The sequence below is a fragment of the Poecile atricapillus genome, chromosome 3 (assembly GCF_030490865.1).
Source record: "Poecile atricapillus isolate bPoeAtr1 chromosome 3, bPoeAtr1.hap1, whole genome shotgun sequence".
In the NCBI taxonomy this organism is placed as follows: Eukaryota; Metazoa; Chordata; class Aves; order Passeriformes; family Paridae; genus Poecile; species Poecile atricapillus.
This window is the reverse complement of record NC_081251.1, coordinates 79,677,057-79,965,414: the sequence shown is the minus strand read 5'-3', so window position 1 is coordinate 79,965,414 and position 288,358 is coordinate 79,677,057. Positions and strand designations below refer to the sequence as shown.

General features: G+C 38.1%; 1 protein-coding gene and 1 long non-coding RNA gene across 7 annotated transcripts; both read left to right on the top strand.

Moving 5' to 3' along the window:
- Positions 1-82,331: 82,331 nt before the first annotated feature.
- On the top strand, positions 82,332-85,309 carry LOC131578255 (uncharacterized). 2 transcript variants are annotated; one of them, XR_009277420.1, is made up of 4 exons: positions 82,332-82,462; positions 82,789-82,871; positions 83,525-83,576; positions 84,656-85,309. It is a non-coding gene; the product is annotated as an uncharacterized LOC131578255 (long non-coding RNA). The 2 variants fall into 2 exon arrangements; XR_009277419.1 differs by having other exon boundaries at positions 82,346-82,871.
- Positions 85,310-112,159: 26,850 nt separating this feature from the next.
- CRIM1 (cysteine rich transmembrane BMP regulator 1) lies at positions 112,160-286,957 on the top strand. Of its 5 annotated transcripts, none has more exons than XM_058834239.1 (17): positions 112,160-112,648; positions 126,453-126,626; positions 194,377-194,619; positions 200,653-200,773; positions 216,861-216,982; positions 229,707-229,889; positions 233,969-234,166; positions 250,145-250,273; positions 261,805-261,961; positions 264,605-264,726; positions 268,758-268,967; positions 273,342-273,557; positions 275,267-275,488; positions 280,658-280,852; positions 281,876-281,998; positions 283,352-283,539; positions 283,957-286,957. In XM_058834239.1, exons 1-17 carry the CDS (start codon positions 112,297-112,299, stop codon positions 284,131-284,133), a joined length of 3,132 nt encoding a protein of 1,043 aa, XP_058690222.1. In that variant the 5' UTR covers positions 112,160-112,296; the 3' UTR covers positions 284,134-286,957. The 5 variants fall into 5 exon arrangements, with proteins under 5 accessions (XP_058690222.1, XP_058690223.1, XP_058690225.1 ...); XM_058834244.1 differs by lacking the exon at positions 112,160-112,648 and adding an exon at positions 167,493-167,593 and having other exon boundaries at positions 126,528-126,626; XM_058834243.1 differs by lacking the exons at positions 112,160-112,648; positions 126,453-126,626 and adding exons at positions 150,962-151,222; positions 167,493-167,593.
- Positions 286,958-288,358: the final 1,401 nt, after the last annotated feature.

The window sequence follows — 288,358 nt, the reverse complement described above, 5'->3', positions numbered from 1 at the left end:
TTGAAACCAGGCTGCATTTTTTTTTTTTTTTCTTTCTGTACTTTACAGCGGTAGTTAATGATCCCAGTAAACAATATATTTAATAACACTATTTGGAGCAACAGTGTGCACCTGTGTTAATTTACAGGTTTTGCAAAAGCAGCGCCAAGGGCTAGCTGCTGGAAAAATGGGAATGAGATCCAGCCACATCTCTCCTGGACAGGCTCCTTTCTCACCACTGTCACCTGGCAGCAGCAGAGCTCTACATGCAGCTGAGCATTTTCAAAGGGTTTGCAAATATTTAATTTCTGAGTAAAACCTACTTTTCATAATTATTTGATTAATTCTCAATTTTTTCTGTTGTATTGGTCATAAAGAAACCATCTGACATTTTTAAAAATGCATTTCAGATACATCCCCTAGCAAATAACACTGTCAAAAGTCTTGCTGGCTCACGTGTCGTCCGCTGCTTCTATTACAATGAAATCAATGGAAAAGGCACAGCAGGTCTTGAGAGACCCTTTATAAGCTGCACAATAAAGTGAAAGACTTGGATAAGGATGTGCCATTAAAGATTGTGGACTTAAAGCCACATATGTGGGAGATGTGTTTGATTGTACAGAGAATACACAGCAGCTTCCTATTTCCAGTGACCAGAGTCCTGGCATATTAACATGGAACAAGTTAAATAAATGTCAGAGCATCTAATCCCCTAATATACCAGAGTAAAAGATTGTTGTTTGCCGCAACAGTGTGACAGTGACAAAATAAAACAGGATATAAACCCAGGTAGGTAGGCACCAAGATGGACTGCAAATTTTCTCATGTACAGTACAGGTATTTTTGAGTGGATACACCAAAATATATAAATATAGGCTCAGGAGTTTATCACACACACACACACCAGCTCCATGCACCTCACTGAGAAAGGTCAATGCGACGCGACACGACCCAGACTGTGCAATGGGTTCTCCAACTGGGAAGCAACTGTTGGTATAAGTGGAATGTCCCCAAGAGTCAAGCTCAGGCACTTACAAAGGAAACCTGTAAGGATTATGAAAAATATTTACAATGAAGTGAGGAAAAGATTTGTAAAGGAAATCTGTATCTGTAGTTCCCTAGGCAAGCCATCTCTTGCTGAATAGGTCAAGCAGTTTTCACTCTGCTTGGATAACCTGCAATTATTTGCTTAATCAGCTGTTCTGTTCATTGAATCTGGACACCTGATTAGGAAAAGGAACTTCCATCCTATGAATTGGATCACAAGCCAGGTTAAAAGAAACTACCAAATTTTAGACTCACTGCATTGAATTTATGAATTCCACAAACCAGAGAGGACTGTTTAAAATCATTTGGAAAACAAATATAAAATAATTAACAGTTTTGGGAAAAGTCACAGACACTACATGAGAGCTCAAAAACAGTAGAAGGAACTGACAATTATTTTGTCCAAATATAAAGGTCTTCAGCTCTGTATTTTGATGATTACTGAGCTTTGAATGGAAGTATAAATTTCAGATGGGATCTTCTAAAAGAAACGCCCACCAAGCACACAGTGTGTCTCAAAGCCTGGCAACAGCCCATTGCCCTCCTACTTTTTCAAGAACTTCTTTTTTTGGCCAGTGGTTTAAAACCAGCAACTCTCTCAAACATATAAATAGATCCCATGTTCAACTTGGCTTGTAATCCTTCAAGTAGATCTGTCCTTAACTCCCACCCTCCAGAAAAAGATAGATGGATGCAGAAGACTATGTAGGTAAGATTTAAGTTGGATTTAATCAAAGGAAACTCTTCAATAGTCGAGATCCTATCCATTCCAATGTAAACATGAACTATGTCCTCTCATACAATAGTGCTCACAACAGGGACTTCCTGTGTTTTGTTAGCACTTTCACATGTCCGTGTGCCTGCCTGTGATAGTGCAGGTCGCTGCACCATGGCAGGATCTCTTTGCTATGGGCAAAGTGCCCTGTGGCAGTCACTGCCCAGAGCAGCATATTATGGAGACTCCCAAGGGAGCAGAGCAGGTCTGCCCTGCTGGTCTGCCCCCATGGCTGAGCAGGTTCACAGCCTTCTAAGGCCAGAAGGGAGTGTTATGTTCACACAGGAGAATCACATTTCTCCTTTTGCATGCAAAGGAAAATTTAAGCAAGACTGGAACAGGACAGCTCTAGAGGAAACAAATATCCTCATTCTTCAGCATTGAACAGGAATGTCAGCTTAGGACCTTGTTTTTCTGACAAAACAAGAGATGATTACCAGCACTTACATCTCAGTCTATAATTTCCACACAGGTTTTACCCATTTTTCTGTGATGAAGGAATAAGCTCTCTGTTTATAACTAAACTGGTCCTCACTTTCAGGAACAGAGTTCCTGAAATTTATGAAGATCACAAACAAAATCTCTCACTTCTTCTTAGCCATTGAATATTCAAAAGATAATTACAGGAAAACAGCCTTTCAATAGTTTGGAGCATTAACTTACTGCAACAATTAACTTAAAATGCAAAGTCGTAGCAATCAGAGCTACACAAAGGCTACTGGATGGTCTCTAGACCTCCCAGGAGCCTTGACACATAAGATTATTCTAATTTATAAGACAGGCATAATTTATGGGAAGACACAGCCATAATATGAAAGAGCAGACTGGGAAAAAAACAACCATGGCACAAGACTGGGGATCTGCACTGCCAGAGGGCTGGTGGGTGAACCGCAACTCCTTTGACTCCCTTTTCCTCCCCATCCTGTCCATAAATCCTTGTGTCCTCAGCTCCAACAGACGCTTTGAAAAAGCTTCACTTCAGGTAAAGAAGTCAGAGATGGAGGGCATCTCTTCTTCCCTCTATTTTTTGGAGCAATGTGGGATAACAGAAAACAACATGAACATCAAATTAATACATCCTCATAGGACGCTCTATAACAGATTTATATAAATATGTATCTCCCAACCCATCTGGTCTTTGAGAGGACATTTTCCATGCTCTCTGAAACACTGTAAGTACATATATGTGTGTATATGCACTCACACAGCTGCACTATTCGATCACATTTAGAGCATATTATACAGTCCCAGACTGGCAGGGGAATTTTTTAGTCCATCAACAACAAATTCTGGTATTCTATCAGCACTATATTTAAAATAAATCATGTGTGAAGTCTGGTGCATGTCGCTGCCACACAAGCCAGGGCTGACTCAGCTGCCAAGAGTGAAAGACTACTCCTTGTGAGTATAAAGGAGGGGGTTGATTAAAAATATTTGGATGTATGCAAGAAGGGCTAAATTCAGGGAAACACCTAAATCAATACACATCAGCTTTCAGCCTCCCTTGGGGAAGGCCAGAAATTACTCTCACTTGTAGGAAAGTAAATTCTGGTGAACAGTTGCAATATAATGATAAAACTTCAATTCACTTAAATGGAAGTACCTGACTATAAAAAGTAATTGATTACATACTATAAAAGAGAAAAGGCAATTACAGGCACAGAATACAGGAAAATTCTATTATATACAGGATGAAAATTGCTGTACTGTAAATAAGATAAACTCTCATTTATGTATTTATCTAGAGAAGTTCTGATCTATGATGGCTAGAAAACCATTGCACCCTGTGAAGTTGTTGAGTAAGTAAAATGGAATTTACATCCCAGTGAACCAGAGAATATAATGTTATCAATATAAATGCTTTATTTTTTCCTTGGTTATAGTATTATTTTTTCAAATTAAAAACCTGATTCTGCAAACATTATCTCTCCTGCCCACAAGCAAATTTACTTATGTTTAAACATTTCTAATTTGTGCTTGCTCTCAAACAGTCCAATAACTTAGGACTTTGATCTGAACATGAGGATTCACCAAATAATTTGAGTAAAACAATTTTTAATCTTTGGGTGACTATCAAAAATTTTCATTTGGACTCCACATTTTTGGGAGGGTCATTGGACATTGCAAATTATACTATGCCAATTCCTCCATCCTTGAAACCTTTTAACTGGCAGACAGCAAAGTAGAAGCCAGTGAATTACAGTCTGTCCTCCTGACCTTTAGGTTAAGCCAGGTCTGTTCTGCAATATCATCAATGAAGCAGTCACGGTTTTATTGCCCTCCTTCCAAAAGGCTGCTGAGCATTAAAGCTACACAGTGGTATTGTATTCAAAGGGCAAATCTGAACACATTATACAGCTTTCAAATGCACATCCTCACCGCTCATAACAGACCTGATCCAAATGCGCACTGAAGTCACTTGGGATGGCATTCCCCTCTTTTAACCTTGCACAGTTGAAGCTACACAGTTAAAGCATATCTACACCTCAGCCAAATCTTTGTCTTTATAGTCAGTGGAAGAAAATAGGTCCTTTAAGGTGTGTTTCATCTGACTAGTTTTTTACTTCTTCAAGAGGATGGATTAAATTTCCCTCCTGGAGCTCCTCTATTTTCCATTGATTATAAAGTGATCACAGCACAACTCAGATGAATTTATGAACATCTAAAGTTAGGTAAGAGAAACTGGAACCTTTGGCTCACAAAGATATTTGGTTTTGTTTTTTTTTACTCCCTACAAGGTAGCACTGTGGTGCAAGTCCAAATCAGGACATAAAAACTCTCAGTCTCTACAATTCTATCTGTGATGAGGAAGACTTCAAAATAACCTGGAGAAGGAAAGGAGTCTCCAGTTCCTTTCTGAGAAGCTCTGAGTGCCTTAGTGTGCATCTTCAGGGTTACACAGATCTCTGGATATGAACAGCAGAGTGTTGATTTAGATTAATTCAAATGCATTAAATGTAAGTTCTACATTGCCCTACACTGGGTCAGGAAAAATAGTGACCTCATCTCACACAGAAGGCACCTTATACGGTCTCATGCAAGCCCCACACCTGTCACAATGTTTGGGGAAATCTCAAGCAATTGCAGAGCTGTGCCCTAACCCTGTGCCAGAGGGTGTCCAACTTGTCCCTACATGTGGACATTTCTGTGTTTTCAGCGTTCCCCAACGGTACTGTCCAGCAGGTTGGATTGATGGGCAGCAGGCAGGATGAGCATGGCCAGCACAGGGCAAAGAAGGGCACACAGCAATCACTAAGGGGCATGACCGCCTCATGAACTTCATCCAAAGACTGAGAGTGTATAAAACTCACTCTGGTGTAAACTTGCAAAGTGTCTGTTCTGTATAAACAGCTTTCACCGCCCCTGCATTTTCTACTTGCAACATTTCAGATGCAATTCTAAGTTGTCATCAGTGTATCTCATGTAATTTGGAGACTGGGCACTGAAAGAGGCGGGTAAAAGCCTATTCCTCTTATTCTAACTCTGCTTCTGCTTAAAGTGACTGAAAAAACATATTAAATTATTTGAGAACAGAGTTAATCTGCTTTGTTCTCTGAATTTCCAGGAGTCACTAAATACAAATTTAACACTGTAATGTGAGGCACCCTTTATCTTCCCCAATATTTTAAGAGTTAATTTGCTTTTATACTAATCATTTGATTTATTTTATTTATTATTGACATTTACATGTTATGAGAGATGGACTCTAAATCAGGGATTTTGCCTGAGTAAAAAGGACAAGTCTATATCTTCTGTAAATGAAAAATTGGCTTGTTTTTTCACAGATATATGTAACATTCTGAATGCAACATAAAGAGTTTTAGAAAAAGGAAATAATATTAAAAGGAAAAGAAAGAGATTGAATTTCCAGTGATGTACTTTCAGTCATTTGCATTAATATTTAATGCTTCCAGCTCTGCTCTCTCAAGAATCCATAAACAAGATAACTGGCTGCTTTATGAAAGAATAACATGGGTCTAAAAGATTATATAATGAGATGCAGCTTCTTTTGCAAAAATTACTGAAACCATAATTGCTAACATAGTAGCTGCCCTTAAGAAATGCACATATTTAAATGCATTAATTATAATGTGTTGACTGTATTATCTAAGAAATTGATTTATTTTTTTTCCTTCTGAAGATGCTAATCAGGTCCTGTGGCAGATTTGTTTGAGTGTACAATTCCCAAGCATTTATACTTTAATTTAAAATAAATTCTGAGGCACAAATTTCATTCTCTTGTTTTCCTTTTTTCTTATTACTGTATTTCCTTCTGTGCTCCCCAATCCATTCTGGAGTTGATCTTCCCATTTTTTTAAGTCCTGTTCAGAGATTTTAGGCACAAAAACTTCTCTAAGCAAACACAATGACAAACTTTAGATTAATCACTTTTATGATGGTAAGATTCTCAATTAATTACTCAAGTGCACTGGTGAGCAGGTTTGAATTTGAACACTGATAATATGAATGTATTTTCTTTTTATACTTGGGAAAGCTATCTCTTTTGAAAGCTACCTAAAGCTTCACACAGCTCTGCACTGCATCGAGAGGTCAGCTCTGAAACCCAAGGACAGATTTGTGTGAACATAAACACTTTGTTACTGCATGTGTTTGCAATTGGTCTCTGCAATTTTTTACTGCAAAAAATACAAATGAAATAGAACATAATCTCTTATTTTAGTCATTGTGTTGGATTGATCTATCTAAGATTTATCATTCTTTTTTCTGACCCAGTGCATGGGAATGGCCTTCAATTCACACCTGTCACATGTAGACAAATCAGGAATTCTGGTATCTGAACCACTAAGGCACAAATTGGTGCTGTAAAATAGGAAACAAACTAATTAATTTAGCCTATTACAGTTATTGAAACTATATTGTGATTTGGCTAAATTTCACATCTGTATTTCCTGACATTTGCCTTTGACTGACTGAATTCTACACAAAGCTTCAGCATCCAAAAGCAAGCAGAAATAACATAGAAATACAATGCTTAGTAATGTTCATTTTCATTGTGTAAATTATCTGAAAAGTATTATTTAAGTTCATTCAATAAGTTCCACAACTTTCCATTCTCCAAGGAATGGCCTTGAGACAATAAATGTACTCTGAATCCCATGGAGAAGACAGAGGAAGACTGGAGTAGCTGACTGCAGGATTGAACAATTATCCTACATGAGTAATACTGGACAAAGAGGCATGTCTTTTCTCCACTCCATGCTGTTTTGTCCTTTTTCTTCTTCCAAGGTAAAACAGGTCTGTTTCTGTCAGGAACCTCAGTCTCGTGTCTCCATTTACAGCCCTGAAGCAGATGTATACTTTCAGGTGCAATTGGGAGGAGAATGACTCTTCAGATGGATTTAGTTTCTGACAAAATCCTGTGACACGCATTTGAAATAAAGTAGAGCCAGGCTGGGCCTCCTTTCCTTTCTGTCCTTTTTTTTTTTTTTTTAACTGGTAAGTAAAACGTGAAATTTTGTCAAGACAGACTAGACCCTCCTAAAATAAGAAAAGTTGTTTCAGTCCAGACACTGGCATGAGGCAGCACCTTGGGCTTAGCTCTGTACAGAGTTAATTCAGGCAAGCATTCACAAGCACACCTAGTTAGGTACACCAGCCATAAACTCTGATGAGCAGGCCTGTTGTCACCCTGCCACCCTCCTGCAGCCAGTCTCACCCCGTACCTTCTACCTCTTCCTGCAGAGCAGAGCAAAATGGGATTGAAGTCAATGGAATTATTTCAGCTTCAGAGCCCCATGTCTGGCAATAACCCAGCATTTAATGTGGCCCTAGCAGACCACCCTGAGCAGCAGTGTATGCAGACAGGACTTTCTGTGGAAAAGAAAGCACCATCAGTGCCTGCTCCCCCTCCAGCTACAGCAGCACCAGCCCAACACCTCTGATTCTAGGATTGTTGTTTTGTTTTGTTTTTACTGCAGGGAAAAGGGAAGGAAAAAAAAACCCAGCGAAAAAGGCTGAAACTTTTCTCAGTGAATCACACTGAACATGCATAGCTGAGGGAAGGATGGGAGATGGCTGACGATTGTCAATTAAATTCAAGGTGTTCACTACTCAACAAAAGCACCATAGGAATCCCAAAGGTGACTCTATGGTATTTCAGAGTGGTTCTGCTGCTGTTGTTGCTCTTAGGGGTTTTTTCTCAAATCCTGAACTGAGATTTTTCTTCTAGAAATGAAACAGAATTCCTAAGCTAATATGTTATTGAAACACTGCAAAACAATACATTCCCTTTACTTCCAGGGCACATTTTTGTGTTCAAAATAAAACAGTAACAAAAATAAAATTACTTTTATGCTATTCAGAAGAGGACTTTGTTAGGCAGCCAAGAATTTTCCCTCATTATTTCAGGCTGTCATTGAGCCTGACTTTCATAATAATAATATTTTTATTACTTTGCATTAATAGGAAACACGAGCCAATGCTATCTAGATATAGCTGAGATGAGTGATCACATCTCCCAGGACTGCACACATAGCTCACAGCTCTAGGAAGACCCTTGTCTTCCTCAGAACAGAGCATATCACTAACACTGTGAAGAAATCCCACCACCAGCCCCTGGCACATCTTGGCAGGAGAGTCCTCAGGGAAGCACACAGGAGCTCCCATCCCAGAAACAAATGAAGGGAATCTTCAAAGGGATCCTCAGGGAAAAAGAGCAGATTTAAGAATATGGAGTATCCAGGAGATGTCACATGTGCCAGCAATCCCTTTAGAGGCTTTAGGCATACCTGTAGTGATTTTCTTATTTGTCAGTGATGAACCTCCTATGTTTTTAGGATATCATGCTCATTCAGACCTCTCAGCTTGCATAGCCCTATGTCCTTCTCTCTCTCTCATCATGTGTTACAAAGTCCCCATCTGTAGCTGGGTGTATATGCTTCCTCCAAAAACCTTACTTCCTTCCACTTTAATCCCATCCTGTTTTGCTCTGGCTGTTGTCTCAGCACCTGCTTACAGAAATATAATTGATGCCATTGGCTCTTCTAATGAGTTGAAGGATCTGGCAGAAGTTTCCTATTTGTTCTTCCCTTGGTCCCTCTATCAGATAAGAAGTTCGTGACACTTTCCTGTCTCAGATCTCTATTTTTGAAGTACTTCAGGACAAAGAATTCCCCGGGTTATTTCAGGAAGTTTCTGTGAGCTGAGAGCAGATTTTCTGCATTTTCACTTTATTATATCTAAACTAGGGATATACACACTCTGTGAATGCTTCCTTCTTTTAAGGAAATACAGGGTGGAGGGGGGTGTTTCTCTGATCTGACAACACCATGCTACATGCTTCATGACTGGGTTCATATTCCTTCCACCTACATCACTGTGTTTATTGCCATCCACCCCACCCCCTGAACTCAACTCTATTAAACTCTACATAAAGCAGTCCTTCATTTCTCTCAATAAGACAAAAATTCCTACAAATACTTGGCCCAGGTTTTAAGCTAGCTACAAACAGAGCCAGAACCAATTATCACCATATCCATTAAATGATCATTTTAGCAGTAGAAAATCAGGAGAAATCATACTTTCTCTAGAAAACAAAATAGCCTATCCATCTGAAATCCCTTTTCTAAAGCATGCCTACATCACCATTTGCTAAAGGAAGCTACTACCTCACCATAGCCTCCATCTCTTCTCCAATACAAAAGTTAAAGGTATTTGAAAGCAGTTATGTCCCTATGTGTGTCAGGTCTCTGATTTCTAATATTTGGTATGGGGAGAGCTTTTTATACTCTTTTGTTGCCGCTGGTGCTGAATAGATCACACGGACACAGCTCGAGGTGTGGTGAAAGGAAGAGAAAGTTTATTTTTCCTCCCAGGATTTATAGGCTTCTGACCATGGCCAGGGATTGGATGGTCAGGATAACACTTTCCCACTGCACTGGCCATGAGAGATGTCCATCACAAGACGTGTAACAGAAAGAACGCACACATATCTATGTTTACAGTTACTGTCCTGGGAAAGTCTTTAGAAAACCATGTTAGCAAGCTCAGAAGCTGAGTTGTCAGGGTGACACTCTTTGTCCCCTTGTAACATTATCCTGCTCTCTGAACACCCAGACTGAAGGTTGCATTTCTCATGTACCTGGTGATGCTTCCACAACATGAGTCACTCTCTCTATAACTACTCACTGACACACCATCTACCAGTTCTCTCTGTCCCACCCATTAAAATTATTTGAACTGAATCAAATATTTTCCTTAAAAGACATTATAAAAAATGTCCATTGTCCCCTAAAAGTGGCGACACCTGAGCCACTTGAAACAACTATTAACTTTCGGTATGGTTAATATCTTGTGGTTGCCTGATTTCCAGGCCTCTTTCAAGAGTAAATAGTTCATATAGAAAGAGCCAACAAATTGCTGGGATGTTTTTACAGTGAGTATGAGATTCTGAGTTGATATAGATGTCCTGCTAGCTAGCCAGAAAATGTGTGTGCCCTGACTACTGTAGTGCTATGCCAGTGAAAGAATCTGCCTCTTCATCTAGTGCTTTCAGGATAATTTGAGACCAAAATCTATTCCCAGCTGAAAGAACATGTTCAACCCAGCAATTACAAACAGTTATTCCTTCAGTTTAGGCAATCCATAGGAAATAAGCACTTTGCCTTCTGGCTGAGTGCTGTTTGCTCAATATTCTGCTGTCTACCCAAATGGCAAAATAGGTATTCCAGTGCCATCCGATACATTTTCTAGATTACATGCAAAGATGTAGCTTTATCAGCAATTTGGTTTGCAGATACAAAAACTTTACCCACAAAGACTTCTATTAAATACCATCAATCACAAAGAGATTTGTCACAAGCACCTCAATTTCCTACAGAGTTTATGAACCAAATCTGTGGACCTCAAATACAATACTTTAGTCCTGATTAGTATTCTCTTTCTTGAATTTTGCCAGCGTATGTCCATTTCCACACAAAGCCCAAGAACTCAGATTCTTATGCCCATCTTTTCCCCCAAACAATTATAGAAAAAGGATGCATTCTCCTCATGTTACTTCTTCTGTAGCCTGTGGACATGCTAAGACAACTACCCACAGCCACCACTTGTTTCAGACAACTACTTTGACATGAGTTTCATGGCAACTTGAGAATTTACAGTAATCTGACACACAGATTATTAATTATAATTTCCACAATTTATAATACCCAAGGTTTTTGGGCTGTTAGACACCTTTGCCCATTAACTAGCTTAAAAAGCTCAGTGATAAGGAACAGTGTGCCTTCCTCTACCAGATACTTCCATAATAGTCAGACCATTCTATAACTCTCACCACAGAGAAAATAAACTCCTAACTGTATAATTTCTCAAATGAATACACTGACTGAACATGTGATGTACACAGTGTTTTTTTCAGTAGAAGGTTTGGCAGCCAAAGACTCAGACAAGTCTTAGGAGTTTTTTGTTTGAAAACTCTGGTCTTTGCCATATATTTATGCTTTCTTTGAAGTTATGATAGCATCTTGCATTTAATAAATAAGAAAATCCCACTCTATCTCCATCTCCTCATTCTCTGTCAGGCCCTTTGGCTGGAGCCCACGTCACTGTGTGCATACTGTGCATGGACTCCGATTCCTGCTCCCCCATCTTGCACCACTCAGCACAGAGAAAGAATTGACTGGAGGGATATCCACTTATCAGTCATTGTCAGGAGCAGGTGGTGACAGCAGGCAACCAAACATCCCAGAAATCTCTTAAACAACTGAAGTGCAAGAGAAGAAAGGAATCAAAATAAAATAAGGTTGCAGACAGTGGGAAAACAAAGATGGTATTAAAAGTGTATGGACACTTTATTGGCACAAAAATTGATGTTGCTGGAGTACATGTGCTTGTATGCATAGAGGTAATTAACTGATAAATTGGAATTGTTCAGTGTTCAAAAACACTTTTTCAAAGTTTAACAAACTAAAAAGTCAAATAATATGTATTGAAAATATTTCAAGTTTTATGTCTGTGTATTTCTTCATGTCACTGTCTACTAAGATTTCTTTCAGGCATATGTGCAGGCTTACAAATTATTCTAACTTCTATTAAAAATGTTATCTTGAAACATTCACTCTCAGCAGTGTTTTAAAAGAATATGCAAATATATCCGTCCTCACTCTCCTGAATATAGAGGGACTGTTCGGCTAATCTTCCACTTCCTTAAAGTAAACTGAATGATACCTTTTAAAGAGAATGAAATTAAATTTTCTGCTGAAAACTGAGGTGTTCAATAGTGGCAGAGCTAGGTATAGACCTCTTTCAAATAGTGAGAAGGAAAATACTACTCCAATAGTATTTCAACATTATGCTATTATTAAAAAAATCCCTTGCACAGTTTTAAGCAGATTTAGGGTTCCTTAAAGGTGAGTAAGCCACCACAAAGCAACTAAGAATCATGCAGTGAATCTCTGCTCTGTGCCCCAGGGCTCTAGCTAAATTATCTGTCTTTGTGGCAGCAGAATGTGCGGACAATGGGAAGCGCTGAGCAGTCCCAGCAGTCCCCTCCAGGAGGGGATGTTAAAGAGCAAGTTAGACTGTACCCAGAAGCAGAGAGTTTGTACACTCTGTTTCCCTGCAGAGAGGTGCAAGGCACTGCCTGAGGGCCTTTTTGCAGCTTCAGACTTGTTTCCACCATCTGATGTGTCAGAGATGGGAAGCAGTAAACCATCAACCCCACCCCTGGAGCAGGTCATCATGTTTATAACCTCCATATGTGCACACACTGACCCACCTCAATTCCTACTTTTGCTCTTCTGAAGTGCCATGTGCCTTTGCCAGATAAAACAACATGAAAGAAAATCCCACAACTGCATATACATTTTTTCTTTAAACAAGTCCAAACCTGTCTTCAGCTCCTGACTCACCCTAACTCACCCAAGCCATGGGGTTGTCCTTGCTTGGGGTGAGCTTTTGGCATCCTGGAGCTCAGCAAGGGGGAAAACCTGTACACAAGCCCTGGGGGACCATTCCATATACACTGATGCCTTGAAAGTAGCAGGTGGAGTTGTTCCCACCACCACCTCATCCTGGCTTTATCCTTGCACAGCACTTTGCAGTCCTATCTGGCCAGCTTTAGCCAGAGGTTTCAGCTTGTTTTGCATAGCTGAGGGACACCACACACTGCAGCAAAGTGCTACAGGAGAAGAAAGTGAGTGAGGAAGAGGCAGCAGAAGGTTGGCAGGACAAACCCAGCTCTTCAAGCTCTATGTTCAGCCAAGGGGAGTCCCCTGCACTTGGGGTACAAACCCAGTTACCTTCAGGACTTCATGTCATCCTGCTTCTCCTAACAACCTGGGACAATGCAGCCATTCTTCAGAGCAGTTCACCTCCAGGAGCTGAGCAACTGCAGGGCAGGATCAATCCTTCCATGATCAGGGATAAAGCACCACATCTTTCAGTCTTTCCATTATTTTGTCTGTTAAGGATTTGTCTTAAATCCTTACACAGTATCAGCCATGTAAAACTTCACTGTTAAATCTTCATTCTTACATTGGGAGTGAAAATTAAACTCCAAATGGATTTTGAAGCATTTCATTTAGCTGAGAGTGGCTTACTGGAATCCTAATGTATTAATTTCATATGCTGAGCTTTACGTCAGAGTGACAAGATAAACAGTTTCAGAAAAATATTTTTCAGTAATTCATAAACAAAAAACCCAGCAAGTCCAGCTGAGAAATCTTTTTCTCATAAAAAAGTGTGATGCATCTAAAATATTTGTTGACCATCAATGAAATCTGAAGATAAACAAAAATCTAAGTATTTCATTATTCGCACTTGTCTATACTTGGTATTAGCATAACATAGAATAAACAAGAACAGACAGTCAATTTGTTTTATACATAAACAACATTTGAAAATATAGATGCATTACCAGCAATTCTTAGCTTATTATTCTAAAAGGATTTTGTAAATTGCTCTCCTTAATATACTACCACAATTTTTATAAATTGCTCTATTAGCACAATTTATGGAGATTGTGTCATGCAGATTGTTAGTAAATTGAGTCTGTTTTTCTCATTTATTTCCATTTTTATTTGTGAGGGCACAATTCAGCTGAAATACAAGGAACAGATTCTTCTCTCAATTACACCAGATAGTGTCTGAGTTACTACACTGGTCTCATTTAAAGAAAGTGAAACCTAGATCCTGATTTTCCATGTTTTAAATTCCATGAAAGAAAAAAAATTTCTTCAAAATGTTACTGCAGCTGAGATGAAATTAGTTTCCCCATTACTAACAGGATGCTTAAGTATTTCTTTTATTTTTTTTGTCTTAGCACAGTATTAGGCTAGACAGTAAATTCTAATTTCATCTAAAATAATGTGGTTAAATTGCCCATAGAAGTATTATCATTTAACCAAGTTTTGAGAAAATTATCAATGTTGGGGGGGGAAAAGCACGTGTAAGAAATTAGCAAAGTGTATAGAAAAGGGAAAGGCAATTAACAAAAATGTGGAAATTATCCTCACTCTAGGCTGACTTCCAAAGACTTTGGTAGTAATTCCCCTTGCACACAAATTTGAATGAAGTTCCTTTCAGTAGATTTTTTTTTCTCTATAATGAACAATATGGTACACATTTTTGAAGACATGCATTCCAGAGGATACAGCATGACATTGCAAACAACTTAATCCCAAATATTTGGCAAATGTAGGGCCAGATCTTGAAAGCTTTCAAAGAACAAAAGGAATCCCATGGGCTTTTCAATAGTTTTTGTGCAAAATCTTTAGTGTTTCCATTCTAAGAATATCCTGGGATCCCCCAAGAAACACCACAAATTACTTTAATGTTTAGAGGACCCAAGGAGCAAGGATCACAGATAAACTGAAAGAATATTAAGGGGGACCCAGTCACCCCAAAGAGGAGGGGGATGATTTTGCCTCTCCAATCTCCAAAGGCTCACAGAGGCAGCAACAGGCTTGACAGCAGAGGGAAATAAATGTCCCTATCCCTTCCCTCCATAAGAGTCATTTAATGAAGGAGAGGCACAGGAAGCCAGTCTTGTCAGGAAAGGTTAACAGAGGTGCTGGAGGTTGGAGGCATTGGGAAGTGGGGTGTTACACAAGGAGACAGCCCAAAAATGCTGCCAAAAGCACTCTGTCCTGCCAGCAGCAGGAGAGAGGAAGCACCTGAGAGGTCAGAGGGGAAACAACAGAGACAGGCACAAAAAGTAGAATGCATTAGACCACATGAGGTAGAGAGGAAATGCATCTGACAGGGGTAGGAAACAATATACACTGGAGATACATTTAGGGGCAACTAATGGTTTCAGAGCAGGACTAGGTAGGGCAGAAAAGTGAGAGTGCTGCAAGGTGTGATTTTTCATCAAACCAAGAGATTTTGGCAGATTTTTGCCATCCTGAGTGCTAAGATGAGTAGTAATGAGCCTCAAGGGTTTGGGGTAGAAGCATCCTTTGCAATGAAGAGTTTCTGCAATTTTACTCACTCTCACCTCCTGCCTTTTGGCCCTCTTGCTGCTCTAGAGATAGCAAATTCTTCTTAAAATGTTTGTGTTTCACTTATTATTGAGCTCAAACTCAGAATTATTCTTACTTTAATGAAACATAAAAATATAACTTTTGTTCCATCATCTGATGAAAGCACTGGCAAACCAACTGGGGTCCTGAGTAAGATGGAGAAATTTACTCTTATTGTTATACGAGCAATTTGTAGATCTGTTTTTCTCTAATATTGATAAAGGCTTAGACAAAAAAAGTAAATACATTCTGATCAAGATACAAGCATATTTTTAAAAGGAAAAAAAATTCAAATAAAAAGCTCAAGAATTGAAATTGAAACTGATTTTTAATGTTTATATTTATTTTTCCTTTAAATATACATTTTAAAATTAGTTTTATGGTTTCATAATTTCAATAAACACTTCAAGAGAAATATATAAATGCAAATGTTATAAGAAACCATGTAACAAGGTTCCTTCAAGGACAGTCATGTCACTGTAATACTACAAGCATGAACTGAAGTCACATAACTTCCTGGTAGATAGCCCCTGAGAAAAGAAAAAAAAGTTTCATTATTTTCCTTTCATCTTCTGACTTTAGCCAAGAATAATCAGATCATTAATGGGTCATCAGGTAGCACTCTCCTTGCCCAGTTTTTCCCCTCTAGTTTTCTTTCCAGACACCTTTACTACCCCAGACAAGAATGACACAAATAGAATCATCACAAATACAGTCGTAGAATGGTTTGGGTTGGAAAGGACCATAATGATCAAAACTTTATAATCCCCCAGCCATGGGCAGGGACACCTTCCAGTAGACCAGGTTGCTCAAAGTCCCATCCAGTCTGGCCTTGAACACTTCCAGGGATGGGGCATCCACAGCTTCTCTGAGCACCCTGTTCCAGTGCCTCACCACCCTCACAGCAAAGAATTTCTTACTGGTATCTAACCTAAACCTTCCTTTTCTCAGTTTGAAGTCATTCCCTTTTGTCCTGTAACTGCATGCCCCTGTAAAATGGCCCCTTCTGACTTTCTTGTAGGTCCCCTTCAGGTACTGAAAGGCTGCTATAAGGATACGAACATCATATTGATGTAAACGAATGTACAGCAGAATGCAGGTTTCACAACCATCTGTGCTTTATGCAAATATCACATACTTGCAGGCTTCCAATAATGAGCAAGCAACGAGGTGCTTGAAGGAGCAGGAGAGGATGCATTTCAGGGAAGCCTTTGCCCTAACTCAAATCACTGTTACGTTTTCAGGGTTTGTGACTCATCTGATGAGGTTTTCCTCCCCTCCCCACATAGGTAGAACAGTGAACACATAAATGACAAATAAATTACACATAATACTAGAGAGAAATAATTAGCAACTCTGAAGACTTAAGAAAGGGAGCTTCTTAAGAAAGGGAAGTGCAACACTCAGCTTGCACTTGCAGGCATTTTTTAAATTCTCTTGTTGAAATAAAAAACAGGATAAGGACTCTTGATCACAGCTTCTGCTTCACTTTAATTGCCATTGATGTGACAATAGTTTAAAATTTTCTCAGTCCCCAAATTCTTCAAATACCATGAATAGATTGTTTTACACAGAAACCAATAAACTACAAAAAAAAATTTATAGAATACACATTCCACCCGGAACACTTTAAAAAAATATGATCTGGTAATGGATATAGCAGGAAAAGTTTTGAAGCATCATTACTGACTAGGATGCAAGTCTCTATGCTGACTTTAAATACATGTGCATGAAGTGAGAACCTGCCCTATTTCTGAACAATGAAGGATATAAGAAACCAGCTGAAGTTCTCCCACTAAAAAGCTGACTGCAATGGTAAGAATCAATCCTCTCTTCACAGGGTCTCAACTTTAGCTACTGAACTTTACCTGCTAAGCACCTACTTAGAAGAAAAGAACTCTAAGCTGTACCTAAGATGAAGGATGAAAGAAGAAAACATATAATTCTAAGAAAAGAGGCATCTAGGAGAGACCAGTCCAGGCAATTCAATGACAAAAAATAAGTAGGCATAGCACAGAGACAGTCATTACAGCAGGAAAGGGGTGAAGGCAAGTCTGCAGAAAAAAGGATGTAGTAGAGGGTTAAGCAAAAGTAAGATAACCAGAGAGTAGTCGAAAACTACAAAGGAGGTCACAGATAATAGGTAGGAAGTCCCAAGACCTGCTTTTAGGGAAAATTAAACTCAGGTTGAATTGAATTCCTGTACAGGCCCGGTGATGGAACAGCTCACTCAGATGGCTGGGCAATAGGGTTATGAAACCCTGGTATTTGCTCAGGGGTCAACTCCAGTTGAGACAGAAGTTTCTTGAAGCACATCTTTTCTCATCCCTTCTCTCATGTATTTACCTTAAGAGTACATTTTAAGGTTTTGCTCTGCCCCAGGCTTTTGCTACAGCAAGGAGTTTTAAGCTGTTCAGATATATCTGCACGTCAGGTGCTTGCTTTGCTCTGGGGAATTTGTAAATTTTATAAGGGCAAACTGCACATTTCACCCCTACAGAGGGTACATTTTAAGGGAGCCTTGCTTTTGCCAGTGCTTCTTAATTTAAATCACCCAATTTTCTCTGAGATTTTAAACTAGGAATTCTGTTTTTTTCTCACTGTTTTTCTCATTTTTGGACTCTTTTTCCCTCTTCATTGTAGCAAAGTCTGTCCCATTGTTCCAGAACTAATATAGTAATATGACAGGAAATGTTCCTTTTTTAAAAAAGGGTAGGGATATGAGAAGGTAAAAAACAAGTTCAGGAAACACTCCAGAACAACAGAAAAAATAATCAAATGACAGGGTAAGGCAAGTACAATAATTTTCCTTCTAGTGTGGTTTATACACATCCTATTTTTGCTCATTTTCAAAGCAGTCTTTATTACCATCAAATCATACAGTAGAGCCTTCTTATTTTGTCTGTAATAACTTATTATATTCATGCTAATCTAAGTCAACCTAATTTCTAATTTCTGTACAAATGTTTCTTTGGCTTGGGTTAGTGAGAAGGTGGTGATTCAGCCAGTGGGTCTCTCACTACCCTTCCTCACTGTCCTAGCACAGGGAGGGTTTATACCTGTGCTTTTCATACTGTTTTTGTCAGCAACACACAACTCACCTCAGCTCCTCTTACCCAGATTTGCTTCCTGAGGGCCCTGAGCAAGACAGCCTCTGATTTGGCTGAATCCAGCTTCCTGCCCACGTGTGGTCTCCATTTTTCTGCTTTTTCTCTTTCCTACCCCAAGGAGCCAGAAGCTCTATGCTTTCCTCCCTTCCTAGCACTCGCAGCCTGCTAGTTAGGATTTAATTAACCCCAGATCCTCTCTTTTGCTGTCTGTTTCTTCTGAAGAAAAGTCACCAACTCTTCTCTGTCATCTCCACCTGATCTGTTGCTTCACTGTATTCCTGGATGGTTTCATAATTAAAACCTGTCTTCCCCATTAGTTTCAGCAGGATCACCCCTATTGGGTGATTCTGCAAAAATTAATTACCCTCATTTGGGGGTCACCAGAGAAGTCCTGACCGGGTTTGCCCACAATGATTTCTCATCTCATTGATCCACTCTTCGGTGTGGTTCCACTAACATTTGTACTGTCAGGACCAAGGGGATGCTAGACATTGTAACAAGTCAGAGAAGAAAGAAAATGTCTCTGCCCTGCAGAAAAAGGTTTGAAGCAAATTATAGTTTTGAAAACTGCAGAACTTTCAACTTTGTGGTTATGCATCGGTAGCTTTTGTCAGAACGGAAAGTACTGGAAGAAAACAGCAGTAAACCAATATAAGCTGTATACATAATGGACTTACTACTTGCAAATACTGATGAACAAGGTTTCCCCTTGGTTAAGTTAGAAGGCAAAGGCAATTTTCCTCGTTTTAACATCAGCTCTTTCTCTTCCCTAGTCAGGCTGCCATTGTCTGGTCTCTCTACTTCTGATATCCCAAGCTTCCTTACTTTTTATTAACCAGAATTAATTAATTAATTAATTAATTAATGTTTATAGCTCATTGTCAAAGTGAATGCTCCCACAATTAGTTTTCTAGACATACAAAGACAGAAAAGATGTAGGTAATAATTTGCATTTCATTTCTCCACCTTCAGATGTTTGACTAAGAAAAGAATGCAACCTTCCACTGTGTTTCTGCAAACACACAAAAGCATCCATTATCTAATGAGAACACCCATCTCATTTAGATGCCTGAGCTTGAAGTGCTCAAGTACAAAAGAGAGACTCTATCTGTACATGAATGCCAAATATTGGTAGAAGACATGTTGGGACATGTGGGACACACATTTTGGAGAAGTTATCTTTTTGACACTTACATAAGCCTTCCATATTCCATAAAACCCACATGGGGTTATGCTACCTTACTGAGGGCCCGTAAATGATGCACGAGTGGTATGGCATCCCATCCATCCGAAGACAGGGAACACAGGAAATGGGGAAGGTAGGAATAGTTTTGTCAAGATATGAACTCCACCTGTTCTGTTTGCCATTTCCCCTCTCTCGGCCAGGACAACACTGAAAAAAGAAAGCCACGGCCCCTAACAAGGTGTTTTCTTCACAAAAACTGTCAAAGCCACTACTGGACCAGAGAACACTTTGTCATCTTTGAACCTGCAAGTAGAAGTCCATTTTGTATAATTTCAAAAGTATCGCTTTTCAGCTATTATGTCTTTATATATTTTCTAGACAGGGACAGGGCTCAGACCAAAAGCAAAGCTGTCATGGTCAAGCACCACCTGAGTCAGAACCTCAAGCTGTCTGACAGATTTTCTGTGCCATGCAATAGCTCTGTGCTCCCAGCTGAAAATTATACCTAATAATGAAAATCTCTGCTGCTTGCAGAGACTGTCCACAAGCCAGAAGTGTCCAAAACATGGATAAAGACAGTCCCTGTGAGCAAGGCCAAGAATAGCAATGTCAGTCTGGTCTACAAGGCACACACCTGAGCTACAAACCAAAAAAAATCATCAAAAAAGAAGCTTCATTGATCACAAAGGGATAAAGGCATTTCCTTGCTGTTTGTAGAAAGTTTTCAGATATGCAGCTTTAAAGTGCCAGATAAGAAAAAGTCCTTCCTGATTTACATCTCCTGAAATAGATTTAATTAGTTGTGGAGTATCATAAAATGCCTAGGAAGTAGCCACTTGCAGATGTACTCACCTGGGAGCAATTTGAGGAGCTGTTCTTCAGCCCTGTAGACATGCGAGATAAAAAAAGACAGATCATTAGCCAACAATGAAATTAAAAAGAAAAATACAGTGACTGGAAAAAGCAATTATCACCTCCATTAAATTTTATCTGATTCACTATCATGTGTGGCTGGACAAAGGGACAAAAAATTGGTGTCCCAACACTTCCTTGGTGAGCTGCTGCATTCAGGACAAGAGGAGATGAAACGTAGCCCCCTGCACAGAGGGTTAGGCAGGACTTTAGCATATCAAATCAGACTTTCCCAGGATCACAAAATATTCACAGGGATCTGGAGAAATAAAGCTAGCACTGATGAATAATTCAGAGACAGGACCTGAATCACTACTCAGACCTGAAGTAGTGTTTTGCCTACAGAAGAGCCATTGGGATTTCTAAGTAAAGTCATATTTTTCATAATGAGTATGAAGCAGTCAGCAAGAGTCCTCTTCTGCTCTCTATGGGCAATCCTCTTGCAGGGCACACCCCTGCTTTTGCTGACTTTTACTAACCGCATGACTTGGTGAGTGGTCCCAACAATATCTTCCTGGATGCCACTGGAACAGGTATCCATAGCAAGGTCTGTCTGAACCTTCTCTCAGGTCCTGGTGATGACTCCTGTGCCTGTCTGCACCTTAGGGACTTCCTTTCCTGAGCCATGGCTCAGTCACTCACCCTTATTAAGGTAACAGACTTATAGGGCTACAGATACTTTGCACTGAACAAGCTTTAAAATACTTTATGAAATTAACAAGAATGCACACCAGTAATTTTCTAGCTCATTCTCTACCTGTATCCAGGAATATTAGTAGATCATCATTCTCCAAGAATGCTGTCAAATTAGGATCTCCAAACTAAGAGGATAAAGTTTATGTTGAAAACTTGTAATGTCTGTGATTAAATATGTATATTTCTTATTTCTATTTTTCAGGCTTGCTCTGAAGAATAGGTCATATTTAATGTCCACCATATGGGAAACAGCCCACCAAATGAAACACTACTTGGGATAATTTCACGGGTATTCAGGAGAACACAAAATTAATTAATTTTCCTTCTGGTTCTCAAAAAGTACCTAGACAGAAGGGAGGCTTTATGAGATGCTAATTTTCTTTCTGTCCCAAAATACCATAGGAATAATTTCCTTGATGTATTTTGCTATTTCAGATTCTTGTCCTGATCAAAAATGAAAAAAATTCAAAGGATGAACAAACGTGAAAGGTTAGCAAAACATATTTGAACCTCAAAAATGTTACATTTGCAGTTTTGGAGAAATCTAAATGTCATTTCAAGCAAACAGATTTTCCCACGGCTCTCCTTAATTCTTAGAGAACATGATAACAAGGATACAGTCAAGAGGTAAAACCAAGATTAATGAGACGTAAGTGAGGCACTTAATAGTTGAATCTGTGGGACGATATGCACAGGAAAATGATGAAATGGTCATGAGGCATGATTCAAGAGTGAACTTCACAAGAAAAATTATGTATCACAGGAAATATATTTGCATTTTAAGAGGAAAGAACTCAATAACCCAGCAGGGCATTTCCGTTTCTAATTATTTTCTACTGTGATTCAGTGACTGGATTCTGGGTTTTGTGAAAATGCTTCTGTATGCCACATGAAAGAGATCAAAAGTCATACATTTTTATGTTAATGTAAAGGAGTTCAATCTCAATACAAGATCTGCCTTCCCAGGCCCTTACAGAAATACAACATCCAATTATAAGCAGCCCAATACCTCTATTGACATGAAGCTCTACAGCAGCATGCACATTTGCAGTGTCCTACACCATCTTAGTCAATTCTTTTTAGGTAATTCATTGCTCAGGTGACAAATTTCTCAGGTTTGTCTGCTGATAAACACAACCTGTATTTTCACATTTCCTCTCATCCAGGATCCTGGACCAGGAGTAGAGAGCTAAGAAGTACCCCACACTACAGAATATAAGAGGATAAATTATTTTGAAGTATTTTTCATAATTATTGTAAAACACTGGAAGACCTCAAATGTTCCTTTTGCAAATTATGGACTATTTTTCCCATTTATCCCAACACTTTCTTTTGAGAGTAATATATCCTTTAAATTCCGTGATTTTTTTTTTTCTTTAATGATAAAGCTGAAGATTGTATTTTCCTATTTTTGTCACAATAAACCACTAATCATAATTTTTAAACCATTTCTCTCAAAGGAAAGACATTTTATTCACACTGATAACACTCTGATAAAGAAGTGTTAGCTGATAGTAAGCAAAACGGGAAATTATCAAGATGCCAATATTTTTCAAAGATATTCCTGAGAACAGATGAGTCAAGGTTTTATATTAGCCTTGAAGTTGCTTTAATATAAAGTTTCTTAGTTCCAATTCAAAAAAATAGCTTATGAGAAACACAGTCTCTTTATCACCAGGTGCAACATTTCCATGGCAATTTTGGAAGGTGTCTTTTCACTACTTTCTGGGTATATGACTCTTACTCTATGAATAGCAGGTTTTGGGATTTTTATTCTGGAAGATTCGTTTGTTGAAGATTAATTAATAAGCTTCAAGCAGCCTGCTTTTGCCCTACTCATCTGTCATGTTAAGGACTTGACCCTATCTGACAGCGTGAATCAGAAACTGATAGATCTCATTGCACCTTGTAAATGAAACACACATACAGGTTCCTGAAATTAGTTTCCTTCCGCAAAGCCAGAACCTTCTGGGACGGAAGGACAGGAGTATAATCCAAACCCCTAGACTTTGGAAGGAAATTTGAGACAGGACAGGTAGCAATAAAAGAGAAGAGACAGAAGAAAGTCAGGTTTTTCCTTCCTCTAGGCTCTACTAACATAGTAAATTTTGTTAGAAGTAGTATCTATCACATTGTTAAAAGGATTCAAACCCTGGCTGCCTTTCTATGCTTTGCTTTGACAACCAAATGCAACACCAGGAGAAGGGAAGGAGGAGCATGTCAGCATTGGACCATATCAGCTGCCATAAGGAGTTCAAGCTCTTGAGGAGAGAGAACTGTGGTTTTTTTAAGTGCATCATTTAAGATACAGTTCATAAGAAATGGATTTGATATATGAATGAATACAAGGCTGAATTTAGGAAAGGCAAATAATTGCATTATCAGAACAAAACAGGCCTCCAAAAAGTAGCTGCAGTCCTAAACCCCACACTGTGCTGTGGGGCATGCAAGTGGCTGTGCCCACCACTGGCCTCTTTCCCAGGGAATGGGGTGGCATCCAGCCTCAGTGACGTGGCAGCCACAGGTCAACAGACAGCCCTACTCATCCTCTCCATCCTGCCTCTGGGAGCTGGGGAAGAGGCTCAGCCCCTGTCCCTTCTGGAATCTCACACAGAGAGCAGCCTGTAAGATGACTGTAGATATGACTCACTCAGATCCCTTCCAGGACTTCCTGGGAGGACCAACAGGGAAACATTTAATAAACTCTTTAGCACTGACCAGATTTGGGGAATACATATTTTACTATGAAAACATAGAGCAATGATCCTTGCTAAGAATGCAAATACAGTGCAAGACATTACATATTAAATGTTTGAGTCTCAAAAGAATACTCAGAGGAGTGTCATAGCTGTTAAACTGCCCCATGCCAAGTGCTCAGCACAATACTGCTCTGAGACACTGCACTCCTCAGAAACCACCAGGGTGAAAGGCATTACCTGAGCATCCGTGGTGCTACTAAAGCCTTTATGGTAAAAATGAAACCATCAGGATGCCTTCTTTGTTCTGACCTACTTCCAAATTGGGTTACTCAACTGTGACCCAAGACATCAGCTGGATTATGTATTTATCCCTTCCCTCGATAAACTGGTACAGCATGTGAACATACACCATTAAACAGCTGTTGGCTTTCCAGCAAAGCTGGCCATCATTCAGCCATGGATAAAATAATTATGTACAGCATTTCATTGTGTCTAGCCATCCTGAGACAGCTGCTCAAGCAGTAAAGAAACAGATTTCAGGGAATTTGCCCCCGGCCCCATTTCTGAGGTGTTGCATGACCATGACCAGCGTTCTCCAGCACAAAGGGCTGTGTAGTAAGGCCTCTTTTTAACTCACAGATGGGTGTGGGCAAAAAGGTCCATAATGAACTTCAGTCTGAGATGGGGAATTTGGTGTGGTTTTATAATGCTGTTTTTTTAAATAAGGTATCCAACTCTTTAGAGCTGCTGTAGGTAATCCTAATAGATACTTAATGATTTTCTTCACTTTATTGTTTAGGCTTGAAGCATAATAATGTTACTGTGCTACACACGTTCTACAAGTAAATCTTTTCCTATTTATTATTTTCTGATTGCCTCTTGGACATTATGTACTTTTTCTTCAAACTCTCATTTGTAAACTGCAGTTGAGAACAACTTATGAAGCACCATTTAAGCCAAGAAGCATTTTTAATGAGTATATTTTGCAAAGGGCAGCACCACCACGAATAACACTAATTAATAGCTGTATTTGATCTGGGAAGGAGGAAAAAGCAAATAGAAATTCAGATATTGATTTGTCCAATGGTCTGCCTATTGTAGACTAGTAACCCTGTGTGTTCTGCACAGTGTTCAAATCTTGCTTCTTTTTGTAGCATATGCAAGTACAATATCTGAGGAGAAATAAGAATCGGGTAATTCTCTTTCTGACAGCATACAGTAAGTAACATGTTTCTTTTGGCACTTGATCAGAAGTAACTTTAGTTTTAATACTGCTGAAAAAGCCTTGATTGGAAAGACATCTTTTAATTTCTTACCTATTTGTTCAATATCTACAAACTGATAAAGCAAAATAATTAGACTGGCCAGTTTAATTCTTAAAGAAGAAAACAAGCAGATATTTATTTTTTTTAAGCTTTCCCAGTCGTGTTCTTTGTTTCCTGCATTTGTCAAAAACTTACAATTTTCATTCTCTCCCTGCTCCTTCAAAATCTTACTTAATGACTTAGTAAGTATGATCCTCATGAGTAAATGAGGATGCATGGAGAGCAGGTGAGGGCAGATCTCACAGTCAAGGACAAACAAGCCCTGCCCAAAGGTCTGTACTTCCCACACTGCCACACGGAGCCTGTCATCTTTGCAGCAAACTACCAGCTTGTTCCACATTAGCTCAGACTCCTCCAGTGCTGATACCGAATGCACTGATTCCCTAACCCTTGAGCAACCCTTCTAGCACAGCCCACCAAATTTGCTGCTCTAACAGCAAGACTTATTAGGTCTTTTGTCTTGACACCTAAGTTGCTTCTCAGGACTTTCTGAGAGTATTTTATACTTCCCCTGCCCCCTTCTTGCACTTCACATGAAACAACCCCATTCTTTTGTATGACAAAATGTAGCAAAAATTAAAATAGACTTATTTAACAATACTGTATATCTGTAACATAACACAATGTAGAACACAAAGATTATACGATTCTAAAATATGTCAAATAAAAGTTAAAAAATATAGGGGTTTTGACTATATCCATGTCATTTTGGTATAAAAAAAAGCCCCTAGATGTGGAGAAGTTGTAGCCATTATTAGGACATTTTCAGGGCTCCAGTACATCCTCCATCTGTGACCAGCCTGCCACACTGAGAAGTAACACATATACAACACCTTTTACTATTGTGATTTTCTGGAGGCTATTTTTTTATATGTAGGACACCTGGTAAGGGGGAATGACAGGGAAATTCCCTCACGCCTGAGGGCAGAGTGATCCAGCAGTGCCAGATGTGCACCCTGGTCACTGCTTCCTCCTTCTCATCAGCTCTTTGTGGACAGCTCAAGGGCTCTGCAGACACCAGAGCTGGCTCTGGGTTACAACATTAAGGAAAGAAAGAAAAAAAGAATTTCAGATGGCAGGAACAGAGCACCTACAGAGAGAAAGAGAGAGAAGTGAGGATCTGGTTTGCCAGGACCACAAACCATTTCATTGAGACAGCCTTGTTCCAGTTTTTTTCTGCAGAGATACTTCCTGATCAATAGAAGGGATCAATAGAAGGGAATGCCTAGCTGACTGCTTACCAGCATTCTCTGCCTTGGAAACTAAATTAATAGCGTTTCTTGGGTATACGCATTTTAATACCAGTAAGTGTTTGGATTTCTTCCAGGTTTAACATTTACTGTGAATTTCCAGGATTTATGTTCTGGAATTTTCTTTGTAAAGCAATATGAGATTTACAGATAGTCAAATACCCCTCTTCTAGAGCAGGTGGCGTTGTTGTAACAACATGGTTCTGAAATGCAGAAACTTCATATGCAAGTCCATGATGGACCAGAATGTCTGATGGGACTTATGAAAAACATTCATTGTTAGTCACATCAAGGGCCAAAACTCATTCAGCACACTGACAATAAACATGGTTCAGCCTGGTGAAATTTCTTCTAGAGGCCAAAGCCTAGAAGGCCAAACCAGAAGGTGGTCTCTGATGAACACATGGTCAGGGAGAGGAGGCAGTGGCACCCCCAAAGCCAGCTGCAAGCTCAGCAAGGCACAGACATCATCTGAGCTGCTGTTCAGGTGGTATTGCTTGGCAGAAATGCAGTATACTCTTTGCTCTTCATGTGATTAGTTTTCAAGGATATTAGAGGTGTTTGCTGAATGTTAACCTCCAGTTATTAAAGGCAGGGATGCTGCCTGCTTTGTGAATGACACCACCACCACTGTACAGATGATCTCATCTTTCAGGGACTTTGCACATCCATCCCAACCACCTTACAGAGCACTGGGTCCCTGCACCAAATCAGAATGAAGGGGAGAATCACTGGCTGGCTCTTCCCCTAATTTGTGCCTGTCCCCTGGACATTTCAGTGTGTATTGAAAGAGCAAAATTGGACAACTGGGCTCCAGCTGGCTCTGCATTATTTTAAACACATATTATGGAGGCAGAGGAAGACATGTATTTAACCAGAGACACACAGAAATGCAGTATTTCTTTTAAAATATGCATAGACAATTTAAAAAGAAAAATACTGTGATTGCTTCAGGACTGCCTTTGGCTCTGATTAGAAACAGCTGAGTAAAGCCAAATGCTCAGCTGTTTCTGCAAAGAGATTAACACCTGTTGAAGATGGAATAAAAATATGTGATGGAGTTTAAGAGCAAATATCAAAACATCATTATTGTAAAGCTAACAGTAACACCAGTGACTGATCACATCCCCACCCTGTCACGCTACATCATTCCTGGGAGGGAAAAAAGCACTTTAACACATCCACAGCACATAAGCAATATATGCACATATTTTCAGCTCTTCATCCACAGCTGGAAGAACGGCTTCTTGACCCTGTTATCCAAAGAAAATTTACAGATGGTATCAGGTTATCATGAAATAACATCTACCCAGGCATGCCATGTAGGCTTGAGGCAGACAGCTGTATTATAGCATGTGTTGTTACAATTCATGCTAGTGTCCCATTTGGGGTAGGAAGAGCATTAGTTTTTTACAGGGCAAGCCTTGAGGTACATACAGACTGGGGAACAAGAAGCTGGAGAGCAGCTCCATGGAAAGGGACCTGGGAGTCCTGATCACTGACTGGCAAGCTGAACAAGAGCCGGGCAATTGGCAATTGGCACCAAGCCTGACAGAGTTTGGACAATATTCTCAGGCGCATGATGTGACTCTTGGGGTGTCCTGTGTGGGCATAGGAGTTGTACTTGATGGTCCTTGTGTGGCCCTTTCAGTTCAGGATATTCTGTGATTCTATGTGTGATTTCCCACATTTCCATTCCCATGTGCTGCAGGCACAGTAGGCACATGTTGTACCTCCCTTTCTGTAGGCTGAAGGCAGCCTCCTGCCTCAGGGACCAGAGTTTCCCCTCGACCCCACAATTCCAGCCTTGCCCCAAACAGAACTGGAAAAGAAGGCCTGGCACTGCTGGAGCTCCCCCACCACCCCAAAGTGCCCTCCCAGGGGCAGCAGAAAAGTGACAGGCCCTGTGTGCTCCTTGGCAAGTTCACTGCATTTCTCCGAGGCTGATGCTGAAACTGAAATAAGTCACCTCACATTTTTGACCCTAAAACAGAGTTTCTTTCCTGATGAAGCCCCCCTGCAGGGGCACTCCAGATCACAGTGAGCTCCCCAGATCATCAACGTGGTAAGTAGGGGCTGCCAGGCTCATCCCAGGATGAGGGGTTGCCCACACTTCCAGGAAGGGAAGCACTCCAGACAATGTTGAAGGTTACACTTGCAGCCTCACTGAGAACATGCCTCAGGAGTGCCCTATGGTGCAGACATACACCAATATGCACCACACCACACACAGCTGTGGGCATGGTCCACCCGTGCCCCGAGGTGAGGGTCACAGCTGTGACCACTGGGATGGTGGTGGTGGGGACGTAGCCTGTGGCTGCACTCTCTCGGCACTGATTAGACCTCCACAACCTCAGGCATGTGAACTGTCATTTACTCCTTTCAAGAGAAAACATTGCAATTGTACCTGAGCCACATTTGGGTGCTTTCCAAAGCTGCCTATGGTGACAGAGAAGGTGAATCCATGCCACCCAGGCTTTCCACTGGCATCTTCCCTCCAGCTGCTAGAGACTGCTGCCACCTCTAGTCACGTAAAAAACTAATCTGAGGCAAAGGCCACCCCTGGCTTTCCACTCCCTGAAAACTGACACACTGCAGCTTGCTTCTCTCCTGCAGATATGTCATTCTTCAGGCTGGAAAAACTGCTGAAATGGCTGTGTCCAGTGCATGTCCCTGCACAGGCTCCCCAATCCCAATGGAGGCAATGGCTCAAAGATTTACACCGGCTAAAACTTTTTGAGGCATATCTCCTGAAAGCCAATTTATTTTTATTCCAGAAGGTATTAATAATAGAAAAGCCTGGGTTCTGTTGGCTGATCTCTTTATTTTTCCTCTGGTCATTTATTGCAGCTCCTTTTATTTATTCCTCTGATTTAAATTTCTGTTCTTGTTTCATTTTGATTCTAGTTTCTTCAAATATTATGTACATAATTTAAGTTGTAGTAGTCAGAAAAATAAATACCTGGGAATCACCTGTGTAACACAGAAGCTATGAAAGGATGCAAAATGCAGAGAGCACAGAGAATGAGAAAAAAAATACTTACATTTTTATTCTATTTTCTTTCAGTGTTGTATATGGAACGTTTTATCTCTCGTGTTATTAAAAAAAAAAAGTAGATATAGGAAGGGTTCTGAAAATATGCTTTGAAAGGATAAAGAAACTGGAAGACTACCCAAAAGAAGACAAACTGTAAAGATTTACAGAGAGAAATGAAAAATATGATATGCAGTAAGTATATATAATAATGGATTTTTAGAGAAAGTAATTTGATATATCCTTTTTCCATGCTACAAAGGAAACATGCTACCCCTTTGGACTAGAATTTCTTTCAAGGCTTGGTGAAAGTCTATTAATTTAAATTGCCAAATTTTCACAGAGCCATTGGATAGGTTTAAAATTAATTCAGAATAATCATCCACACGTTATTCTTAGTGTATATTAAAGAATTTATTGCTTTATCCTTTTCATCTTGAAATATCTTGCTTATACCTCTGTAATATTTAATACTATCAGCTTCATTGTTAGTAGCTGGACTAGGCTGGCCAACAATGGAAATGCTGGGGTTTCTGTGGCTGTACAGACTTCTCCATGTCCAAGTGAGAGGAGTAAAGCCACCTATTTATTTCTTAAATGAAGTACTTTATTACTTGGGGGACTTGGTTTAAAAAAACATAATATTTTCCATGTCAAACACTGCAAACTAAAAAAGTAGAAAAAAAGAAGCTACTGAAACTAAGACAAGGTTAATAAATCTTTTTAATTCTTGAATAGCTAACAAGGAAGGGCATGCAAGGACAGACTTAGTGATATAGTCATTGCTAAAAAAGGATTTTGTGTCACCTACTACAGAAGTGTAGAATTTAAAACATTTGAAATTATTGCCTGAACACGAATTTCCTTGGGCCAAAATACCATATTTCTGGTAATTGCTTCATGCATTATCTGCAATCACAAATTATTTCACTCTGCCATTCACATGAAAATAATCCAAGGACTGTTGATGCAAGTTCAAACCTATTTGTTCTTTGGGCTGTCACTTTCAGGTGAATGTTGTAGAACAGCATTTTTCATTGCCAGGTTCCCTCAACCAAATTGGTCCGTCTGGCTACGGCACACAGAATCAGAAAAGAAGTAGTAGAACCCTCTGTTTACAGCTTTTAATGGTTCCTTTACTTCTACGATTAGCACTGTTTATAGCTGAAGGTAATTATTTACTTCTCACGTCCCAGTTTTAAGGGTCCCCTATTTTAAGAATCATCAGATCTCACTGCTGGAAGAGGCTGTCATGGAGTTTTCCTCACTGAAACCAAAACTTACTGTCTCAGAGAGAAATTTCCACCTACATTGATATAATAGTGTTCTCCCTAAAACGAGTCTTCAGAGCATCGTTTCTGTATAAAACTTGCACAAAGTAATCAAAATGAAACTTCTGTTAATTACCTAAGCTATTCAAAGTTCCCCAGTAATTTGACAAGCTGCAATTAGCTGCATCTTTTCCAGAGGGACATTTGGAGAAGGGAAACAAGGCAGGGGGAATGAGGTATCCTCATTCCTCCGTGGAAACGCAAGATTTCAGTGACTTCCATTTCCTTGTATTTATGGATATAACCCTACAAATGTAGTTAGAGGTTTTGTTACTTGCTTGTGACAAAAGAGTGTGTGTACCATAACGGAGCTGGTGTTTAGACCCTCATTTGGAGCGCTGCCAGACAGGCAGCCATGGCAGCAAGCTACCAAGCTCTGCAGCTGCCCAGGGAGCCAAAGGCTTGGCAAGTTACATTATCATCTGTTTCAAGCCAGGCTGGGCGTGTCCATATGAACTTCAGGAGCAGTTTTGGCAAGAGAGCAGATGTGACTACACGGCTCCATTTTTTCTCTTTAAAACACACTTGAGTTATAAAGGCTGGAGCTGAAAAACATTGATCCTTTCTGACCATGCATGAAAGCCAGCACTAGGTAGAAATTATAGAATCCACATGTGAAGTGGGAGAAATCGAGCCCATTTCCTTGTGGGCTGGTTTTGTTATTACAGAAGTAGTCCACCAGGTAGAGCACACCATAAGACAGGGCTATAGACTGTACAGTAACCTGCCAGCCATGTCTATGATGCAGAGAGAGGGGCTCTGGTAAAACAACCTTCTCACAGAAGGCTGTGGGTGCTCGTTACAAAGGCAGCAACAGCTCCACGTGCTCCTTTGAGAACAGCCCAGTGAAAATCCAGGATGTTTTCCCCATGTACTCAGGTACCAATGCAAGCATCTTGGCAAAGGAAATCACATTTTTCTGAAAAATAGTTATGATCTCATTACCACAGGTTGGAGTTTTTCTTTGATTTTGTCTTTTTTTCCCCCCCATTTGTTCAGAGCAGAAATTGAATGGACAGGTTTAATAATTATAGGCAGTGTGCTTTGGCAAGCTCAGTATCTCTTTTCAAGCAGTGGCAGCTGAATATAGTAGGCAATTCCCAACCTCCTACCCTAGAGTGGGTAATCTCCGTCTTCCCTTGCTGTGTATTTCCTCAACTGCCAAGTACTAAACAAATATAGAAGGAATGCTGTCAAGGCACATCGAGACCTAAAAATTTAGAATTTCTACTTACCAACATGAACAAGACTCTGCAGACAACAAAAACCTTCACTTCTACCTCTACATCAAAACAAAACAAAAAAATAGTTAACATGTAAGGTAGAAACCTCCCTATTTCAGTATTGCAGAAGTTCATCTCTGCACAGGTTCACTTGTGCAATTGAGTAAATTGCTAAAGAGAATTTAGGTCTTTCACTGTTGCCAGAGGTGAGGGAACTGGGCGAGAGAGGGAAGAATACAAAAAGGAAAAGTAAATTGCATTTTTTTAAATCCCTCCATGTTTCAACCTGGGGAGCTTGATTTAATATGGTAGGTGTTCTTGGAAGTGAGCATTCCAGATTTCATGTGCTTTTTGAGCTTTAATTAAATAATTTGAAAAAGAATACCATATGTGCACAGACTTCTCAGGGGATAAGCATGTAAATTTCTACGCTGATATTTGCAGACTGTTGAACTCATACCAGCATGGAAGGAGGATTAGGGATTTTTCATTTCTACCAAATAACTGCCTGAGCAGCTATGAAACTAAGTGGGCATCTAGTAGTCTTTGTCACATTCTCCAAGGTTAAAGTTCCCCAACAAAGAAGCTACTGCATTACTGAGAATTTTTGCCAGAAAGAAAATACACCTTTATGAGTGTTTTTGTTCTCCCATAGTAATAATAAAAAACATTAAAGCACACATAATGCAGCAGTCAGTACCTGTTCTAGCTGTGCAGTAAAAAGCAAAAGGAGCCCAGAAGAACAAAGGGGAGGCGTGAATAAGTGCCAGCACAGGCACCAGGTGGAGCGGCACATCTGTACCCTGACTGACTCACTCACCCAGCTTGTTTTTATATAAATCAACCACGAGACAAACTCCACTGTTATGTACAGCTTTGATAACACATAATTAGTTGGTGATTTAGCAACCCTTGAAAAAAATAGGACAGTAATCATGGCAGGGCAAAAGAATGAAACAACACAAAAAAGAGGTGAATTAGCCCCTGCAGCCAGCAATTTTTTGAACTCTTCGGGTAGTTTGTCAGACTGTAACAATAGAAGTGATTTTGGAAATAGGAGCTGTTGATAAAGTGGAAATGCTGCTGATTGACATCCTTCTTCCAAACTAAAAAAAAATGCTTGTGAATCTGTAGTATAGAACTCTCTTAAGAAAATATTTTAAAACCTGAGTAACTACTGCAAGTATTGTCTCTCTGATCAGAAGGATGAGGTGAGTGACACCTACACAAATGAGGGTATAAGGAGGCAGGAGACAACCAGGCATGAGTTTACTTCTGATAGAAATTCACAGCTCTCTCATCAAAAAGAAAGCTCATCTCTATGCCTTGTTCTGAATAAAAAGACAAGTATTAAAAGTAACAAAAATCAGTCCCAGTCCTCACTGCAGCCAGTGTGGAACAGGCCACTAGCATCAACCAATGCAAATATCTGCTGAATTCTGCTATTAAAAAGACAGGAAATATTTTCTGTTAGGAGGAAGGCACTGTAATTAGCCTTTGCATTCATTAGAGGTACATATTACAGGGATTATGCATTTATTAAAATATGTAACATAATTGCAGTTTTAGGGAAAGGCTCTGAGGGCTTACAATATGATCCCATTTTTTTTAGATTGTGATCTCTGGGATCACAGACTGAGAAGAGAGCTTTTACCCAGCCACTTTATCATTCATCTCAGCTGCCTCTGCCACAGAGGAAACTCATTCCAAAAAAGCTAACCTGAAAGCTCCAATTTAACTTGCTGCTCTGTATTTATGCTTAGTATGTTCCATTATAGAAAACTATTTTTGAACAAGTATTTTATATGCAACTGCAATTTCCTTTGCAAAACTTTGTGCAGGAGAAATATCAGCATCATGTTTGTAACCTTAAGACTCAATATGGGCACAGTTTTGTGTTTTTGTTTTTTGTTTTGTTTTGTTTTGTTTTTTTCAACCAAGATGTACAAAGCAAGGGACCAACTCAAGTTTTATTAAATATAAAAATGGTGTTCTGGAGTTGGAGACAATCCTAAGCTTCCAATTATCTCAGGTATTATCTCAGAATTTTTCCCTTTTGCCCTCAAAAAAATTCCAGATTGTGGGACCTCCAAGTTGGAGATGCTTTTATATTTAACATTTCTTAACATTCCAGAGTATTCTAAGTTAAATTCAATAGTAAACTCAGCATAAGAGCTTCAATGTGGAAGGTAAATTTTGATTAAATTTATCATAATCAAAAGATCTGTCCAAGCAGGCTGACTTTAATCTTGAGTTTTCACTTAAATAAGGAAATAAAGAAAACCTCACACTTTCCTAACTCTGAAGGAACTTTTTAGAATGAAAATTACTGACCCAAAGTTTATTCTCCTTCAGCTACTCTTGTTTAGGCACAAATTCTCCTCACACTTCTTCAGTCACCCTCCTCTCTGTGTTCTGCACAGTTTTGAAACAAAATACACACACACACACACACACACACACACACACACTCACACACACACACATATATATATATATATATATATATATATCCACTGGGGAAAAAAAAAAGTTAAAATCTAAGCATTAATTTTACTCTTAATAAAATGGGAAATACACAATGCCTTAAATCTCAAATATTAAATCCGTTGTTCTCATGAGATAAATTGTTATTGTGACCCCAGTTGCACAGAAAAGAGCCACAAGTCAATGGTGTAATAACTTGTTCAAAAGGAGAAGCAAGTGTGTGTGCACTTATGCTAGTTAGAAGGGTGAGAATTTGATCTTCACAATTTCTTCCACAGTGTTGAAAGAATGTTGCCTACCATACCAAATAAAAATGGAAAAAAAAATCAGGACTTACATTTGAAAATCGGGCACACATGACCGGTAGGTTTCAGGCAGGAACCATACTGCCCTTTTGGTCACATGTTGGTCCTTTGGCATTTTTACATCTAGCAGTAACTCTGATAATTAAAATCAAGAGGGTCAAGAATGATAACAAATTCAGAAATGGTACTGTCAAAATATGAGATTAAAATACAGTTTTGAAAAAAAAAGCAGATTGCATATAAAATATAAGATTTTATGGTGAATTTCATATTGATAAATACTGTTGTATAAAGCATATGAAGACAAAGATTCCTGTTGAGAATCTGTCTGTACCATTTCTAAGTCATAAAGCAAGAACTTCTAAATTGTAGCTGAGGTGATGAGATACACATTGCATTTTTATTTCTTAATTTTGTTGACAGATAGTATCGACACCACTTGTTGCCAAGTTGTTCTGGAGTTTATTTTTCCCAAACAGCTACTTTAAAAAAACTCTTTTGAATTTTGAGAGCACTCCTCAGAATAATGGCATGGTGCAATCTTGAAACTTCTGCCTCACCAAAGATAATGGCAGTTCCCCCCAAAAGCAGTCAGCTGCGCTCCTGCTATTTAGGGATATGTATCCATATCATACATTTGAGTCTATTAAGGTATCCATTTCTGTGGCTTTCAAAGCACAATATTCTTGTGATTTAAAAACCTTTTTTTTCAAATGATACTTGATGTGTAAGAGTGCATTTGAGCCCTGTTATACCAAATTGCAAGGCTCATTCTTGGAAGAAAGTACTATAAATCTGATTGAGGGATTTCTGAAAACACAAACATGCTTTGGCTTCAGGACAGAAGTTTCTACTGCTGGAAGAGGACTGAAATTTAAGATCTTCTAAAAATTCTGATTATTTGGAATTATGGCATCAGCTGGCAGCACCAGCATTTCACAAGTCTTTTCCAAATGCAGGAAACCCCTGATTTCAAATAGGGCTGTGACCACTTCCATTTCCCTCTTCAACCATAGTTCTCAACACTGTTCTTCAAGTGTGAAGGAATGAGAGAGTTCAAGGGGCAGTTACACTCATTTGTCTTAGTCATCTACTTATTTTGTTGTGTAGAAGACACCCAGGTATTTTCAAACTCTTCAGTTTCCTAGTGCTAAAATATAGCTTTACATTTCCAGATGTGCACAAATTTCTCTGAAAAAGAGATGAGAAGAAAAGTTTCTGAAGTTTAGAAGTTATATATAACATTGCATAAAATTGTTCTTTAATGTATTTTCTGGAGTTTCTGTCTGATCCTGAATGACCTGAAATTGTCATCTGCAATTTCTGGTAAATAACTGTTGAAAAATTTCTGCTTGTCAGGAGTGTCCTTTTCTCAAACTGTGCTACATATGATGGCGCTTGGAAGGCGGGGGTAGGATTTACCCATTACTGAGGAATAGCGTCTGAGGAAGGAAGCTAGATAATTTGTTCTGAAATGGTGGTTTCACCATAAAATAACGCAGCTCAGTGCTACATTTCTGTCTGGCTCTGGGAAAATGTGCTTTTTGAAATTCCTGGCTAAATAGAAATGTGCTTTCATAGATCGTCGGAGTTTATAAACATTGTGCATTTTCATCAAGTTGGCAATATGGTTTCATTCTGATCCAGTGCCACAGTCAATTTGTTGACTTGATTTTGATTTGATGTCCGTAATGCTCCACTTTTACTTTCGTGGAATATTAATGCTAGATTGGCTTTGATTTCATGGTTCTATTTTACTTCAAGTTTCTTAACAAAATATATTGAACTGATTCTTCAAATGGAATTTTCAAAAGTGCCTAATCTGCACAATTTTTTCAGTATGCAGTATCACTGCAGAGTCTTTGAAGACATGGGTAAGTATGAGCTAGCCAAGCCAACATGCTCTAAGTGCAGCAAGGAGTTTGCTCAGTACAGCAGTAAGCATAACAAAAGTATCATCCAATGCAGTAGGTATTGGTGAGAGGGGAAAAGCTCTGTTTCCTTTTGACTTTTTTTTTTTTTTCATTTTTTTGGAAAGTAATCTTTTTCAACAATATCTAAGACAGAATAGAACTTACATGCTTGCATACCATGACCCACCCAAGAGTGCTTCCGGACAGAGAAAAAGTGTGTTTTGCATGACATCTGAAGTGTCCAGCTAGAGTCCAAGTGGATGGGCTGCACTGCAAGAGGAGACAGAAGGCTGCACTCACATTCACCACTTGCAGGAACGTATTGCTTTACCTGTCAGAGACCAGTCCTCTAAGTTATATGCCTAACACTGGGTAGAGCAAATAGTCCACAGAGCATGCAGAAATGCAAATGCAATTCCTTCATTCAGCCAAGGGGATTCTGATAGAAGTCAGAGATGGCAGAACTGTGAGGAAAACCCCTCATGGAATGTTTTGTGCCATTTCTTTTCTCCCCGGTCAAGGACACGGAAGAGTGATTCAGGTCTGCATACACAGCTCCCTACATTCACCTATAACACTGGTCACATTGAGTATACTCACCATGCTGGCAGTGACTGAGTTGATAGCAGGACTGCAATTTCCAAAATCTCCACCTTGTGCTTGAACTGTGAGGCAGCCTTGTCTATACTTCTGCACTGCATTTGCAAGCTTAAGTGAGGCTAATTCACAGCTCTCAACGCCCTCATGCACTCCTGTCTTGACTTGGTATTTTAAGAGATTGAGAAATGTAAATGTTCATGACCTTAAAACTGTATCACCTTTTAGTCCAGTTTTTCTTTGTCTTTCTTCAGGCTCTAAAGAGATTGGTTTTTACTACATTATTATGCTGAAAAGCTAAGTTTAGGGCTGCCACAGGTCACTCTCCTATCAGTTAGTTTTAATCTGGACTTGTCACTCATCATCCTCAGCTCAGACCAAGCACCCACTTCTCTGAGTAACAATTGCAGAACCACAGAATCATGGAATGGGCAAGGATGAAAGGGACCAAAGTAGGTCATCTGGACGGACCTCTTTCCTCAAACAGGGTTGTCTTAGAGCACATGGCATGGGATTATGTCCATATGGTTCTTGAATATCTCCAGTGAGGGAGATTCCACAATGTCTCTTGGTAGTCTGCCCCTGTGCATGGTTGTCTGCCTAGTAAAGAAGATCTTCCTCATGTTCAGGTGGAGCTTTCTGTGCATCACTTTCTGCCCGTTGCCTCCTGTCCTACTGCTCAGCACCAGTGAGCAGAGCCTGGCTGCATCCTCCTGGCACCTCCCTTCACACACTCACAGCCATTGATGAGGTCCCCTCTCAGTGCCTCTTCTCGGGGCTGAACAGGCCCAGCTCCCTCTGCCTTTCCTCCTAAGAGATGCTCCAGTGCCTCAATCCCCTTTGTTACCCTCCACTGGAGCCACTCCAGGAGCTCCATGTCTCTCTTGTCCTGAGGGGCCCAGGACTGGACACAGCAGTCCAGATGTGCCTCACCAAGGGCGGCTGGGCAAGAGGGGCAGGATCACCTCCCTTGAGCTGGTGACATTCTTATGCTGGCATATTGTCTCTGTAAATCAACCAAATAGTCTCTGTGGGAAAGCAAATTCACCTGGTAAACAGAAATCACACGAGTTAACTGATGGACATCATTGCAGGAAATGTTTTCCCATCTCCTTTGCAAATTTGAAGTTGGTAACTTCACTTTCCTCAGGATCCCATCTTCCCCTGCCTTACTCAGTATTTATCCCCACTGGATTCCCAGGCCTTTTTGCTGCACCCTTTTCCCAGGCTGCCTCTCCTCTCTCTCCAAGAGAATACTCTTTCCCAAGTATTTGCCATATGCATGGCCCCATTAGTCAGGGCTGCACCTCTCATAAGTTTGTATTTTTCAGCTTCCACAGCCAAATGATTAGGTGAGAATCTTGGCTTATGGTTTTAAGTAAGTTTCCTAGACCTCATAGTAGCAAAAAGAAACTTAAAAACATGACTCAAGTGCACCCTAAAGGCTAAGAAACCTGAAGGTAATAAACCACACCCTAAACTTACTTTATTTTTAAAATCTGAGTTTCAAGTTTTTTATGAATCTCAGGCCTTTCTCAGGCTTTTCTTGTGATTTGTGAACATCTGGGATTGGCAGTGCTGCAATCTGAGCAAGCAGGTTGGAAAACATATTCCTACAATCCAGCTGCTCCCCAGGGTCTACCTCCCACTGGTCCCACCAGACTGCATCTCCTGAAATAACCTTCTTCTGAGATGCACCAGGGACTCCCCAGGGTCACATAAGGAACTGCTGCATTGCCTGAGCTTCTGCTTTCCAGTGCTATCTTTGGAAAAGTTAATGACCAGGTTGGTTTTTTGAACTACCCCAGGGAGAGTAGCGTTCTTCAGGCAAGCACAGATATCTGGAAGCAGGAAAAAGAGGTGTGATCAAACCCACGTGGTTTCTGTTCCCAGAGGAGTATCTATTCAGCCTTCACCAGTAAAATCCTCCTTTCTTGCCTTTCTTCTGCAAAAGAATGATTCCAGGCACAGCTTGATAAACATGCATAACCAGAGGTTGGATTTTTCCAAGTAATAAGATTTTGTTTCTTCTGTTTCAATTTCCAAACATAGCAGGCCAAGAATAAAGGTTTGCATAAGATTTGCCCATCAAAGTTTATTGATTTCCTGCCTAACAAACATGGCATTTCACTCCAGCTGCTTACTCTGTTTTTCCTCTCTATCTTATTCTGCTTTCAGATCCCCCTGTCATGCTAGGGAGAAGAGCCTGCCTCCATTATTTAATCTCTAGCCTCAGTAAGTGCTTACATTTTAAAGTTAAATTGATTTTTCCCTCTGTTCGGTGAACACTGTCACTTGGTCTTCTAGCCACACCAGTCCACCCACAACAATCAACGGAATTTGCAAAGTACAAAGTATACATTTTGTAAGAAGCCTGAAGAATACTAAATTCTAATGAAACGAGGCAAATGTAATAAGAAGTACTGAAATTCAGTGCCGATGCTACTAACGTCACTGTTAGACTTAGCCCTGCTGTGATGAGAACTGCAGGGATTACTAAGTGTGTCTTCCTTCTTAATAGCTCAATTGATGGTTTCAGCAGTGATGCACAAGTTGCTGCCACGTGCTAGATAAAAATAACCAAATACAGTATGTTCACAACAGTGCTGATCAATGTGGGTTATGACAAAGAACCTTTTAAAGGGAAAACTCATTTCCCATCTTTGGTCTACTAAGGGTTAGCTGATTCATGAAACTTAGCTGAAATAGAAAAGAATTTTTTTTTTCCCATTTGTGCACCAGTCTTACTGGTCATGATCCATTACTGGAGGGCAATAGCAAATAATTGATTTATTATTTATTATTAGTATAAATATACCAGAAAAAACAAATCCCTGATATTTCAAGACAGGGGTTGGAGATTAAAGTCACTGAAGTCTATGGCTTTTGTTGTTGTTGGGTAAATAAACAAATTACAGGAAAACCTGAGGAGGCTTCATTGAAAGAAACCCAGACTGGATGGAGTCACAGAACATAGAAGATGACTTGGGGCATCTCATCTTAAAAATATCTAATTTCTTGATGTCCAGACAGAAAGGCTGTGTTAAACAAAATCAGACACAAAAGCACATCAGAAAATTTGCAGATCCTCTGCCTAGCAAGGAAATGCCTAAAGTGTGCCATACACAAAGCACATTAAGTAATTAATGAAAGCCTTGGTTATGCTACTGACCTTGAGAAAAAATGCTTTCTGTCACTGAAAAAAATCAAACTCAATGAAAATGAGCTGCCCCTTCCTTCTACACATGAGCAACAGTGACCTCCCCCTTATGCTTTGCTAGATATAAGTGGGGATATCAGGAAATCACCTTATTACTGTGGGCTGCCAGCTACTGAGAAGAGGTTCAATAGTAGCTACATGAAGGCATTAAAAGCTCCTTGCAATGGAAGCAGACAGCTGAGGGAGGGATGGGCTGGGAAGGAAAGTAAAGACAGAAAATGAGACTGCAGCTTGCTCCGGTTGCTGCTTGATCTGTGAAAATTGCAGAGCCTTTTCTTAATATATGCTTCTAGGCTAGGATTGAAACACTCAATAAAAATATACCTGGAGCTAACAGACAATTAGCTTTTATTGCTACTGCTTTTTGTCTGTCAGAACTTCTCAGATTAACTGCTTTGCTTTTATTTCAGTATTTGAACAAATGGTGCTATTACAAGCTTCTCCTCAGAACCAGTGAGGTGGTTTGTTTTGGTAGCTAAGAGTACATTATACCCCACAGACTATCCTCTAAGCCCTAAAAAGAATTAAAACCTTTGTACTGTGTTAGATATTATATTAAGCGGAAACTGAAAATTTTAGAAGCAAAATACCTCTCGCAAAACTTGACTTCTGCAAGTGTCGTTGTTCAGCTTCATGAGGAGTTGGGTTTCCCACACAGTGAGCTTCCAACTAATTGAAATCAGTTCAAAAAATGCACACTGGGAGTTCTCACAAACTTTACAGGAATGCAAACCAGTGGGTGCCATTATGCTGGTGAACTTGCAGTCTGAAATGCATGTTAAGATAAACAAGCTCCTCTTCTGCTGATCTTTGCCCTCTCCCCCAGAGCACTGCACTCACCTGGTGAAGAAGCAGAGCAGCATCAATGTTCTGCTGACTGGCACCAGACACTGCTGCCCTGCAGGGATGAAAGAGACCAAAGGGAACTGGTTCTCTAGAGAGCACTGCCAGCTTTCCCAAAGTCTGAGAGTGGCAACATATGCTTACATTTTCTTTTTTAACTTTTAACTCTTATTGTTGCAACACCAAGACAAAGAGGAAAGTGTAAACTCTCTCTAGCTTAAGCTGAAATGCAATAGTGATTTTTGCTTTCTCAAACTCCGTGGTAGCTACGCTCCTTTTCTTTTTCAGACGGCTGCCTTAGAGGAAAGCCAGGTAGTGCCTATATTTACATGCCAAGGCTGTGATATTGGCAAGATCAAGGCCAAAACTGTGCCCACTTTTCCCTTGGTAGAGGCTGATTCACTGAAAGCTCTGTTATGTGCTGTGTCTGCTGTACCACATATTGTGAAGTAAAGCCAACAGCCTGGCAAGGGATCAGTATTGAACAGAGATATGATACAAATCACTGGGAAACTGAAATGACTCACTGACTTTGCATTCTGCTCAACACCTACAGTTTTGTGCTTATTACATTAAAAATAAATTAAAGCACTTTATATTATCTGCTTTATAAGGTAATATTAGTGACAGCTACCAGGGCACTGTGCTTCTGTAAAACTCACATTTTAAAAATATTAAATTACACAATTATTTATAAACACAGCAGTTTTATAAAACAATAGAGATATGGTAAATGCAACTAAATCCATGCACTTAAGTACAAAAATAGATAAATAGTGAATGAAGATATCATCCTGTCATGAAAAATGAGTGACAGATTAATAAATTTTTCCATGCATTTCAATATTTTTATCATAAACCTTCACTGAGCATTTCTAATTATGACATGTTTGCATAGGGTCCCTTTTTTTTAAATTGATTTTTAGCAAGTCTTTCTTTTCCCAGAAGAATAACAATGCTGGACCAGACCAGTGGTCCATTGGGTGAAGTCCATAACAACCACAGTTCTAATGCAGCTGCCTGATAAACTTCGTCTTCAACTTTAATATCCTTGTGATTAAAGCATAACTATAGTTGAAAACAAGTAAATTCCTAACACTAAAGCTGTCAGCAAGATATTTTCTTCCACTTACTTCTCTAGCAGTAAAATATCACCCATAACTGTGACTGGGAATTGTCCTTAATTTGTTGAATTGGTTTATCCTTGGGTTTTCGGTTTGTTTTCTTTTTCTTTTATGTTTCCAACATATTTGTTTTTACTTTGACCTCCACTCAAAATACCAGTAACACTTTGTTCTTCCTTCTTCCAGAATAGCTGAAGCTATTTTTTCCCAATTATTCTTTCTGTGTTCTTTGCCTTGCATTACTCAGGAATATTTTTCAGCTTCCCCTCCAATATGCTTTAGCTTGCTTTTGTTCCTCCAAGTCCCTCAGTCATCTCTCATCCAAGCTAACCTTGTCACTTTGCGTACTGCCTATTTTTCATCTCAGTGTTCATCTGCTTTTCAAGAAAAATATACATGTATGCACATGTATGCAGGGAGGGAGACGGGGCACTTCAGTATTAACCTTTGCCCTTACTAAGACTTAATAATTTAATCCCACTTCAGTGAGGTTTACTTTTTTTTTCAGTCAGGATGGTGCAGAACTTCAGTTCTTCTTCCATGAAAATCTATTATCCTCAGTCATACCTCTAATGAGGGATGAAGAATTTTCTGAAAGGAAAATCCAACTTAAATGCCATCCTGTTCTTTATTAGATTTCTGTTAACTTATTCAAGATATTATTTTTTTAATACAGAAGTTAGGATTTATCACATGAAACAAAATATGGATTAAAAATATCTGAATATTATTTCAGTACCCTGATTATAATATCGGCACCCTGATCTTATAAATCCTTTACTTTTGTTCCTTATAAAGAATAGGTTTCAGAAAAAATATATCTGCTATTAATTCACATGGTGAAGATTGAGACAAATCTTTCACCATACTGCAGCACTCATTCTCCTTAGCTACAGCTCAGCAAACTTACAGGTTTTCATGCAGGTTTTCTGATTTCACTTTATTGAAGACTTAGGCTTTATTTGGTCTTCTTTATCTCTGGTTATTTGTGTTTCCTAGGCTTCCCACATTTCTGAATTCTCATTTTCTTGTCTTCTATTTCATTCTGTTGAGCAAAACTATAATTTTTGAAGAACTCCTGATTGCTTAGGAAAAACCACTTCAGCCTTGCCACTGTGTCTGGGGTGTCTGCTCTTACCATCTTACTTTTTGTTGTACCTATTTCTGTCAAGAAATTATTCCAGGTGGCCTTCACAGTGAATTCTAGCAATTTTTGCATTTTAAAATACCTTTATCTGCAGGATATTTTTACCAGATTTCTTATTACTCAAAATACTTTTCTTTAAAGTTAAGTGTTAGGGTGATAATTAATTTCTATTAACTTATTTCTTTGGAACACTCATCAGATCTTTTTAATGCAAGTGTCTAAATTTAGGTTGAAAAATAATTTGATTTTTCTAAAGCACTGAGCTCTCTGAAACCAAATGAAAATGCTCAGCATTTTAAAATCTTTATATTTGGAAGTAAAACTTTGCATACCACTTATTTTTAAAGTCCTGAACCACATCATTTCAGAGAAAGTAAAGAAACTTTACATGGCACTCCAGATATCAAAAACAAGCAAATAACATCCACAAAACTAGGTCTGCAGTAGCATTTTAGAAATTTTAGAGAAAGCTTCCCTGGTCTGTACGTGCTTTAGGGCCAGCTCATAAGCAAAAACTTTATGACCAGAAATCTGGGGACACTTTGTGCTAAAGATAACAGAGAAATTTAAATCTCTTCCTCTGGAAATATTATTAATTGTCAACATTTTTACAGCACTACCATCCACAGAATATACCCAAAGCCCCCAGAAATGATTTAGCGACCTCAGCCTTTCTTTACTACACACCTGTACAGATTGACATACTTTCTACAAAAGCACTTGACTTCAGTTAATGAAGTTACCACTCAATAAAAAGAAAATACTTAAACAAAGCTTCTGGGCTTGTAATTTTGCTATTTTTCCAGAATCTCACATAAACAAGACTGTTGCAAGAAGAGCATTTGCAAAGCAATTGTAAAAGGGCTCATTCTGCCACACCAAATAAGTTAGTCTGGAGCCCTCCCTGGCTTCATTTTTCAGCTCTATTGTCAGTAGCTATGCCAAAAAATCATAAGGCATATGAAAAAAATGGTCAAAGTGAAACAGTATTTTGGGGTTTGTTTTTAAAATAACCAAAGACAAAGTAATTTTTTTTTTTTTTCATTTTAAGCAGATTAAACATTCAGTTCATTAGGAATCTCTGAACTGATTTCTGAGGCACTTCAACCTAGCTGTCATTTTTAGACAAGTTTCACAAGCCAGTAGACTTCTGGACACTTAAAAAAACTTCTGGTTGTTCAAGAAATTCTAGAGAAAGCCAAGGAAAAATATCTTAAGAAGCTGCTTCAGTATTTCACACTACTTAATCCAAGTAATTCTTCTAAAGTCCCTTCCCTTAATAAATAACTTGGTTAATTATGGCTCCACCATCAAAGATAAGTGCCGTCATGCATAGGCACTAAAGCTGTAGCTTCCCTCTGTTATCCCAAGTAACATATTAGATAGAAATCTAATGTGAGCTATTTCAAATATAACTATATATAATATATATATATAATATAATTATATATAATATAATATGAATATATTATATTCATATTATATTATATGAATATAATATATTCATTTTAATTCAACAATAGCACGTTCATGTTCATCATTATTATTACTAGTTTGATGGCCTTCTTCCCCAAGAGGCTTTATCTTCTTGAGACAATTATCTTCTGCTGCTAAAGAGATTAAATAAGTGATGAGACGTCACATTTGAAAACTATTTTTAAAATATTTTATTTGTTTTTTTAATATTTATTCAAATGCCAGAAAGTGTTTCCTAACAAAACAATAAAAACCTTTCAGGTAGACTTTGGTACTGAATACACAGATGGAAGCAAGTTCTCAGGGAGGGTAAATATTATGTCTTCATCTAATCATAAGTGATTTATTCCCTCTGATCTAGCCCTGCTAAATGACCATTTCTTGGTTCCTTAGTTACTACCTGAAGTTGCAAATGATGGCTACTGTAGAAGCAGACTCACTCACAACAGTGAGCAATGTGACAAATGGAATTACGTGGATTGACTAACTCTGAAGATAACACAAATTGGAATTTCCTACCAGAGAAGTGCTTGAAGACATTTTGTCAGTAATTTCCTCAGTCATTAAAAGAGCATTCAGTGCTGGCAAATCTTTTTAGAAGAGATATAAACGTTGTCTCAAAAGATTTCACCCAGGCTCTTCTCTGAAGACCCCATCTGGGCTCAACAGGCATGTTACTGACTTGAGCTTCTTGAGCCTATTTATAACCCCATCTTCCCATGTGTCAAACCACAGCAGGATCTTCACCTACATCCCAAGTCTACCTCCAGTCAGAACTGGTAGTACTATCTTCTTCAAAAAGAAAAGCCAAACCCACAGTGAGTGCTAAGAGTAGATGTGGCATGTTCCACGGGTGGCATGTCACATGGGTTTTTTGCACTGCAGTATCTAGTAGACTTGCTAGTTTGTCAATACTTTTCCAGGGGCAGACTTAAAGCAAAGTAGATAATTTCATCTTAATTCTAATAAGAATTTAGGAGACCTAGACATTGAAGAGATGAGATTTGGCATCAAAGGTCACCTGAAAATAACTGGTGCTATAAAGCTGCCTCACATTTGTAATTTCCAAAAATAAAATTCCCACCAGCTAGGAAATTAAAATACAAGACAAAGGAGGTGATGGTGGACAAGAACTAACAATCTTTTCCTCCTTAATGTTTAGTCTGTTTACATCACACACAGTCAATCATTTCCTCTTAGATGAAAGAGTCCCAGGTACACAAATTGCTGAGCAACAGTGTCACCCATACAAAGAGCAAGCTTCCCTGTTCATATTTAGTGAATACGGTCTTCAGATTCTAATGAGTTTAAATCAAACTGTATCCATAAATTAAAACTGTTTGGGTTTATTCATTACGGATATTGCAAGCGCGGTTCGCCCACCACTTTGTGCCTTCCGTATGGAGCTGACTGGAAAATGAAGGTGAATCAGGAATGTCCTGTGGCGATAGCAGGAGCACCGCGGGCCAGCGCAGGCTGCCCTGCACAGGGCTGGGGACGTGAGGAGCTCCGTGAGGCAGAGGCGCGGCCGCGGCCGCTCTCCCGCCCCCACGGCCGGCGCGCGCCAGGCCGGGCCAGGCCGGGCCGCCATCTTGGGCGCCGCTGCCCGGCGGGGCGGGAGGCGCGGCGAGCTCTCAGCGCTAGAGGGCACTCCGGGATCGGCAAGTGCGGCCCCGCTCCGCAGTCCCCGGGGGCATGGATGGCCTGGGCGCCCCTCGCCTCTTTCCCACCAGGAAGCCTCTGCCTCTTTCTCACCTGGAGCGATGAAAGCAATGCGCTCTCTCTGCTCAGCCCAATGAAGGGGGGTGTTATGCTGCCAGTGAGGGGCCGAGCAGGTGTACCTGCAGCCTTGCCAGCACAGATCAACAATAGTCACCTCCGGGGTGAAGCGCAGAGCTTGGGAAGAAGCGATGTGGCTCTTCCCAAAGGATATGGTCAGTGTAGCACTTCTCAGCCACTGTGCTGGCTTTCTGTCCTCGTGGGGTAGTAAGTATTACTTTAGCTTTGTCTTCAAAACCCTGGTTTTAAAGAAGCTCAGGTTGCGACTGCTCACCCGTCTTGCAGAACATGCCGAGCCTTTGTGAATGACCATCTCCACCTCTCCAGCAAGGCAGGGAGAACGGCACATTTCCCGACGTCTGCTTTTCCTCAGATGCTAATGAGAAAGCCGTTCAAGGAGTGTACAGCTACTGGGCTAAAATGCGAAGGAGTAGAGAAGGCTACTCGACCAGACAGTCGCCTTCCAGAAGGAAGAAGAAAACCCTCGCTATGGTTCAAAAGACCCATGGCTAGAACTTGAGAGGAGCCCGTTCCTAGTAAGCTGTGCTATCCTTTTTATGATGGGAGACTTAAACTGACCTTATACCATCTCCAGCTGTGCTTTAGGAAGTTTAGCCTTAGTCTCAATGATGTTAATTCTAAAATATTCCCTTCATGACTAATTCATATTCTTCCTTGATATTTAATCTAATTTGCTGCAGGCTAATCCCTTTAGGTTTTGGCCTGTTGACAAACGGAAATGACTAGTCCCTGTACTCCTGCTTCTTCTCTCTGTGGATCTATGGACACTTATTATCTCTTCCAGGTATTTTTTGTTTCTTCAACAACTCTTAGAGCATAAAAACATCTGCTACTCTTCTCCTTCCTAGTTAAGAAAAAAGATTCCAGGTGTTCAGAGATGACTGAAGGAGACACTATCAGCAAGTTTTTGGTAAATGCTACATTCCCCGTACATCTATCTGGATGAAATTCTTTCGTTTCTAAGTGCTTTTAATCACCACCTCTAGGCTCTTACTGAAATATTTCTCCGTGAAGTCTTTTCCTCCTTGCTCTTCTGGGTAATATATCCGGGTATCTTCTTCACTGCTCCTGTTGGCTTTAGTTTAACACCTATTAAATACTTCATTAATATTTTAGGTAACACATAACATAAGCCTAATGCTTAATATGATGCTTTCAAATGGCAGTAGGTTTGGTTTTGATCCTGGACTATAATATTCCACAGATCCGCTACAGAGAGTTTCTCAGTGATTGATACATGGAAATTTACTCAACAAAAACTGGTATGCTACGGCCACCAAGTATCTGTTGCCTAAGAAGACAATATCTCTTGGTCATCATAGAGCAAGGTTTGCATTCGTTTCTTTTGTTTAGAAAATACTCTGAAAATTCAGACTCAAAAAAGATGTCTCAGTAGTTTTTGCAGCAAGTGGGATGACAGTCCAAGTTGCAGCCCAAGTTTTCATAGGCAGCCTTGGGGAGCTATTTTACCCAACCCGCATCTCTCAATTTCACTTCCATAAAATGAAGATAATGTTCGTTTCCCACCTGGGAAATGCACTGATACTAGTGAGATATTTGGATGCTATAAAAGAAGACCTAGGCAAAGCTTGTGCACAGTCAAATTATAAAAGTCCTAAAAGATAAACAAAATAAATCAGATTTAATATTCTTCGGCTTTTGTTTACCTACCTTACACACTAGAATTTCCCTGGACTCACTGTTATTCCCTTGTGCTGTCTTCATAACTTCAGCCTTGAGCTGGCCAGATCACTTAAACTCAGGCAAAGTTTTTCCATGAGCTGCCTCATTGTGGTAGCTGGTTTAGGCACCCCAGCCACAGCAGTGGCTGGAACAAACAAAAGAGTTCCTTGGAACGTGTTTTTCTTTTGGGTTTGGAGTGGCATGCACTAAGCAACATATAATCAAATGCAACAAAACTTTTAACCTGTTTTTGCTACATTTTAAAGAGGAAATCATTTGGAGACTAAAATGGAGAATGAGAAACTTCATCTCAGGCTGATTTTTATAATAAAAACCAGTCTGCCTTACAAAAGGAGAAAAGGAGAGGCATTCCCACCTGCTGCATATGGTGGCTGCCTGTGTCCTCTAAAGCAATGATCCATCCCACAGGCCAAATTTTTCCAATTTTGGTCTTGCAAACACCACCTACACAGAAGTTCCCAGTGCTGTAGCATATATTTTTTAAATGAAAAATTGTTAATTGAAGTATGCTACAGGGGTGTATGTGAAGCCATCAGGGAAAAAAGAAACCGTACAAGCTGAGCTTAATTTCTAAGCCCTTGCTGCACAGAATTACTTAAACACGTGACTCCAAGGTTTTTCAGATAACTGTGGAGCATTCAAGCAATATAAGGCAAGTACAGAAAGTAATGGACACATTGCTCGTGCCCTGCTCAGTCCCAGTGAGTGTGCACAGGGAGTGTGAGGGCATTCCTGTGAATACGCATACGCTGTGAATGTACAGGTCTGCCAGGCAGAATATCTGGCACTTGCAAAATTGTGCTCATGTATGCCAAAGGGCTGTATCACAGGGCTGGAAATTCCAGGTAAAATGAGCAGTGCCTCAGAGTCTTCCCATTTTTTTTTGTGGGAGAAGAAATAATATTCGGAGAAAATTATATCAATCCCAGTTATCAAATATTTTATTTTGATTTCTTCAACACCCTGGGCAGCAACCAACTCTAAGTTACTACACTGAACTGGATGGAATTACTCACATATTGGCATGTAAATAGGTCTCTGCAGAATTCTGAGCCTCCTTTATGATTAAACTTTACTGCCAGTGGCAATAAAGATGTAATTAGCATTATTGTAATAATGGCATCATCTTTTGTCTTGTTTTTTCCCAGTCAGGAATTAGAAAAAGGAAATAAAACGGTGTCACTCTGCATGAGAAGAATGCTGGACCTGCAGAGTTATACAGAGCACTGCACGCATCTTGCTAGTGCAAACAAGAGCAACTCACCATAAAATTAAGGGAACAAACACTATCCACTCAACAGCATAGAACACAGTGTTGTTCTTTATTATATTATTTAAAAGGGGCAGATTTACTCAGTCATAAATAAATAATTCAGAAGGTGTAAGAAGGCACAGCCAATTAGCTGCAGTAATTTGCATTTTTATGCTCCTTCATTAGTTTTCTAAGGTTCTTCTCTCCTATTATAGCAATGCAAATGCCATCCAAAAGGTGAATAGCCAACCTGTTTTTTGTTTGCATGGTAATGAAGCCTTTTCAATTATTGAAAGACCAAACAATTTAATATTTTTTAAGACAAATTTTTGTTGCTATAATATCTCTTCCTTGTGTTTTTTTTTTTTTTTCAAGAAACATGCTTTTTTAATGTAATTTATCTTAACCTGAAGCAGGGAGTTTATCAGGTGCCTGATCTTCTGAGGTTCTTAAAATCATGCCTAACTTTAATCATGTGAGTAAATCTCAAAGCAAAGTATTAAAATCCTTTCTTAATTTAGCAGCTGACAAATAATTCAGTGTATGATGTCTTTGTTTGCAGCATAGAGTCTCTTTATCCTTTGCGCAGGAATGAATTGAGAAGGGTTCAATATATGAATTTGACTCTTAGGGGAACTTCCCTTCCTTATGCCCATGCCCCAGATATCTGCTGGCACAAGTACCTTCAAAAGCTTCCTGCAGCCTGCCCCAGGGATTTCCCTTTCGGTCATTACTATCTATGGGCACAGTCTTGCTAAAGTTGACGTCTTTAACTTCTGAGAAATACTCCTGAGACCAGCAAGGTTAAAGTCTTCCTGCAGGCATAACTGAAGTCCTGGTCACCAGAGTGCTGCAGGGCAACTGTGCTTGCTTGGTCTTTGCCTTCCCATGCAGGGCACCAGCAAATCCCACTGGCTTCCCAGAGAGCTGCTCTTAACCTGCAGCTGGCCTGACACGTACTTATTTTTCCATTTTTACTCTGGTATTTTCCTTTCCAAATGCTTTCCATGTGAGGACATTTCATTTTATTTTTATAATTATTTTATTTTTAATACAGCCCCTCATTCCAGATGTAGATAGTACACACTCAAACACACGTAAAAGCTAAGTAATGCTGAGGCTGCAGCTTTATAGAAATGTGTCAGAGGCAGAGGGTAAGCCAGGAGAACTATACAGATATTTCAGAGGGTCAGTGGATACTAATCTGAAAAAAAAATAAAAAAAATAAAAAAGGGGGCAAAAAGATTAAAACCTGGAGAATGAAACAAAGATATGGTATGTTTTCTGAGGCAACCTCTGAAGGGACTTGGGTGTTCAGGTTAACATGATTGCTATCAATTGTCTGAAGAAGACAAGAGACCTGTCCTTTTCCATTTACATCAGCAGTATGCTTGTCTTTTGGGACGTTGATCTTTCTAGGGCAACATGCAGCAGTGATTCCTCCCAAGGAACACAGCACCACTCCCCAGCCCACTGAAATCCACTCCATCCTGTTCCCCAGTCACTTCAGCTTGGCTTTCTTTTAGCAGAGGTGGTGTTCACAAACTGCACAGATCATCTTGGAAATTTTTGCTGGCAAAGAACATACAAGAAGGCACAGTTTTTGTCATTTCACTGATAGTGCAGACAGCATACCTGTAACACAGAACAAATGACCGACTGTACAAGAAGCAAGGTGTGTTGGTGAGTTTTAAAACGGTTCTTCCTTTTTTTGTTAACTTCTTGGTGAAGGCCACAGGTGAAGGCCTGAATCACTTCAAGCAGGAAGGGAAGGGGGGCAGAGGACTGGATGGCTGAATCAGCTGCAATACTCAAAGGCAAGTTACAGTATACATGTACAGTGATGACTGGCATATGAGGTGAAACTGGTGCCAGCAGGTACAAAGAGAAAGAAGAAACAAAATGGCTTGAGGTAATATGTAATTTTAAGTAGAACAGGCCAAAAACAACCAAAACCTTGCAAACTATATAAATAAAGAAATCTTTTGTATGAAGTAAGTATAGAGAAGACTTTCTAACATCACAGTTGTGGTAGCAGTCTCTTATCTATGCCCTTACTCTAGCCCCTCTGTTGCCTCCTCCCCTTGTCACCAAGCCCAGCCCAAACACATCGCCTGCATGACCTATGCAAGGGCACAAGGGTGGCCCACGGGCAGGCTGGGAGTGTGGGCTGTGTTCCCACAGCAGGACACAGCCTCCTGACCTGCAGAATTCACCTCCAGAACTGCAGTGATTTGTGCTTTCCTCTTCCTATATGGACAGAAATGGGAGTATCTGAACATGCTTATTTAGAGACAAAAGACCAGATCTTGTGATCTAGGTGAATTTCTGTTCTTTATGTCAAATAGAAAAATCAATCCTTTATTACTTAGTGGAGAATTTAAAGACTTCATGTCTTGTATGTCTGTTATTTAGCTCATAAATTAAAATTATATGCAAAGCACATTTTTAAAAAACATGACTAAGCCCTTATTGCAAATCGTCTCAACAGAATAACATTTGTTTCATATTTTTGACTGAAATATATTAATATCAGAAGGATTCTGTTGATTATTTAATGTGACGACTTATATCACACATCTACCCTAAATTAATTTCTGTATCAGGACCAACAGTGCAGCTAAGCCAGAATAAAAAATAATCATGGTTTCAAATTTTCTTTCAGACAAAGTCCACTACAGGCTACAGTAAGTTTTTCCAGTGGTGAGTTCCCTTCTCTGAGGTAAATTACTTCAAGTCTAAATTTCTCAAATTCCAGGCAATGGATTTTGCTAGTCTTTTCCAGAGAAATCAAAGATGCCCTTTTGTGATACATTGGCATTTAATAAAGAGAAACACCTAAGGAAGTTAAAACCGCTGGAGGCTGATGGGAGTTTTTCTCCTAGCCAACAGCTGGCCATTTCTAAGAACTGACAGCAGCTTTAACCATTGAAAAGTGAGATCAACCTGTGAACACCACCTTAAGACCTAAGCCTGGGAATTTCTTTGTCTCTCTTTGTTTCCTGGCTGTGAAAGGTAACAGAGCTCCGGCCTCCCGTTCCCTGCCCAGGCCATGCGGCCCGGGCAGGGGCTGGGCTGGGCCCAGCGGCTCCCGGCCGGGAGATGGGGCCTGCGGGGCTTGCCCCGGGCTCTGGTCGGGCCAGGCCAGTCCCTGGCTCGGCTGCAGTTTTGTTTTTGCTGTGACTGAATTCACCAGAGACTGCCGAGTAAAGAAAGGAAAAAGCTCTTGACCTGCGGCAGGCTGAGACAGTGACCACACTCTCCAGAGCAGCCATGAAGAATCTTCCATCGCAGACAACTCCACCTGCTGCTCCAGCAGAGATCACAGAACCATCTACAAAGCCTGGGCAAGATTTTAACCTTTTCATTACCCAGATGAGACTTGCAGATTAATCCTTTTATCCAGAGAGAGAAAAAGAGAGTAATCAACATGTAAAGAGACTTTATAAACTATCAGAGATAGTAAAGAAAAGAATTAAGCTTCAGAAAAGGTAGAGAATAAGGAGATGCTTTAATTAAGCTGAAATATTTTTCTGTTAAATCTATGGAGATGGAAAATAATGTTCTGAAAAAACTCCTTTAATTCATGACAGAGTATATTGGGAGGAATGGAGTATTCAAAGTTTGGATTTTGAGCAAAAGGTGGAGTAATTATGATACAGTGAGGTGCTGGAACAGAAGGAGAGAAGTAATAGTTGAAGATTTGGGGCCGCTTGAAGCAAAGAGAAAACTGTTTTCCAGGGAAGCTCACAGAGACAGATGAAAAGAACTTTTGCTTTTGAATAACTCATCCTTAAAAATGACATCCCTAGACTCATTGACCCATACACACCTCAGAGTGATGTGAAATGGGAGGAGAAAATCTGATGACACATTTCCAGGCAGCTGGCATCAGAGAAATAGCTATAACAGAAATAGTTTTCTTGTGAGAAACTCCATAGATTAGCAGAAGAAGACTTCTGTTTCTCTACAAAGACTGATGAAAAGACTCTAGCAGAAATTGGGACTGTTTTAAACACCGAAGTTCCAAAGTTTTTCATCTCTATGTTGTCATGTGAACAAGGGAATGGTTGGATAGTGGGGGAAAAAGAGGTTTTCTGGAAGTTATTCTGGTGTTCTTATTCTTGTAGTTCTGTTAATAAACTTTCTTTATTCCTTTTAAGTTTTAAGCCTGTTTTGCTCTTGTTCTAATCCATATCTCACAGCGAGAAATAAGTAAGTTTTCTAGTAATTTTTTAGTTACTGCTTTGGAACCACAACACCTTTGTACCATTTTTCTATTCTTTAGTAACTGAAGACTTTGAACTGTAGTCCCACATTTTCAGCATATTTTCCAGTCCTTTAAGCTCAATCAGAGTCACTAGCAAACCCTTCTTTCTAACAAAAACCAAATAAGAATGTTAAAAAAATAAATTAGAAGGAAGACCAAAATCCTTTTCCACAGGGCAGGAGGAGCAGTGATGAAGCACAGTGGCAGGCTGCTGGACCCCAGCAAGCAGTGGCACTCAGGAGCAGCTGAGCAGTGCCTCCCTTTCTCCTCTAGCAGAGGCACAAAGCCCCAGGCTTCCTTTGCCAAGGGGCTATGGTCTGTGTGGCACTTTCCCTTTTCCCTCACAGTAAATCCTCACCTGAATAATGCAAGCTCTCTGCTTTTATTCATATTCTCCTCATTATAGTCCAATGATCATTTTAGCACTTTGGCCGTGGTGCACCGCAGGAGCTCCACGTGTATCTGATTATCCATTATAAAATCAAATCCCTTTCAGTCCCTATTTCCCAGCATGGAGTCTTTTCCATCCTACAAGTGTGGCTCACACTGTTCCTCACTGCACAGGCTTCCAAAAGAATAACTTGTTCCATTTTGTAAAGAAAGTCAGATTGCTCTGTCATTCACCAGCCTTATTTATCATTTAATCCTCCGCTGGTTTTAGTGGTATAAGAAAACATCATGAAGAAAATGTCATGTTTCCTTGTACCATTAAGAAAGACAAGATGTGAGGGAGATGAACCTCATGAGAACCAAATCCTTACCATGATGGTTCCTTATTTGCAATTATACTTAAATGTACTTATATTTTTAATAAAATTCATAGGTGTTAAGTTGATTTTCTATTCCTTTATTTTCTTAACAAAATGTCTTCAGCCATGAGTGAGACCATGTCCTTTAAAAACTTTTCCATCAACAATACTATCCTGATTGAAAAAAGCTTGTAATCTTATCAAAAGATGGGATCAAATTAGCCTGACAAAAATTATTTTTGTGAAAATAATGTTGATGGACATTAATTGTTTAAGCAATCTCATCTTGATAGGCCCTTAATTTCCTGAGTTAGTCCCATTATAATTTTTAAATATTGGTGCAATTTAAATTTTTCCTGACTTGAATATTCCCATGTTTCAACCCTGTAATCACCAAAATAAAATGCCTATGAGGGTCTTTTGCTAGTTCTTTTAAAACTATCAGATGAAAGTTAATTAGACATACAGATTTTAAAACGTCTAACCTAAACAAACTGCTGTGTAACTGGTTAGAATTAAAAGGACTGCATCATCATGTCGTATGACTCTATCATCTGGCTTTCCTCAAATGCAGACTCCAAGAGACTGAGATTCTGCTTTTCATGAATTCTTGCCAGTTCTGTTATCATCATACGGACAAGGAGCAATAATGTTATTTGGATTCCTGATACAACTGGGAACTCCTTTCTTTGCCTTCCCATTCTTGGATCTGAGAGCCATTGATATTTGTCTTTAACATTTTGCTTCCACTATCTAAATCCTAAAATCCAAGAGACTTGTTACTATGATTGTTCCAGCTTTTCTTTTTTTTATTTTTCACTATGATTTAGAAATGTTTTTCATTTTATTTTGACCTGTTCTTTCCTTAAGTCACTGCAACAACATCATTCTGAAATGTGCAATTGGGCATCTAGTATAATGTTATTCAACAATGGACAATTATCTTTCTCATGTTTCTGTTTACATTTTCTCCAGTTGATTGTCTCAATATTATTTTCAGCTTTTTTAAATTGTCCTTTTCAACCCCCTGAGAATATGTATTCTTGGCAGAACTCACAATAAAAATGTAATCAAGATAAAATCAGTTTCATCTATTTTTTCAGTTTTGTGATTAACTCTTCACTTTGTAAGGTCTTGAATAGAGTTCTGCCCCATTAGAAACAATTTTTGTGTACATAAGAAATTGTTATGTATAAAATTTTAAAAATGCAAAGGCTGCTTTAAAATCATCAACTTATATCACGTCTTTCAAACTGATCGGCCTACCCACAAAGATATTTGTTCTCGCTACATATTGTAGCTTAATGGCTGTACAGCCAATTTTCTTATTCTCTAGTGTTTGTGCATTTCCAGCAGACCAAAGCTAGCAAACTCTCTTGTGCTTTGATCCTACAGAATCCTTCTCTTTTTTTATCCATGGCCTGTAATTTGAACTTGAGCGAGGCCATTTTAAAACAGAATCTCTCTCACACTGTTGCATTTTTCATGCAATTTTCTTATCATTGCTACAGACAATAATTTTAACATTATCAACATGGGAATCTTCCTATTTGTTTTCAGAAAATTTAGCTTTATGCTAATTATTGAGAAGTTTCCACTGTGTATATAGCACATAATAAATGAAATACTGTGTATATTAGAATCAAATGAGTTGCAATTGATCTCTGTTATTAAATATTTTTAAATTTCACTGTTATGGTTATATTTGCCATAGACAATGTCAGGTAACTTAAATGAAGCCAGTGTGAAATTCTAGAAGAAGCAGATATTCCCTATTTTTTTCTCTAAGTTTCATTTTCTTACAATCCTTCTAAAGGTTATAATGAGTATGAAGTATCACTGAGTCTAGACAAATGTGTTAAGGCCTTCTATTAGCAAATTTCTTGGTACAGCTGTCATTTTTTTAAGTTGCCATGGAGACTTACAAGGTTGAGACATCACTGTTTCAATGATTTTCCATAGCAATACTGCTTTGGCTCCAGCGCACACCCCAAAACAACCATGAATGTCCTTCAACATAATTTATGTCCACTTGAACATACTAAAATATCTACACAATTGCCTAGAATACAGCAGTAGCAATAGGATATAAAAAAGGACTGACCTACTTGCTAAACCTATTGTTAGATAGAATAAATTTCATAATTGAGATTTCAGTAAAATAAAAGTTAAAAATACATATCTGGGAGAAGATAGGAAAGGCAGAGTGCTTTGTAAAAAATAATATTTTAATTTTTTTTACAGTATTTCAGACTTTAAACCTTAAGGCCAGATCACCCCTGGTAAACTTCTGAGAAGAAGTTAAGATACTAAAGTTTTTCAGGTATATATTTTTCCTCTTTATGCTTCAATAGAAATAACTGTTTTCCTTTTTATCAATTGCTGCTTTATGGAGTGGTGGATGTAATAAATTTTAAGAACTGTGTAGCTCAATGGCAATAGTGTCAAACAACAAAAATCCTAAACTACCTTTATATGGACAAAGCATGTAGCTATTATATGGATGAATGAAGACCTTTCACTGTAGACATGTAAAATGCTCAGAACCTGATATGTCTTTCACCAGCTGTGCAGAGATATAAGCAGTCAGGTGTAAAACTACTTTTACACCAATGGAAGTCGCAGGAAATACAGGAAGTCACTCCAGCACGGGAGTGAGGAAGACTTCACCTCTCAGAAGTGCTAGGCAGGGACAAAATACACTGAAAAGTTTACTTCTTACTATTTATTTTCACTGGTGCTTCTCGGCCTTTTGTTGCAGCCTCCATCCCTTTGCATGATGAACCCAATGCAGCCTTCTAGAGATAAAAAAGGAGCTGGGTCAAGTGAGAACCAAAAGCAAAGTCAATCAAAGCAATTTTTGCCACTGCAGTGATACTTCAGACCACTGTTGAGTAATTCAGATGACTGATTAATTAAACAAAAAGGCCACAGAAAACTCACTTCTGATGAGAAAGAGATCAAGGTTCTCCCGTGATTACCACACTTTTGGTGAGTAGCAGCATAGGAGATGCCCTCACATGGACATGGAGTCCTTGAGTGGGGTTCTAAAGGGGCAAGAGCAGCCCTGTTCCATCTTATTTCTCATCATCACTAACAGCCACACACCTGGACTGCCTTCCTGCAGCTCTCACATAATTCAAGGCTACAGCTGGATGTTTTTCAGATGTGTAGCTTTTCATTTTTTATCAGTTTACTGAAGTGTATTAGTAAAGAAAAAGTAATACTGACAATAAAAGCCCCTTCTGTGTTTCTCTTAATAATTTTATTTCATTGTTTGGAAGGAGCACCAGGGGATACCTTCAGTTTTTTAAATATGTTCTGGGTTTTTTTTTATTTTCCTAACATTTCACATTAAGAATTAATTTTGTTTGCAGGTATTTTCCTTGCATTGCTAATATATTTTCCATTAACATACCCCTTTTTAGGCACATGCAGACCACAGGATGCTCATCTAAAAACTTCTTTACAATAAAATTGCTGCATGGTGTGTATAATTTTGAGTTTTCACCTCAGTAATGTATTTTTTTGTTGAAAAAAAATAAAAAGAGCGTTTTTCTTCAAACAGACTGGACTCTCTGCAGACTAGAGATACTGGCTTATGGCAAGGCTGCACTGGGTTGCAAGCCTCTGCATGGGTTTTTGAACTAGTGACTAACCAACCAAGTGGACAGACTAGTTCTGTGGTCACAGATGCATAAGTTAATTAAATTCTGTGACAAGGAAGCAGAACAGCACTTTCATTTATAACCATGTGGAAAAGTCTTATCAGTGTATGATATATGGCTTAATTTTTTCTGAAAACAATAGCATGGAATGCCTCTATTGCAATGCAAGAGAGCAAAGAGGCAAGATTGCATCACCTGGTGTAAATGGGCACTGTACAGAGTACGTACAGGACCAGTATCCATTGTCATTTCCTTAGTACAGAGTATGTTGACAACATAACATAAGAGCATAGAGCAGAACATGCAGCAAGTAAGTCAGTATGCTTTGATACCATAGATCTGATGCCTTTTGGTTTGAAGAATGAACAGTATGTACTTCAAGGTTAAGGGTGGACTTGTTCCCCCAGTCATCTCAGTTGTTTATACATGGACATCAAAATGACCAAACTGTGTCAGACCACATACTCATCTTTTCTAGTAGCCTAAAATAGCCCCTTTAAATGCATCAAATCACCCTGTAAAGCTGTGATAATGTGGGGAAATTTTGCTTGCGTAGGTAATGTTTTGTTTTCAATAAAAATGGTCTGTAATACATGACAATAACAGCACAGTCTGAAGTATCTATCCATTCAAACACTATTAAGAAGTGAAGAGTAGGCTTTTGATATTTTTTCAGCCTCTCAAAAGAAAAGAAAAATCAACATACTTACAATATGTAAAGTGGTAATTATAAGAATTGAAAATAATTCTAGCTTTCTGATGAATTTGTTCCTAGCCCAGGATTATAAAAGCACTGCACTTTAAAAGTGGATCACATTTGCAGCTGAGAAAAAGTGTTATTGTCACCATGCAAATCTCTAAGGAGAAATATCCCTGAAATGGACATACGAACACTTATTTCTGTCCAGCAGCTAAAACTCGTACTTTGCAAGGAAATTTTTGATAACTCGTGTGACTCTGAATTCATACAAGCAAGTCAGAGGCAGCTGTGAAAAACACTCTCATACAGAACTGATCTGAGGCTATGAACTGTTACAGACTAATTGCACCCATGTGACTGATCCCTATAGGCACAGATAGACTCTCCCCTTCCAGACAGTGATATGTGTCCCCAAAGGAAACAGGCATAAATTGAATGAGATTAAGCTGCCTGCTTCACAGAAAATTCCACGAGACTTCCATGCAAAGGGAAATGTGCCTTTAATCCATCTGAGCCAAGTATGATTAAGAAGCATGAAGAAACAGCTAAACTCTGGGGTAATGGTATTTGAGTGAAGGTATCACTCTGCTTTCACACCCTGACTTTTGACTATTTAACTGTGTAATTTTATGTTTGCATAGTACATTACAGGAGAACATGTACTGGCACTGACTATCAGCAAGAAATATAGCTAGGACCAACGAACGGAAAAATTGTAACTAGCTGCTATGGTTCATTTTGAGTCCATCTACTGAATATGTGGGACCAGATTCCATTACAGTTATCTCAGGAGACACCTGAGAGCCCCCAGGCTGGGGAATGACGGCCGAGGATGAGGGTGTATCTGCGGGCATTCTGCCTTCTCACAGCTGACCTCCACTGGGAACAAAGCCCACTGCTGACTGACAGGTAAAATGAGATATCAATCACAACAAATTGTACAGATCCTCAATCCTACCCTTTCTTACAGGGAAAAAAAATGAAAAAAATTAACATGAAATTACTAAAACTCCACTGAGATGAACAGGATAGTTCCAAGCTCAATAAAATTATTCAGAAAGTGGCTTGGGATTTTTGCCATCTGACATCTTCATATTAATGGACTGACATCTTCACTTATGTCAATCTTTTGTTCCATTTTGATCTTTCATACAGAAAATCATGTACACAAAAATCAGTATAAATGAAAAAAAGAAAAATAAAGGCTTGCAAAAACACATCTAGGCTTCTTTTTCAAAACTGGTTTGATATTATTTTTAACTAAGTCAGGATCATCTTTTTCAATATCGGTCAAAAGAAACTGTACTCTATTTCAGAATCTGTACAGAACTAAACTCCCTCTGTAATGGTTACATTTGATTTATCTTTATTTTAGGTTCTCTTCACAGGCAAAAAAGATGTTGAAATACAGACTTCTTTAAACTAAAAGGTGTTGTAAAATGCAGATAGGCATCCAATGACATGCCCAATGACATCCAGATAGATAATTCTAAGGACAGGGGAAAGATCCTTTTACTCTGTATTTCAGGTCCAGGTAGCATTTCATACTGGACCTGACACAGGGGAATCTGAATTGTGTGAGTAATTCAGTTCCCTGTGGTGAATCCATGCAGTTTGCAGCATTTATTAGTGAGGAACAAATGGGGAGCCAGAGGCTGCATCTTCTGCAGAATGAGAGGTGAAGCCAATCCGTTCGTTTCTCCCTTGAACCAGGCAGCCACAGCACCTCATGACAGGCTCTGTCAAATTTAACTGCAAAGAAACTCCTGAAGCTGCAACTCAGTGTTAGTTCTTTTTCTCAAGTAGGTGATCCTTAGACTATAAAAACCTACTGTTTCTGCCAGCTAATGTAGGAAATCCTTTCCTTTAAGTCAGTGGAGTCTGTGCAGTGAAATTGAAAGTCTGGATCCAAACACAGCTGATGACTCACTTGGGAAGCTGCTACATACACACATTGCAGCACTTGTAATACTGGCCACCTTCTCTTTTAAAAAAAAAAAAATCCCAACATTTTACATGCAAAAAAGAAAGCAGATTCTCCTTCATTTATGTTACTGAGTTCTATAGTCACTGTTGTCCTTTTCCTGCATAGTGAACTTTATTACTTTAAATTCTGAAGGTGAAAGAGTAAGAAGTCATCCCCTCACTTGTGCTATGAATACATATTAGATTAAGTGCAAATATAATTCTTACAGTAGATCTGCATTTGGTTTGTATTAATTTTACCTCTGTACATCTGCTACCCAGTTAGCTCCCAATATAGCCACACAGCTCTAGCAGCTTTGCACAACTGAAAGGAGAAAATAAATCATCTCTCTAATGAGAGTTCAAAACTCCATTAAAGAATTTGCTGGAAGAAATATGAAAATAATTCAATCTGGAACAACTCTGGAATAAAAGAGAATATTTCAGTATGTATTGAGACATGACCTAAAAATGCCAGTAAAGCACTCTTTTTTTTTCTATTATTTGAACTATAAGAAGTCTGTATTCTCTAGAGTAAAAGTAAGTTTTCACTCCTGGTAAAATCACAGCATGTGGACTTTTCAGTGTGCTATATTTTATGTTTCTGAACCTCAGATTTTTAAATTGCCAGTTTAATTTCAAAACATCAACATTTTTCATTTAAATTTGGAACTTCAAGAGCATTAACTAATCAATAGTCAATCTCTGACAAAGATCTTATCACTTGAGAGAGTGTGTGTGTTCTAAGATATAAGTACAGGCTGTTTCTAATCAGCTTGGCTTGAGGAGAATACAGAGATGGAGGAAAAGGGAGGGATTTTCTCTGTAAAAAAGACAAAGACTGATAATGCGCATCATGAATCCACATTTTTGCTGTATTTGTGAGCTAACAGCTTCTTCTGAGAGTCTGAGTTCACACTAACTGATTAGGAACAAGCACACAAGTGCAGAAGTTCCAGTTTTCCAATTGCTATTGTAAGGAAGTCAGTTGTCCTACGTGTGTAGGGCAGCCCTGGATGCGAGAGAGATATTCGCATCTCCGCATGTGATTTTCTGAACATTGCACAATGAATGACAGTTTGGGGAATCACTCCCAGCTGTTTGCTTGCTTTCTTTTGAAAAGAGAAGGTGTGTTTGACACTGTTATGTTATCTCTGCAACATAGCTGCAGAGCAGTTCTAAGAAACAAGATAAATTAATTTTTAAGAGATAGTACATTCTTCTGTGTGACACACAGAAGACAAGTCACATTTCAGCTTTAAATTAGCTTATGAAACCCATCTTTTAGTTATAATAAGTAAGATTTTTAACTGCAGAAACACAACAAATTAAGAGGAGGCTACAATCACTTCTTCAGAGTTTATAAAATTTGAGTTTGGCTTTTGGTTGTTTTGTCACATGTGTCACATGTGTGACGGGTCATTTCTGGTCGTGCAAAGTAGGTATGAAATAGTGCAACCTGAACTCAAGGAAAGAGACAATTAGACAAAGCATTATGTAGCTTACAGTAAACCAAATAATCATATAAAAAATTATCACAGGCTTCATTCTTCCTATAATAAGTGCTATTGGCTCAACAGTAATTTCAGATCACTGATATGGCATAAACTCGATAACACTAAAAAAATCCCCCAATGTTCTGTACAGGATATCCAATTGATTTTATGTTTTCCGTCAGTTGTTAAAACAGAGTGGCTTACTTTTGCACAGATAAGCTGCAATTTCAGGTGTACAAACAGCAACCATCTGAAAGGAGCCTTATTCACAAAGGGGTAGCAGCCAGTATGCACTGGGCTAGGTCAATATATCCTTTCCAAGTTACCTTCTTATTCAAAAGAGTTTTGGTTACATCCTGAGATTATCACAAAGGAAAGAGGGACAGATTCCAAAGTCTTTCAGAACCCAAGTTTAAGGAACAGAATCAACATGTACATTGTTTGATGTTCCTACAATTAAAACTTGGAGTGCATGATAGAAACTAACTCTCAAAAAAAACCAACAAGAGATCTTGAACTATAATGCCAAGGATGTGAAATTCATGCTTTGCTTATGTGTAGTTACAGCAAGTGTTTTAGTGAACAAAAGCAACTGCCCAGAAGCCAGCTGTGTGCATGTTTTTATCCCTAAAACAGCTGCTGCATTTGACTGTGCTACTAAGAGAGAAAGAGTCTCCTCCTCTCCCACTGGCCACTATATTAAGTAGTTCACTGTAATTGCTGCACAGCCCTTGGCCGTGGCAGACATGGTAACAGTTAGCATTAATAAAAGTAGAAACTGTTTTCACAGTTGCATGTCTCACAGGCTCTCTCTCATGTGAAACCACATTTGGTGTAGATAAACAGGACATCTACAGCACAGACAACTGCGGATTATGACAGAACAAACGTGCCCAGCAAAGAGGACATAGACAGTATAGAAGTTAAGTAATTAGGCAGTAAGAAAATATGCAAGTATGATGATTACTGAAATCACTACTTTTTTGTTTCATGTTTCAAAGCTCAGTGTTGCACTAATAAAAATTAATAACTTTGAGGGACTGTTTTCATTTTAACTCACATGCCTTAGTGCATGACAAATAATGTGTCTGTATGCGTGTTTAGATAGATTTTTCCTTACACCTTCATCTGGAGGGAAGGAATGAGTCAGAGTAGCCAGCATATAGCTCTATCTGTACCTGTCTATTCCCAAAATATCACAACAAATATTTAAGGATCTTTTAAACCGACAGAAGTAAAGGTCAGGGTCATAGCAAAGGGCAGTTTGTGGAGGAGGAGATTTCTCTAAGTGATTTCTTCTTCCATCTACTTTTTTATATCCTCTATAAACAGTCCTCTCTAATTTCAAACACATTTTTTGAATTCTGCAGAGAAGTCAGTTCTAAAAAGGTATGTTTTCACACAAAAAAAAACCCCCAAATGTTTACAAAAACAAAACAAATATTTTTCTTGGCTCATTCATCAGCTATCCTGTCTTTTCTAGTATAGATATGGATGGAAGAAGGTATATGTGTGTGTGACTATATATATATATATACACAAATATCGGTGTACCCTCAATTTAGCATTCTGCACCCACACACTACTTATGCAAAGGTATTGACTGGAGAGCTTTGTTACTAAGACTTTTTTTAGCTTCTATTTCATTGAAAAATAATTATTTAATAGATTTATTAGATTAGCATTTATCTGTTTTATCTGACTAGTAGGCTAATGCCAAAAGAAAGTTCCAGGTGTTCAGCCCCTTTACAAAACAGATCTTTATTTTGCATATCCAAACACAGGGCAGCTCTCCAGCATCCCACGCACACAGTGAATTCTCCTCTTTTAAGCATCTTTAAACTGTGTACTAGGTCATCTCTGAATTCATACAGACTACATCCCCTTTTCATTTATTTTTAAAGGTTGCCTTTAGATCAGAGCTTGGTAAACAGCTCTGTGGAAGGGTGACCCCTCCACTGCCATCCTCTGCCATGTCACCATCCAGCAATAACCAGCTGCTTCTAAAATAAAACGAAATGCGGTGTTTCCTAAAGACTGACATAGAGTGCTCATTTCATTTCTGTTTTGGCAAGCAGTTTTCCAGGTTTCAGGTGAAATTCCTCAGTAAATAGTTTTCTCTCTCTTTCAATGTGTGGCCAAAAAGCATTAAAGAACTCGATTCTTTAATAGCCTTTCAGTTCAGGTCCTCACCTACCATTTTGCAAAATGAAGACAGACAAGGAAAACAGAACCAGTGATCTGACAGCGACTCACAGGCCTCTCATACAGGTATAATTTATTCCCATTCAAGCTTCTGCCACCAGCTGCATTCAACCCCATGCCTGCCTGGCTTTATGCATGTAGGCACAACTGCTGACACACACTGCATAAGAGAGTGGAGGAGTCAGGGATGCTGAAGAAGAGAAGACTCCAGAAGCACCAGCCCTGGCCCAGCACTGGCTGTCAGCACTCTCAGAGCAGCAGTAATCCATCCACCCCTTGGCACACCTAATGCTTGGGCTGCTCCCCAAACTCATCACTGACAGCACCCGTGCCTTTTCCTTGCCCCAGGAATGTAGACTATGCCCTGTCTGCTTATGTTTCTGAGGGCTCTTGGGGAATATTTCCTTCAAGACTCCCCCAGTTTTCAGCCATATACTGTCTTCAACAACTGATCAGTGCCAAGCCCATGGAAAGCTCCAAAAAGAACAGTTGAGGCACAGTGCAAGGGTGCAAGAAGATTTTTCACCGCACCTTGGATTGCACATGTGGCAAAGTGCATAAAAATGCTGAAACAACACCTAGGCTAGAAAAAAAAAGAACAGACTATATCAGCTTAAAATTAAGACATGCAGAGTAGTTTGGGAATTTGCTCCTGATTTCAGGCAAAAAGGTAAGAATTCAGGACTTTCTCTCTCCATGTGGTTTTTGGAGAAAACAAGGAGGGCAACTATAAAGTGGTAGAAGTCAGTTCTGGAAATGAGTTTCTTTGTTGTTTGGCTGACTTTCAAAGGATCTGATCATTTTAATATTGTATGTATTAAACTGTTCCGTTAACGATGTGCTAAGGCAGTCATGGATTTACTAGAGGTTCTAGGCAGATCAAGGCTACATCTTCCCCATTGGGCACACAAAATCTTGGAGAGACGTCATTTAGCTATCATTTCAATCAAGGAAAACATAGTAAGTCCTTTCTGGAGCTGAATGAATTATTAACATCAATTGTCCTTTTGTTGCCCATAACTTCTGCTAGAAGGATGACTCCAGGAATGTTTCATTGCAAATTTTCCATGGGTTTTTCATCTCTGGTTGCCTTGGTACATGGCCCTATACTTACACTATTCTTTATGGCTTGGAGATACACCCAGAGGCATTTAGAATCCCTTCACATTCAGAAGGAGTAGCCTTTGTGCATGTGGTTTCAGCCCACTGGAAAAATAAAGGCTGAAACCTACTTGCTAGTCCCAAATTTTGCTGTTGCATTGAAAGGGGATGATGGGTTTGAGCTTTTTAGCGTGCAACATCACCTTTAATAATTTACTAAAGACAACAATCCTGTATCACCCATCAAACAATTTAGGCAAAAAACAAAACAGTAAATTATCTGCAAAGGTGAAAGGACAGATCACAGGCTATTGATGATCTGCAGTTGTTGTTAGAGAGTCACATGGATACACAGAATGAAAAGGCAAAATGAATTCCGCTTTCTGGTCAAATTCTTAAGAACTGTGAAGATGGTCAGTTTAATTCTATGCTCAAGCACGAAATCTGTCTTGTTAGCTATTAGATTTGCAGGATTTTTTACTATTTACCTTGAAATATCAAGAAACACATTCTTAGTACCAGGAAAAACCTTTATAGAGAGCAGGACACCAGCACATATGGAAAGGCAGGTTTATCATGTGCACAGTTGCACTGGCATTTGGGAGAATGGTGTCCTTGTCCCAGGTGTATCACTGCTTTGCTGGGTAACCATGGAGAAGTCATTCCCTTGTCTTCTACCCTATCTTTCCCCTCAGAAAAGTATGAATAATAATGTCAGGGTTCTTTGGAAAGAACTTTGAAATCTATGGGTGGAGAGCATTGTGTAAGAACAGGGAATTACGGGTAATTTATTCATGTCTTGCTCAGCTGTGCAGATACTGGGCTAAGCTCCCCTACAGCAGCAATTTCAATAAACACTACACTCTTGGCAGTTAAAGTAGTTCTCTTGTGTTCACTACCCAAACTCTTGTTCCAATTCCCCTGTCTCCTGCAGCTGAAAGGTGGAAGATCCATCACAAGTTCTGGCCCATTCCAGAGCTGGGCCTGTCTTCATAAGTCCTGTATACCCCAGTGTACCTCCACTGTCGTGGGTGCTTCCTTTCTCATTCCCACACTCCATTATGTGACATAATGTCTCGTAAGATCCATCCCTTGTTGTGTCACCTGGGCAGTGATCCTCACTGGACTATCTGCACTGTGCCAGGCAAGGCAAAAACCTCTTCCTCACACTTCCTCAATTTTTCTGTTGAGGACTGGCACACTCTGATTTAAAAAAAAAAAAAATAGCAAAGCATCGATGTATTTTCTTGTCTTGAAGCACAGCATCTGACAAGGATGTGCATGACTATATGCTGCTGACAGCAAATTGGATGAATGCTGGTTTGCACAGATCTCCAAGCAAGCACTCACTCTGTCAAACTTGGTTCCCCACCCCATGAGGAAAGGTTTTCAAAATAAGGAGCACTCTCCAATCCAGTAAAATTCACAGCATCACTGAATTAAGGAGGATGACAGGATGGTTAGCATATCTGATCATTGTTATGTGAATTTGAGTGGAGGGGAGGGGACCAGCCACCCCAAAGACAATGGATTCATTAACCACATGAGAAATTTGCAATGTCAGGATGAAGCCAATCTGGTTTACCTGAAAAATAATTTAAATAATGCACAGGATGAAGTCTTGACATTGCCATAGAAAATGCTTTGGGGGACTCAAAACCTATGTAATAATTAGTCAGTTTAATTAGGTTTTCCCCTAAAGTTTGGTCTTCCTTTTAAACTACACGCATTCATACAATACAGCTTAGTCACTACCAAGTGACAATTAATTATAGGTCTGATCTAAACATGAAATCTTCCATCCTGTCTTCATTAATTCCCAAGGCAATTTCTTTTACTTCTTTTCACCTTAATCTGTTTTCAGCCCTACATCACCACTGCCTTCAGAACTTCATTTTACTAACACAGTATTTACATTATTTTGATTCATAATACAACATCATAACAGAGTCATTCTTGCTGGTAGGTCTGTGCTGCCCTCCCTATTTTTTTAAAAATCAAAACAATCCTTTACCATAGCAACTTTTCTTGGCTACCTCCTCATTCCAATAACTTGTGCACAGCAAACACTTGACAACACTGATCAGACCACACTGTCTCTGTGCCAAATTGAAAGGCCACTCCTCTTTGGAACAGTGCATGCAATCCCAAAGTTACAGGATGAAGCTGTTGCAGGTCTCTCAGAATGCTCATATTCTTTAGAAAGTTACTGAACATTTAAAGTTGGTTGTGCCAAAACTTTCGGAACTTAGAAGTAACTCGAGGGAGCAACTCCTCCCTAAGCCTTTTAATTTATGATAGGAAAGGAAGAGCTATAAAAGTTAACAAACTTTTCATAAAATGGGCAAAGGAAAAAAAGTCTTCAACTCAAGAAAGTATCAGACAAGGAACAAAAGGTGCCAAAAGGTTCATGTTGAACCAACTTCTTCCAACAATGCTTTAGTTACTGTCAGTTTGACATTAGATTTTTAACTATATGTGGAAGCAAAAGCCCACTCATTTAAACGGTTGTTATTTTACCTATCCAATCACAACTTTCACAATTACACTTTATGTAAAAATATCACATTATATTTTCCTTCAAAAGTTTTCTACATAAATTTCCTCGTGACTTAAAGCTATATATATATAAACATATATATAAATAATTCCAATATTCACACTTATGGTTTCATACTGCTAAACTTTATGAAAGTTAAAATGCAAAGAAACAGGCTTTGATTATTATTGAAAGATTTGAAAATGATTGAGAATTGGTAATTATATGTACACTTTCACAATAAGAAATAGCACTGAGAGTCTCAGTAAGCCATCCCTTACTTCCAAATCAGCACATTTAAAATAGTTCTCAATTATTTTTATACTGAAAAACTAATATTTTTTCAATTTGGTTTTGGTCAGAAATGCCATCATTAGTCTCTGATTGCAAACAACTTAAAGAAAAAGATTTTACCTGCCATTAGTAAACCTGAATGAAGTTAAAAAATATTCAAGAATGTAATATTTCAATGTAGCCAAAAATCTGTGGAGATTATTAAAAGTGGGTGATTTTGAAGAGGAAGTGGCTACTATGTAAGCATAATAAACAATACCACCACATAAATATAGAATCCCAAATATTATATGGCTGTAAAAAGTGGTAGGGTTTTTTTATTGGTATGATCTTAGTGATGCCACACATTCCTTATTTCTTCTGAAAATAACCAAGCTTTTTTTGTTCTTTCAAGGTTCATCTTCTAGTCTTGTCACCAGAGATTTGCATGCACAGACAAGTCTCGCAGCAGTGGTACAGATACAGTCACAGGATATGGAGCAATCATGCTCCTTATTTTTAGAGCAACCTAGCTCTTACTGCTCAGGTCTACACCTGGAGTATTTGTTCTCTCCAAAGCCATGAAAAACAACAGTAGATTCACCTCCAGTTCTTAAAAGAGCCATTCTGTCTGTGCTCTTTTTTATAATTTACCAGGGCATCTTTCCTTGGTCCTTTCCCTTACTCAGTTCCAGACTTTGCTCTTTGAATCTCTTCATTACCTCAGCTGGCAACTTCAGTTGTTCCACGAAACTTGTCAGGCTCTTCATGATACATCTTACCAATGCCTTCAAATACAGCTAATACCAACTGCTCCCCTGGTCCAGGAAAGTTTCTGTTTCCACTTCTACTTCCACTACTCAAATCCCCACCAACATGTGTAAGGAAGTGCTTCTGCAGGGCTTGTTCAAAAATTCTCCAAGTTTCACTTTTCAACTTAATTTTCCTATCATAAACATGATCTATATTTGTTAGACTTTTTCTTCTGTGCAGCTCATGAATCCACCTCTGCCACTTTTATTGCTAATGTAGGGCTGCTTATCCACTCTTCTTGGGCAACCTGCATTCTCTCCTATTCCTGAAATAGGAGAGATTTCTCCTCTCTTCTGTCCCAGGGAATCCTGCTCAGTGCACATAGCTTAACCAAACTAGAATCAAATTTTTTTTTAATGAGATCATTAACTGGTAATCATAAGCAATATCAATAACAGAACAAATAAATCATAATTATAACATGAATTGCTCATAGATACTCATAAGTTTCTAAATCACCTTCTACAAGTAATCCCAAGGAGGACTATTACCCCATGCACACTGAGTACACATTCATTCACCCACACATACAATGGATTGTGGATCACAAGCTCTCCTCTCCTGGGAGTCCAGACACTTGCAGACACCTCCACAGGGAGATGTGGATGCTGTCACTTCATGAGGAACCATACTGCACCCTACAATCCGCCTGGTGAAAAAGCATCCAAGAACAGTGCACACACACACTCTGAGTTGCTGCACCTGACACCATCAGGCTCTCAGCCAGGTGTAAGTTAAAAGGCAAGTTATTGAAAGCTCCATTTAAACTTGCACCATAGCATGGATCTTATTTTGTCTATTTTTTATTCAGCATTGATCATGTTGAATTTGATTGTTTATTGAATTGCTGAATTTTGAGTGATTATTGCAACAGACAGATTAGGGTATCAGGTCATGGATGCCTCCTCTGCAGCCTACAGAAGTGACCTTGTCTGTTTTTTCCTCAATTCAGTTTTGCGTTTTGTACCCTTCTCCCTGTAAAATGTGAGAGCTGCAGGGACAATGGCAACAGCCAGTTTGGATAGCTGTAAAAAAAGAAACAGGCTTCAGTCTAAAACCCCAAACTTTGTGTAAAGACCCAAGTCCATCAAATCTGAAACTTGTTAGAAGAATATAGTGGTTGTCAACATTTTTGTGAACTGTTCCAAAATGTGAATGCTAACTGATTCATTTCAAACTGTTTTAAACATTCCAAGGTTGTTTGGAGTTGTTTTTCTCAGAATGACAATACAGTATTTTGGAATGAAGCCTGATGATACATTTTTCATTGGCTGAGAAATTAATAAACTAATTCAGTGAGAGCTTTCTTTGTTTTTGGCAAACCTTACTGTGTTTGCATTTTCTATCCCTTTCATAGTTTGTGTATATTTGTTTCAAACAACCAGTAACATAAAGTAATTTGAACTCTGTGTCATGTAAGTGGTTACATTTTATCAATGCCCTTCAATCAATCCCAAATTTTATCTTAGTTCCAGCCTCTTCTCTGACCCGAGATATTCTTCATCCTCACACACCAGTACCTTTCACAAAAATCAAAGGCTTATACTTCAGGAAAAAAAATAAATAAATAAATAAATAAAATCTATACTTTCACTTTCCTTGTCCAGCATTTTTGTCTGAGAAAAAAAAAATCACCTTAAATCCTAACAGAATTTTATGAATAAATAGGATATGCCTTTCAGAAACCAAAACCTGCTTGGTAAGCAGCAATTGATTCCCTACTTTAATAACAGAAGTTGCTTTAAACCACTAATACTTTTACCAGAAGATTATTTGTGAATCTATTAAAAAAGACCTAAAATTAGGTTCATACAAAAATCACGAAAGTAATTAGCTATATAATATTCACAGGACTTAGCTGCAGTACCTCCTGTCTGAAATATTTGCATTATATTTTTGTACCTTGCTGATTCACAATTTAATTTCAAGCTCCAGAAGAAAGCTTATCTTCTGTCCTGTATCTTATTTCCTCTATGTGATGTCCTAAATTGCACTTGAAGCCTTGCTTCAGAATTTTTCTGAAGAAAGTTGCTTCATTTGTTTTGGCACTTTCTCTTTGCAATTTTTCCAGTTGTCTTCTTGCTTTCATTAATATTTTTTAAACATGACTCAAAATGATTCCATCATGCATTGCAGATGACAGAAATCATATCCTATCCAATGAACATTTCTGCTGATAGAGAAAAAGTATGAATGATTCTGATTTCTTTGAAAATTTGGCTGCAGCAGACGTAAGAAAATCAAAATTCATTAGTTCTCCCCATGACAAATGCATGTGAAAGATGGTGTTGTTGAATTAACTATGTTTCTTTCTCTGGCTTTTTTTTGTGTATGCTACCTTTTCCTGCACATCTACTTATAGCTCAGTAGTTCAGATTTAACTCAGTGCCAGTGTTCCTTTGTTCTATTACATGGCATCACTACATGGAAAGGACAAGATTTTTTTCCCTGCTATTATTCTCATATTCACAATTATAACTTCCTTTGTATTGAAATTACCATTTCTCCAGATGCCTTTGAGCCATTCTACGGTCAGGGTACCCCACTGCAGTAGGGCAGACAGGCCTGTCACTGCCCCAGCAAGAGTTTACAGACCTGCAGTCTTCGTGCACACACAGAAGGGCCCTGCACTGTCAGCTTCTGGCTGCTGAAAAGGGATATCCTGGGAACCCTCAACTTCCTGAGAAGCAGCATTGTTTACCTGAACATGATCAGTAGGAGTCAAAGAAAGGGTGAAAAATAACAAGCTGCAAAGCTGATCAGAATGTGTGAACCTAAGATTCAAGAGAAGTCCTTTCTTCAGAGTTTTAGTCTTCCTTTTCTCACAGTACAGTTCCTAGGACCCTTCTCCCACCTTAGTTACAGCTCTTACAAGAGACATGCAAACATTACATTTCTCAGCAGCAGACCCTGGCTCATTCTTCTATTGACTCCTATCAATGCCCACCACTACGTCTTACATATTCACAGGAAATCCTCTGTTTTCCTCTGTTTATGCTCCCTGTTGTCCCACTGAGCCATGACAATTACACTTAGACCAAGAAAGGCCTCTAAGATAATCTCCCAGACATGGTGTCTGATCTAGTATCTGATCTCCTAGCCTCATTGAATGGGAAGATTTTACTCACCATCTATTCAGTGACATGTTCACTGTTCCAACTGGTATAAACATTTGAAAGGCAGAAAATCTGGCATAGATCTTTCAAAATTCCTCTCATAAAACAGACTCCTTTCACTTGATAGATTGAGAAGAGATGCTTTACACAGTCAATATTATAAGTATGTTTGTGGACTGTTTACAGTCGTATTTCAGTGAAAAGAAAAACAGATGAGAACACAATTGCATAGAGAGTTGAAAAGCACCACAGATTAATATAAAATGATAAGAACTAAACAATTGAGCTTCTGTAATAGCAAACATGTCTATCCCATTAAAATTCTTAAAAAGAATTAACACAATAGATAAGAGAAAACTGATGGATACAATTAATTTGTTCTTTGCAAAGACTTTTGAAAACCAAATCTCCTACAAGTGGCTCTTAAGAATATTTGGAAATCATTTGAGAGTGCATCTACTACAGAGTTTTAATTCAAATCTTCCCCGCTTTCTGTGGTTTGGGTTACAATGTGGAGTTAACTCAGAATGCACAAGAAGGTTTTCTTCCAGACAGATCTAAATCAGAAGATGCAGGTATAAACCAGACCTGTGACACTTCAATTGCTACTGTGTACTTAAACTCCAGACTGTATCAGAAGAATTCTAGCTGTGAACAAACCCCCAAAATGCATGAGTCATGTACATGAGGGACTCCCAATTGCTTTGGTCTACAGTCTTGTACACTGAGATGTTCTGCTGGCTGATGCAGTTCTAGTCTGGGGCTCACATTCATCCTGTGAAAGTTACTTTATCAACTTGTCTATCCTAAGCTAGGATGTCCCTTTGAGGCAGTGAAAAATCAGCCTCATGTGACTAATCATCTGTCTTTTGGGTGGTAAAACTAAATCTCTCAAAGCAACTTACTATACTGATATAGATATAGTCAGGGAATAGTATATCAATCAGAGAGAACTGATTTGTCTCAGGGAATATACTGTACAGAAGCTGCTGGTGGGAAATGACTAAGGTGGCTCAGCACACCAGTGGAGTGAAAGGACTGAATGGTCACTGGGGAAGATGGTTGGGCTGGAAGAATATGGAGAGACCCTGGGGTATACGGGTCAAACTGAGATGGAGCAGTGGACCTTTTTTGAGGTGTCTGTAAAAGAGGAATTTAGTAACTCTTCCCTTTTGGCAAACTCTCACCCCTTTCTCAGCCATGGAACAGAGGAGGAGGAGGAAGAGGAGGAGGGGAAGGAGGCAGGAATTTGCTGTTTACGCAGCAAGCTCTCCTCTTACAAATAGTCCTTGTGCCCTTTGGCATAGGCAAAGCTGTTGGCTCTGCTACTGCTGGCTACTTACTAGTCTGCCTGAGCTGCAAGTTGGCCCTGTCTGTCTTGAATGAGAGACCCAAAGAACAAGGATCTTCTCTGGTGCACCAGCTTACAAACTGCCTTGCCAGCCTTCCTGATGGAGACAGGCTCCAAAGGTGCCTGCTATGACTCCCCTCTGCCTGCAGCCATATCCTCAACAGCCTATAGTTCTAACATTTTGATGAGGCTAATTGCAAGCGTCAGAGATGACAAGTGTACTGGGATAGTTCACTGCAATCAGATCATATCTAGCAGCTAGTCTAAATGAGAGAGGCTGAAAAAAATGTATGCAAGGTCAACAAGCACACCAAGTTCCCCTGATACCAAGAAGTTCCAAAAGTTCTCTGAATGCTATCCTTGCATTTCTTTGGCATTTAAATCTATATACTTAAAATACATTTCTCTTCAGTCATTCTCAGAAAAAAAAACAACATGTTCTCAAGGCTGTAGTCTTACTTTGAAAATTTCCCTGGTATTCTGCTGCTCTTTGGGTGTCACTTATGCTAGCAATGTGTCCTGGCCAGCAATCTAAAAAGAGAATTCCAGGTAATGTTTACATTGGTGCTTTCCTGCAGTTCTCTTTCGGCTCTGATACAACTTCTCTGTATGCAGCATCAAATTACCATGTTGTTTTTCTACTGCCATCTTGTATTGCAGCCATATGAACTTGCCATCTACATTTAGGCCTGTTTCAATATTCCCTCAGAGGTCAATATTAATAATAATAATCATCACATTTTTCAATATTAATTCTCCATAAAAGATTCCACTAACTGCCTACATGTGCTTTGGATCTCAGCCTCATGACTCTGTGATTATTCATAGAAAATATTTTACATGAACTCAGTATACTGTCTCCCTGCTTAGAGAGAGACAGCAGTTGAAACAGATCTGTGAAAAACAAGAGAATTAACTTGTTTTGATGAGACTAACCAAGAAGCTTGGCTGAATGTCCTACATCAGAATCTTTGGCACATCTTCTCCACTTTGAGGTACTGTGACATCAGTTATTTTTTGTTTACTGAATATCTTGATAAACCAAGGTTTATTTCCTGCAGTAGTTATTTCAGTAGGGTTGCTTCAGTGAAAACAAAGGTAGAACTTGTACCTAGTGTTAGGTTCCCACACTCTTTTTGTCTTGCTTCCTCTCTATTTTTAATGTCTCTTGTTGCTGTCTTTGCACTGAAGAAGCACAGCCAATTGCAAGATAGCTTGCTTGCATTTGAAAAAGCAAACCTGGCTGCTCTCCAAGATTCCTCATTTTCACTTACCTGGAACATTGCTTTAAACAGGAACCACATGTATTTACTGGTAGGCAACCCAGTAATTTCATTCTCCACAGTAATTTTGGGATGCATACATTAATGGTATAAGCATGGGGAAAAAAGTTATTCTGAATGAGAAACCTAGTGCTTACAAAATCAGTGTTTGATACTTCAGGGTGGAATTTGGTTTCATTCCCCAGCATGTTAAATCATAACTAGGCATGTGCGATTTAATATAGCAGAGAGATTTCCTGATTTGTTTTTAATTGCCAGTATACACAGACTGCATTTTCAGCATGAGTTATTTTTATTTGAGATGAAAGAAAATGGGAACAATAACAAAGTCTTCATGAGAAAATACTTTTCTGTAGCATATCATATTGACTCTGCCTTGCAAAATGTGAGTTTCAAGATGTTATGATGCCCAGAAAAGGAAAGTAACTGCCTAAGGTCCCAGATCAAGAAAAGATTCAAGAACAGCTCTAAATTCAATGGGACTTAAATACGGGCTTTCTTTAAACACATAACTCAAAGTCTTCATAAATCAGAATGGTTTTTTATGTATACATACATATATAGTATATGTATTTATTAATTACTGTTCATTGTAATGGATTCACAAATAACAGAGCTACATGTAACATGCACCAAACCTGATTCCCATGACATGTTTAAACCTAAGTTTTGTTCTGTATATGCCCTATGGCTGAAGGTAGCTTGTTAGGAAGGGAATTGGCATTTGTTCATTCTCAGCCCTTCATCTGTATTAAAAGATTCACATCCTACTGTAACATTTTCATTTACAACCCCTTCAGGCCAATAAAAAGCATAATCATTTTCCTCCCCACTAACTGCATGGACATCAGCTTTAATTTCAGCAAGATTTTCGCTTCCTAAACTTTTTAGTCTCGTAACAGCTGGTCAATATATTTCTTCATTGTGCCCCTTTTTTCAAGAACAGCCATGCCATGCTCCTGGTAATACGCCTTCTTGACAACACCTTTGTCCTAATTGTTTCATCCTTTGTAATTTTATGCACATCCTACTGATGGATACAGAATGTCTGGGAGGCATATATTATAGACACTATTTCCTCCACCATATTTATCCAGTTCCTGTGCAAAATACATGCTATCTGTAACAAAACATAAAGTCTAGAAAGCCTCTGATTAAAGGCTATGCCGGTATGGTGGACTTGGATACAGAGTTTGTATTTGCAAATAAAATTCTGCTTAATTTTCCTCAGAGCTTTTTCAAATGTATGTACAAAAGCCTTGTTTATCCATTTGATCCTGGGAGATAAGCATTAGTTCTAACATGGTTTAGTGAATGTGTCTGAAATTGTTTCAAAACAATTGTGACTGTTATCAAACAATTTCTTCAGATAACCCAGAAACAATCAATAAACTCAATGATTTTTTTATATTCTGGCCTGTCAACAAAGCTATGTGCTGGGATGAGCACCAGCTATAGCTACCTACATGACTGATTATTAATCTCTGTGAAATCTAGATAATTTCTGTCTCATTTATGTGTCCTGTGACAAAATGAAGGATTTCAATCCCATTAATTTTCTGTCGCTTTACCATCCACAGCAGTTATTAAAGTTACAAGCTGCATTCTCAGGAAGCAGCATATTTTCTGAGCTTCTCTTTCAAAAGCCTACTTATTCAAAGTAATTCTGCATACTAACTAATGGCAGTTTTTCAGTGCCCTCTCTTTGATGCTTTAGGAGTACTCAAACTCTTCCAGTTCTGGACATAAGAATTCTGGCATATTTGTTAAAAGAAATATTGTGCTGCTGGTAGGTTGGACATGTTAACACTGGGTAGAACCTACTGTCATCCTTTTCAATGACCTTTTTCCTTGCTCATGACAAATCAGAGATGATGTTTAAATTAAGGCAAACAAGAAAAATAAAATTTCCATGAATGTGCTAAAAGACTGTCCTATAGTTTAACCTTATAGGCCAAATACTCTCACTGCTCAAATCCCCAGCAGAGAAAGAAGCACTCTTTTACAATTAAGAAAAAGGTAACAAATTAATACAGGCCAAAATTATACTACAAGTAGCACTAGTAATTTTGGTTTCAGTTTTGCATAGCTCATTAGGACATACTTAATTTGTCTGTTTTTCTGAATCAGAGTCATAATTATGATGTTCTTAATCACCTCTTAGTGAAGGAAAACTATTTTAAGACCAAATCAACTGGAGATTGTATCTAAAAAACTAATACAAACTATAAAATTGAGTGATTGGTAATCTAAATTTTAAATCATTTTAGAAACATGTTAATAGATAATTATTATTTAAATATTACAATACCTAAAGCCCCCCACCCTCTTCGTACCTTCCCCTCAGTTAGCCATCATTAGTGTAATTGGCTGATTTTCTAAATGCATCCTCCTCAGGAGGAACCTTAAGGCAGATGATCTGAAGGAGTAGAGCATGAATGGCTCTCCAAATAACTTCAAGGGAGGCTCTCCATAAACACAGAGCAGTGCAGAGCAGCAGCAGTTGGTGACTTCTGTACCAGGGACTGACAAATGCAAAGTCTGTGGGGAGAGAAGGTGGCTGATGCAGGCACTGTCTAGGGAGCTCTCAAGACCCCTGAAAGTAAGGATGAAAAGCATGGGGAGACAGAGGAAGTACTTAGTTCAGGCAGGAAGCTGAGGTGGTCCTTGTAATCTGATTGTTACTGAACCATCAGACTTCAGGCTGAAAGAGTTCTGTGCAGCTTTTGCAGGCCTGATGAGAGTGCTGTGCTTTCCTCTTCTGTGACAGGGACAAGTTACATCTCCTCTTTGCTGTGTATAAAGAAAATGTTGAGGAACGATGTAAAAATCTCAGAACAGTTGTTTTGATTCTCATGTTCATGATAGTTGACATCTGTCAGGGCTCTGAATGCTCTCAGGGGTTCTGCAACCTGTCATCTGCTCCACCTGTGGGGTTTGGCTGCCTGTACCTAAGGACAGCTACATTTTGCTGCAGGGGTGTCACTTTGGTCAGACTTGGGAAAGAGCTGAGGGAGGCCTCCATGGGGCCTCCATTCCTAGCCTTGTGAGATGCCTTCAGGCTTCGGCCCTTGCTTCTACCCATTGCTTTAGAGGTGTCTGTTTTATGGATATTTGTGCCTAGATCCCAAAGTCCTCTTCTCAAAACTGAAGACAACTAAAATACCAAATAAGTCCTTCTAGCTGCTTTTAAGACAAACCTCAAGGTGTAGTAGCTAGATTAAGGAGAGCACTCAGACTGAGGGTTCATCTCCACATGAATGGAGAATTTCTTGACCTCTAGCTAGTGGTTAACCCAAATCCCTCCAAATGAAACACAAAGTACTTCTGTCAGTAGAGAAAGGTGTGGCAAGACATAAGGTCAGACACCATACCTCTCGGAGTCATGAGGGAGAAAGAACTTCTCAGGTTTGCTTTCTGGATTTGTTTTATTCAAATTATCCAAAACGTAAGTCAATATACATTTTTGTTCGTTGGCAGGGTATTAGATGTGTTGTAGACAACAACATAGACATAATACCTGTTTGTGTTATAGCCCACTCAGAGCTGAGTAGCTACCTCTCAACATGCACAGTCACCTCACCCCCATTTTCCACCTCTTTCATCCCCGAAAATATTTACTTTAGAGTGAAAGCCAAAACCTCTTTCTACCCAACTAAACTAGCAGCTGCACAAACTTCTGAAAAACAGCTTTTTCTATCAAATTATTTTGGTAGAAAATTGGAAAATGTGGAGATATTTCTACAAAGAATTTTTCTACCAAAAACCAAAAAAAACCAACTAAAAAAAACCCGCAACTCCCCCCCCCCCCCCAAAAAAAACCCCAAACAAACAACAACAAAAAATCAAACCAAAAAAAAAGGGCAGCCCAACTAGATCTGTTTGGTAAGAACTACTTCCTATAAACTTGTTGTCTCAGTTTATGGATCTGATCACTTCTAGAAATATAGGTTGCATCTGTTTGCTTGGTTGTAAAGGGCTTCTGTATGATGAATCATTCCCATATATGAGATGTATCCAAAATTGGCTTAACACTTTGGATCAGCAGCGACAAGTTTGGGTCTGACTGGGAGCTTCTCAACACTTTAGACTTTGGCCTGTGTTGTAATTTTTATTGTTTGATAGTATGTTTTTTGAACTACTACAGAGAAAATGAACAGAAAAAGGAAAAAAAGCAATCACTTATGTACATACAATGGCACATTTAAGTTAGCAAACTGGTTCCAAACAACTAGGAGTAAAATGAGGGTGCATTCTGAGCATAAATGCTCATGTCCTTTGAAATCTCTTAGGTCCAGGTGCCTGAAAACAAGACTGTGCTAGCTCAACTAGAAAAAAAAAAAGTTTAAAAAAAATCCCTGAAATGTCTGGGAGACTGACTAAAAGCCTCTACATTTTCCAGCAGACAAAAAGGAAAAGAAAACAAAGACGTATCAGGAAACACGGAGGAGAATTGGCACAAGGGGTGGTTATTTTTGGTGGTTACAACAGAATTCTCACTACCAATTTACACTTCGAATTTAATAGCATAAATATAAAGCATTCAAGCAGTTTCATCTGCCATGTACACCATGTGGCTGTGCTGTCAATTTTGTCTACGGAAGGGATTAGACTGGGACGCCTCCACTAGCAGCAGTGATCTCTCGCTCACAAAAAGCAGCATGCAGCTTACTATCAATAGTCAAGCAAACCATGTTTTACTCCTATTTATCACCGCATGGTTCAGCCAGGAGTTACAGGTTTCAACAAAAATGAATAATTTTACCAGTAAGCAATACAAACTTGAGATGCCCTTCAGCGGTCCCAAAATATCTTGTTTTCCTGGATCTCATCCATAGCCTGTATGTCAATGGTAGCTGTAGTCTGGCTGAAGTGACTCAGATTCAAAGCATGAAGCGGGGGGTTTAAGACAGGAATTTACACTGAACCTACGATTACTTCATTTTCACATAAACTTGCGGCATTCTGGGTGTAGCTGGGAGCCGGCTCTGATCGCGTTCGCGGCACCGCGCTCCCTAACGCACCCCGGAGACACCAAGTTTAAAAGCGGGGCATTACCCCGTGCCTCGAGACACTTTGCTACGAGGAGCCTGGTAAAATCCAGCGGGGCTGGTGGAAAAACCCCGAAGTTTCTGGCGGGCCGGGCAGGCAGGGCTCGGCTTCCCACCCAGCTAAACAAACGGCAGATAAGGCGGCGCGGGCGGCAGCGCGGAGCTCGCAGCGGGGCCGCGGCTCTCCCAAGGTCAGCTATTTAGGGACAATAACAGGAACACGAGGCGGCGGCGCTGCCGCACCCAGCGCTGCCCGCCGGGCCCGCTCCGCCACCTGCTGGCACCGGCCCGGGGCCCAGCCCCACGGCGAGCCCAAAGCCAGGGCGGGCGAGCCCGCGTAGTGCAGGCGGGCCTGCCCAGCGCCTGGGCCCGCGGGGGCCTCTCCGCCCTCAGGCTCCCCTCAGCCCGCCGTACCCGCGCTTCTCCTGACTGCCCCGTGTCTTATCGTGAGGAAATGGTGGGTTTAGATGAACTTTCACAAGCGCAGTAGTTGGCTTCAAAGGAGATGGACAGGCCAGTTAAATACCTTGATGCTGCGCCCTCTTCATCGCAGTACATCTATTGTAGTAAGTGTTGTGGACTTGCGACCTCCCCCCGCCCCAGCCATACCCTCACTCCCACATGGGGTGTACCTGGAGTTCCTGCTAGTCCAATGTCCCACGAGTTACATGTGCTTCCCTGGCGTCTGACCCCAAATCACAGGGGCTTGCTGTATTATACCCACTGTTTGTGGTTGGGGAAGCCCCTCCATGATACTGAGTGAACATATGCTCAAACTCAAATGTGACTAATTCTTCATCAAGAGAAAAACTTTGCATTTCCTGGTGAACAGGATAAGCAGTGTTTAAATACACTTGTTTCAAAGAACTCGGCTTAATCTTCTGAATAAATCGTTTCAGAGAATAACAGCAGTAACAATCTATTCATTTTAGTATTAAAATAGCAAGAATGTATTTTAAACCAACTATTTTTTTTCTGTCCCAGGAAACGGCCTGCCTACCTCCTTTTTTAAATACTATTTTTATTCTCCTGGTGGCCTGGATTCAGGATGGAGTTAATATTTTTCTCCATGACGCAGTAGGTAGAACATGCTGAAACTTTATGAACCCAGAAGGGTATTCTCTGTGATAAGCAAAAACAAACTAAAAAAAAAAAAAAAAATCTTCCAAGAACTCTGCAGCTCATATGGCTTTTACCATCTGGCACACAGTCCTGGCACACTGTAAATCCTTACAAGTGGTATCTCCTTTACAGACCCTAATACATAAAACCCATATGCCAGAGGCTTGTAGAGGCCACCCCCTCAAGTTGCAGTCATCATATTGTAGCGGTGTGAGATCTTCTATGAAGCCAAAGCTTTTATGCTATTTCAGAAGGTAAAAAAAAATATCCATCGCCTTCAAACTGTAACAGTATGGACATTGATAGCAAGGCAACTTTCAGTCATGATGCCTTTCTTTAGAAATGTCCACACGGAGAGCTGGGAGTTGAGCAAAGGCAAAACTGGAGAGAGGGATTGAATGTTGAGTGCTCTAAAGATAATTCCAGGGTTATCTGTGGAAAAAATTAAAACAACTTGCATTGAGACATTTAGTAATACAAGATACTGAGGTTACATTTGATGAATACCAACCCTAATGACGAATATACTCTGTGTAAATCTGAGCTCTATGACTTTTGGCAAGGATATTTGCCAGCAGCTCAAAAGTCCTGGCACAGAATATCCACATGCCCATAAATTTCTGCAGGCACAAATACATCTGTTAAATCATTCCTTCATGCTTCCCTTCAATATATAAAGTCCTAACTGTTGAGCACTTCATCACCAAGCTGTCATAGGCTGTCCCTGACCTCCCCAGCAAAAAGGGACTGGAGACCTCAGGGAGCTCAGAGCAGGTTTCCTGGAGCAGTATGTCTTCATCCACAGCAACTGAAAGGACACTGAAAAGCAGAAGGCCCTTAAAAAGTAAGATTACTCTGAATGAGGGCTGTCCTCATGGATTACTACTAGATTTTGATGCCAGAAGGCATAATCAGATAGGTTAGCCCTATGAATAATACACACGTGGTAATGGATCCAGCTCATCTCCTCTCTGTACTCAGGATCTTGTTGATCTGCTAAAAAGAGACTAATGAAAATAAGGAATGTCTACATCTTTCTGGGATCTTGTTTGCTTTCTGTGGAGAGCTGTCACCATTTCTTACCTGAACTGGGCCAGCAATGGAATTGTAGTAGATTAAACTATTTAATAACTTACTTTATACATGGAGACATTTTTCTCAAATATTGAGGTCACACAGCAGCTCTTTCTGATGGCATCACTGATGAAGGAACATCCTGTTAGATTGCTGCTGCTCCTGGATTATCCTAGAAGGTGGGTGTTGAGCAAGGGGACTTCTGTGCAAAATATCAACCTACTGTCTGTACGCACACAGAGGGATACACAACTTAAGGAGCAGGTTTAGGGTGAGATATAATAAGAAAACAAGAATCCAATCTGGAAAAACAGAGTCTCTTCTCTATTCATACATACACCTTAAAATCTGCAATTAGTTACATTTTTGTCCTAAGATAATTAGATAACTTGGTCTCTCCTTTGTATAAATACAAAACGATATTAGAATACCATAATAATACCAGCAGCAACTTCCATAGCCATTCATGGCCCTTTTCTTTGACTAAGGCCTGTACCAAGAGATGTGAAAGAAAGCCACTTCTTTTGTGTGCCATCCAGTGACATTTATCCCAAAGTGCATTCTCCATCATTCACAGTTTTCAAGTACAGAAGCTACCAATGTTTTTTGTATTGTTGTAATATTTTAATTAAAAGAATGAAGATATTTTAAAATAGATAAAGCAATCTTTAATTTAATAAAATGCTAACATTTGTCTGGTCACAAATGTAATACCTGAGCAATAACAAAAGACGTAGAGTTTGGTTATGGCATATTATTTTTATATGCTCAAATTAATAATTGTTAATCAACTATAATAATTTATTTTTATTTTTATTTTTTTTTACCACAGCAGCAGAGATTGTAACATCCACAACCTCTGTCATAGCTGAGATTTCTCTGTAGTAAGTACTGTACCATAGGAAAAAGCAGGAAAAAATAACCCATTTACCAAAGCAAGTTTAAGGGCACATACAGCAAGTCCCTTGTAGTTCAGGGGTTAAAACAGGGAAGTTCAAGAAATAGTCAAGCCAGTTTGATCAATATGATGGATTCACAGCCTTTGACAGAATCTGGCTGCTTTCAAGAGATTTGCAGAAAATGTCTCCCAGGAGACTATTAAGGAAATGTTTACAGGCTAACTTTGCACAGGTTCACAGGCACAACCCATGGCCTTCTCACTACATGAAAAGCAAACTCGGAAAGGCATATCCAAAATGTTAACAGGTGGATGATAGATGCTAGAATCTTAATGTGACAGGAAGCGGAGGCAAGATTTTAAACCTGATCTAAAGAGATGAGTGGGAGAATTGATATGGGAGGAAGCCTGAGTGGGAAGAGCAGGACACTGCTCTGTATGGCTGAAGAACAGGGAGGCCGTGTGTTGATGCACAGGAACAGATGAGTCTGTCAAAGACAAGAAAGATCCTTTGCAGCAGAACTGTCAATGAATCTCCTTCCTTTTGTCAACCTTAGAGGGGAAAAAAAGAAGAAGTAAATATTTGTAAATGTTAAAAACAAGAATAGTTTTGAGATGTAGCAGGTGTCTCACAGGGTAAACAGAAATGGCATATTCAGAGGTGCTATAATGGAAACATTGTGGGTTTAAGCACAGCACTGCAGCACAGTTGTAGAAAAGCCTGAGTGATATCAGAGGCATGTGTGATATTGAAGAAAATGGGGCTACTTATTGTCTAGGAAAGACTTTCTGGGTAAGGATGGAGAATTACCTCTGAGCCTGCATATGAGAAGGTTTGAGGATATTCTGTTGGAAGCATGATAAGTAGAATCTCTTCTGCTGTTAAGCATTGAACTATGAGTTCTGACATAAATAGGAAAATATATGTATCAATATAAGTCTTGAGAGAAATATCTACCACTGATATAAGGAGCAGCACCATGGTAAAGTGAGTGATTGAAAGCAGGGACTATAGCTGAGGAAGTAAGAGAAGGTAAATATGATTCTGTAACTTATTTTCAACAGATGTAGAAGAAGCTACAGTGAAAGATGTTTTCTATGTCCCCCATCATTAAACAAGCAAGAAAAGTGAGTTTTTTACTCAGCCAGGGTTGGCTGAGAAATTTCATATCATCGGCCTTTTTTGTTGAAGTGAGGAAACCAAAGCCTGTTCATCTCATATTTTTTTAGACATCTTGTTGAAGATCAGTTTCATGATGAATTTAATCTGACCTAAAAACAGCCTGATACTGAGATGCATGGTCCAGCTTTCACCACATTTCTGCTGCTTCTTTTCCATTACCAAGTTAAATCAATTCAAAGTTAATCCTGGAAGAATATCATGAGTTTTAAGCAACATTAGTGCATTGACCTGATCTCCTTGAGACTGAGCAAGTCACTGTAGCTGCTGCAAGGGAGAGGGCAGAGACAATCAGTTCTGAGTGGGATGGAAAGGAGAAAGACACGACTGCTCTTTTCCAGGGCAACAGTATTAGATCAACTTTAAAACAGTGATATCAAAGTCAAAGCTGGTGTCAGATTTAGGTGCTCTGAATTATGACTAGGACTACCTAGGCTTTGTACATTTCTCTCCTCTCTTCAACAACTTTACAGTAAAGGAAAACAAATATACTGTATAAAAGACCAGTGATAAAAGACATATTCCATAAATGACCATTTATCATGGAAATTTTATTTTTCATCTATTTTCTTCCACATTTTTCATTCATTTCAGTCCTTACATTCTACAGAAATGCATACTTATATTACAATAATTACATAAATCTGATTGTTGGGGATTCAAAGGCTGTAGCAAATTTTCACTTCTGAGCAATTTGTCTATACTTACTGTATTTGCAGATTTAGCAAAATACAGTATCTTAGTGTGAGAAATTGAATTTGCTTTCCGTTTTTTCAAAGTATCATAAAATATTTAAGGAGTTGTTCATATCTTCTGTTGGCTTTTGTTTCATCATTGGTGTTTTTACCCATAAATAGCTTTGAGCTTGTGCCTAGTACAGTGATCAGGCAAAAACAAGAGAGAAAAACAAATTTAAAAAAAAAAAAAAAGCGTGTCAGGATGTTGTTGCGAAAACCCAACCATTATTCAATCACCCATGTAAAAAAAAATAAAAAATACAGCCCCAGCATGCATTTTCTGGTTATATTTAGCAATTAAATGTGGAACATTCATGTTTGCTGAACTTAAAAACTACAGGCTTGAGCTCTTAGAAGTAGATTGTAAACCATTCATTATTTTATTAATACCTGCTTGCATGCTCATCCTATCAGGTAACATGAATAATGTGTGATTTACCATGCTTACTCAATTAAACATACCAGTTCATATTTTAAATGTCTAATAATGATACTTGAGCAAATTCTAATTGAATTTAAAAATGCATTGAATGCATTCTCACTGCGGATAATTTGGGGAGGGCACTCTTATTTGTTTTGGATAAATCTCAAGGAAAAATAATTACATTTGTCATTTGAGTTAAATGTTTCTGTCTATCAAAATGACACAGAGCTGATTTTAATTATATCCATAGATGCCAGTGAGAAACAGCATTGTCCTTTTAAACATATTTTATCAGCTTTGATTTGCTGTCTAATCTTTATTCCTTTCTCTCTTTCCCTCTCATTTACTGATGCATTTCTAACTATTGGGATCTGAATTATGCTACCCAGAGTTTGCATTTTGATTTTATATCAACATGTTATTTTTCTCTATCTTTCATATCAACATGTCTTAACCCTGTGAAGATTTTGTGAGAACTATGACATCATAAAAAGTTATTTAAATTTAATAATAGGAAACCAAGTGGGGAAAAAACTTCAGAGAAGTAAACAAGGGCTTCTATTGCAGTAATTGCCATGAAAAGTTTGCAACATATCCATTCTTAATAAAACAATAAGCTGAACAATGTTCTAGTGACACAAGCATACACAATATCTTTCCTATTTTAAGAATCCATGCAACATCTAAAAAAAAAGATGTTCAGAAATCAAACAGATTATGTAACTCCAAAGTATGCAATTATAAAGGAAGACAAAATAAAAATTGCTGAAACAACTCAAACTTACAACAAAATTTATTAAAACAATTGCTATATTCAGACACTACAAGCAACTTTTTTGTGAATTCTGAGCAGAATGAGAACTAATAAAGAGCTGTTCTTGTCATGTGCTGAAGCCAGGCGTAGATGCATCTCTGGCTTTGCCTTTGCTGTTGTGATTCTTTTAGTGGTTCTGGTGGTACAAGAGAAACTATTAGACATCAGCTTATAACTTCTGCCCTGTTTTATTTAGGAGCCTGGCATATTTTAGAATATCCTGTATCCCATTTTCAGAGGCTCATATTAATTCTTAAAGGCTTCCGGTTCAGGAAAGTTAGCTTTAAGCATGTGCTTAATCCTTTTACTGAATCGAAACCTAGAAAAGCAACTTTGTTAGTGTAATTTTAATAGATTTTGTTGGCAGAGCAATTATTATCATATTAGTAGAATCAATCCACCTTGATGCCTTTATCCTTTTTAATAATTGATATTCTCGTTTGGCATTTTTACAATCCTACATTAAGCATGAAGATTTCCTATTGGAGGTGTAAAATAGCCCTTCTGAAAGACACGGGAAGGGAAACACCCCAACACTATGCTTGCTGAAACTATGCTGATTCTGCTTTGACATTCACCAAAGACAATGATATACAGTTACCTACTTATTTCTTATCACTTTTGTTGTTACTGAAGTTGAAGCACTTTTTCCTCCTATAAATGTTCATGTGCATATTTACATGAAATCAATAGCTAAAAGAACCCAAAATCCAAACCTAAGGCTTTTTACTTTCAAAGGACATTCATTTTTATGTACTAATCATGATATGATTCTTGAGTGCAGGGCCAGCAGGTGGATTTCAATGATCCGTGTGTGTCCCTTCCAACTCAGAATATTCTGTGATTCTGTACTACTTGACCCACTCCATTAGACTAATATGATCTATCTATCCATAGAATTAGCTTTATTGCATAGAAATTGTGATAAATGCTAGGATATAGAACAGCTATCCCATGATACGGGATGTTGTTTACTCAGTGTCTGTATTACTTGAAAAGAATAGAAATTCACCTATATAAAGTAATCTGATAAAATCTTCTCACTGGTCTCTGAGATTCTGATCTCTTTATTATTCTCAATCCTCCAAAATGTAAAAAATTACATCCTTTTAACAATACATAAGGAGTATGCTTTTCTTTTTACAGAAATTCTTGCCTGTCAAACTTTGTAAAAAGCAGCAAAGCATCATGCCCCATCCAGAGCATCTGTTGCTAAATTTGGCTCTTTTCTACTTACTCAAATGTGAGGAATATTTCTAGAGGCCTACATTTTATAGAATTGACATGCCAAAAGTTCACTGACCACACTGTCTTCATAAAAGCTTTGTTTGCTAGTTAGTTGTTTCTGAGTGCACTTATTCAAAAGGATTTTGAAGCTGCTGATGTGTTGTATTTGGTTCTTTTGAAATGCTGAAAACAGTGTCTTATTATGTTTAGATTTTAGCTTACCTTTGTAACCAGTTCTAATTGTTTAGTTTACTCATGCTCTTTTAAGGTGGACAGCAGAAAAAAATCCTCTCTTTTTACATTACTTGAATAACTTGAAATTACTCCTTCAGTTAACTGTCATTACATCAAATTAGTAAAAAAATACCTTTTTTTTTTAAACTAAAATTACAGGTAAATGTACCCAGATGAAATTTAAGGGTTCAGGGCTTGGCCAAGATTTCCCTGCCTAGCCTGGACAGGACCCTTCTGCACCAAAGTTTATCCACTGTAAAATGGAAAAAGAGTAGTTCATCTCTTAGTCCCCATCTTTGTGCATTGCTGTGATTTTATGCAATGGGAATCAAGAGCTTTCACTAATTATACAATAAGAACCATAATTTGTGAACAAATCTAACACATTTGTGATTTTAAGAATTAGAGTAGTTCCACTGAGATGCTCCCTCTGTGGCCTGTCTTCACAGGGTCTTTAGGATTAGTCACAAAGTAAGAAGACTACTGTGGTATATTTGCGGTTAGATTCAATTAAATTGCCTTCTTTCTCCCATTTTTACGGAAGACTTAGAGACAGCTCCTGACTTAGCCTGTATGACAATGACGAAGAAAGAATGAAAAGAAACTGCATTTCCCTTTGTATCATGACATTCTGAATCAAGGCTGAGGGTTAGATTTAGCCTACCTTTTTTATGACTTTGAAAATGATACATTATCTCTAAGTATCAGGTGTGCTGTTCTTCATCTGTCAATTAGACTTAATTCTGTTAAAGGATCTGTCAGTTTGTGACTATTAAAAACAGTTTGCAAAGGATATTGTTGCCCTTGGCTGAGTTTTGCATTTTAGCTGTATCCCTATTTAAAACCTCTCTATTTTCCATGTCGCATGAATTGTCAAGTGTCGTCTTTCAGAAGAATGGACAGCAGCCTTCACTACAAGCATACAGAGTATACCTATGTTCCCAGTATGCTGTTTATGTATTTTATATATTGAATTAATATTTACTTAAATGCAAATAAAAGAAAATGATATCTGTATGCTTCGACAGTGAAAAATAAACCATAAAATCATCACAAAAAATGAAAGTCAAAATGACAGAATATTCTTTGTATATGCACATCAGCAACAAAATGTAGAAATGATCTAAATTAAATCTTCCCAGATCTAAAACTTCCAAGTAAACACTATCTTGGGATATTCAGCATTTCTCATTTTAAAGTAACATGCCTTCTAGGAGAACAAATAAATTTAAGCTGTTTTCGTTTGGACAGAAAATGAATTCTAATTTGCAGACACCTTCTCAGACATACCTCTAACAGTAATGTCTATTCTTAGCAACAGAGGAAATTCTGAGTACCTCTGTGACTTATGTTATCTGATACCTAATGTTTCTGAGCAATTTGGGGGGTGGGGGGGGGGGGGCAGCAGGGTGAAGTCCTGCATGAACACACCATAGGCATGCAAGTATTTGCTCCATCTATGATAGAGAAAGTTCCTTTTTGAAGTGTTTAAAGTAAAAAGTGTCTTTTTTTAATTGAGATAAATTAGCCCTAACAATTGATTTGAAATTGTGAATTTCTGCTTGGAAAATATGCACTATCTCCATTGTATCTTGTTTAAGTAAGAACTGACATTCTTACATTGATTGCAAGGCCCTTGAAATTAAAAAGAACCATATTTTATTCTGAAAAAATTCATGTGTTTACATGAGTATATTATAAATAAACACACGTGTATATATGTACATATGTATATATATACACACACATATTTCCAAGAAATGAGTAATTAAAAAATGGGCTCAAAATATTTCTCCAATCTCATACTTTTTAATATGTTTTACCCTTAGTAAAGGGAAGCCTCACAATATTTGAATATTTAACCTGATATCTGTCAGCATCGAGTATGAAGTTGACACCAGTTATGAATACAACCTCCCTGCTGGGCAGCCATTAGAAAGTTTTTCTTTCCGATTCCTGTGTAAATATCTAGGTTAGATTCCTAATAAAAATTCTGTGAACTTTAGCTGAAACAAAAATAACAGAACTATTTGAGGTTTGTTACAGCCACTTCTATATCCAGCTGACCTTGTCCCAATTTTAGCTTTGTTTCCCTTTTCTGTGTGGCTTCTGGGAAACCGCCTTGAAAATAAAATCTACTCAGAGGATGAAATTCTGAACTTCTTACTCTGATAAAACTTCTATCTAGCTCTGCCTTGCGAACAGTTGCCTTTGCACTCCTCATTTTTTTTCAGAATCAGTGCTTAAGTTCAGCTGCAGAGGCAACGATAACCTAGAACAAATTAGGATATATTGAACACAGTCAATTTGTGCCAAATGAAGATTCATAACACTGGAAAAAAATTACCACCAGTTCAAGCATACAGGAATCTTAATAGTAAATAATGGCTGTACATTGAACATTAATAATTTGTTTTCTTTTTTTTTAAGGTGTAGAAAAAGTAGTAAACTAACTTTACCTGAGAAGCTTATATTAATATCAGCAAAGTATTTTCATTTCAGACCATATGCTAAGGACTAGACTATGCCTTTAAAAAGTGAGTACAGAGCACTCTTCCCAGGTTTTCATCCTGAGATGAAAGGGGAAGAAAGGGGTAGAATGCATTGCTTCCCTCCTCCAAAGGAGAAGCTAAGATCATCCAGATTTTAGCTTTGCACAAAGCAAGATCAACACAGGTATTGATCTTTGTCCATTCATGTCCCATAGTGGGAACATGGACTACTTTTGTTACCTACCTGGCAACACTGAGAAAAATATTGGGGGGTTATATTCTTCTCTTCCTTTGTTTCTTGATCTCCCACAGTTTCTCTATTATTATTATCTTGATCTCTTCTCTAAAGTGTTTTAAAATGTTTAATGAAAATACTACTATTCTTATATTTATTTCTAATTGAAACAATAGGAGACAAATGCAGGGTCACTGGTAATTGTTAGAGCAATTTTCCTTTAAATATTAAAGACTGTCAGTCTGTTCAATGATGATCAAGCATGTACCAGCAAAGTTTAAATTTCTGTCCCTGTTTCTCAAATATGCTAAAAATGTTTATGCTATTCTGGTAAGCTAAAAGAATCTTAAAACTCAAAGGTCTCATAAATCAGAGTTTTCCCAGGGATGTAATATACACATACTGTGAAATACTGTAATAAAATCAGGAAGCCTAATTTGTAGCCACCATTGCACTTCAAAGCAGAAGATAGACTTCTAACTAAGAATTTACGCATAAACTCTTCTGATCTCATAAGCTGTCACAATAGACAGCACAAATGTTCCTGTGTGCAGTCCTGGCCCCTGCAAGTGTTCCATTAAAATGCTTGGGCCTCAAATGCTCCTGCTCAGAATACTGTCAGTGGCTAAGGATAGATCTTTCACAGCCTCACAAAGCCACAGCAAATGAAGCACTCCCCAGTGCAGACCTGAGCTGCTCTGACCTCCGCAGTGGCAGACTGTACAGGCTCCCTTGCTATCCTTGCCTTTTCTCAAGTCAGCTGCATGCTATGGTACCAAAAAAAAAAAAAAAAAAAAAAAAAAAAAATTACTGAGGATTGCATAAGACATATGAAAGTGAGACATAAGACAGTGCATAAGACAGTGAAAGCCATACTGTGCAAATCCTTCCTCTATATAATGTTGTTTTTACCAGAATCACACAGGAAAGTGTAGCTTTTGCATCCTCCTCACTTTACCCAGAGTAGTAAATTCCAAAGTCTAATAGAAATAGCCAAAGGATTAAGACAAGGTATGACATACAAGAGTATGTCATGCTCATCTGATGTTTTTTTCTTCTAGTAGTACAGCTGTTAATGTTGTGTGGGACTACCAACAAAAACTGGACCAGATGTTTTATCTACTGGAGCCAATGTTAATACTCACTCATAAGGAGAGCGGGTGCCAAGAACTTGTGAAACAGGTGCTACAAAACACATAGCTATATTTGGAAGAGATTCTTGGATACCACCTACGTGAGAGAGCATGAAGTATTGATTTCAAACTCTTTTAAACATTCATCTTGTGGAAAACCCCCACAAAAAAAAATACTTTGGGAGGAAGTCTGCAACAGGATGGACACACAGTCACAAAAATATGGCAACAATTTCACAAGATGATACACTCCTAAATGAACAATAAACCACCTATTCAGGATATAACATTCTCCATGTTACATTTTATGACCAGAAAAACATTTACAAGAAAAACACTGACATACTTAGAGTTTTGAAAAATTACCCTCTCCAGCATCTTAGTAGGATACAAATCATTCCCTAGAGCACCATGAGTTCTAACATCCTTTAAAGAACAACAATGGATTAACCTCTTAATGTATGTCACAGATAAATTATGGTCTGTTAACTGAAGTCATAGATTTTAAAGCAATCAGATGCACTTGATTTCAAATAAAAATTGTCATAAAAGTACACTAAAGTAGGAAAATGATAAAATGTCATGAATTAAAGAAGTTTGATTTGACCTACTTGAACATATGCACTGTAACAGTCTTGTTCTGCAGTACACAAAAGTTCCTGGCAAAGTAAAGCTTTTGCAGATCTCACTTTGGTAAAACTAAGTAAAAGAGAAAATTTCTTTCTTCTTTCTGTCTCTTTTGCTTAATTCACCATCTATCTCAAACTCGAAATGGTGGAGAGGAATATGGTATAAATTAGGCATATAATTAGCCAAATGAAGGTTACACAACATGTTATGTGCACAAATTAATGACACCCACTTGAAGTGTTTAGTCAGGAAGTGCAAATGAGAAGATTTGAGACCTTTATCAGTACATCTTTAACAAACTCTAATGTGGATATAGAAATTATATTCTCAAAGGTTCATAATTTAGACCATTCTGCCTGGATGTTCCTTAGATTGGCACAATCATCTGTCTTATTTCAGGACTGTTCTTTCTGTCTCTTAAAGTAATCTTGATGACAGTAGTAAAGTTCTAGTAAATAGTGATTTGTGAGGAGATGACTGAATATTTGCAGAGACACTTCTTTACCTTTCATACATTATTTTTCTTTTTAATTTAAGTTTCAATAAAAAATCTGCTTGGAACAAAGAATAAATGTAAATCCTCTGTTCCACCCACTCTGTTCTAATACCCAGTCACTCCTTCTGTAAAGAACTTCTCCTTAATACCCAGCCTAAACCTCCTCTGGCACAGCTTAAGACTGTGTCCTCTTCTCCTGTTGCTGGCTGCCTGGGAGAAGAGACCATCCTCCCCCTGGCTACACTCTCCTTTCGGGGAGTTTTGGAGGGAGACAAGGTCTCCTCTGAGCCTCCTGGTTAAACACCCCCAGGTCCCTCAGGTGCTCCTTATAGAATTTGTGTTCCAGACCGTTCCGCAGCTCCATTGCCCTTCTCCGGACATACTCCAGCATGTCAATATCATTCCTAAATTGAGGGGCAAGAACTGGACACAGGACTCAAGTTATGGCCTAACCAGTGCTGAGTGCAGGGGAAGAATTGCTGGCTACACTATTGATGATACAGGCCAGGATACCATTGGCCTTCCTGGCCACATGAGCACACTGCTGGCTCATGTTCATCCTGCTGTCAGTCAATACCCTCAGGTCCCTTTCTGCCTGGCTGCTGTTCATCCACTCTGTCCCCAGCTGATTGTGTTGCAGGGGGTTGGGGAAAAATGCAGGACCTGGTACTTGGTATTGTTAAACCTTATTGTTGGATTCAGCCCATCTATCCAGTTTGTCCAGGTCCCTTTGCAGAGCCCTCCTACCTTCCAGCAGATCAACACTTACATCCAGATTGGTGTCATCTGCAAACTTGCTAATGGTGAATCAAATCCCCTCATCTGGATGATCAATAAAGGTATTAAACAGGACTGGGGCCTTCCTTGGGGAACACCACTAGTGACTGGAGACACCAACTGGATGCAGCACCCATCCCCACCACTCTCTGGGCCCAGCCAGCAGCCAGTTCTTAACCCAGCAAAGAGTGCTCCTGTCCAAGCCATGGGCTGCCTGTTGTCCAGGTAAACATCCACAGACTTTCCTGCAGCCACCAGGTGGGTCACCTGGCCATAAAAGATCAGGATGGTGAAGCATGAGCCCCTCCTAAACTTGTTCTGGGTCTGATCCCCAGCCAACCTGTAGATGCCGTGCGGCAGTACTCAAGATCATCTGCTCCATAACCTTGCCAGACACCAAGGTCAGGCTGACAGGCCAGATCCTCCTTTCAGCCCTTCTTGTGGATGGATATCACACTGGGCAGCTTCCAGTCATCTGAGACCTCCCCAGTGAGCCAGGACCAATGATAAATCATGGAGAGCAGCTTGGCAAGCTCATCTGCCAGGTCCCTCATGGAGGATTCCATGGGATGGATGGAATGGATCCCATCTGGATCCCATCTGGTCCCATAGACTTGTGAGCACCCAAGTGGCTCAGCAGATCACTAGTGACTTCCTCCAGGACTACACGGGTCTATTCTGCTCCCAAAATTGTGCTGAGGAGCACCAGCCCTATAGCCATTTATGGAAAACATGGGTTTTCCTATTCTTTTGATCATTCATCCTCGCAACTAAAGGAAGTGAATAGAATGCCACCTGTGCTCCTGTCCCATCAACCAGTCAACCCAGAGCCTTGAAGTAATTTTCAATTATCCTGGTACTTTTCTTATCAAACTTATCATCACTGCCAATGTGGACAACCAGCAGAGAGTAATAATCAAAGGGCTGAATTAGTTCAGGGAGCCTCCCGGTAATATCCCATATCTGGGCCCCAGGGAGTCAGCATAAAAGTATTTACTCCATAATGAAGAAATATGTTGGAATTAAGGCTTTCACATTTATGGAACATTATAATTTGTTCTCAATAATTAATTATTATTATTATATAATATATTAATATGTAATTATTGTATAATTTTTATATTTTAATTATTAATCAGTTCAGTTAAAAATGTAAGGATCAACTTCCTCCAAGAATAACTGAAGCAAGGTCAATTCCAATGGTCATTACACTTACTATTACTTCAGCAGCAGTCTTCTTGAAAATGGAGACTAGAAGGATGGAAAGAATGGAGAATGAAAAAAAGACTCTAAGGTCTGACCCTATGAATTCTTCATTTCCCTCTTCTAGCTGGGTTAAGGACTCTTTCCTCATTCTTAAGAGTGCATTCCCCAGAAATTAAGTAAAATCATTCCCTATTTTGCTTACCAAAGGGCAGAGGGAACGAAGCCAAGGTCTGTTCCCATCCTGTTCTGACTTATAAAGTCTTAATTCTTGGTGGAGTCAACTGCTCCCAAAGACATGTAGCAGTACCATAAATATTTCAAATACCAACTGTATGCTGGGAAGCTCCGGGAGGCATTGGGGTCTCAGTGGAACAAGATGCCTCCCCTGGGAAGTCATGAGGTTGTGTAATGCTGAGCTGTGCTTACGGGGATAACCAGGCTTCCTGTGTTGCTTATTAAAACTTAGATTACTTCTTGTTCCTTTTAAGTCTACACTTGTGGTTTCTTATTAACCATTCCTTTAGCATATTATCAAAGTCTGATGATACAAAGTCCAGTGTGTGCATTCCTTCACTTTTAGTTCAGTTTCCCCAGGAACATGGCTTGCAGCTACAGCATTTTTAAGCTTTCGTGTTGCCTATCTGCCAGCTCCTGGAAAATCTGTTAGCTATTTCTGCCCAAATTCAACAGGGAGCTGAAAGACTCATCTGTATACATTTCCTACAAGTCTCATGAAAATAACTGGCCTCAAAGGTCAAGGGGATACAGACGTTGCTGTCCTGGCAGCAAAGGCTACAGTGTGAGTGCAATCATGGTTAGGCATAGGAGAATCCACATGGAAATTCACCCTCAGAAAATATTAATATAAAATAAGGCTTCTTTAATTCCACTGTTTATGGAAATACTTGATTTAGGTAACATATCTACATTGGAAAATCAGATGACAGGAATGTCTTTGTTAATTTATGGATCATTAAAAATTTTGTATACTAATGTATTCGCCTGATCCTGCTCCCATCAACATCAAAGGAATCTTTTCACCAAGTTAAGAGGTAATTGGACTAGGCCTATGCATAAACATTTATAATACCAACATTAAAACACAGTTATTTTGTAAAAGGCTCAAAAACAGAAACAAAAGAAACATTTTAATCCAGTTTTAAATGCTGTAGTAGATTTCCTTTAAACAAAACAACAGCATAAAAGGAAACCACAAATTCATATTCATAAAAGCATAAATGAATGTACCATAAGTGCAAGTAATGTTCACTTCCTTCACTATTCCTGCAATTTTACTATATTTTGGAAATGAAACTTTCCATTATTCAGTAACACACTGCTTACAGAGGAGGTTTTCATTGAAGTGCAAGATGGCCAAAGTTATTCTGCTGGATGGAAAATTAATGTATATGAGGTACGGGATTCCATGACTCCTTTTTTAAAACATCTATATAAATTAACATGAGAATATTCAGAAGGTTTGGCTTTCAGGGATTTATGGAAGTCCTACAGAGGCTTTGGTAAATGCCTCCATTGAGGAAATATTTCATATCCTTCAGTAGCCTGCTATTCCACCCAAGAGAACATTCATATGCTTTTGAACCAAAGTTAAAGCTCAGCTAAGAAGCCATTAACTGTCCAGATTAATCCTGTATTGGAAAATCTTTCAGGGAGGATGGAAATTCCATGGCAAAGTCTTAGCAGATTTTCCGCTGTATTGTTCCTGTAGGGAGAAAGGGGGGTTGTGTTCCCACAGAACGATCAGTGGGCCCAGTCCAAGGGGCTCTCGGAGGATTCATCAGGGTCTAGGAGCAGCAATTACACATAAACTCCCATGTCTTCTGATGGCATTTTTGATCTCCTTCTCCCAAAAACTGTATTATCAGGTTCTCCCTCTCTTGATGCTAAATGGCATATATAAAATTATATTTAAAAAAATAAAAAATAGGTATTTTTGCTTAAAATGTGGGCATTTGAGGTGTCTGTTCTATGACAAATTCATCAACTGGATGCTGATTCTATTTGAGACCAAATTAGTTTGGAGAAAGGGCTTCAGGTGGGAAGGTGTGAAAAGTAATGGCAGTAGTATTTAATTTAAAATATGTATAAGCAGACTCCTATTTTACTCCTCTTGTGTGGCAGTAATTCTGGGTAAATTTCTTTCTGTAAGATCATCCTCTCCTGCAAAGAGCTAAAGAGGACAGCATGACACTCAGAGATTAGGAAACTGCATTACAGCTTGATTTACCCAAAATATGTCAAGAAAAGAGGATACTGCCCTAAAGGAGACCTGACTGTCACAAGAGAATACAGTAGGGAAACTGGATCAAATTATTAGCAAAACAGCAAGAAATCAGACTTCATGAAATAAATTACCATGTATACGAGTAAGTTAAAACAACTATATCTAAAGAAGATTATCTGAACGATCATCTTTTCTTAAGAAGGCAGAAATAGAAATGAAGTGTTATGAATTCCTGATTTATTCTATGTGGCAATAATTCTGTAAGTATTCTAATAGAAATGGCTTTCCCTGGATAGTAGGAATGTAATGCAGTGCAGTTTTTTGTTTGTAGAGTTCCCTCTTCTATTTTTCCCTTTCTCTAATATTTTGTTAAGAACTTATTTACTACCATTCAGAGATATTGTATTTAGACTTCTTGTATTAGACTTCTTGTAGTGGCTTTGCTGCAAAGAAACTGACATTATATGTTTATAACATTTTTGGAGGATGTCACCAAAGCATACAGAAAATGTTCACTAGTTTGATTTGAATTTGCCAAGCAATATTAGCACAATAATTTTTAAAATAAAAGTAGTAATTGACATATCTACATAATGGATTACTTCAACATAATATTGTTTCTGTATATGACAGAAAAAGGAAAGCAAAGAAGGTCTCTGTCATCCAGATGAGAAAGGAAAATGCATATTGCTCTCCAGTTTCTCGAGAAGTTTTGAACTAGTGTTACTCAAGCGTGGCACTATCCTCTCACTGTTTCCTAATACACTGTGACCGAGACTTTCTCGATGCTGTGACTGATACTGTCCATTGTGAGAGGCCTATTAGAAAAAGAGACATGTAGAGACAATATAGTGGTTGGTGGCTGAAAAAGACATGAAACATCTGGGCTCAATGTTGTGCTTTAATGTAAAGTGGAAGCATCCCCACGTAAAGAGACTGAGGATCTGCCCAGAGTCATCTGTGCTGTGCTATGGCCATACTGTTCAAGAAAGAGGATAATAGCAAGTCAAGTCCTCTCAGGTAGAGGAAAGATCTTCTTAAAACTTCTCCCTTCCTGGGCAGTCTGATATGAGGAAAAGCTCTGACAGTAAAACCACTCGGACAGTAAAAACACATCTAATTTTCCATCTCCCTGACTTCTATCAGTGTGTACCTGAAAACCAAAATACTTTCATGTCCTAAATGGCAAACTAATCACTAAAAGCTACCAAAATATTTCAGCTTTGGAGAATCAAAAATCAGATTTCCCCAGTGTGGATGAATTGGATTTCATTCAATTTTCCGGATTTTAATCTTGTTGACAAGAAATAAAAATATTCAAATGGCCTTATTGTCTGTGTAATTGGTTTGACAGCTGAATAAAAAATTGGCACAAAGCAAATCCCAAAAATAAACAGAAGAAACCACCTCAAAGTCTTTGCCCCCCAAGCAAGATTCTTTGTGTAATGCAGCAGAAATGAGTGTCACCCTACAAAGACAAACTCTTTCAGATTGTGTTGAATAATTCATTTTCTGTTTTCTGACTGAATTTCATAACGGTTGGCTTGTCAAGAATCCATGTTACCATGTAAAGCACATTTGGATACATGTAAAGATGCTCAGCTTTCTCATCTGCCTTGCTGGGGTATAAGAATTGTCACATTATCCCTTAGATTTCCAGATCAATTTTTGCTGATGGAGGTGAATGGACACTGAGACATCATTGTTGCCATACCTCTTGTACTGGGAAAGATGGTATTACTACATTTGCTGTTGTTTGCTTTTGTATAAAAGAAGAGACTTAAGCTAAAAACGTCATCTGTTGAGCACATATGTTTCTATTTCTAAGACCTGGATAATTTAATTATATTATCTGTTACAAAATGTTCTTCATACAAAAAGTGGTATTTGAACAAATTATTTTAATTAATACTGAATTCTAATGCATGTCATAAAATGTCATTTTTTCTCAGACAGAATATGCTCTTGTTGACTGATGTAATACGGGTAAATTAATGTAAAATGATCATTTAGTCTATTAACTACCACTTTTGCCAACAGGCAACATTCACTTGCTACTTTTTTTTTGTGCTATGCATTTGGTAACAGAGCATGCTGTATATAGAATATACCTATATGTATATGTATATGTATATGTATATGTATATGTATATGTATATGTATATGTATATATATGTATGTGTATATGTATATGTATATGTATGTGTATGTGTATGTGTATGTGTATATGTATGTATATGCTTATCCTCAGCCTCTCTTCTGAGCTACTGTTCTTCCCTCATTTACTGCAACATCCTTTGCTGATTGCCTCAATTTCTTTACTAAGGATACACTTTTAGACAGTATTTTAAATAATTCCAAAAATCTTTGGGTGTACTTATACATAACATAACAGAGTTAATTCAAATAAGAAATAAGCTCTGTTAAATACCCAAAATACAGAAATCTTTTTCTGAATTTTTTTATAAATTCAGTTTCAATTTCACAGAATTATGTGAATAGAGATAGCTGTGATTCTGTGAAATCTGTAGAAAATGTGTGCCTTTAAACTTGCCTATCACAAATTTCTTCATAACAGTTCACATTTATGGGGGAAAAAAAAAAAGAGAAAGAAAGAGAGGAAAAGGGGGAAGGGAAGGGAAGGGAAGGGAAGGGAAGGGAAGGGAAGGGAAGGGAAGGGAAGGGAAGGGAAGGGAAGGGAAGGGAAGGGAAGGGAAGGGAAGGGAAGGGAAGGGAAGGGAAGGGAAGGGAAGGGAAGGGAAGGGAAGGGAAGGGAAGGGAAGGGAAGGGAAGGGAAGGGAAGGGAAGGGAAGGGAAGGGAAGGGAAGGGAAGGGAAGGGAAGGGAAGGGAAGGGAAGGGAAGGGAAGGGAAGGGAAGGGAAGGGAAGGGAAGGGAAGGGAAGGGAAGGGAAGGGAAGGGAAGGGAAGGGAAGGGAAGGGAAGGGAAGGGAAGGGAAGGGAAGGGAAGGGAAGGGTGAGGAATTCCAGCTAAAGACAGATTTGTAGGTGTTGTCTCCAAAGGTCCCAGTACCTGACAAATAAGATTAGAGAGCAGTGGTACCCCAAAGTGTGAAGGTAGCTGTACTACCCAAACAGGACAAAATTGCCAGGTACCAACTTCCCTGTCACATCTTACTCAAATGATGTAACAATGTCCAGCCCTCCTTTTCAACCTTCGCCACCCCCTTCCTTCACCAGCGCTGGCTCTAATTGCTTTTAAAGCAACACACAGGTTAAACTAACATGCAATTCTGACAGAAAATCACCATTCTAGAAGTTGAGCATTAGTTAGTGGCCTATAGAAATTACCTTTTTCTTATATTAGGTTGATATTATATTTATTTGAAATTGTGATTTTCATGATTTTTCAGTTTTTGTATTTGGAATATTTTAATAGTATAGTTTTAACCCTCATATATTCTGGAGGAAGATCTACAAATATATATGTAGACATAGAAACAGCCCTTTGACTAACATTAACATTGGCCTCTTCAATCTTCTTTTTAAAGATTCTGGTGATTTTGTTGCTGTTCTAACAATAGTAATAAAGAGGAAGGAAGTGTTCTGCACACATTGTAGCTGTGAAATAAGTAGAAAAATACATCTAAATGGAGTCCTATGGCTACCAAAGAAACCCTTCTCTACCCCTCTTCACCAAACATATTGACAATTTATGATTTCTTTTAGGTTTTATCCAGCAGTAAATGTCATCAATAACCTGTCCCACCTGACAGAAACTGCCAGCACATGGTAGAACTTGAGCTTTCATGTCACTCATCTGAAATGCATGTAACAACAAGTGACAACCATTGTCAGCACTGTCCCCAAATTGTTGAAAAAGCTTGTTTTATAGCCCTAGTGCACCTTGGTATTGATTCTAATGAATGAAAGCTGTGAACAATAAAGCAGGAAAGTAACTGAGAAAATAGGCAGGAAATAAAATAGTATTTTGGAATGGATGCCAAGTTTTGCAAAGGACAGCACCTGATTGCTCTGATTTGAACTCCAAACAGTAATTTCAGATAATATGGCTGCAATCTAATCTAATATTTCCATATTGAATCATGAACACTATTCCTCAATTAATATTTTCCCCAGAAGAAGGTTTAAATAGAAAGACACACTTTGGCATTTAAAGCAATATAATCTAAAGGACAACTGTCAAGTTTAACCTTTTACATGTCACGACTGTTAAATGGTTGAGACTACTGATAGACAAATGTACAACAGGGAAAAAACAACTAAAAAAAATAACCTGTAGTAGCTAATAATATAAGAAACATTATTAATAACTAATGACTTGGTCACATCTGAGAATTTCAATTATCCTGTGTTGACGTTTCCTGGGAAAGTAGTCTTGTTTCCTATTTATTCTACATATGCTATCAATATTGTCATGGTTACAGTCCAGTTAAATTATTAATACGTATATGCAAAGATTCTGAGAGCAGTTAGATTTAGAATGAAAGTAAGCATTCCAGATTTGTACATTCCTTCTCTGCCTACCAAAGGAAAAAAAAAAAAAGGGGAGAAATCAGAATCATGGCTGAATAAAGTTACATGTATTTAACATAATTAATTATTAGGTAGAACTTTCTGAATTTAATTAGAGCATTTTTACCATCTTACTATGTGTTCTGTCCTTTAGCTATGAGCATAAATTTCTTGTAATGAAATGTTAGCTTCAATGGGTTTTAGGAATGAGACAAATTAAGATTTTTCTACTAAGAATATGTTCATCAGGCAGTTGTAGTTAAACCAAACTCTTTTTGTCATTCTTAGGCTTTAAATCTCACTTACTAAAAATTGCATTTTAATAGCAAAAAGACAAAGCATTGAATATAAACTAAGATGTCTGTTAGAATTATCCAGGATGATCTGGATAATTAATTGATACAGAGAGAATAATGAATATCCTAGGAGTATTCCTTTTGATAATTTTCACTTTTATTTGCCTATTGTGTAAAATTTAAAAAAAATTCTTTTCTTATAACCAATGTAAAATATTGAAGGTATTATGGAATAATTTGTAATATAAATACCCAGGTGGACTTGAAATACTACATAATTACAGGTTTTTTAAGCTTCAGCTAAAGAATTAAAAGTACCTTCTTCATATTTTCTAAGTTGTGTCTCAGAATAGTTATACTGAGAATGAATACTCACAGAATTTTACGAATTAAAAGAGTCCATTTGTATAGCTTGTTTGTGTTCATTCCAAAAGGTCCTCTATAAAATATATAATCTAAACCAAATTGCATCACTTAAACTGAGTCAAGGACCATGCTTTCTTGTATAAGTGAAAGCAAAAGAATCCCAAAACAACACAAAGAAACAAAAATTCCACCAAACTCTCTCTGTAATTTGAGAGATAAGACAATGTTATTAAAAAAATAATGTGTTGGCACCTTGATCTGCTGAAAGTAATATTAGATGACCAAGGAAAGGAAGGTGATTTAAGAAGCTTTTGCCCTTCCTTGATGGTGGACATAAACACAGAATTGTGTAGGGAGGACATGACTTCTTACATCCCACTGCCAGCTGTTCTGAGTCTCTTTCATGTAAGTCAAGGGAACTGTGAATTGTTGTCCTCTTCTGGGTCGCCTACTCAATTTCTTGAGACAGTATCAATGGTTTTATCCTCATAAAATCGGCTACAAAGACTAGTGTGTCAACAGGACTGGAACACCACTCTAGTCTCAGCCTGACTACAAGATCCAGCTGAAGGCTGACAGAAACATTTGCAAAATGAAGATCAGTACAGTGACAGTTCCTCAAGATGGACTGTAGCCGAAACAGAGGGTGAAAAAGCTGTATGCAGCCTGTACAGTAGTCAGTAGCCTGTACAAGTGTCATCTGCTTGCTGCTTGCACATCTAGTAATCTAGTAATGAAAAATCACATGTAGAAACAAAGGAACTGGACAGTAAAGAATACCTTTTTTCCTACTCTGCATGGCTGTGAAGAGTTAAGCAGACACAGCATAACATCAAATCTTTCTCCTTACTACCAAGTATGAAAACTCTAACAGCTTCAATGCCATAAGGTAACAGGAGCCCTGTGGTAGTGTTTCTGGTAGAATTCAAAGATTAGCTTGTGACAGTTGATTAATTTTATTTTTTTTTTTTCAAACTGCTAACCTAAACTCTTTGTATCTTTTTTTCTGAAAAAAAAAAAAAAAAAAAAAGAAAGAAAAAGGAAAAAAAAAAAGAAGGGTGACTTTTTTAATAATAAAAAAGTACAGAGACAGAAAAAAACCAGTCAAGCACTCAAGAGAATACATTAATTATATTTAACCGTACAAAGTCTTTTTCATAACTAAACTCGCTATCATGAATTAAAACACGCTAAAGTCTACCCACATGCTCTAGAATCTAGTTACCATGGGGGCAGGTTATAAAAGGCTGTAATCAACTGTGGGGGCTAGACCAACTAACTAGGAGAGATGGGAATTGCTGCTTTAACCCAATCCCAAAAATAAGGTGTTTCCTACAAAGGGGGTCTGCTTCAGCTCAAAAGCAATGATGACCTGAACATTGAGAGAAGAACCCTTCTGATTTAAAGGGGATGGCATAGTAGACTGTTGACATTGATCCCCTATATATTAAGAGGAAAGGACTGGGAGAATAATACTGATAATGTCTTGTGGTTTTATTCTTTTATCATAAGGAAGTGATAGAATTTGAAATATTTAGGAAACTGCTAATATATTGCAAGTTCCTACCAACAGTAGGATGCTAGTCCCCTAAACTCCATCCAACCCATCTATCCCCCTGTTTTGAGAAAACTTTTCTTGTCTGCATCTTCTCTATGAGTCTGAACTAATCAAACCATCCTCCTTCCCATCTTTCTTCTTGCTGAGACTTCTCTTTTCTTCAGGCCTTGTTTTCTCTCATCATCATTTTTTCATGTGAAATGGTAATTTGTGAGGCAGAAATGAGAAGCAGGTGTGTTTTCTTCCTGACTGTGTCACTGCCCCTGTTACAAGCAAGTCATCTTACCTTTCTGCTTGTTTCCTTAACTCCCAATCCAAGTCTTTAGATTCCAAGGTCACACTTGAACAGATACGTGCTGTCCAAAGCACTGGGTATACAGCTACAGTCATTTACTTCTTGCAGCCAAGCCTGACCAGGAAATCTACTAAACAAGTCTTCCTGCAGACTGAAAGAAAAGGTGTATGAACTTACATGATGCTGAGTATCTTCTAATGTTGGATGGGTGTATTAACATTTGTTGAAGCCTACAACAAAATCCAGACTTGCAATATTTCTCAGGGTAGTTAGCAATTTACACTATGAATCACCATATTTCTAATTATATAAAGGAAAAAAACCCTCAGGGTTTAGCAAATAAATATTGTTAATATACTGAAAACAGCCATGGAAGGCCAATTTGTATAATGACATGAATAAGAAAATATTTAAAAAAAAAAAATCTTGGTAATGAATAAGTAAGACCTAAATGTCCTTGTAAAAGAACAGTTATATACGGGGGTTTGCTCTAAGATGTTACAAAAACTAACACCGACTAAAAAATGTTGACCTATACTACCTTGTTCTTTCACTATAACCATACCACAGTAACTTTAGACATATGGACTTTGCAAATAGTATCTAAGCTGTACTTTTAATATCTTAGTTCTGACCAAGATATTAAAAAGCTGAGAAGATAGACTGTCTGCCAATTATCCATCAAGAGAAATAAAGAAGCTCAAACAATTTATAGAAATTTTAAAAAATTTAAAATTTAAAAATTTAGAAATTTAGTCTGGGAAAATGCCTCTGCTTTACTGTCATAAGCAATATTATCTTCCTAGGATTAATGGATGAACTGGAAAAATCTGTTTCCCTCAACATACTTGGTAGATACCAGAAGGCAAACTTCTTAATTTGGCATACACGAAGTTGCTGTAATCAGAACAGCCTTTCACATTGTCCTAAACATTTTTGCTAACCCACATCATCATCCACAGAAACTGAGAAGGTGATTATAGACATCAAGGGAATCGAGTCAGTAGTGATAGGTGGCTTTTATGGCCAGTAATATTTATCAGCATTAAAATCTAAAAAGAGATAGAAAAAACACTGGAAATTTGCTGTGATTTCTTGGAATGAAAGAGTCTATCCAGCTTTAATAAAGACATCAAAAATAGTTTTAATTTTCTAAGTAAGTAATGGGGCAGGTTGATTGTTGTAACAACCTTTGGCATCTGTGAGTTCCAGCCAGAACAAGCAATGGTGCCTGAAAAAGTTATAGAAACATTGTCAGTAAACTCACAGGGGGTTTTATAGCCCACTTTCCATAAAGCAGGATCAGCTGTAATTGCCTCTCAATCAACTGCTGATTGCTTGTCTGGGTTATGGACTACTCGTATTGCAAGTCCAGAGACTCCTGAAAGGCACTGCATGAGCCAGCTCACATCCATGAGAAGGAGAGTTGTGTTGGCAGGAAACCAATACACTGGTTTGCTCCACACCCACCAGGTCCCCACCCTTTGCAGTCACCAGATCTCTCTTTTCGCCATTTCATTCTCATGGAGTGATCCCATACATCATCTTGCATTCATCCTATACTTCCTGGGGTTTGAGGTAAGGTTGGGTTTCAGGTGTTTTGTTTCTTTCCGTTTTCGGCATTTGATTGAGATGAAAACCAGAGGCCAAGCCATTTTGGCCCTATTTGAATCAGGCATTTGGAGAGTTTCAAGCTCAGACAAGTTTTGATGACTTTGAACTGAAGTAGAAAGTATTACAGCTGGGCCCCGACTTACCTTGATAGGCAGCTACCCACCAGCTTTGTCTGTAGCCACCAGCTTCAGCACTCCTGCTTTTCCTTCAAGAGCTCAAAACCGTGTTCAGAATAGGAAGTACCTTGACTAGAATGCTATGAGCTTTCCATGGATTTACTAAGCTGGGGGATTAACTGTGACAAACCCTAGTTCACATCCCATGTTTCCCTGATCCTATTTGATTTCATCTACTTTATACTGCAGTTATTGATACACGGCAGATTGCAGTGAAATAAACAGTATTTTCAGATTTATATTCTAACATTTTAAATCTTATCAGTATGCAGCACTATGAAGAGGATTGTGGATGCTGATCTAATCCACCTACTTTTCTGGTGGCCAGATTTTCTGTGATAAAAATGCAAATAACCCCTAGAATGACATACCAGTTTAAAATACTTCTACTTTTCTTCTGTAAACTGACAGCAAATTGTCTTTCCTTGCTAAGTATGCTTATTTGTTAAGAATATTTTCCTCATGCTAAAGAAGCTAAATCCAACGTGACCTTGAGTGTGATCAGTTTAAATACAACACTGCATTTCTAGATATAGTAGTTATTTCTCCCAATATGTTTCTGGTACGTATCCTTAAATAGATATTGACTCCCTAGTTCCTTAAATTTGCATTTTTAAAGTTATAAATTCCAGCAGGTTAAGGTCTGAGAAAATCCTTGGGTTGAATGCACAGTTTCAGTGACTTAAGTGCAATGTGAAAAACTACATGTGTAAATGGTGATTCCTATTCATTTATAGCTTATTTATTTACAATTTGTATTAATATATAGCTTCTAAATTTGAGAAAAAAATATTCAAAAGTAAATTAGTCATACAATTGTATTTTAAAATTGTTTATGCAGTTGCTCTGAGACCATTAAAAAAGCAGATACTTTTACTTCTATGTTCCACATGAGGAATCAAAGATGTATTAGGAAAAAGCTGCAAACCTGCTTGTTAGGTATTCCAGACTTAAATCTTGAACTACTGAGCTGTCCCAAACGAAGGAGTCAACTGAGAGGAAAAACTTGCAGGGCTGTAAAACACCCCAGAGACTTCCTGATGGGATATTTATTTGTTGTGAAATGGTTCAAAACAATTCATACACAGATTGTTTGTATTAAAATGAACTCTTATATTCACTTTCTCAATTTCCCACCATTTTCTGTTTAGGGTTTTTGAAACACCTTGCAGCTACTAATGTAATAAGCCCATGATATTTCTGTGAAGATGAGAGAAATTATTCTCATGTGGTTTAGACTGATTCAGCACTGCTTGTATTAGTGGCAGGTTTCATCTTGATTCTTTTTCTTTTCTGGTAGCAGAGATTGCTCATGTGTATAACCTGTTTATGAAAGAGTTTACGTCAAGAGACTGCTACAAAGGAGATATAAATGATCCTAACAAACTAAAGAATGAACAAAGAAATTTAATGTGCAACAAAGACACAATGGGGTACAGAATAGAAACAAAACATTTGTGTAGGAAAAAAATACAACTTTGTACCAATGTTCCCAAATTCAGAGATATATAGGGAGTTACCAGCATATATCAGCACAGTGGAAACAGCCTTTTGAACTGAAATGGGGACATTTTGATATTTTATTTAGTGTTGGAAGGGGTGGGGGAGGAGTTTTTTATTTTTGGTAGTATAAATGTCTTCAACCATGTAATAAAATGAGATCATTTCAGTTATCCTATTGTGTATTACAGACTTACAGGAAATTTACACTGAACACATATTTTTCACATGGGGAGATTTACCAGAAGGAAGGGTAGTGAGTACAGACCTGAGGAACCAGTGAAGGGGATTGTAGTTTTCTCAAATCACTTGGGTTTGCAAAAGCTCCTCAATGACCAAGATATGACTGAGATGATTGACTCCAAATGACCAAGAAAGCGATACAGTTCCACTCAGTTACTGCTGCAACTTCACCCAACCTATATGTGGCTTCAATACAATACTAACATTACAGGAGAACAAGCTCAGAAAATTTCAGCTGCTACAGCCTGTTTATCAGAATGCTTTTCTTCCTCCCACAGTTGTATTCAGCAGTATTTACTAACCTGTTTCTAGGGAAAATAAGGAACTGGGTTTCACTTCAGTAGCTGAATCCACTTACTCCTAAGCTATTTGGATCAGTAGAACCCTTAATAAATCAAGAAGCAGATAGGAGCAAGGATAACTGAATTTCCTGGTAAGGAGAAGATGGATCCACTGCTTCTTGCTGGGGAAAGCAGGGATATTCATTTTCCCTGTAAATTCATCAGGTATCAGACTTGCTGGTTTCCAAGGAGTACCCCATTTTCCCTGTGGACTCTTCTCAGGTTTGGGGCAACAGAATTCTCTACTTTTCCTGTTGAATCTGTGCCACTGTACAATGAAGTATTTTTATTCCTGGGGCCAGAAGAGGGAAACACAACAATAAGCATGAACAGTTTGTGTCTTGTACCTAAAGGGCAAGACATAAGGAGATAAGAAGCCTTAATTTTGGTCCTTGTTCCATATATATTTCTGTATTATCCTCTCTTACATGCAGATATCACAGGATAAACACTGTATGAATCAGGGTACTAATCCTGTTCACAGCTGAAGCATCTCTCACTTGGCAGTGAGCTCAAAAGTTTGCTCCCTTTTCTCAGGGCCCTAAAACATTCTTATCTAAGCTGTCCATAGCTTTCCTCTTCATCTCTTTTTGTACTGCTTCTAGAGCTTCTTTGTTCATTCCCACACAAGCAAACAGGCACAGTAGGTCCAGTGAATTCTTTGTGTGTTGAATATACTGTTCATCAGTACAGTACATGACGAGTAGGTCTGACATGTCTGGGAAATATTGAACTGCCTGAGCATGCAATCCAACATGTCTGGGATTTCCATGCTGACTGTGTACATAAGTCCTGGAAAAATACCTCCATATTTTTTATAGACCAGTTCATTTTTTCACATGAGGGGATTAATACATTGTAATCAGTTCACTTTTCATCTTTTGATAAACTAAGCCTATTAAATTCAAGCCTCTGACCATGTATTGTATGGTGCAGCATCCTCCCTAGCACTAAAATCACTGTTGTGATTCCTTTCTGCACAATCTCAGGTTTGTGAACAGCGTTTTAAAAATACAGTCACAGGAACTGTATGCCTCATTCAAAAAGCAATCTCAGCGATGCTATACATGCACCTCATCAGTAAAATACATGACCAAAAGGCAGTGTTTCCAGGTTTTAGGAAACAGTAGGTTTTAACAAACTACTCTCATCCAAATCACAGCACGTTTTTTGGTGGAAATTTCTGGTGAATCAAAAGTACTCTGACCCCTGCAGGTGCTTCAGCAAACTGACAAGAGAGGGCTGAGGATGAGGGGAGGAAGAAATTGCATTTTTGAGGAGATAGCACAAAACTTCTTACTCGGTGTGTTGCTTCCCCAGGGAGTAGCGTTCATTTCCATAACATTCAGAGTTTGAGGTCTTGTCTAATATGACCTTCAGGGTACTTTCCTGACCTACCACTTTCCAGAACTCAGGAACATACAATGTTTTTGGTTGTCCTCAAATGTATAAACTGGGTTTGTTTATACCGAAACACAGTGCATTTAGCAAGACCAGCTTGTCATTTACTTTCTAAATCTGTTTAAAAATATATCACAGTATTACTTCAGATACTAATGGCCAGTAAATTGTTGGTTTTGTCCATTTGTTGTTGAGCTATGTCAGCTGAATGGCCCTAATCCATGTAACGGATGCTGTATCAAGTGTTTTATTGCAACAATAGGGTTTCACTGAGAAACAGACCAACGTCTTGCGAACTATTGAGACTAATGAAAACATTGTAGCTCTTGAAAAATACCTCCTACAATTTAGTTTAAGTTCTGAACGATGACAATACAGCCTGCTATTCTGCTGCAGTAAATGTAGCATTAATGTCTAATAATGTCTATTTTAAAATAGACAAATATGGAAAACACTTTATTTTAGACAAATATGGTAATGCTTTATTTTTCAACATCATGTTACATGGTTGCACTGTTTCCATTACCAATGGGCCTTTTCTAGCAATAGGGAATCTTTGGTACCGTAGGTATTTAGACTAAGGTCAAGAACAGTGAATTACAGAGCTTTTAAATCTCACCTAAAAGGTATGCACTAGTGTATATATATGTATAGCACTAGTGCTGACAAAGCTTTTACACTATAGTGTTGTCTCTTCTTGGTGGCAACTTTGCATTGCCAGTTTGGAGCTTTGCTTTTCCATAGCAACTCACAGCTGGTATGAGAATTGGTTGTGCCAAAATGCACATGCATGTGGGACCAGAGAAACTGTAGAAACCATAGCTTGGCCTCTTTGTAATAATGTCTATTGAGGTTCCAGATGCCCCTTCCCAAATTGCTGGCACCGGTACACGCAACGCAAGTCTTCCCAGGCTCAGCACCTTGCAGCTAACAAAATCCACTTGCGGAGCCAATGCCTTCATACTCAAAACGCGCCCGGTTCCGGGCATTCCTGTGCGCGGGATCCATCATTTCCAAAGCTGCCATCGCACCTTGGGCTGGGCAGGACGAGGCAGCGGCAGGTCCTTCTCTGAGATTATACCGAGGGGTTGCCCTGTGCGTCCAACTACCTCCAGTTTCGTGTCGTCTCCTCCGCCCGGTCGCTGCCGCCCGCAGATAAGACAGCATTTTGACCTTCGGCAACACCGCTCCTCTTGGTTTCCCTCCCGCCGCCCGCCCGCTCCAGCACGGGGCAGGCACCTCCGGCCCGCCGCTCTCGGCCGGAGCGAGCGCCGCGCCGGGCGCTGCCGCCTGCCGGCCTCGCAGGGCCAGCGCCACAGCGCCGCCGCACCTCCCGCCGCCGCTCCGGGCCGTCCTTGGCCCGCGCAACCCCAGCGCACCGGGCGGCGGCAGGGCCGCGGCTGCCCGCCCGGCTCTGGGCAGCGGCGCCAGCCGCCCGGGAGGGAAGACCGGCCGGCAGCCGCGGGCGCCTTTTGCCCATGTGCCGGCGAAGAGCATCAGGCGGCCCGGGGTCGGCTTTCGGTGCCGAGGTCGGCGGGCGAGCGGCGGCACCGCCGCTTGTTTATGAGCGGGCGGAGGGGCGGCCCGGGACTGCGCTGCGCTGCCGCTAGAGCGGGACAGCCCCTCCCGCCCCCGCGGAGCGGGTCCGCCACGGCTCCCCCGCACCCGCGAGGCACCTGGGCGCGCCCGGCAGCCCGGCTACGGGAACGGAACGGGGCGGGGCGGGGAGCGACCGGCTCTCCTCTCCCGTGGCGCAGGGGCTGAGAGGGCGCGTAGCCGCTCCCCGTCCCGGATCCCCGCGCCCCTCGAGGGAGCAGGCAGAGGAAGAGGAGGCTCTCGCCGCCACGGCCGGGGACGGCGAGGCCCCATTCGCGGCTCCCCGCAGCATCGCCCTGCTGGCTGGGGCCCTCTCCCTCCCCGCCCCCGGGGTCCCCCGGGCCGCCGCCAGCCCGTCCCCGCGGTCTGGCGCCGCCACCCCGCTCCGCTCCGCGCCCGGAGCCCCGGGAGGGGGAGGGGAGGTGCAGGGGGAGGCGGAGGCGGCGGCCGCTGAGGGGCCCAGGCTGCTCCTCGCCTCCGCTGCGCCTCTTCCAGCCCCAGGATCTGGGGCTGGGGGGGCGCGGGAGGAAAGGGGGCGGGCCGGCCCCGGCAGTGTCCAATGAGAGAGGCGCGGACGGGCACTCGGGGCGGTGCGGAGGCGATCCTCGCCCAATGGGGGCAGGGCAGAGGGCGCACTTGGAGCGGGGCGAGAGGGAGGCAGGAGGCGAGTCGGGACTCGGGACGCGAGGGGGACAGAGCCAGCAGCCGTCGCAGCCGCGCTCGCAGCCGCTCGCACGCACGGCGCCGCGGAACCGGGAGCCGGCGGGCGAGGGACGAGCGGACTGAGGGACGCCGCTTCCCGGAGGGGGGCAGCGGGCGGAGCCGCCACCCGGAGGAGAAGTTTGGCTGAAGCCGCCGCCGCCGAGAGAGGAAACTTTCCTCGGGGGGCCGGAGGCGGGGGCGGCGGGAAGGAGCCGCGGCACGCTTGGGTCCGCCGCCCGGCGAGGGGGCTTCCGAGAGGCTCCCCCCGGCCCAGGCCGGGCTGCGGCGGCTGGGATGTACCTGGCAGCGGTCTCGGCGGGGAGGAGACGCCCGGGCGGAGACGGCGGCTGGCACCTGGCGGCCGCGGGGTGGCTGTTCCTGCTGGCCCTGCTGCTGGGCGAGTCGGGGACGCGTGCTCTCGTCTGCTTACCCTGCGACGAATCCAAATGCGAGGAACCGAAGAGCTGCCCCGGTAGCATCGTGCTGGGGATCTGCGGTTGCTGTTTTATGTGCGCTCGGCAGCGGAACGAGAGCTGCGGGGGAGTCTATGGGCTGCACGGAGCTTGCGACCGGGGCTTGCGCTGTGTCATCCGACCGCCGCTCAACGGAGACTCCATCACCGAGTACGAAGTGGGCGTCTGCGAAGGTGAGAGGTAGCGGGACACCATCCTTCCATCCATCCCTCCATCCATCCATCCCCCGGAGTGGGGGTACCGGTGGGCGGCGGGAAAGGAAGGAGGGCGCACCTAAGACGTGTTAGGCGCCGGTGCGCCCTCCTTCCCTTCCAGCCCTCCCCTCTGTCCCATCTGCGAGTGTGTCTTCTAAGCTTCCCTGCTTTAAAAAACCCACAAACTTGAACTTAGAAGTTTTGCCCTTAATTATCTTACCCTAAGCTTTAGGGTTCTACTAATTCTCCGTAGCATGTCACTAGGGTTGCTAGTAGCTTGTATCAGCTACTGATGCCCAGCTAAAATTCCTTGATAAAGAACTCGGGAAAAGTTTGGCAGATGGAGATCTCGGAGGTCAGTCGTGCACACATGATGCTTGTTCCGGATTCCCTCCTGTGTAAAGAAACAACAAAGACTGACATCTGTTATGAAGTTTTCTTTCCTGTTCCTGTCACTTAATATCTCTCTGCCTGTCCTGCTCGGCATATAATGATAAGGGGTGTCTTTTTCCCTGCTGGAGCGTCAAGGAGGGGAAATACCTCTCCTCTCAAAGTCACTTCAGCTTCCTTCCGTCTTGTGAGGGGATGAATTGGTAGGAAATGCAAAAGGACTTAATCCCCCCCCCCCCTTCAGTTTTTTATCTGTCAGAATTCCTAAGATTTATTTATTTTATGTGTTATAAATTAATGAAAGGCCAGAGACAAATTTTTAGTCTTTCTTTCTCTTATACCTCCAATTGCCTTTTCCCCCAAGTTGAGGGAAAACATGGCGCTGTAAAGAGATTACAAATAAGCCCTAGTTTGAGATATGTATAAATGTATATGTGTTTCGGAGCGGGAGCTTCGACAATTCTGGAAAAGGAGACGGAGGCGGTCTCCTCTCGGCGGGTAGAGGGCAGTAGAAAGTCCAGAGAGCTGGTGAGGCAGCATCTGTCCAAAAAACTTGCATTTAAAATGATGCACTATTTTAAGAAAGCTAAACACGGTCATTTTTAGTGGGCAGCTGACCTTTGTCCTGGCGCTTGCTCATTATTAGTTTGAAACTCCATTTGCCTCCATAACAAATAAATTGCAAACCACAGCAGAGCACGCAGTGTGTCCCGCCTGTGCTACAACCAATGCTGTCAGCCTCGGGAGCTGATGCTTGGGTAGGATGAGCTCTAGATTAAAAGCTGGACTGTTAAATATTTTTAAATGGCCCTAAATTATATTAAAGACCTTGGTTGAGACTATGTTGCTGAATATGTACGTTGCTTTAGTTTCTTGTTTTTAATATGTATTGGACAAGCTTTTGTAAATAGAAAAGTACAAGCAAAGGTGCTTGGAAAATTTACCTGGTTTTGCAAGAGTTTCTCTTGTCGTGTATTATCGAGTAAAAGCTTCCCCCCTTCTCGATGGTTAAAAGAACAAAAAGTCTACAGTCATTGAAGGCCTTAATGTTCCAGTTCCCTTACTGTATCACAGTATGGACATCTCTGGCAGTTTAGGAGTATTTCATTCCTTTGAAGTGATGCAATCTGTACGTTGCTGTAGTTCAACTCATAACACGTCCCATCTACTGTTGAAAATAGTATGAAGCATTTGTTGGCAAGATTGTGTTTCAATTAGTGTTGTGGTTAGAAACTAGTTCCAGCTGTCCCTATAGGAATAGTCCTAAGGGAGGGAGATAACGATCTATTAACTATAAGGGAGATAAAATAAGAAAATTAAATAGGAAAGTTATCTATTTAATTTTCTGAACTGAGCTGAGCTGTCAGCCTAATAAATAGTCCTGGAACACCTATTAGTGAATTGTCAGGAAACTGCCCCATTCTAAGGAACAGAGGTAATATGTTGTTCTTCATGGTGCATGTTTTGCACATGAGGTGGCAGCAAGGATAAAAGGGTACTGATTGTACTACTTCTGATTGCTAATATGAGCTTGAATAGTTCTGTGGTTTTGATTGTGATGACCTAAACAGTTGTTCAGTTTACAGGCACACATGCAACAGGCTAGGCTGGTGATGCCTGATATGACCAGTATTAAGCCATGCCTTTATTCATTGACAGAATAAAGGCTGCACTTTTTTTGTTGTCTTGCACATCGGGACTGCAAACCCTTTCCTTCCCCAGTCCAGGGACAAGGAAATGGAAGTGTCTTACAGAACTGTGTGAATAGAAATTCATGTTTTTACTCTCCTTCCCGTCTCTAGACTTTTCTTTCATTGCAATTTTTTACACTGAAATGACCCCTACTGGCTACACTTATAAGCATGGTTTTTTGTATCATTTTTGAAGCTTCATCCCTGTCTTATTTCAGACTGTCAGCATATGCTAGGCTACAGAAGACTTTGAGAGCTGGAACAGCAGCAGGTAGCAGTACTTGTCTGCTGACTTGTTTTTAGCATTTAACATGCATGACGTAAATGAGTTCCATAACACCTGACAGGGAAGTCTCTGTGGCATCTGTTGCTGGTAGCTTCTCTTTCTGAAATTACAAACAGACCATTCTTTGTTAAAGCACTGTTTATTAATGAAATCTGTTGTTGATCCTGAGGGGTTTTTTTCCTATATTCTAAAAGCTGAAGTTCTCATTCATCTCACCACTTTAACCACCTCTCTGAGCAGTTCCAGCACTCCATTTGTGTTGTTATCCTGAAGTGAGTAAACGCCTTTCCTAAATGCAGTTGTATTCTTAGTAATTCTGAGGTCGTAGTGCTGGTAACTACACCTCCTAAAGGGCATTCTTGAGAGGCTTTGTGCACCTCCAGCGTCTCTTGACTTTACAACATCCTTTACAGGGATTTGCTGGGTTGGTTCTATGAGGTGTTGAGAACCTACACCCCCTTCCATAGACTCTTAAGGTTGAGAAATTTTGAATGAAAAGCAGGAATTGCCTTTACTTTCTATCTTTAAAGGTAGTCCTAGAGCCACCATTGAAGAATTAGACTGAAGTTCTCCAGAAACACCTTAGCTTTGGCTTCTCCAGCTGGGCAGGGCTCCAGCTTTCCAGGGGATCAGAGAGCCTTGAAAAAGTTCTGCCAAAGAAGTGAGGTTACTCTGTGAAGGCATTTCTTGAGATGATTCTCTTTTGTATGTTTCCATGCTTCCACAATTTCTTGCGCTATTAGATGAAGAGGCCTAGATTGCTTTGCTAAACTCTTCAAGGTCATGACAGTAGCAAATAATATAACACTGAAAGTGACTGGAAATTATTTTTAACTGTGTAACAGAAACATAAGTTTTTGTGATATATTTGAAATGCATAGTTAACAAAACTGTTAGTCTGAAGGTGTTCTTAATTTCTCTTTAGAATACGCTTCCATATCAATTAGCCTCCAGGTAGACATTGAAAGAAGGTATCACTGTGCCACTAGCTTACCAATAATTTCTATTACTTTGTTTGGTTTTGGTTTGTTGGTTTGTTTTGAATGGGGTTTGGGTGTGGTTTTTGCTTTAGTTATTAGTTGGGTCTTTTTTCTTGGCGGGGGGGTACAGTTATTGCTGTACTCTTTTTGCTTACTGTAGGTAATTAAATGCTTGCCTTGAGTCCTTAAAGCTTGTCTTAAAGTTACTTACTAACTTCTGAAGTTCACTTGGGACCAGGAGAAGGTTGCTGTAGCAGATTTTAGGCAAGTATTGGGAAGCATGTATCTTAGTCTCCTGGGATGATTGCAGAACCTTTCCTTACTTTGGCTAGTCCTAGTCTCATTTACTGAACTGCATCTTTTTGGGAGTTTGGAGCATTACAGTCGATCTGACTCCTTGCTGAGGCAAGCTGGGAGAGCTTGGATGTGGCCGTTGTCTTCTCCCCACCGATAAATCTGCCAAGTTTTCCTCCCTGAGAAATATAAGGGCACAGTGTATGGTATGTAACTGAAGCTTAGTGAAACTGGAGCTGATGAGAAGAATTGAAAGCTTGAAAGCCTAGCTTTTTTTTTCAAAATTTGCGAGAGGAAAGCTGAGCTTGTTTTTTTGTTTTGTTCAGGCATTGGTTTACATGCGTGCTAATGCAGTTCTTCCCTGCTTTACTGAAGTAAGAACAACTTGCCTTGCAGACTTGATGGTATTTTTATCACAAGTAACTTTGGTAGCTAGTACCCTTTGGAGAACCTTATTTCCAGTTGTTTTCAGTCCTGTGCTCTCTAATGGGTGGGTCAGTGGACACAAAGCTCTCAACTTGGTGCTCTGTCTCCCGGGAGACTGCTATACTGCATGCTTGGTTTCTTGCCTGTGATGCAGACCAGCCCCCTAAAGATCAGGCAGTATTTTGCTTTCAGTACAAGTTGCTGAAGTTCAAGTAATCTGGAAGCTTCATGTGGGTAACCCAGTTGCTTACATCTGTTTGGACTGGAACAGTGCAGCCCAAATTTCTTAACTTTTTGTTTGGGTTTTTTTCTTTGTTATGCAGTGAATGGCTGGGGAAATGTCCAAGTGGTTCTGATGTCCATGTGTGTGCAGAGAACTTCTTTCAGTAACATCAAGTGCTAGAATTGATGATTTGGTTGGGGACTTCATCAGTATTAAGTGGTGTAGCAATGGTTGTGGGTGTGAAGACAAAGTACTTTGTCCAGAGGCTGTCAGCAATCCAGACTATCAGGGAGACAAATGGAAAAAATATTTATGTTGTCAAAAAACTAAACAGTCAGAAGAATTACCTAAGTTGTGAAACTGGAATGAGAAGTAGTTCTTTGGTGAATATTCAGCTTCTGATATGCTAGTCTTGATGGAATTTAACAGTCCCCTTCCTCTACTCCTCCTCCCTGCTGCCCCCAAAAACACTTACTAGGAAAATGCTGACTTCTTACACACAGACTGGATAATTTATAGGCTATTTCTACTCTGTGTTCCGTCAATGCTGAAATCTCAACATCAGTAAGAGCATGTAACTCTGAGTGTGGCATGGAATTTGAATTGGATCAGGTGCTTATTTGACTTGGAAATGGTTTCGTCTCTGTTTCTGGGCATCGTGTTTCAATTTTAGAAATGACTTGGTTCCAGTATTTCAACAAAAATTAAATAGAAAAGTCTAACAGATATAATGCAGGAATTAGTAGGATTTTGCTGTTGTGGATCAGCACAATTAGTTTAAAACTAAAAGTGTCACTGTGGATATGCTGGATTATTAAGTTCTTTAACTTTTGTAAGAGGAATATTCTCTTTTTATTTCTAGTTCTTAAAACTTTGTATAAGCATCCTCTGCTTATGTGAATTTTTCCACACAGAAAGTGATTATTTCACCAGGTTCCCCAAATCATGGTGCTTCTAAAGATTTTTTTAAATTTTTTTAAACTACCTTCAAACTTGCCCCTAGGCATCTTTGCTGGTTTAAGCACCCTCTAGCTAATTGAAGGATTCTTGCATAATTTACCTTCTTGCCTGGTACTTAGTCAACCAAAATGTCATTTCACTGACAGGCATATTATGCAATAATTAACCCATTAATATGGTTCAAAAATGCTGTCCTCTTCCCCTCCTTACTTTGTGCCCCCCTTAAGGATCCTTCATCTCAATAAGTAAAGTTTGTAGGATCTTGCAGACGTAACCGAATGTTCCTTTGTTTTAATGGATTAAATACTTTGTAGAGGTGACCTATTAAGTATCTCTTGTGACTTATAAACTGCTTTTCATTTGAGAATGCATTTAATCCACAGGGAATGTAAACTTGGAAATCATGAACTCAGGGTTTTGCTGAGGCTTTGAGTGACACTGGTTGTGTCTGACAATACTGGAACATGGAACATGACTGATACTGACACAGAAAGCATATATATATATGGAGAAACTTACAACATGGAGAAATTTACCAACATAAACTAAGATGGGAACATAACTGCATAGAGGCCATCTAGCTTAAATTCAACATAAGCATATGGATTAAAAATAGTCCCTGGGGGAGCTCTTGTCTAGACAGACTAGTTTGGCCTTGTTTTGGGGAAGTAAGCCCTTCCTAATGTTTTGAGAAGAATGGAAGCAGCTCACACCTTTACCAGAGGCAGTACTCAGTCCCCAGCAGCTTTCACTGGGTATGCTGGATACTGAACTTGAGAATCTGCAAATCACGTTACCACCTTGTGGGTCATGACTGCAAGTCTTCATTAAGACTGAATAAGAAAATGAACTGGGGAATGCAGGGATGTGGGCAGGAGGAAAAGCACTGACTGGCTCATAGGCATGCACCAATTCCCATGTTCTTACTCATTTCCTAAACTTTAAGCCTTATATAGCCACTGTTAGGCTTCAGTTGTTGGTTGGGGTTTGTTTGTTTGGATGGGCTTGGGTCTTTTTTTTACTGATGAAAAATCTAGCAAGTGTAATATTTCTGAATCCAAGAGAGCCCATTCTGTTTGGTTTCTTATCCTTGAAATGAATTAAATTTCAGTGTTTTGCTACAGGCTGTGTTGTACTCTCCTCAAGATTTTTTCAGAAAGGCTGGATGTGTGTGTGGAGGTATTTCTTCCCCTCACTGATGGGTTGTTGGTAAAAAGCTGGGGTCATGTGCTGTGATGTAACCTGTGCTGCTTTCACAATAGAAATGACTAACTTGATGTCTATCTCTAAGTTAGTTTTTAGGAAAAGAAAAGAAGCCTTGAAGGTAATTCTAAATCCAGGCTTGAGTTTTTCCTATAGTCCTCTGTGACAAAGACGTGTGGGGTGCAATTCCTCTGAAATATGTTGTAATTATGATGTTCAGTGGTGCTGCATTAATGACTGGAGGGGAAAGTGGCAAAATATTTAGGATATCAGATTTCTTACAATAGTATGGACTGTTCTTGGTATAGGTTGCTTTATTCATGGCCCCGTTCCAGAATTTGTCTTTGACGAAACTTTTCCTACTCCTGTCAGCTTTGCCTCTGCCTAGCAGCTTCAGCAAGCTGCCAGCCAAGTACTTGTTTGCAGTGAAGCTGCTGCGTGCTGCTGTACATGCAGGCTTCTGAAGTGTGTGGGTGCAGAGTGCAGCTTGGAAAAAAAAAAAAAAAATTGGAATTTTAGATTGCTTTGGAAAATGGTTATGAAGCTTTGGTCCTTTTTGGTCCTTTTCTGGGGCTTTAGCAATTATTTTTGCAAAGAGTTTTCTAGAGCTAGAGGAAAAACCTGCTATGACAGCTGAAACACCACTGTCTGTGCTCGTTCTAATCAGGGGAGTACTGGCAGAGGCTTTTTTTGAGCAATTAAATCCTGGATAACAGTGCAGTATTTTCAGTCAGCTATTTATGAACAAGACATGTTTCTGGTCATCAGATTAAAATAATTTGCTTGTAAGTTTTTTTTCAGGTGTGTAGATGTGTAGGGATCAGACTTCAAAACTCATGATTTATTACTTCAGATCATCTTTGGGGAAGAAGGCTTTTGGAAATACCATTTACTTTTGCTGTGGGGAACCCTAAGAGTGAAAGTCATAAAAGACAAAACACACTTCTCCCCATCCCTCCCTTCCCTGCCTCCTCCACCCCCCTGCCCGAAAAAAGAGGCAGAGTGAGGGGAGGTTACCTGGAGGAGTAAAATATTTCAGACAGTGTGGGGGAAAGAAAACTTAAAAACTTGCAGTAGTGATCCATGTCACATGCTTCTCTTAACATTTCCATTTACCTCCTTGCCTTCCTCAAGACTTCTATAGAGTTTCTGATAATTTACTGGAAAACTGGTCTGTTTAAATAGTTTCTGCATTCCTTGGTATGAAATAACTCTTCAGACACATGAAGATCTGCTGCAGTGAAAATCTTTCTCACTATATTGGGGATTTGATCACCTGAGGTACATGCTAAGATAAAGCAGGCAGTCAGGCTGGAGACAAGCATTACATGCATGTGTTCTAAATGTTATGGTACAGTTCTGCTTTCTAGCTTTGACTAGAAATTTTCTCAGGAAGCTGCAAAACCCTTTGGTACTGCTGTACATTCCATATGAAGATTTGATCTTGGAAAATAGACCATTCCAAAATGTGGAAAAAAAAATGCTTTCTCACAAAACTCTCAGCTGTGTGTCTTACCATAAACATTTCTGCTGGCTCTAGTCCTTGTTTCATGACTTCAGTGGAGGAATAAGTTGCAAGGGGGGAAAGGATTGAAGCCAGTGTGTGATCTCAAACTCACTTCAAGGCTAGCCTTTCCTTCTGCTGCTTTTCAAGGTCTAGGGCTGAGTTTCAAGCATTCTTTAGTGGTAATTAGTCATTTCTATTGTTCAGCTCCTCCAAAACATGAATTTCCTTTCCATCATTCTTTTTTCCTGTTCAAAGAGAAGCGAGAGTACTGGCAAGAAGCATTTCCTTTTTTTATTTTAGCAAGTTAGAATCCTTTCAGAGTCTCATACCATCTTAATGAATACCACTGATGTGAAAATGCCGTTGTGTATACCAGTGTGCCGGAGTGGTGGGGCTCAGACCTTGGATCTAGTTTCATGCAGGAGTTTCCGAAAGGTTCCCCCTTCCGCCTCCCAGTTCTCAGAGGGCCGTACCAGTCTCAATAAGGATTGCTTCTCTCTTGTCTTCAAATGCAGATTTAGAAGGATGCAAGGGCCTGTAAAATATGACTTGGACAGTTTCAAGTCATCAGTATATTTTATGGTGTCTTTGCTCTTCTCAGTGTCCTAAGAACTACTTTGCATGCTGAAAAAAAAGGTGGAAGAAGCAGAGTAACCGTGCTGCAGTTAAGTGTAAATTATGGGAGTTGACTCAATCCACTCCAGTCAAATTACAGTTCAAAGGGTAGGGTGGTAAACAGATGATTATTGTGGGCAAAATGCTTGTGTGTTCGTTTTCAACAGTGCTACTTGAATGACCATTTCAGTGTATTTCTTGCTGTTTTGAGGTGATGCATTATCTAAACTGTGAAGTTGAACAGTATAGCATTCTTCAAACAGTAGCTGACATTCATTAGATGTCCAGAAAGAAAGAGAAGGGTTGGGGCACAAAAGACAAGTTTCTGTGGCAGGCAGAAAGAATTGAGAACTTGAAGGAAGGGAAAGCAAAAATTTAAGCAGCAGAGAAGCAGTCTCTAAAAAGGTTTTTCCTTGTACTTTTAGCTTGCACTGGTTTTGAGATGATCCTTTGCCACGGGGAATAATAAATAATAAATGTTACTATAGTGAGGTAGCATGTGCCTTGAAAGTAAGGCTTAAAGTTAGTTTCTCAGTGGCATGCTTTTCTAAAAACACAAGCAGCTCTTCAGGCAAAGAAGATGAATGCTTCAGTCGTGACCATCGTGCCTTGCTTGGTGCTGGTATGTAGGATTTAGTATGGAAGAAGTGATGGAATGCTGCTTACCAGAGACATATTTCTCAGACTATTTCCCAGACTAGACCTGTTCAAGGACCTCTTGTTCAACTTGTTAATGCCTTAATCCTCTTCCCTACTTTAGATGCATGCTATGACAGAACTTGGGAATACTCAGCAACCAGAGCAGTATGTGAATTTTTAGCAAGCTGAAACGTTTGCTTTACAGAATGCAAGTGATTATATGAATGACAGAAGAGAAAAGGAAAAAAAGTTTGGAACTAATGTGAAGTGGTGCTACCTTTTGGTATGAAAGCACAGTTGGAAGAATTAAAAAGTATTATGTCCAAGACTTAACTTTGATCTGAGTATATGCAGAACTACTTTATTATCTGAAACTTTGTTATCTGGAACTTGCCTGAATGAGTTGGAAAGAGTGGGGAACTGCATGTAGATAGAAATTATTTGAAAGAGAAATTACTTTGAAGCTGTAGTTATGAGCCTGCTGGGAGCATTTGAACTGCTTTGAGGCTTGTGTGCAAAAGGTACTTAAGTGACTGTATAACAAGACTCCAGTGACAACTTGGGATGGCTAAGAAGTGCAGCCCTTTGATTTTTTTGCCCTTACCTGATCATGCCAGCACAGTGAGGTGGTGAAAATCACAGCTAAACAAAGATTGGATGAAAACCAGTAGTTTACTTGGGCTTCTTTTCAGCTGCATTGCTTAAAAAAACTCTAGTCTTAAGTACATACTTGATTTTTGTATTTTTAGATGTCCTAGAAATAGCTAGGGGATAGGATATGCATACCAAGGTTTGAGGCATAGATTCTTCTATTTGGGTTTGTTGGCCCTGCTTGCAGAGAAATAAAGCTTTCAAAAATTATTACATTTCAGTTTCTTTGTTCCTATCATACAGGTTTGAGAGGTAGGCATAAAAAAAAAGTCTTCTTAAAAGGAAGCCACATAGGTCAAGCAGAGCATGCAGGAAAATGTATACAGCCTGGAATAGTTTGTGAACTGTCCCAGGTCCCAAATCACTGGTGCGTACAAGCTTATTTTTGGAGTAGGCCCCAGGACATGACGATCTTTGTGAGTAATAGAGGCTAGGTTATATGTTTTATAAAAGAAAATCATTCTACTCAGTTGAAATATTGCTGACCTCTGAAGGTGTGAGCATGCTGTACTGGACCTCTGTCTTTCTGCGTCAATGAGAGCACTAGATACATTTGCATCAAGTATCCAAAGCTTGGAATTGAAATTATATGCTGGATTCATCCCTTTAGCTCATGTGAATACTTTCATGTGGTTGTACCTTCCATTCCAAAGAATTTTGTTCTGCCTATATTGACATGACTTCTGAGAGTTTATTCTAAGTGGTAAACAATTATTCATCTAACAGGACCTTGAAATTCTGTTCATAAAAGGGCTAAATCAGCTAGGAAAAGGAGTGAGTCTGTAGTCTGTATGAACAATCATGGTAGACTTGGCACTGATTTACTGAACTAAAATAAGCTCTTGCTACATGCTTGCTACTTCATTGATGGAAATCTTGCTTCTAAATAAACTTGTGTGAAAAGCAGGCTGGTAGAAGATGTGCAGGCTCAAACTGGATTTGCATTTTTTCTGTCTGAATGTAACTTTTCTCTGTTCACACCGAATAATGAAAAATAAATACCTTGTTTGAAGATTCAACGTGTTAGAGGTATAGTCTGAACAAGTATTACTGAGGGATTTCTCATTAAGACTTTAATGGCTACTGAGCTAATTTTTGAGGTGTGTGGCAGTGAAGACTTTAGGTGCACCTACTATTGGGTCATGTGCTTCCTGTGTACCTCCTTTTCTGGAAACTTACGAGAGCTGGCAGATGTGGTACCAACCACTAAACTGTCCAGGAAATCAGTGTGTGTAGTGCCATACTGTGCATACGCCTCCATCCAGGTGTTCTGCCGCAGGTAAGAGACGGCTCTGCTTTCCGTGCCAGCTGGGTCCCACCTTACGTGGGGTGGGCAGCACTCGTGTGACAAGATCCTGCTGATCTGTCAGCCTTGAAAAGATCGAGTGCTGAAATACCAGAAGGCAAAGCAGCACAAATGGTTTGCCAGAAAAGCAGCAGGGCATCGCCATCGGTCCTTCCAGTCTGCACTGCACTGGCCTGGTTGGTGCAGGGCTGAGAGTGTACGCACTGCCTCTGGGCTCCTGTCCTGCACCCTGGAGTGCAGGAGGAGTGCCTGTGTCAGAAACTAGGAGCAACACAAGCACTTGAAGGCTGTTAGGCTGATCTGGATGAAGCTGTGGTCCTTGTTACAGAGTTTCAAACAGCGAGTCTTGGACCATAGGTGTAGCTTTTGTTCTTGTCCTCACATGGATTGCTGCTGTGACTTCTAAAATACAAATTGTCCAGGCTGTATTCCGGTTTCTCAAAAACAGGATGTATTATTGTTCTCCAAATTCTCAGGGTTTTGTTTTTTTTTCCTCTGTACACATAGCCTCATCACAATGAGAGTGTCCCAAGCATTACTGAAGAGGCATCTTCCTTTGAAAGAATTTTAATAGTTTCTCTTCAGGAACTGCTGCGCTTCCTTTGACTTTCATTGATACAGTTGCTGTATTGGATGATAGGTTAAGCTAAGAAAAAAAATTACTTCCTGGGGTTAGTGACTATTCTTCCTTTGCTATTTTTATGGAGAAGAACCACGAGGTTCCCATGGAGGTTCTCATCGTCACATCTAAAATGGACTTTGTTGATTATCAGTACTTTTTTTGTCAGCAGGATACTTTGCCAGCTCATAATAGAAGGCAAGGAGTTTGTTATACAGGGAGAAATATACCTGTGAGAATCTGCTGTGACACTTCCTGTTGATCATGTACAGTACTGAATTGGTAAACAGCTCTTTCTAGATATTTTTTTTCCTTCCAAAATAGGAAAAACTTCAGGTGAACGAATATTCTGCATATTTCTATGAGTGGAAAGAATTTACTTGCCATCTTCAGAATATGTGTGTATATATTGTTACTTGCTATTAGTTTTTAGGCTTCTGTTGAACATCAGACTACTGAATGACAATTTTGTGTTGGCTGTGGCCTCTCATACTGGAGGACAGCCTCTGATAACCCCAACAACAAGAATCCCACCTGCATAAAGATATTTTAACATTTTGAAGTGTTTATTGGCAGGATCTATATTGGAAACTTGCTTGTTGATAGTAAATAAAATTGGAGTGAACTACTTAGAATGTGCAATGTGAGTGCTGCTGTTGAAAGTAAGGATATAAACATTAAAAAGATCTATCTTTTCCTTTTATCATTACTAGAAGTTAGTGGACTCTCTGCAACTATTTCGTAGCACTTAATTTTCCAAGCTTGTCTCTCTATAAAACATCTGGCATTCTTTAGCAAAGAATATGTAACGCCCTTTTTAGTTTCTTCAATCTTGCTTTAAAAAAGCATGTGATAGGACAAGGGGGAATGGTTTAAAACTGAAAGAGAATAAGTTTAGATTTGATTTTAGGAAGAAATTCTTTACTGTGTGGGTGGTGAGGCACTGGAATAGGTTGCCCAGAGAAGTTGTGGATGCCCTGGTAGTGTTCAAGGCTAGGTTGGATGGGGCTTTGAGCAACATGGTCTAGTGGAAGGTCCATGGTTTAGTCCCAGTCCATAGCAAGGGGATTGGAACTGGATGGTCTTGAAGGTCTCTTGAAATTCAGGCTCTTCTAGTTTTCTGTCTTGGTTAATCTTCTGAGTTGGTGGGATGTGCACTTGACCTAAGGAAGCTGACCTATTGTAGGACTGGTAATCTTTTGGAATTCTGGATTGACTTTGGTTTGTATTTCTTTCTGGAGAAAAAAAAAAATAAACCATATTGCATGTGGCCTCCTAAAAGGAAGATAGGCAGTTGTAGAGTGGGAATACCAGTTACACACATCTGACAGGACTGGTTCAAAAGGAACAGAGTTATTTAAAAAGAGAGATTCATCTTGGCCCCACTATCCCATGATCCTTGACAGCAAGGAGTGCAATATGCTTGATCAATTATCCGAGAAATATGTATGATAATTCAGGACTGCTGGAAAACTGATTTTTTTTGTCATATAATGGAATCAAAGGCCTGGCATCTTGCAGCATTTCTGTAATAAAAAGTTATTTCCATGGAGTGAATTCTATGTGATGCATTTTTTAATCATCTTTTAAAATGCTGTCTTTCTGACTCAGTTTTGACTTCTGTAACAGCTGCAGATTCTGTACAATGTTCTCACTTCCATTATAAATATAACTTCAACTATCTGCAAAAGTTATTTCTGTTAGAAAGCACTCATTTGTACTACAGCTATGCTTTTTCCCGAGATGACATAGTTTTCATACAGATGGAAGTAAACAATGCCAGTTGCTTTAGCAAAATGGGCAGTAGAACAGCTGCGAGACATGGCCTTTGGCAAATCCCACTGTTTAGATTAATCCATTATTTTTTTAATCTGTTATCTTCTGTTTAGCACTGTGTTGAACTCGAAGTGAATCGCACCCAGCTCCAAAGCAGCTGAAATTTACATACTGCAGCTGAAATCCAATAGTGAGCGAGTCTGTTTGTTTATTTTAGATGAAAACTGGGATGATGATCAGCTTCTTGGATTTGAACCATGCAATGAAAACCTTATAACAGGTTGTAACATAATCAACGGGAAGTGTGAATGTGACACCATTCGGACCTGTAATAATCCATTTGAGTTTCCAAGCCGGGATACTTGTCTGTCGGCCTTAAAAAGGATTGAAGGTAAGCACTTGTCTTCAGTAATTCAGAGTTAGTAATTTTTTCTGTGCAGTTGATGAAAAACTGGGAGTTTATCTGTACTAGAGTATAGTATATTTGTTTAAGGATGACTTGTGCAGTTTCAGATACCTTTCTGGTCTTCTACATGTCAGAGAACAGGTATATATTTTAGAGGGATAGTACCTCATAAGCTTGGAATTCCAAATGCTTAAGTTTAAGACAGAAAAAAACATACTTTATGTACTGTGATGTTTGCAGATTTTAAGATTAAATGGTTCTGTTTGTAGTTTGTGGTAGCTACCTTTGCTTATCTTCACCGGAATACCCTTTAGATGTGTTGATGTGACTGAATCATGAATAAACACAGTGGACTTTAAGAGTAAAGGCATAGAAAAAAGAGTAGTTACTGATTATACTTATGTCTTTTATTATATGAATGCATGAATTGCTATTTTCTTTAAGTTTACATAATGTTACATTACTGCTTGTATTTTATAGTTCCTTTGATTAGATTTGTATTAGGCCCCATATGTTTATGCTTATGTATACATCCATATTTGTTTTGCCTTTTTTGTTTTTTTCTTTTTGTTGCTTATGGTTAAACTGGAAATGAGTTGGCTTAAATATATCCAGCTGGAATTAAATTTACATGGTATATTTCTGGATTGTTCTGAACAGCAATTAAAGGAGTGATTTTGGACCATTTCTGTGATGCTGCAATTACCGTTTATTCTCCAAAGTGTTCAGGACCACACAAGTTGATTAGTGGTGTGGACCTGCTTAACTAGACTACTTTAAAGCAATGTTTAAAGTTGTGTTGGAAAAGTTAATGTATTTGTAAGGCTATGACCGTATTTCAAGTTAGGGGAATCTTTGACTTAAGGAAGTGTGATGTGATGTCATCTCTTGTACTTCTTTTGTGTTAAGAAAATTTCGTGCTACAGACTAGCTAGGGAGTTGTGGAAAACTGAAGAAACATACTCATAATTGTTGGTCGCAGTGTCACTCACTAAAGGTGTACAAGTGCTTGGTCTGGGATTTTTGTGAGTTTTTTTCCTTTTGCAACTCTGGGAAGAGCAGAGGCAGAACCTTTAGTGTGTTGTTGATGTAGTAGTGGGCAATAGTGTGTATGGGTTCTTCAGTCTTACCACTTCTCTTTTGACTTGTGAATATGTGACTGAGTCTGTAGTATTTCAGCAGGACCCCACTGGCATGGGAATTTGTGTATTTAACTCGCTGTGAAAATCTGCTGTGGGTTGTCTTTTTGTACTTTGCAGCCTTGGAAGAAATGGACTTAGCTTTGGAATGGCGCAGCTGAAGCAGGCTGAATCTTAGCTATCTCTTTTTTTCAGCTAAATTTTCATTTTAAAAAACCCAGCCTTTTATAATTAGCCATGAGGTAACAATATTCTACATGTAAACTGTCTGGTGCAAGAGCTGTGGTGCAGTAGTTTTTTCAGAGGTGTAATTTTCTTTTCTTTTTTTTTTTTCCCTTGTTTTTTTTAGTTTTTTTTGTGGAGTGGGGAGGGTGTTCTTCCAAAGCTTCAGACTGTGGGGCACCAGTAGAAGTGTTTAGGGCCTGTTGACTTTTTAATTTTTCACAGTTGGAAAGGATGGCTGATGCAAGTGTTGAAGCAACAACAGTACCTTTAAATAACAGAAGTCTGGCAGTTACAACTTGAGCGTTATAACAGTCCAGCTTTTACTCATAAGAATGTGAATTTGCATTTGCATCCTCAGACTATCAAGCTGTACTACTGAGGGATGTTGGAAGGTAAATCCCTTTGTATTTTCTAATAGACAGGCAGAAGTCATAATGTAATTTTGATTTCTGCATTTTACAGATATAGTCTGTTAAATTTGCCTACTGGGTTTTGTACTGTAAATGCTTCTTTCTCTGACTAGGATTGGTAATTGAATGCTAACTGCTAATGGAGGTTGTTTCTTTAAATGCATTAGTTCTTGTTTTGGTAATTAAAACCAAAGTAATGCTTCATCCTGTACCTAAGCTAACGGAAAAGAATAACTTTTTTCCACTGGTGCTTGCCACGTCCCTGTTTGCTAAGCAAGCCAAGTCTCTTAGGTAAAATGGAATAGACACTTTGGTGTTTCTGAGCCAGTATTTGCTGCTTGAATATTTCGGGTTTTCCGATTTTAATAGTCTGAAAATTGAATTCAACCACTTGGAAAGTCCACCTGAAATATTACTTAGGTAGGACACAAACCAGAGGGCTCTATGAGTGTGGTAAAATAGAGAAATCTTTCAGTTTATTTAAGGCAAGCTAAATCTTAAAGTGTAGTGTCATGTAAAAAGGAATGATTCATAAGATCTGTTAAGTATGTCAAATTAAGATTTTCCTGAAATCCAAAGTACTGATGTATGCTTCACTCTTTTGGCTTGTCTGTTAAAGATAATAGCAGGAAAATTTGAAACTAGTAATTTAAACCTTTAAATACTCTAATAGAATCTGTTGCCATGGAAAGTGGAACCGAGGGAGGGTAATCTGACTTCTCTCTCCTCACTACACTTTACATGGATAATTAAATACACAGTATGATTAAAAAGACCTAAGTTGAATACCTGAATGATGGATATACCATGATCAGTTTTTGAAGAAAACTGCACAGCTTGCTGAAAGCCTGCAGATAAGGAATCTGTTGCACAGATACAACCTGACAAGTAACAAACAGCTGAAATCTGGAATCCCGTTTCCATATGGGAATGTGCTAAGGGATTGAGGCTTTTTCATGTACTTCATTTTCTTGTGCCTTTTTCTGCTAGCACCTTCCCTTTCAAGAGCCTTTCCAGTCATCTTCCTTCTTTATCTAGTTTATCTTACACTTAAGCTTTTCAGGCTGTGTGTGGTCTTCCCTTCTGGGCTTGGTGTCAATTCTAGCTTTCTTACTCTGCTAACCTAAAGTTTTCTCTTGTTAGCTACATGTAGGATCTTTCTTTTCCTATTGGTTTGGGTTTTGCCTGCCCTCCTAGGCTCCTCATATTTCATTCCAGCTTTACTTCTCTGTCCTGTTCTTTGCCTTCCTATTTAATTCTGTTTATATCCTAGTTCATTTAAATCCTTCCTTCCCAAAATCAGGTCACCTGGGCTCTAATGTCATGTTGTTTCGATGTCGTTCTTTGGCAGGCCCTGAAGCCATGTTCTTTATTTTGTCTCCCTGAGACTTGTTCTACCCTGTACTGGGAAAGCAGGTAATGAGAAGAAATTAATCTCTACTCAATTGTGTGTAACCTCTTTAGGGGTGCTAATGTCTATTGGGAGGAAAGTATGGTGAGGCTAAAGTGCAATCTCAGTGATGCAGGAACTCAAGGCAGTTGTTGTCTCCATCCCTTGCCCTTGTTTTCCTGGAAAAGAGTAGGATTAAATACATTCCAAATTCTGTCTGATTTTCGCATAGATATGCTGGAAATGTTTAAAGAGCTGTGACTTCAATAAAGTATATAGCATAAAGCACATTTATGCTAGAGGCCTCCCAACTCCATCACCAGGCTTGACGTGCCTGTTTCTCTATGTGGACCATCAGTGACTTTTCATAGAGAAGGTTTGTATAGAGGTCATGAACCATCCTACTATGAAGAAATGCACACATTTGGGCCTAGAAATAAACTGTCTGGAAAAGCTATTGCATACCTTGTAATAATAATAACGATAATAGATTCCTGTGTTGGGGTGTTTGGGTTTGGTTTCATTTTTGTTATTATTGTTTAAAATGCTTTTGGTTATTGTCTTGATGAGTGCCTGTTCTGATATGGTTCAGGAAATCCTGTGTTCCTGAGCTTGGAAAGCTTGCTTCTATTCAGGAGCCTGCTAATGATGACAGCTTGGTTGAACTTGGACTGCTGGAGTGGACTGTGAAAAATATGGCTGGAGTGGAAAGTGACAAGATGCCTTCTGTTTGCTGAGCCACAGTTAACAGAGAAAAGTCTTAAACTGCATCCATGCATTCTCACAGTCACAATTTGCAAAGTATTAGCTGCAGCCAGCACAAAAGGGCCAGTTCTTCAGACTTGATGTGAGATGCTGAGGTTTGGGGGGATGAAGAATTAGGAAAGGAAGTAATTTTTTTTCATCAAGATACATTTGTAGGGCATTGATAGGAAGTAGCATGGAAAACTTGTAATGTAGTGCCTGTTCAGTTACCTGAGTATCTAGTTTCAGTGACTGTGTTCCAGTTCTGGTATCTTCTGGTTTCTCTCCCCCTGTGCCTGACTGGCACCAGTTCAGATAGCTCTACAGGGCTTTAAAGAACAGGAACCTAAAGATGTTTTTGAGCCTGTTCCTCCTCCTTACTGGATCTGTGCTCTTATGAGCTGCCACTTCAGAGGCATTGTCAGGTCTTCAGATGGTAGCTCACTTCTTAATAAAAGTTCCCTGCTAGAATAGCTGTCTCGTTTTCCCTCTGGGAAGTGAAGGGAAAGTTGGGTGCATCCAGTCTTTCACTAGGTGGGCTGTACGACAGACTGGGTTCTCTTCAACTGATTTAATAAAAACCTTGGTCTGCAGATTCTTTCAGAGTTCACTTTGGTAATACCAGGTTGTGATGTGACACAGACAAACGTGTTTTCCAGACAGAGAGAGTAAGTGTCATCAGTCATAGCAATGATGGTGGTTTTGTCTCACAGCTTCAATGTACACTTCAGCTCTAAGAGGAGAAACCAGTCAACTTCATCAGTTCTACTCTGTCCAAACCATAAACATTTTCCAGTTAAATTCAGTCTTTATTCAGAACAAATGTGAAGGATAACATTTGTGCCTTTTTTGATGAAAGATGTGATTAATGGTTTAGGTAAATGAACTCCTTTCACTTGTATCTCCGTCCACGTATAAAACGTGCTGCTGATACTAAATTATTGAAGCTGTTGTTTTAAGAATTGCTTCTTGGTTACCTGGCTTGCCCCTTTCCAAGCTGTTCACTGCTGTCCTTCATAGGTGAAAGGAAAAGGCCTTTCAAGTTGCTGGTATCTATTAAGCTGGCGCATTGCAACACACTCCTTGCATTCCATTATTTTTTACATGTAACTGAATAACTTTATGCTGACAAATGTTGCAATACCTGTTAGACCAGTCCTGGAATAACAAATATGAGAAGGTAATTTTATTCTGAATGCTTGTTTGGTTGTTGTTAAGTTTGATTTTGTGTAAAACTTTACTTGTGTGGTCTTAATGTCTGTATTGAAAAACTAGAAGAGAATAGATCCAGCTTTATGCCGATTTATCAAGCAAAGAGTGGAGTGAAATACTTTCAGATGTGCTTAATCTGATATACTTTCCACTCCCCTTGCACAACAATTAACGTATGTTTTTGCTCAAATAACTGAACTTTGAAGGTTGGCATGTATTTGCAATAAGGAATGCAGCTGTGGCAAAGATCCAGTTTTTACCCTTGAACATGCTTGTGAGAGCCAAGTAAGTGCATTTGAAGGCAAAATTTCACATAAACACAGAGAAAACCAGCAGTGTAGCTTTTGGGCTTTTTTTTCTGAATGCATAGAGACAGAAGGGAAAAACCACGTTTGGTAGGGAAATAATACAGATTAGGAGTACAAATACGAACTTCAATATACAGAGGAATTTTCCAAAACAAAAAAGGAAGAGAACTCGATCATTAACTTGATGCATCAAGCATCAGGCAGTGTAGTTGCTTTCACAGCATGACAATGCAGTGTTACATTTGCAGGACTTGTCACTTTTTCCTGATTCTACTTCCTCAGAGAATTGTTCCCTGATCAAGGGAGTTTGATCTTTTTGGCCAATATATTGGCCATTTTAGCATGGTTTTTTTTTAAGGCAAGTTATCACACAGACAAAATCTGTGCCATGAGATTTCAAGCTAACCAGAGGAAAACCTTGTAGAAGTTTCAGAAAGATAACAAAAGGGAAAACTGACTTTCATATTTCTGTATTGATGTAGCTGGATACCCAATTTTAGGCTTAATTAGATTATGAATAATGCGGTTTGTATTAACAGGGAAAAAGCTGCATTGCTGAGACTGTTAAGAGGGAGGATTGAATATACAACACAAAACTGAGCAGCTGGTTAAAAAACCCTAAAGTGTTACCATCTTGAAAGTTGTTTACAATTGGAAGTCGTGCTGTATCTTCTATTTTTCCTTGCCATTTTATGTAAATGTGTGGTGTTTTTGCAGTGTAGTGAGCCTATTCCTTGCTGTGCTGCACTTGCTCATGTGAGCTCCTGTACAGATGCCATGCCTGCTTTTCTACATCTGTATCCTTGGGCATGTAGTGCATATGGAGAGCGTACTGGATCTTCAATTTGTGACACTTCAGTTTCCTTCAAACTTGGCAGTTTTTGAGATTGCTATGGACAGAAGTGTAACCTTTACAGTAGGCCCTGGGATAGGACTGTGTGACAAATGCCTCCTACAAAGCCAGCAGTCAGATGTGATGGTCAAAGCAGGGTTGTTCCTAGAGACAAAGGAGCATTCTTCTTGCCTTTTTCTGTTTCAAAAGCTTACCTGCATTCACCTGAAACTGAATACAAGATAACTGATTGTACCTGGAGCTTCTATGAGACTAGGAAAAAACAGGGCAGGTATCTTACAGCTGGTCAGATCTGGCGCTTGAAAAATTCTGTGCCTCCCAAAAGCTCTTTTCCATGTTGGCAAGTAGGCTGTGCTTGAAGTATGTCCACTTTAGCTGTAGATGGAAGCTATGGATTTAAATGAATGCTTGACCTTGCTTCTGTTCAAGTTGAGGAAGAGAGTGAAAATTGCGCAGGTGACTTTCAGCAGAACACTTCCAGATGCAGTGTTGATTTTAAGGATCAAAAGATAGCTACATGTGACAGAAGAGACCTGAGCAAAGATCTCAGATTGAATGGTGTGTAAACATTAGGTTAATGTTGTAGTAGCAGGAAGTTATATTCCTGTGGCTGGGTCACAGGTCTTGTTTTGACAGGGCAAGTCTTGTTTGGATATATGTGGCATTGATGCAGACAGAGATAACTGAGTGTTGAATGCATGTATGCAGTGATAGCGGTATCAATGACATACTGGTCAATATGACAATTTTAAGACAGTGGATTTGTCTCCATAAGTAATAAGAAACAGTTTATTGTAAAATCAACTTCTTTTTTTTTTTTTTTTATCACCTCCAGTAACTTCACTGTTATCTCCTTAAATGAATGATACAGCAATATTTTGTGATTCTGAGCAGTTGTATAGCATGGGATGAACTATTTTAGCACTTTGTCCAAATTTTTAGCCAGTCTCCAAATTCAGGCCTTGAAGTTGTAGTGGTGGTGTTTTCTAAATAAAACAAACACTATTCCACTTCCACATCATCAGACTAATTTTTCTTTGTAATAGCATGAAACATTATGAGCAAAGTGTTTGTGTCCAAGGTGTATTTATGTGTGGAGACTTGAATTGAAGCAAGATCCTTTGAACCAGTTGGCTTTTAGAGAAACTTTGGTTTTAAATGCAAAGCCTGACCTTGAGATTGGTTGGATTTTGTTTTGAGAAAGCCATTCAAAGACTTTTTTAGCCTTAATGATTATAAGAAAGAGCTCTACACATTCTTAAATTCCTGCCTATGTTCTCTTCCCTGTTGTTCTAGATTCCCTCAAGTGTTCTGTGTTCAAAGTATTTTTTTAAATTATAGCTGTTCGAGTTCATGAAAACTTCCTTCTTCATTCAACAGGTAATTTACATAGTTTCTTTAGAATCAGATGTTATCTAAGTTCTGCTTTTCTGTCCAGAAGAGGTAAAGCTTTCAATAACTCTTGGCTTCAGTAAGGAACAGAAGAAATGGTACTTTTGTATGTTTTAGACATGTAAAAATTGTTGTCATAGTGACAAACCAATCCACATCATTTAAGGTGCTAGAATTTAAATGACTTGTGAGATATATATGCCAAAATTGCAGCTTCTATAAATGACTGCACTAATAATGTTACACGTTGAACGTTTTTGGCACTAGCGTATAACTTCAGAAGGACAAAGAAAACACTCTTTTGATTTAAAACAAGTATAAAAAGACTCCCAAGCCCCAAACTGGAAACTCAAATCTGTTTTTGACCCCTGGTTAGGAGGTGCAGTCATACACAGCAGCAGAGGAAATGCTTGACATTCTCATCATGTGAGCTGGGGCTTCCAGCCCTTTTGGCACACTCACATGGGTACGTCTGAGGTCTCTTTGCAGTTGTCATGTCAGGCTTCTTGTAGATGTAAATAAGGAGCAGAGTAATGCCAAAAGCAACACATTTCATCTTTCTGTAGTTTTTTTTATTGCTTTATGGGAGTTTTGAATACAAGTTCCTAAACTCTTGTTCATATTTAGAAGTCAGGATAGAATACTAGTATCAAGGTTTTGCAACTTGAGTAAAAGTAACATATTTTTAAAAAGCTAATCTGGATGCTTCTTAAGAAAACCATTTCAAACATCCAAATTGGTTTAATAGACTTGTGACTGATATACCATACTACAATGAAGGATAGAAAACAAAATGTAAAATTTGTTAAACAAAATTTTCTAATTACTGTGCTGCTATAATTTGTGGGCAGTGTGAGTATTCTTTGCCTGGGTAGATCACATATGACAGAAAACTAAAATAGCAGTCTCGATGCCGTTGCTTTTCAGAAGTCTTGCACTTCATACTGCCATATCAGTTGAGAGTTACAGTGTGTACTTCAGTCTGTGACATCATTCTGAGCACCTAGTCCTTACCATGGTGCATGCCACTGCTCTTAGCTTCCAGCCTGCAATAACTGGATACCTACTACTGGGGCTTTGAATGTTCTGCAAAGTAGGCATACTAGGTAGAAGGACAAACACCTTGAGCCTGGAACTCATCTGCTAGAGCTGAAGAGCTATTGGGAGTTAAATGCTGTCAGTCTCCTTTGACTGGATCTGTCCCTGAACAAGATTCTGGCAGCTGCCACATCATGAGTAAGAAGAGCAGAGTAAGGCTGGACTCCTCACCCCAGCTTTACTAGAAACTGGAAACTCCAAATGAGGCAAGCAAGTTCAAAAAGCAGTGTGTGTGTGGAGGGGGTGAGAAGGGGAGAATGAAAAGGGAAATACCTGTATTTTTTTCCTTGACATCTCCTCCTAATGTTGGAGAGTTAAAATGCTTAATGGATCAGCATACTAATGCTGTTTGTTGTGTGATCTCAGGTGTGTTAAGCAAGAAACTGTGTATTCCAGGACAGTGGATATTTGGGGAGCATACAAGTAACCGAGGGTGGATGAAACTTGGATCCTGGCTCAAGGGCTGTACCTGGGTAGTAGAGCCCTTACAAAGTAACACGTCATCTGACCAGTTCACTGATAGGTCTGAATCTCTTACAAAACATGTATACATAACACCTAATGAATGAGTCTGAGGCATGGTAGAAAATGAGGAGAAGAGGAAAATGTTGCCATTTCCAACATGTCAAGTGTGCTGTTTTAGAGCTTTTCATTACTGCATAAAGTTATTCTAACTTTAGCAAGATGTTTGTTTTCTAGGCGTGCGCTTGCTTAGTCTTTTTCAAAACTCCGAGAGGTATTACTGAGATTCCTAAACCAGAGCTGTAGGAGCTGGCATCATATAAAGGGATGGTACACATTGGTACTGCCTAAAAACTATTTACTCTCTCCTTTGCCATTATCTGAGCAAGCTGTTTATTGGAATGAGGTTAAATAATGACTATCTAACCTGGTTAACAATCCCTTATGTGGATTGTCCTGTATAGGGAACTGTGCTTTGCTACTGTGTTTTGCAGGTTCCTTAGACTGCAGAAGAGTTTCAACAGATCTGTTCAGTACTAATGTGAAGTGAGTTTAAGTGGAACTTGAAAACTGAGATAGAGCTGTAACTTCACAATAACGCATCCCTAACTTCTTTTGAATGACACCCTAACATTCCAATACTGTGAGTAGTTGTCCTACATGCAGACCAGAGCATGAGTGCTCTTTGTAAGAAAGCCCCTCACTTTCTGTAAGGCACCATTGGTTTGGTTCAGGAGGGTGCAGACAGACGTGTCTGTGTCTGACATTGAGTTGACTCAGTGTCCTGCATTTGTGAAGCATTTGCCTGTGCATTTATTCCAATAATCTCTGTTTTTCCTCTCCATCCTAGGGACTATTGCTATAAAAACTACTAGCTCATTGACAAGGGAAAGAGTGCTCTGTTTTCCAGCATAAATCTAGTCTGTCTTCACAGCTTCAGTCCACAAAACTCAGCACTGTGTGATCAAATATGGTTTCGCATCAAGTCACTCACGCACCTCTTTCCATTACCATGGTAGTTCTTACTTGCTTGATATTTTACATAAGTGAAATTCAAATCTGTGGAATATGGAGCAAGAAATGAAACTTACCAAAATATTATTTTCTCATAAAAGCCCAGTGGAAATCTGTGAATCATTGCTAGGCCTTCAGGATTGGCTCACCTTTGAACACCTTGTGGCAGATATTCCCATTCTTTGTTTTTCTCCTTCCTCTTCTTCCCCATCTCTTGAGGGCAAAATTGTCATAGGCTACATACAGATAAGGAACTTTCTGGGGAATGCAAGGATTGCTATGGAGTCAGAAGAAAAACTTGAGAAGGAAAAGGAGACTTGTCAAAAGGATAAGACAACTGTATTATGTTTGTGATTTTGCTTATGTTTTGGTGCTTTTTTTTTTGTCCTTTTTGTTTTGTAGCATGGTGGCTTGTTTTTCTTTTGCTTTTGCTTAGTGAGTGCTTTTCTTTTTATTGTTCTTTGGGGTTGGTTTATTTCTTTTTCTGGACTGAAGCTAAAATACCTCAACCTAACTGTTATTTACCAAGGTATGTGGAGTAGATACAGATCAGAAGGCCGCATGGTGTTCCAGGGTTACAAAAGTTTAGCAATTGGGAGCCGAAACCTAAAGTAACGGTGAGGTATAGCCTAATAAGAATATGACATCACTTTCAATTTCTGTCAATTTTCCCACAGAAGGAGCATATCTGTCTTGAATTAAAAGAATGGTTTGTTACCCGGCTGTATCTGTGGGAGGTGTGTTCTCTGAATGTGCCTCTTAAAAATAGATAAAAAACCGGCAAGCTGCTCTGTGCATTGTAGTCTGGTAGTTTTGGCCCATCCTGACTAAATTGAGTGAATTGATACTTCGTTTCTCATCTGTGTTTTGTGTAAACAGAGACTGACCTAGTTTAGGCATTAAAATGCTTCTGGCTTTGAATCCCAAGTGGAAAAGGGGGCTTTTGAGTTTATGGCCTGATAAAAAGGGGGATTTCTGCTGCCTCTTGCCTTAAGGAGTTCATGCCTGTATGCTCCTCTGTGTCTCTTCTCCTGTTGCCTTGAGGTGGCATGCTGTGTGTCCATGCTGTGACCTGGGGAGGGGAATCCCTTGAGCTATTGGGGCCAACAAAGATTCATTATTGACAAATTTCGATCCAGACAATCTTGTGAAGAAGTGAGGCTTTTATCATTCTGCTGCTTTTGTTTCCCAGTCTGTGTTTTTCTCTGCTTCCTGCTCTTGATTACTTTCAAGATTTTTTGGATTTGAACAGTTTCAATGAATGGGTATTTCAACAATTATTCAAAGATATTACCATTCTGCGAGTACTGAATATGGGAAGGTGACTATGAGACTATACAACAGGAAATCCACATCAGTATGAGGCAGCAGAGAATCTGTGAGAGCTGGAGGACTGATGAAGAGTATACTATTACTATTTGAACAGCTAGAAAAGCTTCAATAGAAACTCTCATCATCTTGAGTGCTACAGAATGCAGTTCTGAAACGAAGCCGCAGGGAAGCAAGCTTAGTAATTTCAGTGCTAGTGAAACTACATGTTCTTTATCCTGTTCTCTGCTGTCAAATGCTTCCAGTAAAAAAAAAAAAAAAAAAAAAAAAAAAAAGTAATACTGATGTGGTAGATACAGTAATTTGAGGCTCTAGATGCCACTAGGTGGCAGAACCCCTGCATCTATTTTGTGCATTTCTTTCTGTCTTGATTTTTCATGTGAATGTATTGAAAATACTTTTCAGCTATCGTGTAATGAGAATAGACATCAGTGGGGATGTTTACGTGGTATCCTAATTGGGATCATGTTGGCTGCTGTTGTGGGAAACATGGAGGACTTGCAACGCTCTCTTGTCCTTAGACTGCTACCCCTTCTGAGAAGCCTGCTACTCAAAGCAGTTGCTTGCATTTAGTTGCACTTGTATGTCAACACAACTCTTTCCCTTTTTCTTGATCCTGTTGTTAATAGATGAGCAATGAGGAGATGACAGTGACATTTAAGAGGAATGCTTAGTAAGGAGTACAGTGGCAGGAACATGGAGATGGTGAATGGTTTAATCTGTGGTTGAAGGTGTGATTTTTTTTTTTTTTCTGTTGGAAGCTCAGTGTTTTAGAGTGACTCATTTCTGTTGGTGGGACCCTTGTAGATGAGTAGTTATCAGCTGGGAAACAAATGTGTCTTGAAGAATACCCATTTATGGTTCTTTTCAATAAGGTTCCTCTTCTCTTAGTGCCAGTCTTTGATTGCAGTGTGCTTGTCATCCATTCATTGTGGGAGATCATTTTAGCTTCGTTTTGTTGCTGTCTTGACTTACAGAGCAGCTGGGATGGTGACTGAAAACAGTCCAAGAATAGGATCGTTGCCTGCATCTATATACTAGTAGAGGGCTATGTAGTCATGGGTATTGGGGACGGGGTAAATTCTGCAATTATGTATGTTTACCTGTTGTATTAACTGGGACACAGCCCTCATCTTGCATTAGGGGGTACACTGCTACTAAGACAGGAGACGTCCGTGTCCTCATGATCTACTCATAACTATGCCATCTCTTTTAATGAAGACATCTGTGAGTGCATGCTTAGTAATGAATCTGATAAATACTGGTTGATGAATCTAAAAGCAGTTTGGGTCTGTTTCTTTTGATGCTGGATTTCAGGAACATCATGTAGATATTTCAGTTTGGGGGTATTAAAACTGAAGTGTCAGATTTCAAAGCAACTTGATTAGGGTTTTCAAAAGGTATTAGAATCAACCTTTAATCTCTAATTAATCTGTTAATTAGAATTAACACAATGTGATACCTACTCAGCATTTTGTATACACCTTATGCTGTGCTGCATGAGGGCAATTTTATCAGATGTTTCTGACCACCTATGAAAAAATATGAAAGGATAACAGCTTACTCCATGTATAAAGTTTATAACTTTATTTTGCTCTTCTGGAATAATCACATGAATGAGAGTCACCTTTTGAATGTACTGTCTTGGAGGAGAAGTCCAAGTCTTTTATTTCCCAGTAAGTTCAAATAGAAGTTTGCATGCAAATGGCTTTTTCCCACCTCTGTTTTCTTTCAGTGCTCCAGTGGGCTGTGCACTGTCTTCTTTACCTTTTTAGTACATCTACTGTGCTTTCTTCTATCTCTTCTCCAGCTCCTCTGCATCAAATCATTCGTTGCTTCTGATGATCTTCCTGGGTATGCCCACACCTCGTGAATACCTCATTCCTCCTCTGTGAAGCTGCTCTGAACAGCTGAATAAGAAATGCAAATGCTGTTGCAGCCAGTGTCCAGCTCTGCAGTACCACTTTGGGGATGTGATAGGGATGTTTGTGAACTTGTGCTCTTGGTGGTGCTAGAGGTAACTCTTGTTCTAATCCGGGCAAAGTGGGTTTGGGTGGGGTTTTTTTTTTCATTTTTTAAAGGAGAATATTTTGGGCTGTCAGGTGTAGGCAGCATGGCCTTTTGTGAAAAGCTGGTGCACATTTCTGAAGCTTGTTTGTCATTACAGTTCCTTTTAAAACTACTAGTGTTTGTTTGAAGTGTCTTCTTGAAATGTGTACAGAAGTCTTGAAGGACATTCTGTGAAGGAAAAAAAAAAGTCAAAAAAAAAAAGAGTAGTTTTTCAGGAAGGTGCTACTTTGGCTCTCAGTCTCTTTATCATAGAAAGGTAAATTGAAATAACAACCCCAAATACCAAAAACTCGTCAGTTTTTAATTTAGATGTATTTTTAAAAAATGCACTCTGCTGACAGAAATGCCTGAAGCATCTTGGTGTTCAGAATTATGCATATAGTTTCTCTTTTGTATCCTGTTCATGTCATCAGCTCTATATAATTTCTACCTACAAATCAATACCATAGAGATCATTCAACAGGCTTTGTTTGTGCTGTAACAGCCAGGGGTATTTATGCATAATGTGCCTTCAATTCAAAGTTATGCTCAAGTATGATGTTTTCCTACATCATACAGCAGAAAAGATGGTATTTCCTCAAAGTATGAGTTTGGTTGTTATAAATTACATTGTTTTGTTTTTCCTACTTTTAAGTTGAATTTTAAAACCTGTATGTAGAAAGCTATCTTCCTTTCAGAAAGGAAATTTGTTGACTCTGTGTTTTCCTGTGATGTGTTGAAAACAGCTGACGCTTGGATCGTTGCAACTTGAGAGCTCCAACACACAAGATCTGTGTAATGCCTGATGAATCTTGCTACTGTCATTTGAGACAGTATAAACCTAGCATACTAAACTGATGATGAAAGCAAGTTTGTACTGAGCAGATGAGCAGTGATGTCAGGTTGTAACATCCCAATTTTGTTCTCTCGAAATGGTTTCCTGATGAAACTACTGCAGTGAGGTAGAGAGAAAATAAACTCCTTAAGCAGCTTTGACAGACCTGAGATGCTGAAGAGTTCAGTGTTGATGAAGGGGGTTACTGAAAGGAAATACAGCAGGCATGTGGAGACACTGAAAATACTACAAGTGCAAAGATAGCTGTGGAGTGTGCATTAAGAAAAGCACTATTAGAGATAATGATGTATTTCTGTCCTGTTGATGAGACAATGACTAATACTGAAGACGCATTCGCCTTTGTGGTAGACGTCTTGCATGGGGTCTTGATGGTTTTTGTTTAGAGAGAGAACTGGAAATCAGTGAGGGAAAATATCTTGTATAACTCATCAGCCTTGGGTTATGTTAGACCTTGTTTTGAAATATGTGAAACACTGTGCAATATCTGTCGGTGAGATTGGGTGACACTCAAAAAGAGACTTGGCTTTAAAACAGTTTTGTCCTGATGTATAGGGTTGTACTGAGGCTGTATGTGTGCAGTGAGCTTCATTTAGAAATTCCTGAGATGATAATGATGATCCTTTTAGCCTTCCTGAAACAAGATGCAGAGAAGACTGACAATGCTTGTTTGAATGTCCAGATTGTGGCCGTGGTTCAAATGAATTTTCTGCTGACTTCTGCGTGAAGAAATTTAATTTCATCCTTGCAGTTCTTTTTTCATTTCACGGTAGATGTAATCACTAACTGGGATGCAAATGTTTTAATTCTCCAGTGTAACTTGATGTGGGATATTCTTTTTCTGTTTATTTATGAGGGTGTGTCTGGGGAGTGATGAATTGGTCTGGTGTGTCTTGTGCCACTTAGGGACCTCAGTCACCTTGGGCTGTTGGTCTCAGAGGGCTTCTGTGACTCTGCCTGGCCAAGGAGCTAGGCAGTAAGGTTCTCTAGAGATGTCACACTGTGTTAAGTGAATTAGATTTGGACTGTGCAGCCAGTGGCTCTTACCAGCTCCAGCATGATCCTTTTTAGCAGGTGGATTAAGTCTATCAGCTCTGCAGTCCCTGGCTTCCATCAGTCTTGAGCCTGTGGATTCGTTGGCACTGGAAAAGGTAAGTCCCTTAAAAGGGAATTTTCTTTGGAATAAAACCACCCCATCAAACCCAGCATCACTTCCAGTTAGTTTTTGAAGAGGCAATTTTAAGAGTTAGTGCTGTGTATTTAGTCCTTTATTACTAATGCTGCACATGCCAAATTACCATAGCTCCGAGCATAGCTCTCATGTTTCTCGGTGTGACTTTTTGAATCTGACAAAACTCTGCTGGATCCAAGGTGATCACAGAGTGCTCAAGAGCAGTTCTGTGTCTCTTCCTTGTCTGGTCCTGTTTGGACAGGATGGGAGACAAGTTACAGACTGCAGTTCCTGACCAAGCATCTGCAGAAGCTACTGAAGGATGCTCTCATTCATCTCGCTCTGCAGTAGTGGGGCTGCAGCTGATCCGAAGAACTGTGCAGGAACAAGTGAGCTGAGCAAGAGCCATGCCTTCCAAATGTTTTCAGGCACTCTTCTTTTGTGTGTGTGAAGGTGCTGACCTTCTTTCCAGAAGATTATGGTAGAATTACCTTCTTTCCAAGTGCAGTAAATGGTCATTGCCTTCACTGTCCCTTTAAGACTTAGCAAAAGGAATGTTAAGTGTGCAGATGTTTGATCTGTGGAAAACATTAAGTATCTCTCAGGCCATATAGCTTTCTCTCTCTTGTTTAGCATTTCATCAGCGGATTGGGGTTTTTAATGTCCAAAAATAATGATGTGATTGAGACTTCCACTGTGTGTGGCATAAGAGAATATCTAGATATCTACAATTTTTACCATTCCACAGTGAACATTGTGGAAGTAGCAGTGACCATTGTCTGAGTCAACTCACCTGCCCCCACTGCAGGTCTTGACCACATAGGGATTCAAATACATTTCAGTTTTTGATTCTTAATCTACAGAACTTGAAATGGCAGTTAAACAGAGGGAAGAGCATTAAGAAAATAGTAATGGAACAAGAGTTTAAAAACTGGGGAAGAGTGATAAATGTTAAAAATGGTTCCTGACTCGCTTTCTAGCCAGTAATATGAGATTTTCAGTTTCTGGTCCATTTGAAGCATCTCTGTAGAGGATACTGAATCTGTCTTGGCATATTTCCATCTTTTTTGCTTGGAAAACAGGTGCTGAATCATGAGTGAGTGTTCACTGAAATTATAGTACTAGGGCACTGTAGTTTTCACTGCTGAAGCTTCTGATGTAGCAAATATGAATTGTAATCCCTGTTACATTGTAGGTAGCTTGACATGGGAACTTCTTGTTAAGTCAACAAACATGATGGTAACTGACTCCTACTTCTGTCATTCATTTTGCTCTTACAGTTTTCTAACTGTAGTCACTTTCCTTTTCACTTGCTAACATTTGTGTTGACTTTTTCTCAGCTAGTTGAGGGAACTTTGTATTCTTACATTTCACTTTATTTACCTCTAGGATTAACATTTTAGGGAGAACTTCATTGTTCCTGATAGTAAAATCCTTTCTCTTCCAGGCAAGACATCTCCTTCGTTCTGTGCTGTATTTCCCCAGAAACTATGAAATGTTCCCACTTCAATATTATGCTAAAATTAAAAATATGATGCTAAAATTGCTCCTTGATAATTGCATGTGGAGGTACAGGAAAAGTTTTTATCATTGTATAATACTTCCATGGTCAAGGGAAAAAAGTCTTCAGTATGTTTTTAGATGTTAGTAATGAAAATTTAAAAAATTATATTTTACTAAAAAGAAACCCAAAACAATAAAAAAGATCCTGAAACATCCCAAAATGGAAAAAAAACCCCAAACAATAGTTGGACAATGTAGGAGAAGCAACAACCACTATCTTTTCCTTTCAGTGTTTTCCCTATAGGGAAGAGATGGAATCTAAACTGCATTAATTTTCAGTCTTTTGCTCTCGAGTCCTCATGTTTAGATTCTCTAGTATTATGCTGCTTGCCTGTGTGCCAGTTAGATTTGATTAAAAAAAAGTCAGCTTCTTTTTTTTTCTTAAAGTTCCAGGGTATATAAGAAGCAAGTTACTTTTCCTAGGTCAGGAGATATAAAACAAATACCAAGTGCTTGGAGAGCTTCCTAACATTCAAGTGTGGTGGAAGTTTCCTTAGTTTCAGTCTTCAGCTCAGACACAACCTCATTCTCATGCTTTCACAGCATGCTTGTCCTTTTAACATGAAGAGGAGAAACATAAATGGAAGTACTCAATATTGACTCCTTGCTAGCTCTTTTTAATTCTTGTGTGAAGCATTTCTTCCTTAAAATTTATTTTTTTTTTTTTTTTGGAAATAACTTTATGAATAATTGTGACAGATTGCGGAGTCCTTTAGCTTTTCTAATCACTTTTGGAATATAAAATATTTAATGTGAATATTAAATAAATCTCAATTTTTCTCTCTTTGGTGGTTTCCCTCTTCCCTTCCTCCCCACTTTGTGGACAAACCTTTGCCAGTTGTAGTCTTCACCTGTAGTATTTCCACAACTGTTGGAATTCTTTTTACTCTGACATGTTTATACAGACGTAATTATTTTTGTAATTCCACATTCATAACATTCCTATTACAACGTGCTCCCATTAGTTCTCGGTTCCCACTATTGATGCTGTTTTATTTAATATTGGGAGTTTTCTAATACTGTTATTTATCTAATACTGTCTGTTATAACACACCTATGATTTTATTCACTGAAAAGAAATGCATTGGATTTATGTATTTGTATATATAATGTATATGATTTCAGATTATCTGTTCTTATATTCTTGTTAACTGTTATATTGCTGACTAAATTCTAAAATGTGAATTTTTAAAAGTATATTTTAAATAGTATCTAAAGTCTCACTTAAAAAGGTTAAAAAAATAAGATGATTGTCTGTCCCTTTATGATTTGGAGAACAACACTAAAATATTTTTGGAGTAATATACTATTGTACTCAGCCTCATTCCTGTCTCTGCATTGCCTGCCTGTTGCCTTTTACTTTCAAAGCTGATGGTACAGGTAAACACTTCAAAGATTGAGGAAGAGGATGCACTTGAGCTCCCTTCAAAGCACTTTAGAGAGGAAGTACAACTGACTCATCAATGAAATTGTCTATACAGCAAATGCTGGTAAGTGTACTAAATTAACTGGAAAAAAATTGTCTATGGTCTTTTAATTTTAGCAGTCCTGTAATAGGACTTCTGTTTAGATGACATGTATGTTTGCTTTTCAAGTTGAATGATGCTAAGTTAATCATTCTGTCTTAAATACATTTCTTCTCTCATCTTGGATCTAGAGTTGTCCATTTGTTTCAGACAATACAAGAAGTTACTTTCTCTAACCTGCTACCTGTCTTGACTGGCTTTCTTCCTTACAGTACATTCTCCTGTTCCTTTCACAGGAAGAATATTTCTCAGCAGCATCTCTACTTATCCACATAATTAAAGCAGTACTTTTTTTTTGTGGATTGCTTCCTGCAGTATCCATGGGAGTATGTGTGAAAGAGTCTTAGATCTGCACTTAAGTCTTGCTACTTATTTGCTAACTGTGTTAAGTGTTTGTTATACTCAAACCATTTTGAATCCTTCTAAAGTCAGATTTACTTTGTGTATCCCTCATATCTTAGACAGACAATCTGATAATAGGTGAATGTCAGCTGATTTAATTGTAACTGCTCTTGCCCACATGCTTAGCTTACTGCAAGTGCAAACTCAAGTTCCTAGATTTAGTTGGAATTTGCATTTGGGATAGAGTGAGCACCCTGTTATTTCTTGTCACCAATTAGCTGATAAGTGCTATTGTTTTAAGAAAAGGTAATATTAACGTTGTTTATATAGCATAAGTTGTGTTCTTGATATCACTGGAAGTGGAAATTTAAAATTTGGCCATCATTATGCATCCTTTATTTCTATTCTCATTGTGTTTGTTTTATACATTACTGCTGCTCTACATTAAACTTTCATTTTGTTTCATAAGCCCAAGACAGCCCTTCAGTAATAAAATAGATTTTTGTATTTTCTTTTAGAGAAACTTTCATTGTGGTAATTTCCTGGAAAAATTTACACAGGCATTTTCAGATGCTTTGGGTTTTGTTTTCTCTGAATTGATCCTCCCTACCCTTCTTACCCCTACCACCCCCAAAGTTCCAAAATACACTTTTCCATTAGTTAATTCTGTCATCTCCAGACACCTTCAGATGCAGAGTTCTGAGCAGCTTCAGGTGCTAGATGTTTATGTCATTAACTGAAAAATTTTATCAAAGTTATGCTTAGACCTCTAATGGTTTTATCCCAGTGAGACCTAGAACTTTTGTGCACTTTTTTCTTTCCTTTTTTTGTGGGGAGCTGCATGTAGCAGGTTTCCCATCAGTATAGGCTGGAATCCTTGTTTCCCTTCATTGTTTCAAACATATATCTTAATGGCTTAAGAGACTGTATTTTAAGCAAGTCTTTGCTTGATTATCTTACAAACTTTACTTGTGTTAACAAAAGCAAAAATACTTTCTGAAATACTAGCTGTCCTCTCTGCTATACAGCTGTTGAAAACTCTCAAATAGGATTTTGCTTTTCTGGTGCAATCATTCCTGGTAAAGCTTTTCCATATTATAGTTACTGATGTAGTTAATAGTGAACCTTGAGAAGCAAACAGGCTTTCTGTAACAATTTTTTTATTAAACAATCATAGAAACATCTGTTGACGCCAGTAACGACTGAAGTAAGTGCCATGTATCCAGGTAGTATTTTTGAGTTTAAGGCTCTAAGGGCCTCCCATCACTCCAATTTTATCTATGAGACAGAAGAATTCAAGGGACAGAAAACTTAAAGCCATGTATTTGAATATTTAGAGACAGATGCTACTTCACAAAAGTTCTCTTACAAACTGCTTTTGTCCTGAAATGCCTTTTTTCAAGATGTGAAGTGATACCAGACAAGTGTCAGTGTTTTTGTTAACCTACAAAGGAACTGAAAACCGAAATGGGATAAAGTAAGAAATGCAGTGATGCCTATTGATGGGAACTAAAGGAAAACAGGCAGTGGTGTGACCAAGAATTGGATGATTTAGATATAAAAACAGAAGAGAGAAATTAAATAGATGATCAAGTTGGCAGCTTAAGGTCTGTGTGACCTAAGTCACACAGTATCAAAGAAGTGAGTATGAAAGAAAAAAGGCAGAGGTGTGATGGTAGCTGGTGTGGTGCACAGGAAGGTCTAGGAATGGAAGTAACAAAAGAGGTGTTAGTAACATAACTGAAGAAGATAACAGGGTGTGTGTAAGTTATGTGCAGTTTTGAGAAGAGGGAAAGGGAGAAGCTGAAGAAGGCAATAATTAAATAAAAGCCTAGCTCTGTAGCTAGGTGAGGGAGAGTAACACAGTCTTGAGAAGGCTGCAAGATGCTTGAGCTGCTTTGAGAGCGGTTGAGAAGAATGCCTGTCACTGCGCGTGGAAGTGTCACTCTTAAGCAAAATTGTCTTACTGGATGATAAATCACTGACAGGGAAAAGTACAGAAGATACAACTGATCAAAGTGAAGAGTATTAATTCTCTGGGGCAGAAAGGTCAGCTATGGATTTGGAATTTAAGGGCTCTCTTTGCTTTTCATTTTGACAGAAACATGACCACTAACAAAAGTGATGCTCCCATCCTGTAAAGTCATTGTAGTGTTAAATACCTGTTGAAGGGCTTTTGGCAGCCTGGTGGTTTACAAATGTGTTCAGAGAGCATTTGATAAGATAGATACTGAGTAGTGGCAAGGTCCAGCCTGTCAGGGTGAAGAACTGCAGTATTGCCCACCAAGCTTGGTTTTTTTAGGTCAATGGATTGGTGTGAAGAAATGTTCCTTCTGTCATTGTAATTAATTTTATATTGATGGGCAGTGGGTGAGTGGGAGTAGCACTTAAAGCAATGTTAGAAACATTTGTTAGGTGTTTGAAGGTGATTTGAGCACTTCTTTGTGGAGTACCTATTGGGTCAAGATTTTTGATCACATAGTGTGGGCTAAAATCTTCCGTGCTCTGCGGTACTGCTGGTCTTCATGCTTAAAGAGACATGTTTTACTAAGCTTTAATGTTTTGGAGGTATTCAGCTTCTGACTTGAAACCAGGAGTCTTTAGCTCCTCTTAGTTATCCTGGCTAATTTCATATGCAAAGGTTCTTCATTTTCATAGGGGTGTTGTGTGTGTTTGAATGGCAGGAAGATTGGGCACACTTCTATGTTCCTTTTGTTCTTACACAAGCTTAATGCTTGTTTCATTCCCCATTTAATATAACTCCTAACTTTCCTTTGCCATGGTTTTTCTGCTTGAATTTTGCTGGTAAAGATTTTACCATAAATTTGACTGTTTTTTTTAAGCACTGTCTGAAAAATACAGAGGCCCAAATGTAAATATCCATCTCTTTTTCTGGAGAAATTAAACTATAACCTTTTCATAGAATCAGAGATTCACCAAATGTTTTGGGTTGGAAAGGACCTTAAAGATCGATTCCAACCCCCTGCTCTAAGCAGGAACACCTTCCACCATCCAGCCTGGCACTGAACAGGGATCCAGACTTCCAGGGATGGTACATCCATGACCTTCCTGGGCAACCTGCTCAAATGCCTCACCACTCTCACTGTAAAGAGTTTCTTTCTAATATCTAATCTAAACCTACTCTCAATTTAAAGCCATTCCCCCTTGTCCTGTCACAACATTCTCTTCTAATTTGTTCCTCTCTACGATGTTTCTTGTAGACACCCTTCAGGTAGGCTACACTTCGGTCACCCCAAAGCCTTCTCTTTTCCAGACTGAAATTCTCACCAAACCAAATTCTTACAGCCTTTCCTTTAGTATAGGTGGTCCATCCCTCTAACCATCTTTGTGTCCCTCCTCTGGACTCAATCCAACAGGTCCATGTCCTTCCTGTGCTGCAGACCCCAGAGCTGAATGCAGTGTTCCAGGTGGGATCTCAGCAGAGCAGAGCAGCAGAATCCCTTCCTTGGCCCTGCTGCCCACAGTGCTTTGGATGCAGCCCAGGACACGTTTGGCTCTCTGGGCTGGGAGTGCCCATGGATGGCTCATCTCCAGCCTCTCATCCACCAGCACCCCCATATCCTTCTACCCAGGGCTACTCTCCGTCTGTTCATTCCCAGCCTGTGTCGATACCAGGGCTGCCCCAACCCAGGTTCAGCAGCTTGCACTTGCTCTTGTTGAACCACATGAGATTCCCATGGGCCTGCTACTCCAGCTAACATTTTGAGCTATCCCTGTGAGTATCCCTCCAGAAATACTCCTTGGCAGTCTGTAAAGAAGAGACTCCATTCCTTTGACTTTTTCACCTTGGTGCTGGGGCATTGTTTAAGCCATGCTTACCTTAAATGAAGTGAGCTTGACAGGTATGTCAAGTCAGTAATTCTAACAGATGTAACATCATTGATGTGTTGGCTTTATTTGATACACAGGATGTTTATTGTGGTTTAATTTATTTTATCAAATAATGACAACTTTTCTCATTTACTATTGTTTCTCATTTCACCCCTCTTTCCTTGGTAGGTGTAGTTCTTGGATGCTTACAACTACCTGTAATATGATGGACAGAGCTAAAATAGAAAAAGTATTTTTGAGGCTTTTGAGTTATAGTGTTTTCTGTTAGTGGTAGTAAAATGTGACTATCCTTGAAAACCTTATAGAATTTGTGGAATCAGTGTGTTAATTTTGATTCTTAGCTCCTAAAAGATGGAATTTCAAAACCTTTATTAGTGAAAGTTTCTTGTAAAGAAAGTTAACATCAAAGGAAAATGAACCTCAAATAGAAAGATGATCTCATTCTTGTTTTTTCTCATCATCTTATGCATCATCACGTCAACCTCTTGTCTGTAGCTAAGCTTTTTATACCTCTAAGTTCCATAAAGATTGAGTTTCTGATGTGATGATGCCAATAACTTTGGCAGCTGAGATGCCTGTCACTTTCACTTTAAAATAAAAGCCACCTTTTTTGATAAAACAGTTGTAATTCTTGTAAAAAGCATGTTAGAAGCATGAAATCTTATGACAACTTTGTCATGTGTCCTCATTTTAGACAGGTAAATTATCTTAAATTAGCTCACATAGTTCCTAAAAACAGTGTTTTGCACTAGTCAATACATTTTATATTCCTCCTCTTCAAAGACTTCTGAGAATTGATAATTTCCCCCCCTCTGTACAAAGATTAGATCAATTTTGCAGATACTTTCATAAATTCCAACAAAAGGAATAGGTAAGTACAACATACTTGTCCAGGCCCTTTTTAAAAAGCTGTGTGTACTCAATGCAATCGAGTAATTTACTGATACACATGTACAGACAGAATAGTTTAGTATAGGAGTGATGCATATAATCTTTGTGATCATTCTCTGCAGGTTGCATTAGTAGAGAAGCATAAGTCCTTTCATATTCTCTGTCTTCAAAGGACAGTAGGCAATGCAGCAAAACACTGCAGACAGTTGGAGTTTTGTTGCCTAATAGCACATGGTCTTGCCACAGCAAAACCAGTAAGTGTCCATAATAGCAATAAGTACTACTCCTGTGTAACTTGCTACACCTCATTAAGCTTCAACAGTTCCCCTAGTGTTTAGATTGCACAGGTTTGAATGCATGCCTCAAGCGTGCATTTGGCCTCTGGTAACTTTATAGCAATCTTTCTTTTCTCTCTGATTTCTTCAGCAGAGATTCCTATGTAAGAAATATGTGGCAGGGGAGAAAGAGATATCAACAAGCTAATGCTTCTCTCTAGCCTCCTAATGCATCAATCAATTACTTTCCCTTTTTCTTCTTCATTATGGGTTAGTGATGAGTTTTTTTCTGGATTTTCACATGCAGTTTAGGTATCCATAATATGGAGATGTGGCTGAGATAGAAGTGCACAGGCTGGTACTTCCCTGATGACCTTGACTGACAATTCTTTTGCTTCCTGGTAGGTGGGAGCCGTAACTCTTAGTATAAGGACTCTGTTGTAGGCTGGAGGAAGAGGAAGACTGCAATAAAGAGGATAACTGGTGAGTAACACTAATCCCTCTCCCATAAAAGTCCTCACAATTTATGGAAATTGTTCTGGAAAAAAATGTTTGATTCTGGAAGGCCCATTCTTGAGGCTTCCCAGAAAATGTTCTATATTACGTAGTGACGTATCTTAAACTCTTAGAACATCTAAGTAGCTAAGAATAGTTGTTTCAAGTTTTGAGGGTGCAAAGGACAATCTCAATATGAAAGGCTTCAGAGTAGCAGGTATTTCCAATGTATTTCTGGATTAAAACTGTTCAAATACAATGTTAGGAAGTGTATTAATTTTTGCTGTAGGTGAACTTCATATTCTTATCTGTCAAATGGAAGAGCATAGTTTCCCTGCAAAAGGAATATAGGCATTTCAAAGCTATGTCTGCTGTTTATCTGTACAGCATTTTGATGATGTAGGCAAATGTATGTTCATTAATTGAATTGCCTCTGATATGTGTTTGGAATTATGTGTTTCATTCTAGTACTCTTAAAATCTTTAAGATTTCTGGGTGATGGTAAAATAGGCTTGAGGATGGACTACTTGGTGTTTGGATATTGGTATCAGTAAATCCCAGTAAAATAGCACATGTAACCAGAGGAAGAGAAGGGTGTAAAAATGACAGCTGTCATTTTTCCTTCTGTATTTCTGCAAAACGAGTGCAGCCACTTAAAATCAGTATGGTTGCCATTAGTGTAGCCTTGAAAAGCAGGTGACTTCCCAGTGCTTTGTGTTGAAAATGATTCTCAACTTCTTGATGCTGTCTGATGAAAATTACTAGTTTTATGTATAGCATCAACATTGCAGGTCTTTTTTGATATTGATTTTCAGTGTAAAGTGCATGAGCATGATTACTGTGCCAGAGCCAGCACTGAAAATTACTGGAGAGGTTTCAGGAATTGTTCTGATTGCCCTTGGCCACCTGATAAGTTTCATTAGGTATTAGAAGGCCATGATAGCACATGGTAAAAAAATTTGGTCACAGTAAACAAGGAAAGTTTACAGTTCTTTACAGGTAAATTTTCCTGTATTTTTACAAGTGTAATCACAAAAACAGGTTGTGGAACACTCATTCATCAAATGTAGTTGCCACCCTTCTGAGTGGGCAATGAGTTGGGGTACATTTGTGTTTTCAGAATGCAAGTCTCTAGAAAGCCTTGAGAAGGTTTGGTAAGGTAGTTAAGGTAGATAAAGCAATCTGCTTAGGCAAGTAATTTATGTTATTTGCTGAAATCTTCATGGTGATAAAAAACAAGCTGTGGGCAAAGCAGGAGGACAGATGGATTACAAATGAGTATCACATGAATTTGCCTTCGGATCTAGAGTATGCAAGGATAAATGGTCCGTTTCTACGGGACAGAATAAAGCATTGTTTTGAATTAAAATTACTGTCCCTTGCATCTTTCAACAGTACTTTAACAAGAATGGGAAGCGTTGGAGAGACACACTAGGTTTGTTACTGGGCTTTTTGTTAAATCTGTAAACATAAACAAATCTTGTAGTCTTTGCAAATGTCAAACTTTTTCTTGACCTCCAATTACATGGAAGCATTGCCTTCAAAGAGTTTTACATTAAAAAAATCAGTTGATGATTCATAATTTAATACTTCCCTTGGTTTTGTTGTCATCAACTTTGCAAACTAGAGTTATTTTTGGCAACATTATCTTGGTGTCATAGATTTCTACCCTTCATGCCTTGAAAGCATATTAGTGCCTTAAAACCATATTAGTGCTTGATCAGACTTTCTTAACTTCAGCTTTGTATGTAGTCTGGTAGCTCAGCAACTACAGAAAGACAGAATACATGTAAGTGTGGCAGGGTTCCTTCTAAGCCCTTTGAAACAGATATTCTTTCTGCTTCAATTTCTTAATCTGAGAAACTGCTATATATCTCTGTGATCTTAATAAAAATTAGAGGGTGCTTATGTATTTTAGTATTTCTAAACCAAGGCAGTTGAGGCTAAAGGGCTAGGCTTGCTGGGCTCTGAAGATAAATGGAGTTATCCCACAGTTGATTTTAGTGGACAGTTACATTTTAGTGAGGTTATTGGAGCTGAAAAGAAAATAGTGAATTAGTACTGAGAACTTACTGGCATCTTCTTGGAGCTATTAAAAGTCATAAGTATTTAACTTTTATCCACTTCCAGATGTCTTTAAGGAGAAATACTTTGGCTACACGTATCAAATAAAAGGTGTATTAAAGGGTTGGCACATACGTTTTTAGCCCTTAGTTTGCTGTAAGTTACACAGTGACCCTTCCAGGAACAGTTTGTCTCTTGCACTGATGCCACTGGGAGAATGTCCATTAGGAGATCTAGCTGTAAACAGCATTGATTTCTGCTTTGTTTTATCTAGTTACTACCCATGCCATCTTACTGCTTCTGATTGGGAGCAAAGGCCTTGATAGTCAGCTGCAAGGAGAAGCAAACAGATTCAATGCAAGACAGGTTCCTTTTTTACTTTCTCACTTTCCTTAGGAAACATGAGAAGTCTGTCTAATTGCTTTCTTCCCTCTTCCTGCTCCTCTGAGTTGTTCAGAAAACTGTAGTGGTAACATTCTTGCAGGTTTCTGTGCAGCTTTTATTTCCAATATCACTTGTTCCCATACAACTTGGAAAAGTGACATTTCCCCACTCTGGCAACAGCTGATTTTCCTTCTCAAAGGAATTATATGGCTATAATGAATAACTTCTACTTATGTGTGAAATTTCCCATATGGAGATGATCAAAAGACATTAACTACAAAATAGTGTATGATGTGATGTGGAAGTGCCATAGTTACTGGTACTCCATTGCATGCACAGGGAACCATTAGCAATCTGATAGCTTATAGGTGATTATATTTAATTAACAATTGATAGCTTATAGGTGATTATAGCTAATGGTGGTTGTTACAAATTATTCATGGACCTTAAAGGAAAAAAAAATACTCCAAGACCAGAAATTGTTTCAAATATGTATCCTACTTAGAGTAAGGGAGAAAAGACAACTAGGAAGGAAATTAGTTAGGAAAAACTTGTAGAATCAAAGACGAACAGTTTTTCAGAAAGCAGTAGAAAATGACTGGTGAATGATATGGAATGAGAAATACTGCAGTGTGATATAAAAAAAGAAAAAAACACAACAAAAAAACAACCCTGAAGTCTTAAGTGGTGAAGCATGCAGCCAACTTCCTAAGAAAGAGGGAAATGCCCACTGTAACCTAGTACATTGGGTTGAAATGGTGTTTGTTCAAGAAAAATCTCACACACAACCCAGAAGATTGTTTAGAGCTAAGAAGTAAATGTAACTGAAGTAACATTTAGAAAGCGTGATGTTTGCAGGCCGTTTTCCACTTAGACAGATTTGGTGTTTGACCACCCTTCCATGAAACACGTTTTCCATGTGTTGAACTGGAGTGGTGCTTGCTGCAATTTGTGACTGTTGCGTCTGCTTTCCTACTGGGCATCCTGCTGAAGAGTGGTGTGCTGCTTTCTTTGTAGCTGCAGTCAAGCACTTGGAGCCAGCAGTTAGAGCACTGCCAGGAAGGGGTCACCTGCTGTCATCAGGGCTGCAGCCACTGTGCTTTGAGGCTGGCAGTCTACCCTGTTAGTCACTCACCTTGCATTCCACCTGTCCAGTCAATTTCTCCCTTTGGTTGCAGAGGTATTATGGGGGACCCATGTTCAAAGCTTCATTAAAATCAAGGTAAATGACATCCACTGCTTTCACCACATCCACCAAACCAGTCTTTTTGTTGTACACAGTGATGATGTGTAATTCCAACAATGGTGGCCATTCTGAGTCACTTATTTCATGTACCCAGAAGTAGCTTTCACAGTTCTAAATTATTCTTCTGTATGCAGGAATTCTGTAAGTCCAGTTTACTCTTAGATGTCTTTAACTTTACCTTTCTCGGTCCTGATATAGTCCTTAATCCTCATGAATGTGCAGTGGCAGAGAGCCAAGACTGCTGAAAATAGACCTTATCAGGAAAGGCTGAGGCAAAGGAGGCATAGAGTAAATCAGCCTTCCCCATATATTTTTGCTGCTAGATCTTCCTTCCATTAGGTAGCTGCTCTTGATTTCCTTAATCTTCTGTTTGCTGTCATTGTAGCCTTCAGAAATCCCTGTGGTTCTTACCCCCACCACCAGTTTCAAGTAAAGCTTTGGTTTTCTTAGTGTCATCCTGGCGTGTCTGAGCAATTGTCTCTGAGTAGCTCAACTCCGCATACACTTTATTTTCAGTTTATATAAATTACTCAGGAAGTGTTTGGGAAAGGTTGGGTTTACTTAAACTGTTCATGGACTTTGGTTATTGCATACTGAATATATGAGCTGGTCTACACTGTAGACTGAGAAAAATTTGACCCTTTTCTACAAGGACAGCAAATTTTAATAGCTAACTGCACTGCTGCAGGCATTTATCTTTCAGGTACACAAGAAGAAGGAAAGAGGCTTTTCTAAAACTCAGGATTAAAATTTCAGTGAAAAGCATTATTGTAGTCTGCCTTTGCTCCCAAGATATTATGATACATTGTCTTCCTTGATGACATTGTACAGAGAAAAATATTAAAGGTCAAAGTACGCTTAAGAGCTCTAGAATGGCAGCATTTGATAAATTTTATCAGTAAAACAAACAAAAGGCCAGATGATGAGCATTTGGGAGTTACTTAGTACCAGTCCTAATTGAATTGCTTTTGGCATTGACAAGAAATTTGTCCTATGCCAGTATATGTGAAAATCTGTGAAAGAAAATGCCAAAAGTTGCCTATAAGTTTAAGTGTCTTTTCATGCTTTTCTAGTAAATTAAAGCATTCAGAAAGTTCTAATATCTGTTTTGAACAGAAAATGTGCTATACATGATGAAGGCAAGCAAGAGAGTGATGTTGTGCCTGGATGTGTGACTAATAAACACCGCAGGGCAGAGCAGCACTTCCCACAGTCAGTTGCTCAGCAAAAGGTTCAGATTAAAGCATTTTTGTGAGGCTTCTCCTGTGGAGATTTACCACCTCGTGTGCCCACTTGAGGGAAGAATTCTGTGCTTTGTAGCTCTTCTTCCCTTTGATTTTTTGCGCTGACTTGGTGATCTGTAGTCTCCTCATTGTTTTCATAGGCTATAATTTACTGCAACAATTCTTCATACTTTAAGGAGATGATGGGAGCTGTATAGGTGGTTCATGGGTCATATAATGTTAAGCAAGATAGGAAAGAAGGGTGGCAAAACCAGTGGGTTTGTTTTTATAATGTTGGTGATTATTCACTTTGCTCTTCAGGAATGCTGAGTAATTAACACTTGCTAAACACAGACTTATTAATACAATAAAGCAGGACTTCAATTGCACCAGAAGCTGAAATAGAGGTAGTGGAGAGCAGCATAAGTATAATAAAGGGCAAATGCTAAATGCTAGAATGTCGAATGCTGGAGTACCAGTATACTGGGATACTGTGTCATGTTAGAAGAGTAGATTTTTGTATTGCAATCAGTTCTGGAAGTGGAAGGATATGTATTAATGCTTCCACATGATTGAGTTGTGCAAGAAGTAAAGCATATTATATGTGTCCAGAGAAACCAGGAGTTTCTGACCATGCTGCTTATATTTTGGAGGGAGGCAAAAGAGAAAGAAACTTGAAGTCATTATGGAGGGGGAGGGGAGACTAAAAACTGATTATTTAATGAACAATGTAATGGCTGAAAGTCTGTTGGGATACAGCTGGAAGGGAATACTGTAATTAGGTCATTTGATGACCTGGAATAAAAGATCTTCCCTGAAGCTCTGCTGAAAGTCAAGGTTTTCATCTTCCTTCACTAGTTTTTCCTCTTTCCAAATATATATACATGGCATCTATTCATACTGAGATTTCATAAATAGGCATTTTAGGTCTGGTAAATTGTAATAGTTACTTCACGTATCTCCTACTTTTTATAATCAGTCTCTTGTAGCAATCTCTGCAGAGAGGAGTAAATGCAGGTTTTTGCAGTTTCAGAGCTCCCTGTTTTTAAAGCAAGCATGTTTCAATGTGTTTATCAGTCATATTTTTAGGATGTGAAAGAAGAGTTTATGCCATTTAAAACATTCTGACTTGGCCTGTAGCATAATCAGATCTAGCAGTAGCTTACAGGAAAATAACATTCTGGAAACTGCATCACTCAAGGAAATTTGGCACTTTATTTTTACTATGTCCTTAAAATTTAGTTTTTCATGCAATTGCATTGCTCATTAATTATAAATTCCTACTTCTGTAATTTCGTAAGAAGAGCTCTTAAGATTTTAATTGAGAGTTCATCATCTTAAAATCATACTCCAATTTTAGTTTCTAAATTTTTGGAAGAATATTTATGAATGGAAGGAGAAATATTTTCAGCACCAAGTTGGAACATTTTTGAGAGGACAAGCCAAGACACAATGGAGAAAATGCTTAATACTCATTTTAAGGATTCTTTTGTGAAGTTGTGAATCGTGTCAGGCTTCACCTTGTGCTGCAGTGCAAATGTGGAGAGTATAGTGTTGCCTTTAACAGGTTTAACTCTGAAACAGTAGAAATTAATGAAACCCAGGCACCTGTTTCTTGGATATTACTCTAAAAGAAGGGGAACTCTTATATTTGGAGTAGTAGTTCCAGTGGGGTTATTAATTATGCCTCATCTCCTACATAATTTCAGTTGATAGAATTCAGCATGCTCTCAGGTTACAGCATTTTCCAACACCAGATTCTTGTATCTTAAGCCAGAAGATACCATCCAATCTGACCTATAGTTTAAAATGGCAACTATAATTGTACCCAGTGAAACTTAATTGAAGAGATTAATAGCAAGATTACTTATGTGCAATAATCAGTCAAAATACTCAGATGCAGTACACACCATAAACCATAGAACTCTTTCTGATTCTTTCCCAAAGAAACTTTAAATTGAAATTCAGGCCTTCCATACTCTAAGATAAAAATGGGCATTCATGCTAGTTGTTTTCAGATTATATAATAAAAACAAACGTGTTGGATAAAAAAATTGCATGTATGTAGCATCAAAACTTAAGCTCTTAATAATTTTAACATTTTGGAAAGAGAAGTAAAGATCCTTTTTATGGATTTTCTGGTTTGGATGCTTTGAGATAGAACTGTCCTGTACCATGCTTACATTAAGTCTCCCAAAATACTCAGTTTTCAGTTTAAAAACAGGTTATGTAAGAGTACAAAATATTAAGTCAGACTGCACATCACAAGATCACACATCTGCTTGGTGAAATGCTAACATTAATGGTTTAGAAGCTGATCACTTCTGTCTTGCATAGTTTTGCTTTCCAGCCAGGCAGTTTTCACAGGCTTTCTGATTCATGGTAAGCCTTTCCAAATCCCCCCCTAGACCCTGAGAAGATCCCACTGTCTTTTCCACATCTGGTTTGTTCACCTGTTATGTGCCTTCTCAGGGATCTCCTGTGCACTGGGATCCTGGGCTTCCTGTGTTTCTGCCTGTCTGTTGCCTCATCCCGAGACTGTGGCAGCTTCCCCAGGCTGAGTATAGTCAGCTGCCTTCAGCAAAAGGGATGCTTTGTCTTTCATAAGATCTCACCTGAAAGAGTTTAACACACTGGACACAGCAAACAGGCAATCTTCTTCATGGTTCCTCACCAAATAGTGAGTGTTTAATTGAAGAATAACACACTGAGTACTACATGTGTTCCCCTGAGTGAGCAGAGCACTGCCCTGGGAATTACCCTGCACATTCTGAGATACCTGACTTGGATACAGAAGGAGCATAGCTGTGTTAATGAGCACTTGACAGGTTAATCCATTGTCTCTCCTTTCTGATGTGTCTATATGGGAACCTGGCAGAATTCCCCAGCAGCCACAGTCTGCCTTGGGTTGCTGCAGTGGCCCCATAGTGCTGCAGCTTATGGTTCACCACAGGGTAGTTGCTTTGTGGTGAGCCATAGGAAGTCTGGCTTGAGACCATTGCCAGCTGCTGTTTCCAATGCTGGTACAGCTCCAGAGGCAGGAGAAAGGCAAGGTTCTACAAATAGTAAGGCCAAGGAAATGACATAAATCTAAAAATCAGTTATCTCAAATAAACCACATATTTTTCCATTGCGATTTTTCACTAAGGCTTTGTAATAATAACCCATTCCCAAGTGTTGTATTTCTGGAGGACATTTTACTGCCACAAGGAATTAGCATGTTCAGCCAAAGCTTGAACTTTCTCTGTGATTATTAAATATGAGATGGAATTCCTACCAGTCTCTCCTATGCTGAGGACTTCAGATCTTTTTTTGAGGCATAGTCAACTGTTCTGGTCTCCTGACCTGTCATCTATCACACTGTTTCAAAGTGCATACTTACCAGCTGGTTTGTGTTGAAAGCTTAATTTTATTGAAATCTAGCTGATGTGACTGGACTGGATTCATGATTTAGAGAAGATAACAATTTTAATATTACATCATCAGCATAGTCGTGTGTTGTAGTCATATGCTCATGAATAGTTCTTTCACTTTATTTTACCCACAGTATGTGTTAAAACCCAGTATTTATTTGTTGCTGTAATCAAGTATAGCAGTTAGATAGCTTGATAGATGTAGCTAGCAATAAAGACAGGCTGTATTTGATCGTGTGTTTTGAGGTGGTGTTGCTTTTTTGATTAATAAAAGGGCATTGCTGTATTGTAAACCAAGATGAGTATCTCAAATTACATTAAGGGTTATATAGATTAAAACCAAACAGTTTTTCTGTTCAGCTTATATAGAAAGTGAGTGCAGGATACCAACCGATGTGTAACTGCGAAGAGTCAGTGGAAATCTGGTTAGCATGAAGGCTGTCATTGGAAGTGTAGCAGTGTCAAGATTTGTATTTGGTATCTTAGCAAGAGCTTAGTAAGGATCTAGGGATAATGGGAATGTGGGTGATTCTAGTAATCTGAAGGTGGCAGATGCACCTTTTTGAGAGTGACCATTTGCCCTTCAGCCTTGCTATTTATCTTTCTTTTCTGTTTTTTCTTAGTTTATGGTTACAGTGAGACAGAAGTAATATAATTTAATAATTATGCTACTTGAATATTCATTACTTTATTATTAAGCAGGTCATTTTAAAATATACATTGCTTTTGCATGGCAGTGAGCCAAGCCTTGCCTTAGGTATTGGTGTTAGATGTGCATTCTTCTTATTTTCATTTTGACTTGTTCTTAGCACATAGCTTTTTTTTTATTTTTTTTTTTTTTTAATCAGTTCAAGAACCTTACTAATGATAACTAGCTTGTGCTCTTAGGAAAAGATTCCTAGATGTGTTTGTAACTTTTTTAGAATTGGAAAAGTTGATTCTACCTTCTGCAGTGTGTTTAGTGTATAAAGAGAAGTGGTATGGTTATTTTTATTACAATTCTGTAGCAGTAGAAAAGATTCAATTGAATGGGGTACATACGTGTATTTTAAAGATGAAGGTGTAAAAGATCTAGAATCTGCAAGCTAAAACTTAGGGGGCAAAAATCATTAATGTTAAGGCTGGTAAAACTTTAAATTAATATTTTTCCTATCACTTGTAGTTTTAAAGTCAAGCTCTGGGTATCTTTCTAAAAAGATTCATTGGCTTAATTGGAGACAATAGCTGCTTTTTTTGTTGTTTGATTTGGTGGAGTGGTATGTGAATATTGCAGAAGTCAACTTATATAATACTGATTCTTCCACTTGGTATTGAAATAATTTGGGGATGCATGTGTATGAATGACTACAAAATTTATTTGAATGAAGTGTAAAGCAAGAGAGGAATTAATGGTCTACACTAGTGAAGGCAAAGTCATCTGTACTAGTCAGCATGGATTCACATGGGTGAAGTCATGCTTGACCAGCTCAATAACCTTCCATAGTGATATGACTGGCTTGGTAGATGAGTGGAGAACAGCAGATAGTTGCCTACCTTGGCTTCATAAGGCTTTTGGCACTGCTTACAGTAAGATCTCATAGAGAAGCTGATGAAATATGGGCTTGATGAGCAGACAGTGAGGTAAAAACTGGCTGAGCGACCAGGTCCACAGAGTGGTGGTCAGTAGTTCAAAACCTAGGTGGAATCTGGCAGCTAGTGGTGTACCCAGGAGTGAGTACTGGAACCAGCTCTGCTAAACATCTTCATTCATGATTTGGATGATGAGGAAAATCTGTTGATGGTACAGAACTGGGTGGACTGGCTGGTACACCAGAGGGTCATGCTGCCATCCATAAGGACCCTAACAGCCTGGAGAAATGGGTTGGCAGGATGAACAAGGTGAGGAGTGCCAAGTCCTGTGCCTGAAGAGGAAAAACCCCAGACAGCACCAGTGTATGCTGGGGGCTGCCCAGCTGGAAAGCAGCTTGGCAGAAAAGACTCTGGCTGTCTGGGTGAGCATGGGCCAGCTCTGAGCCCTTGCAGCAAAGAAGGCTGATGGTATCTTGGGTCTGCATTAGAGTGTTGCCACCAGGTGAAGGGATGTGATCCTTCCCTCTTACTCAAGCCTCATGCGGCTGTACCCAGAGTACTGTGTCCAGCTCGGGGCTTCCCAAGAGAGCTGTGGCCTAGCAGGGAGTGTCCATCAAAGAGGACAAAGATGATTAGTGACTAGAGCATGTTTCTCATGATGAGAGGCTTGAGAAAGCTGGGACTGCTCTGCTTGTAGAAGAGGAGGCTTGGGAGTGGTCTCTACCTGAAGGAGTGCTGTGTAGTAGACAGAGCCAGGCTCTTTCTAGTGGTGGCCAGTGGCAGGACCAGAGGCAATAGTCACACACTGAACACAGGAGGTTCCCTCTGAACATCAGGGAATGCTTTTTCATTGTGAGAGTGGCCAACTGCTGGCAAAGGTTAAATCAAAGTCTTTATCCTTAGAGATACACAGAAGCTATCTAGATGTGATCCTGGGCAGCTTGCTCAGGTTAGCCCTGCATGAGTGGATTTGGACCTTGTATATTTCTTTCTTCCTGATTTAAATAAAATAATACAACTGACTTTGTTCTATGGAAGAAAAAAACTATTAAAACTAAAAAGGCTGCTTGCAAGGGCTTTTATGCTCTCTTCCACACAACTGTGAACTTCAGCATAGGTCTTCAAGGAAGAAGATGAATAATATATCTATTGCTTGGCTTAAAAAATGCAGTGTTTACTGCAGGGAAAATTTTCTAGGGTAGGTATGTAAGACAGGAAGGAATTGGCTGGATCATAGTGTTCTTTCCTTTGAAGAGAGAAACTAATCATTGTTGTCAGTACAGCTTTTAAAATAAAGCCTTAAGGGTTTTGCCTCTTTGAAAGAATTGTAGATCAGTAGAAGTAACATCCAATTCAGAAATTGTGGTAATTGTGAACTAAATATTTGAATATTTGAATTTAATATCTTAGTATGCTTCCATCTTAGTATCTTCAAACTGCAAGGGTTGTGTTATGTAAAAATATTAAAGCTGCATTCTACAATAAATTATTGCTTTAATAGTTGTGTTACAATGCCAAAATATTGCAAGAAAATGACCATTTTCCAAATAACTTTAATGTATTTTTTGAAAGGTTATTGCAGTCTCTTGCCCTAAAACCTTGGATGAGAAACCTGCAATTATTATTCCTTAGAGTGTGACTTACGTGACTATGAAAATAAATTTTCATACTATTACCATTCAGATTTGGAAGAAAATTGACTCTTGGTAGTGTGTTCCCGTGTATACAAGATCCAGATTTGAATTTCATAGTTCAATTGAGACATTATTTTCTTGTTTTGGGACATTTCAAAAAACATTTCAAAATGTTTGAAAATATAGATGGACATTTTCTCTGCTTGTATCTTTTGGGGGAGGAAAAAGTCCAACAAATGTTGACATCCAAAATTAATTTTTCCAAGAAAGTTTATTGCAAGTAAATATGGAGTAACAGCAAGATCTTTTTTGTTGTACTGCTTTTGGGGTTTTGTACCTCTCTCCCTGCTGCTTTTCATGAAAGTCCTACTTTGCCTCAGCAATCTTTTGGTGTTTTTCTGGTTCACCGAAAGTGTTACAGAGTTTAGCATTTTAACAGGGTCAAAATCCTGTCTTGCACTGTAGACTAAATCTTAATTTTCTGTTATTATAGTGATAGCTGCTTTAAATTCAAGGACATGAAAGATACTATCGAGATTTTTAGACTATTCTCCACTTCCCCATTAAGTGCTTAATCATTTAATTCATGGAGCTAATTTAAAGCTAAGAAAGTGTTGTAAAACTACAGTATTCTTATTTTTCAAAATGCTTTTCATGTCATGCTGAGTTCTTGCAGTAAGAGAACTTCATCCAGCAGGACAAAAATAATGTTTCATTGTGTGAGAAGTACCTTAGACATCTTGTTTCTGAACTTTCATCTCTAAAGCGTCATTGAGGAAGGTGTGAAAATCAAGTTGTGCTCGCTCACTTTTTTTCATTTGCTGCTTGCAGTATAACCTGAAAGGATGTCCTGAAGTGATCATCTGCCACTAGTCTGTATTACAGTATTTGGAGGTTGACAAAACTTCTTCACTTAGTGAGGGCACTTGAACTTACTTCTATGCCTGAAGTAAAAGGCCTTCAAAAAGCAGCCCTGTAGAGGAGCCATAAAGAGTTTAAAGCTGTCCCTTCAACTAGCAGTTGCAGCAGCTTAAACTACCTGATGCCTAATGGTGAGCACTTCCAGCATGGAGAGTCTCTCCTCCACTGGCTGAACAGCTCCTCTCAGCCCTCTTCCAGTTGCCTGTCCAGATCAGCCTCTTTTGACCCCTCTACACTGCAGCTCTTTCCTTCTCCCATACACTTCTGTACATGCCACAATAAAGCTCATGAATGAAAAAGTATATCTTTTCTTGCTACTTCTAGTTTAATTAAAACAGTCTCTTTCATAGCAGACTATGGTGTCTAGCAGCACTGCAGCATTTCTTTTAGCCTTGGTATGGTTATTAGCATATAAACATAAATTTGGTGTAAAAATTACTCATAATACTAAAAATATGAGCAACTGATTAAACTGTTCCTTTATAGAGTTCTTTGTCCTTGCATCATAATATATTTTTCAATGTCTCTATTCAAAGAAGAGCCCAGAAAACCTATACATATATAGTGATGCATCTGTTCTTTGAAAGAGTTGAAGATTTTACTGGGCTATTTTGATTAGGGTAGTTTCTGGTAGGTGTAATTGTGATATATTCTGCACTTTTTTATTTTATCAAAAGTATGGATATGTTGCATTGGGGCTAACAGGGAAGGTGGGGAAGATGATCCAACCACCAAAGGTCTGAAATGCCTTTGCAGATATCCAGACTTGTCTGCAGCATTATGTAGGATGGGGTAATTGGGTTGCTAGTTCAGATACTTCAGCTGGATTATTTAATACTTCAGATACTTCAGCTGGATGCCTCAAGTTGAGCATGTCTAGGTGATACAAAGCTCCTTGTCATTGTTAGAAAAGCTTTTGCTGTGTTTTATGTTTTTCTGCCTCTTTTTGCATCTTCCATGGCACCTGCACTAGGCAAAGAAAGATGCATGGTATATAATTAACAACTAAACATATGGTGACTGCCAACTATTCTAAAAGGCAAAAGAAAACTGACAACAGACAAAAAAATCCTCCAAACCACTCACCCACCCCATCCCTCCAAAAAACCATCCCAAACCCAACAACAAAAAACCACCTTTTCTACTTTTCTGTCTCACAGGTTACTAGATAATGACAATAATCAGATACTGGATTTATTCTGCCTTATCCTTACCTTTTAAGAGTTTATTTTCCTGTATTTCAAACTCTGTCCTTACTTGACTGGAATTGGCAACCTGTTTAAAACCTCTCAGGTAGAGGTGCTAGCAGATTGCATAAGCTTGAAAAATTCAAATAAAAAAGTATTAACTTACTTTTAGCACTGGCAAGATATGCCAGTATTGCTTCTCTTCTCTCTCTTTCCTTGAAGAAATCCAAGTTGACATTGCTGAAATGTGATGTTTTTTCTCCTTAATAGAAATGACTCGTGCTGAAATACAAAGAGTTCTGGGTTAAAGGGCTAAGTTTGCCAGTTAGAAGCAACCAAAATATGATTTCAATGAGAAATGATAAAAAGCGTTAGTTGCAATTTTTAATGATAAAACGTAATCTAAACCAGAGGCTTTTAATGCTACCTTATTTTATTGTTTTGTGAGGGGTTTGATTTTTTCACCTCTATATAGTCTTTCAACATAACGTGCTTTTTATTCTAAAACTTTGAACAATATGGCACTTGTGGTTTGGTTTCAGGGAAAACCAGACATGTGCATCTGAAATGTGTTTGAAATCGAGAGCTCAAGGGCAGTGTGTTGAATGGGCTTGCAGATCTAATGACTGGGTGGCAAACAATATAAACAGGCCATTTTAAGACTTTCTTTTTTGGAATGGAATAGGCCAGTGCTGCTTAAAAAAAACCCAAACAAGTTATATTAAAAATCTTTCATCTTGGCATTTCCAAAAAGTGAACAGCTTCCATTTGCAAGAGAAAGTAACTACTGTGAACTATCCAGACCTGAAGAAAAGGTTGTGAGTCTGTAGTAGGTAAGTGTGTAAAGTACTGCATTGGTCTCTGGAGAACATGAAGCACGTATTTACCACTGTTCCCAGGGTTATATTGGGGCAAGCCTCTGCAGATGAAAGTGCAGGACTAATGCAGCAAGTAGACAAAATAAGAGGAAATTAGCAAAAATCAAGTAAATTGGGGAAAAAGTATTTCTTAACAAGCGTCAGTACTAAATCAAACCTGATAAATTGCAGCGAAGAAAACCTGACTTTTGCTCAGAAGTTATTTATAGATATATGAAGTAAAATTACTCAGACTATTGCTCAGGCTACTTCAAGGTAGGAGAGACAGATGAACCTTCTGCTCCAGAAAGGTTGAAATGAGCCTTTTGAAGTGAAGGCTGAATCCAAGGTGCTTGTTGCACCTGTCAATCTGTTTCACGTTCACCTTTTTTGGTGATAGTGTGAGCAGATCTCAAAAGAAGTATACCCAGGCACTTGAGAAACACTCCAGCCAGAATGCTGCAAGCCCAGCTGCTTGCAGATGTACCAGGACTCCTGCCTGGAAGAGGAAATTGCCGCTTCCAGAGGGCAATTGTTTTTCTGGAATAGGTTAGGCATTGTACAGTTAAAAGTGCCTTCATTCTGCCTCCTGTTTCTCTCGTTTTTTACAATTGCCTGTTTGTTGGATCTGAAAGATAATTAAGTAATTTAAAAGATTAATTGGTTTCATAACTGAATTTGCATTCCAGGGATTCTGGAATTGCAGGAAGCTATTCATGCAAAAAATGCCTTTGTGTTAGTTCTAAATAGCTCTATAAATGTGAGACCTTATTGGTTTTATGACTGTAGCCTTTAAACAAATAACTCATCTGTCTTCAACATGATTAATTATTTTAAACATTTAGGGTGAGAGTGATTGTCAATGGTGATTAAGATGTTATATCTGATATTTTTTCAATACAGGATTTACAATTCAATTAAGATGTTGCTAGCCAGCTGTCTTTTACATGGAAGAAAATATTCTCTTTGTATCCTTGTTTAATTAACAGTAGTTATAGGTAATAGATCTGTTGAAGGCTTACATTGTAGCCCAGACAAAAAAAAATAGTAGTTGAGTTCATAATTTTTTGTGTTTAAACCAAATGTTATAAACAAACTCATAAATTCCTTGTTGTTTAGCTTATATGAACAATTTCATCTTTTTTTTTTATTAATGTTGATAGATCTCAAGGCCCAGACTGGGATACTATGCTGTAGTGGGTATCACTTTGTGGTGCAGTGTAATCCTCTATAATTCTCTTCTGATGTAATAATAATTTGGAAACTGGGGAGGGGAAATATTTATATAAACAAATACCATTTGCATTTCCCCTAAGTCCCAGCTTTTTTCAGATAGAGCATGTGTGCTTTTATTTTGGTTTTGCCCTAGATGACAATAAGTAATTACAAAGACATCACTGTTTTGCTGTAGATTCACATGTGTGTGGAATTGTTAGTACATGGAATACTGATTTAATTTACTAGACACAGGTTTCTCACAGTTTCTTCTAGTTAGCTTGTATCTGTTGTTCATAAAGTTAGTTTGTATGCAAACTGAATTTCTCATATAGCTGTTTATAGTCAGATTGTTTCCAGGAATTTCCTTGGGTTAAAACCTTCCATTTTATTAAACATTAGACAACAGTTGCTAAGCTTGGAATATATTATTTGATTTCCTTTCCAGTTTCAAATATATTTCCTTAGAATTTAGAATCCAGTGAGCTTTACCTATCTCATCTTCCTTAAATTCAGTTTTACATTTTGTTCCATTTTGTTTGTAGGTGCTCTCCCCACTTCCCTGGTTGCACAGTGGGACTTTTCCCACTGCTGCTGATGCCCAGATGGTCTCCTTGCGGGAGGAGCAGCCTCAGCCGTTCTGTGGGTGAGTAGAGGCCATTGGGATGGAGGCCTGAACAGTAGTGCCTCTCCTCCTACTTGCCCCTATTCTCTTCTTGCCAGGCAACCTATGAATTCCTCTCAAACTCTACCTATTTGGCATGCAGCAATTGCATCTCCCTCCAGTTTACAGGCGTGGTGGAGGAGGTCTTTTTACAAAAGTTTTTATCTGGAGAAAAACTCTTAATAGCCTGCCAGTCATGTGGCAGTTCCTGGTTAGTCTGTTAACTGCAGTGAGAAAGAAGCATCCACTCCCATGGGCCTCCCAGTGTCTGCGATTCCTTCCATCAGAAATCTTGGTCACAAAGCTGGAAGACCATATAGTGTTACAGGTTACGGCTTCAACATATTCTGGTGCTTTCTCTGTTTCTTCTTCATCAATCTGTCACTGATGAAATCTGGCATCCTGCTTTATTAGTAGGAATTGGTGGAGACATGCAGGACTGCTAGTTAGCAGTGGGTATGGAAAGAATGAGGAAAACTTCATATTTCTTTTAGCTTGGTTTGTTTGGTTTTTTTTACAGTAGGGCTCCTGTAACCTGTATGTTTTTGGAGGTGCTTAGCTAAAACAAAATCATAGGTTGAAAGCAATAAATTCAGTCCTGCTTCTTTTCAAAGACCAATTTCTTATCTTTTGTCTGAAGTAGTTCAACAAGATACTTAATGACTGATCCTGAAGTTTTTCATGTTGGTTGGAAGTGGTGCTTTGAAATGGTGCTTGATTGAACAAGTTAGACAAGCTTTTTCAAGCTATCAAGGTTTTGCTTTCCTTAAGTGGTGGGATTAAGTCACCTTCACGCTGAGCATTACTTCGTTAGCTAGTAACTCCATTTAGGATTTGCATAATGCTGTCTTTAAAATAAACCAATGCAGTTCAAAAGCTATATAGTAGCTGTTAGTATTAAATGAGCATCTGAGAGGTTAATACACTCAAGATTTAGTGACAATAATCTGTTAAAGCATTTAGTAAATGAGTGCTTGAGTTTGTGGACCAGCACTAGATAATAATTTGTGGTGACTGCAAAGCTACCTAAATGAGAGTCTAAAGAAGGTGGTGGTAAAAGGACCATTGCCATTCCTTAGTGTCTTCCATTACTTAAAGTAAGCACCTGACATCTGCAAAAAAATCTGTAAGCAAGCAAAGTAGAATGAGAGGAGATTTCTGAATAAATGTACTTTGAGGTGGAGAAGGCTTTCCTGGTACCTGAATAAAAAATTTTTTACCTTATACAGAGATTATTCCATCTTTTTTAAGACAAGATCATATACTAGAATCTTTATTCATTTAATAGTACTCAAATTAAGGCAGTCAACATTAGAGTTGAGTACTATTTTATAGAATTCCATGTTACATACAAGGCTGTGCTAAATTAAAGTAGACTTGGTGAATTCAGGGCAGTGTAAAAAATGTTAAATTCAGACTAAAAACTAATGTATTGTTTACAAAATGAGATTAACTTTGCTGGTGTTACTTTGGATCGTTTCTCACTTCAAGTTGTAGTTGAAATGAAAACTGAAGGAATTTTGTCTTCAATTTCTTGAAACTTTTCATGGCCGATGGATTTTTACTGCTGTCTTGACCTTAATTGTACATTACTTCTTGTTATCCTTTTCTTTTCCTCTGTACTTTATTTTGATAATAAAAATTCTTCCAGAAAAATAATATCAGTTAACATGTACTGTTTGAACCGTTGTCCAGTCCAGTGTTAAGTAGTGCATTGTTGCTGTTGTATTAATGTTAAAAAATACAGGTGGTTAAAAAAAAAAAAAATCAGTTACTGATGTCAGCTGGGGTGGTAAATCATAACAGGTGATTATTGATAACAGCTGTTATCAGTAGCAGAAGATATGTAAATAGTATTGTAGCAAATCCAATGATGGTTTTAATGAGTGGGTTTTCCATAATATCATAATGTTCTGGGGGTTTGGAGATGCTTGTGTCTTGTTCTTTTAATGAGTTCTGCAGGCAGCTGTAGCACTGTTCTATGTGTGAAATGATGAGTGGTGGCGGTGGTGTTATAATAAGAGTCGCTAAGTGGTGACTTATATTTTTTGTGCTTTTTTTTTTTTTCAAGTCTTGATCAAAAAAGTCACTTAATGCAAGGTAAAGACTAAGCATTATCTGTACCCAAATTACTATTAGATCATCTTTTTTATCAGTCTTTTAGGTTGATATTGTTACTGATTCTGGCTAATTGAATTATGTTTTAGCTAGATGTAAGAGTTGGGGAAGGGTGGGATACTCTTATCTATTAAAGCTGACATGGTCAATGCACAAATACCACATCCACATAGTGAATGTAGCTATTTGGTGTCTGTGAAAGGAATCGTCTCTGTGTTAAGTGTCTGATGCGAAGATTTTTAGCATTCCATTGCACAATTATGTCCCTTTGCTCTGTGTGGAAAGATCTTTGCATTATGAAGCTACATACTGCACGTTTGTCAGAAATGTGTCTTGAAAACATTAAACATTTTTCGTTAGTAGAATGAAGGCTGACGGTGGTGTGAAAATTGCCTTTGATGCATATATTTTCAGCCCCACCATAAAATACTGATCAGAGAGAGAAATGATAGGTGTGTGCTTGTGTTTATCTGCAGTGTTTGACTCAGTGAGCAACAGGAATGATTTCTGTTGCAGAGAAACTGGTAGTGGGCAGGTGGCCAAATCTGCTTGCTGAGACAGCGCTGAGGAGCAGGATGCTGACCAAGTCCAGCTTGGGATTGTTTTGGGATGTAAGTGAGCGAGCAGCCCATCCAGCTTTCCCTCTGCTCTGTGCGAAGCCATGGTGCCAGCTGCCTGCAGCAGCAGTGTGGGCGGTCGGACGCCTTCCCTGGCACTGCCTTCAGGTAGAGATCTGAACTGTGGTGTTAATCCTCTTCTGTTTACTCTGCCTCGCTCTAAGGGAGAATTTTCGTGTTTACTGTGTCACTGAATAAATGCCACTTACACAGTATGATACTCCTTCTCAACTTCATCATCTCTTCCACTCCTTTAAGCTTCTCCCAAACTAGGTTTTTGCACATCTGATGATAAATGTTCTTGGTAACACAAGACTTTTTTTTTTTATTTATTTGACCTTCAGGCAGTATTGTGCCAGTCTCTTCAGCTGCCCAGCTGAAGTCTCTGATATTCTGGTCAGCTCATATCACTATCATCATTAAACAACACAGTAGAAGTTAATTTGAATATTTCTTCACCTACGTGTGCTTTTATGGACAAAGTGGATGATTTCATTGCTTGTTTGGTTCTGGCAGTAACATTTTATGGAGAAAGCCTATGCTTGGAGCAGGCATGTGAAACGCAGCTGAGGGTTGCTTGTGGGGCGAAGGAGGCTTTGACCTGCTTGCAGGTTTGTTTTGACGTGTTCTCGATTCACAGCTTCCAGCATGTTTTTGAGCACCACACTGTGCCAGGCTGATCAAAACACTGACTTTTTCTCCATTAGCTGCATCTTTTATTTCTTTGCTTCCTGTGGCTTCTGTGGTGCTGTTGGGGTCCCGTCAGGAGGCCAAGCCAGGGACATTTGCACAAGGAATGCCTGCGGTCAATGCCAATGAATCTCTCTATGCAGCTTTGCCTGTTTGAAGAACAGGATTATTCTCAGTCTTTGCTGTGTTCTGCAGTTGTGCCATTCCTCATGATCTATCAAACATAATTAACTCTTCCCAAATTTGTGATATCCCCGGTGAACTCCTCTGTCTCCAGATAAAGCAAGTTTCTTGTTCATTTACTTTTAGCCACTTCAATGGTACTGCCTGAGGGAGGCGTTCTTGGTGTTCTCTGTAGGCCCAGTGCAATAGCAAACACCTTGTCTTTTGAATACAGTAGAGTTTTTTGATTGATCTTGATATGTCTTTCTTTCTCATCCGCCTTTGTGATGATGCAGAGAAATTAGATTATGACTGAAGAGATTGGAATACTCTAGAAATGTATTTTTCAATGAGACAGTAGCATGTTTTTTCTGGCGGTACAGGTCTGGTCTGTCTTTCTTTTTCCCAGTGGTCTTTATGCTTTTGATTTACTGTTAACAATAATATGACAAAATTCCACTAATACATTTCATAGCTGTTATCAGTAGCAGAAGATATATAAATAGTATTGTAGCAAATCCAATGATGGTTTTAATGAGTGGGTTTTCCATAATATCATAATGTTCTGGGGGTTATTTTGTTCATATACACATGTATGCGTGTGTGTGTACACATGTATAAACATAAACTAAACCTACGGACTCATCTGACTAAAATTTCATAATGTGATGCAGCATTGTTTCATAACTTATCTAAAGTAACCCATTGATTCTGTGTCATTTCAAAGAACAACTGTGTGTATTTCCAATGTTATGCATAGTTCAGCATGGTCAGAAATAACTGGGGTAAACCAATCTGTGCGTTGTCCAGGGGTGAACCAGTCTGCTGGTGGGAAAAATACAGTGGTAATGGAATAGAAATGGTGTCTGTTTTTTCTAACAAACTCTAACAGCTTTTAATTAGTAATATAGCAATTGTTTTTTTGTTGTTGTTATTGTAATCAATGATATTTAGCTTCATTTATTGTGGAGCAATATTAAGGCAGGCTTCTTCATATGTAATGAAGCTGCTATATGGTGATGCTGAAGGGATTATGTATCCAGGATTGTTAAATAAATTTATGTTATAAGCCATGGGCATTTCTAGTACTCTGAACGTCTTTTTGTATAAACAGATTATATGTTTGTAAAAAAAGACAATTTTTTTGATTAACATTTGTCTCCCAACAAGATTTAATAATTTCTTTGCTTTCTTCCATCTTTGCAATATAGAGTAGAATACTAAACATTGTATGTAACATTTGTTTACGGTTTGAATTAGTAAAAAAATTTTCCAGGTGACTGTATATTGCATTTACATTTGTACATGTATTTTCTTTTGCTGTTTATGTATGAAGAGCTATGCATATGAATATTAAATAATTAAATAATATGGATATTAAATAATTAAATATTACTGGCTATGCATATGAATATTAAATAATTTTGAAGCTTTGATTTTTATCATAAATCAGAAAATCATTGGCAAAAATGTTTCAAGAGTAAGATAAGTTTACAACACAAGAAAAATAATTCTAGGACAAACGTTAGGAGGAAGGATGGAAGTAAAATTTAAAAAAAAATTAATCTGAATAAGCTTCAAATGTAGCATTTTTTTCCTCTTGTACTATTTAGGTTTGTTATTCCTAAACAGTGGGGAAAAATAAGGACTATCTTGTTTGAAACTTTTGTTACAAAAATTTCAATTCCATTTGATATTAAGATGGTGACTTCTGGTATGAGCTTGGAAACTTAGTTCAAGTAGGCTGATTTGATTGTTCCCTTATCCATAGTAACTCTAGCTCTGTGTCCATGGGATGTTTATAGCCTCTGTTACTGGATGCAACAAAGAAATAGAATATGCATGGTGTCACATCCAGCCAATTATTTCAGGTCTGTGCACTCATTCTGCTGTTTGTTTGTTTAGTAGGTATTTAGAATGTATTTTTCTTTAAAAAAAACTTAGTTTTTACCATCTGATACTAGGGAACAGCCCTTCTTAGTTATCATTCTTGTCTGTTGCACTTTTGTTTTTCCAAAGAAATTGCTGTACTTTATACTTAGTTGGATTATGCATTTTGCTTCTGCATTCATACATGTGTGTAGTTGCTTCCATTATATCATGCCTGGTACAGTAACTAAACCCATAATGTAATGGGGAGGGTGCATTTAGTCTTGAAGTAGTCTCTTTCCTTTTCAGTGCTACAAATTAGCTTTCTTGAAACCTGATGCAATTATGTTAAATGCTTACTTTCCAATTTATACTTCTCAGGACCTCATTTATGAGCACTGCTTCTCTATGTATTCTCTTCTTACTACATTTTTTCTTGAGTCACCAATAATGAGTCTTTCACAGATTTGAGCTGGAACCAACAAGAAACAACTTTTTTTTAAGAAAAGGTAAAAAGGAATCCCAGCAGACAGCAAATGACACAATTCTTAGTGTTCGTTGCCAGTTAGGCGTATAAACTTACAATGTTTTACTTGTTAGGGTGTGACTGCATGTGTTTACTCCACTGCCATATGATCTCTGAGGGCTAGCTTATGATGCAAAGTCCTTACAATTAACTTACTTTTACTTTTTAAGAGCACAGTGTTTATTCCACCACTGATGGAATACCTCAGGCGCAGTATGTAATCTTAACAACCTAGTTTTGTTTGTAATAGCTATGGTTTTTTTTCCTGTCAGTAAAAAGTTCATCAGGATTTAATTTCACGTCATTTGCTGGTCTGTGAAAATGTTTTTATATGAAAACTAAGTTGACTTTCTCTGTTACACTGCTGATGTTCTGCTGACATTTTGTGGAGAGTAAATGTACAGTTGTGGACTTGCCTGGTTTCTCTTGAAGTTTGTTACTGAACCACTATGGCAATTATAATAAAGTACTTACTAAAAGTGTAACATTTTAACACACTTGTCTCAGAAAGCATGGTCCGTAATGTGTATGCACAATTGATAACTTTGCTAGCATGATACCAATGATGTCAGCAGAACCAGCAGCAACTAAAGTTGCCTGAATTTTGGTGGGTTAGGCCATTAGGGCACTGTTGTGATTATTTTTTGGTACAGCTGTGCTGTGCGTAACAAACACGCAAGTACACTGTGTTTTAATTCTCTGCATGTTAGATCAGGACCCTGTTTGATATCATGTTTCAGGTGCAAATTTAGTATTACTAGTCCCTCAGTTATACTATTGTCTCCAAAAGACATTTCAACAATTATTTGGTCCTGTCTGTCTGTTCTTTATCAAATCTTTCAAGCTAAGGATGAGTTTTAGTTTTTGTGCTTCAACATGTTCAATTCATACTTTTGTAGATATGCCACTTAAAAGTCTTAAGGTGGTGGATGAGGCCTGTTTCCTTCTACTGTTTTGTTGCTTTGTGTGGATGGCATATGGTGCAGGACAAAAAAGCTATCACACCTGCTTGTTTCTGTACTCTCCTGCAGTCTTGGTGGCATTTCCTATGTGAGAGAGGTAGGGAGGGAGCAAATTACAACTAGTGTTGAGATAATTTTGCGATTCAAATATTTTTGTTGCTGAACTTTAAACTTGTAAATTGAAGTGCTTTCTGCCAAATCTGCTTCTGGATGATTTAAAACCAAAGTAAAAACAACAAAGTGCAATCCCAGAGCAAATAATCCGTTTAGGTTTTGTTTTTTTTTTTCTTTAAGGGTTTTGTATTAAGTACATTGTAATATTCATGATTAAAAAACAAAACAAAAAAACCCCAAACTCTGAAGACCTCTGTACCTCAGATTTAACTTTGACATTGATGATTTTTGTACTTGGAGATAACCAGTAGGGAATCCATATTCATTATACACTTTCTTTTACCATCTGTCTCTTTAGTTTTTGATATGACATTATCTGTCAAAATTGAATGTAGTTGGCCAGGATATAAACCATTCAAGAAATGTTTGCAAAAGTTCAGTAAAGATTTAAGAAAAAAACTTGTTCGCCAGTGGGCTTTTGGACATGAGAAGGCAAAGGAAGGATTTCCTGCAACCTTGTAACTCTGTGTTGTCAGGTGTAAGGATTGAAAGCAAGGACAGACTTCTGGGCTCTGTCTTCTCCCCCCAAAGTTGGACAGTGCATTGGAAGGAGGTTGTTTGAATTAGATGGAATAGGGATGGGCTCTACAAAAGGAGAGGGAAGAATATAGAAGAGGGAGAGGGCTAGGCAATTAAACATGAGCTGAATGGATGATGAGGGAAACAGGAATTTAGAAAGGAGGAACTAGAACAGCTGGGGGAGTGATAAGAGCTGATGTTTGAAGAGGAGGTGGGGAAGAAAGATATGCAAAGGTTTGTGGTTTTGTACTTTCACTCTCTGCAATTAAAGCTTGGAATAATTGACAGATTTCATGAATTTACCATTTACCTACCAAGTTAGTTAGGTCTTGAGTCACTGTAGTGTTGGTCCAGATTGAAATTCATAACTTCCCCTGCCTTACAAGGCATTATCATTAGAAAATATTTGCAAGCATTTTAAATCTATGGTGAATCTAATATCCTTCTTATTTGTGAATAAATACAACTCCAAATGATGCAAATTCATATTCTATCCTAAAAATAAATGCAACTTTCTAAAAGAAATGTTGTCTCACAAATCCTTGAATTCATGTGGTACATGTGGAGTTACATTCAAAAAGATCCGTAAATGCATCTTGTATTTTATGTTTTTAATAGTCTTCCAGTTGCTGTCATGGAGTAAAATGTTTCTGCATTTAATTATTTACTAGGCAACAGTAGTGGGGCTTGGAAATGCATAAACTAATGTGGATAGAGTTGGTCTGGAAATTAACTGAGTTGTTAGGGAAAACATTCTGCTGGAAGAAAATATGGTATTTAACTAAATTCCAATTTTCTTTTAATATCTCAGAATAATCAGAAAGGGTTAATCTCTTAAAGAGCTGTACTTAAGGGTGGGTAAAGCTGTGTGCATTCACTAGGATACTATCTTGCAAGTTGACTTCTGATGTAGCCTTGTGCTAGTTTAGAATGGGAAGGAATTGCTTTTCTCCATAGGAGTTTGTATGGGACTATGTTTTGGATTTGTGATGAAATGGTTTTGATAATGTGTTGGTGTTTTAGGAATTGCTAAACAGTGTTAGCATGGAGTTGGGGCCTTTTCTGCTTCTCATGCTGCCCCAGCAGCACGTTGTCTGGGGGTGCACAAGGAGATGGGAGGGGACACAGCTGGGACAGCTGCCCAACTGCCCAAACAGATAGTCCACACCATAGCTCATCGTGCACAAGCACAGGAAGAAGGAGAGAGGTTTGCCAGCACTGCCTCTTCCTTGGGACTGGCTGGAGCTCAGTATGGCTGTTGATGAGCAATTGTGGGATTTTTGCATTTTTTGTGGTGGCTTGGTTTTGTTTTATTTTTCTTTGAGCAGTTTTGCTTTTCTTTTTATACTACTCCTTTTTCCTTATTAAGCTGTCTTTATCTCAACCCCATGAGTTTTTGCATTTTTGCCCTTGCGATTCTTTCCCCATCCCAGTAGTGGGTGAGCAGTGAGCCAGTGGCTGTGTGGTACTTGTACTGCCTGCTGGTATTGAATCATGACATAAACCTTCCCAAATGAACTGAAGTCATCAAAATTAAGTCTTGAAAAGTTTTTCCGATTGTCTACTGAATGTTTTGAGTTAATATGAAATAGTAATCTAGACTCTCACATTCTTTCAAGATCTGCCAGTAGCATGTTGTATAGATTCCTCTATACGTGCTTTAAGGGTTTGCTTGCTTATTTGGAGACTTCACCATATTTATGTTAGGTTTGACGTTTTGCTTCTCTATTTCACTTTGACTTCTTCTTCTGGAATCTAAAGTATTACAAAAACTATTTGTTTGATACTACTACTCATGAAGTTGAATCACTGTAGTGAAGTTGAGACTGCAGTGAGCCTGCTACAGTTGAAATTTTTCTACTCCACACATACATATTGCAAGATGATGTTTGGGTGTTGTTTAATATGTATATTGGTTGGTTTTAATATACAAGATCCTAGTGTCCTGTCATTATGTCCTCAGAATGTTTCCTTTTAAAGTCAAAGCAGTATTTATTTTCTGTTTAAAAATAAACCAGAAAAAAAGATGTTAACTTTAAGAGGAGAGAAAAAAGGTTCCTGTATTCTTGTTCCTCACTGATGCATTTGCCATTTAGTCTCACTTAGTATACAGATCTGAATTTAATCTATGTATAAAAATATTAATATATTAATATACTAGTTATGTTGTATTAAATATTCTAATAAGGTTTAAATATATTATATATAAATTAAAACAGTGCTTGAAATCTCTGAAAGATACAGAGGTATTAAAAATTGACCAAAATAATTTGCATTTTGCACCACTGTAAAATAGACCATTATTTTTACCTAACTGCAACATGATAGTGTTATTGAAGCACAAAAGTTACGTAGCTATAGCATCTGAGCCTTGTTAGCATAACAAATGTCACCCACTTAATGTTGGCCACTGTACAACTTTATTTTCAGATTATTACTACAGTGCTATGTTTTGTAATAATAACTGCATCCACAATTGGAGCATCTATGTGACTGGTATTACAGGGCAAACACAGGGCTGTGGCCATGGGCAGGAATGCAAGTCTATTTGTTTTATTCCGGTGTTTGTCACAACCAAGTCTTTTTTTGAAGGCAAAGGCTTTGTAGTGGAAATGAAAACTATTTCTTATTGAAAATCTTGCACTCTTAATGTTGAATTCATAGAAGAAGAGAAAATATTACTGCAGGCCAGTCATTTATGTAGTTAAACACTGTGTAGGTGTAAGTAATATGTATCTGTCTAGTTACCGTGTGTGGTCATTTTGATTTACCACAACATGCGTGGTGAACCTCAATGCCATCAAGTTTGTGATGGCTGAACTGTGGTTGTTGGTGAAAGTGGGTGTGTTTAGATGGAAGAATGCAGCCTGTTGTATCAATTTGATATGTTGGGACTGGCCTCTTATTTGACTTGTATAAACCTGGCTGTGCTCTTTTCAGACTGGTCTGGACAAAAGTGGGCATCTGAAGACGGGCTGCAGTGAGTGGAGATGCAGGACATAACTCCTAGACTGTGCCACTTTCTCGGGTGGCAGACATTTTGCTTGGAAACAAGTGAGCTTCTAGGATAACTTAAGCTTATATTAAATGTTTAGGGACAAATTTGTCTTGGAGTTGATGGGAAGAGTACTATTGTTTCTCCTCAGCTGTTATCCAGTACAGCACCCTGCACACCATCCTCAAGTACTAGAAATAGCAATGCTGAGATGAGAGGGAAGGTTGTCATATCTCACCCTAATGCTTCTGGCACTATCCCCTTATGTCAAATCAAGTCAGTAAATTATTGAAGAACATGTGTTAACTCTAGGAGGAAGCTTATTGGTGCATTAGTGTCTATATGGCTCTCTCAACTAATGAATTAAGCTAAGTTCAGAGTTAATATTTAGGTCAAGGGCAGAAAAGAGTATCTGATCTGACTCTGTGGAGATTATATTGCTTACCAAAACTGTAAAGGGTGGCTTGCAAAATACTGGGCAGGATTGTTTCCCTCATAGCCCAAACAAGCTGAAGTTCCTCATATAAATAATAAATACTTCTCTACGAACAGAGCAGTAAATGTAGTGAAGTACTCTGAGAATTTCCTCTTCTTTATTCAGGATTTGTCTACTACAGGTATAGTAGAACTCAGGTCACAGTTTAAGAGATGATGAGTGCACAAACTCCCCACTGCAGGAGCAATTTGTGGACAAAATTAATTTCTATTTTTTGCTGTGCATAAGCCTGTGCTACTCCTGGACGATTGAACAGCTTCAGGAGACATAACTGAGATAGATGGAGGATAAAAACTGAATCCAAGGTTAAAAATACATGTCTTTGAACTTCCGTTTATCATATCTGTTAGTCACGAACTTTGAGCTCCAAAGCAAAATAATTAAAGATTTTGAAGTTTCTGTTTGGGTCTCTATCGATGGGATGTCAAACCTACCCTAAAACGCTTTACTATGCTAAATAATAGTAAATATATTTTACTATTCTAAAACGCCCGACTGGGGCAAGGTGTTAGTAGTTGTAGAGGTTGTTTTGTCCTTGTGAGAAGCTGATCGGGGCAGGAGCGGCGGCGTGCGGTGGTGCGGGGGATGGCGAGCCGGCAGTGCGGGATGGCGAGCCGGCAGTGTGCCCTGGCGGTGCGGGGGATGGCGAGCCGGCAGTGCGGGATGGCGAGCCGGCAGTGTGCCCTGGCGGTGCGGGGGATGGCGAGCCGGCAGTGCGGGATGGCGAGCCGGCAGTGTGCCCTGGCGGTGCGGGGGATGGCGAGCCGGCAGTGCGGGATGGCGAGCCGGCAGTGTGCCCTGGCGGTGCGGGGGATGGCGAGCCGGCAGTGCGGGATGGCGAGCCGGCAGTGTGCCCTGGCGGCGGCGGCGGCCAACTGCAAGCCAGGGCTGCGGGAGCAGCGCTGCCAGCCCGCGCATCCCTCCTGCCACAGTCGTGCCCCCTCGGCAGGAGCTGGGAAACGCCGTCTAAAGCCAGCAGACGTTTTGTTCTGTCTGAAGACAAGGGAGAAGAAGAAGGGACTTTGATGCTGTCTTCAGCGGCCTCGTATTTGGCCGCAGAGAAGATGTAGGTAGGTGCTGCACCAAGGTGCACAGTGGAAGGATGAGAAGCTTCAGCTGCAACAAAAACATGCCGAATACATGGTGGGATGTGGGAGAGATAAAATTCCCCAAGAGGAAGTGGAGTTGCCATCCTCAGGGTTGTCTGAACTCACCTGGATGGATCTGAGCAGCTAACTAGCATTAGCTTTGCCCAGGGTAGGGGTGGGGACCAGATGACCTTATGATGTCCAGTTGGACTGGAATTACTGTGCAGTTGGCACACTTGGAAACAGTAGATCTTGACCAAAAGTGGAGGAAGGTCTCGGACTTGCCTTGAAAGTTCTGAAAGTACATGCCATAGGGAAGATGCTCAGAAATTTGACTTCATGGCCCACACCATTCTTGGAAGCAGTTCTGGACTATTTATTATCTGAAAGGGTTTGTTTTTCTCTTTCTCTATATGAGATCAGTTGGAACAGATAGTCTCTGTGATACATGAATACATCGCAAGGTGATAGCTATGAGACATTAATATATTACATAACTTGATTGGTTTAGCTGCTGTCTCTATCTCCCAAATCTTTATTCCTAGGGTGCATTTGAGATTGCTTGCAAATTTACTCCATAGAGTTCACCCTGCTGAGACAGTGGTTGGCTCTTCTACTTTATCTTAAAAGCAACTCTCTTCTCAAAAAATTGTTTGGGAGCAGTTAACCAAAATGTTGGTTAATGTGGTTTTCTTCCATTCTTGTTTTGTTCTGTTCAGAACAGCATGATTGTAGCAAACTCTCTAACTGCAGATGGGTCTATAGCCTAGGGCATAATGGTTAATTTAAAGAAGAGAAATCATGCTTCAGTTTAGACTGAATTTTGCCTACCAAGACCTGAAGTTTCTTTGTGAAACACCAATTCACAACTACTTGCCAGTGACTGACTAGTGAACATGCATTTGTATTACCTTCTTTTCGACTAGTCAAGGATGGCTGCTCACATGCAATTTTTCTATTGAAGAAAAACTTGCCCATTTTTTTCTTGAATACTCAGAATTTTTAGCAGCTGTAAACCATTTTCAGATACACACTAAAGAGTCGGGATTTTGTTTGGTTAGAGTGGAGTGTTTTGGCTTTTTATCTGTATTACCTAAGAATCTTGACTGAAAAAAGGATTGTGTGTTACATGAAGTATGATATCACATGCAGAACATGTCTGCCTGTGTTTGTGAAGAAATTGTGTTGCTAAAAAGGATGGTAAATTGGGGAGTGAAACAATCGAAGTGCCTGACCTGAATTTACTGAAACCAGGAGTAGAAACTCAGTCCAGTTAAATATGGTCCTGAAATGTAGTCTTAAGTCTTCTGAACTTTCTGTCCATTGGAGTATCTTTTCTATATATGTTAGGTGTCTCTTGGTTTGGATACTTCATTGTTATATAAGCATCGCTATTCCTTTGTTCATGTTTTTGTTGATTTAATACTGTTTTTGTGATGCATTTTTTAAAATTTGATTTTGGGTGATTTTTTGTTTCTTTCTTGTTTTGTTGGGGTGTAGGGAATGGATTTGTGGGGTTTTGTTGTTTGGAGATTTTTTAAGTCCGTGCTCTTAGTTACCACATTGTAGTGTACAGGAAAAGAGACAGTATGAATCCACACAAGTACTTATAAGTCCTTTCTAAGTCAAGCAGCTAAGGCAATTTATGCTAACTGAATATTTGTTTTTAAATCTTGCTGCATAAATAATTTATTTTGTAAGGCAGTCTTTCCATGTTTCTTAAACAGTGCATTTACAGGTTATTTAAGGTTGTATTGTCCACTCTTACATAATCTAAGTGTTGCTTCTTTTTGTGGCATAATAGAAATTGAAGCTGACCTTGCCATTTACTCAGCTTAGTTTTTGGGTTTTTTGCCTTTTTTCCTGAAATAGTCGGTGCTTAAATATATTTTAAAATGTCTCAAAATCTACAGCATAATTCAAGAAAATTATGTGAAATGGGAGAAGACCAGTTTATTAAAGGTGATAATTAAAGTTCTGCTTTATAGAACATTAGCAGGTTAAGTGCAAGAGATTTATTTAACTTAGCTTTGTTTCTCTTGAAGCATTCACCTAAGGCATTTATAGGTCATAGTGCATGGGGAGGGTATGCATGTAGTAAGAAATTGAAATAAATATCTAACTTTCTTTTATTCTATTTCAAATATTCTTTCTTTTTATGCTGGTTATCCAAGCATGTTTCACAAGGCATGCAGGTGACAGAATTGACATAGTTGCGTTCTATTTTTGCTACTATTGATGTATTAGTGTTACTTAAATGTGTCTTTCCCTCTTGGTTATATCACAGAGACTTCAGATAAATGTTAATAAGTCTTGATCCAGATTTCCATGAAACCAAGTACTTATTCTGTGTTGAGAAAGTGCATTCATTGCACAGAATGGATGAAAGATTAGAGTAGAATTGTTTGATTGGCAGCAGTAATACTCATGTGCATGTTTTGCACATTATTCTTTTTGTTGAAAAAAAGTGAATTTTGAGTTGTGCTAATGAAAAATCTCCTTTAAAATTTACCTCATTAATACTGCGTTTGTTGGCTGGCAGTTAGCACCTCTAGCTGCTTTAACTAAAGATCTGATTTTTTTCATTTTTTCCTCATTTACTTCTGTTGCTGCTGCTTTACTGTTTACTGAGGACTGCTGTTCACTGAGGTGTACTATGGAGGAGATATCTTAAGTGACATGTGAGAGACCTCATCATGTAACACTAGATTTTATTCTCTCTGCTGTCTTTTTCCAGCCAAATCAGGGAAAACAATGAAATCTCAGCTTTGAAATGTGTAAGCATCAGCGGTTGTGGTATTTGATAAGGCTTTTTGATAGCTTTTGCTTTCTCCTGTTATTTTATTGAATGTCAGCAGGCTTTCCTGGTTAGCACTTCTCAGGCTTTGCTCACTTCTGCAATGCTTGCCCTATATGAAGGAATAAATTTACAGCTTTGGGATTTCTTAAATGTATTGTGTGAGTTTATAGGATCAGTGCAGTATCATGGTTGTAAGGATCATTTCATCTTTTGAGAAAAAAAATTTCTTAATGTTTGCTAGTAACACCAACTCCTTTCTTCTATTTTCATTAGTCTGTTTCAAGCTAACAGAACTTTCATTTTGTTCACAATAGCTCTCAATTAAAATTCTGGTCTTGCTGCTCATGTTGCCTCCCAGGGTGTGTTTGTGAGGTAGAATCCACCATCATTGTAGCATGAGATTGTGCAGAGCCTGTCCCTTCCTTGAGGCTCAGTAGATATTGTTAAAAATTCCATTTGCCATTTTCCCACTCCTAGAGTTTTTCCAGGTTTGACAAGGAGTCTGCAAATACAACATTGGTGTCTCTTGGCTGTTTAAAGATGCTAATAATAACTTCTGTGGATAATGTGTCATCTTCATACTTGACCAATTTATTAATAAGCCCGTGTGCCCCGTCTCTGGTCATGGTACCACATAATCTGTAACGTGTGCTGCAAAGCTTTATGCATAGGATTAATGCACACTAATTGTCTCCTGTGCTGTGCACTGTACTGAGTTTGATCTAAAAATGGAATGGCTTTGGACGTGACTGAATCCCAAACTTGTTAAAAGTGTGCCATCATGGGAATCTTGCTGGAAAAAATATTAATTTGCTTCACTTGAGAAGTGCAACTGTATCTGTAGTTTCCTGGCAGTAGCTTCTTCCAGGATGCATAATGTTCCACAATTGTATGTAGCCTGTATTTTAGTGCTTGTAAATTTAATCTTCATTCAAGGCTTAGGCAAACTGCCCTAAGAGATTATGCTAATCTAAAGCTTCTACATCTGAATTTCCTAGTTTGTTCTTTTTTCACTTGTGTCATGGAAGTTGCTGTGCAAAATGCCACAAATACGCTATTCCTCAGTGTTTAAGAGAAAGTAATATTTTGTATTAAGGTTGATTTTTGCACAAAACAAGTACGTTGCTGTGTATTGTACTGATGGAGATGTACAAGAGGAAGGACAGGTTACAAAAGATCTAAAATAAGTAGTATTTGAGGTTTGCTTTAAAGAGGATATAAACAATAAGTGCATAACTTAAGGGAAAAGGTCAATGAAGAAGAAAGAGTAAGAGAAGCAGATGGTGAAGAATCAGAAAAAAATGTCTGAGCCAGGATGATTTGTGATGCTTTTGGTTAGTTATGATTAAAAAAAATAAAAACTTAAATGATACACCTGTGGAAAAAAAATACTTGTTTGCAATCCTCTAGATCATTCCCCTTTAAGCTGTTCTTGGAAACAGAGTTTCCAGGTAGTTAATACACAACTGTATGCTTCAAATGAGATCAGAAACTGAATCTAATTAAAGAACATTGCAGCCAACAACATTCTGAAATTGAGAGATTATTTTTATGTATTTGGCATAGGATTGTTGGTCTTTTTCCAGACTTGCTGTCTTTTGTTTGTCATACAAGGTGTTGGCTTTCATCCAGTTTGAAACAGAGGGGTCCAAGTTTAAAAGCTACTGAAGTCAGCAAAATACTCGTACTAGTGTCAACAGCAGCTCAGTACTGTGTAAACTCAGACTTTCTGCTTTTTTGTAGTTTTGTTGTTTAATTCCCTCTGTGGGATGTTGCTGCTTTAGGGTAGCATTTAATGGTGGACTTGAAGCTGTGTTTAATTTGTATTGTCAAATATTATATTTATTTACCTGCATAGTCCTATGCAAGCACCTGTTTAGTGACGATCTGAGGAATAAATACTGTGGATATTGCATGATTCTCAGTTTGTCTTAAAAGCAATCTGGCTGCTTACATTTTGTGCAGCAGCACTGCAGAGCAGAACAAACTTCTCATACTGCAATTTCTTGTGGTCTTACTGTGCATGGGGGCAGGTTATGAATCCATGCGCGCACGTATTGCACACGTGCCACCCCTCACCACCCCTGCAATGTGTGGGTATTTCTGGTTAGGATACTGCTGTAGTTTGAAAGCAGGATGAGTAAGATGATTCTCAATTTTCCTGGTGTTTATTTTTCCAATCAGTTCTCAAAAACCTTTGATCCAGCGGTTGGGTAGCTGTCTTCTCAAACTTAAGCTGTCTGGATTTTAGAAGAAAATTAAAATTTATTGTGTTTCTCTTGTCTTGTTGCTTTTTTTTCCCAATAGATATTTTGTTTTTCCTTTTTTATTTGTGTGAATGACAGTTGTAAAAATGCAGAAACACATTCAAACTAGCACTGCTAACAGGTATTGCAAGGAGTGTGGAATTCCTTGCATGATTTTTAGATGCTTTTTAAAATTTTATTTTGCCTAGTGCAAATGTTCTCTGGAGTCAAGAAAGCACAGTTTCTATTGTATTTATTTATTCCATATTTTTACGTGGAATATGAGGAGTTGGCTTCAGTAAAAGGACCCAGGACTTTAGCTTCTTTTACGTTGGAGTACTCTGGTAAGCTGCTTAGTTCTGCATCTTGCACTTTAAGTGTCAAGTGTGGCAGTTTATTAGAAGACTTTGCCTTTGGAGAAAAGATAATGTTTTATGTGTGGAATATCCACTATTTCTGTGTTCAGTGAAATGCTCCTAACTACAGTTTTGTTAAGTGTCATTTCTCAGCAAAAATAAATCTGGTAAGAACCAATATCTACTTTTTGTGGAGGACTGAGCTGTTTAAATTCCTTCAGGGTGATAATTGCTCTTTTATTTGGAAATGTTTTAAAAAGTTTGTAGAGTCTCTACACTGCAAGACACCAAGAATTTCGACATTAGAATTCTCTCTGTCAGTATGGATGTCCCCTAAAATTATAATGGCTTCTTTTTGCTTTGCTGTCATATTTCTTACTATAGGTAGAGTCGCTTTCTGTTGTCCTAAGTAATGCATAGAAATGTTGTTCAATAATGCTGCAGGTTTGGTAACTGATGAGCAGTTAGTTGGTGCTAAAACTCATTCTGGGGAGGCAAACTTAACAGAAATGTTAATGTTTAAAAATAAATAAAGGGGAAAAGGCAAGAATTTGGGAAGATCTCTGGTTGTTTGAAAAATCTTGTACAATAAAAATCTGCGTCATTGGTCTTCTCCATTGAAAGCTGTTTGCCTAAAAGAAAGAAAAGATCATTCTCTTCGTAGTTTTTGACTACTGTGGTATCTTAGGTTAGTAAAGAGAAGACCAAAATGTTGAACATGATTGATTTTCCTAATATTATGCATCTGGAGTGTTCTTGTGAAAGAATTTGAGAAACACGTGGTTAAGCCTCTAATAAACATACAGAGGTTAAGCTGGTAAGAGACAGAGGTTCTTTGAACATAGTAACTGGGAAAACTAGTTTGCATACTGAAGTTTACTTGCCAGAAGCATCTTAAAGCATTTAGGTCTTGCTTTTACTGTGTGTGGGCTTGGGGTTGTGGGTTTTGGTGGGGCTTTTTAACATCAGCAATTGTCAGAGAGAACTGAAAGAAATCACATACCTTACGTTTGTGTTAACAAAGCAAAGCACTAAAGGGCAGACAGGAGTTGATTCCATTTTGCTATCAACAAAAATTATATTTCTTTGAATATCAGATGCCTCATTTCTAAGTTAATGTTTACAACTCTGTTGCTTTTGTTAATCAGCTCAAGAAAACTGATTGCCCTTCCTGCTGTTCAGTCTCAGTTGCTAGCTTCATACATATGTGACTTCTTACTCTTTGTAAACTCATGTATGTATTTTCATTATAATTTGCATTTATTACAAATGAAAGTGTTTCTAAGTCCTTGTTCTGCTTATGTTTTTAGACTTTGAGTAAGAAGTAAAAGTAATTTGAGACCTCAGTCTGGGTGTGATTATGTGGTAGAGTAAGTTGTTTGGTATTCCTTACATCCTGAGCTGCCTCCAGAGGTTTGTCTCTTGGGAGATATATGGTGTGTCCTCAAATTCAAATCCTTTTCTCTTCATCACATCAAACTGTGTGTTACAGTGCTTCTCTTTCACTGAATATTCATGATTGTTTCTTCAGATATCAGCTAGGCTCATATTGTTTTCCTAAGCTGTGTTAAGCAGAAATGCTCAAAATAGTTGTTTACCATTATTTTGATACTCATTCAACATTACCTTTGGTTTTGCAGCTGAATATACTGTTGCAATAAATAATACTTTCTGCTTTAAGTAAATCTACTACTAGTGTACATTTTTGTAAGTCATCAAAGTATATGCAGTTTATACTGATTATAAATCTAGTATTTGCAGTTTTGATTTATTCCCAGAATGATTTGGCAGTTTTTAAAATTCCTAGCTCTGTAGGTGAGACCATCTCATTTCTGTTTACATACTCTTTCTTTGAAAATTTCAGTTGATTTACCAATATAAAGATTGAGCAATAGTAGGAGTAGTACCATTCATCCAGCATAATAGGCTGTCTTATATAGAGAAATTATGATGTACAATGTTATTCCAGCTGTGACAATATTGAAAACTTTTTAATTGTTATTTTACAGTAGAGGCAATACAACTGAAAATCTGACTACAGCTATCTGCTCATTTCTCCAGCTAACTTCTGAAGGATTTTTCACTACTGAAGTTTAAAGGTTCTTCATTTCTATTGAAAGCAGTGCAGTTAGCAGTACAAAGGTATCCTGTCCCAGGGATGGCACAGCTTCCCATGTTCTGTTCAGTGGGCTAGGCTCAGTCCTTCATGCACAGTTCTTTGAGCTGATGTTATCCAGTATTGATTTGGATTAACTTGTTGGTGTCAAGCTAATATATAATTGTTGAAAGCAGGTTTAGAATGAAATGGAGGAAAAGTAGAATTACTTTTGAGTTTCCAAGACGTGATTTTTTCTAAGCATAACAGAGGAGCGTTGTGAGCTGGGAAATCTGAACCCAAATGGAACTACTGCCCCAAACACTATTGGTTTTATAGAACTTGCATTTCCTTTTAGATGCAGGTGTTTGGTAGAGCCTCATTGAGTCTGTAAACTCTTTATTTGGAGGGCATCAGTTTGAGGTCAGGATTGTTTGTGATTCTGGTGTGGTGTTTTTGGGGGTCTATTTGTTTATTTGTTTTGAATTGCCACCTTTCTTTTTAATATTTCCAGTACAGGAAAAGAAACTAGTTCAGGAAATGGAATTACAAAATTATAATAGCTTTGCTATCTACCCAAAGGGCATTATTGTCTTCCTTGACTGTAGCTGTCTTGATACAACTGATATAATCCTTTTTCTGCTTATTTGGTCCTCAAAATGGAAAATCTTTGGTAAATCTGTAGTGAACACTGTGTTGCAAAATTGTGTATCAATGAATACCAGTTCTTAAAACTGGTATCTGTGACTGTCTTTTGGTGTGTGACTTTTTTTAACCCAGGTTAGTTCCAGGCTGTTATATTAGGAGAAGATTAGGCTATAATGTGGGTGAGACAGGTTGCTCCACTGTGTAGTATATAAAATGTGGAGCATCAGAATGCTGGGAAATGTAGCAAGACTCATTTAGAAAATAGAATGGGTTTTAAATAAAGTTCAGTTTTAGGTAAAAGTTCAGATTCTAGCTCCCTTTTTTATTTGTAGCAGTTCATCCGTATACGGTATTGTGCATATTGTATGTGTAAGTTAATCTCATTTTTTAATCTACTATAACTGCCCTTTTGATTCTTGAAAATCCTTTTGGGCATTTTGCATTCCAATATCGATCCCTGTCTGTCTGACTGCTTCAGCTGGGTAATCATTTTTCTTGTTTATCCCTAATCCTTTTAATATTTCCTTCCTGCCACTGTATAGCAGTACAGTATGCCTATTGTTTAGAATGTATCTCAATGATGACTGTAAGACTGTACAATGAAAGTGACCTTGTTTTAGCCTAGATTTCACAAAAATGATTTACAAAAATGCAGAGCTGAACACGTGCCTTCAAAGCATATGTGCCAGCTGTAGTGCATTGCTTTGTTTAGTCGTGCAAAATGTTAATCTTTATGAACCATATCATATTCTAAACTGCTTAGAAAAATGAAATATGGAATATAAAATGGAAATTAAATATAAAGCTTTCTATTTCAAAATGCTTCTTATTCTGTGTTCTTTGTATGGAACTTACAGGAAAAAATGTATTCCCTCCATCTCTGTGTATATACACCTCTGTTTGTATATCCATATGGATATGTATTAAAAATTTGATTTTAAAGAATCAACTGTAGAACCATTTCAATATCTCAGTGGAAACACTTGGACCTGAGAAATACCAATTTCTCTTCAGCCATCTCCTGCAATAAAACATTCTGCTCTCGTTTCTATGGTGACTGAATAACAGCATCACATGAAGTTCTGACAAAATGATAACAATTCCTTCCTGAAATGGTTTACTGAGAAGCATGGAAACCATTCTTCCATTTCACCTGAAGAATGAGAAGACCCTCCCATCCCTGTCAGGGCTTTTCTTCTCTGTTTCTCCCACAGCAGATTATACCCTAAGATCCTTTTACTGTACTAACCAATGTTTTAACTGTTCTGCTTTTCCCATTAAATAAACTTGGCATGTACTTTCTCTGCGTGTCAAAGCAGAGCATGCACACATAATGAAGGAAAAGAATTTGATACAGAGGTGAAAGCAAAGTGTTTAATTCTTCTTAAGGAGCTATTTTTATTTCTGTGCTGCTTTGGTATTATATAGGTGGGGAGGGTTGGGGAGTGGTTTGACTTGGTTGGTTTTTGTTATAACTGCTCTACTTTAACAAAAGAAATGGAAAATGGCAGAGATCTGGACTTCCTATGTTCAGTGACTGTCTTAATAAAAACATATCTAACTAGTACCCAGTTTGAGTATTGCATAAACCTTTCAGGAAGCTAAAGAAGCTGCCTTCTCTCAAAGAAAGCATTAGTTGCAGCATAAGTGCTTCAGTAATTTGTTATTATACCTCCATTTCCCCCTAATAACTTTGTACTGTCATGGGAAGTATAATTTTAAAAATACATTGTAGTTTTTGATATGGAGAAACTTTGTTTACAGAGTGCTGGGTTTATGGCTGTTGTTTTATGACAGACACTTTCTAAAGTTAATGGAAAGAAAAGGACCCAAATCCATATCTTGATTTCTTCTTATGATTATATCCTTTGAAGCTTATTCTCCTCCCCCTCATGCACTTTATAACAAGTATACTGTGGTTGCAATGAAAGGTCAGTTTGAATGTTTTTATGCCTCAACTTCCGAGATGCTCAACTTTCCTGTGCACTTCTGAGATGAAAGTGAGACTTTTTTTTGAGACATCCTAATGTTTTAAGTGAATGATCCCTGTTTTAATAATAAAGCACACAGTGCATTGTATCTTTTTCCGCTATTATTTTTCAATTATACATTGTAACTTGGGTTATTATTAGTAATTGTAGGGTATACTCTCTCATGTGCTCAACAACAGCAAGTTCTTCTTGAAGGCTCTTAGCAAAGTACAAGTGAGCCTGAACCTTCAGACCTACGAAAAGTAAAGTTTGTCTTGAAATGAAAAACTTCTACCAGTAGTAATTTATATCTAAAAATAATAGTCACTGGTAAACTTTATTTTAAATGATCTCCAGAGCTGCCTTTTAGAATAGGGATTAAGTTGATTTCCAAGGATAGAAGTCTTATTTGGAATTAATCAAAATGTTAGTTTTCCTGTTTGGATTGTGTTCAGTTTATTAAGAATGTTGTATTTCTGGCTACATTTCTGAATTTCTTAAGAAAATTGTCTGTCTCAGAGTAGATAGTTTGCAAAAGCTTGATTGATCCAGACTCTTCCTTTATCTCTTTAGAGATCCTTTGTTGGCTCAGGCTGCTGAGATGTCAGGGATACCAGAACGCTTCCAGCTTCACTGGTGTTTGATGAAAGGCTGTAAAGAGAATGTGTCCCACAGAGAAACCTCATCAGGAAACCAACCAATATTTTCTGTTCTTTGTGTAGCTATTTGAAATACTGCTTTTTTGAACATAAAGGCAGCTCTTGCAGACAACTATATTTTTCTTAGTGAGTTGTAGGTTATCAGCTCAAACTTTTATGGGAAGCTTGATGGATGCATCCCTGAAAAGTGATTGTTCTCCTTATTAATGATTGGGGTATTTTTTTTAACGGATATACTGAAATGTGGTTGAGTCTTATGCTATAGCAATTTCACTGTCTCTACATGCAGGTAGGGTGTGTGGAATTCTTCTTGTGAAGGAATTTGCACTATGGGTGAGAACAATGTGACACGTGTATATTGCTGTGCAATGTGTTTGTTAAGATGCCCTGTTATTCAGGAATATGTATATATTTGCTGTATTAATTTGTTTCATAGTAAGTCACATATATATATATAGCCCCATGTGTAGTTCTCCCTTTCCTCAAAAGCCTAGTTCCTTCGGTTCACCACAGTGCTTTGAAAAATGAAGTTGTCCTGATACTGGACACACATAATGTTTGTTTATATTGTATTTATTATCAAAACAGAGTTTAAGTCCTGATGCATTATTTGACTGTGAAGACATTGGTCAGGAAGAACCTGAATTGTGTAATAGGCAGTAGCTTAAAGCATCCAGGGGACAGGTTGGTACTTTGTAGTGTATGTGTCCGTTTAACAGAGAGGCTCGTGTGAATCTACTTCAGTCTGTTTAAAAGCTGCTTTGAAACAGTCTGTCTGGTGTGGAAAAGATGCAAAGTAGCAGAAATAGCACTGGTGAGTGACTTCCCAGGGATTTTTTCTGGAATACAGCTTGGCATTACCTTGCTTTCTGTCTTTTGAGGCTGTTGGTGTATTTTTAATTATTTTGTTCTTACATGTTTGTTTTTTTTAATGTTCCTTTTGTAAGGGGTAGAAGTGTTTGTTAATAAAGGAAAAAAGAGCTATTAAACAGTTCTTGTGTGATGAAATCTTAAATAGCTGTATGTATTAGAATTAAATCAGAAATTCTGCTAAAGCAGTGACATTTATGGCTGTATTAATGTTTGTAATTTATTTTGAGAACAGATTAAATTTTGATGCCTTCTTCGCTGAAGTAATGATAAGGTAGAACTAGTTTAGTGTAATGAATTCCTGTGGATAGAGACAGTTTTGTCATTTGCTGAGATAACAATAATAAAAACCTTGAAACTTTTCTGAACGGTTGCTTAGAAGTCTTCTATCCAAACTTGGTGTCGAAATGAGGAACCCATGTCAGCTTTTACTGAGATGCAGTAAAACTGAACTCCCATCTTACATTGCAGTGAATTCTGGACTTGGAAAGCAGTTACACTAGCATGATGGTAGCTGATAAATAGTAATGCTGCACCTGGAGCTGCTGGATTCTCATGTATTAGATAAAAATTATGTTCAAAGAAAGACTTTGTATCCTGCTGACCACTTATCATTTTAGTCTGTGACTGCTTTCCATAGAGGAAAACGACATCTAAATCAAGAAACAAATTGTGACATAGTCTGCAAAAAGTTTCTTAACCTGCTTTTGACTGCTGTGGGGTAGAATTTGGGAAGGTGGAAGATAATTGTCTGTTGGTTGATCCAGCTTGGGTGAAATATATTTGACTTCCCTGCTGCTCAGCTGTGTTTGGGTATTGGGAAGGGAATGTTTCAACATGTACATAGTCTGAGATGCAATTTGGAAGCACAGTATTTACATGAGTATTAATAGGGAGTTATTAGTAGGGTTTTGTTTGTTTATTTTTTGGGACTATGAAGTATAAAAGCAATAGTGACACAGGATTAAAAAGAAAACCTTTAGTTTATAAATAACTACTGGTGTTTTATTTCCTGGTATTAAAACATAAACACGTCTTTTGCAAGGCGGTGGTTATGTTTAAATAATTTCCTCTGTAAATGGTGCTGGCTTTATATAAGAGTCCTGTCACAGTCTGTAACCTTTAACTACATTGAGCACAATACTCTAAAGTGGAAAAGATTATCAAAAATAACTGCAAAACACTGAGTGAATATTTAATACAAAAATATTTTTGTTTCATACAAAAAATACATGGTTCTCTATTTTAAATTTCTCTCTTCTATTGCTTCTGATGCTTCTTATGTGTTGATAGTGACATGTCCTTGTTTTCATATCATTGCTAGGTGATCTTAGCAACTCCAGCAGCAGACTTTGCATTGGTCTTGAAAAATTACACATCTAGAGTCCTGTATAGTGTGAATTGGGATAGTTTGATGTGCATTGCTGAAAAACTTTGTCTTTTGGAAAGTTATCCAAATCAGTCAAAAATAGTTTTTATTGTATTTGACCAATTGCATTGCTCAAGTTTTATCTGTATTGAATTATCTAAGCAGTACTTAAGGAAATGCTTATCTTCATATAGATACATGTATGTGTGTAAATGCAGTCAGGTAAAAAATAGCAGGTCACCTTTTTAAAATACTTACAATCTGAAGTATTTTCATGAGAGAGTTTGCATGAGGATGGGATTATCTATTACTCATGGAAACTGGATGGGCAGTTTCCGTGCGAGGGCATGTTTATGTGCTAGGGCACATAAGGTAATGAACAGTGGGAATTTAAGGGTCATCATGAGCACAAGTGGTCTGTCAAGAGCTATCATGAGTATGTACTTTAAGGGCTGCTACTGCAACAGCTCTGTCGCTTCTCTGTGCATGTTGAGCAAACATGCAGTGGAAAATGAAAACAACTTTAAAGGCTAGAATGTCAAGCCTTTTATTATATTCATAAACTAAAGGCTATCAATAAAATACTGAAACTAGTATGTCATCTATTATTTATATAGCTCTCTGCAGTGAACCTCTGTAACCAGTAGTGTTCTGTCTGAACAATGTCTTTAATAAGAACACAAGATAAGAAACTAAACATAAGGTTTGAAAAAAAATAATTAGTCTTAGAAATGTTATTCAAAGTTATAGGCAAAATACATATCTAGTCAAGGCTGTTGTAAAGATAGATGAAAATAGTAGGATTTTTAACTGGAAGAGCTATAATGCTGTATAGTAGCTCATTTAGGTTAGTAATCTTTGATGGGTGTAAGACATAAAGTACTTGTACATGAAGGACTCATATAATATCCTGAGTTAGAAGGGATGCATAAGGATCATCAACAGACCTCATCATTACCATAGTCAAACCTCTTATCTCTTAGTATGCAAGCTGCTGAAGTATGTAGAAACAACACTTCTAATGTGAACATTGGGAGTGTGTACAGGAAAAATCCTCTTGTGCTAATGTATTCAAATATGTTAGCTCTTGAACTTTTAACTTGCTTTTTGAATATGTGAGAGCTCAGTTCAGGTTAATAAAGCAATCATTTTAAATCAGTCCATAATGGAAGGTCTTAGGAAACTGAAGGAATAGGTGTGAACAACTGGGCTGACATGATATGGCAAGTTGTTTCTTGACATCCTGGCCAAATATAAGTTCACAGCTTTACTTGAGGCTGTGTGGGTTCAGCCATCACATGCGTCATACGAATTAGAAATTCTATAAAATATTTCATAAGGCACCTTGCAGCTTGCAAATAATTATAGTTTTTAAAGGATATTTAGTAATTTTTGCTAATCAGTTGAGCAGCATCTGTTTCCTTTTTTTAGTGCTTTGGGGCGAGGGAAAAGAGAGGGAGCTTTATCTGAGTTTATCTTTACAACTTCAATGTTGTGCTGACACATATGGCATGATGATTTTTCTCTCCCTTCCAGAAGAGAAACCTGATTGCTCCAAGGCCCGCTGTGAGGTCCAGTTTTCTCCTCGATGTCCAGAAGATTCCATCTTGATTGAAGGTTATGCACCTCCTGGTGAATGCTGTCCACTCCCAAGCCGTTGTGTGTGTAACCCTGCAGGCTGCTTGAGGAAGGTTTGCCAACCTGGCTATTTGAATATACTGGTTTCTAAGGCATCAGGAAAGCCAGGGGAATGCTGTGATCTCTATGAATGCAAGCCAGGTAAAACCAGATACAATTTCTTTTCCCATTTTTAATTTTTTTTCTGTCTGGCAAGCAAAATAATCTATATAATTGTGTCCAATAAAGCCTATAGAGCCTCTAAATTCTCCTGATTATTCTTGAAAGTTAAATGAAAAACTATGAAATGAAAAATATGAACGTATATGTAGGCGAAAAGGATAAAAATATTATGGTAATTTTTCTTTCTTTTTTCTTTAGACATTAATTTAAACTGAGTAGCAAGGGAAAAGTAATCTAGTGAGAATATTGCATTTCTGTGAATGTGCAAGTGACATACTTTATATATTGATTAGATTATACAGAGTTTTTTCATAGTAGGAATGCATGGTGTATGGACGGGGAATTAGGATTTCTGTTTTAAGATCTCTCTGGATTATCAAGTGTTGACCCTTAAAAACTGCAAAGCAAAAGGATTATGGAGAGGCATACTAAAAAACTGTACAATATTTTCAGTATTTACTCATCTTCCATTTCATGAGAACACAAATCACCCTTTCTTGTGATTTATTATTCCAAGTGAAGTAGAAGATGTAGTTCACTCTTTGATCCAGGCTTTGGTAAAATAAATAGTCAAAACAGAGAACTGAAAGCAAGCATATAATCCAAAACATTATATGCAAACAGTTTCAAGTGTGCTTAAACTGTGCCTTTCCTATGCTAATGTTTAACGTTTTCTTAAATCCTCCACAGAAGAAGGCTGTACACTCTTTGTATCTTCTAGTGCTTCTCTTTGTGTTTTTTTCCTAATATTCAATACAAATCTGTGTGGAAATTTAAGCAAACTTTTTTGTACCCTGAGTAGTTGGTGAGCATGTCTTTACTACAATTTTTTGCTCTGGAACATTTTGTCAACCATGGGCTTCTTTCATCTAGAATTAGCTGTAATTTCTTGTGACATGGTCATTTTGGACTCCTCCCTGGTTATGTTTCCCTTCTATAAGTTTTTTTCAGTTAATCCACCCTTTAACATGTGGTACCCAAAAGCAGACTAATATTTTGGGAGCATCTTAATCAGCACTGAATACATTAGAATAATTGCTTTCCGTTTCTCATGCAAAACTTTAAATAAGATTTTGACTGTTTTGCAAGTTGGTGAGCTGCTGTGATGCCAGGATCTTTCTGTAGTATGACTGCTACTGAACCGTTATATTTGTACATTTTAATTCCTTCTATACACTTCAATTATGCCTTTACTGAGTTTTGTCTTGCTGACTTTGGATTATTTATCATTTTCAAAAGAAATTTTAGCTCTGATCTTGTCCTCCCAAATATTATTTGAATTCCCATCTTGTAGTTGGCAAGTAAGTCCATCCAGACTTCCCCATGGGGAAATTACTTCCAGAAAGCTGTTTTCAACTTTCTAGTTTTACAGAATCTTCAAATTGAATATGATTTTCTATCATGTTAGTGAATTTATGGAACTCTGTGTGTTTTGTTTTCTGAAGCAGTTTGTATTTTTGCTATAGGGAGTTTTAAGAGGTGAAGGTACATGGGGCAAATGAAGGAAAAATGAAGATGTGTGTCAGGAGAGTAGAAGAGCAGGGGTTTGAAGAGATTGGGGAAGGAAAGAAACTAATAGGATTTAAGGAAAGCGTAGAGCTTTGCAAATGGGAGTTAGAAATTGAGAGACCTGGTAATAAGCCCTGCATCTTCAGAGTCTGACTTGGTATCCTGAAGAATTGTAGGCAAGAAGAGTTAGAGAGGAGCTGAACTTCATGAATTATTACTGAAATGTCATGTTGCTAGAAAAATATGGGTAATGGACCGAGTAAGGCCTGGGAGGTAGGTGCTCCTGCAGAGGCTCTTCTGGGGCTGATGTCATCAGTTCTGCTGAATGTGTCAGCAAGTTTATGGAGGTACCACATTAAACTGAGGAAAACATGTTTCCATTATTTGCCACAGACCTAGAAACTTTAGTTCTGGGAGTAATGCTTCCAGAACACTCTTCCTGCACCTCCGTGTTTGCTTAACCAGCCTCGATAGGGGTTTTGCACCAGCAAGGGCTTTCTGGTGGAAGTAAAGCTGGGAGGACTACTTCCTATGACAGCAGTGCTGCTTTATGCCAAGATAAAGTGCTTGTGCAATTAAAACATAAATTGTGTTTATTTCTGTTCCTTAGAAAAGATATCACTGCTCTCTAGTTTACTCTGGCATTTGAGTTGGGAGCCTTCTGCTGAGAACTGCATATGTTCAAGTGCTGTGATTGGCAATGGAGTTAGTGAAAGGAAAATAGAAAGTGTTTCCTCCACACTAAATGCTAGAATAAAAATAAAATATTTCATTTTGAGATCCAGTTCATCTTCTGCCCCTTTTACTTTAGGAGTACAATTGAAGGCATTGTTAAAATGAATACTGAAGAAACTTAGTAGCTTAGATGTCTATTGACCTCCAGATTAATTTACTTTAAATATTCTTACCTGCTGCTCCACCAAGTATCTCATCACAGTTGTGGCACCTACTGAGAACAAGTGTGTCATGCTCATTGTTTTACCATGGTTGCAAAGCTCAGAGATGAGATTACCCTGGTGTGGTTTCATAAGCAACCTCTTTTATTCCTACAAGAAGTGTATAACTGTCCATTCACTAATAGGGAATTTAGTCTATGTGCATTGAATTTAATTTTAAGATGGGAATTACATTTCTCAAAATGTATTTTAATTTTTTTTTCCTTAAAGACAGTTGAATGAGCAATCCCAAATGGAACTGCATATTGTGTTAACTGCAAAAATAAAAATAACCCAAAACAAGATTTGTGGGAGTGTATGTGCTAAACCACTATGAACAAGGACATTTTTTAAATCATGTTTTTTTTATTTAAAGATTAAGTTAAAATCTAAATTAAAACATATTTTGCTGAAGTGTGAGATATTTTGTGAAGTGAAGATAGGAGGTCTAGCTGTCACTTATGAATAAAACAAGCTAAATAGTTTACTTTGGCAGTTGTCCAAGAGATGTTTGTTGTACCTTTTTTGATAACTTTTGTTGTTGTATGTGGTGCAGTGGAGAGTGTCGTCTTGTAGTTTCTGACATTTTTTGGAAAGCATTGGGAAGTGTCTGTCATGATAGAATAGCCTGTGTTGAAAAGACCACTTGTGTCATTTTTTCAGAAGTCTTTCTGGCAGAGCTTTCATTCACTCATTTCCAGCATGGCCTGAAAATTACTCTTTTTTTCCTGTACCAAATATTGGTTTAAACATAATTGTAAAGAAAATGTTATTGTTTGCCTTACTTCTTTGGGGAATTCTGTGCAGTCAGGGCTTGATGGAAAGTCCGAGATCAGCAACATAATCTAGTAAGTAGTGTGTAATGACGCACAGGGAAGTAGCTTGTGCTCCACCCTGATACAGCTTCAGCATTGAAAATCAGGTCGGGAACTTAGACAGCCTTGCACTAAGCACAAGGGTCAGAAAAATCAAGTTTTTATACACAGCTCAGAGAAATAGAATTCTATAGTGTTTTTTCTTTTATCCTCTGTTATTTACAGAATAGAACTTACACTGTTTTACTGAACGATTTGTTAAAAGTTTATGTTGACAGAACTTGAGACAGGAGTGGGAAAGGATTGGACAAAAAGAGTGAGGAAGAATTACAGATACATTTCTAATGGAACTGGGGAAATGGATTTTAAGTTGATGGTGAAGGTGAGAGAGGGGAAAAAAAATCAGAAAATGCAGAGGTCCATGCTGGGAAATACCTGGGACAGGGCAGTTAAGAAAGTGGTTCAGGCAGTGATACAGCTGCATTGAAGGCCCAGGAATGCTGTGGTTGTATGTAATATGTTCTGAGGTGTCATGGAATGTAAAAAGGATAATGCCTTATCAAGGAGAGATACTTCCTGTCTACTTCTCCCATGGCAGACGATGTGACTACCATTATCGTGTGTAGCTGTGTTGTGTTGCATTGCTCATGAAGAGCCAGTTGAAATGCATCTGAACTGAAGGCAGAGGACATCATGTGATGCTTGCATGCTGTAAAAGCAGACTGTCTATACTTGTACTGAACCTTCAGGAATTTGCAGCTTTTGAAGCCTTAGCCTTTGCTGAGCCACTGTTTCATCAGAAATGCAAATAGTGGCTTGCTTCTTCACCATTAGATGTGTAGATATTTATTTAGTTCTTGCCTAGAAAACTAAATGGTCAGTGGCAAATGTTTGCAGTCTTATTTTTCAGGACAGTAGTGCAGCTAATCTGGGAGATACCTTTTAAAGAAATGAAGAATTACAATTGCAGGCTGTTCTGTAACCTCAGAATATTTCCAGTTTATCTATAAGTTTCCGTCAATACTTTTTCCAGTTTTTGAGAAACCTGTTTAAATCTGAAAGAAAGTAGGAACTTTTTTCCTTTTTCAAATATTTTTTATTTCTTATCTGTCTTTATTTCTTGCCTAGTGAGGAAACTGTGAGAGAGATGGGACTGTTCCACCTGGAGAAAAGAAGGCTCAGGGAAGATCTCATGAATGATATGAATACCTGAAGAGGGTATAAAAGCAGAGCCAGGTTCTTTTCAGTGGTGCCCAGTCATAGGAACGAGAGGCAAGAGACACAAATAGAAGCACAGGAGGTTCCGTCTGAACATCAGGAGGAACTTTTTCACAATGAGGATGACTGGGCACTGACACAGTTTTCTCAGAGAGGTGGTGGAGTCTCCATCCATGGAGATATGGAAAAGCCACTTGGGCATAATCCTGGGCAGCCAGATCTACCTGAGAGGTCATGTCCTACCTCAGCTGTTTTATGATTAATCTAATAATGTAATAATAAAGAGAAAAAATTCTATTTGAGGAGTCTTAACTTGGGGTTTGTTTGTAATGTTTTTTAAGTTTTTACTTGATTAAAAAGCAGACTGGGCTGGTTTTTAGTATTAGTGAGCCACGCTCTATCACACTGTAACAACTGCAATGGAGATGTGCAGAGCACATGTAATTCTTAGACTGATGTCTCATGGTGACAGTTATTGCTATGTACCACCTAGGATCAAGCTTGGAAAATCTAGGACCAGAAGAGAAAAAATGGCCCTTTAAAAGTTATGAGCTCTTGCAAGAAATGTGGGTAGCATTGTCAAGCTGCTTTAGTAGTTCAGTAAGCTGCTGTGATAGTGTCAGTATTGCAGCGAGGTTTAATCAGTAATCAGGGATATCGTACTGCACCATTTGCAGTCTGGTAACATTCTGTTCATCCTGCTTGCTCTGTCAAAGTTGCTCATTTCTTAAAGGGGGAGCTGTGTTTTATTCTGTACTTTTTTGGTATAATTTTGAAAAGCCGTAACAGACACATATTACCTGAGCTGGTAGTGTTTGTTATGTGGAAGATTTAGTACCAAATAAAAGAAAGATGTGTTTCAGCTTTCCTGAGTATGACTTAGAACATTAGTTATATATTTAGTGTGGTTTGGCTTTGTTTTTTTCTTCTGCATTTCTAGACATTCTAAAAACTGTTGGTCAGTCTTTCTTGTTATGTGGAATTCTTCATCTCACTAATGCAGAGAGATTTGTTACTTTGCATTTCAATTTGCTATATATAAATAGATAAACAAGACAACCTAATAAAATAGTCTTTAAAAATGTCCTTTACGCATGCTATACACATATATCTACAGTGTATCTCTTTTTTTTCTGTAACCCAAGTATTTTGCTGTTTAAACAGACTTTAATTAGTTAAAAATTAAACAATGAATGTTTACTGTTTTAAAACTGTGGGAAATATATATTCTTCATAACTAGGGTACTTCTATTAACTAATATTCACAGTTGTAATGATTGTGTAAGGTTCCCTGTCTAACTTCTGTAAATTGTTTTATTAACTAATATCAGTTCAGTCACTTCCTTATAATTTTAAAAAGTGACTCTTAAAGAGAAAGGGAGGCTTTTTGTAATGTTACCTAGCAAGCACACATTCATTGGATAATTTTTGTGACTTAAAAGGCTGATGCATAAGTGGTTGCTTATGAGGAAGTAATTTGCAGAAAGCTTCTAAAGCATGAGTAAAAGAAATGTTCTTCTTCCCTTCCTCCGTAGTGTTCAGTGTGGATTGCAGCACAGTCGAGTGTCCTCCTGTTCAGCAAGTTGTTTGCCCCCTGGATAGCTATGAAACCCAAGTCAGGCTGACGGCCGATGGCTGCTGCACCCTGCCCACAAGGTTGGTGTCTCGATGGCTCAGTGTTTTTAACTTGTTCTCGACAATCCAAGCACTGGAAATACAGGATAACAATGCGCACTTCTATGACAATAAATGATGCTGAATACAAGCTATGTGACGTAGGTTGTATCAGTCTGGTGGAAATACAGAATCTTGTATTTTTAAAGGAGAAAAAAAGTCTTCACAGTACAGATGCATGAAGTTGGTTTCTGCTAAAATTATTTGAGGAGCTCATGTCTCTAGATTGACTTTCAGTTAATTCAATTAATTTTGCAAGAGTTGACTTTTGAAGGTGTTTGATGGTAAGGAGTTAAATGATGGAGATGATAGAAGACATGCTAGGAAAAAATCTCATCTAGTGAAAGGAGAAAAAAAAATTTTTTTTTGGTACATGGAAAAACACTGTAAAAAGTGGAAGTGTAAAGATGGAACTCTGGAACAGTAGGGGAACAGAAATTTCAAGTACTTGCTTGCATTTTACTTCTGTTGTTGAAGTAGTTATAACTTCCTGCGCTTAAAAAAAGTAAGACAGTTTTGGAGTTGGCTTTGTTCCACAATTATGCACCACTACTTGAGTTTGTGTTTTTACAACAAATCTCCCAAAACCTGATTCATGAATATGCCAAATAAATATATATTCAAGCAAAGATTAACATAATTGGAAAGATATTACACCAAAAAGGAAATTTTTCTTGTAGATGTAACTAGCCAGCTTACTCAGTGGAAGGTCTTGGCAGCCAGAAAATATTGTCAGCCCCTTGTGTAAAGTAGTAAAAAACTTGCAAAGAATTCAGAAAGTAGAAGATAGCAAAAGATTGCATAACAAAGGTTATCCTCCTTTGAGTGCACATTTAGTGTGGTATCTTCTTTAAAACTGTTGTTTCCATGACGTATGAAAGTCTCTCATTGCACGGGGAATCAAAGACATTTGATAAAATCAGGGCAGAAAAAGAGACGAAAAAAATGATTTAATGCACTAATCCTGCCTCTTAAAATTTGAAAATATGTTTCTAAACTTGACAGGTTTTATTTGTAATTGTACAATACTGACAGTAGTCTGATTCTTATTATCCTTATTCAGTGAATGCTACCAAGGTTATTTAATTCAGAGTTGTTTTCTTTATTTTCTTTTTTCCTGCATTTTGTATACCAGAACATGGTGTGGATTCTCAGTATCCTCCCTTTATGCTTTGACATGTTTTCTGTAAACTTCCTAGGAATTGCAATGATGAATTAGTTCAGAGCTGACCTGGCTAGCTGGGACTGTGCAGGAGTCTGCAGATTTTATGCAGTCATCATACTGCCATTGTTGCAAATACAGTTCAGCATGTTGAAGAGAACTCGAATAAAATGCTGCTAGGGACTGTATTCAGAAAGACAGATTATAAAGTCACAGAAGCAGTCACAGATTAATATTTCATAAATTTGGGGTTTAAATTAACACTTAGTAACATTGATACAATAGAAAGATTAATGGTACATTTTTACTTCCAAATTTGTTTCAACTTGTTGGATTAAAATAAGCCAAACATAAGCCAAAATATTTTTGTTTCGCAAAAGTAAAATTATGTTCTAATTATTATTACGCAGTCTAATACAACTTGTGGTTTGATTTTTCTAGTGCTTGGGTGAAGGGAATGAAAAATATCCACTTCATTCTTTGTCAGTGATAATTTCAATGTTACTTCTATCAGGAAATACAGAGGAAATAAATCTTCATTTACTTCAGAAAAATTACCAGTTTGAAATATCTCCTATTTCTAGTACACATGTGGGAACTGACCATAAATAAAATACCTAGAGCAAGCATATTCTTGAATGAATCTTTTTATTTTGTTGAGAATGTTTAAAAATGAAGTCAGTTTGCTGAGCGCTAACTGATGTCTGAAATGTCCTTGCCTGCGTGTGTGGGAAGTCAGTGATGAAACAAGTATTCTTTTCTCCTGTGCACAAAGGTCCCAGCTGTACAGGCAGGCTTACAGCGTGTGAATTACTAGATAATGGTGAATTCCTGAAACCTCTTTGAAATCAGTTGTTGTGCATTCCTGGGAGCAGAGTTTAACAAGAGATCAGAGCTAGGATACATGAGTACTTAGCTCCTGGAGCCTTTGGATCTGATCTTATGATTGAAGTGGGGTTTGTGTTAATACCTCTGCTCTCCTTGATGTATAAAACTGCAAAATGCCTCTACAATTAGCATAACCCAGTATGTCTGCAGGCAGGTAGAGACAATTGTAGGGGTCTTGTACTCCTCCATTATTTTTTTTATTTCATGGCTTGGTCTACGTTGATGTATATTGTTATTATGTGGGTTGCTGTTTGGATTGCCTTGAATCAGCCAAAGCAACTATACACTTTTTAATGAAGTAGTTGAGAAGAAGAAAAACGGAATCTGGCAGCAGTATGATCATAACGATGTTTTACCTGTGTGCCTGCTGAAAATATATTTATTTATTTTGATTTTCATATACTACTGTGCTTCTTAAGGAAGACAGTGTCATAGTCATCATTCATCTGCTGTAAGTAAAGATTATATTTGAAGGGGGGAATAAAGGAATGCAGACATGGGGATGATAGAAAAGAAAGCTTTAAAAAAGATTAGAGGAAAGAGAAGTGCATGTATGAAAAGAGGAAACAGAAAGGGAAACAAAGTGCAGTTACTTGGAACATGAAAATTGAACCATTTGACTTCAGGTTCAATGTTTCCTCAGATTTGAGGGGACACCCTTTTTATTTGAAGGGTCTCTTAGATTTGCATGTCAAAACTATAGAAAAACAGTGCAGATCTATGGATGAATGAATCTATGGTAGGAAAATGGGATGATTTTCCTTAATTTAAGAATTTCTTTTTGAAAATATTAAGAATTATGAGATATCAACATTGCCTTTTCTGAGATTCAGTTTAGAATCACCTAACTGCATATGCCATATTTTTTCATTGTTAGAATGAAGTTCAAAAGAAGTGGCGCTGTATTTTTTTAGTGTGCATTTGATAATGATTTATTAAAAGTGAAGGCGTTTGTCTATAAGGTCATTTTAGACTTTAGACTTCATAAAATTATGTTTTTAAGGCTATTAACTCTTTGAAAAAATTATGATTACCAGTTTAATTTACTTCTACTGGAATAAAAAGGTAATACAAGCAGAACCAGAAAGCAATTAAAGGAGGTTGCCATGGTTAAGGACAGATGATGTGTCACTGAGCTGCTTAACAAGTGGTTCATAACTTCACATACAGTAGGAGCAGATTGACTTCTGCCTCACATCTTGTTCTTGACCTGTTTCTTGTACATAATATGCTAGGAAAATGGAGAACCTTAAATCAGATGATAAATTGGCATTTCTTTTGTGAGCAAACTCTTGAATGTGTATTCATAACAATGAAAACTCCTTAAGCAATGCCAGGGGAAAAGTGGAAATAGTAAACATCTGATATCATAAATTCTTGTTCTTGTACTCAGAGGTTACATTTAGTGTCACACTGATTTCTAATGCATTGGTTCACACAGAACAGAACATACTGATTTGGCATCGACATCAAAATACCAGTTGCTTCAGCTTTCATCAGGCTGTTATGAGACACTTATCTTAAATTTCCAGCAATTATGTTAGGAAAGCTAAATGTTTGGAAAACAGGAAAACAGCTATTATGTTAGGAAAGCTTAGAACAGTCTGCCTCTGATCTTGGTAAAGATGCTTATTTCTCCAAGGAGGTTGTACAGAATTGTAATCTAATACAAAATTGTATTAGAGCTCTTACAGAAAACATTATGGTAGTTTTTTTAATTTAAGTTTGTGGTCTTCTATTAGAAAGTTGAATGTGATCAATATCAAGTTTACAGAATCTGTTCTTTTTGGATGTTCCCAGTTTTTCCTGTTGTAAATGAAGTGTCTTCAAATTTTCAGATTCCTTTGGGAATTTATTTTTAAGTGTAAAAATCTTTATAAAAACCTGTTTGTTTTTTTTATCTGTGAAAAATGGAACAGGACAGTGATTATAAACAGCTTATATTTTTATTGCTCACATAGTTTTGTACATGTTTCATAAGATTTTTGCAACATAGTATATGGCCTGTTTGGATAGCTTTCCACCAAGTATTTTTGGGTTATCTTTTTTCTTTGTGACTGTTGTCAGAATAAGTTGGAAATTTAATCTTTATTAAGTCTCTGCTTCTTGCTACTGTTTTGTACCCCTGCTTCTGTGCTGTCATCTGTTACAAATTTGATAATTTCAAGATTCATTCAGTGCTCTGTTCTCATAGATATTTCACACACACACACACACTCCTCTCCCCCACCCCCAGATATTCTTGGTCAGTCTTGTAATAAAACCAGATAACCAAGAAAACTCCATAGGGAACAGTGAGATGTTAGCACTGTGCCAATATTAAAATGTACAAAACCTAAGTAATTAAATCTTGTTGTCTTGTTATCAGTTCTGAGAAAAATAGTAAGAAAGTAGATAGAGGATTGAATTAAGGATTAAAGGATGTAATTATAGCTAGAAGCAACCAACATTGCTAGAATCTGATTTTGTCTTCTAACAATACTAAACTTACCTTCAGAGTAAGTTCCTTTTGAATCCTTTTGACCATCAGAGTGCCTTCCTTTTCAATTTCTGTCTTCCATCGTCACTTGTCCTATTTTTTTTTAAAAAAAATTAATTGGATTCTAGCTTTAAACAAAACAAACAAATGAAAAACAACTAGGACTTTTTAATTAATGTTGTCTCACAGGGTTTAGTTTATAAACTCTCCCTCAGATTTTGGGAGTGACTTAGTCTCAGCGAGTCAGCACCATTGTCCTTCAGCTCCTGAGAGGACCTCTTGCAGCGTATGCATGCTGGCTTGAATATCATGCTGATAATATTGGATGTAGTAGTATTCTTCTGAGAGGAGAGAAGCATCCAGGAATATGTTCCCTAAATCCCAGTAATAAGCTTGCTTCACATATTTCTTAAAAAAGCTCACACCATAATTCTGAATATGTTCTAGATTTTGAAAAGTTCAGAAATAATTGATACATGTTTATCTATCAAAATATCCAGTACTTTATTTTCTACCTGAGTTCTGGCTTTAAAAAAAGCAGTTTCAAGAATGATGTGGTGGGATGAGGAGAAGAAAAAGCAGTTTAAGTTGAGCATAACAGGAGCAGATAAATTTAATGTGCAAAAAAAGTGATTAAAAGCTTTTTATACATACAGTCTTGCAAGACTGGAGCCCAGAAGTCTTGGGCTTGATGGATGAGAAAATGAAGACGCTTTGAATTGGACCATTTCACTATCACTTAGTTATAGATAGCTGATTGGCATTACAAATGCAAACCTCTCAGTTGGCTCAAATACCATGAAGGAGTAGGATTCTGTTTGTATTGTTTAGGAGGATACCTCTGAAAAAAAAATTCTTAAATGAATTAGTCATAGAATTCCTTTTTCATTGTTTAATTGCCTTTGCCCTGTCATTTTTCCCTTGTGTGTGGCTAAAATGTCTCAATCTGGGGCTGCTGTGAATGGCAGTGCCACTGTTTGGTCTGCAGTATGGTCAAGAAGTGAAGTGCTCTTGGTCAGCAAATCCAAGTGTTAAGTCTCTGAATGATAAAATTTTGTTTTACATTTTTGTCATCTACCCAGCCCCACTGGAGGGTCAGGGGGGCAATTAATATGTGCATTAAAGATTTACTTAGAAAACAGCCCAAGGCTTCCCTCCACCCCAAATTTTTTAATACTTTTATTTTTATACAGCTCATGAAAATGAGTAATACCTTGATGTAGTAGGAAATAGTTTTTTAGATAAGGTTTAATTTAAGTTATATCTGGAGAGAAATGGAATATAACTTGGAAGAGAACTAGACTAAAATCTTCTATCATATTACCCTGCAATTTATGACATAATAGGAAAAAGAGTAAATCTACAAAAATGTACTTCACTTCAAGAATCTTCTTAAGAGAATGTTCTTTTTTTCTGTCTTTTATTAAAATATTTTTAACATCAGTGTGCAATATTTAGCAGTTCTAAAGGCATTAAGGCTAAGTAGCAATCTAGATTAGCAATCTAGCTCTAAAACTTGTATATACACCATTGCTGAATTGGTTTTAATTCCAAAGGAAGAAATTACCTATTTTATTACTTTTAGTCTTTTGTTTCCAATAAAAACTTGTGTTCTCTTAGGCACAATATAGATGCCACTTACCTATGTAGAATTAGTGTAGTGTTAGGGTAAGGGATGGTGATTTTAAACTGAAAGAGGGTAGATTCAAATTAGATATTAGGAAGAAACTTCTCACCATCAGGGTGGTAAAACACTGGAACAAGTTTCCCCAAGAGCAAGTAGATGCCCCATCCCTGGAAGTTTTCAAGGCCAGCTTGGATGGGGCTTTGATCACCCTGGTCTAGTGGAAGATGTCCCTACACATGGCAGCTTTTCTATGATTCCATGACCTTTTATCTTCCTAGATGACTTTTCCCAGTAACCAATTGCTTTAAACTTTATCTGCTTTTATGGCACTTGGACACGTTGTTATTGTATCATACATATGTATTGTGTCCACAACCAACTGTCACAGCATTAGACCTACCAGTGTTGTGTATGTCTTGTTACACCAGTGTCTAGGCAATCTAGTGCCAGCAACACAAAAATCAGCACTGTTCTTTTCCTTCTCATTCTGTGGCAGCCACCAGAATCATAACTGGGAAGTCTACTGTTGTAAATTCCCTTTTAAGCTATTATCAAATATATTTGATTGTATTTGAGAGCACCCCTACACAGCTAGTTGGATAAGTTTTTATCCTGACAGCATCTGTAAAGGTGGCCTGTGAGTCCCTGATTAACTTTGCACTGTCCCATTTAGTAGGAAGGGTATTATACATCTGTTCTGTTCATTCTTCTTAGATTTTTTGACTATTTCAGATCTTTTCTATGTCATTCCTTGTGATTCTCTCATTTTTCTAGATTTCCTTAGGTCTTCCTGTCTTTGGAAGACCTTCATTTTATGATGTTTTGATGTTCCATACAGCATCCACCACTTGAATTCCTTCAACCTGCTTTAGAGGCCAGTCATGATTTTCCAGCAAGTCTAACTTTTTCCTCATTTTCCACTGTACCATCGCCTCCCTTAAGCACCTTTTCCTGATGCAGAGGTCTCTCCTGTATTAGTTCTAGAATTTTAGATTCTTCTCCTCCACACATCTCATCCTCAAGAATTGGTATCCAAGAGAAAGTGGTTGTGGATCCCAGCTTTTCTTAAAGGAAGGTTCAGCTCAACTGGTATGACCAATCATGGATCCAATACCTCTATCTTCCTGAGACTTCTATTCAGGGATTGGGTAGCTGGATCAAAGGTCTGTGTTAAGGACTCTGCAGAAGCTCTTTTATGCCTTTGATTCCATCATCAGCTTCTTAGAAACTGGTTTCTAATCCTGGCCAACTTGCTCAGGTTGTTTCTCTCACACTTGCAGACCATTTTGCCATCTCAAGTGCGTCAGTACCGTGGTGGTGTAAAGCTTGGTGTTGAATTGGAGACTCTGTTCCTTATCAAAGAGGCAGGCTTATATTGAAGGAAAGCTCTACATTGATGGCAGCTGAACCCATCCCTTGTTCTGTTCAGGCTTGTAGTAGGCTTTTGTTTAAGGGTTGATGAATAGAACACAGCAGTTTTTTGGAAGTTTTTTAATATCTGGAAATAGGTGTTTAGGCATTTTCGTTTTAGTCTTTAAAATCCTCAGAAGTTAGAAATGGTGAGTATTTTTCCTGGAAAAACCATCTTGCTTTATTCTGGTCTGCTCAGATATTTAGGCCTGCTTTCAGACTGCACTGCACAGAGTATCCACAAAAGAGGATAATGGCATGGTGTGTAACATTTCTAGGTGACCCATGTTTCATGTCTATCTTCTCCTGATGTCTTCCAGGAGAGGTAATGAATTGCTGACCTCAGAGTTCAGGCATTCCCCTTCTTCCCTACTACAGCTGCCTCAGGAATTCCCATGTGTTCTCAGTGTGATGGTAGTTACTGCTGCCTTGGCCTTGAGCCTTACCATGTGGGTTGTTTTGGCCAGCAACCATATTTTCCTGAAGTACACAAATGAGGAAAAGATGATATGTTGGTTGATTGGTTTCTTTAAAGCCATCTCAGTAAAACTTGAACAGGAGCTCAAGTACTTGAACAGAGAACGCGAGACATTTCTGGAGCCCGATGGCTGACTCCTGAGTGTCAGAGACCTCAGACAAGGAGAGGACACATGAGAACATTTGCAGAAGAAATAGCATGTAAATCTTTTGCAGAAGAAGGTGTAAGACATTGTAAATACGGAGGTCCCTTTTATAGGATCTACGTTTTGTGCCTGTATGATCTGTTAAAAATACACATCCATGGGCTTCCACCAACTTCTAGGAAATACTGAATTGAAAATCCTGAAGGACAATGCCACTGAAAGGAAGAAGCACATTTCCCAGGAACAAAACAAAAATTCCCATTTGCACTAGGGGAGGAAGTATCAATGATAGCTATGCAAGCAGTTTACTTTTTATGGAAAAGTATCTGCAGTAATCTAATCTGATCATGTGCTGAGTTAATGGTGTATTTACTCCTCTGTGAAACTTGGAAAGAAATTTTAAGCCAGATAAATTGAAGTGACTCCTAATTGTATCTACTTTTAGGTGGTGTTTTATGCTTGAAATTAGAATGAGGTTGTAGTGTCTACAGAATTTGGGTTTGCTTCCATTCTTTATAAGCAAGCTGGTGTTTGAAGTCTCAGTTTATAATAAGCTGGTAGATACATTTTTCTGTTTCAATTTTTTGTTTTCATTTGTCAATCTAACAAAATTAGTGTGTACCTTGATCACAATGAGTATTGTTTTTCCTCTTTCTCCTGAGACTTCCCACTGTGTTTTGTTTCATTTATTCTACTTAGTCAGTTATTAGCTTGTTTGGAAATTGAATAAGTGATTTAGTTGAGAATAATTTCTGACTTGAACAGGCAAATTTCTGTTTGTGTCACAGAGATCAATAATGTCTGACTGTTGTCTTCAGACTCAGAAGTGCACAGATGTTTAGGGAGACCCATGTACATACAAAAGCAATAGAATTATAATTTGGATGCTTGCGTTCTTAAAGGGAAGTAGCTAAGAGAATTCCTTAGCAGTTCCCAGTGGTACTTGGGGCAGATAATAATACCAACATTACACAGGTTATATGAAGAGTGTGAAGTTGTGTTTCCTCTAGAAAATAGCAGGAAACTTAATGTCAGAATTCAGCACACAAACTGATTCTTTCTTCCTTCTCAAATTATTGAATAATTAAAAAGTGGAACTGAAGGTCATGGACCATTTTAAAATGAAAAGTAGTTTCTCACTTCTGTTCTTTGAAATGTCATTGGTGAATTTCAGTCGACAAAAGTGTTTCAGTTCTTGCATGCATGGTCCCTTCTACACAGAAAGGGTCTCATTAATTGAGTGGAGTTGCTTGGTCTCAAAGCCACTTAGATTTTAGAGCAAATTTTGGTCTTCATTTTTATTCAAGGTCAGGTTGAATGGAACTCTGAGCAATGTGATGTAGTTGAAAATGTCCCTGATCACTGCCAGTGGTGGGAATGGACTAGATGACCTTTAAAGGTTCCTTTCCAACCCAAACAAGCTTTTTTTTTTGCCTTTCCTAAACTTGTACAGAATTGCCTTCAGGGATTTGAGAAAGATGTTTAATAACATGAATGGCATGGAAAAACTAAACATGAAATAATTATTAGGGTTTGGGGTTTTTTCCTTGCAAAGAGGAGAAAGTGGTTATGAAATTAAACAGTCAAATAAATTAAACAACAATGAATTTTGGGGAGGTTTGTGGGGGGTTTTGCTTTTTTTTTTGTTGGTTTTCAGGGATTTTTTTGTTTGTTTATGGCAAAGCCGTACAAACTAAGCCGATGGCTTAGTTGTAGGGAGATATGTCATTCAGGAGTAAGAAAGTTTGGAGTTACAGGAATATGGAATTTTATTAATTACCTATAAAACTATTATCTATAACTGATTTTTTGACCGGAGGTCCTCAGGAATTGTGTTTTATTTGTGACAGGATCAGATATTTTTAATTTCTCATTAAACAGTGGTTGAATAAGTAAAGAAATAGCATTTCATAATATTAATTATTAATCATAATTAATTTTCTTGAAAACTGACATTTGTATAACATCCTAACTAGTACCTTATTTTTAGATTTTAAATTGTTTTTATGTTAGGAAGGGTGAAGCTGATAAGCCTAAAAAAAGAGTAACTGAGGTACACAGTGGTAAAAACCATAGAGACCATTAACAGAAAAAAGCACCTGTTGGTATGGCAAAATGTGAGAAAAATACAGAGTTGAACTAGTTTATGTTGTATTTTATTTCCTATACTGATGGATTCAAAAGGGTCTATACATATATTTGTGTTCTTGAAAAAAAACAGCGCACTTGAATAGTCAGTGCATTTGGCTACTGGTTGTATGCCTACTGCATCTCTGGCATCACATTTCTGTGACTGTCCTCTTCTTCTGTCTTGGCCCTCAGGGAAACAGGGGAATTGATTTCATAGTAGTCAAAGGATAAAGTGAAGTTTTTTTGTCAGGTTAACTCTTTAGATCCTAATCAGCCTCAGAATCTACTTGATGTGAATGCTGATTTTTATGTCAACTTCCCTTGCTTAGCATCTGTTTGCTATTTCCTAATGCTAATAATATGTAAAAGATGCACAAGAAAAGTTCCCTTTCATGGTATCTTTAATTAAAAGCTAGAAGCTGCCTTTTGTACTATTTAAATGCCCCTTGTGTATAAAGATAACTATATTCATGGAAAAATTCACTATTATGTTGGGTGTCTCTAACAATATCTGGATTTTAAAAAGGAATTCTTAGTTGGGAGCACACTAACTTTGATTTCTCAGTAAGTAAACCCCCTAAAAAATTAAAATAGGAGGAAATTGCATGAGTCTGTTTACACAGCAGTGATGTAAAACTTTCAAGCATTTGCAAACAGTCTCATAGTAAGTGTTATATGCAGCTTTCCCAGTTTTTCTGTCATCTCTCTTTAGAGGTTTATTTGATCTTTGAAATAAAATACTGAAAGATTTCCGTGAAAAAAAAAAAAGTTTCCTTACCACTTTTCTGAATACTATCTTTAAAACCAAAAAAGCATGAAATAGTGGTACTAGATTTGTGAGCAAAAACTCTCCAGTCTGTCTGACTGAAGATTTAGGAAAATTTTAGTTGAAATTCATGTATGGTGGTGTCCCAATGGCTTTGGCTTTGCCTGGCAGTGGAGGCAGTGGCTTTGTCCTGTCTACTTAACTCACTTAACTTGTGGATTCAGGTATGAATAACATGGAAATAATTCTTCAATAATTTCATGAGGTTGCTATGTCAATATTTCATTTTGCTGTATCATCATCACTTATGTCATGTGCTTGATGGTAGTCAGAGTCTTGCAGTTATACTTCTCTTTGCCACTGTCAAGCTTTGATAATGCTCTTCTGAAAATTACTGATTTCACAGTATCCTTAAGTGCTTATATTATTTACACATCTGTGGAATTTTTATCTACTACACTGACTAATATAAGTGTTAATAATGTTAATGCAAATGCTACTAGATTGCTGCAAGGGGGGAAAAAAGAAAAGGGTTGTGATAAAATCTCTACAGGAATGTGATGTATGTTTCAGAAATGCTTTTCTCTAGTCTCAGTGCTTTAGACTTTAATTTTGTTTTGATCCTTAAAATAAATATCCCTCTTGTCAATACACCCCTACCTCAACCCTCCATTCACTGATCCTAAATCTTTTATTCCAGGGTGCCTGTTCTTATTTTCATAGCCATTATGCCTTGTGCCTAGAGAACTCTTTTGATCCTACCATCAAAACAGCTTTTCTGAGGCTAAGCAAGCCCTTCTCTCTTTAAATCTGTTTAATAACAGAAGTAAATGAACCAAGATAATTGGATTTGAAGTAAAAGTTGTCATTTACAAGTATTCAATTTGATCATTTTTATCTTCTTCCTTTCCCTTTTTGCTCTTTTGGGGACATAAAGAAAAAAGCTAAGGGACTTTATTTAAAAACCCCCAAGCAACAAAAGTCAAACCGAAACAACCCCACCACCAACACACCTCAAATATAAACTAAATTGCTAATGAACTTACTTATCTTCTGAAGAACTTAAAAACTGATTTCCTCAATCTATAAAGCATCGGTTTATGTTTATGTTATGTACATAATCTAGTTTCTGCTTCTTAATATACTGAAGTTAGCCTTTCTCAGTTGTTGAAATTTATAGGATTACTGTTGGTGGGTGAGTTTTTCTTGGGGTAGTGGTTTTTTGGTGTTGGGTTGGGGTTTTTGTTTTATTTGGTTTGGTTTTTCAGCCTGAAGAACTGGAAATAATTCCTTTTATCAGTGAGGTTGATTCTGTATTTGCAAAATTTTAGTGCAGCAAACCTCTTCCTTGGGATTTCTGGTTCCTTCCAAGCCATGCCACCACCTTTTCAGGTGCCCTAAAGTCTCTTGCATTACTGTTTGATTCTTCTTTATGTCTTTCTGGGCCCTCTTGTAATGTTTTACTCCGGTACAGGATTGTTCTTCCTTGTTAGAAGGACGTTTTCTTGGCTTGACTTGAGTGCTGTTATGGTAATAACATGCCAAGAGCCTTGTTTCCTTGCAGCCTTTGCTAATAAGGTGTGTCAGGGGCAGATACTGGGTGCCAGCTTCCCAGTACCTCAAGTATTGCCTTCCCTTTAACGCTAGAGCTTTTGGATGCCACAGTGCCATTTGATGTTGCAGTGGTGCCACGAGCAGGGAGGAGGTGCCCTACAGAGCAGTCTTCTCTCGGGACAGATTTCCTTGTAGCTGTTTTCCTCAGGTGAGCCACAGTTACGGGGGGGCAGCTCCAGACCAGCATGGTGCCTTACTGAACAGCAGTCTGAACAGCTGAGTTTTAGAGAAATTAGCCTGGGAGGAACCATGGCCACTGTCAACAGGCTTAGCTCAAACTGACCCGCTGAACTCCCTCAAACCTAATGGTCCATTACCAAGGATAAGATATACACAGGCAGATAGCTGCCTGTGGCAGAGCGCAGACCTGGGCTGCAACTTCTCATCCATCTCTCTGCTCCAAAAAGCACTTCAGAAAAATCTAGTTCTATGAAGCTCATCTTGCTCTCTTGCTGAGAATGGGATCACTTATTCCGAATTTCCAGATGTTGTTTTGGCAGCGTGACAGCCATCTCAGCTACCAGAATTCCTTGGGTTTCTTTCTGAAAGACTTCTGTCTCCAAAACAATGTTTTCCATGCTAATAGCCTGGACAATGGTCAAAGGTTTTCCTAGCAGAGCTGGCTGAAAAGAATGTAGACTATTTAAAAGTCCATCTGAGATCATTTTCTACTTTGACATTCTCTTATGCATGGATTATGTTTTAACCAAATGAGAAGTCAATTTATAAAATTTTGGAGTGTTGAGGTTTTGTTTGCTTACACTGTGAGTATGCAAAACTTTAATTACTCTGAATAGAAGGGAGTCTTTTCTGCAGAAAAGAATGTTGGCTGCCACCAATCTTTGAAATATCTCTTTCATCCCTTTTTATGGAAGATTGTCTTATCTTAAGTTATTTAAAGTGGTGATTCATAATTTCTTGTGGTTTAGTTTTGTGTTTTGGGTTGGGTTTTTTTGGTTTGTTTTTTTTAAGCTGCTGACTGGGAAAAAGAAGAGAGGGAAAGTACAAGTTATTAATCTGATCATTTAATATTGCAGTTCTATGTGCTACAAGGAATGTAAGAAAAAAAGAAGATACTTCTGAGAAAACTTATTGTGAAGGCAGTAGAACTAAGAGTGGTAATTTCATGAAACTTGGAAAATCAAGGTCCACAACTATTTTCTACTGTGTGCTATTTTCTCTGAATTTTCAGGAAATTTGATCTACCTACTTTCCCAGAGTAATCAGGATGTTGAATATAGGGTTATTAAAGTGAAACTTCAATTTTTATTTAGGCTTTTGATACCACTTTAAGATTGTGTCTGCACTTTTTCCCTGTCATATATGCTTTAAAAGATACTTTTTCTTTTTCATTAGTAGTTATTTTTGAAGGTAGTTATTTTTGGGTTTCATTCTTCTCAGAAAGGAAAAGCACCTTTCAAAACAGTCTGCTACATGGGTTAAGGTACAAATTCCATGAACCTTACAGTGCTGATTTTTCTTTCTCACTGATTACTCGAGGTCATCTATTTTCTTCCTCCCCCCACAATCACCTTCCTATTCGGACAACAAAAGTGAGAGATATTAGTAATTCTGTAAAATTATTACAGAGTCATCTTAAAGGAGGACTGCCATCACAAATCCTTTGGATTTTTTGACATAGTAGAAGCCAGAATGATTTTTTTTTTCTTCCTTCTACATCTCTGATGGCAAACAACACATGGTAAAAAATAATTGGGTTCCCTCTGTCTGTATTTACAAATAAGTTGAGAAGAAAATGTCACAAGCGAAGGTGTGATAAATAAAATTTTGATTTTTGTACTCTTACTTTCTTGTTTAGTCCATTATCCTTTACTTACTGTTATGGGAAGCATAGTATTATTAAAAACAAACAAACAAACAAAAAACCGCAGCCAAACAAAAAAATCTCAACAAAACCAACAAAGAAAAAAACCCATCAAACTTTCAAATGCCTTCTTTAAAGCTGTTACTATACTGTAGCATATATGTGGACATAAAGTTAAATTGCTTCACTTTATCTTGATCTATTTAACATTATTTGTGACTTATCTCTTGACAGTAACATGCTTCTGTAATGCAGTATTTTAAGAATCCTTTTCAAATAGTTTGAGGTTCTGTGAGATTCCTCAACTTTACTTGCAAATTTCTTGCAAGCTTCCTTTTGAGTAATACCTTACACTGGAGAATATAACAATTTTATCTAACACTGATGAGGTTAAAGGGAGAGATACTAAAAACCTATATGTGAGAGGTAGTTTTTCCTCATTAATTGGATACTGATCTGAGAGGAAATGGCTCTTGGGCAATTTAGGAGCCATGTATGGCAGAGGAGAACCAAGGAGAACTTCTTGTTTTTTGAGCAGAAAGAATAAGCAAATGCATTATGTAGCAAATACAGCTGATACTGCTTCTTACTAACGAGTTGTTTAGTGTGGGGATTATCTTGGGATACTTAAAATATTTGGAATAGTTATTAAAGAAGTAGCATTCTTTTTTTAACTCATAATTACAGGATCTTCTATTATGGAATCATTGCTGCTTATCCCTATAATGTGCCCATTGTTCAGGGCAAGAACTCTGTTAAATGTAAACTTATCAAAAGTCTTAAGTGTTTGACTTTTAAACTATTATGTTAATCATAAAGCAAAGAATCTGGAAGCAAACATGACTATTGTTTATCCACATTTTATATCTCCCAGTTTGTTAAGCTGTTTTCTTAAATAAGCAAATAAATACTACTTACACGGAGAAAGAATGATCCAAAACTAACCACAGTATTTAATTTACCTAGCTTCCCACATTATTTGGAGTCATGTGTAATTGGTTTCCCTCTCTGCAAGCTACAGCATCACCAGCACCAAAAGAGAACTTCCAATTATTTTCGTTCAGCTTCGATTTAATGATTCCAATCTTCCTTTCTTTTTATTTTTTCCCAAGATTACACTGGATATAATGTGTTTTCCTAAGGAGAGAACATCCTTCTGACGAGTGAATGCAATTTTTGTTATTAGTGTTTCATCAGTTTTGATTATTCAAGACAGAATTGGAGGAGAAGCCTTATTTTGTAAGTCTGGAGAACACAGTTATTAAAGTAAAAATATGAATATTTTTACGCAGAGGAGAAGAGCATGTTGGTCCTGCACACTACCACATTTTTGTTTGCTTGACAGCCAACAGAGTTTGGATGATTAAAAAGAACTCTTCCGGTTGATAAAATATCTTGGTTGTTGAGTTAAAAGATGATTCTAAGACATGACTATGCTAAAGCTGTAACTTGTGCTCTGACTTCCTGTTTTTCTCTGCTTCTTCTTTCACCTTGTATGGGGCTTCCTTGACTTACGGGGTTTTCCCTGCTGTTCTTTGGTTTCAGATGCGAGTGTCTCACTGGGCTATGTGGCTTCCCCATGTGCGAGGCGGGCTCCGTTCCCCAGATAGTCTCGCGTGGAGATGGAACGCCTGGCAAGTGCTGTGATGTCTTTGAATGTGTCAATGGTACGTGAAACTTTCTCTTGCACCTAAAGAGGAGGGTTTTATGTCTCACTGGGAGATGTATTTGGTTATTTTTATTACGTTGTCAAGATCTAAGAGAATTAGTTTTCCTGAATTTCATTTGGTAAGAAGGAACTGGATGTTTAGGTGAAGATACTGACGTGGGAAACCGTCATTTTGAAGTTGTCATGCTGCTTTAGTTTCTGAAGCACTTTTCTCTGTGACTCAGGGAATTATAGTTTTAGCAAGACTTCCTCACTGCATGTCTTTCACATAGTATTTTGCCAGTAGCGAACACTAGAGCCTTCTAGAAGTGAAATTTTTGTTAACCATCACATCTGCTTGTGGCAGCGCTGTTTAAACCATGGGATTTGCTTTAAGAATCAGTTGCCAATTAATTTTTAACACAGGTGTACAACCTTTAGAAATTATAAGACAGTGTAGGAATATATTTACTATCGTTCCTTGCTTCCCAATCTAAATGTTTAGAAAATACTTAAAAAACTTTAATTTGTCATGCAAGTGACTGTTACCTGAGGACTATTCTATATACAGAGCTGTGTATATATATATATATATATATATATATATATATATATATATATATATATATATGCTGTGTACATAGTGAATTGTGAAGGAACAATATTTGACTATTAATATTTATCCAGCAGTATTTGATCTTGTTTAGTGGTATGCGTATCAAATGTTTGAAACAGCCTTTATTTTGCAATTGTCATTGCAAATGGAGAGAGAGATTTCTCCAGGAGAAATGTGTTATTTACACATAGCAATAGTTTAAATGCACAAATGCTGATTGAAAAATAATAGTATATTTAATGGGATATTATAAATAAAAATTAAGTTTTCCCATATTAATAAAAGAATTTATATCAGGAAGAGTCACAGATTCCTTAGCTTTTAGGGTAATTCTTTCACTATTTGAGAAAGATTTTTTAAATGCAACTTACCTACTTTTTGTTTATGTACACTAATGGAATACTCATCTTTCTTTGTTTCGTATTTTTTTCATTCTGTTGAAGTATGAATATGTCTGAATCTGATTTACCTGTTTGAAACACCTCAATGCAGTGTTTAATTCAGGATTTACTTTAGTAGTTTGAGCAAGAAATATAGTGCCACTTTCTGATACGATGTCTCAAAGGCACAAACCACCATGCTAATAGCCTCTCTTCAGCCTGCATGTAATTTGTGGGTACTGCTGACAAAACTTGCAGGATATGTGTTGTAGCAGGCGTGAGATGGAGCTGTTTAAATGCCCCGCTTTTTTTGTGGCATTTTCATGTCCTATTTCCAAGCAGAAGTCAGATTCATTTTCCATTGGTAACAGTGAATTTGGACTGTCTTTAGCACTGTTGCACTGGGCATCGCTGCCTTACTGTGCTCACTTCAGAGATCCAGGTTGCTTTTGGATTAAGATTCCTTTTTGCCTCTCAGGTTTTCTATACTTTAGTAGCCTATGAATATAGAGTAAATTGGAAGAAAAAACAGGAGTTTTTGAGGGGAAGGTGGTGCCACTGAGAGAAGCAGAAAGGGTAGATTGGAGAAAAATAAAGGTTTCTAGGTTTGTATTATATATGTCCTTAAAAATCAGTTTAAATATATTCCAGGCCAGTATCAAAATTATCATTAATAAGTTCCTCTTTAAAAAAATAAAATAATCCAGAGAAAACTGGTCAGAAAAGTTAAATACTTTCTTTAGAAAATCACATTTGTCATTACATTACTTAATGCTACAATCAAATTTTAAAAACTAATGCTGTATGATGTGATTTTAAAGTACTTCAAGCAAACTTCCAGGTGCAGTTATTAATGATGCTCCATTTTGGAATGAGGAAATAGTTATAAACCTGAAGTTGATAAATATTTTTAATAAAAATATGTAAGCAACTGTGAAACTACTCATGAGTGTGTGACATTTGTATTGTGTGGTATATCGTTGGTAGAGAAGACAGAATAGTCATAGAACATCATCTGCATTGCTTTATAATTCAGGTTTTTTCAAATGCATTTTAGCATGTTGAGGTGGTTTTTATTTCAGGGACAACTACTGCAAATAAGCCCCCTAAAAACTCTAAATTCCTAGAAAACCAATTCTGACAAGAACTTTTAGGTAAATGTTTCATGCAATGACAAACTGGTACCTATGTGTGCATGTGTATAATAAATTCCTACCATTACTTTTGTCAGTTTAAAACGAGGAGGAGGGGAGGAATGTTCTTAGTGAAACTGATAGTTGAATTCAATATCCAGTTCTGGTTTTTTACGGTACTTTGAAATACTAACAAGTGCAGAGGAGATACAATCGATATCAGTAACAGATGGAGAAAGTATCTTACACTGATAGTCTTAGATCAATTTCTTTGCTTCATTAAAAAAATGCCTTCGAAGTAAGAAGAGTCAAATCTGTAAGATCTAGGACAAGCTGTTCTCAGCAGTGAGGGTGGCTAGCTGTTGGCACAAATTGCTGGGAGGATGCTGAATTCCTTATCTTCATCCTTTCCAATTAGGATTAGATGCCTTTTTAAAGCATGTGTTTTAATTAAATGCAATTCAGTGAGTTTATAGATGGTAAGTGGGGAAGTTGTATAATCAGAATTACCAACAAGTTTCATTAGTTATTTCTATGTTTGAAAACTCTGAGAACAAGCAAGAGGATGGGATAAAAAAGAAAGATGTATTCTCACATTAGTACAGTTTTCCTGCTACTGTAATATCTATTGAATTAAATAATCATATAATCGAAAGAATTAAATAATTCCTTTGGCAGTGGGGGGGCAGTTAAGAAGAATATTGATCATTATTACCTGAAAATACTGGTATCCATTACAAATTAGTGTATGTAGACTGCAAAAAATCTGAGTTGCATATTTAGGTAAACCTAATGATGGTCAGAGTGTTAAAGCAGGCCAGACTTCTGCCATATTTATTGCAATTTTGTGTTAGTGTGATAGATGCAGAATTATACGTTCACAGTATGGGTAGGTTGGCTTTACTGTATAGGGAAGAGCTCTGCTGTAGTTGTAGAATAACAGTGGCCACTGTTGAGGGAATAACTAATAATGGCTGCAAAATACATATCGTGGAGAGACAGTATGTTCTCTTTGTTGTTTGTCAGCAGTTTGGGGAGAGATCAGTTATTGTTTTGCACATGTTTTTCCTGGATTTAATATAAAACTGATGTAAAAGCTGTACAATATATATGCAGATTTTGTGTGGTTATCTTTATTACTGATACACACTGTCTCAAACTAGCTTTTGGTTAGTCTGTCTAAGAAAAGCATATTAATCTGTGGCAAAAGCAACTTCTGCAGTAATTACTTCTTTTGCAGATTGTAATGGTGGTGTTGTTATTTGGTTATAAATACAGCATTAAATCAATACATTAGCCTTTATTTTCCTGCTTCAGATTTATATTGGGTGTGTCCTTATGCTTCATATCATATGCAATCTGCTGCTTCTCATAGTTTATTCTATAATTATATAGACATTATAAATCACCAAAATAACATTTATTCATGCTTGGAAAATGATCCTGGTATTTTCATTTAATTGGAGCTTGTTGTTAAGTAGCTACTGTCTGTAACTGTCCAATCTTTGCATAGGTCAAACTTTTTTTAGGGTTTTTTTATGCAAAAAAAAAAAAATTAGAAAGTCCTGAGAACAACTTTCTTATTGGTGAGAAGAAAAAAACCTACACTGCAGATAGATTACAATAGTTCTTTGTGGTATTTTAAACAATAGTTTCGTGTGATATTTTAAACATCACAAATGTATGCAGATATCAGAGTATTTTGCATAAAACTGTTACACTAACTAGAGACATAAACTTGTGCTTTTTAAATCACTGCTGTATTTGAAAGATTTCAGTATAACAGTTAATGATTACTGTCATTAGAATGTGATTTTTGTTCCAAAGGTCAGTCAATTGAAAAGGTCAATTTTAAGGCATGCCTTGATTCCTTCATTTTGAAGGGAAGCATCTTTGTAATTAGAATCATTCTGTGTTGTTAAATGGTGGTGGGAATCAATCCAAAGTCCCCTTTTGACATGATCAAGTTCCTTGTCATGATTTATCTAGAGTGAGCATTTGAGCCATCCCTGAGCATACCCTGCCTGGTCCTTGGATGTCAGAATGAGAGCTCAGACAACAATGATGGCTGCAACATTGTTAATTCTTTTTGCTCCTTTTTCCTTGTCAGGAGAAAGGTCTTTACTGTTTAATTTGTAACTTATAACTTAAACCTTGCAACTCCATGGAACTGTTGGCAAACAATTATTTAAAATGCAATAGTGGCATGGCTTTGTCAGTCATTTGTGCTTAGATGGCCGGCTGGCTGTTTCTCCTAGTCGTATATTCGTATATTCTTGATGACCATCAGAGCAAGCCCTAGTTTGTGCATGTAGCACAATTTTAGCCTGAAGGAGACAGAAGTATGAATTGCTAAATTTAAATCTCTGGCTGCCATAAAATAGTATCACTAGAGGTATAACTGATGCAACTAAATACATCACTGCTTTTTGCATGTGGAAATTGGAGATTTGCACAGTGGTGTTCAGTAGTAAAGTTTTCAGGGAAGAGCTACATCCAGAGTCGAATGTACTCATTTCTGAGAAGTATGAAGTAAATATAAAGGAAATAAGACAACATGGGAAATCTATGGAAAATAATTTCATCTTACTGTATGAAATGGAACAAAGATTTTGTCTGTTGTGTGATTCCGCTGTTTCAGGGAAAGTGAGAGTCAGTGTTGCTTTGTTTAAAGGCAGACTCTGCCAACTGCTGTGAAGTTTCCCCACTTGCACTTACCTGAAAAATGCTTTTCATCTAGAGAATGCTAGATAGTATGTGATACTTATCTGGGGAAAATTGAGTGAGACATTCCCAAGATATGCAGTCTTCCAAAAAATCCTGCATTATACAGAATTCTTCAGAAGGTGTTTTCTGATCCATACAAAATATATTATTCACCAGGACTTTTGTCTGCTAATCCTGGTGTGCTGCTTTTACTCATGGGGGAGCCTGTAAGGAAAGAAAATTGATTTGGCATTAAATTACAAGCATCAACAAGTGAGTCTAAAGAGATTAAAAGCTGCATGTGCAGCAAGAGCTCAAGTGCCTGGAAACAAGAGAGAGTATCCAAAGTTGCCTGTTCTCTAATTAGATATTGATGCATGGATCTCTTGAATGTAAGTTTCACTTAAAGCACGTACTGACTGTGAACTGTGCCTTAGAAATTGGAGAGAGAAATTACCAGTCATCCTGCAGCTGCTGCCTTCTCTCAGTCAGGGCTTTCACTTCTCAGTAAGTTTCCTTTAAAACAACTACTACTTCAAAAAATACTGTCAGTTGGTTTGTGAAATATGATACGAGTGTGGGTGGGCCTCATCCATGTGTCAGCTTGGTTCAAGGTCAAGGGGACCAGGCTGCTTTCTGCCATGGCTGTGTGTGAGCTGTGATTTTAGAGTCCAGATCTGCCAAGGGTGGCTGTGGAGCCCAAATCCATTTTCCCTGGGAGCTGAGGTGCGGACTTTCATTGCCCTCTCCACTGAAAGTGGGACTACTTGATAGAAGCATGAAAATAACTGGCATTGATCCTGGGAAGATCAAATCACGCCTTCCCCTTCACTTAAGACTTTGACCCTTTCTGTACTGCTGGTTTAGGCTGTACTGATAATTGTGTGGTAGTATAGAAGTGAACTCCTCCATCAGTAAGACCATTTGATGTGACTCATTATCAGTATTTTATAACTGTTTCTGTGATTTATTTTTTTTTTTGCCTCATTTGAGAAGATAAACTGACATATAAAGGAGACATTTATTTTTTTCTCTGTGCCTTCTGGCTATTTTCACACTTGCATCTCTACACAGTGGTACTGCATTGGAAGAGAGATTAAAAATCTTCTTTAATCACATGTTTTTTCACCTGTTGGTGCATTTGCTCCTCACAGCAATTGCAGATCCATTATTAATCTCACAGTGCAGAAAAGGATAAAGGTCATTCCACTATTTCTAAAAGGAGATGAGAATGGCCTGTTTCTAAAGGGAGCATCAGTGAGTACTGAAGGGAGTTGATGGGGAATACAGGGTCAGCAAGGAAAATACTCACCTTAGAAGGAGGTATGAAGTCCAAGTGAAGTACTTCACAGACACCATCTACAATGGAGTTCCCATTATTTATTGCATTAATCTTGGCAGTCCTTATTGCACTTTCATTAAACTTACTTTATATGTGCTCTAAAGAAATAAGAATTTGACCAAGGTAACACTCTGTCTTGGAGCTGAGAACTAAATAGTCCTAATACTAATTGAACAGTACTGCATATTTCTCTTTGACCATCCAAAACCACAGATTTTTGTGGTAGACTTCAAATAGGCAGCTGCTTAAAAAAGGAAGATGTAAAATGCAGCTTGTAAGATGCAAAAGATTGTTTGGTACAATTGTTTGGTTCATAATAAGATTAACATTAAAGGAAGATAATCTGATACCAGAAATGTAGAGGGATTTAGTTGTTGTGGTCTGAGGTTTGGTTTGGAGGTGTATTGTTTTCAGTTCAGTCAGAATATCTGAAAGGTACTTGAAAATCATGGCTAATCACCAGTCACAGTTGGATGAGAATTTGGTCTAGGTAATAAAAAAGTTGGTCAGTGTGCCAAACCAAGTCAAATGTTTTAGATCCTCTGAACCTACATTATATTAGCCCTAGTCAAATTGGGAAAAGTATGTGAAACAGTGCAAGTCATTACCAGTTTTATTTAAAACAGAAGGGAAAAGGAAAACACAGAAAACTGAAAGCCAGGCAACCAAAATTCCTGGTAAAAAGTGGTCTGTAGATAAATAGATAGAAAAGATAGGGTAGGGATTGTCAGGACCCACAGCTGGATGTGAAACCAGACTCAAAACTCAACAGTGGTTCATGAGGAATGGGAGGGTTGTTCAATGGGACATAGAGACTGAGTTTTCAAAACAAAATTATTTTTTAAATAATAAAGGACAAAATCTATTTTACTTATTTCATGTTGGTTAGTGAAAAACAAGATGCAGTATAGGTTCTGTGAAATGATATGACATATACAAAGAATATTAGATGTCAAGTGGTGCAGTTTGCCTGGGTTTAAAAGTTAAAAAAAAAAAAAAAAGTATATACTTATAGTGTTTACTTTGGTGAAATGGTAAGGGTTTTTGCAAAAAAAAAAAAAAAAGGCCAAAGTGAATTTAATTTTCTTGATAGACTAATACCTTCAGTAGTGTTCTGGCTCAGATACTGCTGGATTTTTAAATTTGGACTTTTAAAGTTGATTATACCTTTGGAGTCAAGATTAGAATTCATTATTTTTCTCAAAGCACGGGAGACATTGCTAGATGTGTTATAGCCAGACCACAGCCTTGTGTTACAGGTTTGGAGATTTGTTTTATTTATTTTTTTTTACCTCCCCCTGCAATTTTTAACTTCTCTCATGCACTAGAGGTTTCTCACAAATGTCCTGGCAGCGCATGATGAGCTGTGCCAGTACCTATTAGTGGTCCTGTTTCAGATGTCTGTGCCCTACTAACATGCCCATGGCTATGGCTCACAACATGTATTTTCTCCTGTGATGGACTGACAGAGACCACTGCGATTTAAACACATTCCTCTTTTACGAAGAACATGTCTTGCTTCCAAGGATTGTTTGACAATTTCACCAAGAAAGTCAGTCACTGTTTGGGGGTTTTAGAGCATAGCCACCACCCTCTGTGGCCCCAGCTCCTCCTTTGTTGTCCTGGTACTTTCCTGTAGTGGGACTTTGGGATGTTAAAAAGCAGCACAGCTTAATTTCTAGAAGGAATTAAGAGAAAGAAGGGGAATAGCCTTGTAGAAAGTCACAGAAACAACCAAACACTAAAAAAACATGACCTGATGGAGAAAAATTAAAACTGAAAGAAAGATGTACATTTTATTTGTAAGAGAGGTTGTAGGTGGGGACACCCTGAGGTGTCCTGAGGATGAGTCCTTTTAGCAAGAAATTTATATACTGGAGGATAGAAAAAAACTGTTGAGCATGAGACCTCGATGGGAATGAAGCTTAGGAGAAGCTTCCTTTCTGTTTGTTTGCTGTTTCTGTTTAATCTGAATTACCCCTTCCATGATTTTTGCTCTGTTACTGTAGATAAAACTGTGGAATTGTTTAATAAGTAGGTTGCATTTCCTCCATTGCTGGTGGTTTTAAAGAAAATATTTTAAAAAATTTAAATTCTTAAAAAAAAATATTAAAACAGGTAGAGATGAACTTGGGTTTTCTCAGCATCCCAAGTATCATTTAATTTCTTTTACATACTGCAGTTGCCACAAAATAGTATTTCATTCCATTAAGCTGTGAAAGTATTTTTAAGTAATTCTACAAGTAAATGCATTCATTTACAAATTATAGTTACAGTTTTATTTTAATTCTGGTTTCTCTGTCTCTGGATCACCTTTTTAGAATATGCAGGACCAAAGGAACTGTTTCAGAACAGTCCTGTAATTGTGTTAATAGGGAATATGCTGCAATAATAAGGAATATGCTGCTTAGGGAAATTAAGCAGCACAACCTGAAGAGTTTTTTCTACCTAGCTTGTTTTTATATTCTTGCAAGGAAACAGCAGCATACAGTTGTCCTATAGCATTGTTATGGGCCAACTCCAATGACATGGTACTCTCTTTTTTAAACTATCAGCTCAACTTTTGAAAAATTGAAAGCTTTTCTTTATTTTGTTTATACAGACACAGGATTCAAATTTATCAGTTTCCTTCCCTTTCATTTAATAGAAAGTTCACTGCAATTACCCGAGTTCTTTCCAAGGCTCTGGTACAAATACTTCTTTATACTGAAGGAACATCTGAAGTCCTGGGATTCTGAACCTTTTAATCCTTTAAACAACAGAAAATTGTTTTGATTCTTGCTTCCGGTTTTGGAGAGCTGGAATTTCTGATACTACGGAAGAAAATGCCCAGACTTGCCTACAGAGAGCTGATGCCCTGAAGCATCTCATGTGCTTGGTGTAACAGTGCAGAACTGCTGCCTCACAAGGGATGGTTTGCCAAACTTGCATGTGTTTCTGAGCTGTTCCATGACTCTAATTAAAGAAAGCTGTAAGTATTAGGAAACTGCAGAAATCTCAATGACAGAAGTTTTACTTTGGAGTAGTTCAGCCCATAGAACTAGTATGTATTTCATTAGATTTACATGTAGAAGGCTTGAAAAATAATTTGATAAAACAGATTGTGTCCCTTTTCAGTTCAGATTGGTGATAAAAGTTTGAGAAATGATCACTGTGCACTGTGAGGCTGTGGGGTTTAGTGCCACCTTTTTGGGCTCTCACCCCCAAAACAAAAAGGCTGTGGCCATGGGATCCCATGTTGATCCCATGTTTAGCTCCCTGTAGAGCTAAATTTGTTACTATTTTTCTTTTAACTCTGTGGCAGGAAATTTAATGCCAAATCAAGTCAATTGTAGTCATGTTTGACTCTATCTAGGAGCAGAGATGTTATTTGCTCTTCCACTGCCCAAAAGAAACCCTATAACTTTCTGAGGACTCTCCCTTCTGTCCTGGCTTCTTTCACAGATGGGCAGTTGAGTGTCAGTGCTTGGGTTGGATGGATCTTGTAGTACTGGGTTATCTGAGAGCTAGCAGACACTGATTTTATGTTCACAAAGCCATGGCCTGGGTCTCATGCCCATTGCTTTGTTGTAGTTGTCTGCATCACAAACAGGATTTAAAGTCTCAGATATGTTTAACTGCTTTGTGCTATGACATTTTGGCAATTTGAATTCCTTTGTGACATACTTAAGCTTGAAGAATCTTACCTGTAGTCTTCTCTTTTTTGGCAGAACAAAGAATTCATTAATTTAGGAAAAGATGCATTTATTTAATGTCAGCTTTATGTTCTTTTATCCCTTGGTGACTGTCATACTGAGATCAATAAGGCAATAAAATTGGCACTAAAAAACCAAAACCAAACAAACAAACAAAAAAAAACCCCAAAACCCCAAAACAGGGAACTCAAATTAAAAAAAACAAACCAAAAAGAGGAAACTGAAAGACGTTTCAGCATATTATAGTGGAAGAAATGCATTATTATAATTTCGCTGTGTGTTGCTCACTCTTTCATCAGGCTTCTACCTGGAGTATCTAAAGCTAGAGTTCTTTGTTTTATTGCTTGTTTTGCCTTGACTCAGTCTCAAGACTGGAGTCTTACAGATGGTTCTAACAAAAGTAATCCTTGTCTCATAGCTGGATGCGTAGGCTTAAGTCTATAGTTTAGTCTGGATATATACACTTACCGTAAGGCTGGGTGGTAAAAATGCACACAGAGTGAAATTCTACAGTGGTTTTCATTGTAGGAATAAAACATGCTGTTTCCTTACAGGATTTGCAGTTACTTGCATTGTCTTGTTTGGACATTTAGAAATAACAATAATTAATGGGGGATGATGTTTCTACTTCTAATGAAGCAGGAATTCATCTCTACTGTTCGGGTATGGGGGAATCAGTAAAAATCTGGAAAGCTGCAATCAAAATAGTCAAGCCAGAAGCAAATGTATTAAAGGCCTTTTGAGTTGTGTTGGCACTTTTCCTTTTTGAGAAGGCTTCTAAACTAACAGCTTGAGCTGCATAAACTTGAAATATTTCTCAAGTGTTTGTTTATGTGAATTGCTTTCTAATGAGGTCATAGCTGTTTTCCTGGACACAGTGGTATTTCCTCCTCTTGCTCTTATTTTTTATGCTGCTTTCTACATTATGCCTTGAAGACAGAACAGGCATATAAAAATCAAACATCGCTCAGGATACTTCCAAGTTTCATCTCTGTGCTTTACAATCATTTCAAATGACTCAAGGCTGGGCCACAGTATAAGCATATGTTGAAAGAAGTACTTGAAATGCTTTAGTTTTAAAGAAAACCTGTGTTACTGTCAAGAGAAACGCAGATGTAAAGTTTTTAGCTCCCAAAAGTTAGGAGAATTGGGATAGATTGAAAGGAATCTGCAGGTGCTGATTTTTCCTTTAAAAATATTTCATCTCCCATGTGACATTGATCACTAAGCAAAAGAAAAATCACCTGATCATTAAGTGGGCACAGTTTTCAACTCTTTGTGGCAAGGCATTATACATGTAAGTAAATAGTCTTTACCATCTGCTCTACAGAAATCACAAACATGGACAGTTTTCCTTTCTTTCCTTTGCTGTTTGCTTCAAATGCAATGGAACATGTTGGATTTACCTACAGTATTTGATAATGTTGTTGCTGAAACAAAGAGCTTTCTGTTTGCAGAACTCTTGTTTTTTCAGACTGCTAGATTTACAATTTCTGAGAAAAACAGACTGGTGGACTAGATACTGCTGTACTTCAGGTGGCTGCTTTCACAAATTTTGGGCTAATGTCATAGGAGGCCAAAATTTTATTTTGAGGTGGGGAAGAGGGAGGGGGCATAAGTAATTGAGTAATATAATGATGATACTGTGAAGTCATGATTTCATAATGACTAATGTGGAGTACTATAGTTGAACATAAATTTGGAGTGTATTTTCTATGATGTCTTGAGTCACAGTGATTCAGCCCTAAGCCGTGGAGCTGCACAGTGTTTGTGGAAGGGGGGGATCATTGTTGGGGGTTGTTGGGCTGGTGAACTGAGTGGTCTTTGCTGGCAATAGGTGATGGAGGTGGGTTCATAAATGTGGGGTAACTGCTGGGTCAAAACCTCTATGAAAACCTTATGATGTATACATGATGTGTAGATCTTCCTCACAATCTGGAAACAAATTTCTTTGGTATAAAATAGTAGTAATAATGAGAAAAAGCTGATTAAATCTGCGGACTGTTTAATTAACATCTTTTTTTCCTCTTTTTTGAATGTTAACAAAGTAAATGTTCTTCCCAAAATATTTGAAAGTTTTGAGGGGATCTTAGTTTCCCACAAAGTTTGGCTTTAATTTTCTGTCAAGGCTCTGCTGTAGATGGAGGCATACAAAAAATACCTATCTTATGTTTTTGAAATAATAAAGTAGCTCATGTAACTACTATTACAATTGAGATTTTTTGTTTGGTTGTGAGGATTTTTTTGTGGTTGTGAGATGGTTATTACTGCTCCAGGTTGCTTGGAAAAGGACGTGTTTAGTTCTGCATAACAGATCATGCAGTCACAAAATGTTTGGATTTTGTTTTATGGTTTGTTGTTTGTTTTGGTTTTTTTTTAACCTATGGACTGGACAACTTTAGTGCAATTTATCCACCTGAGTACCAAGTCAGGTGGTCAAGTCAGTCCTACAGAGAGAAAGATTACACTTAAGAAATATCAGAAACTGACTTCTTAAAACAAAAGCATATTGTTTTGTGTGCTAAAATTTGAACTATATTCAGGTTCATAGAGAATGAGAAATATTTAACACCTGCAAAGAAATACCAATACTGCAGCCTTTTCCCTAGATTTTAATTTTTTTTAATTAAGACTTTTAATTGTAGAGAGTTGCTCTGAAGGTTATTTTGAACAGCATTTTATATTCTTCCATTGTTGAAACAGAAAATAAAATATGCCATTTTCTTAAAATGAAATTGTAGTTGAGTTTACAAAATGAGAGAAAAATTGACTGTCTCTTTTAAATCTGTTTTTGTCAGTAGCAAGGTAAGCTTAATTATTTCCTGTTAACAATATCTGTAAAATATATGTTTTCTCTTCTTCTTCTTTCAGAAGTGAAGCCAACTTGCATATTTAACAGCATGGAATATTATGATGGAGACATGTTTCGGATGGATGCTTGTCGATTTTGTCGGTGCCAAGGGGGTGTCTCTATTTGTTTCTCTGCCCAGTGTGGTGAGCTACACTGTGACAGGTACTATGTGCCAGAAGGAGAGTGCTGCCCAGTCTGTGAAGGTACAGTCTCTTTTTAATCCTGTCTGCTTTTAGTTCTGATGGGGTTTTTTTTGGTTTTTTTTTTCATTTGCCTGTTCAATGGACATGAGAAAACAAAGGCTTTTGTTCTTCTGAAGTTTGCGGATTCCTCCATAATTCCGCTTCTTTCTACACTTTTGCTGGGCCTGAGTGTGCTGTCAGGTTCTTTGCAGTGCTTCTCTGACCTTGGCACTACTTCTTAGACATGGTCAAGTGTGCAGTGCTTTTTGGGGGGCCTTTTTGACAAACAACACAAAAAGCTGTTTCTAATTTCTGCACAGACATTTAGACGGGCATCTCCAGAGCTGCAGTTGTGGCCCTGAGACAGATTTTGATTTCTTTGCAACTTGCTTCTTACTCTGTTCAGCCAGAGTAATGCACACAACTTCTTTCCTCTACAATTGCAGCAAAGCAAAGGGGCAGCAACCCAATATCAATGTTTTTCTCTTCCTCCTCTGCTCTGCTGAGGGCCTTGCTAAGCCTGCAGTCCTCCTAAAAAGAGCTCTTTGGGACATTTCACATTGACCCTCTTGCTTATATTAGAATGTATTTGAGGCATCTTCTTCCAGAATACAACCAGAATTCCAGTAGAGGAAAATAGGGGTGGTGCTGTGCACTTGCATCTTGCCTCAGTGAGGGTCAGGCTATGGCCACCAGGTAGCCAAAAGGCTTGTGAAGCACTTTTAAACCCTTTGTTTAAGTGTGGACATAGGAATATCTTCTCAATAAGTGAAACCACTTGGAAATCTGAAATCTCCTCCTCAGAGGACAGGAATCTAGTAATTACTGTGAATTTCAAACACTTTGCAGTCTCCTTAAGACTAGTGTTCCTGTAGTTCTTTACAGGAGCAAATAAGCCAGAAGATCCATTATAGTCATGTTTTATTCCAAGCAGATAATTAGAAAGTATCTCATAAAAATACACTTAATAGAGGCACCTGTTAGAGCTGGACCTTCTCACTCACCACAGGATCTGGTGAAAAATGGCTTGTTTTGTTACAAGCTACTGAAAGCTTCAGAGATTTAAACCCAAAATCTGGATGAAAAGGTATCAGGTGGGTAAGTTAGGAAGTAATTTTTTAAAGAGTATTTGTAATTTTTTTATATTTTTGTGTATATTTTATATATTTTAGTGTATGTTTGTATCAGGTTAATGCATGGTGTTCACATGTAGAGAAACTGAAATGCAAATGTTGTAGGTTTAAGTATTCCAGAGAGATACCAATCCATGTTTGCCCTGAGTTAAGACATGGCCTAGACATTTGGTGCTGACTATACTTGAAGGCAGGATCCTAGATTTTTGGTGTTTCCTGGTGCAGTTGCACCTACATTTACAAGAGCCTTCATGCTGTGAGAAAAAAAATAAAAAAATCTGTGCTATACTGTCATTTAATGACAGATTGAAAAAGTATAGAGAAGGCATGTCTGATGTGGTGAACCTTCCCCCCAGCTAAGTGCAGATCCACTCCTGAAGAAATTACTGTATGAGCTGCTCACTTTATATAATATATAGAATCTCTGGGTTTCAAATCCTATAATTACTATTTTTTTCTCATTGTGAATATTCCTAGATTTGGTATTATGAAATCATTGTGACAATTATTTATATAGATATAAAAATAATGTATCTATATATCTGCTTTATCTGATCTCTCAGTCATATTCAGATATGGGTGCTGGTTTTCCACATTGGATTTGCAGATCTAGATATGTCCTTTATGATCCTTGATGATTTAAATATTCAACTACCTTATTATTTATCCATAAATTGTTCTGTCATCATCATACCACAATAAAATTTGATTTCTCCATTTTTGCAACATTTGAATCAGACTAGCAAGAAAACCTGATAGCATTTCATTTCATGTTGATGAGTTGGTGTGTATTAGTCTGCAGTGGAAATTTCTTTAAGACAAGTCCTTAGTAAGAATAAAATGGGTAATGTTATATAATTATTGAGTAGTCTTTGTTTTCTAGTAATGACTGTGGCTTATTGCCAAGTTATGGGGTCCTTCATCAAACCACCTGGTGCTATATGGTTTACTTCTTTCTGTTGTGTATTCTTCTGATAGGGGTTGTGGCACTAAGTGCAGGAAGTCTGACCTGAATTCTGTGTGATTGGATTGTAAGATACATGGTGTTTTTACTAGAAATTCCTCTTGTTTTGGTGGCATTCTTTTAAGTGAATCTAGACAGCTGGTGCCATTAACATATTATAGTTGCCTTGGTTCCTTTAAACACTTTCAAGAAAAGGAAAAAAAAAAAGGTGGCTCTCATCCCTTTTTAAATAACTTCAGTAAAGCTGACACCTAAATTGACAAGGTCAAGTATTGTAAATGAGCAAAACATATCAGCCCACCCATTCATGCTTTTCTGAAGCAGTTGAAGAAGTGGCATTTTTCTACCTGTTCTTCTTCTGTTGAGTATTTCGTGACTTGTTGTCAAGGTGATTAGTTGCTTCCTACAAATATTTACTTGATTATAGAAATATCAAGAAATATAAAGCTTTCTTTTCTCCAGGAATTCTAAAATGGCAAGTAGTAAATTTGGTGTGAGTTGTGTAATACAGGCAAAAGCTCTTCTTGACTTCTTGACTTAACTACAGGAGGAGTTCTTTCTCAAAATTCTGTAGGCTATAGCAGCATTAGGAGATGTAATTTGCGGGACTCAATTGATAGCTTTAAATACTAGTGACCTTTTAAGGGTACCATGAACTATGTGCTTTGAGCACTTTGAACTATGTGCATAGAAGACTATGACAAGTAGCACAAGTCTTGTATGCCTTTTCTGTGCTTTTTCTGTAGTCCTCTGTTAGTGTACATATGTACATAAGTTGAATGATAAGTTGACTGATAAAATTCACTGCGTTTCATTGTATATGATTTGATTTTTGGCTAGGTCAAACCAGTTACTTACAGATGCAAGATCATCCTAAAACGTGAAAGATGCAAAGTTAAGAATTTAGGAAGCATTTTAATTTTTAAATGCCTTGTTTTCCAACCACCTGGTTCTGGGCTTAGTCAGAATTTTACTAAAATTCTGATTGTAAGTACAGCTCAGGATGTTTGGAGTGTCATAAAGTGGCTTAGAATAAGACAACATTTACTGGCACTGCTACAGGTTTTATCTACATTCAAAATTCATTGCCTTCCTTCCAAAGGGGATTGATGAAACTTCAAAGAAATAATCCAGGTTTCATTCAATCCCCTTTTTTCTTCAGATAAGACATCTTATTTCTTCCCAGTCCTTGCATCTTAACACTCCTGAAAAATTAACTTATAATAAATCACTTGTGTTTATTTCATGTCTGCTAAAAAAGATCTTTTCAGGTATATTTATTGCTTTTAATCTATTAAATTTGCTTTAATATGTAATTTGTAGTATTGCTTGCTTTGCCTGACCTATTTGCTGTACATTCTCAGATACTTCATTTCTGGGCCTGACAGCTACCTTTTATTAGCCACCATGATAAGTTGTATACGTTCACATATAATGTATATATCTTAATAGTCAAAAATATAATAAAAATTAAAAGACTTAATCGTCCTTTTGAGTATTCAGATCAGTGCAACTTAGCACATCCCTGGACTACTATTAATTCTGAAGAGTAAAAGCTGCTTTTATTTCAAGTAATGGGTTAGACTTGCATGAAACTTGAGAAATCTTACACAAAGTATGCTCCCTAAAATTCTGTTATTTAAGCACCCAGATCTTAATTTGATTGCTAGCAGGTAAATGAGACTTTTGGCTTTCAAGGGGCAAAACTACAACTGAAATGAAATTGAAAACTGACCCTGTTCAAAAAGGTAGTATATATCCAAAAGTGGAATGAGGTGGAGGCTCTCTTCCTGTTCCAGCAACAAGTGTGCCAGAGGCCTCATCTTTGCTCGTAGTGTGAAAGAGCATTGTGGTGCTGACATGAGTCATTCCAGTGGGACATTTAAAAATGTTGGTACAAAAAAAAGAGTCAATAGATCCAAAAACCACTTTGCCCTGAAGAACAAAAAAGAATTAAAACATTAATTAAAACACACATTCTTTTGCAATTGCTCTCATTTCAGACCCACTTTATCCAGTCAATAACCCTGCTGGCTGCTATGCCAATGGTCAGATCCAAGCTCACGGGGACCGCTGGCGGGAGGACGACTGCACGTTCTGCCAGTGCATCAACGGGGAGCCGCACTGCGTGGCCACGGCCTGCGGGCAGAGCTGCCTGAACCCTGTCAAGGTCCCCGGGGAGTGCTGCCCCGTGTGTGAAGGTAAGAGTGGTATTCCCCCTCACTTGGCTTTGGGCTGTCATGGCTGCAACTTACCTGGAAATTCTCAGTTTACCTTAAAATTTTGAGGGTTGAAGAAGCTGGTACAGCGTTGGCTGGTTACTGAATAATTGCTGAGGGCAGAAAACATCAGCGTGGTCTAACTACACCTGTATGTTGGCAATCCCTGGTACTCTTGTGGCACAAAGAGTATAGTAAGAGGTGGTTAAGATCAGCATTGCAAACTGAGACATTAAAAAAAAATATTTTGAATTGTATACATAAATGTACATTTAGAGCTGCATTTCGTGGAGTAGCCGTTCATCTGGAAAAACACCAGATAAATTTAGAAATGGTTCATCTAGACCTGAGCCATCTTCACAGTACACAAACACTTATGCGGGCTCAGTGAGTTGCCACTTGAGTTTTTCTCATTCCATCTCTGATAAAAAAAATAGGATTTTGTCTATCTACATGTGTCTCGGGGCCCTTCTCGGTTTGCAATATCCATCCAAGTAAGCTCATTGGGATATTACTTTTTATGATAAATCTGAGGAGCATAAAGATTTCTTACAGGTGCTCTTTAACTCCAGAATTCACAAAACTAGGTATGAAGAAGGTGTTTGATGCAATGTGTAAAAGCACTTTTATTGTACATTTATTTGTGCAGAATTGCACTACTTGCACTGAATTAATGTCACTGTGAGGAAGCAGGTTAACTGCTGTTAATCCCCAGTGATCACCTCAGGATGGGTATCACAGAGCCTGTGCTGTCAACCCTCATTATCTAGGTGTCTGAGCCAGCTTGGGAAGGCAGGACAGAGAGAGAGAGGCTGATGGAAGTGTTTTCAACATGTTAATACACTGAGAGGATTCTTTTCCTCTAATGAGGAAAGGATAGGCAAATGTCTCTATTTTCATGTTCCAGAGTGGAGAAAATGGATGAGAGATAATTGAATTAAATGTATACATACATACATACATGTATACATTTAATGTATGTATATGTATACATTTATATCTATATGTTTATATATGTATATATAGATATATGTATGTATGTATATAAGCTAATTATGAAGAACCGTGGGAAGCAAACATGGGGTCAAGTGTAGGCTTCCATCCTTCATTGCTAAAGGTTGCAGCATAAACAAGCTGCTGCTTCATTAGCATACCACAGTAATGCCTCTGAAGTGCTCTCAGGATGCAAGTTATGTTCTCTGGACTAGGCTGCATAATTCTATGCATGTTTCTACTCTTAGAAGATGTAGCTACAACTTTTGAAGTCCAAAAGTTGTTTTGTAGTGTCTTGGGTCAGTGACATATGATGTGCAATCATACTTATGATACAAATGGATGAAGAGTGGCACAGCAGAATTGTGGGATCAATATTTAAATGAGGTCCTTGTGTCATCTAATTTATGTTTTATTAAAAGATAATCTGACTTCTTGTTTGTTTGTTTTGCTAGCCGTTGTATGATGTATGCTTAATTGTAGTCATCTAGTTTTGAGTGTGTCATCTGGATGGCAGTGACACTGAACGGTATTTTGAGGAACTATGTTTTAAGCTTAAAAGCATCACATTTGCCTTGGTGGGTTTTTTTCAACGGGTAATGCAATTATGGAAGTGGTGGAACCAACAATTAGTAGAAGTGCTTCTAGCTCATGCTAGGATGAGGTTTCAGCATACTTAGGTACCAGCAAATCTCTTGAAGTTATGTTTTGGGGCATCAAACAAGTTCAAGGCTGTTATGCCTTGTGATTAGCAGCCTGAATAAAAGTATTTAGATTCATGAGAGCAAGGTGTTACCTGATTTAAAGCATGAGTCCTGTGTGTCTTTCTGAATATGTTAATATTTTTCTTTGAAAGCACACAATAAGAAAATCCCAGAACAGTAGGAAAAATAACAATGCTAGGTGTTGACTGTCTGCATTTAACGTTAAGAATGTGTATCTTAAAATTATTTTTTTAAAAGGTAATGTTTGAACTGATGGCAGCAGGGACTTGTGTGTTAGCTTTAGACTTCTGGCCCGCCTCCAAGGTCAGATAGCTTCATGTGTCTTAAGCCCTAAATCTGAGATTAGTAGTGTTTCTACTTGGAGTTTAATGTGTGGGGCAGGAAACAGGTACTGTCTACTTTCATTACAATGCAGCTGTCCCTTGCTAACACAGTAGGCAGGAGCTTCTTTAGATTCTGTTCTCTGATTTTCTCCTTGTTCTAAGGCTGAACTGGAGAAGTATCCATGCCATGGGAAGGCAGTTAAGAACTTTTACTTCCTTCACACAACTGCTTTTCCCCGAATTTTAGTTGTATAATTTTAATGACAATCTAGTCCCATCTAAAATGCTACTTTGTTTCTGCAATCATCCAGACACCTGACATCTCTATTCTCTTAATCAAGTAAGCTTCATGGATCAGGGCTCCTTTCCAATTTAAATCAGCTTTTCAATCTTTTTCCTTAGCATTGTTTCTGTTGATGAAGTTCTGCTACTGATACTCACTGTGTCATCCGTGACCTGCAGGGGTGGTGGGAACAGGGGAGAATAAAGTCCTGGCTGGGAAGCTGGGTGACAAATCAATCCCTTGATTTTAATGATTCTAATGAAAAAGATGTGCAGTACATTCTAATGGAGCTACAAGCAATGGAGTAAAGTCCAGGCACATTTTTTCCTAAAAGAATTCAAATGCATCATTGTCAGCCATTTGAATTACCGCCTCATTTCACTTGCATATCCACAGCTTAACCTGAATTTTGCACTGCACTATATGAGCAGAAGCGTTGACTGTCCTGTGCTCTCCAGTTTGGTTTCTCCATCCTGCTTCTCTAATTTCCTACTCTTCAGGAAAGAGAAGCAGAATTCTTATCTAGTGTGGGCAAAGGTCTGGCACTGGTGATATTACATAAGTGTCATATTTTCAACTATGCAAGTTATTAGAGGAGAAAAGCAGTGTACTATAGTGATATGTTCAATAAATGGGCAAAAATAATGTAAACTTTGCAGCTGATTTTGAAATAGAAGTTTACTAGTGATTGTAAAGATAAACATACCTCATTTTGCACTCCTTTTTTGAACGACTTCCAGTTCTCACTCACATCTCAACACTCTCAATAAGAACATGCACCATAAAGAAATAACATAGTTTTTGCAGATTAGCTTAAAATTACTTGTTTTCAAAAGTTTTATTATGTAATTGCATCATGAATATACTTTGCTTTTTTGCTCTTACTTGTATACTACGTTTGTTGATTCAGCTGTAGTTCTTACTTTTTGCATTTTTTCTTTTTTTTTTTTTGTGGAGACTAATGAAGAATGTAGGAAATAATTATTTGTATTTTAGGATCTTAACTATGCATCTAGATCAGGAAGAAGAATGGGGCCTGCTGAAAACCCCCTACTTTCTTAGTCAGTTTAGTTGCTGATGGACCTGTTCATGCCCATATTTCTATTTAGAAATAAGTGTTAGATAAAGAATAATAAGGAAGACATTTTAGATGCTTATCACTATTTTTAAGCATGCATTTATTTCTCATTAGACTTCTATTTATATTTGAAAGAGAACCCACTTCCACAAGCCAGCTTCAATTGCGTGAGCTTACTTTAAGCATGTCAGATATAAGATCTTTAATATGCAAACCAAAACATTTAGTCAAAGATACTTCTATCATGTATTTTGGTTTGAAGTATTGAGAGATACAGGGATTTGTGGGGCATGAAACTGATGAGAAAATTCTGATCAAAACTGCTTGTAGATCTGGCCTGGCTGTGGCTCATCCAGAGTAAAAGGTTATTAATATCAGTCACTTCTGAGTCTTCTTCTCTGTCTTTGATCTAAATGCTGCTGTACTTGCAGTTCTGCCAATTCATTTATTTCCTGGCTGATTTATAATCAGTTTCAATGAAGGACATATTTGTTCCCCAGATAAGTTTACATTCCAGCAGCTTCGTAAGGATAAATTTTTTCTTGGATTACACTTGCAAAAAAATTTTGCTGCCAGAGATCACATATAACGTGCTAGAAATTCTATGTACAAAGTTTCTTGAAATATGAGCACAGTATGTCAGCACACAAACGTATCCAGCCTTTGAATACGGTAAACTCAGACCAAACTAGAACATTCCCATTCCCTTGTGAAGAAACTCCTGATGTTATTACTACCACAGTGAGAAAACCGGGCTGAGGATTGTAGAGGCCGAAGTTACATAAAAGTAGCTGTTGACACTATTCTAAATTAGAGACCAAGATGGAGCAATTGTGATATTTCTATTGCTATTCAGAGTTCATTTGTATCTGTTCTCTGCAGTAACCCTTCTTAATTCTTCCTGACATGCTGCTGTATATGTATCCATGGAGTATATCCTGTATGTGTGCTATGCAATACATGTTCCCATGTTGATTGGATGCCCAGGTTGGTTTGAAATATATAATTTTCTGAATGCCTGCCTTGGGTTTGCTGGACTTAGGGAAGATGATAACAGTCACTCCCCTCACTTCAATCTTGCCTGCTGCTGCTGGAAGGGGAGGCTGAGTGAGGTGTTGGAGATGCTTTACACTGGAGCTCCCTGGGGAGATTGGTGAGGAGGAAGAGATAGGAGTATGGGGGTAGGTGCATGAAGGAGAGGGGTTTTTATGGCATTTATGGATGTGGTGTGCCAGTACAATGGGTTTGTATATGGATTTGATTTCCAATTCTGTGGACAGCCTCTCGAGTTGCACTGTAGCTGGTATCCGCTAGTATCTTTACCAGCTCTGCTCAGATCAAAGCTAAATTTATTTTATCTATAGACAACAAAGCTAAAAAGAGCAGCCAGTGTCTTGGAGGGTAGAGTATGAATTCCTATGTGTTTTAAAGCAGACAACTGACAGAAGGATACTGGCCAAATTCAACAAGGGAAAATACAATGTGCTATGCTGCGAGGAACCAGAGTAATTTTGATTTTTGTCTCAACACTGTTTGAGCAGAGGTATATGGGGGAAGGGCTGCACATGTGCTATTTCCAGGAGGCAGCTAGGAAAGGATAGAGGAAAGCCCTGTCTCTAGGAAGACTTTGCCTGACAGCCATTTCACATCTCACGTAGAATAGGCAGTCAGTAGGTGGCCACCAAGGACACTGTGTCCTCCAGAGAGGTTCTCCAGTCCAGTGGCAAAAGGTTTCCACCAATGGACTGCAGTCGAATGTTCAGCTGGGCCAGTGGTCTCCTGCCAGTGAGCAGACCTTGGGAGGAGCTGGAGGGTATAAAAGTAGCTGTGTCACAAGCTGCTGGGCTCTTTTTTTGCCCTCACTTCCATTTTGCTTGCTCTCACTCACTCGCTCTCCCTCTTGCTGGCTGGACACCTGCTGACCACCTCCAGTGTCCTGTCCTACCACTTCTCTCTTCCTCACCTACTCCAGCCATCACCTGCCCCCATGCATTCCTGCCCGGGTTCCTGTCTGAGCCACCCGCTTCCAACCCTGTGTCACTGATGCAGCCTGTCACCACAATCCCTTCTGCAACCCTGTCCAGGGTTCTGGACCTCCTGCCCGATGTCCTCACACATCATGCCTGGTCCTGTTGCCGTGGGAGCTATGCCTGTGGAGCTGCGCCTCTCCAGGAGCTGCGCGGGCTCCCCAACACACACCCCTGCCACGTGGACCCCCAAATTCTGGTGGTAACACCTGCTTTTTCTCTGTGTCTCACCTCTCTCTCTCTCTCCCTCTCTCCCTCTCTCCCTCTCTCTCTCTTTCTCTCTCTCTCTCTCTTTCTCTCTCTCTCTCTCTCTCTCTCTCTCTCTCTCTCTCTCTCTCTCTCTCTCTCTCCCCTCCTCCAGTCTCTTTCCTTCTCCTTCCTCCTTTTATGTCTTTCTTACTCCTCGTTAGATGGGCATCACCCTTTTCATTACCAATAAACAGTTCTCAGATATAAATTTGCCTCATGTGGCTTAATTCTATCCTAGATGATCTGTTTTAAAACAACCCCCCACAGTTCCCCCTTAGTGGAATGTGACATGCTTGGAGGAGATTCTTCATGAGTCCTGAACCAGAGTGATTGTTAAATAGCAGCGTTCCAGGAGAAGTTTGGTGATTAAGGGGAAAGAACATGTTGAACAGGGATTAACAGGGCCTTGAGAAGGCAAATACCATACTGAAATTAAGATCAAGAGGTGAATTCACAAGAGCTGAAGTAATCCTTTTTGCTCTCTTTCCTGTGGGTTGGTGTGTCCCTGGGTGACATAGTAGGTACTTGGTTCTTTTCTGAGCTTTGCTTCTCTGATAAAAGTGGAAGCTGGAAAGAATTGGAGAGGTATGAGTGCAGTCCAAAATTTGTAAAACACATCCTAGGAAGACAGACTGAATAAATTGGATTGGTTCAGCTTAAAATAAAACTGTGAAGTCAGAATGTGAACATTGCAGTCTTCAAGTGCCTAAAAAGGTTGTTGCAAAGAAAAAGATAAGGCAAAAAAGAATGGAATTGGATTACAAAAGATAAAGATGGGATTTAGAGGAAGGCAGAAAGTTGTTGAGGAAAACAAAATTCCCTCTGTGGCATGTTGTGACTAAGATTGTCTTTTTGATGTGTTCAGGGAGTGGCAGTTGTATTTTCAGCCTCAGTGAAAAGAGATTTGCTCAGGAAATTGCTTGCATAACTGAGAGCAGTAATGGTAATTCATGTGTAGCTTTCAGTGTTCATGCAAGTGTTGGCTGTGGCTTACCAATATAGAGCCCAATATATAGCTGGGGGCTTGCAGGGGGAGGGTGTTTGGGGGTCTTTTTAACTAAACATCAAAGGAATCAAAACCCTTCTGGCAAGACATCTTGATACAGTATGTCCACTTAAATCACTTCTTTCCCTGTTACCTGACATGCCAAAGTCCATGGGCTGTGCATGAGCCATGTTAGTAAAAACTCAATAGAGGAGGAAGGGGACTGGGTGCTTTGAGGTGGCTGCTTCCATAGGGAGAGGGGCAGAAAGCCTTTCCACAGAAAAGGCATGAAATTGAAGACAGAGGCATATTGAGGCATAATAGTGTGGAGAGGAAGACCTTCCTTTATCCTTAGCCTGTCCCCAGACTCAGGCTCTTCAGTTGACACAGTTTTTCAAACCATGTAACTCCTTTCTCTGGTGAGAGCTAGGAAAAGCACGCCAATTCTCTTCTGTGCATCCAGCACAAAGAGTTAGTTTTAAGCTTCTGATGGATGCTCCTATATAGCTTCTATAGCTCCTGTAATGATATAGGCCCTCTGGGATTTGACTTTGTCTATTTAATCTGTTATCTATTTATCTGTTTTGTTTGTTTTCTAGACTTCTCTTCATTAAGAGCCAAGGCTTAGGCAATCATACTGGCCTCCTGTGCTTTCCCTATGGTTTTAGAGCCAATGGCTTATTTTTGCAGCACAAGGAAGGGATCACATATCTTCAGATTAAAAGAGACAGCTAGGTGGAGGGGAGAAAGGTTTTTCAAGTGCCATAAGGGACTGAAAAATGTTGATATGTGCTCACACATCTTTTGGCTCAGACCAGCTCTTCATGGGGGCTGGTCTGGGTTCCTGTTGCATTGCAGCTAACCAGATCCATTGGCAATCAGCTGCAGTTAGTACTGCTGCTTCCAGACCTGCTTGCTTCTTTCTGGGCTAACAACTTTGCTTTCTCAGTAACATCACTGTGGTTTAAATAGCAATTCCATTTTTAACGAATTTTGCGAAAAAAGAGGGAATATACCATATGAATATATAATAGCATGTGAATAATACTAAAGAAGCTACAGTGATAGAAATAACTGTTTCCCTCAGGCCATCTGCATCTGTGGACAAACATCTGCAAATTGGAGTAATAGCTGTGTTCACAGGAGGTAAATATTGGTTAGGACAGTATGATTTTTTTTTATTTTTTTTTTTAAGCAAGATAATAAATTCAAGTGTTCAGCACTGGCATTGATGCCAAAAATGTCCCTTAGGAAAGTCTGTGGTTGCTTCTATTCCCTTACATCTCTCAGAGGCTCAGGCTATTCATAGAGAAAGCTGATACACAGTAATTGGTTATCTCACAGCACGCCCTTCTGCAAGAGAGCCCTCAGGTACAAATGGCAGGGTGCCAGCATAAGCTGTGAATGAGAAATTAAGTGTTAAACAAAATCCCCTCAGAGGATTTTCATGAATAAGACCCACAGTACTTTGCTGTCATTATGGCTGACACTTTATCTTCACAAAAAGAAATTAACATTTTCATCAATAAAGGAATCCAAACTCTAGCTGAGATGTAATTCAGTTCAGTTCCTTTAGCGTGTCTAGCACTTCATTAAGTAGAAACAGGCAGCAGAGTCCAGTGAAAAGAAATTTGATTCATTCAGGATGAAGTCAGTGGTAGTGAGCAGTGTTCACTGACACGGGGTGTGGGCCCAGAGTCTTCCTTAGAGCATGAAATGTAAGTTATTGTTCAGCAGCAGCACTGGAGCTCCCAACCAGCCCTTTCATCATAGTCAATTAAGGGATGCAAACGCCATGCTGCAGAGAACTGGGCTTCTGTTTGCCAGATCATGATTTAGTGTAGTGGTTCTACATCAACAGCTGAGCCTGTTGAACCACTGTATGATGAAACCAAACTGGCCAGTGCAAGCCAGTGAAATTCAGGAAGGCTATACAGTCTCTTCCTGTCTGTTTAGAATAGACAGGAAAAGTAAGGAATAACGTTTTCATGGTTTTCAGTGATTCATCGTTGAGTTAAGTGGAAGACTGCTGAAAGGGTAAATAACCAGAGAATCCTAATGAATATGTGTCAGAGTATGTCTCACTTATAAAGAACCTCATGGATCATTCTAATTTTTTTCAGCACCAATGGTTTTCATAGATTTGCCCCAGATGTACACTAATTTAGTGTTTATTCTCACCTAGCAAAAATAAGTGAATGGCCTTCTTAATGTATTTGGACATTTCTTGATAGACTTAATTGATTCTGCTACAACAAGGTGGTCGTTTCTTAGTGTAATTCCATCTAAAATTGTCAAAAAAAGTTCTTATCAGCAATAAAATTCATTTGAAGAGTATACATGCCTGTTAAACCAAAAACCACTGGAATTGATTATGGCAGACTAAAGGTTTTAACTTTACACTTTGGGAGTAGAAAGTAGGTATTTTGATTGCATTACTGCAATACATATAACCCCGGCTTCTTTACTCTGCAGCAATAGTCTTTGATTATAATAGCTACTTTCAAAGAAAAAATACATATTTTAGTAGTTTCAGGTTGGCACCATTAATAAAATTTGAGAAAAAAGGCTGCCAAACCGAACTATGTGTTTGGAGGTATTAATGAATATATTTTCAGAGTTACTTGTGACATTAGAAAATTTTATCACCTAAGACCTTCTATAAATTTATAAATTGTTATGTGATGCTGAATTTTTGAACCCTGGTAGCCAACACAGCTAAATTCTGGGAAAAAATTTCCTGTAAGGCATTAGGTATTTCAAACCCAGGAAGGAAATTCTTTAGCCCAGGACTCAGGACTGATATTTTTCATGTAATGAATTGGAGGGGCGGGGAAGGCTGGAATGCGAACTATGAGGATGGAAAACATTTAGTCACTCTTGGAATGATATGAATGTTTTTACAGGAAGCTTAAGTAAACACACATGCTGCTGCTTAGTAGGCTGCAGTTAACTTTTTTGGACAGTAGACAAAATTTAAACAAGCATGCAGACTCGAATGAAAGGCTGTAGAGCAGCACACCCTTCAGGCCCAGTTTTGAGCCAGTTATCATTTAGAACATTAGATAAAAAGTCAGACAACTGTTTGGTTGGGGTATTTTTCCTTGTGTTTTTTTTTTATGGTAAATGCTTGAATGCTCTGATTTTGAGTTTCTTTTAATCAGTCGATGCTGGTTTCATAGGAGCAAAACATCTTACATCTTTTAAGGGTGTAGTCTGTGTTATGAATTACTACAGAAGAGGGAGCTATTTCACTTTCCCCAAACATGGGCATGTTCTTTATTATTCATGCTGGAGAACTTTCTCCTTGTTTAGAACATGATTTTTTATTTTTTTATTTTTTTTCCCCAGAAGACTTTTTCATTTTATGAAAACAAAAGAGGTGTTGGACATCCTAGAATCCTATTCTGTTGAGCTTATTCAGAAGAAATGTTGTGCAGAGGAAAAAGCTTAGAATTCAATAGGTACTTCCCTACTTACAAGCAATTATGTAAAACCATGGAGTAGCTATTTTTCTCTCATAATATTACTGAAAGTATGAAACAAAACCTTTTTGGAGTTAAAATATTGTATTCCAAATGAAACAAAACAAAGATGATTGTTTTTCATGTAATAATAATAATAAGAACGCTTAGCTGAGAGGTGAAGCCTGCGTAATGTATTAACTTAAAGGAGAACAAAAAAAATGAGACTGATTAAAGCTGGTCGTGGCTCTTAGAAACACCTGGAAGAAATTTTGCTTCTTGAATAAAAAAGCTAGTTTTTAAGTCACGAAGTAGATTCAGAGAGGTAGTGTTAGGCAAACATACTTATTTTATAAAAGGAAGGTAATCAGTTCTTGGCAAAAGCATACAGAAATCATCAGAAATTGAAATGCTTATCTTTTGATTTCAGTTCCTTGATTAGGAATCATCAAGGATATTGCTGCTTTCACTGGAAATGTCCTGAGTTTATATGAAAGTTAAATTCATGGAGTCATGCAAGTCAGAAAGGACCACCAGAGATTTTTCTAGTCCTATCTCCTGCTCAAAGCAGGTCCACTGACAGACACAAGGTCAGGGCCTGGTCCCAGTTAAATTTTGAGTATTTTGAAGGAAGGAGATCACACGAATCTCTTTGACTATGTCATAGTTTGATGACCCATGTGGTTTAAAAGGAAGATCAAAACAGCTTTTATCAAGTTGTCGTTTCCCATTTTGTGCTTATGTTTGCTGTCTCTCATCCTAGCCTGGAGTCACCTCCAAGATTAGCCAGGCCTCGTTGTCTTTGTACCCTCAGGTTAAGGAGTGATAGACAGCGGTAGGATGCCCCCGACCCTCCTTCCCCAGGCTGAGCAAGCCCTGCTTTGTCTCAGCCTGTCCTCATGTGCCACCTCTCCAGCCCCAGCTCAGCGGCCTTGTGATGTCCTTGCTCAGGTGTGTCCATGTTTCTCTTCTGCTGCGAAGCCCAAAGCTGGACACTACTCCAGTGCTTCCAAGTGCTAAATGGAGGGAAACCATCACTTCCTTGTACCTGCAGGCTCTGCTTCTGCTGGTGCAGTTCCCTCTTGTCCTTCATACAAACCAAAACTGAACTCTTGATTTGGCTTTGCAGTAGAGCAGTTAGGTGTAATCCCTTTTTGCTTTCTGATACAAACTCTATGGCCAGAGTTCAGATTTTGAACTAAGACTATGATAGGGAGCTGGGTATAATTTTTCATTCTGGTTCCACACTTAAGAAGGATTCTAGCTGGTTAGTTAATTGTCTTTTATATAATTTATATAATTATGATTAAATCTTCAGTGAATGGTTTGTTTTTTTACATGCAGATAAACAGTAGAAGTTAACAAGATTGCAATAAATTGTAAATTATCCCTGGGGTTTTTTTTCTTTGTTTTCCAAAACTTCAGCAGTCAATGGTATAGTTCAGTTTTCATTCTTTTTCTTTATTTTTTTAAAATAACTGATCAAATTGTGAGTATAATAAAATTGTAATCAAGAGAAACAAATTTTACCTGATCTCACTGAAACATGGGTGCACCAATTTCTCTCCATATCTGAATACTTGAGCAGTATCTCAGTACCTCAATACTCACCAAAGTATAACAAATATAAGGCACAGTACTAGACCAGATTGACCATGCTGTGTTCTTGTGTATTTATAGTAGTTCACATTGTTTACAGAAGAAAATATCTGCTCTTTGTGCTACAAGCTGTCCCACATCTCTCAGGAGAAGTGGGAGATCTCAAAAATCAAAAAAAGAGGTGTGTAGGGATTGGTTTTGCTCATATTATGAAAGTATTCTAGACTGAAAAAAATCAGTGAAAATACTATTCCATGTTGATATTGTCTTCCTTTTTTTTCCCCACAACCAGTTTTTGTGTTGGTATTGTTAATACAGGACCTTAAGGACAAAGCTGGCTCCAGTATTCCTTGAATGTCATCTTTCTTTCACCATGAATGCAGTTTGATTTCAAGTTGGAATGATAAGATGCAGGGTATGATCATATAATGTAGTATTTTTCAATGGACTAGTCAGACTGAAGGTCCACCAGCAGGTGAAATATCTGCTGTCAATTTTAAAATCATTGAAGTTGTTTCCAAGTAAATGACATTGTAAAAAATTAATTCAAATATTTTTATCAACCTCATAGCAGGCAAATTAATAATCTGCACCAGATTTCAGCCAAGAAGGTATCAGAGAGGATACAGGGAAGCATGCTGTTCTAATAGGAATCTGCCTTCATATATATAAGCACTTGGTATCAGCAAAATCTGTGCTCCATTAAATAATCCATTGTTTTCATCCAGACTCTCTTCAATCCCCTTCTCTTTATTTTATTCTCTCTTTCTTTCTATGGTATAGTTGTATTGTTGGTAAAGCACACAGGCAGAAACTGCAGCCCTTTTCCCAGGCATTGTCTGTGCATTTGTGCACTGGATCTTTCTTCAGCCGTTTCTACCAAGAGCAGCAGTGAAAGCCCAGCTCAGATCGTGTGGTGGTACATGCTTTTTCAAGCTTAGCTACTGCTTGCCTATTCAAATAGTCAGAAGTCTGGCAGAGCAGATCTGGCTTTATTTGTTGAGTCTTGTCTAGTGAAGTGAAAAGGCCTGAATTTATTCTTTTTTTTTTTCCTGGCTGCATTTTTGCTCATGTGGGGGTAGGGAATGAAATTATTTCTTTTGTCCTCTGCTTGCAGCTCATTGAGAAGCAGGCATGCATATAAAATTACTGTATCTCGAGGCTTACCTTTAGGGAGAGAAGGGAGAAAGAAACAGATTTGTGAGCTTGACTGGAAACACTGAGGATGCTGAAAGAAGGTCCAAAAGTGGAAGGTAACAGAATAATAAAACACAATGAATATAGGACAAACTTCAAATTAATACAACAAAAGTTTAATTTCATCCTTTATATGAAATACCATGTTACTGTGTGTATCAAAGGCGCAAAAATTGTGTCCAAGGCAAGGGTGCATCAAAATACAGATGTTTAGTTTTTGAAAGTCACTCAAAATTATACAACGAAGATAGATAGGTAGATGGATGAATGGATGGATGGGAGATAGATAGATAGATAGATAGATAGATAGATAGATAGATAGATAGATAGATAGATAGATAGATAGATAGATAGATAGATAGATAGTTTTCCTAGATGTTAAGTTATACCTGCAATTACAGGGCACTTACCTTGAGGGGTAGACTGTAATGATGGGGAATAAAACACAATCCCCTTTCTCTCTAGCTTTTAGTTCACATCCAAGTGGATCAATGAATACTAACTAACCTGCATCTAACTTTCAGTAAAGTTTTGTAGGCTTTTTTTTACTGGTATGTTTCACCTCACATCTGCAGTCAGGTGGTAAAGCTGCAGTCTCCTTCAGTTCTCCAGCTTGTGTTACTGTCAGTGAATTTTGTCCTGGGCAGCAGTAATGATTCATATCATTTTTTCCGGTTTTAGCTACCTGTGTTCAAAAGCTTTGCTGTGGCCTATTTGTCATTTGAAATGTAAGGTTTGTGGTGGCTGACCAGTAACCTGGATGTAGCTTCAGGGTATCTCTTGCATTCTGGCCTTATGCATGTTTAGGTTATTTTCATTAGAAAACAGAGCGATGCTAAAAATCAGTTTAGTTGCAGAACTAATTTATATACTCAGAGGCCTAAACAGCCAGGATTAATTAATGGCATTTATCATGTTTTTGGTATATATTGGTATATTGCTATATGTCCATGTTTCCTAAACTAATGGTTTGGTGAAGTCACAAATGTTAATGAATGAATGTGATTTAGTCAGATAACTAAATGAATGTGGAAACAGCTACAGAGAGTTCATTTAGACTAAAAGAAGTCTAGTTTGGAAATCCATTTTGAAATACTTTGCTCGTGGCTATTCTTCTACACTGCACATGCGAATTCAGAGCTGTGAAATGAAGAACTGAAGGAAAACAGTCCTTTGACCTCCAAACTCTTTATATTAAATCCCTACCAAAAAACAAAAGGGGGAGAAAAATTTTTATTTAAAGAAGAAGATATTTAAGGGATCTAGAGAGATATGATGCCATTATGCAGACTTCCAGTTTGTGCATGAACAAGGCTGTTGGCGCTGTTCTATATATTTTTTAAATGTATTGCTACTTTTCTACTAGAAATTATACAAGCCACAGAATTTGAGTGTTGCTCAGCAAATGCATAATCTGAACCATGACCTCTGAGATAAGTTTGAAGTTATCTAACTTAATTTTAGTGTCTTTAATGCAGTTTTTTCATTCTAAACTCTAGTTAGCTGACCTAATTTTTAAAGGATTTAAAATGTTCATCAGCTGTATAAACTGTTGTGCTGGGAAGAGCAAGGCTGGAGAAAAGCTATGAAAGCTGAAAACTGTGAAAGACAATGAAAGCAGATAAGTTCATTCTTGTAATAGGATAATTTTCAGTTGACTGGAAGGCATGGGTGCAAAAGCTGCCTGCTGGAATGTAGCCAATCGGCACAGAAATCAGTATTTTGTTTAACAGTGTACACTTCTAACAACTTAATTCACATTGAGTAATATTTTGCCCTTACTCTGAAAGTAAAGACTAGCTGCCTATAGGTAAAAATGGAAAAATCTGTTGTCTGAGGATGAAAGATGGCAATATGTGGCCACCTCCACTCCATATAATTTCTCTATATTGTCACAATTTATCTCTTTGGAAGGCTTTTTAAATTTGATTTTGTATAAATCTTCATTTTTGAGATGGGGAAACAGAGTACACTTAAACATTTCAAGCACTGAAATGAAAGCTCACAGTTCTTTAAATCAGGCAATTTCTGTTTCCTGAACATTTTGTATAATGTTAATAATGCTCATAACTGTGAATTCATTGATTCTTCAGTGCCTGAGTTCTATGAAGGACACAAGATAGGCAAAATTAGTCTCAGAGAACAAAAAGTTTTTCAAGAAAAGATAGGTATTGCTTTCCTTCTGTGTCCTAGTTCATGATGGTCATTTTGAGGTTTCTTGTTATTTCCAGAAGTCTCTGGATTTTGTTTTATTCTAACAATTTTCTATACTACAATGCATTATTATTTCTTTCTACCCTGTGCATCAAAACAAATTTCATACTCCAGCATTTTTAAATGGTGTCAAAAAGTAAGTATTATGATGTTGATATATAACTTATAATTGGCAATAATCTCCTCAACCTCAGAAAGCATAATCTGGGACTGCAAAGAATACTGTAAGAAGTGATGTTTTCAATAAATAACCATGTTAAATGTTTTCCAGAGATCTTTGACATGCAGTGCATCTTACATTCCCTTTGGTGCTCAGAGTCTCTTCTGCTATAAATGTCAGCAGAGGTGATGTTATTCACACAGAGAAAGACTTGACTTCTGAGTTCCATGTTTGATGTGCAGCTTGGTAGTATCAATCAGTTCAGCCTTAGAGAAACTGTTCAGTTTCTAAAGCAAAAAAATCTGCATGAAGTTTTGATTAAACACTTCTGGAAGAAAGTGGGCAAAAGAAATATTTAGCATTTAGTTTGAAACTTCATGTGCAAGAAACCTGATTTCATAGTAAAAAAAAAATAAAAAGTGGTATTTTTTTCTATTTCAATACATCAAAAATTTTCTGCAACTTCATGCTGTTTTTGTTGAGTGTATATCGCTTTGAAACAAAGTCTGTCTATCAAATTGTTTCTAAAGTACCAAGCATATTCATCAGAAACAAAAGTAATTCAAATTACTCTCTTTACTGTTACATTGTGTATGGATTTTTGTGAATATAATTAAAATATTCAAGAATCTCATCTATTTGTTTTTTTTTTCTTATCCCCAGAACCAACGTATATCACAATAGGTCCGCCCACCTGTGAGGTTTTGGTGAACTGCACTTTGACTGAAAAAGACTGTATCTACAGCTTCAAACTGGACCAAAATGGTTGTCGCATTTGTCAGTGCAAAACTAGTGAGTATGCAGAAATATGGTGGCTTCTACCTTTTGTATCAAGCTATACATGAAAATGGTAGTATGCTGGCTTTTTTCCATTCCTAATGTTGATTATATGTTGTGTTAGTATGTGTGTGCTTTATAGTTGCTCATCTTAAAGAATTGGTTCCTGATTTCTGACATTGCTTAAAATGTGTTTGGAGGAAAATGTACAGTGTTTGATTTTTGAGGTCAAAAATTACCAGCTGGCTAGAAAAGTCAATAATTTGGGACCTAATATTCATATAGATGTTGAGAAGTCTTATGAGAATTCCAAATTTCATTTTTCTCTCTTTAAAGAATTTTAAGGGTATCTAGGTTTCTGCACTTCAAAAGCTCCTATTGCTAAACAGCCTATTTTCAACTTAGCTTTTTTTGTCAAAATTCAGATTTTGAGAATAAATGTTTGAAATGATATGCTTGGGAGTGGGTGATTGTATATATACAATTATTTCCATATTTATATTTCTATAACATATCCTTATATTTATTTTATATACATAAATAATACTTTAGTTAGCATTTTTGCAGGGTTTAACACCTATTTCTTCTGAAAGGAAAAACACTGTGCCTTGTGACAACTTTGTGTGTATCAAGAAAAACGTATTTTCTATATGTGTTTCCTTAAGACTTCAGTGTTTACAGGTGAAATATAAAGCAGTATCAGGTTGCTTTTTGGAACTGGCCAACAAAGGACACCTGTGGAGTACTAATCTCAGCTGCAGGATGCATCTCTGTGGCTGCCAACCCAACCTAGGAGTGGATTTAAACTCTCTTTATAATGTTATTGTAGTTTTTCACCTTTCTTGCAACCTCTAAAGTATTACTCCATTCCTCTTCTTTTGGTTTCAGTCCACTCATTCTCAGCCACTTTCTAAACCAATATGACTATTGTAGGGATCCCAAGTAGAAATGGTCAAAATAAAATTCTGAAGTAGTGCAAACTAAAGAGCTTTAGGAATGGATTGGTGTTGGAGAGGACATCTTAACAAAAGCAAATATATGGCAAGCCATAGCATTACCATGGTAATATAGAAACAATACCTTTGATTACAAGTTGTTTTCATGGAAGGATGACTTTCCTTAGGCTACATCCAAGCTATCACAATATTGTCTTACTTAGTTCTTCCTAAGGAAAAAATTAGAATTGTTAAGGTCTCCTTTTAACTCTGTAATTTGATTTTCCTTCTCCTTCTGTTATTGTTAAATTGACTGGGGAGTTTGACAGAAACAAGAAGATAGACATACTTGGCAAATTTCATCATCCGTGCCCGTGTGTTCCATCCTTCCCTCCAGCTTGGTGCACTGGAGACACACCTCTCCAAAGGATGATTTCTTTTGTCCTAGGTTACCAGACTCCATATGGACACAAACCACGTCTCAAGATGTTCTTGTTTAGAGTATTTCTGATTAAATAATGCATACGAACCTATTCAGGGGAAATTTTCTCTTGCCAGATTTGCTTGAAATTTTCTTCATTTTACAGTAGCAAACTGTCTGGAGCAAAGTTAATAGCATCATTTGTCATCTCTCTTTTTCAGTTAAATAATGTGACTAGTAGATTACTTAAAAATCTCAGTCATTTAGAAAGAGGAGAACTTTATTTGCTAAGGAAGTGAAGAAAAATAACAGCTTGGAAATCTTCATCATTTGGTGGTTATCAATCAAAATGACAAAAATTGGCTTTTTCTGTCAAGTAATGTCTGTTGCTTGCAAGGCTCTCCTCTGGACAAAAGAGCGTGTGAGAAATGAGAAGAGACGAGTCTTAGGTCGAATATACTGAAAATGTACTCTGCTAGCTCCCTATGTTTTGAAATCCTGTGTACTTTAATGTCCAAACCTGTTCAGTTCTCTTGGTTCTCTTAAGAACGTCAGAACATGTGTTGTCTTTAGCTCATGTGGACTTTTGGGAACATCAGTATCTTTATACTGCATCCACTTGCTTTTTTTGCTGGTCTAAGCTGCTCAACAGAGTCAAATTAACTGCCTCAGTAATAAAGCCCCTGTGCCCACACTAACTTTTGAAGGCATCATATCCTAATTCTACTAATCTGTTTCCAATAAAGTTTAATTTTTTGTTAATTTATCTTTATATAGCTCTGCTGAAGTTTTTTTATACTTCAGTTATTTCAGCTGAAATAAAAGCAAAATGATGAAGTGGAAGAACATAGAATGAAGGTGTAATTTGTTCTTTATTACCTTCATTTACATTCATATTGCCAGAAATAAGTACAACAGGTTTATTTGGAATAATTATGTAAGTACAGTATAATGAAACTTGTTTGGTTCTTCATTGTAATTTATTTTAAGTCTATCCTGCTTGGTTCAAGCCAGCTACAAAATGAGAAGGAAGAAAGAAGCAAATCAAAACATTTCTAGAATATTATTTTAATAGAAGTTTACTTTTACTTTGTCTTTTATCCTTTCCATTTCTGCAGTGAATGCAAAAACATTCTGTAGCAACACACAATGAAAATATGCATGCTGTAAAATATTTTTTAAAAATAGAGCCAGACCATAGTTGTAAGAGAAGGGAGAAAAAAAACAAACACTGAGCCAAGAGTGAGCATAGACTGGTATGGGAAGAAAGTTCAGTAAGTACACATGGAACCACAAATGATCAGGGAGAAAGAATGAGCATACTGACCAGAAGCATAAAAAAAAAAAAAAAAGAGAAAGGATGGTATAAGATGATACAAGAGCAAAACACAAACAGAAAAAAGTAAATAAGAAAAAAATTGTAGTGTGCAGCAATTGCTCTCATGTTGGGAATGTCTAGGCCCTTTACTTTCACAGGGACAACTGGAGTGGAATGAAGCCTTTAGGAAGACAAATCCATTCGGAGGAGTCCTTGTGGAAGACCAGTGGTCTGCTGTTTGTGAGGCAGGACTCCTCTTGCCCCAAAGGAGACTAATTAAAAAATGACTGCTAATTGAAGCAACATAGATTTAAAATCTGATTGGTAGTTGCTCTGCAAACAAAGTCATTCTTCAGCAAGCATCTGCAGTGCTTGTCTGTTCCCTGGATTAGCTGAATGGAAAAAACCCTTTAAAATCTCATCTGTGACTGAGACTAGTGTTTTACCCCAAATGAATTGAACATGCAGTACTCTTCAGGATATAATTGAGCATGTATGACTTTAGTACTTTTTTTAACATTTCAAATCTTACTAAAATTAAATCAGAGTGTTGATGCCAATTTAAAAAATTGTTTGCATCATTTAGAAGGCTTACCTTTGTGGTTCCAAGATGCAGCTGTCATCCAGTTTCATTAATTTCAGACTCCTTATGGAGAGATGCAACTGGAGAAGGCTGGGATGAGTTGTTTTCCCTGCACATTGTCACCGTCCACTTTGTGTCATGGTCTCTTTACTCTGTCAAAGCAAGTCATGCAATCACTATTCAAAAATAAGGCATCTTGGTATATTATGTGTTTGTACAGTCCTCTCAACATGAAACCACCTTCTTCCCAAAACACATCCCATGGATACGCACAGAAATAACTTTGGAAGTGTTGGTACCTTTTCCTTGAATGAGAAGAACACGTTTTCTACCATGGAGTGGAAAGGAGGCATTATCATTCAGTCTATACTAGCGCACACCAGAGGCATGGTTCTCAATATTCTGACAAGTCACACCATCTCCCTTTATAGCTGATGAAGCAGGGTGTAATTCCAGCATGGATTTTGGCTTTGACAGCGTGGATCTTTATTTAGCTGCATAGGTATTCAAAGGCAGGATTGGTAGGTTTGAGAAAAGGTAGATAGGTTCATCTACAGGCTGTCTATAAATAACAACAACAGTTAATGCTCTGAAAAAGCATAGGGACTGATGATGGGAAAAAGCCTAAGAAAACTTCTCAGGGACTGCAGAGAGAGAACAAATCTCTGTTCCTCATTTTTGTGTGTTAATTCTTCAATAGTTGGAGTCCTAACCTTTCAATGTTACAGCCAAAATTTGAATCTTTCATTCCTGTATTTCTGTAAGTAGTCCATAGTCAGGGGTGTGTCTTCTCAACACTTAAACTCTCTCAGTGTTAATTTTTGCCATTTAAATGAACTTATTTTGTGTTTATTTCTATGTCAAACTGAGGTCAGAGAGTAATTGTGTACTAATCACACAAAATGTACTTCAGGCAATGCAAAATTCCTGGAAATAGTAAAGTGAAATATAAATTAGGTAGCTCTTTTCTGTTTTAGTAGAAATTGTCTTCCAGTGTTATTTTGATTTCACAAAAAGTTCCATGGAAAATAAAAGTTATAAAATAAAAATCCAGGTAATCTTTCTTAGTGCTAAGGAGAGCATGTATTAGATGTTTGAGTAATTTTGTAAGACAGAAAAAAGATGCCTTACTGTCTTTCTGCAGTGATGTGAAAGGGAATAGCTATTGCGTGCAAGACTTCAATTAATGAAATATAACCATAGAAAATTTAGGATGAAGCAAGTTTCCTAAAAATTTAGGGCTCAGATCAGAAAAAAAAGTACATATTCTTATAGAACTAAAGTACTAACTCTAAGTACTTATGCAAGGTAGTAGAAGTGCTCCCTGAAGAGGATGAGATTATGATGAACAACCCATGCCAAATAAATATTATCTGTATTGTCACTAGAGTGAGTCTTTGGCAGGATCTCTGAAGATTACAGTATGTTGGAGTTAGTGTTTACAGTATATCTACGGAAGCAGATAAGAATTTCATCTGGTTTGACTTGTGAAAAAAAGCCAAACAAAAAAGTGTGCTTGAAGCTTGATCATTCTACAGCAGTTCCACCTTTGAGAAATCACTGCTACAATTTAATTTTCATTAATTCATGTGTTGTATATGAATCCTATATTTGTTTAGCTCACATATCCAAGTGGTTAATTTGCCTCAACGGACTCACAAGATGATTTCTTTAAACAGGGTTTTCTAGCATCACAGCGCCCAGTCCCTTCATTATTATCCAGCTTTTGTGAATCATGATTTAAGTCTAACAGAAGGAGGGAGGGTTAGTGTGGATCTGTGGAGGCAATATATTCAGAGAATTCCAGTTACTGTTAAGTAACCTAGTTTTCTCCTTCATAAATTTGCCTCCCCAGATCCCCACCCCCGAAGATTAACCAGCAGTAGCAATCCACACCGAGAGGACGGCTGAGGAGTGCTTAATTATAAAGGTACTGTGAAACAGTTCTCCTGACATGATCTGTCCTCAGCATCAAGAAAATAATACTGGTAAAGGTATGTAGCTAGCTTTGTGTAGCCATGCTACAAATTCGTAAAAATGGACACCAGCCTAAGCCAAGTTGAAATACTGACATAATCCCTGTCATGTATCTATTAATTCTCTCTGGCAGTTGTTTTTTTCATCTGTGAATTACAGGACTGAAAACTAAAAGTATTTCAACATAGAATGCATTTTCAAAACTTTTTAGAGTAAGATGATTTTCAGTCCTTACAGTATAAATATCAGTGTGTCCATATGTAAAATAATATATTGGAAAAAAAAATAAATATTCCAGTTTAAGAGCCTAGAGGTTTTTAAATACCATATATATGCTAGAAAAAATAAAGTTTGTTTTTTTTTAAAGAGCTGGAATTACAATCAAGCTAGTAGAATTTCAAGCAGAAGACCCTTTTTTAGAGCTAACATGCAATTCATGGAATTGAATTTTGTTTACTTTTTAGGGGGTTTTTTTGGCAATATTTTATAACACTCCAAATATTCATAGGTTCATGTGAGGTAGGGATATGAGCACTCTGAAATCAGGAACAAGTCATGCATACAGTGGTTTGAATTTATGATGAAGACTTGTGATTCCTTTTGAGATGCATTGCCCCTGAGATGCCATGCCTGAGAAGAGGAGATTGCATTGTATCTGAAATATTCCACTGCTAAGTTAATTCTGCCAAATGCAGACGTTGCTAACATATGGGACAGAATGTTTTTGTTGTCTTGTTTGCAAGGTGGGACCTCTACTGTCATAGGTTGCATCAGTATGTCAGCTGCTCTTACATGCTGATTTTTGAACATGTTTTTCTTTCATTCAGCAGCCGGTGACTCACTTCTAGAGATATCAGACAACCTGTTAAAACTAGAGTTGATGTTAGTGTTGAGAGTAAGATACTTACTGGAAGAGAGTTTTAAAACACCAGATAGCTTGTGTGCAGCATGGTCACCATATCTCAGTAATCATCAGTTCTCAAGACTTTCTTCTACAGTGTTGTCCTATCCTCCATATCCCAAAGAGTTTCCTCTTAAGCAGTGTAATGCTCTTCTGAAATTCTGAGTACTTGTTTTATTATAATCTGTGTGTGTGAAAGGGTTTGTAAGGGGGTGGAGAAAGTGGGGAAAAAAAATCACTGTACTTGAAAGGAGTTTATGGACAATGGGGACCAGGCTTAAACACCTCACCAATATCTGTTTATTTGTTAATAATACATAAATGGGTTTTTTTGGAATACTAATTCATCTTCATCTGTTCTTTCTGCTTGTATTTTTTCCAACAGCATCACGTTAAATTGATCCAAATGAATCCAATAATTAGAAAATCCCATATTCAAGTCAGAATATAATGTGTTTGTATCAAACTACAGAGCAAAGTATTTGCTAGTACTGCAGTCTTTAGAGGACTCAAAGTCTGTAGAAGCAATAGTGTTTGCCAGCATGGTGAGGTCTAGTGGAGGCTGTAACTAGACTGTGAACTACCAGCTGGGCCTGTTGGTAGCTGACTTTGCTGCTGCTTTTGCAGTCGTGGTTGCACATGCCAAAGAAAACTGTATGGTCTTGTTTTGTGGGCGGGATTGGCTGCTATAAGTACTCGGTGCTTGTTAGTCCTCAAGTGAGTATTAGTTCTAAGTAAGAGACTATTTAATAACATCATAGGTTCAGGACAAACAACCTTTCCATGTTTGGTGTCCTCACCTTCTACTTTACTTTATTCTTTCAGCATTTTATGTGGTATTTCAGCTAATGTCATCACATTAAAAAGCTAAATATTGGTAGTAAAAATACATTTCTATGAGCCTAAGACACTGAGGAACACATTAATCTTTTCCTAAAGTCATAGCTCATAAGTATGATTCTGGAATTATCCAATATCCTGCATCTGAGCTCTGAGCTTGTTGTGCGAATTGTTTTCTGTATTGGCATGACCTTATCTACAATTCATGTTTTATAAGAAAAATAAATGAACATTTTTCTACTAACCATGTAGAACTCTACTCTTCATCCAGATATTTCCCTAAGCAGCACGGGAGATATTTTCCCATTAATTGATTTCCTGTTCATAATTTTGTTTCTGTTTTAGTCTTCTACTTCCTGTGTAAGCATCCATTTAGTTCCCTATGTGATGTCACTATAACTAATCAGTTACAATAACAAAAAAATAGCTTATACTATGTGATCAGGAGCTTAATCCCAACTGTTAGAGCTGCAGTGACGCGCAAGTGCATAATGTAATTCTGTCAAACTCTGAATGGTAGTTTTCTTCTGCATTAGCTTTTAAAATGTTTGCCATACCTTCATTTCAGCATGTCTGGTTGCCCTGATACACTTTTGTAGCAGTTATTAGGCCAGGTAGGGCTGGTTCTCTTCTCTGCAAATACACTAATGATTTGGGATTCAGTTTGCTCATTATCTAAGCAGAAATGCAAAACACTCTCAAATACCGTCCTAACATTTTGTCATAATAGATTTCCTCAGTCCATTGCAGTTCACTTTCATGAACTAGTTCTCCTTGTTCCTTAGAATGTGTCACTTGAAATGCAAACTTTTAGCAAAAAATCTGGTTTTACTTATCCTTTCATAATGAATTAGTCATTGTTTAGTAGTGATTCATTTAAAGCAATAGCTAAGTCTATAGAAAAATTGTCAGAATGACAATTTTGTATGCTGAATTTGATCCACATTTGAACATTTAGGTTTGCAATCTTTTCAATCTTTTTTTCTTTTTTTCTCTGATAACTATGCTTTGCTTTGTGACATTGGTGATTCACTTAATTTTCTGAAAAAAATATCTGGCTTAAGATACTGGACTATGCTTTACATCAGGCCTGTGCAGCAGACGTAAACTCTGTGTAGCAGATGGTACTTCATTTAGAGATTGCCTGCTGTTGTCATGTTTTTAATAATGTTTTAATAGGAGACATTTAGATGATTAAATGTAAATTCAGAAAGCAGACCAGAATTTGCATACTTGGTTTCATGACACTGCATTTCTTCATAGAGTATTTTTTTTAAAATAACTATTTAAAGTCTATTTCCGCAGTTGGTACTGTCATATTGTCATACTGTCAGAAATTTAAGTGCAATAACATGTTAATTTCAATAAAAAGCATCGTATTAGAATTTAATTTTCAGCATTTTATTGGAAAGACTGTGAGCAGAGGTCTGTTGAGATTATTCGGATCACCTCATACATAAGATTGACATAACACTAGAAAGTCTATACATTAACTCTTGTCTGCACTGACTTGAGCAAACTTTCCCTTTGTTTGACATAGCAAGACTTTCAATGTTTTTTTCATATGCTGTTCACTATCTGTCCCTGAGAGGCAATGGTGATTATTAGTCACCCACCTCAAAGCTCTGAAGAGCTTCTCTTTCTTGGCCACTTACAAAGTGAAAATTCTTTTGAGGATAACTCACTGTGTAAAGGATTCAGCAAGGAGGATATTGCTTCAAGACTGGATCTCCTGGTTAATATGTCAGCTGACTATTTGAGTTTTAAGTATATTTAACATCATAAGCTACTTGGGATGAGACACTTGGGATGTCTTCCTGCTTCTGTAGCACTATCCTTAGACATCCTGGGACTTGTAGTAAAGTATAGTAACTTTACATATAACAAACTTGTTTTGCATTAGCCAAATCAGAGCAGAATCGAAGACTCGAAACCAATTATTTGACTGTGGGATTCTGAGGCATTGTTATTTTGCCATCTTCTATAACTTCATAATCAAACCTGGATGTTGTATTTTGATAGCTCTCCTTAACAGATAATCTGGAGACAAATAAGATAAACATGCTGACTAAAAGAAAAGTTCTTCTTTTTTCTGTTTTTTTAAATATTTTTTATTGTTATTTCCAGCTCTTCCTTTTACTTTTTTAAGACATCTATTCATTTCTCCCATGCCTTTGCGTGTGTATCTTATTATTTTTCACCTATCTTCATGATCCTATGGTTTATAGAGAGCCATGTAAACATTTCATTTCCCAGGCAAAGTATGCTTCAGAAAAGGAATGTCTCTTCTCAGTTCAACCTGTACAGTTCCAGGTTTATTCACTGATCAGTTCTGAGCATCTGCAGCAGATATCATAATTTACATTATATCTAAGGTCATAACTGAACTTAATTCTTTTTGGAGATATCCTAGTGTACTTCTCCATACATTCTTTATAAAGTTAAAGCCTAGCTTTAAAAATTATGACTATGTTATGAAGTTTTGCATAATGAAAAGTTTAGTTAATTTTATTATCGCTGTGTGTTGCTAGGGAATAATTCTGTACAAAGATCCTAGTATAAAAGCTCATAAATGAAAGACAAATTCTCATTATTATAACCTGCTTCAGAAAAAGTCTTTGTATTACACATAACTCACTCTTTACCAGAGAAAAATGTCAAACTTTCCTCTGCTTTATAATGTTTTAAAATCAGCATTAGTGGCTACATATTAAAAAGATTAGTACTCTTTGTAGATCGGCCTGACTTAATCCTGCAAAAATGTGTAAAACTTCATGAAGATCTTTGTATGTGTGTTTCTCACTAAAGCAAGAACCTAAAACAAGGGTTATTGTTGCTGTGCAAAGGTTAGATATGACCAAGAGTAAATGCTTAAATCTTCTGGTATTGATTCTCTGCTTCCAGACACAATCTCTAGAGGTTATGAAAGGATCTGGCATTTCTTTTTTTTTTATTCTGAGTGGTAAAAGCAACCCCAAACATGCACCCTTTTTGCTTCAGACACCAAATTTGCATCAAAGTGGAACGGGGAGAGTCATGACCCTGATTATATTCATCCTATTCAAACTGAGCACTGTTGTTTGGGCTGAGGAGACTCTTATGTTCTATGGCACTTGCATGCCCAAATTCCACCTCAGGAGTAGGCAGTGAATTTGCTTGATTTCTCTGAGGTTTTGGTCTCATTCTGACTCAGGAAGGAACATGCCTTCTTTACCAAATGAGCATTAACTTGGTAGATAAGGAAATACTTGGCTTAGCCACATCTGGTTAAGTCTGTATTTTGGAATCTTAAATGCAAAATTACAAAAATTACAAATTACAAAAGCAGAAGAGGAAGCATTTAAGTAAAGCAAGATTCCTTCTGTAGTTTTCCTTCAGTAAATTAACCCTTTTACAGAATAAGTCAATGTTAATAACTGATCTCCTCTTTGAAAAAACCGTGTTCCTAAATGTTCATCCCCCTAAAGGAAAGTGGTCTTCAGGTCTTAAATGGAGAGGACGTCCGAAAGAATAATCTTCAGCTGACCTCTGTACAGCCAATATTTTGTAGTGGTGTGGATGTTCCAGCTAGAGATCAGCCATCCTTTAAATATCATTCTTAAAGTCAGGCCTTTGGATATCACCCATCATATTCTTCTATTGAAGAATCTTAATTATATTTCCCTCTTTCTCTATTTTGATATCACTTTGGCTATTGTAATAATGGTCATTTCTTTCCTTTGTATTTTGCATCCTTAGTGTAAAAAACCCCATAATTTTCTGTTTCCTCTCATCTCTGCTACAAAGAAAAGAACATTGTATCCCACAATATGTTAAGAGTGGCCTTTCTGGCATTTCTCCTTTGAAGAAAAGCAAATGAAACTGATCAGTCTCAAAACAGTAAATTGGAATGAGAAGGGATATAATGACCATTATTTATCTCTGTACTAGAAAAATTGGGATGCCAACAGTTTAGCATCTTCCTTATGTCACAAGAGGCAGATGAAACTTGGTACTGGACTTCAACTGACAGATCTTTCAATCTAGCATCTCTAAGCTTTGATCACATCTTAGAGTACTGCAGTTATATCTTTAAAAAGCAGATCTCAATCAAGTTTACAGCAAACAGCATAAAGAAAAAAAGTTTTTAATATATCCCACCCTTTCAGTACTTACTTAAAATAAGTAGAAGAGAAATAAAGATGATCTGTATTGAACAAAAGCCTACTAAACCTGTATAATGTGTGGAAAATACATGTTATTTTAGATGTATTATTAAAAGCCAATAGAGTGATGGATGGTGGACTCCACTGGCTGTGCATCTGTTCTTAAAATCATGTTAGTTTGTGGTACCAGGTGGTCCTCCCTAAGCTGCTGACAGGAACTGAAGAATCCTGTAGTGTCTGCTCATACAGTTTGGGTTGTTACTGGAGAATTCTGTCAAATATTTTAAAAATAGGACAGTCTGAAGGTAAGGCCTAGCAGTATTAAGAAAGTTCCAAAGTAAAAGGGAGCAGAAGGTTTAGTGTGCTGAGGATGTGTTTGATGTAAACTGTTTTCATGCTGTGATAAGCTGTGTGTGTTCTTTGCAGGGGAGGAGCTGTGCACCGGCCTCATTTCGGGCTGTTCCTTGGATTGTTCCTTTGGCTTCCAGACTGACGCCCACAACTGTGAGATCTGTCAGTGCCGGCCGCGGCCCAAGAAGTGCAAACCCATTGTATGTGACAAGTACTGTCCCTTTGGATACTTGTACGTATTCTCATCCTGAAAGCACACTTAATGCAATCCCTGAGTGTACTGAAAATATGCAAAAATCCAGGCATATGTACTTGTGTTGGCTTTGTGGCAAAGCAGGGGGAAGCGTAGGAAAACAGAAATGACGTTACGGATGGGGGAGTGCAGAATTCTTCAAAATGGATTTTGATCAACAGATTTAGACACAGAAGCTCAAAAACCCAGCAGATTATTAAAGGAAAGCAGTCCTTAAATTTTTTTGAAGAATTTGACAAACAAGATGAGAAAGCTACTTACAAATAATTTCTCTTACATGCAGCTTTTGGAAATTTTTTTGGCATGCTTTGATAACCTTTTGTTTTATAGCCCATTTATTTTATTGAAATTGTTATCTAATATTTCAAGTTTATTTAATCTTGATATGACAGCAGACTAGTTTTGTAAGACATTTTTGGTAATTACGGGACTTGTGAAGAATAGTACTATATCTTATCCACATTTTTGTAAGTGCGTTCAAAATCTGTATTTGTGATGGACTTCTTTTTGCCAGAAAAGTAAATATTTGTGGTATTTATTCAATTGTGAAACAGATGATGAAAACTGAACAGGTCTTTTGTGGCAGAAATTTCTTAGTAATGAGTTCTGGTGGCATCTCTATATATTTTACCAGAAAGTTTTTTTTTTTATGGGTTCATTCCATGTTACTGCCTGCTTTTCATAATAGTTTAATTTCTACCTCATGACAGCAGATCTTCAGATAAAATTCAAATGTGTGGGGTTTTTTTTGTTTTTTTTTTTTAGGATTTTCAGTGAAATTTACTACATTTGCAACTCCTAGTGTTTGATTGTAATACTCCTTAAGTTTCTGGTTCATTTTAGAGTTCTCTTTCACCCTTGGTCATAAATGTTGCAGGCTTTTTAACAGCAATCTTTACTGTGGTGTGTCGTCTTAGTACACTGAGTAGTAAATGAGAGAGGAAAACAAGGCATTTTAAATTAAGTTAATAAAATTATCTTCAGGCATGTTGACTTCAGGAGTGGCTGAGACTTACTGTCAGTTTCACAAGTGACAGAAAGTATAACCAGGGGGAAGTAATAGAAAAGGAATTCTGTAAAGAGCAGTAATTTTAGTCTGTATGTATCATGCATTTAATATATTGACCTGCAGAGCATAATTGCAATTCGTGTATGTGATTTTTCTACATAGATAAGCTGAACCACACTCTTCTTCCTTTTTTTTTTTCCTACGCAAGTGTATGCTAAACAGTTTTGTTAGAAAATCTCTGAAGTATATAGCAAAAGCATTTTTAAAATTACAGCACCTTTTAATGGGCATAGTATAGTAGTTGTAAGATTAAGATGTTTTAAAAACAAGTTGTTTTCAAGCTGATGTCAGTGTTTTCAGGAACTCTGTGTTTGGGATGATTTTTTTCCATGCATTTTTGTGCATCTGAAAAGTATATGAACTTAAAACCTTTTTAAGCTAATTGGAAAATAGTTTTCAATTTCAATTCTGTGTTTACATGCAGAATGTAATTTTATTATGCACAATGGCTGATATTTTTAAATTATGAATGTTTAATAAAATCTTCAGATAATTTTTTACAAATTGGAAATGAGCATACTAATCTTGTCATTCTCCACAAAATACATTAATAATTACACTGAATGAAATTAATAACATTTAAAGATATCTTTGTATGGAACTGTTTGTAGTATAAAGGGCTAAAGTTGTGGCCACAACTACTTTAGGATCATTTCACTTTGAGTTTTATCTTGGTGTGACAATTATTTAGATTTGTGGTGGTATTGCATATTTGTTCACCTTACTGCTATTGTGCCAAATTCTTTTTAAAAATACCACGTATTTGATTTCCATGGGTGTTGTGATCATTAAAAACATGGGGTGTAATGAAGGACAAATATCTATTTCAATGGAAATATTTAGTCACAAATAGGACACAAAAAAAGGAAATATTAAAAGAAAAGTATACTAGAGAGTGAACAGTTAAGGAGTAATCATCATATTTGTGATTTTTTGTTGTAAGACTGTTAAAAGTTAGTAATTGGAAATATTGAGTTTGTGCATCTTTAAAGAAACCAAAACCTTTTCATAACTGTCTGAAAAAATCTGCTAGATAAAGCTCACTGTTTGAAAGCTCTACACAGTAATGGAAAGGAGCATTCCTTTTGATGGGATAGGAAGACAGAAAGTCTTTCTATCTCCACTCCACTGTATTGAAATTCATTATTCTCAGACTTTTAACTAAAAATTAAATAAAGTTTTCTACAACTTGAAGCCAGGCTTTCTAGAGATTTGCATAATTTATTTCTCCTCCGTCATCCTAGATCATGTTCTGTAACTTGCCATGTCTTTTCTTGTTTTGTACATCTGTGCCAAAAGTTTGAATAGTATTATCTGCCTTCATGAAAAAAGACAAGAAAACATTCAGCAAAGGATCCACTGAATGCAGGGAGCATATGCCAGGGATGGAGACTTGTACAGCCCATAAAGCCACAATTAACACAATAAGGGCCACAATTAACAATAATTCTCTTTGCTCATCGGTCACTTCCTTAGGGGGAATGCTCTTGCTTTAAAGATGTAGTTATTTAAAGTGACTTGCTGACCTTCTACAAATTATTTTGGTCATCTAGGAAGAACAAGCATGGCTGTGAAATCTGTCGGTGTAAGAAGTGCCCCAACCTGCCTTGCGGTAAAATCTGTCCATTGGGCTTCCAGCAGAACAGTCATGGCTGTGTTATCTGCAAGTGCAGAGGTATGTGCCAGTGCATTACCACCTCTAACTACAACTTGTTTTCAGAGCAGGTGGAAGCCAGACTGAAAGAAATGCAATACTGCACAGAATATTTACAAATTGAAATATGCGAACTGGGGGGGAACCAGTTCAACATTGCTCAAAGGAATGTATTGTTTTGCTGGTGTTTGTTATTATCTATTCATCTTGGCTTCAACAGAAAGCTTCAGCTCTCCTTTCATGTCCCACTACAAAGTCACAAAAAGTTTGTTATCATTAATAAAAATTGGACCAGGCTCTTAATAAGCAACTACTATTAATAAGCTAGTCGAGGGCATTTTTTTCAGTAGTGATGTTGATCTTGGCTTCTTCACCATTGCCTTTTCTTTACAAACAAGTGTTGGATTTGAGAGATATGCAGCATATCACCTAAAACTGGAGTGCTGTTTCTTGGATACTTTTCAGGCAATCTTAACAGTGAGTAGAGAGAGCCCTGCCCAGGAGAAAGGACTTGGTATTCTTAAGATAAAAATTTCACACGTGCCACATCCCAGACCTGTAGCAACCAAGTTCAAGGTGGATGCTGAAATCAGATGTTTGTTTCTTGACTGCCATATATTTGTGCTGCTTTTAGCATGTCTTTTCTTTACGATTTTTTTTAGGTTATGTTCTGTGTTAGTCTGGGTATCAGACTTCCTTCATTGCTAATCTTCATGTTTTGCATTTAATAACTTCTTGGTTTTGCTCAGTGTCACTCAGATCCTAACTGCTCTTTCATGCTTATTTTCTTTAACTCTTGTGTGTTTTGATTTCTAGATGTAGTCAAATTTGTTTACTTTCCCATTGCTTTGTGTAATGGCCCTATTCTTAACTTTTCTCTATTTCTTCTGCTGTTTAAAAAAATTATAAAGTGTAAAAGGACAACCTATGGGAACATAGCACTGGAAGAAAATGTATGAATTCTTGAAGTCACTTTCCTATAGCTGAAGGCAAACATGTGATCATATGAATCAAAAATATCCAACATTACCTTTTTTCTATATAACATAATACACTGCAGACAGTTTAAGAAACTTTCAGACTTCTGGCAAAATAAAAGTTGCAATGTTATAAACATATTTTACAAATGTGAGAAGCACAGATTTCATTGATATAAGCTACAGTATATGACTTTTACTAGAAATTAAAATTTTAAAAATTAAATAAGGGTAACTGCTGAATGATGTCCCATTGAGACATCACTTATCACTCAGCTTGTCATTTGTCTCCATGTTCACAATCAGAACACTTTTCTTGATTGTCATAGCGCTGTGACTAAATATACACAAAGTGTTCCCTTAGATGTACCATAATTGCCCCCCAGACTATAAACTTTGGTCACTAATTATGTGTATGCACATTTTTAAGTGTTTTCCCTAACAAGTATGGATTTTAAAACAAGCACAATTATTTAGTGAAATTAACTTGATCCATCTCTAAGTAGTATTTATTGTTGTCATGATCATAAAGATACCAAGCCATGAGCATATCGCTTCAACATCGCTTCATTAACAGCTTTGCCAAAGAATGATTAGAACAATCACCAGTATGTTCTGGGGAAAATGTGAGTCCTTGTTTAAAATTTTGACCCAGAATCCTTAAGTAAGAGGAAGGGTTGGGTAAATCCCCTGCCTGTGAATTAGCTCTGCTTTTTAAATTGTTTCTGCCAGATACAGCTTATGCTGGGATTTATAGAAATAGAACCATAGAAGTACAGCCTGGAGTAGTACTCTGAAAAACTAAGAGTCCACTTCTTTACCCTTGCATAAAATAGAGTGTATCTGGATAATCCATGACAGATGTTTGTCTAAGATCTAATTTATTAAGAATCTCCACTTTCAAAAGACACAAAAAACCAGAAGAAAACAGAAAGAGAAAAAAACCCAACTTTCTGAAATACTGTTTTCCTGTGGTTAGAAACATATGACATTTTAAAATGAATTTTCTAAAATTATTGTCTCCCTTTATACACATTGAACTGTTTACTTCTTGTCCTGAGCTTAGCGGACATATGGAGCTGCTAAGCACTATTCCCTTTAGAATTCTTGCAATATTTAAGGGGTTGCAACTGGAGACTTATAAACACTTTTTGGGTGGGAAATTGGTTTCTAAGTCAAACAAACCCAGTTACTGTGGTTTCTCATCACTGTTCAAAAATTTAAATGATACTGTACTTTAGCCATAGTAAAATCTTCAGACTAGTAGAAGTAGTAGTGCTGTATTTAAATGTACAGTAGTGCTGTATTTGTGTCTTATATTGAACTTGCCTTTCCTGCAGTGGTATCACATTACACACTTCCTTTCCTTGTGAGCTACTGTATCTCAGATCATTTCAACCATACCTCTAGTTAGCTAGTTACTCCCATTTTGTATTTACACATTAGAATTTTTCAAATATTAGCTTTTGTTCTAATTGTTTTCATTTTTCATTTTTTGATTACAATCTCAGTTTGTGAACTTAATTTTGAATGCCTGCTTCTGTGTGTTTCTCCGAATTATGGAGTGTACTTTAGAATATTTCAGAAAAAAAAAGTCTGATTGCTTCGGATAGCCTTTTCCCTTGCTAAATAAACAAAGTCTCACTATCTAATAAACATAGTCCTAATACTATCTACTATCTACTATTCAGAGTGTCATCAATAATAATAATAATTTTAATACAGAACGATATTCCAGCAATATTAGTTCAAATAATAATTTAAGTAGTTTGATACTGAAGTAAGAAAGTAAAGTAAAGGAATTTAAGTTTTTTCATTGTATTTCTGTTCATGCACCAGGATGAAGTCTATTCTAAGAAGTATTTTATCCCTGTGCAGCATTTTGTATAGTTCACAAAATGGTGTACTAATGTAACTTCTGTGTATTGGCTTTCTCTTCTGATAATGTGCCTCAAACTAACTTTGTACCATCTGCTTGTGAGATCATTTTTGATAGATATGCCACAGCTGAAGAAGTACTGACCTACATACTAGTATGCAAAAAAAACCCAAAAAAACCCGAGAAACACCCCAAATGACCAAAAAAAACAACAAGCAAAAAAGCTGAACGCTTCCTAAAATTACATGTAAACATTACTACTTCTCATACATTATCCTTTTTTAAAATTAAATTAAATTAAAAATTTAGCACAAACAACATGGTTGACATACCACTGAAAACAAGTCAGTACACTGACAAACTAAAACTGCATCCTTCATCATAACAGTGATGTGAATGAGGGAGTGTTTGGCTCTAGATTCACTCTGCTGATTAACAAAGAGTATATTGAGGCTGAATCCTGCAGCACTTAAATACCCCTTAAGATACAAATTAAACTTTAGCCTCCTAGACCAACTGCTTGTGTGTTCTAACAGAGTGCAAGTAATACCACAGTCTAAGCTACTGTATTTTCATCTCAGTAAAAGCTAGAAGAAATGAGGCATGAGATTCTCATAATTCTTTTCCAAATATCTTATTTATCATAGTTGAATATATACAAATAATTTCTCACAGGAAGTACTTTATGTAATATTTCCAGTATCTGCCATTATCCTGTTAGCACCTGATTGCAATTTTTTATCATTTGTAAGACCATCCATAGCTCATTTAAACATTTCTATATTCTACTTGCTATCAGATACATTATAGGTAATCTAATGTGCTATGGTATTTAAATATTTCATTTTAAATATGCTTCATGCTTTGTGCTATTTCTCTCCATTGCATTTCTCCTTTTTTTGATATTATTTAGACACTACTGCATTTCTAGTTGATTAAAAAAGTATAGGTTAAACAGAAGGAAGTGATTATATTTTCCAAGGAAATACATTCTACTGCATCCTGTTGTCCCCTTCAGTATATCTTTTAGTTGTTTCCTGCATGTTGTTACCTTATTTTTAATTGTACAGGACAGAACTATTTATTTAGTCTTATATGTGCTTTAAAAATAAATGCAACCCAGACACAAAGTTGGTATTTCTTCCTAAGCAACAGATGCTTGTCAGGACACCTCATTTTCCTTTGGTATTTTGCAGAGGCAACAGCATCTCCTATGCCTCCTGTTAAAACAGGCTCTTGCCTGTCCATGGACGGTCACCGACATGAGAATGAGGAGAGCTGGCACGATGGCTGCAGGGAATGTTACTGTCACAATGGACGGGAAATGTGTGCCTTGATCACCTGCCCCGTTCCCAACTGCGGCAACCCCACCATACATCCAGGGCAGTGTTGTCCATCGTGTCCAGGTAACACATGATCCCTTCTACACGCCTTGTAATCGAGTGTCATTTCACTCATGTTCTGTTTCTTAATATGTGAAAATATTCTCATGCATTCTTCAGTAGCAGGCAGAGATGAAGGTTTCTATGCCCTAAGTAACATGATGAGTTGCTGTCATTAAGTTCTCAGCTGTGGAAAATGGGAATTTACATATGTAAAGCATATTCAAGTTGTGGGTCCTAACATGTTAATCTTTGACATATTGGAGTTTTTAAACTAATAAAAGTAAGTAGAAGTTTCTAGCCTGTTACCTATAATAGCAAGTATTGTAATAAGCCATTACATTTTCATTTTTGATTTTAAAGTGGATTTATATTAAAATGTATCTCCTGATGTATGTTTTACAACCCCTCAAAGATGTACACAAACAGATGTCTTAAGTAATTGAACATTATGATTCTGTGTTCTGAGGGAAGGCTCCTATGCCACCAGCAGTAGATTATTTCAATACTTTCAGTGGGAAGGCCAAGTACAGTTCATGTTGCATTCCAATACAATTTTAATAAGTGTTAATATGAAAAACATCTATGAAAAAATGTGGGTAGAATGTAAGATTAATGCCCTCTGTTTTCAGAATTATTTTTACAGTATTTTATGTGTTAAGTAGATTCATTTGTAATACAGTGATATTGTCTATGACTTTATTGGAACTCATATTAGGAGTAAGAACAATGAGGCTCATGAAGCTTCTATAAATAGCAGAACAGTAAGACAGTACTGGCAGGATATAAGCAATTATGAGCTTTTTCTTTGTAAAGAACAGGAAATCCTGGGGGCAAAATAAGCACATCCTCTTGCTGAAAGTGACAGAAAAGATTGCATCCTCCCTGTGACCTAAGACAGCCGATCTCTTTAGATTGCTTAGGCAAATGGTCATGTCCAAACCAGTTCACACCTTGTGGTAACTGGAAAAATTCAGTAAGTCCCCAGAAAGATGGAAGATTCCAAAGGGTCTGTCTCTCTTTCAGCCTTTTCACAATGATTTGTGTAGTATTGTAGGGGATGATATACTTCACATGGATGGGGGCAGGTTAATATATCAGCCTTGCCTTGTATAAGCAAGCAAGATTCAAAATTTAAAATGTACGGTGGTTGTTGCAGTTCCAGCAATTCTCTTGTTAGGTCCCCAAGAGTCATCCTTTGCTTCATTCTACTGTCAGCATACTCATGCATCTTGATTTACTGAACATGTACAGAACACCTCAGAGCATTCAAATAAGAGTAATGGTAATTTTGGTCTTTCATCTGACCAGCAGCTAGTTACTTTGTGTACGGAGAGTGAGTTTGGGTAAATTCATTCACAAGCCTAATGTTTGGTTTGTGGAAGAAAGGTCAATATGAAGTTAGAGGAACCTATTATCTCACCCTATTCATTTCTTGTGGATGAGATCAGCATTTGATTCTGAGCACCAGCAATGCTGATGTATCTAACCACCAAAAATGTAATCTTTTATAAAAGAGCAGTTGCTTAGCCAGCAGTGTCCATTCCTTCAAGAGAGAGGGGTCTGCATAGGTTTTTCTCTGTCTGACATTAATCCTGCTTTCAAGACACTTGTCACCTAGCTTCTGTGTAAGCAAAGTCATACTTGGTGTAAACTCTCACAATACTAGGGCAGACACAGCATTTTAAAGGTGGCATATATAAGTGTAGGAATTACTACGGCCAAATTAGTCTCAGTGTGGGGTTTTTTTTCCCCACTGAGGGGAAATGTATTTGTTAGAAATGTAATTCTGATTTTATTTTGCAATATATTGATTCCCCACTGATGATGTTAAATATACGTCATGGCTTTTAGTAGATTGGAATGCAGTTTGGAATTGTGAGACTGTGAGAATGTCACTCAAATGTATCTGCCATAAGGATATCGAAGTAATTAGCAGTCCTGATGTACTGGGTTTGGAATTGCACTCTTAACCTCTCAACAGGGAAGTAGCAGCTCTCAGAGATCATTTTGCAAACTGAATAAAAAGGTGTGGTTACATTCAATTCCACATTTAGTTAGTTTTCAGCAGAGCAAGATGCACCTTGAATGCTAAAACGTCCCTTATAGACGTTTATACATAGAAACATAGAAACATGATTACATTTCTCTATATTAAGAGGTGGATAATATATTAAGATGGATCATCACAATGCTTGTAAAAATCTGAAGGTTTCCTGTAAGATTTAAAAGCCATTAATTTTCTAGTGTTTCGCAGAACCATGCTATGCAGAAACTGTTTGACCTGTTGCTTCAAGGGGCAATGTAGTTGCACATTGTGGCACTTCAGTTGCAGTTCAGTTGCACATCATTATCAGTGCTGCTAAGGGAGCAGTAGGCAACATTTGCAGCAGTGCTATCTGGTTGTGCTTTTTTGATCAGGATCAGTAATGAGCTGTAGCGAAACAGGCCTGTGACTTTGCAGAAAGCTAAATGCAAAGGAGATTACTCAGAAAATTTCCAGAAAATCTTAGTATTGCCTTGGTGAGTTATGATGCCATTGTATAATGTGTAATATATTGTTCCAGCTGAAATAAAAATCTAACACTGACAAGGCAGCAGACTAGCAATCTTATGTAAATGCTGCTGAGTCGTGTATGTGATTCATAAATGTAAGCAATTGGAAAAGCATAAGCAAACTGGTAAAAGATAAAAGAATTCCACTTCGTGAATAGAGTAAGATCAACCAGATTGAGTTCTACTGATCATTCTTAAGAAATGAAAACAAACAGTTGAGTGGCATTTCTTCTACATGGCAGTGTCATAGAGCAAAGGGCACAAACACCATTCTCCAGACATGAACAACAGTGCTAGAAACGTGAAGAGAAGCCACAAGTACTGTGAGCCTTGGCCTGCCTAAATGACTAGAGGAGCTGCTGTACACATGATTTTTCTCCTTAACCAAGATATTTGGGTTAGGATGATGTTCACATTAGGCATCATTACTTCATTATAATGAGGTAGAGGAGAGGCACCTTCAGAAAGTGGTTTAGAGGTGTAGCACAATTAGCAAGAAGTTACATTTTTCTTCTACTCCATTCATAGCATAGGAAACCTGAGGAGGTTCAGTTCTTAACAGAGGCACCTAACTTCGCTGTCTAATTGTTAAATGAGTTGAATTCAGGCTGAATTCACTTACAAGCCTGAATCTTCACTTTATAGCCTGTAGCTTTAAAACTCATGGCTTCTGCAGCTGAAAAAACATGGTGTGTGAGGCATTTTGGTATCTATGCCTAATGCATGGAAAAAGCTGGTGGACTCACTCCAGGTCCAAAACAACCAGCATGGTAAGAAGGCAACTATTACTACCCTTATTGCCCCTAGTGTGGGATAGGCTTCAAAGGATTTTAAGGAGGCTGAGGTTGGTGGCATAACCTTTTCTTGATGGTGCATGCTTAAGCACTCAAGGTACCAGACAGGTTTCTTTTTTATTCTTTTAAAACACCAAGAGGTGAAGAATTCCCCCTTTTTTTTTTTTTCTTTTTTAATACCCCAGAGGCTGGAGAACACTCATGCTGAAAAAGTGAAACATTTTCAGTTCCTTCCTTAACATGGAAGAGGTTGAATTAGTTCTCTAAACTGCCAGGGTGAATCTTTTATCCAGGGCTGCAGAGGTGATGTAATTAATTGTTTGAAAAGCAAGTAAGGTTCATTCGGTGAGCTACAATTACTATAAGGATGAGGCTACAAACTGCGGCATTTTCTTGGATCCAGGTTTTGGGGGTTTTTTTCAAATATGGCAGATTTTTTTTTTTAATGGAACTGTGATGAAGCACTTCCACCAATCCTAAGTGCTTATACATTTTTAGAAGGCTTGGGGACAGGGGTTTTGTGTTTTGCTTTTTCTTTTCTGGTGGATTGGGGTTTTGAAGGGGGGTTGTTTGGTTGTTTTTTGTAATGTAGCATCTAAAGATACAGATGATATAGACACGTATCTGTTGAGAAACTTAACCTTTACCTGGACTTCCTAAATCCCAGAAGAGAAGCTTACTTATCCATCCTTTCAGTATCTGAAGTTAATATTCAGCAGTTAAGAAACTGTCCGGTCATTAGAATTTTTCAGAAAATGACAATTGTCTCTTGGAATTCCAAAATCACAAGTTTGTTTTTTCTGAAATGCCAAGAATGCTGAAAGGTATTCCTGATTTATATTAACTAGTCTTTATTCAGACTTATTCCCAAAATTGTTTCTTGTTTTTTTCATTTTTCATGAGATGCAGGTGCTATAAAGTCAAAAGAGCTTCATTAAGAATAATTTTATATGTATTTTCAGTAACAGAAATTCTTTGTCTTGTGTACAATTGTTAATTATAAGATTCACTGTGGATTTTACCTGTCTTCCAATTCTGTTTTTCCCAGATGAAATAATAGTGCAAAAGCCAGAGCTCACCAGCCCATCAATCTGTCATGCTCCTGGTGGGGAATACTTTGTAGAAGGAGAGACATGGAACATTGATTCTTGCACACAATGTACATGCCACAGTGGACGTGTCCTGTGTGAGACTGAAGTCTGTCCACCTCTTCTTTGTCAAAACCCCACCCGCACACAGGACTCCTGCTGTCCACAGTGCCCAGGTATGTGCTGACATCCAGCTTTCATCAGAGCCTTGCCTTGATCTGAGGGTGTCTGATGTTTCAGTATGAGAATGCTTCAGTGTGTGCTCAGCTGGTTGTTGTGGTGCCTTTGTTCTTCTGCAGTTTGGAGTGACAGCCTGCAATCCTCTCATTCAAATGCAAAACTTGACTGTGTGCAAGAGATCTTAAGTGTAAAGGGGAGTTGTGGCCATGAACTTGGAAAATCTTGAAGGCAATCTATTAGTGTAGGGATTATGTAAGAACCAGAATCCTTGGAAGGTTTATGAAATATGCACTCATTTATGGAGACATGCATGATTAGAAAAACTTTGAAAGCAGTCAAAGTGTTAGGTAGATAGAGGCTTGTTTCTTTTTCTTTCTACACACCTTTGTTTCTATGAACCTTTTTATTACTATCTTGCCTACTTGGGATTTGGTCTCAAAAATGTTTCTATTTGCTTTTACCTTCACATAGTGTCATTCTGAGTGATTTGAAGGCAGCTAAGTAATATCAAAGCATTCCAGCCTGGCAGGTGTGCCAGACACCACCTCCTAGACTGCCTCACAGTGTCAAGAAGATAACAGCATTTGCTTTCCCCCAAGGAAAGATGTTCAATTATAAATGAACATAAATTCCTATTTTACATAGCAAATGGGGGAGTTTCTTGCAGTGCAAATTTAGTATAGACCTGTGAATTGCATGTGAAATCACTAAGGAGATACAACTTTATTAAAGCCAAAGTTTAAAAATTTACTTTAGGAAAAAATAGAAGTTAGGTTTTGCCATTAAGTTTTGCTACAAGGTATTTGGGTTTTGGTGTGGGGCTTTTTTTCTGACAAAATATTTTCAGTAAACAAGGTAGCCAGTTCTCATGACTAATATTTTTTTCATTGTAAATAATGAACATTTGCTTACTTCAAAATACTGTTTCAGAGGAGCTGATCTTTCCTCACTGGCTATGTAATTCTTAGTTTCATAGCTTAATGCAGTTAGATTGAGAACTTGATCTCAGTGCTTTTCTGAATCCTTTCTTCTCTTTTTCTTAGTCCTATTTCTTGACCCATAATGTCTGTTAAGGTACAGCTTCATTGCAGGAATATGTCTCCCCCATGGACAGGCATGAGAATTAAAGCAAACCATTGGCATCAAGCACGATCAAGTTCCATTTGTTTCTCAAGAGCTTATAATTAGCTCATCTAAGGCCTCTAGTGAAGGTGACAGCAGCATAATAGCTTTTCACTTTGCATCATTCAAAGACTTAGGCTGACATGGTAGAAGATAGGATTCAGGTTTTAGATTTAAAATTTAATCTCTCTTGTTTGAGATGAATTCCTATACACCATGCGATTTTAGAGCATTCAGAGTCACTTTCTGAGGGGCTGCTTCTGATGGTGATTGTTTTTCACTTTGCTTTCCTTTTTTCAAGTTTTCTTTTCTTTTTTTTCTTTTTTTTCTTTCTTTATTTTCGTTTATTTTTATTTTTTGAGTAAACTCACTAAAGGTTTAAATAAGCATTATGCTAGAGGATATCATGAGGTCTTCATCCCATATAAGGACTGAAGAGGCATGAGGCTCTGTCCGAGTTCTTTCCTATTGAGCCAATCTGTAACAATTCCATTGTGTTCTTCAGGAGTGAACCCTCTGTTAAAGAGCTATGAGAGAAGTTACCCACTCTAAGTTAAATAACCTAATCTGTTTGTACTTCCAGATGATACTCTTCAGCCCTCTCCATCAAGCAATGAGAGCATGCCCAGTTACTGCAAAAACGATGAGGGAGATATTTTTCTGACAGCTGAGTCCTGGAAGCCGAATGTCTGCACTAGCTGCATTTGCATGGATGGTGTGATTAGATGCTACTCCGAGTCTTGCCCACCGGTATCCTGTGATAGACCTGTTCTGAGAAAGGGACAATGTTGTCCTTACTGTATTGGTGAGTGAATAAAAATAGTTCTTAATTTGCTGTCCCTTCCTGGGAATAAGACAGAAGTTTTATTTTCAAACTAAAATGCTTTCCCTGTTTGGTGAGATGCAGTCTATGCCACCAGTCAAACTGGAGAGTGAAGTCTGCATAGGGAGCTTTGAGGATCACGATTTGTGGCTTTTAGGTAGAAGCAAATAGAGATATACATCTGATTTGCTACAAACTCCGGAGGCCATCCTCCTGGAATCTTGGTAAGACACCTTATTGGATAAAGACATTACAAAAAAATTATTTTATTTGAAGGAAGATCTGCCAGGTAATACATAAATTATGTCAAGATTTATGTGATAATATGAGGAAAACATTAATTATGACTGCAGAAGATGAGCTGAAGCATTCTGAAATTTCATAGAATGGAGAACTGTTAATTAATAAGGCATCTAAATTAAAATACAGGGGGAAATGGAATTTCATTAATAATAATAATATCTTAGAGATAAAAATAGGGAAAATATATATATTTTTAAATACTGAAAATGCATAAGGCATTAGGGCCATGCACTGGTGTTGAATTTGGAGCTGAAGTAAATGGTTGTTGCTGTAGACAGCAAAATTGCCAGGTATTTTTAAAATAACAAAATTGGAGATTACTGATCACTTTTCCATTATGTATTGAATAGGAGTATTTATGTACAGATGACTTTTTTTGTGAGTTCACTGTAAGTACAAAGGCTGTAGAATGGAAGCTGATGGTAGAGAAAAATCATATAATGTCATCACTGAATTTAAGTCTTTGTAATGTTGGAAAGCATTCAAAGCTTACTTACCTTCATTTGCAAAAGTAGTAGGGAGAGATACAGTAGAAAAGAACAGTAAGAAGGAGAATAAGAAAATTGATGGGCTTTAAATATTTAATTGAACGTGTGAGTCAACTTACCCATCTATAAACAAAACAGTCCATCAGAAAGATGTCAGAAAGATTGTGAAGTATGTTCAGACATTGACACAACTCTTGAAATCTTTATATTGTTGCAGATAGAATAGTTTTAATAACAGATGATACAGTTTCATACAATGTACAAGAAATTCGATGGAAGAATCCCTGGAAAAGTTACAAAGTGTCCAAGATTCAGTTGCCTCTGGAACCCTACTTAGATTCCTGATGAGGACATTTTGAGGCAAAAGTGTTAATACTATTACTTTTTCTTCTCATGGCTTGCGTACAAAATGGGGAGAATTTAAAGTTTCTTTGACAACTGTCTTTCTGCAGGCTTTTCTTCCAGTGAGTTTGAACCATAAAATAATTTTAATCCAGAAAAATTTTAACATTTAAAAAAATATGGAGTCTTTGAAAAGTTGGGTAATCAAACCAGTAGAGTTAGAGCATGAGCCTTTGTACTGCACTGGAGAATACTATGGGTGAGGAGGGATGTACATGGGGATCTTGTGCAATGAGCTACAAAAATGAAACCTTTAAAACCTTGTTGCCTACATCTGGCATGTCAGGTTTGCAAATATATACACACAGCATGTAGATACAGCTTTAATTAATTTACTTTGAATCCTATATAGTTGCATAACGTTGCAGATACTTAAATGTGTTAGCTATGAAGGCTTAGTGATTATTTTTTCAGTAGCAACTCCTCAGCAAAGCAAAATACAGAAGCCAGATTTAATTAACACTCAGGTATGTTGGGAAGGTAGAATTAGAAAGGAATTATAAATATGACTCTTTAGCCAGAAAGGCTAAGGAAGAAATACAAATGAAAGCACAGTTTGATTAATTCAAAGAAACCAGTCTGGTATGCCAGAACACATTCTTTCCCCCAATAAAACTAAACTAAGACCCCTCTCCCCAGCCTTGTAAGGAAAAGTCCAAACTACCCCTGAGATAACTAAAAATATGCAAAAGCAGCGATTTCTATAGGTTGCACACAAATGTTACTGTATTAGTATACTTAGAAAGATTGGTTAGTGAAGGAATAGAATATTCAAATGTATAGATTATATAAGCAATTGCAAAAGACAGCTTGCTCTCTTGGTTCTCTTAGCTCTCTCTTAACCCTCTTAGCCCTCTTGCTACGCCCTCTTGACTCTCTTTTTCCCCAGCTCTCTCACTTCTGTTCTGTTACTCTCTTCGTTAGCAATCTTAAGTCTTAAACTCATGTATTCATATTTTACCCCCTTTTTGTATTGTTCCCTCCGAGCCTGCTTTGAGCTCTATCTGCTGGCTCATAGCAGGCTCTCTCTCTCTCCCCCATGCCCTGAAATAAACTACTAACTAACTCAACTACAGAGGTCTCTGCCGTGTCTCGGACTGTCCACCCCGAAGCGTCTCCTACACAGATATAAAGATTTTCAGTGATAGTACATTTTATTAATCTATGTTGTCCTTTGTAGTCAGATTTTTTTGTGGTTTAAATAACTAAATTCATGGAAATTTAACTTTTTTTATGGTTTCCATGAATTATATTATATTCTTATATTATATATATAATATATATTCTTATATTCTTGCATGTAAGAGGAGTCAGGTCATGCACTTAATTTTTATCTTTCTGGTTCTTACTGGTTTACTCTTCATTTTTGAGAACTGTGAAGCACATCTTTGTACAGATTCTTTCTAATTATTTTAATGTAATACTTGATAAAATTTTTAGAATCATAGAATCATTTACATTGGAAAAGACCTCTAAGATCAATGAGCCCAGCTGTTAACCCTGCAATGCCAAATCCACCACTAGATCATGTCCCCAAATGCTGTGTCTACATACCTTTTAAATACCCCTAGGGATAGTGATTCAGTTACTTTCTTGGGCATAGGCAAACTCTGTGGAAACAGACCTTCTTCAGTTTTTGGAATTTCAAAAATTGTGCAGAATTTTACCACTGCATTATTTTATTCTGCTTCTTTGTGGATCCAGTTTGTATAGACTCAAACTGAAAATTTACAGTCTTGAATGCTTTGTTGTTTGAATCTTCAAATTCATCCTGTGTGTTCAACATTTGTCTTTCTCATGCACAGAAAGATTAATTTGGAAAGATAACCTTCTAGTTTAGAGAGGATAAAGGGGATATCTATTTGATTAGAGACAAGATCAGTCTTCTGCAGAACACAGAGCAATGACTGTTTGTTTACCAAACATTTATCACCTGGTACCATTTACCAGGTGAGACAGACTTTCTGGTGCAGCTAGAAGAAATTTGAGAGAAGTGGGTAGAACTAAACATTGAACCATGTTTTTGTATGTGGATTTCTTACTGCAAGTCTGTATTGTTTCCACTGTCCTTGAGCACCTGTTGAGGTTGTGGCTTTCATCTTCATCCTTGTTTATACTTTCATAGAGATGGACACCAGAACAGGAGACACTCACAGGATAGTACTTAAAACTTTCCTCTCGAGGTTCAAAGGTACAGCACCGTAATTGTGATTTTACCTTTGCGCATTCTTCTAAAAAATATTTGCTGAATTAAACTGCAATGTGTTATTCACAAATTTGGAAAAGCCTGAGCAAGGTAAAGGACCTTTCCAGACAAATCAGCTGCTGAATTGAAGAAGGTATCCTAAGTGAAGCAAGGTAACATTTTGTGAGCAAATCTGAATGGGCCAGGAGTGCTCAACTTTAGGTGTCCATAGGTAACAAACAGCAGAAACGTGCTCAGGCTGTGTGCCTCACCCTGTCCCCAGACACACCTTCTTAACACAGGGTTCTGCTGGCTCTACATGCCAAAATGCAGATCATCTAGGGAAGAACCTAATGTCTTTCCTTCAGCTTGCAGCCACCTTTTCTTCTCACTTTTCCTTTCCCATGCCCACACCACATTCACTTAAAAAATCTACTTAGAGAGGCTGGAACCCACCCATAGTAAAAGCCATGAAAGCCATGAGATACCAAGGACCTTGGGAACCATTTGTGCTTTTCAGATAATGCCGTTAATATTTTCGCAACAGTACTTCTTGCCGGTCTTCTTTTGTATGAGTTTACTCTCACAGATCTATTGGACTGCTCTGCTGACTGCTAGCCTTGTTATTCCAGATTATGTTACTCTACTATGTTGTCACTAATTAAAACCTTTACTCATGGCCGAAATACGTAATACGGATAAAATATATAATAAGCTAAATATATATAACTGGCATACTTAAAGATGTAATCTGTGTGAATGTTAAACCAGTATTTATCTGAAAGTTTGATCTTATGATTTCATTCTGTTATCTCATTCATATGTTTAATGTGCAAGCTCATGTCATCAGCAGGTTTCATAACAATTTTTGCCTCTAAGAAACAAAGGTAGGAGGAAGCTAAGATGAAAATGAGGTGCTGCTTGGCTTTTGGAGTTTCTGCTGTGTGGTTTTTTGGCTAACCTTAAGGTCCTCCAGCACCAAAAAACATCTTCGGCTAAGCAATTCATTACTGCCTTCTAAGTGAAATAGGTTTACTGCAGACAACCTAAAAGTCTTGCATAGGATGCAGCACTAAAAAGTGGTGTATTGAATTCCTAGGCAGAAAGATCGCATCGATTTCCAATTTATATAGTATTAACCATGAAAAAATGTACTGTGTTTAGTTATTGCTCTTTTCCTGAGGTTCTCCATTGATGCAGTTGCAGGGAATTATAAGTTCCCCTTCAAATCTGTTTTATCGTTACAGTCTAAGCACTTCAAGTTATTTCACCTGAGAGTTGCTCTAATCCTTCTTGGCATCCTGCCTAATCTGCTTTTTTAAGTATTCTAGACAGAGTTCATCATTTTAAGCTTAGGTAGTTAAAAATTTAGGTAGTTACAGGTTTGGGGTTATTTTAGCTTAATAGGATTAACTAGGAAACTAGGAGGAAGATGAGTAGGTGGAAGCCTCAAACAGTCAAAGAGAATTTTTCTTAATTTTCACAGCACTTTTGATATTATCTTTTCTTGTCCCAGTCATCCATCCTCTAGCCTCTTGCATTAAGAAAATGAGGAGAAGCAGCCCAGGCTAATTATGTACTTCATAAAGAAACAGAAATTACATTTTTTTTCCAAAGATTTTCTGGAAAGTGAAGAGAGGATCTTTTAATTACAGCTGGGATTTCTTTGTGGCAATTGTTTCTAGGAAAGAAACAATCGTGTCTAGGAAAGAAATCAGATTTGTGTGTAATTGGCTGGTATTGCATGATCATAGCACTGTTTTCCTTCCACAGAAGATACAGTTCCAAAGAAAGTGGTCTGCCACTTCAGTGGAGAAACATATGCAGATGAGGAACGCTGGGACATTGACAGCTGCACACACTGCTACTGCCTGCAGGGTCAAACTCTCTGCTCCACTGTCAGCTGCCCACCTCTGCCTTGTGCTGAACCCATCAATGTGGAGGGAAGCTGCTGTCCCATGTGTCCAGGTAATGTGATGTGACAACACACTTTATTGTGATGCTGGTTTCCTAGGGCAAATAATAAGGTTTTTTAATTGGGTTTTGAATGTCAGTCCATATTTGGACAGCATCACAAAGGCAACAGACTTGTAGACTTTTAGACTTCAGGAAAATTAATATTCTTAACAGATAAGCACATTGTGAAAAAACGTAGTTTGAATTTCACTTATTTTGAGAACTGTGAACTGAAAAATTACTTGCCCCCGTTTTGTCCTTTCACAAGGCCATGGAAATATGTTAATAAAGTGGGAAAATTAATATCCTTGCATCTCTGCAGATTATGTCACAGCGATTAACATTTCTGTCTTTTCTGAGATTCTTGGTTATTTTCAAATATCACATTGCTTTATGTATCACTTTAACTTGGCTTAAAAGCAATGTGACATTTTCTTAGCTATGGGCACAGGGGGCATAAGAATTGCAAGAATTACAAGTTTTTAATGTGAGTCCTGATATACTTCTGCAGAAGTTTGCTCACCTTATTTAGTCAGCTGGTAACTTCTTCTGGTAACTTCTGACAGGACAACTGGGGAGATTCAGCAGTACTCCTTCTTACAATTCCCCTCCTTTGAGGATTACAAGAAAAAGCAAGGCAAAGAAACCAGTAGGGACTGTTTACACACCAGCTGGGAAGATGTAGCCTTCCCTTAGTTTTTTTGCGGGGGTGGGGGGAGAGAGGAGCAGGAGTTTGTTGAGTATCACGGAGGAGAAAGCCTGTAGTAAGTCGGATATTCTGAGATGGAATTTTCAAAAGCAAGTTTGTCCACGCCAGTCCTTTGTCCCATTCACATAATGATAATGGCAACAGGTATATACAATATGGAATGAGTTTTCAAACAAAATCCCAGGCTAATGATGAAATTTCCAAAATAAATAAAATAATTTAAAGGACAAACACTGCAAATGAGCAACTGTATTTCCTCAATTAAGAGCAGCACTGAGAAGTTAAGCAGCCTGTAACTTGTGAAACATGTTTTTCTCATTTCACAGAGATGTATGTACCTGAACCCACTAACATCCCTATTGAGAAGACAAATCATCGAGGAGATGTTGAACTAGAAGTACCAAACTGGCCAACACCAAGTGAAAACGATATAATCCACATTCACAGAGGTCAGATCTGATATAAACTGGGAAAACTTAGGACTGTGTTTATTCCCCATGTTTTAATGCATCTACTTTTTCTATTCAGGTAGCAGTTGCATCTGAGAATATTCTTCAGCATAATTCTTACATGCATTTTGATTAGAGTAGAGATGAGTCAGTTGATTAAATTATATTTACACAGTTTGGTCTCATTATCACTCCATGTTCTGCATGGAAGAAACATCTGTGTTGGTATGATGGAGTTCTATGAAATTATAATACAACAAAATGATGAATCAGAAGTGATTCAAAAACTAGAAAGCAGGCCATTGGAGTTGACCTTAATTTTATCCATTTGACATTCTCAGGAATAGATAAACAAAGATGGAAATATGTATACCACACCCCAACATACATCGTAGCCATGATGTCAGACCTTAGATGAAAAACCACCTCAGGGGTAGTGACACACAGCCAATAAGGTTGTCTAAGGACGTAAATGCACCTTCTGTTTAGAACTGCACTGTAATATTATTCCAGTGTAGAGGAAACACTCTGTGCCGCAGTTTTTGTTAACCTTTTCTAATTGAAGGACAACCTAAACCGTGTATTTTTTTTAATAGGAGGATGATCTCATAGCATTCTATTGTTGGGAGAAAGGATGTGTGAAATGTAACTGCTTTACTAAGTCCTAAGCTTATGCTTTTATAACTACAGCATTTTAATTTCTCAGGCATTAGTAGCTGGCTTGAAACTATCCTGCCCGGGGATTATAAATACACACTAAAAACTGTGAGGGAATTTTGAATATGTCATTGAAAGTAACCATTCTTTGCAATTACACAAAAAACTTGCTACAGCCTAGTAGACTGCCAGCAGTGTGTATTCACAGGCTGCGTGCTGCAGGTATTACAATAGGCTGACAACAGATGAGACAGTGAACACCTAGTACTTGTCCTATCAGTTTTTTAAAGTAAAAAAATAAAAAAAAATAAAAAAAATATTTTCATCTTAAGATTTCCATGTTCTTCTCAGCCTGGAAACACAGTCTGATTCTTTTTTACAGCTGGGAATTTGATTGTGATCAGATAAGACCACGCGAACACAACTGAGTTAAAAGGTTATTGTCAAACTTGGTTGTTACTGTGCTTTAGAGTTCCTTCTGTCTCCTCTCTTTTGATGGACTTTTCCTGACTAATATAATCTCTCCACAAGATACCAGCTGTTCTAATTTATGCAAATAAGGCGGCATTGCAGGAGAGAAGGCCCAAATACATATGAGTGACAAGATGTACAACTGAGACTTTTATAATTACATTCTTCCTTACGGCCAAGGCCCGTTTATAATTACTAACAAATGCTCCCATATCTGCCCTGCAGACATGAACCATCTCCAGGGAGAATACCGGAGTGGCAGTGGGCCACACCTCAGCGAAGATGCATCCGTCAGCTCTGTTGCCTTGGTGACAATCCCAATCACGATAGCGCTGTTACTGATCATCGTGCTCCTGCTCATCAACCAGAAAAAACAGTGGATTCCAGTGTCCTGCTACAAAGCTCCAACAAAGGTGCCGTGTCTATTTCCAGGCTTTCCCATTTTTACAAAACCAGGAACAAAAAAACATTGTGGAAAATATTAAGCAATAAAGAGGCTGTTAAAGTGTGGGAAAAAAGCTGCTGCACATCTGGGGCAACCAGGTTAAGCCTTTGTGTGGTGCTGAATTAACAGAGAGCAGTTAAACCAGGCCAGCTGGGATATGAGAATACCAGAGCTCTAGTCAGAAAATGAAAAATGGTGACTCTGAAGAGAGTGTTGGTCTGTTACTATGTCTGACATAAGCCAACTTTAACGAAAGTCCAAACCCTTTCATTGCCAGTTTGATTTTGTTTTGTGCTTTTGGACTTGAACCAAATGGGATTTCAAAATTATGTGTGGAATACAAAAATTGTATGATTTACTCAATATTTCCTTTCTGTTTTAACAGCCTTCTTGCCTGAACAATCAACTGGTATATGTGGACTGCAAGAAAGGTACCATGGTCCAGGTGGACAGTTCTCAGAGGATGCTAAGAATTGCAGACCCAGATTCAAGATACAGTGGATTTTACAGCATGCAGAAACAGAACAACCTACAGGCAGATAATTTCTATCAAACAGTTTGAAGAATTGCACCCTTACCAAGGATTTAAGAAAGAGAAAGAGAGACAGTCTGCTATTAAAATAAAACTAGAATTGTGCAGTTGCTTAGTGGATTGTATTGGATTTGTGACTACATGTACAGCTCTAAGACCTTTCTGGGATGAGCTCTGACTCCTGCAATGTGCCAGAAAAAGCATTCCCACTTTTCCTTGAGATAACTGACCAAGTGTTTTCTTAGAACCAAAGTTTTAAAACTTGTTAAGATGTATTTGCTTGTAACATAGCTATAGAGGTTTTTTGGGAGGGGGAATCAGGGGCTAGGGGTAGGCAATGAAGTAAAAGGAAGCTTCAGAGAAGAAAAGCTGGTCATGCTTGGCTGGAGATGAAAATATACTGCCAAGCAGCAGGATAGTGGTTTTCCTTGTTGCTCTGAAATTGCATCTGTTGCAGCAAAAGCCTAACCCCAGGTGAAAAAAAAAATATGAAAAGGTCTGATTATTTTTTCCCAGCTGTTGCTACAGTAATGTACTCCTAGAACAGAATTTGTCACATCACAGGTGTGGTGTAGCTGCAAATATTTTTCTATATGATGAGAAGCTGCAGTAGTTAATGAAATAGCAAGGAAAAGATTATAGCAGAAGATAAAGGGTGGGTTTATTAAGGATGTATAAAATTATACCTTGTGCTGCTTTTTGTTTTTATTTTTGTTTTTATTTTGGTTTTCTTCAAAGCTGATTGGCTAGATTAGCCAGACTTCAGCAGAGTTAGCAAATGACTGAGGCCTAAGTAATTCCTGATATGAGCACTGGATCTTTTGACAGCAGTATTGAAGGGAGGAAGGAAGGAAAGAAGGAAGGACAGATGGAAGGAAGGAAGGAAGGAAAAGTCAAGAACACCATGCAGTTCCAGGGGCTTTTGTTTGTTTGTTTTGTCTGTTGTGGTTTTGTTTTGTTATTTTATATCAATCTCTGGTTGTTATACAGGAGAAGGAAAAATATTTTTGTTGGACAAAGCTCTTGCATACAAGAGAGTAAAAAGGAGACTGTTTTAAGGTTGTTGTTTTTTTCCTGTTGATGTTCTTATTTACTGGTATGCAGATTTAGAAACTACTTCCATGCTAGGAAGCTGCTTAATTTTAATTGTATATTACTCAAGCACCTTTTTTGAAGCTCAGAAAAAAAAAGGAGATCATGCTTCTTTAAACTTTAGCATTATAGGAATATTTATGTAAATATAATTATGCTAAAAACAACAAAAAGTATTTGTATGTTTGTGTATATATATGTATATACAAATGCATGTAGGTATACATATGTATATATACGTGCATGTGTATATACACTATACATATATATACTGTATATATAAAATACTATGTATACAGTATATATTTTTTCTATTTTTTTTCTTGTTGAATGTATTTTTATCTGAGAGAGATTTTACCCAGAGCAGAAACAGATAACAGGCATTCCATATCAATGCTTAATTGCTTGTGAGTTTAGGAAAGACAAGAAAAGAGCATCTCATTCTACCTACAGTTTGATTTGATTTGATCTGATTTGATTTGATTTGAAAGTGTTTGTGTGTGTGTGTGCGTGTGTGTGTGCACTCTTGTGTTGGCGTGTGTTCAGTTCGTGCACGATTATAGCAGTAAGCGTTGCTCTTGCTACTTGCTACATTTCAGGGTGTTTCTTATTTTTCTTTTCCTGCTTAGCCTTAAAAAGGCTTTTTAATGAATGCATTGGCTAGAGACACTGATGACAATATACATGCAGCACTAATCAACTCCATAAAATAACACAATCAGCTCCTGGATTTTGGTTGGTTTTGTTTTTCTTTTTTATTTTTGTTATTTTTATTTCCATTTCTTTTTTTTTTTCTTTTTTTTTTTTTTTTTGCAAACAATTGTTTGAAACAACTACTGGAATATTGTCCGCATTAAGCTGGAATTTTGTTGTAGCTTGCCTCATTTATAACTCTGACTGTATAATACAATGTTAACTTTCCAAACAGGTCTTGGCACTTTTATACTAATTACCCATTTGTGCATTGCCTTTTTTCTTTTACAAATGCTTCTCATAAGAGACACAGATACCCAGTATGCTTAATGTGAAAAGAAAATGTATTTTTTGTAAAGGAACTCTCAAGTATTGTTGTAAATACTTGGTCAGAGATTGCTGAACTTTAAAACTGAAAAAAAAAAACCTAATTTATTATTATAATGACCTAATTTATTAATCTGAAGATTAACAATTTTTTTTGTTTTAGAATATCAAAAAGGTGTTCTAGCTGTTTGCATCAAAGAAAAAAATAGGTGTATCATTAAGGGTCAACATTTTTTCTGCTTATATGACTTCAGTTTCCAACCACCAATAAGAAAAAATGTAGTCTCCCCAGTGTTTTGTACTCAATCTGATAATGAAACAGAGATGTTTCTGTCCAGTAACTACAGAGATTTTGTCAAGACAAAACATCCATTCCTTGCATAAGAGTAAGCAGTCTTTATCCAGAAATTGTAAATGCTTGCTTTTGTTTTACAATCAAGGCCATATTCTGAAAATATTAGCAGGATATAGGACATGGTGTAAAATGTTTTTATTATTATTATTTTATTATTATTATTTTAAAGATATGATTTATCCTATGTGCTGTATCCATTACACTCTTTTACTTTGGTTCCTGTTGTGCTCTTGTAAGAGAAATGCAGATATAATTTTCTGAAAAATAGATGCATATGTGGCACTCGGAGTGCACTGCGGTTCAGCAGATTGCTTGTTTACTTTTTTAACTGTAAGGCGGTTTCTTGTAATTTGGCTCTTGGCAGCACAATAAAAAATTTTAAACCTATGGATGCGTGTCTTCTTAAATGTTTGTATTTATTATTTCTGGACACTGGTCCTTGAGACATTAGTTTATAGTTTGATATTATGGTTGAGTAGGAATTCATATTGTTGTCATGCTGTCATCTGAGATCAGAACAGTTCAGAAAGAAATGTGGGTAAAGAAGAGCTTGCAGGTAGTGAAAGTTCTGCATATTACACAAAAGAATTTTCACATTAAAGAGTTCTGTGGAATTCCAAATAGTTCCAGTGTACAGTATAGATGAATGAAATTCAAAGTTAGGCCTTTGCCCTGCCATGGAGTTCATGTGGTCTAACAGTCTGACAGAAAGCCAGACAAGATTCTAATGTGAGGTCCTACAAAAAGTGTGTGGAATCAGAATTTGCACTTCATGGACTTCCTGAGCCATAGATCAACTACTTATCTGTTAGGCTATAATGGTTTCTTTCTTCTACTCATTTGGAAGTGAATTAACTTGATGTCCAAGTTCTGGAATGTAAGATCCTGAGGCAAGGTGGTTTTCAGCTCAAGTACTTGCTCTGTAAAAAACTGCCGCCTTTCTTTGAACCTACTCTCCTAATGGTTTCATTTAATATCCCTGACACTGCATTCAAAGCAGCAGTAGATAAATATTTATATGTCACCCATTAATTTAGAGATCTGAATGTTGTTTCCATTTTTTCTTATGAATCCCAAGATATGATTCTTCAGTAGTTCCATGTCTTATGGCCAACCTTGCCATTCCTTGTACTTCCATGTACATCCTTTAAGATGAGGGGTAAGGGGACTGAAAATGTCCACATTGTTCACAGGTGGTACTCCCTGGATCTAGCATGGTCTTTACTGTTTGGATTGCTGCTGACAGCTGAGTCAGTGTTCTTGCAGAGCTAGTTGCAATAATACAAAACGCCCAGTAGTTACTGCAAAGCCCGTAATTGACTTCAGCTAGGTTAGATCTGTATTTATGTGCATCCCTTTACACCTCCATATGCTGAATTGTTTCTCCCTTGCTAGTTACCTGTTCCAACATTATTGCTCCTTCCCAGGACAAAGTCTGTGGAAGACTTATGTCTTCTAGAAGAGCATCTTCATCTTCAAACTTTGCAAGCATTTTGGGTTTTCGTCAGAATGAAACAGAAAACATCACTGTACCGATGTATAAAACAATGATACATGCACATTTTAACACTCATTAGTAGTTCTGGCCTCTTCTGCCTTACAGTGTCTGAAAGGATCGTACCCGGAATGCCTATTTACACTAGGGTTTGTCAGCTTTGTCAGGGCTTGTCAGAATCCTGAGTAGGATAGGATTCAAATCCTTTCAATGACCTCAGTGGCACTCAGATTCTTAAGTAGGGATGCGTTTTCCACTTGCAGTGTTGCCAAACATCAAGTAGGAAGTACAGA

Coding starts and splice junctions, on each gene's coding strand:
- CRIM1 (XM_058834239.1), top strand. CDS start 112,297: ATGTACCTGGCAGCGGTCTCGGCGGGGAGGAGACGCCCGGGCGGAGAC. Junction 229,890..233,968: donor GTGCTGCCCAGTCTGTGAAG/GTACAGTCTCTT, acceptor CTCTCATTTCAG/ACCCACTTTATCCAGTCAAT. Junction 261,962..264,604: donor TACTGTCCCTTTGGATACTT/GTACGTATTCTC, acceptor TTGGTCATCTAG/GAAGAACAAGCATGGCTGTG.